General features: G+C 42.3%; 1 protein-coding gene across 1 annotated transcript; it reads right to left on the reverse strand.

The window, feature by feature from the left end:
• Positions 1-9,696: 9,696 nt before the first annotated feature.
• Positions 9,697-150,159, reverse strand: LOC126235617 (dehydrogenase/reductase SDR family member 11-like). The gene is made up of 8 exons (XM_049944328.1): positions 150,025-150,159; positions 135,347-135,509; positions 114,563-114,692; positions 108,338-108,467; positions 92,729-92,881; positions 22,317-22,442; positions 20,089-20,235; positions 9,697-9,837 (listed from the first exon to the last, which is right to left on the reverse strand). Exons 1-8 carry the CDS (start codon positions 150,157-150,159, stop codon positions 9,697-9,699), a joined length of 1,125 nt encoding a protein of 374 aa, XP_049800285.1.
• Positions 150,160-284,770: the final 134,611 nt, after the last annotated feature.

Genomic DNA, 284,770 nt, shown 5'->3' on the forward strand with positions numbered 1-284,770 from the left:
CTCAACAATTGTTCTTTTGGATAACATTCCCTAACCTTCAAAGTCTTTTAAATGTCTCTAACTATAATTAACGTCTGCACAAAATATGTGTTGAGGAACACTCTTCAAGTAATGTTTGCTTTGGTCCTCATTACAGGTAATTTTTTAATAGACAGTCAATTCTCAGACCAAATTCTATAAATATGGTAGGCCGCTAAACAGTCACTTTTCACAACACCATCCACATTACTATTGACGTTCATAGTTTTCCCTCAATCAAAATAAAGCTGATAACTATTCAGTGTACTCAGCCTCGGCAAATTCACTGTACGCTAGCGTTCTGTGATGACTGCTAGTTCTTCTCATACTTCTGATGGCTTGATTTTTCTTTTCTCATGCATTTATTCACTGTCAAATTTTACAGTCTTGAATCGCCTTTTTTGATATTTTTTCTTTCTATCTTTTTGCTTGAAATATTCTTGTGTTGCATATCCAATTCTTCGTTTATACCGTTAACATCGGTGTATTCTTAAAACTCTGTTCGTCTCTGCATGGTCATTCTTCTACTCGTTACGATAATTCTAAGCTCTACATAAAATCTAGTGACTTTCGTCACAAAGAAACTCCCTCACTTTCCTCGAAACTATCACTCTCTCTCACTGGTTGAATTTCTTGTCCTGTCTGTTCGTCATTAGGTCACCGAGCCCCATCAGCGACTGACCCCTACCATTTTTCGATTCCTCCTTATCAAAATTTTGCACAGATAAAAGTTTTCCTGCTAGACGAAAGCGATCTCTATACTTGTAACCTGCATACAGTCCAAAGTGCTTGTAACATCAGAATATCTAAAATACTTCAATTTAATTTACACTTAAATACAAAATAACAAAAAAACTAGTGGTATAACTTATATCACATTATCGTTACATATTTAATGAATCACTGAAAATGCACTTCGTTATTTGGCGGAGAAAATGTCCATTACAGTATCACCATGGAATAAGGAAAAAAGCAATCAGCGGGAATTTGTAGTTAACAGAGGAGATATAAAGCAAACAAAAAATGCATACATACCCAACTGACTGGCAAATATTTCTTTACGCACTGCCTTGCTTCTTGAATGTCTTTTACACAAGAAGAATCTATTTGATGATTTCTGTAAGGGATGTCTGACACGATAACTGTTTGCTACCTCACTATACTCACATTCACTGCCAGAGTTTCAAATGTCTGTTTCAGTTTGTTCCTGTAAACAGCATACGCATCACCAAGTATTGGAATCTATTGATTTTTTGATACATTGCGTTTCATTAATATTTCGCGCATACAACAACCATGATTTGCTTGTAATGTTTGTCATTCTCTTTGCGTGGTTGTCTGAACATAGGGTGTTTTATTATGATTCATAACAGAAGGCTTTATTTCGGTTCCAATATATTGGCTAATTGCAGGCACTTTTTCTTTAGTTGGTTACTGAAGCACATTTCACTGTAAGACAAATAGTCAGCCTCATGACATAATTGGAGCTGTTGGTTTTTTCTCTGAAGTAGGGCATTAATATTTACTGTGAGATAGAGACCGATTTCTTGTGATATTTGTTCTTTTATTTATTTACTGCGGTTATTTATACATTGCGAAGTGTCAGAAGCGCTTGTTATTCGTTGAGTTACTCTAGAATGGCATTCAAATTGAATCGACGAATAATTTAAGAAAGCATTTAACTACCGTACTTTTTCTTGTGCTTTCAAACACTTGCGGACCGACGAAACGGACGACTCCTTACAATTTTATCTTATGTAGCGTATTTATTTCTATCTTCTATTCCACCAGGAAAATTATTCTTACACCATATAGCTATGTAGTCTGTGTTTTGATAGCTTAGTAGTTTGTCTGCTGGATTAGTTTCCCATCAGGAATATACCGAAATAGTTTTTACATTCACTCTATGCATTCCGTGTATTTCGAGTAGCAAAAGTGAGACGTGTCTATCAACAAACCAATAGTGCAAAGAACGTTCATCGCAGTCTTCCTCCAAATTTTATTTTCTATTTTTATTTCAGCGACAGAGATACTTTTGTGAACTTTGCGCTCTGCTATGGTCCATTCATACGTTCCACCGCAGTGCGGACGAAACATATCGGCTCAAGAGGCGTTGGCCTTTTCATCTCTCTATTAGGTTGCCAGTTTTCGGATGTCATATATGCCGAGCGACATTACCTCTCCTCCGAAGGTTCTGATCGCATTCAATTGATGCTGTATCTGTAGGGTGAGGATAGCAGAACAGGTTTACGCAAATGACCTCGCTCAAAGTTATGAATATGGTGAGATCAGTGCAGCTGGCGTACACAACGAATAACAAAGATCAAGCAGAGAGAGGATTAACAGAGCTAAAATCATTTTGTGCCGACCTATGACCCAGTTCTGCACTAGGGGATATTCATGGCTGCATAAACAGGATAAAATCGCAATTTTGGTATGATCTTGGCAAGATGCAGTACAATTAATTAAACTGACGTTAAAGAGCCAACACTTTCCATGTCTATAGGGAATAAAAATTGTACTCTTACATTAACGCCTATGTATTATGCACACTGAACCATACAGCTATCCATACCTGAAAATAAGGGGAGACAAACCTCTTCCCTGAGAGCTTGCCATTTATTAACAGTTTTTGTTCTAAATGTCTTTCCTGAAGTAGCTACCCCGTGTAACAACGGAAGATGGAAGTGAGAAATTCGTATAGAATATGTATACAATATTCCTAAACGAACTACGAGTAGAAAGGTACGGTACTCTCGGAAGGCGTAAGGAGAATCACAGAAAATATACACTCCTGGAAATGGAAAAAAGAACACATTGACACCGGTGTGTCAGACCCACCATACTTGCTCCGGACACTGCGAGAGGGCTGTACAAGCAATGATCACACGCACGGCACAGCGGACATACCAGGAACCGCGGTGTTGGCCGTCGAATGGCGCTAGCTGCGCAGCATTTGTGCACCGCCGCCGTCAGTGTCAGCCAGTTTGCCGTGGCATACAGAGCTCCATCGCAGTCTTTAACACTGGTAGCATGCCGTGACAGCGTGGACGTGAACCGTATGTGCAGTTGACGGACTTTGAGCGAGGGCGTATAGTGGGCATGCGGGAGGCCGGGTGGACGTACCGCCGAATTGCTCAACACGTGGGGCGTGAGGTCTCCACAGTACATCGATGTTGCCGCCAGTGGTCGGCGGAAGGTGCACGTGCCCGTCGACCTGGGACCGGACCGCAGCGACGCACGGATGCACGCCAAGACCGTAGGATCCTACGCAGTGCCGTAGGGGACCGCACCGCCACTTCCCAGCAAATTAGGGACACTGTTGCTCCTGGGGTATCGGCGAGGACCATTCGCAACCGTCTCCATGAAGCTGGGCTACGGTCCCGCACACCGTTAGGCCGTCTTCCGCTCACGCCCCAACATCGTGCAGCCCGCCTCCAGTGGTGTCGCGACAGGCGTGAATGGAGGGACGAATGGAGACGTGTCGTCTTCAGCGATGAGAGTCGCTTCTGCCTTGGTGCCAATGATGGTCGTATGCGTGTTTGGCGCCGTGCAGGTGAGCGCCACAATCAGGACTGCATACGACCGAGGCACACAGGGCCAACACCCGGCATCATGGTGTGGGGAGCGATCTCCTACACTGGCCGTACACCACTGGTGATCGTCGAGGGGACACTGAATAGTGCACGGTACATCCAAACCGTCATCGAACCCATCGTTCTACCATTCCTAGACCGGCAAGGGAACTTGCTGTTCCAACAGGACAATGCACGTCCGCATGTATCCCGTGCCACCCAACGTGCTCTAGAAGGTGTAAGTCAACTACCCTGGCCAGCAAGATCTCCGGATCTGTCCCCCATTGAGCATGTTTGGGACTGGATGAAGCGTCGTCTCACGCGGTCTGCACGTCCAGCACGAACGCTGGTCCAACTGAGGCGCCAGGTGGAAATGGCATGGCAAGCCGTTCCACAGGACTACATCCAGCATCTCTACGATCGTCTCCATGGGAGAATAGCAGCCTGCATTGCTGCGAAAGGTGGATATACACTGTACTAGTGCCGACATTGTGCATGCTCTGTTGCCTGTGTCTATGTGCCTGTGGTTCTGTCAGTGTGATCATGTGATGTATCTGACCCCAGGAATGTGTCAATAAAGTTTCCCCTTCCTGGGACAATGAATTCACGGTGTTCTTATTTCAATTTCCAGGAGTGTATTACAAATCTCTTAAACATCAGATTGAGGGCGCCGATTTATATCGGTACGAACGTGCAATCTTCAGATATGTACGCATCTGCTACATGGAAGTAAGCTTCGTAGGAGAAAGTAGATTATGAGAGTTCTTCGCAAAGTTCCATCAATGTTTTATCCAAGGGAGTCCTAAACATCTTATGGCTGGTATATACCCCCATATAAGTTGTTCACAAGTGTGGACAAATTTCCAGGCCATGATTTAACCACAGTCATTGGAGATATGGCACTACATCTCATTACACACACTTATCGAACCCACTCTAAAAATTATAAAATTAAATTGAGCTTCTCAGCATCTTATGAAGTGTGTCATTGTGAAGTGAATGTGGTATAGTATACTAAGCTAAAATATGCGCCACTGTCGGAGGTACATGTTTACCCTATTTTAGGCACTGTACTCAGGTTTTCAAGTGTCTTAGACTGTCTTGAACGCACATCGTAGTGGTTGGTGGTAATACAGCTGCATATGGTGATCAATTACAAGTAATGTATCCTGTGGCAACAAGGATACATATATCTATATATATATTATTTCTGTGAATGGCATCTGGCTGTGTACGAAATGAGAAGTGTACTATACCCACGTCTATAAGACTACATAAAATGGCCCAGCCGTGAGGTGACAATGTATTTGGTGCTGTGGACGAAGGGCTTACGTGTTCGGCATTCGGTTGACAGCAGGCTGTGTTGTTTTATTTTAAACAGCTATCTTTGATTAGTTTCCAGAATGTAAAGCGTCTACTATTGCTTGCTATTAAATACAAGAAAATGAACTTCTTAGAGACTATGTTCGTGAACTCTCATTTTACAGCAACACACTTAATGAACTAGACAACAGTTGACGAAAAACAAAAGATTTATTTTTTGTATATAAATGAGAAAAAGATTGGTAATGAAAATTCAAAACTCAACAAAAATAAAACTCGAACACAAGAACAAAGAACAAAACTGAACAAATAACTCGAAGAGAACAAAAAACTCGAAACAAACAAGAACTATAGGAACAAATAAATCTTTTCTTCAGTTGCTGGAAGCAGCAACCGAAGCATGGCTGCTGAGATCCTCGGCTGCCCCTTCCTCCACTTCCTTACGAGGTTTTTCATTATCAGCAGCGTCCACCCAGGCAAACAGCATAGCTATAGTTGTGACAAAATCAGTCTTCACCTATGACTTACGTAATAAAATAATAGTAGCAAAGTATAACCAGACACTGTGACGAACAAACAGTTAATATGGAATACCATTCTTGTTATTACGCGTGTATTGCAAAGAAGAGGAGAAATAAAAAGAAGCTTTAACGATATTCATAACAGCTGATAGCTAATAAATAATACACTTTTACATGTCGTCTCCGGTCTGTTACAATTTATAAACTTGTAATTGGGGTATTTAGCAAACGATGTTGAGGCAGTGTGAATGCAGCCATAGGCCGCCTTTAGAGGCATCTGACTGTCACAGAGCAGCGGACAAAATATAACATGGAGCGTCTAAGTGCTGATAAGAAACGCTTAGTCCTGTTCTCCACTAGAAGACCAGACCTGAGGGACCGACTGAAAATCAATAACACAAAGATACAGGGGACCAACCACGTCAAATACCCAGGTGTATTATTAGACAATAAATTTATATTCAACTTACACATACAAGTTAAGAAAGGGAAGACGATCAGACTAATTGATGCCCTACATGACTTACTAGACAGCGAAAACGTGATCGTCAATATAAAAATTAGACGTTATAAGGCACTTACGATTAAGGCCATGACATACAGAAGTTCGTTTTGAGGCACAGTACACCAGACAAATATAAATTTTTTTAAAATCATATGAAAGAGATGCTTGAGACTCATTTTCAAAGAACTCCGATGGTCTAGAGCCAGAGACTTACATAATGAACTTAATGAAGTCATTCATGATAGGCTAGTTGGTTGAACAAAACAGCATTAAACTGCTTGAGAAAATTGAAAATCTTAGACCAACCTCACAACATTTATAATATACGAGCACATTCAATCGCCAAAGATGGCCTCATGTACGAGTTCCATGAGCAATGATAGAAGATTTCGAGTTGTAGCTGCAGAGTATAATCAAATCCAGGAAAGGAGCACAACGTCCTGTTAACGTCAGAGAAGCGCTAAAATGACACTAAGAAGTCCAGCCTTCAGAGAATACCGTACGGCTGCTAACCGTTAAAAAATATAAAAGAGAAGTAAATTGATTACAAACAAGAGTCTTCGTCTATCGCACAATGTTCAATGGGATACCGCTGAAGATCTCTCTATTAGCAACGGGACTTTAACTAGATACACACTGATACGATTTCTGGCAGGTTATTAATTGAGTTGTCTTTCAATGTAATTCCTTGCTTGTAAGTCAGTCTGATGTGGGTGTTGTTACTGTTATCGAATTATCTGTTCTGAATTTGTTGGTGTTAATATAAAACGGATAGTTACACTGCTTGCGAGCAGTCTTGTAACTGGGAATTACCCAACTCGGTGGTTTACTTTTCTTCAATGAAGATCTGTATGTCAGTTATAAGCATCGTTTGATTTCAGCTGTTACGAGTCCTCCAAAATTACCCATTTCCTCTCCTTCCCCTAGTGCACATTTGCTTATTCAGTGCATTTTGCGGTTTCTGGACACCCAACATCACTTAAAGTAAATACGGAAATATGTGATATTGTGCTGGGCGTCAGGGTATGAGGGAATCTGTTGCAATGAAATGATGGAATCGCAAACGAAAAGACAACTCATTGCCTGCCGGCGTATAGTGTAAAGTGTCAGTGTATGCAGCTGCCTCACTGGTGAAGCCTGCTACCTGGCTGAGGCGTGCCTCATTACAGCCAGCGGGACGAAGTAAGGTGCTCGTTGGCGTCCTGATTAGGCACTTCCCTCTGATACACGTATTCCTGCTAAAGGGAGCTAATTAGGTCAGTGAGGTGGGGTTTGTTGTGTGGGTACTTCCTACAGCTGAAAGCAAAAGGAAATTTCTCAGGACATGATTTTTTTACGAACAAGAAAATAGGAATGCGGCCGAACAACTTATTAGCCAGATGAACATGAGTAGCCAGATAAACATCAGTACTACACTTACATTAGGTTAGTACCATAGGCTGCTAGCTTGTACATGATTATAAGGTGGAAATAAATAAAGTATAAATAGAAAAACATATTCCTTGCATGTAAGGAGAAAACAAGTAATTGAAGGCAGGAATTCGAGAGCAAGACAATATAAAATAAAACAGAGCACCATGAGCTGTGGGCAAGTAATTGTAAAGAAAGGTGCCTGGAAAAATGTGCACAGAAATCAGTTTAATTTTTTTTTTTTTTAAGTGAAAGGAAGCTATGTATCTTTTGGAAACCTGGAGATACCAGAAGACTTAAGAAGACTTTCGAGTGTTTCAAAGGGAGGTTTAGGCAACCGCTGATTCAGAAAGGGATATGTATTGCAAAAGATGACGAACGGTTGGTTTCAAGAGATGTGATAATGAAAGATGCATAGGATCAAATGGAGGAAAAGACAACTCATCAGTAATGAATTTTATTCACGAAAGAAGAAAGTACCTAAATACAGAAAATTAAGCCAGCAGATGTGAATACACAAATTTAAAAATAATGGAGAAGAAACTCTAAACTTGACAGTGAGAATAATAGACACAGGAAAATTTAAGAAAACTTTGGGAAAAACTCAATCACATAAATCAATACCTAGGGCTCAGATTGCAAGACAGTATGAAGCAAGAAAGGAAAAACTGCAACTGGGATACAGTGCACGGACAGGTTCAACAAAGAGCACCAGCTTGAAGTAATTATTATCGAAAGGAAAGAGAAATTAGACGAAGGTAAGAAGGAGCACATTATACTATGAAACGAATTTCACAGACCACTGAAAGACATATGTCGAAGAAGGACATCTCGAGTGGACAAAACTTCTTTACTGTTATTGGGATCATAGTGAGAAGCAAGAAAAAAAGAGTTCACCAGGCATATAACACGTGAAAGGTTGGATACATACTCTCAGTCTTCAAACACATGTAATGATCCCACTTCGAAAGTGGGAAAATTCCAAAGGAGTGTGAATGTTAATGGATTGATTGGAAAAGAACTAACACGAAATTATCATTAGACTGGCAAAATATGAATTTAGGTTCAAGAGGGATGTAGAGATGCACGAACCATTACTGACTCAATTCTACGACTTGGGAGATACACTGAAGCAAAGCAAACCGACGTTCATACCTGCTGCACTTCTGAAGGTAACAAGGATGAAATGCGAGTCACGAATTAGACAGGCTTTTAGCCTATTCCACATGTTATTCAGTATGGACATTCAGCAAGCAATACGGACAGGAAACCGAAACTTGGAATGAATATTTTAGTTCTGGAAGAAAAGAAATATAACTTTAGTTTAGTCGATGACAGTGGAATTATATCAGAGACGGTACTTTACTTGAATTATCAGCTGAACGAAATGGGTAACATAACCTATTGAAAATATGTTGTTAGTCGAACGTTAAAAAAGTGAAAGTAAGGTAGTAAAATGCAGTAGAATAAAATCGAAATTGTGAGCTACGGAGGGAAATGGATTAGGAAATGACATTGAAAGTATCAAATGAGTTTCGCTACTTGGGTGGAAAAATTTCAGATGGATGCTGAAGTGCAGAAGATGAAAACTGAGAACGCTTATAGCCAAATTTTTTAACATAGAAGACAAATTACAATGTCACATGGTCTTTTCTGAAGGTATTTGTCTGTATTCTAGCCTTGTACATGAATGAAACGTGAACTGTAAGCAGTTCAGGGCAGAAAAGAGCAGATGGTTTTTAAGGGGAGTGTTCCATGAGAGTTCTGAAGACGAAGTGGACCTAGGGCGTGCCTTACATGTGGCAACTCAATCGAGCTGGGGAGAAATATATTTTTATGACAGAGAGTGAATAAAAGATGGAATCTGTTGATAGGATGCATCATAAAGCCTGAGGGGGTTATCAGGTTGGTGAAAAAGGTCTGAGGGAATGTGTGTGGTCGTGGAACGTGGGATGTTTGTAAAATTATGCTGATAGATGAAGAATTGAACATGTAAAGTGGACTCATGAATCACGCTTGCCATAGTTATGAAGAAACCAAGAGGCTCTCACTCGATGGACTACTGTGGCGAGCTGCATAATGAAATTCTTCAGACAGGAGACAACAAGAGCAACGGTTGTGCCCCGGGTTGATATTCGAATAGTTGCCTGTTCCGTGCGTACCAAGGGTTATATCTGTACTCATGCTATTCACAGCAAAATAGTGGATGAGGCTAAACAGACGTACCCTTACACGAAAAATATTCTGTCATGGTATATTCTGGTAGCAGTGGCGACCGAACTTACGTGACATAGGAGTTGTCCTTGTACCTTCACATGCAGTAGCTTTATTAATCTCCTGACATTCAACACACTTCATCATACCGTTCTCCTTTAAACTCGTCGTTGTTCATTATTATTGTCATATCACATGATGAAACGTTCACCGTTATTTTGTGTGTTAGGTTATCCTCATTCTTTGGTGTAACATTCAGTGAATTATCACTCTGTCACAGCAGAAAGGCTCAGTATCATTGTTCGTCATAAATATTTCAATGAATCTTACATCTGTTCCCGACATGTCCTTAGATGTAACTTTGGATGAAACGAAAGTCCTCGTTATCAAACTTACTGCCTTAATGTCATAATTCCGTCGGTTCCTAAAAGCTGCGTTACATGGGACGTCAAATTCTCGTGGGTATCACTCACTGTAGTAATGTAATTGTTTTTCACTGCTATATCGATGATATTATACTTCATAACATGTTCATCTGTGGTATTCAGGCGACATCTCATTCTGCCTCCCGGTTTCATTTCCTATTACACTAGCATACCCTACTATGGCGCACAGTTCAGGTAATAGGTTTTCTTACGTCGTTTAGACATGTGAGTACATCGCAGTCTTTTCCTTTGATAATGATACGTCTTCGCTTTAATATTTTTGTTTGGTGCGAAATCGAGCAGACGAACCGATGCTACTGCGGTCAATGTTTACATTACTGTCCAGCAGGTAGGTAATTTCCTCTGTTTTTTCCAGCAAATAGCTAAGGATGCAATCTCGTTGAAGCAAGAGGTACTTGAGATCACTTGAAACTAGTGGAACAGTTCATCTCTGAAGGAGTCGACTTCGGCGAAGTCTTACATCTCCGGAAGAAACAAACCAGATAGAGACGGTATTCCAAAGAAAAACTACGATGTGTAGAAGTTGTGAGTTCGCTAAGACACAATACTGGAAATCAGTACGTGCCCTTTTAAATGTTCACCGACTATCCAGATTTAGATTGTTCACATTTCCAAAAATTACGTAAAACATTGATCGTCATAGATGCGTTGAAAGTGAGTCAATCGATTTGAGTATTCGTCATTTCCCAATCAGAAATCACGCTACGTAAATAACGTCTTTGTCGCGGAATAAAAGTTAACTGCTTATCTTACACCACTACCTCGAACCTGCCATGTAGACGGAAGGAGGTGACTCCAGCCAGCAGTGACATACTGTCAGTTGTGACTCTCAAGAACTATGGTCTACAACTGGCACGACTCAAGTCGTTGCAGGGTGCCATGTAACCATACCGAACCCGAGACAATTTTGCAGTGGAAGCTTATAATCTCTAGTGATACCATCGCGGTAGACCTTGGATTCAGTTTAGTGTCTAGTAATTGAAGGACGTGAGTACACTCTAAATAACCAAGTGATCTACATATATAGACAAACAAATTACTACAGGTTCAGTTAAACTGAATTATTTATGTAAGAGAAAGGGCTTCACAAATTGAGGGAGTCAACGATGCGCTGTTCCTCCTCTGGGCTTTATACCAGCAGTTTTTCGACGTGGCACGGATTATTGCAGTTAATGGATGTGCTCCCGGCATCGTGGCATATTCTGCCAATAGGAGTGTTTACTGCATCAAAATCTCGAACTGGACGGAGGACAACACGCATAACACTACGAACGTTCTGAATTGGTGAGAGATCCGACGAACTTGACGGCCATGGTGGAATCTGCAAAGCAAGAAGGGAGGCAGTATAAACTCTCGTCTTGCTGAAATATAAGCCCTTGATAGCAACAGAGCGTTGCGTGGAATATCGTCAACGTACAGCTGTGCTGTAAAGGTGCCGCGAATGTAATCCAAGTAGTTCCAGTTGTGAAAAATAATGGCGCCCCAGACCGTCACTCCTGGCTGTCAGACCGTATGGAGGGCGGCAGCCAGGGGCTTCCTGAGACACGTCTTCTTTGGTCACCGGTGCTCAACTCGAAGAGAGCTTCTTCGCTGAAGACAATTCTATTCGTGTCAAAGAGATACTTAGCTGAAAACGCATATATACGCCCCAGACATCGGTGAGATACCAATTTGAATGGCGCCCGACGTATGGACCGACAACCAGAAATAATGCTTTGTGCGCCTTTTCCTTTCATAGCAGGACTCGGTTGGTTGTCATCCGTGGCAATCTTACAGCACAGTGGTGCGTCGAACGTATTCTGCACTCCGTTTTATTGCCCTTTATGACAAACCATCCTCGGATTAAATTCCACCAAGATAATGCTTTTCCGCACAGGACGAGAGTTTCTGCTGATTGTCTTCGTTCTTGCCAAACCTTAACTTGACCAGAAAAGTCGCCGGATCTCTTCTCAATTGAAAACGTCTGCAGCATTGTGGAAGGGAACCTTCAACCAACTGAGGATTTTGAGCTGCTAACGCGCCAACTGGACAGAATGTGGCAGGATATCTCAGGAGGACATCCAACAATGATGTCAATCAGTGCCAAGGCCACCAACTGCTTGGAGAAGGTCCAGAGGTGTACCAACGCGTTTCTCACTTGCTCAGTTTGTTAAGATCATCCAACTTTTTTGAAAGCATAGTCATTTGTTTGTCTGTACCTGTACATCACGTCTACCGATATCCTTCCCATTCTGATAATTCGTTTGTGGTGCGTCGTTCTTTTGCTTTAGAGTGTATGATAGGATTGTAATATAGTGAATCTCTCGTTTAGTCCTTCATGTAAACGAGACAGTCGACTACATTTTACATTCGTGAAAGGTAACCGGATTGTGAGAGGTTCGCGAAAATTATCGTCCGGCAGGGTGGCTGTTTCTGCAATACAGACAGACTGAGATGTATTTGTCATTTCGTTGCTCCAAACTGAGTGGCCATTTACTCCTCCTAGCTCTTCATTGTACTAATAACACTAACTTACCTCAGCGGGATCCTCCTTCGGAAGATCAACGAATTCCACCTCTGCTTTCTTGCATATAGTCTCGGCGTTCACAGTCAGTTTAGAGGCGTTGTCTTCGAGCGGTGGAATATCTTCTAGCACATTGGTCACGTCGAAACGCCCAATGACGCGGACCTGTGGATGGTTTGACTTCATCATCACTGACTCAGCTGTAAAGGCAAGCGTCTAACCTACAGAGAACCTTACACACTGACTTAACTTTCTGAAATGGGTTATACGAGATCTCTATGTGTAGGTTGTAATAAAGCTGAAGAACAGTGCTACAGATGCCTGTTAAGAAGTAAGATAGAGGTAGAGAAGTGACAGGTACAGGAATGTAATGGAGGGGGAACACTTTTATGGGCCAGACTGATGAGAAAGGCTAACGTGAATACTGGTAAGGCAAGGAGGAATAATTAATCGGGCGCTTGAAAGTAAGAATTGTTAAGATACGTTCAGGTTCGAACATAAGAAGCAGGTTATTGCCCATGCAGTGCTTCGTGCAATCCATAATACAAAGTGATCACGCAGAAGAATGAAATTTGCTAAGAGAAAGATGATCTAAAAACTTCAGACATTCTCTGTGATCTACATGGCATGTAATGTTTGTGATGGTTTTTGTTTACTTCTTACAATAGGACACATAAAGACGTACAGCAACTACGTAGCAAAACATGCACTCAACTCTAAAGAAGAGAGCTAGCTAAAGAAAATGTCGATATATATGTCTTTTATTACTACTCTGAATCATGTATAAAGTTAAGTAATACATCCAATAATCATGATATCGTTGGAGTTAAAAGGAAGCATATTTCTCAGTTGTCCAGATAATTAATTTCATTTACAATAAAAGTGTTTAGTCAAGTATAAAACGTTCACACGTCTTTCACGTTCATCTGTCATATACCAGAACTTGTATGATTGCGATGATGTTGTTAAAGATTTATGTTTTAATTCACTCCAATAAAGTTACATCCGCTTCCCCCCAACAGATGTTGTTCTTCTACTTAACTGATGTCTGTTATACGTATGATTTCATATTTTTAACCTCCAATAAATAGAATTACTTCCTAATGCATTACTAGTAATCGTCTTGTTGAGTAATATATTTCTCATTAATGTTTTCTGTTTCGTTACATATCACATATTTGTATTCATGCAGTGGTAACACTTTTATATCTAGAATTACTACTGTGTTATCACGTGGAACTATTTTGCGTGCATTTATGTGTGTCACTCTCTTCGCTCAAATCATCCCAGCTAATAAGTGCGAGGAGCGTTTTTAGCCGTATAGAATCTGTCCCAGCTCGTGTCATTCAATAAAATATTCGACTTCCTTAGGATTGCAGATAACCAGTGCAACACCATCAACCACACAGTAGTAAATTACAAAAAGATATTATCCGACGTATCCCTAACAGCACAGCTGTGGCGAGGCAACATAACATGTAGAAAGTACGTGCATTGGCAGCCGCAATGACGGGAGTATGCTGATTGAGACGTAACGTACCATTGTTGACGAGGTCATTAGAAAACTTTGTCTAGATATGGGAAAGGATGATGGGGGAAAGAGCATGTGTTCTTTTCCATTCGATGCATCTCGACTATGTTTTATAACAGGACCAGCGGAACCCGTAACACAGTTTGCACAAATTTCCATTTCCTACTAAATTATTCATTTACTCTGATTAAGTACCTGAAGTAAAAATTGGTCAGAGGTAATCCTCTTTTGTGACTAATAAGTGCAGTCTTTTGGTAAATACTACTATGAAAGTCGTATTTCGCACATTCGTTGTCTTCTGATTACATGGTTATGACGTTTGAAGTGGGAAACACTTGCATATAGACGACGAGCTAAACGGAAGGGGCTGCTCACTAAATTCCAAAAATCCTATCTTCGCCGAGGATGTAGAGCATATATTATTACGACCAACTTTCAAATTCCGCAATGATCACCATTCAAAGATAAGGGAATTTACAGCTCGTACTGAGGCGTTCAGACAATCGATTTTCCCTCGTGCGATTCGCGAGTGGAAAAGTGTGTGTGTGTGTGTGTGTGTGTGTGATGGTGGGGGGTAAATATGACTATAGCGCGAGTAGTGCCCTCCGCCACACACCGCATGGTGGCGAGCGGAGTATATATGTAGATATAGAGTTTGCCTCATAAGATGTTGCTCAGCCTGTGGCGGAAGGTGATCCAAAACACTGTTTCATTTAAATAATGTAGCCTCGAAGGCAGCCGACTACTGACTGTACAAATGAAAATTCTTGTCATATTAGTTTTTATGAATTGCTATTCAACAAAGACGTCGTAATACTATAGTAATTATCTATAACTTCGGCATCAAATCCGATAGATACCGGTGTGGACGAACAGATGGGATGTCACTGTTTCAGTTCTCGTGGTACGTCTGTCAGAACCTGTACCGAAAATGCCTCGGCCACCCTTCATTCGCCCTTTCCTTACGGCTTGTGCCGTTGATTCCATGTGGTCTCTGCCAACTGCTCGTATGCTCTTACAATTTTTATACTCTTACAGCCTACTTATCCAGATAGTTTTCATCAAGAACGTAATTAAAAGATCACGTGAGCTTCAGCATTAGAATAACCGTTGGCAGTATCACAATAAGACAAAACAGACGCCACTAAAGTTTAGCTGGAGCAATTAGGTGTGAACTATGTTGGAAGGTAGATAAAAGAGTCCCAGTAGAGCGCCTTTGTGGATGTTATAGAATATTCCATATGTTCACCATCTAGTCGGCTACAATCATTGAGATGTTGTGATTCCTTCTGTCTTCTTTATCTATCCCCTACTGCCAAGCAACATGTTAATTAGTGGCGTTCATAGTCATTTATTTCCAGCTCTTGGTTTCAAATCTCCTGACATCTGGATGTCGGATCCGAGACATCATTTCAACTAATAGGTCTGCCTAATGTCACACAATTACAGAACTGCATCGTAGCTTTTACGTTTACTATTGATACGTCTTCGCAATGATACCTCTGTTTAGTGTGTGTTGATGAGACAAGTTGTGCAACTGCGGTCTACATTTACAGTACAGTGAGGCCTGTAGCCGACCTCGTCTGTTTCTCCCACAAAATGGCTGAGGACGCAATCTACTGGCAACCACTGGTCAACCTAAGCTTAGTGGCAAGAATCAGAACAGTCCAGCTTTGATACGGTCGTATGCTTCAGTAAAGAATTATATCTTTCTTAAAGACACAAGGTAAACAAGGATTTATTTCCGCAAGAAGTATGTTCTGTGATAATTTCACTTTTGCCACGCGGATTTATGTACTCCACGTTTCCATAAATCGCTCAACACTATCCTCGTCGTAGTTGCGTTAATAATGAGGCAACCGATTTCAATCTCGCTCGGCCCACAATTCCAAATCGCACTGCGTGTATAACGCGATCGTCGCAAACTGAAAACCAGCTTCTAATCCTACACGTTTGCCTCGAGCTTACGACACCGATGGACAGATGAGAGTCTGGCCAGCAGTAGAGCTCTACCAGCTGCGACTCTACAAGGCTGTCGTCTATAATCGGTGCATCCCAACTCCCTTTACACCGACATGAGTCACGCTAGTGGCATTCCGAACTCATGGAAATTTTACAACTGAAGCTTACTGTATCTCAACAGTAGTATTGAGTTCGATCTGAAGTTTACCTTAACAGCTTGTAACCAATGGACTTTAGTTTTACTGAATTATAATAAAATGAATCCTTTGTACAGTCCTTCATGTAAACTTGATTTTCGACTGCATTTTACTGTCATGTAGGAATGTCTGGAGCGTGAGGCATTCCAAATAAATAAACAAATTTCGCAGAGAGGGTGATTCTGCAATGAATGCAGTCAGACGTGTAATTGGATTTTCTCCGCTGTAACCCTGTCAGGCCATTTCTTCCTACTAACTATTCATGGTAGTAATGCTACTGACTTACCTCAGTACGGAACTCTGGTTTCTGCGGTAAAATTTCAGGTTGAGGACTCAGTTCGGAAGTTTCGCTCTCAAAACGTGGAATCTCTTCAGCCATCTCTTCCTCACCGAAGTCCCAAGTAAAATTGACCTGTGGGAGGTTTATCATTAGTGACTGAGCTAGAATAGCATGTGTCTAAAGGACAGAAATCTTTAGACGTCTGTCACAGCATTCATAAATGGATTAAATATTAAATAACTAAGGCTTAACTGTAGGCTGTAATAAACAAATACAGTGTTTTTAATGTATGTTAAAATTGCGAAGATATGGGCACGTTAGAAAAAAAGAATCAGACCATCGCGTATACAGTGGGATAGGGCGTGTCATGACGTAAAATGATTAGACCATGCAAAAGAGTGAAACCAAGAAAGACTATGATGATCTAAAAACAGGACGCATCCTTTTATAACCGTATGATATGTAACGTCTTCGATGGTTTTTGGTGGTTACTACTTGCGATCTTACAGTAACTGTGCCGGTAGATTTAAAAAAGGAAGATTACTAACGAAAATATAAATATATTTTGATATTGCTACTCTGTATCTTTCGCCAGATTGAAATACTGCGCCTGATTAACAATACTTCATGTAGAGTTATTTACTATATGTTTATCAGTGTCTCGATATATTGTTTTTTACATATTTTAAATTCATACTCCTTTCACACTGTCCTGCTATATTATAAGATGATGCATAATTCCTCCGAACATATTAATATCGTATTCTTTGATTAATTTACACCAATTATACTAAAGCCACGTCTCCCTATGTATATTGTTCTTCATCTTCCTTCTTCTTCAGTTTCATAGCCTAGCATTCCTTTCAAAATTTTTATTCTTGCATGCAACCTTAGTTTTACCTTAGGGACTTGTAACAAGTTGAGGATAATATTATTGGTCTATAGTAGAGTGAATATCTCTCTCTGCTCTTCTTGTAAATCTGAGTGTCAGCTGCGGTCTCTCATGCTCTGAAAGCACGTATGGAGCTTGAGCGATTCCCAATAATACACTGAAGCACCAAAGAAAGTGCTATAGGCATGAGTTTTGAAATACAGAGATATGTAAACAGGCAGAATACACCGCTGGGGTCCGCAACGCCTGTATAAGACAATAACTGACTGGCGCAGTTGTTAGATTGGTTACTGCTGCTACCACGGAAGGTTATGAAGGTTTAACTTAGTTTGAATGTGATGTTATATCCGGCAAACGAGTGATGGGACATGGCATCTTTTTTTTTTCTCGTACGATCATTTCATGAGTGTACCGTGAATATCAGAAGTCCGGTAAAATATCAAATCCCAGATATGGATGTGGCCGGGAAAACATCCTGCAAGAACGAGAACAACAACGAATGAAGAGAATCGTCCAACGTGACAGAAGAGCAACTTCTCCGCAAATTAATGAAGATTTCAATGCTGAGCCATCAACAAGTGTCAGAGTGCGAACGGTTCAACGAAACATCATCGATATGGGCTTTCGGAGCCGAAGGCCCCTTGTATATCCTTCGTGAGTGCACTACAGAAAGCTTTAAGCCTCACCTGGGCGCGTCAACACCGAGATTGGACTGTCGATGAGTGGAAACATATTTCCTGGAAGGACGAGTCCCTATATTTAAACTGTATTGGGCGGTTGGACGTGTACGGGTATGGTGACAACCTCATGAATCCATGGACCCTGCATGTCAGCAGGGGACTGGTGGAGGCTCAGTAATGGTGTGAGGCGTGTGCAGCTGGAGACAGACATGATCATTATTGAGACTTACAATGTCTTGTTCAGAAGAGATATCCATCCCCTCGAACTCTTACGGATTTATATACAGGCCTGCACGATTCATGCTGTCAGTTCCCTCCAACACTACGTCAGTCGTCAGTCGAGTCCGTGCCACGTTGTGTTGCGGTACTCTGGGTGCTTTGCAGGGGCCCTACATGACATCAGGCAGGTGTGCCAATTTCTTTGGCTTTTCAGTGTATTACCTGGCAGAGTGGCGGATTCCGCAGTGCATACCATCTGAAATACTATCTGTGCATTCTTCCCTCTCACGCTGTCTGGCCGTTCCCTCCTGCTTATTTATCATGGTAGGAATAATATTGACTTACATCAATGGGATTCTCCTGTTTCTTCTCTCGTCTCTTCCGGCGGTTGCGAGGTTCTACAGGAAGCTTGAAATCGTGGGAAACAGACGGAGGAATTTCTTCGTCCACATTTATCACCTTGAAGCGCCCAAATATACGAACTTGGGGGAGTTTTATTTTTACCATCACTAATTTAGACAAGACGTCATGTATACAGCAGATATAAAGGTTTAGATATCTTAATTGTAATAATTAAACAGACTATATATTCAATAAGTAGCCTATAATTGTAGTTTTAAAAGAATTTTGGTACGTTGTTATTGATGTGTGCTGAAAGTTAAGATAGCGAATAAGGTAGAGAACTAAGAGATACAAGGGGAAAAGACAAAGGAAGATAGTTATGGAGCACACTTAGTAAATTATGTGTAGTTTGTTGCTACTAGTGCTAAGGCATCAACAAACAGTTAACGTATGACACAACATCAAATAAATTTGAAGTGCCAGTACACAATTAAATACGCAGGGAATTGCAAGTGAGAGTGCTTACTAACGAAAATGTAAATTAATGTTTATATTTATCTTAGTTATCACACTAGTTTTTCTTAGATTATTCTTACCATCGTCATTTGAATTTATGTTTTGTGTTCCTTGACACTGCCTAATCAACCTCGAATTTCGATTCTGGAACATTACATGGGGTCTCTACGACAGCACTGTTATCTTTTGTTTAAGAATCCCCACGCTCTAGTACCTTCTCTAACACGTCTGTGTTCTCTGTTCCGGTTATTTATGTTCTTATCAACTATTCTTCAAGTTTCTAAACTTTCTCCTGCATGAGCTCCTGGTAAGCGTCACAGGCACTGGAACTGTAACATACGTTATATCGTTGTGCCCTTGTGTACATTTTTCTACAGTGGATACGTACTACTTCCTGATATTACTGCACACAAATTAAAGTCATCTCTCGTCTTCTTTTTAAACTGATGGTATACGCTTCTACCTATGTACGGAAGTGCTTAGTTTTATGTACAGGTATCCAAACTAACACTCCCTATGGCCGTATCTTGCCTACTGGAGACTGAGGTAGCACGTCGAAAGCTCTTGCCAGATTTTGGTGCACTGAGTCACTGTTAACCTTTGTTTTTCATTTGGTGAAGGTGGAGGGCGGAAGAACACTATTGCGTGTGAGGCGAGTGATACATTCCGAAACCCTTACAGTTTTACAGACGAAGGTTAGTGCACAAGTACTATTGCTCCTTTGCACCTTAGAATTACCTTAGGTTCTTGTAACCACTGTACGATACTAATATTGGATTGTAATCAAATGCAATTCTTATTTAGTCCTTCATGTACAAATGAAAGAGTTATCCGGCAGAGTAACAGATTCTGCAAAGCATAGAATTTGATACTTTCTTTGGTCATTCTTCGCTCTCGTTCTTTCTTACCCTTTCTTCGAGTTTACTTCACACGGCTGTACTGATATTGACTTACCTCTGCATAGCCGCCCTTCAGCGTACAGTCCACACTATTATCTCCATTCCTGATGTGACTGGCTGATTCTGGGGTCCATTGGCAGGGAAATATCTCAAACACAGAAGGCACTTCTGACACCCTCCTCTTTTTCAAGCGGCCATAAACCTGGAAGAGTGGGTTGCATATTTTTCTAACAGATGCGAAGATTCTAAACACTTGACTTACAATACTGAAACAGATTTTATACAAAATATGCAGTCCATAACTGTACCGTTTAAGAGATGTGAAGTACGGTGCTACAGATGGCGGTTATAAATTAAGACATCAAATAAGGCAGAGAATTAAAAGCTACAAGAATGAAAACGTGAGGTTTGTAATGGAAAACACTAGACAAACCTGTGGCACGGTAATACGGCTACTGCTAAGGCATCCTGTAATAGTTAACCTGGCGCTTTAAAGGAGAAAAATTGTATGTACAATGAAGGTTTAGAATATCTGAAGCAAATGTGGATAGATATATGCAGTAAACACGTAGTGAAATATGAAGGCCGGAATATGCCGGACTGAAACTCGAGTACGAGACCTTTGCCTTTCTGTGAAGTTTGGAAGTCGGGAAATGAGGCACTGGTGGAAGTACACTTGTGAGGACAGGTCGTGTGTCGTTCTTGGTTAGTATAGTCGATAGAGCGCGTGCCCGCAGAAGGCAAATTCATTCTGCTGCCATCGTCCCACTGTGATCTCTATGCTACTGACGAATGAGACGAATTTGAAAATTCGTTTAGAACATAAAGACTGGAAGCCTCTCTGGTTCAGAATAAGCGTGCTACATCAAATATCATTTAAGGAACACACATCTGTGTACAGCCGGCCGGAGTGGCCGAGCGGTTCTAGGCGCTTCAGTCTGGAACCGCGCGACCACAATGGTCGCAGGTTCGAATCCTGCCTCGGGCATGGATGTGTATGATGCCCTTAAGTTAGTTAGGTTTAAGTAGTTCTATGTTCTAGGGGACTGATGACCTCAGATGTTGAGTCCCATAGCTCTCAGAGCCATTTGAACCATCTGTGTACACTAAACGTATATCCTTATTGATGGCGTCATGAAAATAATGCTCTGTCATATAGCTATGGTTAAGTTCATGATGTCAGAAATGGGAAACATGTGACATTCCCCGCAGTAGCACGCTGAGAAGAGTATTGATGACGTAAATAACTGTAGACGTTTTACAATCTACTGTGCACCTATTTTAATACCGCGTAGTCTGCAATTGTGTGACATGACTGGGTTACATCCACAAATGGAAATGAAGTTATCCATTAAAAGATATAAAGTTTTCCTAAATAATTGAACCATTCATCAATTGCTACTCCTGAATATTCTCAAAAGGAACGATGTTTAATCCTACCAAGCATGTTTTTACGGTTTGACCCACAAATCAGTAACAATATCGACTGAATGTAATTTTCGGTTGCCTTCATGCGTACTTCACTTTACTATTTATTAAAGACAGGATATTGCTGTCCGCAGCGTTGCGACTGATTGCCACATTATGTATAGAAATTGCCTCCTAGTAGGAAGAACGTAAGTACGCGGTCTTCTTTTCTCAAACCGTTAATGACTGCATGCTTGACTGAATGAAATTGTAGTGTAATATACAGACATCGTATAAACACAGACTGTGTGATGGTTGTAATAATTAGTCTCTCCCTCCGCATGCACAACAAAATGCGAACGTAGAAAATATGGGCAATATGTGACATATGGAAGTTTTGGTCGGTCCGGGATGCGTACGTGTATAGCCAAAATATTTTCTTCAGTTCAGTTTACTAGCTTAATTCCAACCATTAGTGTTGTTACCGTTGTCACCAGTTATAACGAGTCCTTTTGTAAGCAGGTATAGCTATTACGCTGATCCGAAGATCATAGGAAAGTGAGCGGCTAGTGTTATGGGGGTGATGGATACGAAGACGTGTGGCTGCAATTGGGTTACTTGCCTCGATCCACACTTATTTCACTGTCTCTGAAAATGCACTTACAAAACGGTGGGGTCAGTGTGCACTGTAGGAGGAGCTGTCGTTTGGCGATGGCTTGTTTATGACGAGTAGTTGAGAGAGTTTAGCCGAGTCCAGAAGCTGATACAGTGAGATTCTGTATGGTGCTGTATCAGTGACTATATTAACTGTAATGTAACTGGTCGTTGGCTTCATTGTGGAATTTTTCATACACCTTAGACTTGCTCAGTGCTTACCTTCTCCATGTCCACATTTCTGTAATCATAGACTTCCGTCGAACGTGCTTTCTTTGATTTCTGCCCCAAATCACGTGTCTTCTTCCTGCAGGGAAGACACAGACAGCACAAAATGCTGTAAAGCACCTGCGAAGACAAAAGAACATTAGAACACGTGTGATTCAGAGTTTATGTATTTAGACAGCAAAATGACACCGCCTCTAACTCTTGCTGCAGAGCAGTCAGTAAGTTACGAATTTTTTGTGGACTACCTTTCACATGGACTTGACCCTTTCCTCAATTTGTTTGAAAAATACCCTAAAACTACAAACTATCACATGAAGAGTGCCGTAAACTCACAGACTATCCCCCTGCCTCCTCTACCCCAGGAAAGAACGACATGTCATGAAGCAGGCACGCAAGTGACCTTCACGACGTTCACGACGAATGGCAGCCACTATCAGTACACGCGTAACACCAGCAGCATCACATTAACAACCGAGGTATTCTTCCCCACCAAAGTAGAGGTACACATGAGAGATTTAAGAAATGGAATTGTATGTGCTATCACCTATCACGGATTTCGGGATCGTTCAGTGGAGCGTTCGGTCAGCCACAGAAAATCAAGAGAGTCTTCCGAGAGATTTCGTATCCAAATATATCTGCAGCTTACGTTTCCCAAACGTTTTTGGCACAAGAGAGACGTATCGTTTCTAGAGAGTTCTGTATTATCAGGTCGAGCGGACCAGAGTGGAAAGGCGGTATCCCTGTCCTGCTGTGGGAAGAAGGTACTTTTTCGGAATGACAGACCAGTTCCCCTAATATAAGACTGTACATATCAGTAGCACAGATATAATTACTTTTTGTATCATTCTCCCTGTTATCGGTATGTTTCTCCCCGTAAAGCAATGGAAGCGAAGTGGAGTGGAATGCACTGTTGGTAAAAGTTGAACAACCTCTGGTGCTCTGTGGGGATCTCAACGCTAACATCGCAAGATAGGTAAATTCGTTTCAGAGAAAAAGCCCCTATCGGAGCACAAAATTCGAATATTCTTCTTTTTGAAATGACTCTGACTGAAGTATGGTCTACCAGCTGCCTCATTATAGTTCCCTCAGCGCCTTTAAAATTTTCCCAAATGTTTTTGCACGCCAACATATTCGCACTCTATTTAACCCGCAACTCATCTCTCATTCCGACCAACTCCCCTCACAGTAACCCACACCCCTACTACTACTGTATCCCCTCACTGTCATTGTCTCCCTCTTGCTCTCTCTTACTGCTACTATTTCATTCACCCATTCAAACTGGCGCTGTCTTCTCACTGTCACTATCTCTCTCGTCCTCGATGTCACTATCGTAGACGCTGTCTCTCTTTATCACTGGCTGTCATTCCCTTTCAACTGCACCTTCCCTTTACTCCTGTATCACTAGCACAGTCTCCTTCACTCATTTCCTACCACTGTCAACTACGAAACAATGCCACTGTACACTCTCTTTCTGTCGCAATCCTTATGTCTCCTTCGATCTTTCTATGCCACAACCATCTTTTACTATCTTCCAGTATATCTGTGTCTTTTCCTCTGCTGTTTTAACATTCTCTCTCTGCATAAAAAAGCGCGCGAATTTGCCTGCATGCCAAAATTTTTGGGAAATTTTTGAAGGTGCTGAGGAAAGTAAGATGAGGCAGCTGGTACTCCACTTTTCTGCCAGAGTCCTTTGAACAACAGCGTGTTCGCCGTTTTCGTCCTCCGGTAGAAGCATTTTTCCGCAACTTCCCCACTTTTGCCGGCCACAGTAGGGCGAGTCACTCTTATGAAGAGAATTTTATGAGTCAGTAAAATTTTGATACATTACTTGTATGAAACTGAAATATTGCGCGACTAATTTTACACCTCACAGAGGATTTAACGCGCACAAAACTTTCCCTGTGCTTCAGCACTACAACGTGGGATTCCCAAAACTCTTCTGATGTTAATGGAGACACTTTACAACTTGTTCATCGGTGCTATGCCACTTCATAAACTACGTTTTCGGCTCACAACGTATTACGCTTCTTCGTTACACGCTGACACCCCTGTGATATCATGGAATACGGAATCTTCACAAATGATTGCGTAGCGTTGGTTAGCACGTAAGTAACATAAGATCTCCATATCTTAAAAAGACAGCCTGCAATGCTGGAAGACAGATGCTACAGGTTGTAAAAATAAAAAAAAAGTCAGGAGCATCTGAAACAAATAGTTATTGTGAAACGTTGAATAGTGTTATTAAGCTGTCCAATGTGTTGAATACAGTATGAAAACTCAGAAATCGCAAATGGAGCCCGGACCAAATGTTTGTCTTACGACTGCAGTCCCGTTATTCCACCAGTAGCCGTAGAATCTGGCCATATCCTGTGATCACCTTTTCAGCTAAAAGAGCTGAAGAAAATGCTGCAGTCCTCGGCGAACTCTGTCCTTGTAGTGGATCATGTTCACCATCCTTCGCTGTGTAATTCGCCAAATAGTGCATTGACAAAGTTTATACGAACTTTGAACGGTATTTGGATGACACTCTTCTCCTCACTGAACAGTTCAAATAATTATTCCAGCTCCGTGACCTGAAGCAAAGGCCGGAAGTACAACGTCGTCTTGAGCCAGAAGGACCCTTCGATAGTTTATTAAGACCCACTCAGAGATGTAGCTGCGATAGAAGTATTTGCTTTCAGAAAACCAGGTGGGGTTTCCGAAGGGTAACGGGAACTATGCGTTCTTCGTATTATACAATTTGAAATTTTTCGAACGTTCAACACTAGGCAACATTTTTGCAATAGCGTTTATCGACGTAAAAGTGCTCACGACAATGTTTAAAATTCACTTCTACTACAAAAATTAAGGGATATGTGTATTCCAGAGACGTTTTTGTTTGGTGTTCAAACCTTCCTAAGACACAGTGCTCTGACTGCAGAACAAATTTCTCGTACAACCTAGAGAGGACTGCCTCAGTGCTCCATGCCCAGCCCTTATATGTTTTAAACGTACACACGAGATACGGACCACGGACAACATCATTTCACCCGGCACTGAAACTCTCCGGTTTGCAGATGATTTATACCTTTCTCCTATACACCATGGTCTTGAAGCCAATTCAGCGTCTTGAATCCTGTACAGCATGATCTTGAATATCTTTGTATGGCTTTAGACAGGGTCGTTTACGCATTAACACGCTATTACAATGTCAACGACCTAACAATTTCAACTCAGAAATGTTCGATAGTTCTCTTCAACCGGAGATGGTTGCGACGGTGTAATTTACAGCATTACGATATCTGTAGATGTAACTTGGTAGGGTGTGGAGCCCACCATTCTCTTGAGCGTACCGTAGGGCTTCCTCCGCTCAGTCATAGATTATGGTTACCAAAGGTGCAGCTCATAAGCTTGAAGCAGTACATTTCGGTTGCCAGCGACTTTGCCTTGCAAGAATACGATCAACTTCGACAAATACATTACCAGTAGAAACGCTTGAATCTCCGCCGTATAAACTACTATTTCGCCTCACACCCCGTTACACATGCATATCTTACTTGTTCAAGTAGGGTAACTTTCGATAAAGATATGAAAACAACTTTCAAGGTTATCTGGGCTCGGTATTGTAGGAGTATATCGTAGGAACTCCAGTCATATGCTATTAAAATCCGTCTTGGAACCCGCGGCTCGGTTTTGGTAGAAAGAATACATGAAAAAAGTTTTGGGTGTTTTCTGAGAACCGCCCATAAATTAATGGTGCCTCCACAAGACTCTTAAGACACACCATACACCATATCAAACGCAAAAAACACTAAACGATTGTGTCCGTTTGCCACAGCAAGACATATTGTGAAATGTTCATATTTTGAGCCTGCACTGTGGGACAGTGACAGTAAGACGATGCTCCTTTTGGGTACACAATATAGAAGAGCAGCCTGTTCGTCAACAGCCATGTTCTTCTATATTGATCCCAACTTGGCCGGCCGTGGTGGCCGGGCAGTTCTAGGCGCTTCAGTCTGGAACCGCGCGACCGCTACATTCGCGGGTTCGAATCCTGCCTCGGGCATGGATGTGTGTGATGTCCTTAGGTTAGTTAGGTTTAAGTAGTTCTAAGTTCTAGGGGACTGATGACCTCAGATGTTTAGCTCCATAGTGCTCAGAGGCATTTGATCCCAACTTGAAGTTGTAATATTTGCTATTATTATGTGGGTCTCCAAGACTTTAATATTTGCACTGAAGGTGGTTACTCGGTGACTAAAATCGATTTTCTGTAGTAAATGCTTTCACACCCTTTACGACGGGTGCTACCGATTTCGTTGTTTACATACTGTCAATTGTCAACGATGGCTGTCCTCTCCTGATGTGTCTTCCCCATAAAGGCAGCTCTGTTGACGATATCACGTTATGTTCGTTACCACATGATACGGTTTCTACTTAATATGGCATCACCCATTAGGATCAGATCATTTCGCTAATGTTCTGATGACAAACCGACAGTAAGAACGTGGGATTCTTCCCTAACACTCCTTGGCACTCTTTCAAACAATCGTGGAGAATACAGTAGCTGTTGTGCCAGAAATGGATCCACAGCACGTATCCTGCTACACATTGTTCAATGTGTTAAATGTGACAGATCTCTCTATCCCAAAAACGACATGCTACTTCGTTATAGATTAACAGCTCTGTGACATGGGATACGGAATCCTCACAATTACTGAGCAACGTGGAGTATCATTTAAGCAATATAAGCTTTCCTTATCTTCAGCAGGCAATCTGCACTGCTAGAAGACGGATGCGAAACTAACGGTTTGCAAAAAAAAAGAGAACTAAATCGTCTTATCTGGATAAAATATTGTGAAACGATGAATAAATGTATTAAGGTATCTGATGTGTGGAGTACAACAAGGAAACTCAGAAATCGTAACTGGAATTCAGACCAGAAAGAATTCGTTAGATTTTGTGCATGACGACTAAGTACTCGGCGAGAAGATTTATTGGTCTAGAGGGACAGCAGTCCGACAGTAGCTCAATCACCCTCCTACGGGATGTAAGATAAGTTCTTCCGCACATAAGATCCAAATCGGAAATGTAGCGTCTTAATTGCTGACTAGTTAAAACATTAGATCCGGTGTGTAACACCTACGGTTGAATTCAATCTCATATCTACATAGGCACATTTCGTACTCCATTACTACATATGTTTGTAAACCTCAAAATTCTCTACTACAGCTCAACTGTCGTATTCGATGAACATTGTTCATGTTTATACTAATGGCTTGTGCTTGCAAGAGATCTCAGCAGTACGACGTGTATTTCTTGTTCAGAAACTGAAATATTCCAAGCAATTTCGTCTTCCACTACATTTCTCATTTTCTACAGCAGAAACTATAGCGATTCGAGAGACTCTCAGATCTGGCCGTCCCGAAGTGCTCCAGAACGTTCTGTAGCGTAACAATCCAAATGTGTATACGAATGTGTTCAGCAATGTCTATGGATCAGTAAAATGAATATTCGGGTACTGCAAATAAGCGAAGAGGTTCATGAATCTCCTTTCCATGGAACCGAGGACACTTGGTATTAGTTTACAATGACTAGGACGAATAGGTGACGAACAAGGCCGGTATTTCTCACCCTGTAATTAATGTCATTTACCATCCTAAGAATTCAGGTTGCGGAAGACGAAACTTTCCAAGGAAGAATGGGCAGACGATTGGGGCCTTTTAGTGTACTATAGAAGTCAATACTACACTCCAATAAAAGCACCTATTAGAAGCTCCAGCAGGTTTCGAAAATTTCAGAAGAGGAGGAGACTGGTAACTGTATCCAAATAATAAACTGAACTTGTTGTGCCTGATTGTAGGTTGTACTTTGCACCATATGTTTTCTGTTCAACACTTGGTTCCATTCCTGGAATCTCCCAGTAAGTTTCAGCATCTGACTGAAGAAAGCTGTTTATCGCAGTGTTGGCGCGGTTTGATTAAAGAAAGGTAATCTCAGGTTATATATGTGTATATATTCCGCTATATAATAAGAGATCGTTTATTTGCTGAAAACAATGTAGTGATAAACTTTTTCGATGTACGATAGCGTGATGAAAAGCAATGCCTCCAAATTTTTTATTCTGTTCACAAGATCGGTTGAGGTATTACGTGTCATGCAAATTGTTCGGTTGACTTTTCAGCTTCGCATACGGAAGATGAAATACGCTGGTGCTAGAGTGTAACATGTCTGTGTGCATCGAAATTATGTCGTTGCGTGAGAAACAGAATCTCAAAAGGCAGAAAATACGAATTCGGAGGGTTCGTCTACACATGGAACACAGACGAGGGCTGCGACATCTGCAACAATCCGTCGGTTGTGTTTACTGTCATGGATCATCCCCCGTACAGTCCCGACTAGGTCTCATCTGTTTTCCATCTGTTTCAAAAACTTAAAGATTACCATCGAGGACTTCGGTTCAATAGTAATGAAAGGGTGCAAGCAGAGGTGATGTAGGTGTTGGGTTGGCATAGGAGCCAACACCGTGTTACGAGAGGAGGCCGAAATAGCACGCGTTTTAGCTCACGCAGGCTGGCGTGAGGATGGAAGGACTATACTGGCGTGAGGTCTGGGACAAGGAATTAGAATTCGGAAAGCGGACGTAATTAGTTTCATACTTAACTTTAATCCATTATGATGAACGTCGCACTTGAAGGTACATGATTCACAGTATTATCTGTTCAGCAGACATAGTAACTGAATATGGCGCCTTGCTAGGTCGTAGCAAATGACGCAGCTGAAGGCTATGCTAAACTATCGTCTCTGCAAATGAGAGAGTAAGTAGTCAGTGAACCATCGCTAGCAAAGTCGGCTGTACAACTGGGGCCAGTGGTAGGGAGTCTGTCTAGACTATACTTGCACTGTGGCTGCGCTCGGTCTGCAGTCACTGATAGTGGCGTCACGCGGGTCCGACGTATACTAATGGACCGCGGCCGATTTAAAGGCTACCACCTAGCAAGTGTGGTGTCTAGCGGTGACACCACAGTAGGCATGAAGAATAAAGGTGTAGAATGTTAATAACGTACGCTTTATTTAAAAAGCCTTAAGAGATTCAGCACTTTGTACACATCCGGCAACGACATACACATTCACATTCACAGTAGAGAATTCAAGGCGCAGAAGAGAGTGAGGAAGAAGAGGTGGAATGTGATGACAAAAGCGATGCATTTCGAATGAGGAAATGCTCTAGAACACCAAACCCTGAGCCAACACTGACAGTAAAGATGCTCCATGCCATGTGCCGTGTCCACCTGAGATACTGAATACAACACGGAGAATTTGATTCAGATGGTTGTTGCCCAGCTGTAAGTGTTTCACGTTATGCAGTGCACTAAATACATTTGTCTCTCAGAAAAAACGAACTGCTTATTGCAATACCATAAAAATAGCAGAATTGCGCCATATACGCAGCGACTCCAGAGAGTAACACACGTTGTCCCACGCTAAGATCACTGCGCAACTGGACTGGCACATTATGAGAAGAGAGACAATCCTTGAGACTCCTGCAGACACAGCTACACTGCGGTACGGATAGTAACTGCGTCACAGTTTCAGAGTGAAATGGAACGGCGACTGGAAAGCTGCTACTAAGATGAGTTGCGCGAGACAGTCCGATTCTTGTGGGCAAAACATCTAAATTGTACACAAACTAACCGTGAATTCTGGCTGTGTGTGTACAAAATGCAATGACGCGCCCCGCTGTATTGAAACGGTGTTATCAATTTAACCAATACTGAACAGCCTTGAATGACGCTGATAGGAAAGGAAGGCCGTCGATATCGACTTGGGTCGCAGACGACAATGTCCAGACAATCGAGGAATTGATTCAAAGAAGTCGCGGTTTATCCGCGATGAAGACAAACACTTAGAAATTCTGGAAAGGCTCCGTGACCAACGAGCGGTTTTCTGCCGTCGAGTAATTGAAGGACTGACGGAAGGCTCCGAGGCCTATTGACAGAGATTTCGTAACTATGTTGCTAAACTGTCTCATGTATCTGTGTCAGTTTGAAGTGTAAGAGAGCATTCTACACCTTTATTCTTCATGCCTACATCACATCTGCTTGCACCCTTTCATTACTATTGAAGCGAAGTCCTCGAAGGTAATCTTTAAGTTTTTGAAACAGATGGAAAACAGGCGAGATCTAGTCGGGAATGTACGGGCGATGACCCATGACACTGAACACAACCGACGGATTGTTGCAGATGTCTGCGAAGCTGAAAAGTCAACCGAGTAACTTGCAAGTTACTTGGCCTATCACGACAATCTCCAACGTACTATTTGAGGGCCCCTCGTACGTAAAATTTTCTTATCTTTTCTTCGCATATAATAATTAATTAATATTCTGTGGTACTTGCACATTTATATATCAGTCGACAGTTTATAAGTAAAGGTCAGCAAATTAATCCGCGGAAATAAGTCATTACCAGGATGAAAAACGTGTGTGAGTACTGATGTAAAACATATACTATGTGTCCTAATATTTGGTGAATATCAAGAATTTTTGTAATTTAGTATTTCAGTCTTTTTGGTCCCAGAAAAAACACTGACCACCGACATAAAATTTTCATTCACGATATCTAAGTTCAATATTCAGGAGGATTCAAAACATTTTTTGATTTACATGAGGTAAAAACATGACTAAATGAAATTTGTGTTTATCTGTGATTACATAAAGGTGATATTGTCCATGTGGATGCTTCTCATTCTCTCCTGAGTTGTGTTTGGTATATTGTGTCTGTACCTGATATGTGTATATTTATTAGCTACAAACCACGGAAATCCATAAATCCGGAAAGCCGAACGCGGTCTTGAACCGTCTTCCTCGCCACCACGAGTCAAGTATGCTAACCATTGCTCCACATTGCTCGGGTCGCAAAACTTGGCTACACCATCCATCTACTTCTCTACATAGTCGCCGATCAGCGTTAGACAAATGTCGCACACTTGTACTACACTTGCAGTACCGTCGCCTCAGAAGGCAGTTGCCTGCGCTTTCCGAGAATTCTATAGGCTGGTCTGCAGTCTTGTCTAGTCGGGACTGCATGGTGGATGATCTGTGACAGTTGACACAAGGCGCCGATTTTTTGCAGGTGTCGCAATACTCGTCTCTGTTCCATGTGAAACCAACTCTTCCTCATGGAGAGCGGTTCATGTGAGCAGAGATGACACCCAGAGGGAGCCATTTCTGGCTGGAGGGCAGGTAATCAAACAATTTTCAGCGAAAACGCTGCAGGAGTTTCTTCGTTGCCGCTGCAGTGTGTGTCCAGAAGTGTCATGGAAATGCCTAACAGTTACGTTACGTGAGTTGCATCTAATAAGGCGAAATCCCTCGGCAGGCATTTGTTCTTGGCGGGGAACACTATCTTCTGTGAATTTTTACTTGATCTCCGTTCTCTCAGAACTGAAAAGACTGACAAGACGCTATTGACGGGCATATCTGGGACACTGCCGGAGACGTCTGTGCAAGGTTTCATCGGATTTTCTCTGTTATTTAGAATTCACAACCCAGCAGACCTTAATAATGGAATAGCCCACATCAATCTTAATCAGCTACGACGTATATTTTGAATGTGGACGAGTAGGAAGAGCAACACACGTTGGCGGAGAGGTTAATGCACTGGAGTTTCCTATGTTTCGAGCTCTTCAGCGATCTCAGCTGAAATTTACCTCGTTTCTGTAAGTCACTTCAGGCAGATGCCAGTTGGTACGCCTGAGAATGGATGATCCTTATGGTGGCACATCTTTGTCTTTTCCGCACGTCAAGCTGTTGCCAAACCCATGTTTTCCTGTCAGCTATATTGTGATACTGTGATCCACGGCATAAGCTGAAGTTCCAACATAGCTCGAGACATCCTTTTGATCTGTTGGCAAATTTTATTATCGTTAGTCAATAGTTTGACTCCTAGTAATTAAGCCTCCATCTTCCAAATTTGTACCTGGAATTCAAGAAATTCACTCAATATTTCTTCCCACACAATAGATGGTTCACAGGTAACATCCATATAGAAATTTTTTTTTTTTTTGAGTCTGTGATGTCTCCCTAAGTAGTGAAGCTATTCTATTATCGACAACGCTAAACAATTACCTTCACTGCATTAGTCATAAATTTCAGTAAATGTATCAACGACCAATACATAGTGGACAAATATTTGAGATTCGGAAAATAACTGCTAGTTGCGTTTACTATGGGTCGTTGCGTTGTCAATGCACACCTCAGCACAAAATGCAGCTGTAGCAAGATGATAAAATACGGTGGCATCGCCACGCGTTTTTTTATGATAGTAGATCTTTTAATTAATATGCACAACACACTTAGAGGCGTTTAACTAATTATATTCCATATAAACGTTTTCTGTGACTGATATACCGTTGTGTCCGAATAAAAGACTAAATATCGAGATATCAGGAACATGCAAATAACATTTACTAAACCTGAATTCTCTTCTTACTGACAGTACTTAGCTATAAAATGCTGTGACAGGAACGAAAATTCTTGTGTGTTGCCGACGCGACATCGTACCGACGTGCAAGGTACTGGACCTCAACTTCCCAACAGCTAAAAATAACATTTATCACATTTTTCTGAGCATGTCAACCTGTATGAAATATTTCGAATCACTTTCAGTAAACAACAATGTTATTGCTATGCTGATCATAAGTTGCTATACGAACGTAGTTTCTTCGCAATGCTTCAGCAGTGGAAAACAAAATTCTGATTTTGTGAGGAAAGAGTGGTAATGATTTATAGCTGCAATATCTTTTATTTTCTATTCAAACCCATCTTATTGTGGGGTTAACACAATTTATTTCTGGTGATTGGACATACAGGCTTTACTTAATGAAAAAAAAACTTAATTGGGATGCTGATTTTGCTACCACAGTGCTACATTCGGATTACGCGTGATTAAGGAATTAAGGGATCGCATTCAGACAGTACTGGTTGTCAAAAAGTTTAATTTGGTTGACACCGGATGAAAGGCAACCTAGTTGCGAAGCGCATACTGCAAAAGACTTATCTTTAATGGCGGTAGGTCGGAGAATTACTGATGAACCATTTTACCGGACGTAGACTCACTACGCTTGGGAGAAACACGAACACACCAGAGACGGTGAGATAGAGCTAAAATTAAGCAACTTCTTATTCCCGAGTACTGCATCTACTCTGTGGACTCGTGATATTAGATTCACGTGAATTAGCGCAAGCAATATACGTTGCTCACATCAACAGTTTTATAGAGACCAAACGGGCCATACCGCGACTCCCTTAAGTGTTAATCCTTTGCAGAGTTAGCAGCCCCCTGAAGATCGCCTTAAATAATCGGAATGTTTTATTCGGTCTTTCTGTTGACCATATTGGCACCGAAATGGTATATAATTAGGAGAAAACCAAACACATGAATTCGATTTTCAGAAAAACTTCCACCACGGATGATCGCAATAGGGTACCTCCTTTCAGTCACTGGACAAACGCCGAGGTGGTAGTTTGAGACAAGTTATCACAAAAAAGAAAATCAACTAAAATCGCTCAACAGATGAAACACATCGGGACCTGATAAAATGATGGAATATTCTGTAGAGATTACTCTAAGAACTTGTGGCCCTTCAAGTAACTCTTTATCGTAGGTCGCCTGAGCAACTGAGGATGTCAACGTATTGGATGCAGGCCACTCCCTTTTTCGAGAAGGATCGACAGATAGATAGATATAATTATATCACTGTAATGCCAAGACAATCTGTCGGAGAATAGTGGAACATTTTTTATATTTATGGATTATGAACCTTTTGCAGGAAGAAAGTTAAAAAAGAGTCTTCTGAAAACAAAGATCTTGATCAGCTTTGTAGTTAACGTAGAAAGTTCTTTGGGAATACACGGAGATGCTTCCATCGTCTGTAGGAAGGTTGAAATGCCAAAAGACTATAAGCAAAATGGATAAATTTCTGCAGTGAATCAATTAGTGGCACAGGAACAGGTTGTACCGTTTAAATTCTTCCCATTATAACACACTGTCTATAGATTGCTGAAGAAGTCCATTATTGTTCGAGTACGGTACTGGCGATATATCAATGGAAACTGAAACAACGATAAAACACGCAGAAGTGGCATGAAGCCGAATGATGGTGTACAAATAATTGTAGGAAAACCAGATGCCAAGCTGAGACTCACTAGAAGAGTCTTGAGGAAATGCAGTTCATCCACGAAAACAGCTACTTACAAAAAATATTGCTCGACCAATGCTTCAGTACTGCTGATTACTCTACTCCCTTTATCATCTTGGAGTAATAGAAGAGTGGCAGGAGATCAAGTGGAGATGGATATGTGTTGTCACGGGGTTATTTAGCAGGTGCGAGTCTGTTATGGAAATGCTCAACTCCAGTGGGAGAGGCTACAAGAGTAGTTGTGCACCGCGGAGAAGCTGCTGTTGAAATTGGGAGAGAGTGACTTCCGAAGAGGATAGAGCAGGATATTATTTTCGCGCTTCCAGCTTCCGCGAAATCATAAAAATGTGAAACCCTGAGTGTTTTAAAGACGTTACGGTAGCAAATTATTACGCGATCTTATAAATCACCTCTCGCGAATACAACAGGAAGGGTGGGAATTCACAAGCACTCTCGGCCACACTCCGTAAAGTGGCTTGCGGAGTATTGATTTCTATGTACAGTGATAGGCGATTCACGATGGAGACTGTGAGTGCCACATACGAAACTCTATATTATTCTGATTAGGACGTATGAGATAATAGCATTCAACAGTAGCGGGTTTTTGGTTGTTGCACACAGTCGGGGTTTCTCCTTAGACGTTGATGGTGGCTCAGTGTAAACAGTTATTGGTCACTTACCTCCACTGGCTTCATGGTTTCCTCTGATATCTGCCTGTCTTCAGTAATCAACCTTTTTCGGCGACGACTTTAGCTCCTTCTAGCACAGATGTGCAACTCACTTCACTTTTCAGCAGATTCTTTTTCTACAATCAGCGAAACGCACCCCAAAAGCTTATATTCACCAGGCAGACAAATGCTAGGCAACGCACGCACCACGTCCCACGATGTTTCATTGTTGTGAGCCTCGCCTGGGAACAATGCTGAAGAGTTCCCATCGTCTGTGACTGTAGAAAACCTTCTAACCATACGCGATTTGTTTGTATCTGTCTGTTATTCAATACAACAACCCTCGTATGAAAAGAAGAAAACAAAAAATTTATTTCTTCATCACCGGAAATCCGGAATCTAATTTAAAGTTCGCCCAGAACAACAAAATAAATGAGTAATAGAGACAATTAGCAAAACCTACATTTTTCTCAGTTAGTTTAGCTAGAACCGGTCTCGGTTTATTTTATTGTGATCAGATCGAAACATTTTCATATTGTGATATTCTGGCGAAAATGAGCACGAAATATGATTGGAAGAGACATTCGCCATCAAATTTGTAAATTTAAGCATTAAAGCAACGCGAGGATCTATAGTTCGTTCAGTGTATTGAAATTTATTTCTGATTTTGGATAAAACAACCGACACTGAATGGCGTGATGGTCAAAATTACCTGATCGTGAGGGGTAAATGTCGTGTTAAGAAGAGTGAACGGCAGCACACAATGACGATACGTTCAACGTGTTAACGAATTAACGAAGGAGCAATGCTTACAGTTGTTTCTACATTAAGTCAACTGGACAGGTTTGGCGTATGAAGTACTAAATAGCAGAGCTCCCTGTGAAATACCCTCATTGAAAATGGCTTGTACACATACGACTGAAGTTCTTTAAATTCGAAACGTGAGCTAACACAAAAGTGCTACAGATGGTAGGTTTACGCGCCCCTTTCTGTACAAGTGCAGTGCATGAAAAGTACGGGAAAAATGAGAAAGAAAGAGAGAAAGGAAGAAGACAGCGTAAACGTTCCAGATGAAAAGGATGAGAACGGAGTAACTGAATGAAAAAAGACGTTTCATAGTAAGGGAAAAGGAATGTACCAGGGCGAAAGGTGCAGGTACGTTCCACATCAGAAATTATACCTGTACCCAAAAGTTGAGAGAAATAAAGAAATGGCAAAACAATTTTAACTGGATAACCAATAATGATGTACAGCCACGGAGAAAATTGCCTTCCCATACCCGGTGTAAATCACAAGCAGCCGTTTATCTTGATACCAACGTCGACGAAGCGCAGTTATTTCACGGACATATAATAATCTTCTGCCAGAGAGGCATTAAAATCCTCAATGAAGTAACAGCAATTGGCCGAAGCAGTTTTCCGCTGTCACTGCGACCACAAAAAACGTACCGCAATGCAATCGTAATCGCTATTGTGGGCCGCATATCGATAGTTTGGGCTCACAGAGCCAAAAAGGTTGGGACAGCCCAGACTCTACGGCGAGCACAGGGAAGCGTACTCCTGCACTTGACAGTTCCGAACAGATCAACACCGTCCGAGGCGCTGCAGTCATAATAGACATGCTATCTCTAGACCTAAGCTTAAGAAAGGCAGGTCCACTATTTTGGCTGACAAATGGCGAACATGATAAGCTAAAAGAGATACAGGACATATGAGCCACATCAAATAAGAAAGTGATGTCATGCACTGATAGAGAATGACGTGAAATCTGGGCAGGGCAGAAATAGCTGTGGGACATGGTCCATACCTAACTGCTTACTGATTACACTTGTTAACTTGGAGCAATCGGCACCCTGACCACATCGTCTCAGAAAGTGCCATCAGCCTACATGTTACAGACAACGAAAGGAACGCTTTGGGAATACTATAGTCTGTAACATAATAAGGAATGAGGAACTGTGGCATCAGCGGAATTCACTTAAGGTTAAAACATCAGTTTATGATCTTCAAGCCTACATAGCAGAGAGGCAACGAAGACGAGGCCACGTATCATGGAAACGACACACAACACGGCAAAATATCCACCGACGACAACCTTCCAGAAGCAGTGAGGAGACGAGCCTCGATGAGGACAAGGAAGGATTTCCTGAGACCCTAACAGCCACTTAATAAATGAATCGACTTCATCTACTTCTGGTACGATGGACGTGGGAGAATTATGGGCAAATTTTAAACACATTGTAAATCATGCATTGGACAAGTATGTGCCGAAAAAGTGGGTTACGGACGAAAAAGACCCACCGTGGTTTAACAGCGCAATTCGGAGAGTGCTCAGTAAGCAAAGGCAGTTGCACTCGCGGTACAAGAAAGATCGGGAGAATGAGGACAGACAAAAGTTTGTAGAGATTCGTGCTGCTGCAAAAAGAGCGATGCGCGAAGCGTACAACCACTACCACCGTCATACCTTAGCAAAAGATCTTGCTGAAAACCCAAGGAAATTCTGGTCTTACATAAAATCGGTAAGCGGGTCGAAGGCTTCCATCCAGTCACTCACTGATCAGTCGGTCCTGGCAACGGAAGACAGGAAAACAAGAGCTGAAATTATAAATTTAACATTTGAGGAATCTTTCACGCAGGAGAATCGTACAAATATACCGCCGTTTGAGTCTCGTACAGATTCCCGTGTGGAGGACATAGTGATAGACATCCCTGGGGTTGTGAAGCAGCCGAATGGGTTGAAAATAAATAAATCGACAGGTCTTGATGGGACTCCAATTCGGTTTTACAGAGAGTGCTCTACTGCATTGGCTCCTTAATTAACTCGCATTTATCGCGAATCTCTTGCCAAACGTAAAGTCCCGAGCGACTGGAAAAAAGCGCAGGTGACGCCTGTATATAAGAAGGGTAGAAGGACGGATCCTCAAAATTACAGACCAATATCCTTAACATCGTTTTGTTGCAGGATTCTCGAACATATTCTCAGTTCGAATATAATGAATTTCCTTGAGACAGAGAAGTTGCTGTCCATGCATCAGCACGGCCATAGAAAGCATCGCTCCTGCGAAACGCAACTCGCTCTTTTTTCACATGATATCTTGAGAACCATGGATGAAGGGTATCAGACGGATGCCATATTCCTTGACTTCAGGAAAGCGTTTGACTCGGTGCTCCACTGCAGACTCCTAACTAAGGTACGAGCATATCGGATTGGTTCCCAAGTGTGTGAGTGGCTCGAAGACTTCTTAAGTAATAGAACCCATTACGTTGTCCTCGATGGTGAGTGTTCATCGGAGGTGAGGGTATCATCTGAAGTACCCCAGGGAAGTGTGGTGGGTCCGCTGTTGTTTTCTATCTACATAAATGATCTTTTGGATAGGGTGGATAGCAATGTGCGATTGTTTGCTGATGACGCTGTGGTGTACGGGAAGGTGTCGTCGTTGAGTGACTGTAGGAGGATACAAGATGACTTGGACAGGATTTTCGATCGGTGTAAAGAATGGCAGCTAACTCTAAATATAGATAAATGTAAATTAATGCAGATGAATAGGAAAAATAATCCTGTAATGTCTGAATACTCCATTAGTAGTGTAGCGCTTGACACAGTCACGTCGATTAAATATTTGGGCGCAACATTGCATAGCGATATGAAGTGGGAAAAGCATGTAATGGCAGTTGTGGGGAAGGCGGATAGTCGTCTTCGGTTCATTGGTACAATTTTGGAAAGATGTGGTTCATCTGTAAAGGAGAGCGCTTATAAAACACTAATACGACCTATTCTTGAGTACTGCTCGAGCGTTTGGGATCCCTATCAGGTCGGATTGAGGGATGATATATAAGCAATTCAGAGGCGGGCTGCTAGATTTGTTACTGGTAGATTTGACCATCTCGCGAGTGTTACGGAAATGCTTCAGGAACTCGGGTGGGAGTCTCTAGAGGAAGGGAGGCGTTCTTTTCGTGAATCGCTACTGAGGAAATTTAGAGAACCAGCATTTGAGGTTGACTGCAATACAATTTTACTGCCGCCAACTTACATTTCGCGGAAGGACCACAAAGATAAGATAAGAGAGATTAGGGCTCGTACAGAGGCATATAGGCAGTCATTTTTCCCTCGTTCTGTTCGGACGTGGAACAGGGAGAGAAGATGATAGTTGTGGTACAAGGTACTCTCCGCCACGCACTGTATGGTGGATTGCGGAGTATCTATGTATCTGCACACCTTTGGTGGCACAGCAGCATAGTACCTGTGAACCCTGAGTTGTATCTCAGTGCCGCATGGGGTAACTGTCCAAACAAGTAATCTAGCTTGGTTTTAATACAAAGTACTGTAATGTAGTGTAGTACCATGCTGTGTGGCCCGTAGGTTGCAAGTGCTACTCTGGGATGAAGAGGTTGGCACAAGAGAGGAATTCGTGGAGGGCCGCATCAAACCAGTCAGAAGACTGATGACCCAAACAAAAAAAAAGGCCTTCATTCTAGATTGTGGCCTCTGTATGTGTATGGGAGGCGGAGGTGGTTCAGTCCGACTTCTCGACACTCTTGTGAATGACTTGGCGGTACAGGTAGATTCTCAAACCTTATCTGTGTCCAGTAAATATTAGTAGGGGAGTTGTTCATGATTGCTCATGTAATGCCTGTCACGCACGGAAATGGCTTTCCCTTTTCCACATGCCCCAAGGAGATCTAAATCCACTTTATTGCTACCCTTGTCTGCTATCCCCATTGCCAGACATGTGCTCTATACTTCCGGTTGTCACTCTTTCAGTAAATCCCAAGCCTTTTCCTAAGGCACACGGTTACGCAAATCACAACTTATAAGTAGGAGCCCATTACCCCAGGAATATGCAGCGCAAAGGATAACTGTCATAACCTCACCCCTTAACCCTAAGGAAATGAAAGTCAAGTGAACTACTTTATCATCAGAAAATCACACTCGAGAATGCTAAAGTGGAGTTTTAAATTAATCCATGGGCGTGAAGAGATGATGAATAGCCTGATATTTGCAATGTTCTGTATGCCTTTCACGGCACCAGTTTCTGGATCGACAACTTCGTAGCGGTCGTCACCCAGTATTTATACGACTCCTTAGGGAGCGCATACAGCTGATAGATCTTGACTACTTTCTTTTCTAAGAGATCACATCGGTGATGATTCTGACTAGAATCAAATCGCCTTCCTTAAACGTAGGATGCTCGGCTGTCTGATCATGTTGCTCCTTCTGGTGAGATTCCTTCCTCCTCGTTCTTGTTAGTGTGTTTGACATTTTGTTTGCAATACCTCTTTTGGGGAAGGAGGTAACTGCACTGCGCCACTGACAGGCATAATTACTGGTGTCTGGAGCGTAACCTCAATAGGAGAATACCTTGTACAATCGTGGATCAAACTATTAAATGATCTCTTCGAACTATGCGATATACTGTACCCATTTGGTATGTTGGGCTGAACACAGTGTATCCGTGTCAGTCTCCCCACTTCGAGGGAACTCCGTTCAACTGTGTCTGCGGCTGCGTGGTAAAGGCTTGTCCGACGAACAGTGACTCCTCACTGCTGCAGTTCGACGATCCAGGGACGAGATGTAAACTGTGGGCCACCTTTGTGGTTGCCGAACCTGGGAGTGTAACGCCATGACCAACTCACTAGATCGTCGAGATACGTGCACATGTGCCAACGAATATCTTTCATGTGGATCCAGAACAGTGGCAAGCCATGCGTGGACTTTCATACGCATGTACAGATACGAGAAATTCTTCCACCTGTATGTTTTACAAAGGATTCTGCGGGCACTCCAGCTCACATTCCAAATCACTACGCACAGCCAGCGGGAGTATCTTGACTGTGCTCGTTAGCTTTCCTAAGCAACGTCTGTAACGGAAGCGGCTGCTACTGGTTGTGTACCATCATTATATTTTTGAGACGGACACAGAGCGCCAAGTTTTCTTGATTTCCTTTCTTACTGAATTAAAACACTGAAGGACAGCGGGAATTAAGTCATTTTCCTGTCAAAGCTATGACTCAGTAAAGAGCGGCCAATAACTGTAGATGGATTGAGCGTTTGAAACTCACGACCGTTAAAAACTTAAAATATGTTGGCTGAGATGTCTAGTCGATCCTGACACAGTCGCCACGTCTGTAGCCTTCGGGTGTTGGTGGATGTAACTGCAGCAGATTAGTGAAGAACCACAGACTAACATTGTTCTGTAGCAGATCGCTAACCAGTCGATCATCTGTTCCAGGCGTTGGACTTCATTTCTTACAGCAGATGTTTCATCGCCTAGTAAGGAACTGATTTAAGAAAAGGGAATTAGCGAAGCTACAGACACTGAAAGTCGAGATAATCTAGAGAAATATATAGTCAAAAATGAACACATAAGTGGAAGGAAACTCTGTACAAGTTACTATACGTTATGACACACGGAATTCAGCCACTGGGCAAGCAGTAGACTTGCCAAAGTTGAAAGTATATAAATTAACACAAGAAAACCATCTTCAGAATACAGACCACAGCCCTGGGAGAGCACTGAAATGAAATAAAGAATATCGCTATACCAGAAAAACCAAACAACGGGACACACGATAACAGTAACAACGGTCGATCCAAACAGCTTTCCACACTACATGTCAGTCTGCAGCACCAGTGCCTCTCGGCGCAATGGTAGATGTAGCAGAGTACCAAGTACTGTAATTTCGATGTGGTTAGTACCTCTAAACATAACGAGTGGTTGACGGATGACTAAACTAGGCCGTTTCCATGGTAATGGAAAGCACTAGCCACCAAAGGTCGGTAAGTACCGCACACTGAAGCCGGCGATGTTGCGCCAGACTGCAACGGAATGGACTGGGGAGCTGCACCTCTGATTGCTTCCAGACTCGGTCAATGAGCTACGTTACAGCTCCGTCCTTGTAGCCATCCGAACAGGTGTGAGAGGTGGAAACGTTTTTTCTGTCCTGACCGTCAGGGGTGGCCGAGTTTCGTCTCTCAAGTTGGGTGACCTGAACTGGAGAGAATTCTCAGAACGCAGGAGTTCTGTGTGTGCCTTCGTCACGGCGTGGCTTCAACAGCGACTCGAAATAACGGCGAGAGGGCCGATTTCACCATCTGGGGCGTTTCCTATATTAATTAATCGTGAAATGTTAAATTTGTCCTGCGTCTCCAACTGATGGAACTGTATGTAGACAATAACTAGATAGTGTCGTTACTGCAAACATGTAAAGTAAAGAGACCGAGCAAATAACTGTAACAACTCATAGTGATAAGCAGCCCACAAAGCTGGGACTGGTTTGAACCGAGATAAAGGCAAAACTACGGGCACTGACTGTTCTGTTCTTCAGAGGAGCTGTGAAACTGGAGTCCGCAAATGTATCCACCACTGAAAATGGGTGTGCAGTCTATAGAAACGGAAAGCATTTTACACCAGGAGGTTTTTTTACAGAGGTCAGGGCAATCGCATGAAAGTCTCACGTAATCAGTACAGGTAGGTTTGCTAGAAGGCCGTGAAAAGCCTTGAATGATCAAACAAATACATGTCATCAAAGACTGTGTCATTATTCATGGTGAGTCATCGTCAGAAGCAAGGGTAGGTACTTCTGTTTAGTGAGACAGCGAACTATTATCACAGTATACAGTAGCATCGGTACACTCCACTCTAATGCGTAACTAATGATTAGATGTCACAAGAGGCTGACCTGGCAGTATAAAACGAGTTGGGGAGTACTGGATTGTTAGCAGAAAACGTAGTAGCTGTAGACGAGTCTGTTAGGAGAAATCAGCAACTTTGAACGTGAAGTAGTCACTAGATGTCAACTGAGTACAAAGAAAATTGTGGTACGGTATGAGGGTGCTTTCTATAGTTAGGTGTGGTCCTGTTACTACGATTAAGATAACGCTGAAAGCTCAAGGATGTGAACCCATATTACAGTACGGAGAAGTACATATAGTAGAGGGTCATTTTGCAGACAATGATTGTTCATTATTGTATGACATTCTACCCTATTATAAAGCAGCATCTTTGAACCAATTTTCTGCGGACTACAACGTCGCAGAAATGGACTAGATTCCCCAGAGTCCTGAAATGAAACCGCATTATTTAGAAAGCCGACTTCACTCCAGATTCCACCGTCTAAGCTTACCACCTTCTCTGGAAGGTAATGGTCAATTTCACCTCGTAGTTACTGAGGAAACTAAACAGCTACAAAATGATTTTCAATATTTGAGGGTGGAATATGAAAGGAACAAAAGAGGCTTCTTTAAAAACTTGAGAGAGTGTCCGACCAGGAAGTAGTAACTCAAATTCAAGATCAAGTTTCCAGTCATGGTGCATTACTACAGTTCAGAAAAAAGTTCTGAAGGACTGGGGCCAGTACGTCACCGATTAAGGAAGAAACGAAGCAAACATTCAAGAAGGCATATGGTTGTGTTTTGTACAGTTGTGAAGAATTATTTGGTGTTGATTAAAATCATTTCATATCCATCAAAAAGATTTATGTGCTAAATGACATTCATCCTCATGCTTGCTTGGCGTAGTTTGTTTCTCCACGCCCATCACCTCGGCCTGGCAATTGTAAGACTGATTTGTGTGTGGTTACTTGGTGGGTAACTGCAATGCAGATGTCTGACTTAGAGTACAATTGCGAATAATATGAGAAATTTTGATGTTTCTTTTTTACATACCGGTCTCAAGAAGCACAAGACAGAGTAAAGCGTGGTACACTAATGATGAAAAACTTTTTCAGTCTGGCTATAAAACTCCCGCTTGGTTTCTTGAGAGTGTAGGGTCAGGAAATCAGTATTTGCAAGCTTCCTACATTCCTGATGAACGAACTTGCATTTGGATTATGAAATTTCTCTCAGAGCTCCACCAAATCATTCTGTTCGGTGTAAAGTTAATCTCTAAAGAGTTCCAAGGTTTATCACAAGAGGTCGTGGTGAAGAGGACAGTGCTGGCCGGAATGATAATGTTTTCTCCGCTTCACACTTCAATTGAGGTCACAGCGAAATGGAAAGTATGCTTTCAGGTGACATACTCCCTTTTGAGTCGACTTTTGGGTCGACATGGCGTTGGCGGTTGTGGTGGTTGCGTGGAGGAACTTGCTGATAGAAATGAGGAGGATAATTTTAACAAAGAGGGAAGTCACTGAAATGTTAGGGATGTGTGGCAGCAGTAAACATCATTTGTTGTTACACTGTGGTGTATATGATATTTTTATGTTGTAGTTAACAGTTTTCTTTTGTCTGCAACTCGTTGAAATTTGACATTTTCTGTTTCCTACTCCACAATGTATTTTGAACTTTTCTGAACATTTTGGTATATAATACATTAAAATCAGACAATTGTGAGACCTTTAAATAACATTTTTAATGTTGACGTGTGACTGTCAAATTTCGCTGCTACGCATAGACTGCCACAGTTGAGCAGTCATATCTTGAGAACTACACAGCCTAGAAGGCTGTGAATCGTTTTGTTTTGTGCCTACTGCTACGTCTCAGATGTTGGGATTACGAATAGACCAAAGACCTTGTAAAAAATAACAAGACTCACTGATGGCGCTGCAGTCGCGGGATAATTTGAACCTTCGGCTGGAGGCCATTATAGTGGTTGTAGTCTGATGTGTTGTGTAGTATTGTTGTTCATGAAGACCCTGATTCAACGTTGTATATTTGTTGGGGTGAACATACAGTATTTGTTACTCGTAATTCTACTGTCTGTACGTTCCAATCAAAAGAAGTACAATGGTGAAGAGTTGTGCAGTGATTAATTGTACAAATAAATTCGAGAAAGGAACGAATATTACATTTCACAGATATGTGAATATTTTAAGTTGTTTTGATGTCAGTGCACTTGCTTAATAAATGATTTTGTAACACGGTATTAGTATAATGTCTGTGCATCTATTTGCAGGTTTCCTTTCTAAAAACCACAGCTGTTACAAAAATGGTTACACGCTGTCAGAAGGCAAGATTTCCGACCGCCAGAATACCATTTTACATGTTCTGATCATTTTGAAGAAATGTTTTCATGGTCTAGATTAGGTTGAAACTTGATAATTTGGTCGTGAGTTGCCAAAGCACTATTCCATATATAACGCACTTCTCGTCATAAAATCTAAAGCAAGGTAGAGTCAGAAAATATCTATTAATATACTGGCAAATCTTAGATTATTTTGATGAATTTTGCGTACATCTATCGTAAATGAACTACGAAAAATGCTAGGGGTCCAGTACATAAATTTTAGCTACGGCAGATTCCATGTAGTACGTAAGATAAATTCATAAACAGTGACTAGTTGCTGTTTGTTCATAAATTAAGAAGTATATTGTAGTAACGTATTTAAATGAGGCATTACGTTTGTGACCTAACTCAAGGGAAGGCATTTTATAACCAAAAGTGATGTATAAACATTCGCACTCCGCACGTCAGTTTACCACTCTAATGGCCGCCGCCCAGCTATTCAATTTGTCCGCTCTTCACAGTCGACCACTAGTGCGGTTGTGGGGGCCTGGAATAGACAAATCAGTCCTTTGTTTCTAATACCAGTTTTCGTTGGAAGTAGTGTGTTTATCGGCTATTTTGTAGTAAGCTAATTTCTATTGCTTTTTATACATAAACAAAATGTCTACGCGTAAAAGTATCTTCAAGAAACGCACATTTGCGGATAACAGATATGTGAGGCCTGCGTTTTCTTCTAAAGTACTTAAAAACACATGTGCTACCAGTGAAGGAAACAGCGATCATGTCACCACGCCCCTCTAGTGCATCTAAAAGCAAAGTAACTTATTTAAACATAAACATTCTCTTCCATTGGCAGTAATGGAGGCAATCAAACCTATTTACAGAGATCTGGCAAATCCTGAGCTACTAAAGAAGTGTTTACATGTGAAGACCTAGAATGTGAATGAGTCCTCCAATAATGTTGTGTGCTGCCACGTGCCTAAAAATTAATTTTTTGCCCATGTCCGATGCTGTAATAACTTTTAATGGTAGTAACTATGAAAAACTTAAGGTTCTGAGAGAAGTTATGGTAAGATTTTGGCAGAACACAGCAAAAGGACTGTGCGAACTGGATGACCTTTGTGTACGTCTAGCAGAGTTAGCTGCTCAGCAAATGACAAAAGAAGCAAGAAGCAAAAGAAGTCAAGCACTGGGCTGTTGTGACACTGAAGAAGACACAGACTATGGGCCATGACAAATCTAGTGCACAAAAGAAGCAGAAATGTAAGTCTGTATAAGAATTTGTAATTAAAAAAGTTTTAAACCTCAAAAATTTTTTTGCAACAAATGATACGTTTTCTAAAAAAGTCCTAAAGGCAGAGACACGAAATTTTCACAGCCTGCGAAGTGTGAGATTCAACTCATATGGAACTAGAATAATTAAAATATCGTGAGTTGTTTTGTTTTTATGTTCATTTATTTACAACATTCTGTCAAAAAACTGAGTGTTTGAAAAAGAAAGATAACATGCTCCACAACAGTAAATTCAATAATTATGGAAAATTGTAAGTTGGCATCTTAAAAATTTTCCAAGATAATGGGTCACAAAATTCGATAATTTGACATTGGTGGCATAGGACATACAATGTACACTTAAACAATATTTTGTGTGCCATGATTCATTCACGTGATGATATCCTCTATGTGCTATTACTTTTTAGGCCACTATGTGTGACTATACATGAAGATGGAGTTGTTTTTGGTAGGATAATGTGGATGGACTACCGTAGAATATTTATTTGTATGCTAAATTTTGTTAGTTTTCCTTATGATGCTGATTTTGGATGTAATGTTATGGAAGCTACAGTGTGCGAAAAAACAGTTACAACGACTGAAAACAAATAAATATTCCCATGCAATGTTACAAAGCACACAAAATATCACATCAGGCAATAGAGGCAGTAACATCTTCAGAACCTCAATAACTTGGATAAGCGAATTTGAACGAAATCAATTTTTACCTCTGAATTTTTACATCTGAAGTTTGCAACCATTAAAGTAATATATGAGAGCCATTACACACGAAATCTCTATGTGAAATAAATGCTGTGTTCATGAATATCTGTTACTAACTAACGAAACGTTGCAAAATGGGCTTCAAAATAACGTCCTAGAACTTTCTGAAAGAGGAAACTGGGAAAAGTGACACGGGGCGCAATGTTCAGTCACTGTTCACCATAAAATATGCTTCACTATATAAACTGGAGACCAAAACATTACGGCCACTGTCTTAACAGTGTGTTGGCCCACACTGGAACGCAGTACGGCCGCTGCTCTGATGGCACCGATTCGACAGTCCTCCAAGGGTATGTGGTATCAGATGTCCATACACAGGTCACAGAATTCCCATACATTATGCTCGATGTTTGAATGTATGGAGTTCACGCCCGATAACACCCATATGTTTGTCATCCGTATCACAGCAAACAAATTTGTTGATTAACATGTCAATGTGAGTAGCTGCTCCTAAAGAAACTGTAACAAATATCGTCTTGTGACACAGACAGATATCCTGCTGAACTGTGCCATCGCTATAGGAAAGACATAATGTTAAGGTAGTCCACAGCTGACTCGGTGCTTATGATTACTACCACAAATCTCGCGAGATCTCAGATGAATGTCCCCGCCTCTACAGTTGTGTATTACTCACCAGAAGGCCCTCAACGTCCCTGGAGCAGTGCATGTTTTTAGCGTCCACCGACCTGGATAACGGTGTATCCAGGCATGAACATTGACCGAGTGTAGCAACAAAAACAATAAACATAATTCACCCAACGAAGTGACACGATTCCACTGATCGTGAGGACAATCTCAATGCTACTATGCACATTCCATTTTCGATTGATGATGTTGTTGGATCAACATGGGAATATGTAAGGGTCATCTGCTGCAGAGGTCCATGTTCAGTAGTGTGCGATGAAAGGTACAGTTCGAAACGCGCCTGCACCAACACTGTACAGTGTCTTGAGATTTCCTGCAGATACCCGCCAATACTGCTTTGGACAGCAGGAAAGCCCCTGTACGCTACATTCTGTGTTGATGCCTACTCATGGGTACACCTTGTGTCAAGCGGACCTGCTCGTGAAAAATGACAAAAAAAAGATTATGTACTGTAGGAAAGAGCACTTCTTGCTATATTCCAAAAATGTGTAATTTATCGACATTTTAATTTCCCATTTATTTGTAAACATAATATAACGTAATGTTGCACAGGTGGTACACTCATCTGTCATTTTAAAGTCCGTTAGAATATGTGATGTAGCCTTCTTTTCCTTCTTCTGGCTTGTAGACACGGGTCGTAAACACAGACGTATTCTAGAAGGCTCTGACTACCGGAACCTAAGTATAGTTACATCTAGAAGGCTGTGTCTTAGCTGCAAGTAAATATCTAGATACATTTGTTTAGTTTTTCCTATCGGAATTTGAAACATGTGTACTTTGTAGTTACCGCTGTGTTGTTCTATTTCAGTGCATGGTTTCCTGTGCTAGAAATACCGAGACTGAAAAAATTTAACACTAAGCAGATGTTTCGAGGCAATCAGTTCAAAGCAACCTCGAATGATAAGCTGCACATTGTGATCAGTTGTCACTTACAGAAACGGGGTGTAAATGCGTATAGTTCCCTCACAAGTATTCCATCCTGTGATGGAGAATTAAAAAAAGGGATCAGACAAATACAAACCTTCTTAGAAGATATTCCCACGGTCTCTCATTGAATTCCACAGTAAGTATCAACAGCTGCAGAAGGGAGCGAATACTGAAAACAGTATTAGTCGGGCTGACAGTGTCGAGATAATTGTAATGGATGGAGTAATAACTTTAAACGATAGTGCAGTTTCTAGGATTTATGTTCTGAAAACGTTACGTATCCAGACTGGAAAGAATACAGTTTAAGATCTAACCATTACTGATCAGTTGCAAGAAACCGAAGAGAAGAGAGTAGCATGAGGTGTTACCCAGGGGGCTGGCATAATTCAAAGACTGAAGGGAAAGAATATGGAGGGTAAAGAAAAACGTGAGCAACAGGAATATGCAGCTTCGAAGTTCTAACACGGCACACTGATTATTAATGTACATTGTTTAATATATTTCCCGTAGTAAAATTAAATTTCTAACGTCTTCTGTAGCTTGACTGATTTTTAAGCTGTGCACTCAGAGATACCAAAGAAAACGTTTGCTCTGTTGAACAGTGTTCTGGTTTCTTAGCCTTTTATAAATATTGTTGTCAACATCACAATACGATAGATATCTCACTGATTTTCTCAGAAATGCTGTGGCTTATAATGTTAATTGCACGTACAAATTTTGAGCTGCCTCTGCTTTATATAGCTGAACCTCTGTGAAGGAGAACGGAGCGTTAAAAGCATAGCCCGTTCAGAGATGGGTCCTGATGTGTTGGCTCAAGAGCCAACACCGTGTTGCTAAAGGAGGCCGAAATGCACGTGTTAATCTCACGCAGACTGGCGTGAGGTCTGGAACATTACAAGGAAATAAGAACTTAGAAAAACGGACGCAGTTGCTGTAATACTTAACTTTAATCCATAATTGTAGAACATCGGTCTGACTGTACATGCATCCCACGATAAATAACAATCTCAATATAAACTGGTAATGGCGCCTTGCTAGGTCGTAGCAAATGACGTAGCTGAGGGCTATGCTAACTATCGTCTCGATAAATGAGAGCGTATTTGTCAGTGTAGCATCGCTAGCAAAGTCGGCTGTACAACTGGGACGAGTGCTAGGAAGTCTCTAGACCTGCCGTGTGGCGGCGCTCGGTCTGCAATCACTGACAGTGGCGACACGCAGGTCCGACGTATACTAATGGACCGCGGCCGATTTAAAGGCTACCACCTAGCAAGTGTGATGTCTGGCGGTGACACCACAGGTCCCCTTAAGCCCTTTCCGTGGGAGCAGACGGCAGTAGTACGCGGACAGTCGTCAGCTTCGCCGATTACGAGATTCTCGTTCCCAGCCACTTGGCCACAACACTCGACTGAATTCTTAAGTCTCAGTGAAATTCCTATTTGTGGCCCGTATTGTCGATAAAATGATTTCCACTCTTCCTCTACTCCAATTATATATTTTTCTTAGCGCGTCATGTGCTCGTAAATCCACCAGGCGGCATTCAGTTCGTGATGGACAGTGGTCATTGTGATTTGGCTTATCAGTTCATGAGCATACTGGAAATTAAATATTAATATTTAAAGATTCCAAATAGCAAAAACCGAACAAGGTGAACTCCAAGTAGACCCACCGTTATCAAAGACAGCTCCCCAGCGGCGGGATAGACAGTTTGAAACGACCTGTTCGGTAATACAGCCTAAGGGCCAGCGCCATTCAGCATGGTAGGCCCTCGTTTAGGAGTAATGGAAGAAAAAGTTTCGAAATTTCATTTGATACTTCATACCTTTACAAACAATGAAGAATTACAAACTGGTTCTTTAGCGTAATGGTTAACATTCTGACTTCGTATGGGTGAGGTTGTGGGCTCATATCTTCTGATGTGCTTTGAGATATTTTGTTGAATTATTTGATTTACAAACAAATTTTTTTTATTTTTATTCCCCTGCCACGTCATTTTAATCAACGTATGAACTTCTTCTATAGTTTATTTTTATTACAATTGGAATATTTGAGCCCGTGAGTTTAATTATTTTTATTCACCCACTATACTCTTTAAACATTTGAAAATACCGATATGTCGGTTAAAAACAGAAGATGAAATAATAGATTTATACTGACTGTGCATTGTTGTCGTGAACGTGTTTTTCGTTACAAGATGTACATTTTTCTGAATGGCAATCGTCAGAAAATGTTTGAAACATTAATTATTATTGCCCTATACTGATATAAACGAAAGCAGGGATTATAAGTAAAACGAAATTCACAAAATGAGAATGTAGTAACATGGGCGAACATGTAAGATAATAAAATCGAAGAAATTAAATCGAAGTTAACACATAACAATAATCGAAATCAAACGAACAAGAACTACAAGTTGAGAAAGACTTAAAATTTTGTATTTGTGGCGACCCACAGCCTCCAGTTTCTTAATAAATGTAAACATGTTCAGTAGTAGGCTGTAACACGATGTTTATTTAATTGTGCGATTAGCTAATTTCAACTAAGTGTCTTTGTCAAGCACACTTGTAACATCTGTATGTCATGTCATTTTCAAATCACTCTTTTGGCTATTCCTTATTTTTAATTTAGAGTGATTTGAAAATGATATGAAATACGGATGTTTCAAGCGTGCTTGAAAATGAGGCTTGGTCGAAAGCGGTTAACCGCACGATTAAAGAAACGTCGCATTGTAGCCTACTACGGACCATGTTTATGTTTAGTATGGAAAAAGGCTGGTAGGAAGAGAAATGAAATCATATAATGTATTTCATACGATTACCAATACGACGTGACACAGGTATAGAAACAAGTTACATTTAAACCAATTAACGAATAAAAGTAATGATCAAAGTCATCTCGATAAAGATTTAAAAATAAAATAAACTTCAAAGCACCTCACAAGATTCAAACTGACAGCCTTCTGTATGTGAGGTCAGACTTTAACAATTACGCTATGTAGCCAGTCTGTACTATACTCGTATTTTTAAAGCCATGCACCATCACGGGAAATCCGGAAATATTTTTTCTTCGGTTACTCGCAGATGAAGGCATACCTTGGTGAATGTCTGCAGACCGCGATTCCTTAGACCTGAAAATACATAATTGTATGGAATGTTTCAAAAAGTCTTACCCCACCCCTGGGGACCTCTCCATGTAACTAAAAATAACGTAAAAAGGTTAGACAGCAGGATAGAAAAATTTAGCACGTTTATCAGGGAGAAGACAGTAAGGCGTAGTATTGTGTGCCAAGAAAAATCGACATTGCCTCTAACATCGGGAATATGTAAACCGATACGCCAAATGTCCAAGTACGAACATAAAAGATAAAAAATCACTTCTCGTCTCAATCAAACGTATACAGGGTGGAGGAAAACTGTGCCACGAAATTTTAACCTTGGATAGCTGAAGCCAGTAGGAACCAAAATTACTAATGATGCGTAGGTCGACAAGGCACTATTTTTACACTATGGAAACTTGGCGCCACACGCTCCGATCGGCCATGGGATTGCGCTCTTGTAGGGTGCACCGGACAACACATGACCGCGAACGCTTTGCCAACCGCAGATCGCAAGCTCGGTGATAGTCCGCCAGCCTTCCACTCTAGGGGTCTGGGGGCGAATCCTCCGGGGTCCCGACACATCAATTGTAGTTTCATGATAAGACGTACCGGGAACAAACCCGTCAACAGCTGTTAGTTCGCCTACAGAAATTTCTTAATAAATGGTGTCGACTTTGAAAAGGGCCTTTTTTGTAGCTAGGACATTGTTTACTTAAAGCAGGTGCTGAACTGGTGACACTCTGACGCGACACAAGCTTGGTAAAGTCGAACAGTGTTTTTCAGTACCTCACCAATGCTTTGTCACTAATTTAGGATCACTGCAGTTATGAAACTGAAGACTCGATTTATGTCTAAGATGTGACAGAGGGTGATGAAATAGATTTTCCATCGGTTTGTTGGACATGATCCATAAAAGATTCGTTGGAAGCCCTCTGCTGACTCTTGTATGGAGAGGTTTACTGTTAACGATTGCAGGTAGAAAGCACTCTAAGTCACACACTGAACACGCAATTGCATAAAAGTCGAACACAGGTTTATACCACACACTGATACATCCCGAGACAACAACAGAAAGAATGGTTAAACGTGGTATGAGTGACCTGCCGCAACATCTCCCTCTCTCTAGAATGCATCATAAGTCTACCATTAAATCATACTTCGTTAGTGCCTCTCTCAACCGACTACTCCATCTACTTTCAATTGGTCTTTAACGCAACTCCATGTCAATTTAGAGGCACATGGTTCTCTTTTCTAAGAAAGCAATTTGTATGTATCCCTATTACTATACAGCAGAATGTTGTTAAAAAACCATCTAACAACTGTTGTGTAAGGTACTTGTTAGCTGACTCCGTATGGTTGTGATTGGTAGAGAATACACTCCTGGAAATGGAAAAAAGAACACATTGACACCGGTGTGTCAGACCCACCATACTTGCTCCGGACACTGCGAGAGGGCTGTACAAGCAATGATCACACCCACGGCACAGCGGACACACCAGGAACCGCGGTGTTGGCCGTCGAATGGCGCTAGCTGCGCAGCATTTGTGCACCGCCGCCGTCAGTGTCAGCCAGTTTGCCGTGGCATACGGAGCTCCATCGCAGTCTTTAACACTGGTAGCATGCCGCGACAGCGTGGACGTGAACCGTATGTGCAGTTGACGGACTTTGAGCGAGGGCGTATAGTGGGCATGCGGGAGGCCGGGTGGACGTACCGCCGAATTGCTCAACACGTGGGGCGTGAGGTCTCCACAGTACATCGATGTTGCCGCCAGTGGTCGGCGGAAGGTGCACGTGCCCGTCGACCTGGGACCGGACCGCAGCGACGCACGGATGCACGCCAAGACCGTAGGATCCTACGCAGTGCCGTAGGGGACCGCACCGCCACTTCCCAGCAAATTAGGGACACTGTTGCTCCTGGGGTATCGGCGAGGACCATTCGCAACCGTCTCCATGAAGCTGGGCTACGGTCCCGCACACCGTTAGGCCGTCTTCCGCTCACGCCCCAACATCGTGCAGCCCGCCTCCAGTGGTGTCGCGACAGGCGTGAATGGAGGGACGAATGGAGACGTGTCGTCTTCAGCGATGAGAGTCGCTTCTGCCTTGGTGCCAATGATGGTCGTATGCGTGTTTGGCGCCGTGCAGGTGAGCGCCACAATCAGGACTGCATACGACCGAGGCACACAGGGCCAACACCCGGCATCATGGTGTGGGGAGCGATCTCCTACACTGGCCGTACACCACTGGTGATCGTCGAGGGGACACTGAATAGTGCACGGTACATCCAAACCGTCATCGAACCCATCGTTCTACCATTCCTAGACCGGCAAGGGAACTTGCTGTTCCAACAGGACAATACACGTCCGCATGTATCCCGTGCCACCCAAAGTGCTCTAGAAGGTGTAAGTCAACTACCCTGGCCAGCAAGATCTCCGGATCTGTCCCCCATTGAGCATGTTTGGGACTGGATGAAGCGTCGTCTCACGCGGTCTGCACGTCCAGCACGAACGCTGGTCCAACTGAGGCGCCAGGTGGAAATGGCATGGCAAGCCGTTCCACAGGACTACATCCAGCATCACTACGATCGTCTCCATGGGAGAATAGCAGCCTGCATTGCTGCGAAAGGTGGATATACACTGTACTAGTGCCGACATTGTGCATGCTCTGTTGCCTGTGTCTATGTGCCTGTGGTTCTGTCAGTGTGATCATGTGATGTATCTGACCCCAAGATTGTGTCAATAAAGTTTCTCCTTCCTGGGGCAATGAATTCACGGTGTTCTTATTTCAATTTCCAGGAGTGTATTTAGAAACACATTGTAACTGCTGCTTGTTAGAGTTTAGAAGACATAAATACTCTTGCACAGGGTCAAACATGTGATCCATTCTGTAGTTGTATATTGCAGTCCTCAAAATGATAATACAATGATGTTTAGCTGAGGACACTTTATAAAAGTCTACAAGGTAGTTGCCCGTAACATTGGGGTCACACCTGTGCCTGTGATCTGACATATATAAATTTATTACTCTACATTTGGTGGTCATGCACGTTGAACATTCTGTTACAGCTGTCTTATTTCTGTGCACGAAAAATGATTTTTTTCCTGGTACCCACTGCTCCCATGTCACCTTTTTCTCGTATTTCGCTAGCTGCCGCATACCCGTTCTGGTGTACAAGAACTTTCGTGGGTGAATCGGACATGTACGCACTCCCTCATTGTCCTTCAGTTACCCCAGTTTCACATGGGAGGCCTCCAGACCACGCTCAGGACCTACCACCAATAAATCCAGGACCCCACACATGTAGCGAGTGGATTCACTTCTCAACCCTTTGCCCGCATCTCGTGGTCGTGCGGTAGCGTTCTCGCTTCCCCCGCCCGGGTTCCCGGGTTCGATTCCCGGCGGGGTCAGGGATTTTCTCTGCCTCGTGATGGCTGGGTGTTGTGTGCTGTCCTTAGGTTAGTTAGGTTTAAGTAGTTCTAAGTTCTAGGGGACTGATGACCATAGATGTTAAGTCCCATAGTGCTCAGAGCCATTTGAACCATTTTTTTCTCAACCCTTTCCCGACAGTAACGCATGGTGGATCCACTTCCTAATGAATTCCTGACGATAGTGCATGGTGGATCCAGTTTCAAACACTATCCCACCCGTAATGCATGGTAGATCCACATTAGAACCCTATTCCGACCACAAATCGTGGTGAATCCACCCTCAAACACTACCCCTGACTTAATGCAATCTCTATCATGATCATATCCCCAAGCAACCTTGTGCCACGAGAGTCCCCTAACGTGAAACCGATACAGACACAAACACATAGAAAAAGAGCGTAGTTTTGCTAGGTGGTGACAGTTGTACAACTTGTGCAAGCAGATTTAGAACACGTTGTGTGACGTGATGTCATGATTAAATGAGCGGAAGTGACATAAAATCGGTAAAAATACTGAATTTCCCGGAAAATATATCTAAATTGAGGGAAACTGTAGGACAATGAAGGAGTAGTTACATGTCTGATTGGTGCAGGAAATTTCTTGTACATGGGAAAAATGTATATGGCAGTAATAAGAATACGAGAAAAAGTTGACGTAGAATCACCGGGAACCAGGGAAACAGTCATTTTTCGTGCACAGCGATAAGCCGGCCGCCGTAGAATATTTAACGTGAATCATCACCAAACGTAGAGTAATAAATACATATACGAGGTCTGCAGAAAAAATTCCGGAACATTTGTAATTTTGCGCCAATGGTGTGTTGCAGCGAAATGCGGTTCGCATCCCTGTACACGCCTGTGTTTATGTGCAACTGCTGGGAGTTTCACTGTTGTATGTTTGTTAGTTACTGCTCTGTGCTGTAGTGAGTAGAGCCTTCTGCCGCACAGTTTGCGAGTTTCGAGATCTAAGAGTTAGAGAAGCAGCACCTCTGCTTTAAATTTTGCATGAAACTCTAGAAAACGTTTACAGAGGCACATCAAATGGTGCAGGAAGCCTACGGCGATGAGTGCTTAAGCCGTACTCGGTAATACGATTGGTTCACACGAATTAAAAATGGCCAGACGGAAGTTAAAGAGGGCCCTCGTTCAAATTGCCCGTCGGCGTCTACCGACAACGCTCATGTCTTGGACGTCAATAACATTGTGAGTACCATCGAAGACTGACTATCCGAGATATTGCAGAAGAATGTAACATTTCACTTGTGTCATGTCATGAAATCCTGACACAGCATCTAGGTATGCATCATGTTGCCAGCGAGATCTTCCCACTACTCTTGAGTCAAGATCAGAAAGACCTTCGCCTCGCAAGCTGCGAACTTCTGGATCGCGCAAATGAGAACGAGATGTTCCTTAAGAGAATCATAACTGGGGATAATATCTAGGTCTACAGTTATGATGTCGCGACCAAGGTTCAATCTCCACAATGGTTCGGGAAATTTTCTCAAAGACCGGAAAAAGCTTGTGAGCTCAGGTCAAATGTCAAAGCCATGCTGATAGTTTTCTTTTGCTTTCAAGGATTAGTTTATCGTGAATTTCTGCCACAGTGACAGAGTGTTAATCGATGGGACCATCGTGCGGCGTCTGTGAGATGGAAACGGCCTGGAATCTATGTATCAAAATACAGCTGCTGTACAGTGCACAATAAATCTTCGAATATGCCAACGTCAATTTCCATGCATGTTTGCACTCTGGGGAGAACACGTTGTGTCGATTGTCCGAGTGCCTCTGTGCGATCTCTAAGGAGGGAAGCAGCATCCATGACGCGACAAAGCAGCTCGTTTCACGTATTCAACATTCGTCTACACACCTCAGACTTCACCCAATAACAAACAATATTCTAGTGGCGTAAGATCTACTGGCGATCTTGCTGGCCAGTTAATAATACTGCCGTGACCAATGTGTCGATTTCGGTAAGACACATACGTGCACACCACTACCCCAAAAACCAGTGTATATTAAATATATTCTACCTCGGAAGCCTTTCGGATCACGGGATACGTAGGTATTAAGTTTTTTGCTTCCAGTGAGCGTTCCTGTCATATCCCTGAGTACTGACTGTTCCCTTTGAGACAGCATCTATATCGTGTGTTCAGTGAAGCGATTGCAGACTCGTGCTGTTCATGTTCATGTTGCCACTTCAAATACATGAAGAGTGTTTACTAAAAACGGAGCCGTCACAAAATGGTGTAGGTATGTACAGTGGCATACGTTAGAAGGCGTTTTGCATCACTGTGTGCTTCACTGATGACAGTCCGTGGCCGTATTTTAAGGTTTGCGTAAAATACCAACTCAGATGCTACTAAGGAACACTTTTATTTCCATTACTGGTTACGGTGCTTTACGGGGCTAGAGTGTTGTATCTTGTAACCCGTTTCAGGTTTTCCAATCTTGCCAGTTCTGTAACTAACGTTCAGTATATTTCCTCATTAAAAACTGAAATTATAGCATTCGCTGCTGAAGTCTTTCTTTGAAATTACAGAGACTTATTTCCGAAAACTAAAATCTTCCAAATGCGAAAATCTGTTCGAAGGTCATAAAGCTCTTTTAGAAGAAATATTCTGTTCCAATTTGAAAATGTTCCAATAGAGAAAATAGTGTCGTTACTGTGTATATTAGTCTCTGTGCTTCGCTTTTACTGTACTACACACTAGTAACCAGTAAGCAAAATAACTTTCGATTAAGTACGCTCTAAGGAAAAAAATAATACGACGCACCACACAGAAATTAACCGAAAAGGGACGTAAATCGGTAACGTAAATCGGTTTATGTAATGTACAAGTGAAAACAAACGATTGATTACAATTTCAGAAAACTTGTATGTTTATTGAAGAGGAAGACCTTCGCAAGCAGCAGAAGGCCGGCGTACACCAGATTCAATGCCAGTGTGAGAAGACAAACAGGGCGCACGGTCGGGCGTCGTTGCCGAGAACACCAGAGGCACACTCGACTGATGTATGCCAATAGGTCAGCGCTCGCAGAGCCCTGTTTATGTGACAATCACGCTAAGGAGTACGGATGTACCAGGATCTCGGCACATACTTACAAATACTGGGACAGCGTCGTTAGAGAGGCCACAGAGATTAGCAGCAGGGACGGCCTCATCAACAGAGACTGCGGCTGTAACCTTAGCAAGGCTTGGGAACGAGCATTGAGTTTAATTAAGAAGACGCTCAGCAAACAAAACGATCTGGCGACCACGATGGACAGAGGAGGTACATCGGCGCTGTCACAGATGCCGACGCCAGCGTCTCCGCGACCGCCGACGTGGTGGCTGGTGGGGGCAGCGGGTGTCAGTGGGCCGCGCGCCCTCAGGAGCTCAGTTTGTCAGCGCACCAGACGATGGCGACACGTCTGATCGCCGAAATTTTGTGTCCGCTCGACACTACGAAGCCGCAGTGCACCTGTGGCCTCTTCGATCAATAAATACGCCGAGAGAAACTGGAGAAATGTTTAAAATTATTCTCTGAGTATACTTCCCTGGAAGACTCCGTATATTGCTTCGACACTTATATCTCATGTAAAGACCGTGAAGGTACAGTTAGAGAGATATGAGCTCACACGGATACTCACCAGCAACTGATCTTCTTCACTCACCTCATTTGCGACTGCAACAAGAAAGGGGATGAGCGACAATGGTACACAGAGTAACCTACGCCGTGCATTGTAAGGTGGTTTATGGAGTAAAGTTACACAGGAGAAGTGGAAGGCGCCCCAGACATCTACTCTTCAATCCCTCTAAAACAAAAAGTTGACAGAAATCTCTGGAGTCTCAAACTTTTTGGGTTCCATTGCTGACAATTTTTATTCAAATTTCAAGCGGCGACTAGGATCGAAGTGAGGATCCAGGATGTTCAGTACAATACCAGATTCCTTAGACAATGGAACTCCCAAGTATAAAGGAGCTTAAAAGTACTGATTCCTTTACAAATGAGTTAACGTATCAAACGTTTGAAGTTAAACTTACAAGCGACAAAAAGTTTAGTAAATATTTGAAATTATGTTAAAAACTTGTTGAAAGTCTCTAAATGTTCCCATTACGGAAATTGCACGAATATTGTCTGTGGACGAGCGGTTCTAGGCGCTTCAGTCCGGAACAGCGCTGCTGCTACGGTCGCAGGTTCGAATCCTGCCTCGGGTATTGATCTGTGTGATGCCCTTAGGTTAGTTAGGTTTAATTAGTTCTAAGTGTAGGGGACTGATGACCTTAGATGTTGTCCTATAGTGCTTAGAGGCATTTGAACCATTTGAATATAGTCTGGGTATTTTGTGCTAAATTTCAAACAAAAACAAGTTTCTCAGGTATCTTAATGTTTATGACGTCATATCTCCTGAAGTGCGTGTTGTACAATGATATAATTTTGCAGGCATATTTTAGCAGGCATATATGTAGGTTCTGTCTGTAAAGCGTGTTGCGAATATAGTTAGTAGTAGAGAAAATAAACTGAAACACCACTGAACCATTACTGGCCGCCACTTTTAGCAGAAGCTAGTTTTTCACTTATCTACATGTCTGTGACGTCGTATCTCCTAAACGTCGTGTCGCAGAATCATAGAAATTTGCTGGCACGTTCACTGGTATGTGGATACAGTCTGGAAACTGTGTTCTGAGTGGAGTCCATAGTAAGGAACTAATGAATTAAATCGTCGTGTCTGATGCTGAAGTCTGCTAAAATTTAGTATGCGAAAAACTTTTAGTTTACAGTGGGTGTCGGCAAGTAAGAGTTCCATAAAGGTTTGATATTATGTACAAAGTCTCCTGGAAGTGGTAAAGTGCTATCATTCTCAAATACTTCATCAATAAAGTCCAGGTATCTGGACACCATCAGTTACCCTGCTTCCATACAAACATGCTGTTACTATCTGTGTTACTATTCTTATTGTGTTAAACTTTTAACATAAGATTATACTTCGTAATAAGTACATTGTGATAGTATTTTAAATTTTTAAATTCGGTCAGTAATTACGTGAAACATTGAAAATGAAATTTTTATAACTCCTGGAAGTGTTAGATAGGCGGCCTGCAATTTCTGTTGATTTCTGGCTTCGGATGTGGACTATAGTTGGTTGGATGGTTGATTCGAGGGAGGGGACCAAACAGGGAGGTCATCGGTCCCATCGGATTAGGAAAAGATGGAGCAGGAAGTCCGTCGTGCCCTTTCAAAGGAACCATCCTGGCTTTTGCCTGAAGTGATTTAGGAAAATCAAGGGAAACCAAAATCAGGGAGTCCGTATGCGGCTTTGAACAGTCGTCCTCCCGATTACGAGTCCAGTAGACGCATAGTAGTATAGATTCTATAACGCTACCCGCACAACAATTGAAGTGGTGGAAAATTTGCAATAAATCATATTGATGAGCGACTTCATTTTTGGAAGCCTCAGAGTTGTTAAAATATATTTGAAATGCACATCGGTGTCTACGACTGTAGTGAAGATGGAACACAGCGAGAATCTAGTCAATATTGCGATGTGGATTATGTGCACGAGCGGTCGCAACAACCTACGCCACCCCCCTGCCTGCCGGCTTCACGGGTGCACTATGCGCCGTGTATATGAAAGCTTCGCAACTGTTGCAGTGTGTTAGTTCGGTGCATAACATTGTAACGTTCTTGTTTTGCTTGATGATATTCCGTATGTTATGGATTTATTCATCGATTGTCACCTTTTAATTGTATTTCACTGTTGCTATTTCCGTTTACGTATTGCCATTCTGTAATTTGGAGATAATGAGTGGGGCTGTGTACGCTAGAAACTGGAGTGCCAAGTAGAGAAATCGGAAAATTTTCTACATATACCGACGTACTTTCTAATATCATGTCGGAACTCCTTTCACGCAGCGTAGAGCAACAATTCGAATTCGCATGGACGGAACAAGACTTTGGAAGTTCACTGCAGAAATACTGAGCTATGCTGCCTCTGTGGCCCACATAATTTGCGAAAGTGTTCAATGTTCGATGGGATTCGTGTCGGGACATCTGAGTGGTCTAAAAATTCGCTCGAATCGCTCACAACTTTCTCCAAACCAGTCTCGTGTAACTGAGGCCCAGTGACATAAGGTGTCCACCACACGAGAAGCATGAACGCTACCACTCAGCCATATAGCGTGATGATAATAATTGTGACATGAATAAAATTATTATGACTGGATGTTATTAACCTCAGGCTATTTCAACTTATCAATTACGTCCGCTGTTCACAGCAAAATAATGGTCACTACGTCATTGCTCAGTGATGAGTAATAAACTATTTAGGTACACAGAACCGCGCGCGCTAGCCTGCAGTGTCTGCTCCCTTCTTTCCTTCCCCAAATCATAGTCTGCAATGGCTTCCAACGTGGTACCAACACGTAAAGCCAGACCACAGCGTTCAGTTGGTATCTTCGAGTGCTCTTCTTCCATGGTAGTGTGTTGTTCTGCGTACACTCGACCAACACATTTTTGTGAGGCTATTCGATTTATTGCCTGCACAACGACGAACTGTATCAGGAAATTAGGTGTGAAAAAAAAATTATGTGGCACATACCGTCAAAATAGACGAGGGAAACAAACGAAGGAAACTGTAAAACAATCGGAGAGTATGAAGGTATTTTTACGTCACCTTCAACAAGCAGTAAAAAAAGTGTTGTGAAGCTGTTCTTTCTCCGAACAGAAATACTGTGAGACTAAGTGGTAACCTCGCTTCAGCTTTAACTGTTTCTTCAAGAGTTGACCCATTGCCGGTAGAGATAAGAGCTTATTTCATTTACTTGTTGACAATTATTGCGTATTGCTTCTACGAAAATACGAATTGGTAAGTTATTGAGGTAAAGAATTAGATAATACATACGGAGGACATCACGGATTCCGAACATGAATTAACCTAGGTGAAGTTAAGCTTGAAAACTCGCTAAAAATGGTAATCGGATGCTTTTATATATCGCCTTAGGAGCTGTGGTGATAAATCCTTCAGAGAGAACTTCCAGAACATCGACAACTCTTTTCCTGATCGTGTCGTTGTAATCGGGGGTGACTTCAACTTGCCAGTACAGATGAGAAGAGTCATGCGATGAACACTGGTGCCAGAGGTGCGACATTATTGCGGAAAGTACGTAACGTCTTAGAAGGTAACGTCTTAGACCTCCTACAAGCAAGCAGACCTGGAACTTACCGAATCAGTTAACGTACAGGAAGGTATCAGTCGCAATAAAGCTGTGCTGGCAACTATGAGCACGGGTTTTACAAGCTACTGCACAGTATGTGAATAGTCGGTATGAAATATAAAGTGCTGGGGACGAAGGCGTGTAGTAAAAATGAGGAAATTTTAAAAACAGTGTTCAGGTATGTTCCGAACAAGGTCTTAATGGACGCGAAAGACCCAGCGTGGCTTAACACCAGTTTAACATCGTGTTATGTAAACACAAATTCAAGAGAATGCAAAACCTAGCTGACAAACGAAAGGTGAAGCGAAAATGAGCGTAAGGAGAGCAATGACAGAAGCGTTCAATGACTTTGAAAGTAAAATTTTGTCAAAACATATGAATAAAAACCCTAAGAGGTTTTGGTCTTACATACTCGTAAAATCAGTAAGCGATGCTCTATTCATTCACTCAGCAATGATGCTGGCCCAGAAACGGAAGATAACAGAGAGAAGGTCGAAGTGCTGAATCTAGTCCTCCGAAATTGTTTCACTGCGGAAGATCGTAACACAGTGCTTCCTTTTAATCATCGTAAGAACGTCGAAACGGCACATACTGAGATAACCGATCGCCGAACAGAAAAGCAGCTACACTCTCTTGGTAGTGGAAAGGCATTAGAACCAGATGATATATCTATAATATTCTATAGAGACTATGCGAAAGAAGTGGCCCGCCTTCTAGCAGCAATTGATCGTAGATCGTTGGAACTACGAAGGGATTGGAAAAAAAGCAACTGGAAAAAAGCGCAGGTCGTTCTAGTTTTCAACAAAGCACGCGAAACAAATGAACACCACTATAGCTCCATACCATTGGTGACAATCTGTTGTAGAATTACGGAACATGTTTCATGCTCAATAATTATGATGATTTTGTATAACGACTATCTCCTCTATGAAAATCAATATGGATTCCGCAAACAGACATCTTGAGAAACTCAGGTCGTGCTGTTCCTTCATGAGATCCATAACGCTAGAGTCAACGGTGATCAGGTTTATGCCGCGTTCCTTGACTTCACGAAGGCATCTGAAACCGTCCTGTACTGCCCTTTAGTGAATAAACCACGAGATTATCAAGCATCTGACCAGATTTGAGACTTGATTCAATACTTACCTACAGACAGAGCTCAACAGGTCGCTCTTAATGAAACAAAATATCAGATGTAAATGTAATCTCCAGAGTACATAAAAGAAATGTCTTAGAACCGTTACTGTTTATAATCATTGTAAAATACATAGTAGGAAGCGCAGGACGCTCTTTAAGACTTCGCAGATGATACTGTTGCCTACAAGAAACTAGCAATGCGAGAGGTATTATCGATTTCTAGAATGACCTGCAGACAGTTGGTAAATGGCTTAGGCTCTGGCGTTGACCCTGAACGTAAACAAATATAACATATTGCGCGTCAGTAGGAAAAAAGAACAGGTGATCTACAATCACACTATTGGTGACGAACTGCTGGAAGCACGTGAAAATTTAGGACTAAGTATCCTCAGCGATCTCCCTATAAACCACCGTTGTTCCATCCGTAAACAGACCGACAGAAAACGTCCAGCTATACACAGGCCACGTGGCATGCTGGTGCCTTGCAGCCTCGATCACAACAACACAAAAAGGACTAAAGACCTGGATGCAAATATGGCGAATTAATCTCAACCCTAAGAAGACTCAGACTGTTCTAATCAAACACCAATATTTAAAAAATATAGTAGGAAAAGCAAACATCAGACCGAGATTCACAACAAGAATCATATGACTGGGAGTGACGCCATCATGATATATACCTGACGGTTTTTTGCTACAACATCGTTATTAAAAAGCATTTGTTCTTGATGATTATATTGCCCGAGATCTCGGGTTAGCGTCTTTCGTTACTATCAAAACAATCTCGGTGTCGGGTTCGAAACCGCCATCGCAAAAATTTTGGTTAATAATCAGCACTGGCGGCCGAAGACTTCCGGCCTAAGAAGTCAGCCTCATTCTGCCAACGGCCTTGTCAAAGAGGGTGGAGGAGCGGGCAGAGGTTCAGGGCTCTCTCTTGTCCTTGGGACGGCAAATTGCCACCAAAGGCCGGAAGAACCAGCAACGATCAAAGGCATGTGGGTGAAGAAGGCAATGGAAACCACTGTATTAAAGACACATAACGTGTATCCACAGGACATATGGAGTCTAATTGAAAAAGTGTCATGCTGATCTCTCCACTGGCAAAAGATTCCGGAATAGACCCCCATTCGGATCTCCAGGAGGTGTCTGCCATGGGGGGAGGTGACCATAAGAGAAAGATTGAATAACCAAGGGAAGAATAACATTCTACGTCTTGGGGCGTGAAATGTTAGAAATTTGAACGTGGGAGGAAAGCTAGTAAATCTGAAAAGGGAAATGCAAAGACACAATCTAGATATTGTACGGATCAGTGAGGTGGAAAGGTGGAGGAGGAAAGAAAGAAGGATTTCTGGTCAGATGAGTATAGGGTAATATCAACAGCATCAGAAAATCGTATAATCTATATGAATAGTAAGGTAGAGCAGAGAGTGTGTTACTGCGAACAGATCAGTGACAGGGTTGTTATCAGAATCGACAGCAAACTAACAACGACGATAATATTTCAGGTATACATGCTGTGGTATCGATAGTAAGGATGCCACATAGTTTCAAAGGTTGGCACTACCACGAGACACCGACGGCAGCGTTCTCTAGCTGGTGCTGTGCAGCTCTACGAGCTCCGCTACAGATTCAGCCCATTTCATTAGGTGCAGCCAGCCAGGACACTTCGCTTCAGCTTCGCACCACATTCCACGTTATGTATTCTTATTGCTTGAGTAAAGGGGATTTAAATTCATTCAGCAGTACCGACGTGTTTCACCTTTTCCTGATCCAACCCATACGCCGCCTTCCAGGCGGGATACAAAACATTCCGACGTCGCAAGCTGAAGATGAAGAGATTATGAAAGTATATGAACATATTGAAAGTGTACTACAGTACGTAAAGGGAGACGGAAATCGAATATTCATGAGGGACTGGAATGCGATTGTAGGGGAAGGGGCAGAAGAAAAGGTTACAGGAGAATATGGGCTTGGGACAAGGAATGAGAGAGGAGAAAGGCTAATTGAGTTCTCTAATAAATTTCAGCTAGTAGTAGCGATTAGTATGTTCAGTAATCACCAGGTATACATGGATAAGGCGGGTTGATACCGTAAGATTACAGTTATGGTCAAGTAGGTATTAAAATCCATGGAGAAGAAATAAAAACTTTGAGGTTTGCCGATGACATTGTAATTCTGTCAGAGACAGCAAATTACTTGGAAGAGCAGTTGAACGGAATGGATAGTGTCTTGAAAGGAGGATATAAGATGAACATCAACAAAAGCAAAACGAGGATAATGGAATGCAGTCGAATTACGTTGGGTGATGCTGAGGGAATTAGATTAGGAAATGAGACACTTAAAGTAGTAAAGGAGTTTTGCTATTTGGGGAGCAAAATAACTGATGATGGTCGAAGTAGAGAGGATATAAAATGTAGACTGGCAATGGCAAGGAAAGCGTTTCTGAAGAAGAGAAATTTTTTAACATCGAGTATAGATTTAAGTCTCAGGAAGTCATTCCTGAAAGTATTTGTATGGAGTGTAGCCATGTATGGAAGTGAAACATGGACGATAAATAGTTTGGACGAGAAGAGAAGCTTTTGAAATGTGGTGCTACAGAAGAATGCTGAAGATTAGATGGGTAGATCACATAACTAATGAGGAAGTATTGAATAGGATTGGGGAGAAGAAAATTTTGTGTCACAACTTGTCTAGAAGAAGGGATCGGTTGGTAGGACATGTTCTGAGGCATCAAGGGATCACCAATTTAGTATTGGAGGGAAGCGTGGAGGGTAAAAATCGTAGAGGGAGACCAAGAGATGAATACACTAAGCAGATTCAGAAGGATGTAGGTTGCAGTAGGTACTGGGAGATGAAGAAGCTTGCACAGGATACAGTAGCATGGAGAGCTGCATCAAACCAGTCTCAGGACTGAAGACCACAACAACAACAACATCAGAGATTCCGAAATCAGATACTGGATGGTAAGGCATGCCCAGGAGCAGATATAGACACAGATCATAATGTAGTAGTGATGAAGAGTAGGGTGAAGTTTAAGAAATTTGTCAGAAAGAAACAGTACGCAAAGAAGTGGAATCGGAAATACCGAGGCATGATGACATAGGCTTGAAGTTCTCAAGGGCTATAGATACAGCAATAAGGAATAGCTCAGTAGGCAGTACAGTTGAAGAGGAATGGACATCTGTACAGAGGCTAATCACAGAAGTTGGAAAGAAAAACAGATGTAGAAAGAAGGTAACTGCGAAGAAACCATGGGTAACAGAAGAAATATTTCAGATGATCGATGAAAGAAGGAAGTACAAAAATGTTCAGAAAAATTCAGGAATACAGAAGTACAAGTCGGTGAGGAATGACATAAACAGGAAGTGCAGGGAAACTAAGACAAAAGGGCTGCACAAAAATGTGAAGAAATCGAAAAAGAAGTAATCGTCGGAAGGAATGGCTCAGCATATAGGAAAGTCAAAGCCACCCTCAGTGAAATTTAAAGCAAGTGTAGGAACATTAAGACTGCAGGGTGAATTCCACTGTTAAATGCAGAGGAGAGAGCGGATACGTGGAAAGAGTAAATTGAAGGCCTCTATGAGGGGGAAGATTTGTCTGATGAATAGAAGATGAAACAGGTGTCGAATTATAGGAGATAGGGAATCCAACATTAGAATCAGAATTTAAGAGAGTTTTGGAGAACTTAGAAAGGATAGATCACATTTCATCAGAATTTCTAACGTTCTTGAGGGAAGAGGCAACAAAACGACTATTCGCGTTGTTGTGTAAAATATTTAAGTTTGGCAACATATCATCTGACTTTCGGGAAAATATCATCCACACAATTACGAAGCCTACAAGAGCTGATTGGAATGAAAATTTTGTCTCAATCAGCTCAACAGCTCATGCAGCCAAGTTGCTCACAAGAATAATATACAGAAGAATGGAAAATAAACTTGAGGATGTGTTTGATCACGATCAGTTTCGCTTTAGGAAAGATAAAGGCACCAGAGAGGCAATTCTGACGTTGCAATTGATAATGGAAGCAAGACTAAACAAAAATCAAGACAGGTTCATTCGAAAATTATGAGGAAATAGGGGTAAGCTATAGAGAGAGGGGTAACATACTGTATGTGCAAGAGCCAAGAGGGAATAAAACAATGGACGGCAATCAACGAAGTGCTCGGATGAAAAAGGGTGTAAGACAAGAATGTACTCTTTCGTCTTTACTGTTCAATCTGTGCATCGCAGAAGCAATTAGGCAAATAAAAGAAAGGTGTAATATTGAAATTATAATTCAAGGTGAAAGTATATCAATGAAACGATTGGCTGATAACAATGCTAACCTGAGTGAAACTGAAGATTTGCATGATTTGCTGAATGGAATCAATAGTCTAATGAGTAGAGTATAAGGACTGAGAGTCAGGCGAAGTAAGACGAAAGTAATGAGAAGTATCAGATATGAGTAAAGCGAGAAATTTAACGTCACGTTTGATGGTCACAAAGTACATATCCTAAGCACCAAAGTAACCATTGACAGACGAAGCAAGGAGGACATGAAAAGCAGACTAGCACTGGCAAAAAGGGCAGTCCTGGCCAAGAGAGGTTTGCTAGCATCAAACGGAGGCCTTAATTTGAGGAAGGAATTCATTGCATGATGGTGAAACTTGGACTATGGGGAAACCGAAATAGAACGGGATCAAAGGTGGACAGGTAGGGTAAGCAATGAGGAGGTTCTGCGCAGAATCGGAGAGGAAAGTAAAATGTGGAAAACACTGACAAGAAGAAGAGCAGAATGATAGGACAAGACATCAGGGAGTGACTTGTGTAGTACAAGAGGGAGCTGTAGAGGGCAAAACCTGTAGAGGAAGAGAGTGATTGGAATACATGAAACGAGTAGTTGAGGACATAGGCTGCAGGTACTACTCTGAGATGAAGGGGTTGGCAGAGGAGAATAATTCGTGACGGATCGAATCAAACTAGGCAGACGATTGATGACTCAAGAGAAAATGACGCAGTCCAGCGTTTGTCTACACTTTTACGAACACTAATGCAGACTGTAAGGGCAGTGAATGCTCTGCAAGATGCTCCCATGCTGGCCACAAGTTTGGTAATAAATTCTGGTGGTTACGAATTCCCATTCAACCACCAGCGCGGTTGAGAACTGATAGAAGGTCACTGGGACATGTGGGCGAGCTGCAGTATGTCTCTCCAACTCGTGCTACACGTGCCCGGTAGGATTTAAGTCGGGGGCAACGGGCAGTCCAGCCCAATCCCCGAACAGCATCTCGTCCCCAGAGCTTCTCCACCTGCTCTGAACTATGCGGTCGCGCATTGTAAACTATAAAATCGAAGTCAGGCAGGAATGAATCCCTGAAAAAAAATGCACGGGAGAGGTCTACTGTGTCACAATAATGTTGACCAGTGAGTGTGCCGTGGTCAAAGATTTGGATGTTCGAGATGCCAATGCAATGTTAGACCTCACCGCAGCATATCATATCGACCACCAAAACGATCATGTTCAGTAGTATTGCTGGATGAATTAAATGTTACCACCTCTCGCTAGATGAGGATACGTCCAGAATAACTATTCACACTGAATGGCCACTCATCTGAGTAGAGCACGCGACCCCTCCTCTCATTGGCCAAGGCCTTGTGCTCTCGACACGTCGCAAACGATACGTCCGATGCCCGGGTGTCAACAGAATACAACATACCAGTGACAGGGCAAAGTGACCAGCCTGACTGTCCAGTCACCATATCACGGTGCAGCGTAAGACTGCGCCCCTTGCAGGCCAGCAAGTTGTTCCCACTGTATGAGGTAGATATATTCTTGCCTGTTGCACATGGTGCAGGTCGTCTGCTTCTGTGGTTGACCGTGGTCGATCACCTCACCTCCTTCAGATAGCAGTACCTGCGGTTTGAAACGCTGTACACGAAGATGAAGACAACGCTGTGATCAGTAGCAAACTCCTAACCAACACTTGCTACACTTCGTCCTCCTTCCAGTTTCTGTATGATTCTCCCCCTGTGAAGTCTTCCAAATGTTGTAGTAGGTCATGTAGTGGAAACACCACCAGTGTGTACCGTAACCGCTCGATGATGGACAAACATTGTCTTTTCCCGTTCTTTCAGATGCCTCATGTTGTGGAGTCAGATTCATTTGCCACTATTGCCACACTGACGACGTCCTGCTTTTTACGCACGGCTGGAAGACCCCTGGTTACGTGCTCCTGCACTTTCATTCATTTCCAGAGTGGTTAACACACCATCCACTCACAATGCACCTGCTGTGTTCGATGTCAAAGTGCAATAACTGCTCACAGATGACGATTTTAGCTGGATGTGTGTATGACTATAGTTTTAGTGGATTATTCGGTAATGAAAGGATGCAACATCTCGGTACTCTACTTACGAAATGACCATCGGGGCTAGTAATGGTCCATAAAAAGTGCTATAATCTATAGATTTGTGTGGGAATTCTTTACACAAAACAGCGATACTGGCACCTGAACTAAAGGACGAATTCAGAGTTACTCTGCCGGATGGCTGAAAAGGCGAAACGCGTCTGGGAAAATAAAATATAGTGCAGCAATAGAAGGCGTTTTTACTTTTAAAAAAATTTGTTCTTGCTTCGGAGGATAGCCACTGGAAAGAAATTCGAAAATTATTTCGTCTGATCCGTTACTTCTTACGCTCTCACAGCTATGGCTGATAGAAACATCGTCTTTCGAGATCTGCCATGCTTCCACTAGAAATGCTAATGTGAATATCGTTGTAGGTACGATTAGTCTTCGAGCAATGATTGTTTATAGCTTACATAACATCTTTAGGATTGCTGTGGTGTGTTACGACAAAATACGAAATTTCATCAACAGTCTGGGACCCTAACCAGGTTTGTTTAATGGCTTTAGGTAACAATTACCGCAAGAGATACTACCACAGAATATTTTTTACTTACAGTCCATTGCTTACATATGTATAATTCTGAAAAAAAATATTAGACATAGGGCAAGTCATCCGCTTAGTGAGGAGTGCGTTACAGTGACAAAACCTAGTGGCTGATCGTAGCTCTTTTCTGTTCTTCGTAGGAAACAATGTGTAAGTCAGTCTTGAGGTACACTGACCGTAATGTAACAATGCATACGTTGTCAGAACGCTTTTTTAATTGTCCCCCTCATGATGGCTAACACGACTTAAGTTACGGCATATTTGTCTCAGAACTTTTTTCCTGATACCATCGACTTAACAAGATCTCGCTTTGTGCAGGAAGACCCTGCACCCGTTCCTCTCGGAAAGATTAGGCTCCGATGTTACCTTATTTATGCTTCGTCGTCGACGACGTTGTATTGTCGGAGTTATATAGATACTTTCCGTTAGTTACTACGATTTGTGACCTCTCTGACAGCAAATCACGAATCCAGTCGTATAACTGAGGCGATAAAACGCAGGCAATTTCACTGCAAGCTTCTTGTGTGGTACAGTGTTAAGAGCCTTCCGGAAATCTAGAAATACGGAATCAATTGGAAATTCAACGCTTCATGTTTGTAAAGAACTAGTTGAGTTACAAAAGAACAAAGTTTTCTAAATCCTAGTTGACTGTCTGACAATAGAACGTTTTCTTCGAGGTAAATCATAATGTTCGAACACAATACATACTCCTGCTGCATATCGACGTTAATGATATGGGACTGTAATTTAGTGGATTACGCCTACTACCCTTCTTGAATATTCGTGTGACCTGTGCAACAAGCCAGTCTTTGGATACGGATCTTTCGTCGAGCGACAAGTTGTGTGCAATTGCTAAGTGTGGAGCTACTGCATCGGCATACTCTGAAAGGAACATAATTGATATACATACAATCTGGACCGGAAGACTTACTTTTAATAAGTGATTTAAATTGCTTCACTACTCTGATGACAGCTCCTTCTAAGTTAGTCATAATGACAGCTGTTCTTAATTCGAATTCTGTAATATTTGCTTCGTCTTCTTAGGAGAAGGAATTTCTGAGGGCTGTGTTTAGTAACTCTGTTTTGGCAGAACTGCCGTCGATAATATTTCCATTGCTATCGCACAGAGAAGACTATGACTTCACGCTAGTATACTTTACACACGACCAGAATGTCTTTGGATTTTATGGAAGGATTCGATGCAAAGTTTCGTTGTGCAAACTGTTGTAAGCGTCTCACATTGACGACCGAGCTAAATTTCTAGCTTTTGTAGGAGATCGCCAACCTTGGATATTTTGGGTTCGTTTGGATTTGGCATCCATTTTCTCGTTTAGAAAATTGCTTGACAGTTATTGTGTGACAAAGAGACTGTGGTGATCTATTGTTCTGTTCTGTTCTGATTTGTTCTTGTTGTGACACTAGTGCAGGCGACTGCTTCAGTTCTGACGTCAAAAGTTAATGTCTTCTGCACCTCTATTTCTGTCAAGGCATTCGCTTTTATTTCATTGATTTTCTATTTGATGTAGTAATAACATTTAACGATGGTTCATTCCCTTTATTGTGGCTGACTTGAATCGTTGTCTGACTTTGTAAAGTATCGGAGAAATGGATGCAAGACGTAAATTTTATGGAAATCCCATGTAATGTAAAGGAAAAGTGGTGGAGAGGAATGTAGTACAGTCAATTGTAGAGTACATAACAGATATCGAACGAAATCAAAGAGCGTATCTGCAAGGCTGCAAACTTAAAGAAGCGTTCATGCATGCAGTGGAAGCCATCAAACTACACATCGTAGAGTGTATCTTTCATCACTGTTAGGCGTTTCCTTTCCTATTCCACTCACAGCTGGAGCAATAGGTGAACGATTAAGTGCCCTTGCGCACTAAGTGTTCTCTTTCGGGTAAATTTAAAGTATCCAAGTGCGTTGAAAGTGCGCTTCAAAATTGATCACTAATCCATGGCAGGTATCTTTTAAAAAACTTTTCGATGATCGTCATGTGTGTGTTGAAGCATAAAGTAAGTGTTCCCGACTTCTGGTTGGTATTGAGTACAGCTGCGAGATGTCACCACATTAGCGAAATAAGGAATATCACGACGAATTTATGGTTGCAGAGTAGAGTTCCTAGCTACCAGCATGTTGTCATTAACAGTACCTATAAACATCCATTACCTTCGGAACCATATTCGCTGTTTTTGAGATAAAATTCAGTCTTTTTGTTACACTAATTGTTCTAAAAAGTGCAAGAATACACCTGGTGTTGAACTTTATGCTTCCGTCGGCTCCTTTCTCAGTGTACTGGAAGTTCTTCGACATAGTCAGCTACTGTGAAATTTCTAAACTTAGAAGTGCTTAAGGTGTCACGAAAGCCTCTGTTTAATTACCTACTAAGTGACGTACTCAACTGGAATGAACTGCATGTCCCAACAAGTAAGAAATAAGTATATTGTGACGGTACTATTGTTTGTAAATACGGAAGGAGACGGAAACACAAAGCACTAAAGGTAGTCATAGTCGTAGCGTGTGGCTAGTAATGTTTGTGAAGAACCATAAGACACTGTACAGTTCGAAAGTGCGAAATAATGAAGAAGACTGTGTTGAGATATCCAGCACGTATCGATGAGTAGGAGACGAGCGACCATGTACCTGCAATCCAAAATGACGTGGCGCAGGCCGATTAAGACTTATATTGGACAGCTGAAAGCAGCTGGTTACACGAGACCTAACCGCCCGTGGAGCGTCCAGCAGGCCAGTTGCGAATACGGCGTGAGCTGTGTAGCTGACCGAGGCTTACTGCAAGAGGCGGCTGTAGCAGCGGTGTTGGTGCGGCCAGCGCCTGCCAACATCCCGCACGGTGCTGCACGGCACGGCAGCTGCTGTTGCTTTCCCTCCACTACACACGACAGTGACGTGTGTTTGACAACCATACAGACCCCATGAATGAGTTATTCACGGCTCCGACAACCAGTGGGGTTCCCTCAAGTACTGCTCTATAACAATCAGTGTGCTACACATCTCTTTGAACTTAGAACGAGAAGATTTTGAATTTCTTGTCTCATTTAAACCTAGGATAAGTGAATTTTGAAACTTAAAGTTGCTGGTGAGCGGAGCGTTGAATTGTTTAACCAGTAATGTCATCGAGGTGAGCCAGATGGCTGCGTTCTTTGAAATTTAATGTCAGAGGGTTATTTTCTAACCACAGGACACTGGTACACTCTAACAACCTTGGAACTTCACGTAGTCGAATGAGGGTGAATGTTCCGGTGGAGTTTACAATTTTTCCTGCACATGGCGCCACACTGCGTCGGTTTGCTAGGCTTTCCTGGGTTGTCGAATTGCTAATCTCAACATCAGATTTGCTTGTGTCTTCTGTAAATAGTGAATATGTAGTACAGTCAAACCTCCGTACAACGATTACCGATACAATCATAAACCAGGATGCAGCGATAATTTTATAGAGTCCCGGCAAGTTTCCTATATGTACTGTTCTGTATACGGCTCATTATAACGATGGAGTAATTTTAGCAGCACCCCGTAATAACGAAGACAAACTTTCGGGAATATAACTATTTTCAGCTTCTAAGAATTTGCTCCTAAAACCTCGGGACCTTCAGCGTCATATTTTCGGAAGCTTCGCTACGTACAGAGCTGGCAGTAAGCAAGTAGCGAACTCCTTACAGCCGCGGGCGACCACTTCTCAGCGTCAGTTACAGAGTCATAGACCTCCTGCGTTTGAACCATTGTTATATGTTTAAATAGGTACATTGTCGAACCTGAGTTCCAGTCTTCAGTGTCGGCAGGGGGGGGGTTCAAACGAAGTTTGTTTCCGCGACTTTCGCGATTTTTGGATGTTTCTATCTTGTTGCAAATACGACATGGACTTGACTAATAAGGTTTGGACGATGGCTGGAACTCGAAAACAGATAAGGTTAGAGACTAAAAAGGAAATTTTCAAAGAGATCGATAACGGAACCAAACAGCTAGACGTCGCGAGGAAGTATCAACCTTATCTGCATTCCTCGATAAACAAAAAGAAATTGAAGAAAGTTCACTAAGTGGCAAGTTTAACCTTTCAAGAAAAAGAATGAAAGCGGTTCAGGTGGCGATGTGGACAGTGCTTCACTGTGATTTTTTATTTATTTGCGAGCACAAAATCAATTGAAATGTCAAAAAGCCTTACATTGCGATAAGTTGCATGACGGTTCTAATTTTAAGGCTATTAACGGTTGATTACAGAGATTTAGATATAAAGACATGAGATCATTCTTAAAGTGATTTCAGGTGAAGAAAAATCTGCACCTTTAGGTGACGCAGAATGTTGGCACGTGTAAACTGGCGGAAAAATACAGTCCCAAAAACATGAACAGTGCATATGAGACCGCGCTGTTTTACCAGCTGATGCCAGAGAAATCGATGGCCTTTAGAGGAGAAAAGTGCAAAAGAGGGAAACACTTTAAAGCACTCCTCAGGGTTCTTCTCTGGAAACAATGAGTCACTGAGACGGAATTTGACACCTCTCGCGATCGGACGATCAACAAATACCTGATGCTTAAAAAAATATGAGAAACCTAGCGGGTAAGAGTGCATAAATTTCATCTTATCTTCCTTCAATTTTTAAGTTGATTCAGGACATTCAGTTGTAATGTTATGCATGTGCATCAAGGCTACATACGGTACAGTACTACAACAGAAAAATTTTATGTATTTCCCTTACTAGAAATGTGATTTATTTTATTGCATTCAATTACAAGGCATACTGAAAAGCATGGATGACGTCTGCTTTCTTTAGTGGGTCGCTGCTTTTGCTTGATAACGAGATAAAAGGAGAAATAAGTATACTGCATTTCTGGTAGATAATTGTAGTGCGCATAACAAATTGCCAGCGTTGAAGAATGTAGAATCAAATGTTTTTTATTTCAGTTTTTCATCACAATATGAATTCTTTAGACGATGACCGGTTTCAGTCCGTAATGACCATCCTCAGATCTTTTTTACACCATGTCCTAAAGTGATAAAGCCATGGTGTAAAAAAGATCTGAGGATGGTCATTACAGACTGAAACCGGTCATCGTCTAAAGAATTCATATTGTGATCAAAGATTGAAATAAAAAACATTTGACAGTATTGGATTACTGTCTGTATACGCTACCATGTCGTAGTTGGTGAATGTAGAATCATGCTACTGCTCCCCGAAATGTACTCCGATTTTTCAGTCAATTGACATGGGGATAATTAAGATCTTCATGACGAAATACCGTTCCGCTCTAATTCAAGACGTGATCGCAAATATTGAAAGAAAGGTGGACAATCCCTAGTGTAGCAAACGCGAAGCAGGCTTATGACATGATTCTAGAATCTGTCATCAAAGAGTTAAAGGGTAATTTTACCTGCTGAATATTCTGATGATGACAGTGATGTGATAAGCTAGAATCCTTTTCCTCTGATGGAACTAATAGGTCAACTGGAAAATGTTCAGCAAGTAGCATATTCAGTCACCAGTGTTTCAGCGAAACAGTTGATTGCGTTAAAGGAGATAGAGACAATATTTAAGGAAAGAGGAGCTAAGGAAAATGAGCGAATTCTTCTCTACATGAGGGTAAGATACTCTACTGATAAGTGTAGTGAACAAATCGTGCTTTATTATTTGTTTTTAAAGTTATTTCTCATCGGAAACGTGTTACAATTACTGTATATACCGACCCTTATGATACAGTACTGTAGTAGTCATTATTAAGAAAACCTCATTGTAAAAATGACCCTCCTATAAAAATATCATTTTCTTGGCCCCACGAATATTGTTCTATCGAAGTTTCACCGTATATGATATGCTGGACTTACCATGTTTGAAGTCTTTCCTGAAACTGCAGCCATCTTTGGAGCAAGCAATAGAGAAAGCATATATCTGAAAATACTGTCGTGTTTTCATTCGTACGACAGTGAATTAGTGTTGATATAGTTGAATATTTGCCATAGATAAATGTCTGAAATACACTCATTATTCGTTACAAATGCCTTACTGCTGTGACCGTTCTGTAAGGAAGAAAGCGGAAAACCGAATGTAATAAATACCACTGATTTTTGGTTGATGATGATCTAATAAAAAGGCGGTCACGAGAGATTTTTCTACAAAACGTCGCGACAAATACGCTAGCTAATTCATTAGTAATTTGTAGTTAACAATTTACCGAGTCAGACGATAATGTGAGAACAGGTACTACTCCCAGCTAAATTATCCTCTCCACAAAAACCAGCAGCAGCAGAATCTGTTGTGTTTCAAATATATGAGAAGTGCGTGCCCTAAGCAAGAAAGCTTCATAATGAAGAGAAATATCCAAACTGATTAATTATCGGTCCCTTCAGGTATCAATACAGATACGGGCAAAACAGCAGTTTCAGTATAGAAAATTTCGTCTATGTAACCATCACCACTTCACAACGACGTGGAAAACAATGGTAAACTGCTATTGAACAACGATATTATTGCACTTGGCCGTTACCGAAAACGCGCGGTGATGTTAGAGTAAACAAGTGCAGTGTCGACTGAGGAAAATGCATCACACTGTCAGTGATGTCAGGTCGGTTGTTCATATACTATCAACCACGATTACGCGCTGATTCACGATAACACAAAGTGCAATAATATTGTGGTCGACCAATACGGCTATCTGCTCATATTGTCAACATCCTACCTGCCATGCGCGAAATGCAACATAATAATTATTGCCTGATGCTCCTACAAGTATTAAAATAATTTAATACTACTGTCTCATAAAAGTAGATTTTGCATTTTCTCTAAATTATTCACTTTTAATAACAACTGAGAACAAACAACTCTACCTAAGCCGTCCCAAGTCCCGTTGAAAAAAGAGGAGTGAGAGGAGTAACGTCTCGTTAAAAAACCTTGGTTCACCTGACCTGGGTGATAGTACCTTGTAAGGGTTCCTTGCCAGGATAACGGCGAACACCTCAACAGCAGTGTAAGCGGAGCAGCAGATCATCGGAACAGTGGAAATGGCAGAAGAGGCAAGTTTTGTAAAGAAGATAAAGCATATCTATAAGTCCGGCCACGTCTGTATGGCAAACACCAGTACCCTGGCCAACGTCTGTTCACCATGTGAGGTGCAATTTGAGCCTCAGGAACTAACAGCCCCGGTTCTGTCCTACCAGCATTAGCTGGAAGCCGACTACAAGCACAATAATTCGTACAAGTAACACTTACTCTTGTGGCGACAATCAAGCTATCGGATTGTGGGGAGTTTGGGTTCGTACGCGGAAGAAAGTCGGAGTTCTCTGGTAAACTTCCACGAACATCTTACGCATGTATTGGTACTTTTAACTTTGGAACATTTATTCAGACGAGCAATCTACAGAATATTACTACAGAACTCAACAGACAGAAAATCCAAGTCCTCGCACTTCAAGAGACTAGCCGGCCGCTGGTGGCCGAGCGGTTCTGGCGCTACAGTCTGGAACCGCGCGACCGCTCCGGTCGCAGGTTTGAATCCTGCCTCGGGCATGGATGTGTGTGTTGTCCTTAGGTTAGTTAGGTTTAAGTAGTTCTAAGTTCTAGGGGACTTATGACCTAGCAGTTGAGTCCCATAGTGCTCAGAGCCATTTGAACCATTTTTTTCAAGAGACTAGATTCACTGATTCGAAACCAGACTAAAACAACTACCGTATCTTTAAAAGCAAAACAGACATAATTTGTTATGGCCTTTATTGTGAATAAGGACAACCTTGAACCTGTTACAGAAATAAATCCAAACAGCAACAGACTAATGATCATGCGAATTAAGCGCACAAACAAGACATATACAATTATTACTGTTCTTCGCGCCTACTAACATTGACAGCAAAGAATAACCAGACAAGACAGAAAAATTTTTGGACGAAGTTGAAACTCAGATGACCAAAATTGGAAAGGAGTACATAATAATTCTTCTCCGTGATTTCAACGCACAAAATGGTAAAGAGAGGAAGTATAAAAAAATAGTGGCTATTACCAAGCACACAAATTCACGAACAAGAATGGCGTCAGGCTCACAGAGTTGTGCCAACAAAACAATCTAAAAATAATGTAAACATCACTTCGAAAGTACCTAAGGATCAAAAAACTTGGCGATCCCTGATCTTTCAGCTAGGTGAATTTCAAGTAGAACATGTTGCGGTCTACTAGGGTTTCCGAAAAGTAATAAACGACGTTGAAATCCGGAGAGAAGCTAATATAGATTCTAACCACTACCTTACCAGAATCAAAATTAAATTCAAATCAAAAAGTAAATGCCAAAGGAGAACACCACTAATTCCTAAATTTGATTTGAAAAAAACCAAGAATCAAAAGTTACAGAGGAATAGAAAAACAACCTACAAACAACTGAAAAGATTTCCAAACAAAAATTATACAGGAAGCAAGAGAACTGATCCCATTAAAGAAAAAGTCCAAGCACCCATGGTGGAATTCAGATTTTGATAATGCAATGGAAGGGAGATGTCGAGCCTCCTAAAGTATAACTGTGGTAAATAGGAAATCACACAAGAAAATTTTTTTGAAGTCAGAAAACAAGCAGCTAAAATACTTAGATGAACTAAAAGAAAACATTTAATGAACAACTAAACTCAACTGAAGAAGACTTTAGGAACCACAAAACAGACGACTTTTACAAAACGCAAGCAAATCAAATCAAAAGATACACTCCACGAAATCTCTGGTTCAAGACACAAAACGGAAAATTGGCTCTAGCTAACAAAGAAAATTGTCAATAATTAGCCAAATATTTCTCACGACTTCAAAACTGCTCACAACGATGTACGAGATTCCCCAAATTACAACCAGCACATACGAAAGAAACTTCAGTACCGCCAACTGAAAAAGCAACTTATAGTCACATTAGAAAGCTCAATAATAATAAGTCATTGAGAGAAGGTGGAACTGTAGATGAACTACTGAGGAACAGTGGTCCAAATTCCTGAAAAGAGATTAATCAAGTCATCCAAGAAATTTGGCAGACAGAAAAAATTCCAGAGAATTGGAAATGTGCTTTAATTCATCTATTGCACAAAAAGGGTGATTGATCAGATGCAAACAAGCAAAGAGACATTTTACTTCTGCGGTCACTCAAAAAATTTTATCCTCGTGTCTTCTAAAATGAGCACAAAAACAGCTAGAACATACAGTTTCAATTTAATTAGGCTTTAGACCTAATAGGTCGTGCCCTGAACAGATCTTTAATCTTAAAACTATTTTAAAAATTAAATCAATAAATACGAAACCATTGCTCTGCACATTTGCTGATTTAAAAAAAAGCATACGATTCTATAGACAGACCATATCTATGCAATACTCTACAAGAACGCGGACTAGATACGAAAACTCGAAAACTGTTCGAACAAACACTGTGAGAAACCAAATCAAAAATTAAATTGATATATGAAATTTCGTAACCATTCTTAGTTAAAACAGGGGTAAGACAAGGAGATGGGATCCCGCCACTATTATTCAACATAGTTTTAGACAAAGTAATGAAAGAATGGGAAATGGAACTAAGAATACAAAACTTTTGGAATTCAATCGAACTAGGAAGAGAGCAAGGAAAACTGAACTTTCCATGCTTCGCGATTTCAGATGACTTGGCGATTGTAACCAACAAAACAGCAATAAAACAAATCGAGACCCTCGAAGAATGTGCAGAGAAGGTTGGCCTGGAAACCTACTTTGACAAGACTGAATTCATGTGTTCCAAGTTAGATATTCCGAAACTTAAAAAAATGAGGTGAGATCAACAGAGTCAAACATTTTACCTACCGCGGTGGAATTATTGAACCAACAGGGCTTTAAAAAATAGCAGAAAAATCAGATTGAAGGAAATCAAGTAAGTGGCCAGGCTTGTTTTAAATTTAGGTAAGAAAAAATGCCTTCCAAAAGACACTAAAATCAGACACTACAACACAGTAATCAAACCGACAGTCGCATATGCAAGTGAATCACACTCATTGAATCGAAAACTATATTTACAAGAAATTCAGAAAGTAGAGAGAAAGTTTATTTGAAAAATTTTGAGACCACGATACACACAAGATGGATACAGACTGCAAACAATCGAGACGACAGAAAAAGTATCAAACATGGAAATTGACGTCAGAAAGAGACGAATAAAGTTCTATGGACACCTAGACAGTTCACCCGGAAACAGACTAACCACAAGTCTATTGAACTATGTGACATCCCTTAAAGGATCAATACCTTGGGTAACTAAAGTTAAGAAGGATTTGATAAAAGCAAAATTTGAGGTAACCAGGGATACATTCAGAAGCAACATTGACTAGTGGATGTTTATTCCAGAAATGGAACCAAGACGATACCGACCAAAGTGGGCTGAAGAACGAAAGAAAGTCTTCAGGGAGAAAATGAAGAAATATTGGGAAAATAAGAAGAACCCTAAGAAACATCGAAAATCACCTGATTATCGTTCTCCAATGGGGACATTCGCTAATAATAATCATAATATTGACAAGAAACTCGAAATTTTAAAATTGTGAAGTAAGTATGCTCTTAAACATTTTTGCACTTTTTTCCCTTAAACACATCTCATTGCTGCCAATCTCTCATCTTTGACCAATGAAAGGTCTAAGCGAAATACCCCTTTCAGCTTGTCAAGTTATTTCAATAATGCGCATAAATATTCATTAATGGACTTGAGGTTCTCCCGTAACATTACTGGAGGCAGCAGGTACTGTCCATCAGTGTCATTTGTGAATTTCCTAAATGCAGTGTCGGACTTCATGGGAAGTTTTCTTTCGTACTTGTAAGCCTTCGGTGTGAGAGTTGGAAATGAATATAGTGTCAGAAATAGAAATCCGGCACATTTTTGTTATAACAGTGGGGAAAACAATTCAAGACTGATAACTGATCTTATGTATGAATATTTATTCCCAGCTGTGCTTAAGCATATAGCTTCCTATGCTCCAGAAGCATAAGAGAAACAGAAGATTTTGAAGTCCGCTGAATCAGAAGATGCTGCTTGTTTAACACCAGGCTCTCCACTCAGTAGCAGTTCGAAACAATCGGCTGTCAGCGCTTCGCCGCAACAGATTGAACTTCATAACCTGACAAGCTGCTGTAAGAAGTGTCGAGGCTAGCAGGGCTTACTGTCGGGCTGTGGCTGAATTTTCGCGGGTGATGTGGAATTCCACCCTTAGAACAAGTGGCCAGCCGCGTTAGCTCCCTCTGTCCTAGCGTCTTGGTTTTTGACGCCATAGAGATTGCAGATAAAATAGACAGGCCGTGGGGCGTACCTCACGAATGTAGGTCTGAACTCGATCGCTCGCTCAACTCAGCAGACAAAATGCGTTTCCAAATCCGTTAATTCATAACTAGGGGTGTATGTAGTAGCGAGAATTTCATCTTCTACTGGAATCTGCTGTTATGAAGACTGACTGATTACTAGCCCTGAAATAAAATTTACGATCAATGCTTGACATAAATGGTATAACGCCTTTTTTATAGCAGTTAGTCTTTTCTGCATAACAGTCCTCATTTCATACAAGATGTGGTACCTTATGCAACTGGTAGTCATTTGGCATGATTTTTATTTCATTGTACCCCAGTACAGCGGTAACTAATTATTAGTAGGCCCATGGACTTCATAGTGTTATGAGACTACTAACAATAAAACTACATAATAGTGGATTCAAGTAGAAGATGCAATTCTCGTTTGTAAATGCACACCCAGTTACGAGTTAACAGGTGTAGAAACGCAGTTTGTTCCTGAGCTGAGTGAGCTAGCAAGCGTGCTCGACCTATCTTCGTGGCTTATGTACAGCGGCCTGTCTTTCTCGCAGGTCTCGATCGCACCAGTCTTCTAGAGGATTCTACACTTAGGACTAAATCCCCTCTTCCTCAGTGATACGAGAGAAAAACACAGTGGCCATCTTGAATTCTGTATTTTGTTAAACTGGCCTATTTCTGTCACTATGAGAATGTGACATCGGACATTTTTTAATTTCCTGCTAATTTATGCTTGGATAATTTATCTGCTTCTACCATGATGTCTGAGGAGTGGAGCAAAACATCTATTTTTTTATTATCATCCTCCTAATTTTTAGTTTTATATAAAAATATATGTGTAAATAAAAATACAGAATATTCGTTCTTCAAAGTATCTCTCCTTGGGGGATGTGCAAATTACATATTCTATTCAACTACTGCGTCACGCATTTGGACATTGTTATGTAACAAAACTTTAAAATCACTGGAATACTGAGTCTGAAATAATTAACACTGATCTAATTAAATGCCAAACGTAACATACTCTGCATTCAGCGCATACTATTTAACTGAAACTCAGTACCGAACTACATTATGATAGTTGCATGACATGACGTCCAATTTCTGACTTGAAATATTCACAAACATAAATCTGACTATGAACTGTGCGAAGTGAGATCTGCCCTGAAAAAAAGGAACTTACCTCTTGCTCACGATTCTATTTTATGACTGATATACTGGCATTCTGGAAAGCAAACTGAAATCGTCGGAAGCAACAGCTAAAGAGAAAATAAACTAATTACTACAAAATTTGTTTTTGCTCGTCAAAAACAATCTGTGGCTTCATGTGGAGTAAGGTGCAATGCACACTGGACACAACATTCAAAACTTCACTAAGAATAGTTGACGTGACTTATACTTTAACGAAAATCATTCTTGAAAAATTAACTATTGATTACTGACAAAAAGGGACTATATAACATAAGATGACTGAAAATTACGAAATCCTCTAATTACAAAAATTACGGACATGTAGTCAATAGCGTTACTTGTGACGTAATAAAAACAAAGAGATCAAATTAACGCTAATCATGAATCTTGTTCGTCATTTAAGGTACAAAGATTTCCTCAGTTAACAGTTCTGCCAAACAAGCATTTCATTCCTACCGCGCACTGGCTATCTTGAAATATTCCTCCAAAAATCTTCTCTATGAGTAGGATCAATGACATATGTTTACAAACAAGTTGTCATCTCCATAATAAAAATTTCCAGATATTTGCCTTCAGATTCACAATTACCGAATTTCTTTCTCTACAAAACTCAACTGCTCACTATTATACTTCAAGTAAGAACCCTAGCGCTGCACAACTCACAGGCGAGCAAGCGAACCACAGATAAACACAGTCAAGGATATTACTCACTGCTCGTGCAGTGCGCTCATTCAGCTTTTTCACAGTATAGCAAAGATGAATTATTTTCGATGGCAGTAAACATACGAAGACCTTACAGTGTTGAATATACAGCCATTTTATACATAAGGCAGCTACACTTTGTCACATGGGTGGAGGGAGGGGAGTGAGGATATCCGACGGTGCCATCGGTGACGCCACGTGTGAGGTACTTTGGTCAAGAGCCAGCACTGCCCGAATACTGACGTTGATGGTTTCAGGCTGAAACGAAGCCATGATTGTGGCAGCGTGTGTTTCCTTGTTTCTCCTAAGTAAAACATTCAAAAATGATTAAAATGGCTCTGAGCACTATGGGACTTAATATCTGAGGTCATCAGTCCCCTAGATCTTAGAACTACTTAAACCTAACTAACCTAAGGACATCACACATATCTATGCCCGAGGGAGGGTTCGAACCTCCGACCGTAGCAGTCGCGCGGTTCCGGACTGAAGCGTCTAGAACCGCTCGGCCACCGCGGCCGGCTAAGTAAAACATTGTTTAAGTCGCTGACGACGTCCACTGTCAATGCCTGAGAACACTGCACACCACCGCAATTTACAGAACATCTGTCACTGTTGTCTTGTGTAATCCCAACCTCATTTAACTTCACACAACGCATTTCCTGTTTCCAGTCCAAAACTAGCTCTGCTCATTTGTAAGGAGTTACATTTTATGATAGGACTGCATCTAAAACACCTGCAGGTCGGACTAGACTAACTTGATGTGCGCAGTTACGATAAATTCATGCCAATTAAGTTTTTAATTGTTACATTTATGTATATGTATATGTTTGGGTTTTATGTTCCTTTTGCAGCGCATAAAAGTCGTTGTTCAAGCATTACGGATAATTATGCGAACTGCATTGATAAGCATCCAACTCTGAATTGGATCGTGAGTGATAGCAACAGTCCTGTGCAAGAAACACAAAGAAACAATCTTGAGAATTTTTCTGTATTTCTCAGGGTAGTAATAGCTCAGTAACTCTACCTTTATTGCTCGTAGTAGTTGCGATAGTTAGTTTATGAGCTTGTGATACTGCTGTAAGTGGAGCACTAAACAGGTGTGTTACGGTATTTGTAACTAGGTCCAAGCGAAGAAGAGCTGCATTGAGGCAACTCGCTGCCGATTTTGATTTAGGAAGGGCAGTGACATGTTTGTGGAGTGGGACAATGAAAAACGGAGGTATTTCTCGATAGCTCCGGCAACCTGAAGAACAATATTTTCGGCCACACTACTCTTGTTGTGAGGGATAAAAACTTTAAATAAAAGTTAAGCGTGTATAAATTTTTTATTCCCCATCTGATCTCTTAATCAGCTTCCACCACGTATTTGTAAATACACTAATATTAATGTTACCTACAGTGATAAAATATTTCTTTCGAATACGCAGGATAACGGATGCTACTACAGGTTTGTTAGATATTACTTACTGCTTCCATACTGGTAAGTTACATTTCGTTTGAACATGGACCACCACATGAAAGGTTTTTCTTCTTTCTTTACAAGGGAGTGGCAAAATTTAATTCATGAAAAAGTCCCTCGGTATCGAATTCTGTTGCTTCATCTGTTGCGAAGTTTTACACGGAAACTGCTTGTGCTGTTGAGGAAGAAATGGCAGCATTGTCAAAAGGTAAACCATGGGTGGTTTTCAGATGAAGTACGACATGGCATGGACCTGCCATGGTGTTTCCTCTTTTGAAAACAATGACAGTTTTCCATTCTTCTGTGTCAGAGTAAACATTTTTAATAGCTGTGTGATATGGGTGAGGATCAGACACCTTGAAGAGAGGGCGTTTGGAGATCTTACCGCCTGCACTGACAACGTTTCAGCAGCGTCTTTAAGTTCAAAGTAGTCAGTTGTATTCATCTGAGTCGCTGGAACGAGTACGTAATTTCAGCGGATGGAACTGCTGAGGTATGCACTGCTTCTCACAAAGACCATGTAGCTTCTGGTAACGATGTTGCAAAGATTTCTTCCGTGATTTGACATTTGGAACGAGTCCAATGTCATGAAACGAAGTACTAAAATCACAAGAGCTCTGAAAACGCATTTTGAAAACAAAATATGTTTAGAACGTTGGTATTTTCCACTCTTCATATATTTCTTGTCGTGATTTCTCTGGTCTTGAATACCTCTGAAATTGGGAATCACATCCATTTATGTAACTTGTTTCGTGAGTAATCAGTCACTCAAATTGGATGGCACAGACGTTTCATACATATTTCAATTTTTAATCTTCCACTGTAACAGAAGAACCTTACGATCATAGACACATAAAAAAAGACTAATGTTAATGAAGTTTGTTAATATAAGAGTTATTAACCCATGATCTTCAGAAAATTGACAGGGCTGCTTCACATGCATAGATTGATTCAGTTTGTCTCTGTTGTAGCGTGTGTCACGCTTGTTTTCCTCTGTGTATATCTTTACTATATTGCTGATGATGCCACAGATGTAGTCTTCAGCTCAGAGGCTCTGTGAGCTATTTCCAGTGTGAACATGAAAGCTGAAGGTTTAACAACAAGCTATAATCTGAAGAATTTCGTTACCAAATACTATACCGAGAAACTATTTTCTTGTCTGTTTACACTTATATTATGCATTTAGATTTTCTATAGCATTTTGCGTCGTATACGCGAGTACGGCTCCTGTAAGAGGGTTCTCGGCGTCTTCGGCGAATTTAATGAAGCACTTTAATATTTCGTCAGCAGTATAAATCTCCTGTTGGACGAATGATGATATCGTAGACCTGCAACAGAAAGAGGATAATTATTCGCAGTTATACAAGCAAACAGAAGAGAAGACATCCACGTAAACAAGTGAGAAAGAGAAATGCATTAAAGCAAAGACATAACACGACATTTTCTTAAAGCCATTTTACGGTATGATATTCACCAAGTCTAGTAGCACTGTGTTGCTTCATCTTTAGCCCATGATTCAGTATTTCGTCACTCTACCCTGTTGTCTGTCAGTTACTGGTTTTGTATATTTTGTGTTTGGGAAAGTTAAGATCTTAGAATAAGATTACTCCTAATTAGGCAATGGCCTGGGTCAGTTATAACATGGCAGGTCATGTCATGTGACGCCCGATGTCGAGACGTTAATATCGTTGTAGCAGTATATTATGTAATAATTTGTTTAATATGTGACAGTAATTAAATGCGTTTCTAGCGTTGGTTGCTACAACTGTACACAGAACGAAAAATCTGCAGATAGTATTAGACTGTTTACTGTTATTTATAAATTTTAATTTTGTTTATGCCTGTGAAGTATACACATCTTAAGCAAGTTAGTAAATACATAAACATATATTTGATAGTTACGGTATATACTGTCTGTCACAGGCAGTAAGAAACCAAGAAATAGGGATTTAAAATGCTGCATTAGTAGCAAATATTTATTACAGTACGAAAACAGATTCCCGAAAGCACTTCCAATTTTGTGAACAACATTTATGCTTTAAGGTGCTATCTGTTGTGTCATCTGACATGCAAGTTTTCAGGGTACAGAGCACTCATTGTTGTTAATTGTTACTAGATGACTGAACCCAATACATTCGCAGGGGAAGGTCGCAGCAACCTTGGCTGAAACGTAAGTTTTGCCTTCCAGCGGCAGTTAAAACACATTGGACAAGAAAATAATTGGACGCCCCCAGAAGACATGGTGAAGTTTATACCGAGTAACGCTTCCTACGGCTTCAATAACAGCCTCACTTTCCTTGACACGGATGCATGCACAGATTAGGTTAGGAAGTGTACCATAAGGACGTTGTGTCCTCTTCTCCTGAGGCATGCTGGCCCTCAGTAGCGGCTCCTTGACACCCTGGAAACTCTTACTGAACGGAGTTTACGACCGAGCTGCGCATGCGCTTTCTTTGTCCAGGAGAGATCTAGCGATGTTGTTGGCCACAAGAGTAACGCAGTATAGCCCAGGCAGTTCACAGAATCACTACCATGAGTGAAAGTACAGTGTCCCGTTAAAAAATGAAAACAAGATTTTATTGCATGTATGATAACACTTGAGTTCGCACGACGTCTGCTACGTAGGACTCTGCCGTCAGTTTCCTCAATGACGACCGGCCTTGACCTGAACTCACAGCCGATGGCTCCTCACATGAATAGTTTGCTGCAAACCACTTTGCCTCTCCGAAACACCGGAGGAACGGCACCTCTCCCCAGTTCGCCGCCATATTCGCCGTCGATGGTCATCCAGGGTCGTGAACTACGGTTCATCCCTGAACATTGGGCGACGCCATTCGTCAGCAGTCCATGCTTTCTAGTCACAGCACCACTCCAAACGCACCCACCTGTGTCGTGATGGTAACTTTATGCTACGCAGGGGACGGTAATTCCCTAGTCTGCCTGCTGCTGGCCTCTTAATAATGGTAAGCGATTAGACAGAATGTTCAGTACCTTCTCTCGGATGGCAGGTGCGGATGTGTGCACGATTCGGCGATCCTCCCTTTCCGTGGTCTGTTGTAGAGGCCCGGAATCTTGATAAAAAGTACGCCCTCCCTCATATTCCCACGCCGTCCAATGCAAAGCAACATCGCAAATCTGGACAGTGCACTATTCGACCTAGTGGCCAAATGGAGACATTTCGTACTTTTGTCACGTGCTGATAACGCTGTGTCACTGGAGTACGTGGTATCTATGTGGCTTTCACAGTGATCACTCAACACTTGGCGTTGTTCATGCACCTCGTAAATCCTATGAGGACTGGTAACAGCGCTGGACATGAACGACATTGACGCACCACGATGTCCGTTCTACCAGCGACAAATTTGGAAGTCGGATCATTTACGTACCAACCGATGGTATGTACATGTACAAAATTATAGTGAGATCCGGTCATGTGTTCTGGGTGCTTCACATACTGCTTACCTTCGATATTATTTTTCAGTATTAGCTAGTGTTAAATTCCTGGTTTCTTTCTTCAGTGAGCCTCCTACTAAACCTACAATTTCTCGTTTTAATTAAAAGTGTTTCTAAGTATCCGTGCTGATTTTCTATTGCAGTATTTGGTGCACACTCGCGGCTAGTCATCCAGAGAGCAACGCTGGGTGTCCCTGCTTCTCGCAAATGCCCATTCGCTCCGACAATCTGGCCTCCCGCCCGGCAGCTGCTGAGAATATGTGCGATGTCTTTCATGTGAAATAAGTACGGCTCGGTCGCAACTACCACCCTGCCTTGCTCAGAGTCAACTCTATGTCCAGAATCCAAATCACAAAAACTTTATTTTTAACAATACTCACAGCAGTTTCCCTTATTGAGACCCAGACAGAACTGTATCTCCATCTGTTCTCTTCACACACTACTAATTCTTGGCAGGTAAGATGAAAAGAGAACGGGGATACTCGAGCGGGGACTGAGAGCGGCCCAATCATTTATGTAATTCCCGTAAAACCCCAACAGCGTTCACAGAAACATCTACACTGATGAGACATAACACTAGGACCAGCTGCTTAGCTGCGTATTCGTCCACCTTTGAAGCGCAGTGCAGCAGCCATTCAGCGTGGCATAGATGTTGAACTTCTTGGTGCGTTTCTGCAGGTATGTGGGACTAGACTGAAACGCACAGGTAAGGCAATTGCCACAAATTACGAACATACTGTCTCTGGGAACGGAGCTGGGCTCAATAGCATTCCAGACGTGTCCTATATGTTTCAGATCAGTTGAAACTAGTGATCAACACAGGATAGTCATTTCAATGCACTGTAACACCACTCAGACAACTTTAGCACATTTCTGGACTTGTGACACGGACAGCTATCCTACTGCAAGATGACACTGCCGTCGAGGCGGCCATCAAGCAGGAAGGGATGCAGGAGGTCCCCAGAAACGTTCAGGTAGTTCACAGTTGTGAAGGTGCCTTCGGTAACTTCAATAGTTTAATATTTCTTCAGTATATTATTAAGATTTGTGGTAATTTTGTGTCCTGAGTTGTTTATGAGATCTACAATTGGACGCATAGGACAACTACTTTTGTGAATCTTAAGTTGAGACCTCAGCCTCGTGCATTGTTTATTCATTACAACACGGTACTGGGCTTCATTAATGGTTAGAAGAAAGTTTAAATTTTAAGAACTTTTTTCAGCTGATTCTTACAATTTAGGGGCGTGGTCTGTTTTTAGTATAGTGATACTATTAGATTCTAAAAATTCAAGTGGTTTGGAGTTGTAGTCACACAATAACTGCTGTGCTGCTGTTATCCGACTTTTCAAAATGGCGCAATACCTAGAAAAGTTCCTGTTGATGTCTGTATTATCTCTTTAATTTGAACTGATATTGAAAATTTGTTTTCCTTAAGATTTTCTTTTATGGTTTTATTTGCTTTATGAGCTATGGCAGTCTATGTGTTGCAGTTAAATCTAGCTGTGGCACAGGCTATTTTGTTGATAGTAATTAAATTGTTCACATTATTGAGTAAGTGTATGGTTCTTTAGCGTCAGGTGCAGTCTAGTGTGGACTTTATTACATTACTCTTTGTTCAATGGCTGTACTTGAAAAAAACACCTAAACACCATGTTTTTAGGCACCAAAAGTACTACTTGTTGTGCTGGCCGCTTCTGTAATGGTAAATCGTTGAAATTTTTACCATATGTCCTTAACATGATGATCTCTGGTAACTTCTAAATCTTTTTCGATTTTAACATGTGTTACAGGGATCCAGAGGTCCAAATTCACTGTACATACTCATGTAAAACATCTGAATGAGGAGTAAATGCAGTTTTAACTGACGTAGAGACAGCATGGTAAGGGATCTGGGTTCATTGCAAGGGTTCTGACACCACTATCTTGACCTGGAAACTATTCGTTGGTGCTACTTGACATCGTAGGCATCTTACAAAAAATTGTCATACTAAATTTTTGGTACTTGTAAATCAAACACTGCATGATTTGGTATACTATAGGCGTAGCCTAAAAACATTGCGCTCTTCTGTGTAAAGTACTGTAAAGTGAACTTATATTGAACGGAAAACGATTCTGTTTCAACCTTACGATGTGTGTATTTATTTTTCGTTTGCATGTGTGGAAGTATGTAAATATGTCAAAGTATACAAGTAAAATGTCAAATTCTCTGCCTCGTGATGGCTGGGTGTTGTGTGCTGTCCTTAGGTTAGTTAGGTTTAAGTAGTTCTAAGTTCTAGGGGACTTATGACCACAGCAGTTGAGTCCCATAGTGCTCAGAGCCATTTGAACCATTTAAAATGTCAAAACTTTGCTGAGATACAGATTTCATCTTATACAAGCAGCACACCCCGCTGTAACAGGCAAAAGAAGGGAACTAGCTGAACAATTCTTCTGTCGGAGCACAGAAAAGACAAATACGCTTACCCAGTAAAAGATTCAGAGAAAAGTGGGGAACCAGCTGCCTCAGTCCCCTTTCCGCTTTCCCCACCAAACGTTTTTGGCATGTGAACATATTCGCGCTTTCTTGTGCTGGAAGACAGTAGCAGAGAGATACTGACATTAGAAAAGAGGGGGAGAGAGAGGGTTTGGGGGAGACAGAAATGGAGGAATGTAATAATAGTGGAAACTAAAGACAGAGGAGACAATGGAAACCAGAAAGAGAGATGACTGGAACCACACATAGGCTTAGGGGTCTGCAACCCTCCCATTCTCCCTCCCAACCAGCAAAAGTTGACAAGAAAAGCCTGCCCACTTTCTCCCACCTCACCCACGCTTTAACGTTTCCAAGGCCAAAGCCTCAAGGAAACCACCCCCAGGACACAAATGGAGAGGAGACAATGCTGGCTGAAAAGAAAGATGGTAATGGTAGTGTGACAGAGAGAGACAATGAAAGTGAAAGAAGGAGACAGTCGTAAGGAAGAGCGAGAGAAAGGCATGAAGACAATGACAATGGGAGACTGACAGACAGGAGAAAGTCCAATGGGAGAAGAAGTAGACATGGGAAGGAGACATATGTATGTAAAGAGTAGCAGTGAGAGGGAGATGATGAATATAATGGCATCGCTACAATGAGGGTTTTGGGTAAAAGGAAATAGCATGTTCTGAATTAAGAGTGCGAATAGTTCACATGCCAATATCCTTGGTGAGGTCGTCTGAATGACGATTGACCCAATTGGTTACCCACTTTTCAGTAAAAGCCTTTTATAGAGGATTATATTTGCCTTCTTTGCTCTCAAATAGTGGTATTTTATTTCTGGTATATACATGCTACATTTAACAACAAGTCGTAGTTTTTCCTATGTGATCGTGGTAATGTAGCCGACCAAAGCTTCTTTTCTTTTTAACAGGTAAAGCCCGCATCTCGTGGTCGTGAGGTAGCGTTCTCGCTTCCCACGCCCGGGTTCCCAGGTTCGATTCCCGGCGGGGTCAGGGATTTTGTCTGCCTCGTGATGGCTGGGTGTTGTGTGATGTCCTTAGGTTAGTTAGGTTTAAGTTGTTCTAAGTTCTAGGGGACTGATGACCATAGATGTTAAGTCCCATAGTGCTCAGAGCCATTTGAACCATTTTTGATTTCACGGGTAAACAGAAGAAAATTCTCTCCTATTGTTCTCACCCTTTTTATACTCTCCTTTATTTTCTTTTGAATCAACTGAAGTAAATATTCCACTTTTGTTTCTTACCCAATAACTTGTTTCCACTTTGTCAGTTTCAACTGTGTCACATAAAATCCTCATGAGCACTACTACACTGTCAATATTCTACATCCTGTTATAGTATAACAAGGTGGTTCCTCAATTATTATTATTATTATTATTATTGGCCCTTAATATAAATTTAATATTTATCTGAAATGGGCTGTGTGCGTTTGTAACAACCAATGTTTTATTTATTAACACAATAAAACTTAATGAAACTTTTATCAAACTTTGAACACCTGTCTTTCCAGTTTAAAAAATCTGTGCAAGATGTTGGATTAACTATGATAGTCTGTAATTTTCTTAGGAAGAAGAAATTCCTACTTAAATAAATATTTTATACACAGAAAAGGTTATCTGCATCTTTTGCGACCATTATCAGTACGTACTTGAACACGTGGAGGTTGCGACAACATATAGATAACTGCATCCGCTATGTCTTCAGGTTCCATCATAGGCGTATGCATATTTTCCAGTGCTTCAAGCGAATACTTTTTTAAGTTATTGTATATATCTGTTTTCACAATTCCTGGCGATATTTCCTAGAACAAAAATCAAACCTTAAAAAACAGAAGATAATGTTTAATTTTCAAAACTGTTTTATTTCCCCTTCAAATTTAATATTTATCGAAGGATCATTTATATATTTCTCAAAATTATTGTGCTAGTTGAAGTATATTACAAGTACGACGGTTATTCGGCAAGTAAGAAACAATCGGTCACAAAGTGGAAACCACAGTGAAAATCAAAAATGTTTTACAACAATTAGTTACAACTTCCACCTCCTTCGCTACATAGTCGCCGCTCCGACTTAGATGTCTGTTCTAGCATTGTACCAACTTTACAATACCCTCATCAAGAAGACAGCCTGCTGTGTTTTCCGACAATTTTCTACGCTGGTCTGCAGCTTGTTGTCTGTGCCGAAATGTTGCCTTCATAGCCGGCGGTACATCAAAGCAGGGACGAAAATCTTAGGGAGCATATTGCGGGCTGTGTGGTGGGTGATCAAACACATCCCATGGAAAACGCTGCTGGAGTGTCCTCAGTGTCCCTGAAGTGTGCAGCCGTAAACTGTCATGAAGAAGATAATGCATGACAGTTACATTACGTGGAGTTGCGTGAAACCAGGCCAAAAACTCCCGGCACGCATCATATTTTGTGGAAGTCATCATTCTCTGGGCATCTTTTCACGCTCATTGTGCACTCAGAACTGAAAAGAGCGACCTCACACTATCTTCTGACATACTAGAGACACTGTCCAACACATTTGCGCAAAGTTTGATCGGATGGTTTACATTTCGCGACCAATCATTCCTTACTTTCCAAATTACCCCTCATACATTGTAAAATAAAGACGTGTCCAGTCTAGAAAACATAAAGTAGAGTTGTTTGGTCATATGCACTTTTCAAAAAGTGTTAAACTCATAAATAGTGAATAATTCCTATTACATAATTTAATTAGTGTTCCCTAAAGGTCGTATTTTAGATCCCATGGAAAGTATGAAGTTGACTTTAGTAAACGTCTTTATTTAGTAATGGAGTCTCTCTTGAGAATTCAGTGGGTCAATTTGATTAGAATATTGTGTGAATTCTTCTTTGACAATCCTGGGAGTTGCGTATGTTTGTCATATGTACAGTAAAGTTCATGCCTGGTCATACTCAGTCAGCTTACTGAGCTACTATTTTTCCAGTCGTATGTAAGTACTGTGAGAAAGATGCTTTCGAGTAGGTGTGTACTGTATCCACAGAATGGTGTGTACTCATAGCTAATGAAGAACTTATACATGCGTCATTCGCCCAAAAGTCTTCAGAAATCCATAGCTGTTAGCTATGTTACGAAGGTAAAATTACATAAAGACTCATTTCGCTACTTTTAGACAGTTGAACTTTCATTGTCAGTTTTCCATTACGTTTTGAAGGCATGGATTTGTTTTAACTCTTCCTGAAACATAGGTAAAATTTCTACGTGCGTCTTTGGGTTGGCTGATCTGGCAAGAGAGTGAAACGGAAATATAGGGACAGAGCTTTATACACTCATGCGCGCGCGCACACACATACAGTATCCCAGGAATACTGCAACAAACTTCGGTGGAATGGGGTGGGGGTTTGGAAAAGGGATTGTTGAATGTGACTCGAGGAACAAATCTAGAATAGGAACCCGCGCTTAGAAACATCAGTAGTACAAGAATGCAGTAGTTTAGGAACGAAGTCAGTATTTTCCAAAATCCTAATGTGGAATACAAGAGGCAGATCGAACTCAAATGCTTCCATCCATTAAAAAATTCTTTCGTTGCTCCCCGAAATTGTACTGGATAGGCATTGCAAAATTTGTATGAAACTCTGTTTGGCAGCAATGAATCAAATCTGGAAGTCCATCTAGTTGCGAACAGTTTCCTCAGGGCCTAACATTGCGGATTTCACACACATATGAACATTTTGAACATCAATGCTAGGACGTGAGTTTACATTCCGGACCCTGGACCCTGTGTACACATTAATTTATGTTTTGGACGATTGGGATTTTAGATACACAGAGAGGCTTTCAAGGGACCATTGATACAACTAGCAATCGACCACTAGTACTTTAATCGTCGTACTGACGAAGTATCCAAAATTGTTTCTCCTATGACGTGACGTAAGTATTACGAGTGCGTCCACGTAGTATATTTAGTAAATTTCGTGCGTTTCTATGTTTAAGAGGGTTAATCTCGCGCTTTTGTAAATGTTATTTCATCCAGTCATCAGCGCAATAGTTGCTCACTGAACAGCCAGTAACGTAGCTCTTGAACGCAGCAGCGACCATTGATGATACATCACGAGTCTTGCACGTCACATGGGACACCTCAGGTGTCACTTGTTCAGCCCATGGGCTCTGTTTCGCCGTCACAGAGGGTGAGTGGCGGGTAGTCACGCTGTCACGTCGCATGAGGTGAAGGGCCTATGTGGAGACTGGCAGCCTGGCCTCGCCCATTCACCCTGTGAGTGGACAGGTGGACGCTCCTTCAGCAGTGCCCGAGCAGGGGGAGCTGTTTATTGGTTATTGGGAGCTGTAATGTTAGGCGCGTTATGGAGCCCATTCGACAGATAGCGTTCAGGGCTGGAAAGAAAGCCAATGTGCCCTCTGTATGTCTGATAGGGCGTCCTCATCCGAGATCTGGAGGCGGCCTTCCCTGTGGCTACAGAGCGTGATGTTGCAATCGTCTGCAAGTTGTGGCTCACGTCAGCACCAGCGATGCCTGTCGCATGGATCCTGAAGCGAACCTCAGTTCGTACAGCCATCTGGCGGGGATGGTGGTAACTGCTGGACTCGTGTGTGGGGTGCAAGCAGAGCTAGCAATTTGCAACATCGTTCCCAGAGCTGGTCGGTGTTCTTTGGTTTGGAGCCGAGTGGGGGATCTCAACCAAATTCTTCGTCGACTCTGTGACGATCTTGGCTGCAGATTTCTAGACCTGCGTTATTGTGTGGGGATTTGTAGGACACTCCTTAACAGGTCAGGGGTGCACAACACAAACGAAGCAGTTGCTCAGCAGAGTACTTGTGGAGTTCACATGAGGGTTTTTTGGATAGATGGTAGGCTAAGGTCTCTGATGAACACTCGTCAGTAGATCCACAGAGAGGGGAGTCAAACTGACTTCAGAGTAGAGCCATTTCGACTGTCACAATTTAATCAGTAAACTGTCGACGTATTCGTAATAAAGTTCCCAAACTTACTGCCCTCCAAGAGAGTTGTCGCCCTCAAATTATTCTCTGGACCGAGAGCTGGCTGAAACCCGAAGTGGAAAGCTCTGAGATATTTAGCGACTCGTGGAACGTATATCGTAAAGACAGATTATGGGCCATATGAGTGGGAGTGTTCATTTCAGTTGGCAAAAATATTGTCTCTTTTGAGGTCGAAGCGCCGGCCGTGGTGGTCTCGCGGTTCTAGGCGCGCAGTCCGGAACCGTGCGACTGCTACGGTCGCAGGTTCGAATCCTGCCTCGGGCATGGATGTGTGTGATGTCCTTAGGTTAGTTAGGTTTAAGTAGTTCTAAGTTCTAGGGGACTTATGACCACAGCAGTTGAGTCCCATAGTGCTCAGAGCCATTTAAACCATTTTTTTGAGGTCGAAGCTGACTGTAACAGTGAACTCACCTGGTCGAATATAACAGGTGTAGGTGAATCTATGTTCAATGTTGGACTTTTTAACGACCGCCCCATTCCGCTTTGACAGTTCTAGAATGACTCAAAGAAAATCTACGGTCTTTACCGCGTAAATACCCAGATCAAGCAATACTAGTTGGAGGCAACTTTAACCTGCCAAATATAGGTTGGGATGTCTATGCATTCATTGTAGGGGTTACAAAACGTCACTCATGTGAAATACTTTTGAAGAGATTTTCTGAAAATTGTCTTGAGCTGCTAGCTAGGCAGCCCACAAGCGATGGAAATCCTTAGGCCTTGTAGCAGAAAATAGGCCGCACCTTATCGACAATGTCAGCATACAAACGGGGAGAAGCGGTTACGATGTCATTGTACCAACTACGAAAGTTAACAAATGTCAAGAAGGCTAGAAGAGTGTTTCTGCTGGATAGAGCAGGTAAGCAGATAGTAAAATCTCACTTAGGCAGTGAATTGGCATCACTTAGTTCCAGTAAGATGGATGTGGATGAATTGTGGGAAAAGTTTAAGCAGACTGCAAATTGTGATCTGGACTGGTGCGTGCCTAGTAGGTGGATAAAGGATGGAAAAGACCCACCATGGTTTAACAACGAAATTTGCCGGATGCTGATGGTTCAGATGGCTCTGAGCACTATGGGACTTAATTTCTGAGGTCATCAGTCCCCTAGAACTCAGAACTACTTAAACCTAACTAACCTAAGGACATCACACACATTCATGCTCGAGCGGGATTCGAACCTGCGATCGTAGCGGTTGCGTGGTTCCGGACTGTAGCGCCTAGAACCGCTCGGCCACTTCGGCCGGCCCGGATGCTGAGTAACCAGAGGCTACTGTACCCTAGGTTCAGAAGGGGACACACAAATGATGACAAGTGCGTCTGTGAAAAGTTCTATGCGCTAAGCATACAACAGCTACCAACGTCACACCTTAGCGAAAGATCTGGCATAGAACCTGCTAAGCAGATCTAAGGCTTCCATTCAGTCCCTTGTTGACCAGTCTGGTGTGGCAATTGAAGACAGCACAACGAAATCCAAAGTTTTATATTTCACATTCAAAAAATCGTTCACACAGGAGGAGCATACGAACATACCGCCATTTGACCATCGGGCAGACTCCCGAATGGACGACATAAAAATATCCAGTAAGACAACACGTCATTCGCGCTCGCAAGTAAAACGCGTTATAACCAATGGTGCAGCAACATAGGTGTAAATCAGGCGGAGAAGGAAATCATTCATGTCACTCCAGAGATCCAGAGCCACCTCGGAAAGTTTGATTTAATGATGGCTCTGAGCACTATGGGACTTAACTTCTAAGGTCATCAGTCCCCTAGGGCTTAGAACTACTTAAACCTAACTAACCTAAGGACATCACACACATCCATGCCCCAGGCAGGATTCGAACCTGCGACCGTAGCGGTCACGCGGTTCCAGACTGAAGCGCCTAGAATCGCACGGCCACAACGGGTGGCGATTTAATGATCACATGATCTGTAGTTTGTAAGATTTGAGATATAGATGCAAGCATCCATCTGTATCATATTTTTTATAGCACGATACCCAAGCAGTTTCTGGTTTTCTTGAAGGCTAAAGGGCTGTGGCTGCTTTAGATAAACCACGATTCTTCTTTTTTTTTTTTTTTTTTTTTCTTACATAGACACAAATCGCTGTTGCAGTCAGTGTGTTGACGTTTTTCTGCTGTAAATACACGAGTACAGCCCTTACCACACTATCCCCCGCCGCAAATCCCACTATCACGCTACGATACAGCGCTACACTATTCTGTCCACTCGTGGGGGTTTCAGCCTCCCTCCCTGCGTCCCACGGAAACCGTGCACACAAAATAGCGCAATTAGGCTATGAGTTTACAGCTGTATTGCAAGCACTATCAAATTTAGATTGTATAGCAAAAGATCGCTTGACTAGATGTGAGGTCATCGTGGACAATAAATAGTATAAGAGGAGACTTGACAGCCACAACCGATCAGTCTTCTGTGGTAGTTGAAAGTGTCAACATGCTTTCCTCCAAAGTGCTTAAAATGCAAAGATTATTATGGAGGAGGACAAGACCAGCTGACGAACCCTTTGGTTTATGGTTATTAATGGTGAACCTGGACAATCTTGTTTCTGTCACTGGCAACATAAAGTACACTGAAAGTGGTACACTTGTCAGCAAGAAGGACTTAAATGTCATTAGCCCCATTACAGAAACGTTTTGCGATAAAATTATGGTAGTTACAACTGTGACAAAGCGGACTGTCAGGGTCAATTAGAGAAGGGATAGTCCTTAATGTGAAGGGAAGACATGTATAGCTCATTTAGTTATTATCTACGTAGTAAATTGTCGAAGTTAGTCACGCCAAGACATGGTGTCCAGGCGAAGCTACCACTTCTCCTACAGGAAATACTGTGATCGAAAGAGGAATATTGGATAAGATCGACAAGGAAGCCCTGGATACCATTTTGAATGAATACAAAACTCCTGTGGCTATACCATATGAAGTGGAATTAGCTATCATTGAAATGTATATTCGAATAGAATATTGCAGCAGCTACGTGCAGACGATTATTACCTTTTGGATTTAGACATAACATAAGATTTCACTAGGAATTCTAGATTATCAATATTGCGTCCAGTATTTTAATTAGTTTGCTTCCTCCGCTCGTAGTTGAAGTATATCATTAAAAAGGAAAAGTGGTAAACTAATATAATTTAAAGATCGTTTACAAAGGTAAATTGTACGATGTGTGAGAATGCAGAAGAGATGTCATAATATATGCTAGTGCGAATTATTTGTGTGAGATTAAAAGCATTCCATACAGGGTGAGTCACTAACTATTGCCACCAAGAATAACTCCAAAAGTACGATAGGAACTGGAAAGCTTGTGGGACGAAAGCTGCATGGGACAATGGGGGCTATAAAATGACGCTAGGTTTTTGTTGCTAGTAGGACGCTTAAGAGATATGAAAGTCAACTTTGTTTTTTTAAATGGGGTGCTATAGTTTGGTACTTATTTTCTGATACTGGCTATCGAGATGAATCCAATGGTGTGCAACAGTAAGGTCTTTGAAGGTCAATGAAGGTCATAAAGGTGGCATGAACGTCCATTTACAGAAGGTGTTCGAAGCGATGACCATTGGTATCAATGCAGTGCTGCAATCTTCTTATCATGGACTGAGCGGTATTTTCCTTATCACATCGGCACTTATCGAAGCACATGCTCTGACATTTCTCTGTCGCATATCTGCAGGTGTAGTTGGAACGTCTTTATGAAATATGTCTTTTACGAACCAGAGGCGTCAAGTCTGGTGAAAGAGCTGGCCACGACACATCTCCTCCGCATCCTATCCTAGGATTTGGGAATGGTCTCTGCAACTCATTTCTAGCCATCAGCAAAAATGTGCCAAATACCAATCGTGTTGATACGACATTCCATTCCTTGTTCCTAAAGGTATTTCTTCCAATAAAAGACCTAATGTCTCTTGTAGGAATGTGGTGTACTTCCTACCATTAAGATTTCCTTCGATGAAACAGGGTCCAATAATTCTGTCCTTCAGAATCCCACACCACATACTCATCGACCACGGTTTTTGGTGTGCAACTTGCCGCAGCCAACATGGATTTTCAGTTGGCCAATAATGCATGTTATGCAGATAAACATTACCATGGTTCGTGAATGTAGCCTCGTCACTAAAAATAAATCAAATTAATAAATATGTCATCCCTCTGAATCTGAAGCTGAGCCCATTGAGCTTATGCGTTGGTTTAAACCTTGACTGTTACTATGAGTTTGGTTTCCCGTGATTATTGTGGTTATGGCGTGGTTCTTCCTCTTTCTACATGTGGCAGCAGTGGTTTGTATCGATATTCGCACCTTGTACTATCTTTGGTCTGGTGCTTATAGTTTCCGACTAGTCGATGTGCGGCAGTCGGTCAGTTGGTGTGGATCAGCCAGGAAATCTCCGTGCGGCGCAGCATGTCGGGGCCGCTGGCCATCTCTACGCAGTGTCGGAGTGTGTGGGAGCTGTTCCAATTGCTACAGGGTTCGTGGCTCACTGACCCAGGACATTATAGTTATGTGGTGATTTAATTACCGAAGTCTGACTTTTCACACTGAGCCGTTGGTTTTCATGGTTGGCTGTTGGGGGTATTCCCATGAGCAACAGCGAGTATCCGAGTTGGCGAAAGTTTGGCCACCGTCTGGTGGAGTTTAACTGTATTTTGGTTATTTGAAGTCCAAGTGCACCAGCGGAATTTCATGATTTGTGGCCATTAGCGTTCCGGTTACTTGCCCTGGTCGCTGACGTAAAATTCAGGCAGTATCCTCTCCTCACCATGTTGTCGCTGTCCAACTCGTGAGTGTAGTTTTGACAGCTTATGCGTACTGGCTTGTGGGTGGCTACGCCTTTTACGTTCGGCTTTGGAGTTCCTTGTGCACTGGTCGGGTGGAAATCAAGTCGTCTTGTCAGTGGGTCCGTTGACTGTCTCTTGGTCGGGTTGCCGGAGGATCGGATATATTTGGGCCGACTACCTGTCTCCCCTTTGCGAATGTTAATATTCCAAGTGCAGACCGACCCCCGGAAACGTCTGAGCGCCGCTGGCTGTACTGCCTTTTCTTATTGGTGTTTGATTGTGTATTTTAATGGCTTACAGGCGATGGTTTGAATATGTATGCATTTAGTTGGGTTTTAAATAATGGGCCTTCAGCCTCTTTGAAATTGAAAGTTCCTTACTTGTCAAGTCTTGCATGGTTTGGACCTTCAGCCGCATTTAAAATATTTTTTTTGGATGAAGCATTGGGCGTTCTGCCTTTTGAAAATTTATTGTAGTTGTGTTTTTCAATAATGGGCTTTCATCCGCTTTAAAATTTAAGTTCCTTACCTGTTAAATTTTAGATTGTTTGGGCTTTCAACCTGTGTAAAATATTGTTTAAAGATAAAGCTTTGGGCCTTCTGCCTACTAAAAATTATTTTAGTTGTTTTAAGTAATCGGCCTTCAGCCGTTTTTAAATTCAAGTTCTTGTCTTTCTATGATCAGACTGTGTGGGGCCTTCAGCCTAATTCAAGATATGTGTTCTTTTAAAAAAAAGTATCTTAAATCATGGGCCTTCAGCCGTTTTTAAATTATACTTGTTTGCCTTTCGAGTGTTAGATTTGTTGAGCCTTCAGCCAAGTCATAGAACTTACTTACGTGAGGCCTTTTGCCTTCTAAATATTCTGTTTTGAGTCTGAATTTTAAGTCAATGCTTTTCAGCCGTTTTTAAATTTAAGTGCTTGTGCACTTGAAGCATAAAACAGTGTGGCCTATTCAGCCGATAATTATGTCCAAAAAATTTTTGCTGTATTGTTTGGACAACTAAATAAAGATATATGTGTTTGACTGTAACTGACAACCCTCTTTTGGATCCTTTCCACAATTCCAACTACCTGTTCTGTCCTGCGGACTTAATCAGGGAGTTTCACCCATCGGCAGAATTCAATGCGACGCATACAATCTGTACCAGTTAATTCATCGAGGAGAATGGTATTTATGGCGATGCAGAACACGAACAACACTACTCTGGCTCATGCAAGATTCCCTTTCGATTTGACACGAACTGACCCAAGGATCTAGAACTACAGTGGCAAGAATACCAATTTCCGTTTCCTCGTTAGTAACTTTCCTTTGACAGATACGTTTCCGATACGTTAAAAATCCAGTTGTTCGCAATTAATCACACACATATTTAAATGTACGACATGCAGGGTGGGTATGAGGACGATATACTTCAGCGTATAAGTCTCTAGCTCTCACTGAATTTCGTTGGCATTTTCTATAAGTGAGAAGCATATAGATTTGTTCTACGAAGGAATACATCATTCACATTCGCTTGATTCGACGATACTAGTCTTACCGTTCCTATCAGTGTTGTATTGCGAAACCGCCGAATGGTGTTTACATGTGAATGGTACTTTAGATTGATACGCCGTGTTCGGCGTATATTTAATATTTGCGCAATATTCGACATAGAATTGTCAGAGCATGCGCTTCGGTAAGTGCCAAAGTGATAAGGAACACCACTCAATCCATGATAAGAAAATTGTAGCACTGCATTGATTCCAATGGTCACCACTTCGTACACCTTCTGTAAATGGATGTTCATGCCACCTTTGTGACCTTCGTTGACCTTCAAAGACATTACTCTTAAACACCATTGGATTCGTCTCGATAGCCGCTATCAGAAATTAAGTACCAAACTATAGCACCCCTTTTTGAAAAACAAAGTTGACTTTCATATCTCTGACACGACCCCACCTAGCAGCAAGACAACAACGTCGTAGCATAGCCCCCGTTGTCCCATGCAACATTTGTGCCACAAACTTTTCAGCTACTATCATACTTTCGGAATTATTCTAGGTGACAATAGATAGTGACTCACCCTGTTTAGTTTCAAAATACTTCCCTACTCATTTATAAATATTTCATGGAGCTTATTCTCACTATTAAGTGATAGTTAGATTAGACAAGACCTGCGACGTCACGCCTTTCACTGTTGCATGGACGGGTAATCCTATTTTTTTTTTTAAAAAAAAGGAAGAAAATTTTAATTAGCAAAAAACAGTCTGACTAGTAATATGAACAGGCAAACTGCTGTGCAGTGATTTATTTCTGTGGTGTCACCGCCAGACACCACACTTGCTAGGTGGTAGCCTTAAAATCGGCCGCGGTCCGCTGGTATACGTCGGACCCGCGCGTCGCCCCTAGCAGTGATTGGAGACCGAGCGCCGCCACACGGCAGGTCTAGTCTAGAGACTCCCTAGCACTCGCCCCAGTTGTACAGCCGTCTTTACTAGCGAGGGTTCACTGTCTACATACGCTCTCATTTGCAGAGACGACAGTTTAGCATAGCCTTCAGCTACGTCATTTGCTACGACCTAGCAAGGCGCCATATTCAGTTACTATGTCTTCTGTACAGATAATATTGTGACTCATGTACCGTCAAGAGCGACGTTCATTATTAATGGATTAAAGTTAAGTATGAAACTAATTACGTCCACTTTCTGAATTCTAATTCCTTGTCATGTACCAGACCTCACGTCGGTGTAGTCCTTCCCTCCTCACGCCACCGAGCGAGGTGGCGCAGTGGTTAGCACACTGGACTCGCATTCGGGAGGACGACGGTTCAATCCCGTCTCAGGCCATCCTGATTTAGGTTTTCCGTGATTTCCCTAAATCGCTTCAGGCAAATGCCGGGATGGTTCCTTTGAAAGGTTCAAATGGTTCAAATGGCTCTGAGCACTATGGGACTCAACTGCTGAGGTCATTAGTCCCCTAGAACTTAGAACTAGTTAAACCTAACTAACCTAAGGACATCACACACATCCATGCCCGAGGCAGGATTCGAACCTGCGACCGTAGCGGTCTCGCGGTTCCAGACTGCAGCGCCAGAACCGCGCGGCCACTTCGGCCGGCTCCTTTGAAAGGGCACGGCCGATTTCCTTCCCCATCCTTCCATCACCCGAGCTTGCGCTCTGACTCTAATGACCTCCTTGTCGCCGGGACGTTAAACACTAATCTCCTCCTCCTCACGCCAGCCTGAGTGAGCTAATACGCGTGCATTTCGGCCTCCAATCGTAACACGGTGTTGGCTCTTCTGCCAACACAACAATTTCAACTCATCATTTTTGCAGTGCAGTCAGAGCAATGCCGAGTTACCCGTTGCCAAATAAGGAACAACTGTAGAGCCTAAACGAACATTTTGAGAGGGAATTAAGATCAAGTTTTGATTTACAGACTTTCATATAAATTCATCAGCTGCAGTTTCCTAATAGGGACATATTTACATTACGTAACGGTTAACCATTGTGTAAGATACAATCCTGGAAATGGAAAAAAGAACACATTGACACCGGTGTGTCAGACCCACCATACTTGCTCCGGACACTGCGAGAGGGCTGTACAAGCAATGATCACACGCACGGCACAGCGGACACACCAGGAACCGCGGTGTTGGCCGTCGAATGACGCTAGCTGCGCAGCATTTGTGCACCGCCGCCGTCAGTGTCAGCCAGTTTGCCGTGGCATACGGAGCTCCATCGCAGTCTTTAACACTGGTAGCATGCCGCGACAGCGTGGACGTGAACCGTATGTGCAGTTGACGGACTTTGAGCGAGGGCGTATAGTGGGCATGCGGGAGGCCGGGTGGACGTACCGCCGAATTGCTCAACACGTGGGGCGTGAGGTCTCCACAGTACATCGATGTTGTCGCCAGTGGTCGGCGGAAGGTGCACGTGCCCGTCGACCTGGGACCGGACCGCAGCGACGCACGGATGCACGCCAAGACCGTAGGATCCTACGCAGTGCCGTAGGGGACCGCACCGACACTTCCGAGCAAATTAGGGACACTGTTGCTCCTGGGGTATCGGCGAGGACCATTCGCAACCGTCTCCATGAAGCTGGGCTACGGTCCCGCACACCGTTAGGCCGTCTTCCGCTCACGCCTCAACATCGTGCAGCCCGCCTCCAGTGGTGTCGCGACAGGCGTGAATGGAGGGACGAATGGAGACGTGTCGTCTTCAGCGATGAGAGTCGCTTCTGCCTCGGTGCCAATGATGGTCGTATGCGTGTTTGGCGCCGTGCAGGTGAGCGCCACAATCAGGACTGCATACGACCGAGGCACACAGGGCCAACACCCGGCATCATGGTGTGGGGAGCGATCTCCTACACTGGCCGTACACCACTGGTGATAGTCGAGGGGACACTGAGTAGTGCACGGTACATCCAAACCGTCATCGAACCCATCGTTCTACCATTCCTAGACCGGCAAGGGAACTTGCTGTTCCAACAGGACAATGCACGTCCGCATGTATCCCGTGCCACCCAACGTGCTCTAGAAGGTGTAAGTCAACTACCCTGGCCAGCAAGATCTCCGGATCTGTCCCCCATTGAGCATGTTTGGGACTGGATGAAGCGTCGTCTCACGCGGTCTGCACGTCCAGCACGAACGCTGGTCCAACTGAGGCGCCAGGTGGAAATGGCATGGCAAGCCGTTCCACAGGACTACATCCAGCATCTCTACGATCGTCTCCATGGGAGAATAGCAGCCTGCATTGCTGCGAAAGGTGGATATACACTGTACTAGTGCCAACATTGTGCATGCTCTGTTGCCTGTGTCTATGTGCCTGTGGTTCTGTCAGTGTGATTATGTGATGTATCTGACCCCAGGAATGTGTCAATAAAGTTTCCCCTTCCTGGGACAATGAATTCACGGTGTTCTTATTTCAATTTCCAGGAGTGTAGATTGCTCATGATAAAGATCTCTTGAATTTTCAGGTGGACCATTATTTATATACAATCTAATTTACAGACAGTCAGGTACGTTTTAAATTAATCAGAATGTCATACATAAGAAAAGTAATTTGCAAGGATTTGTTTGTGTTCAGAAGTAGGATAGCAGTAGACGCTTCTATATCAGTATTTTAGAACACTTCTTTCAGATAGTTAGCAAGCGATTTGCTCTCTCTCTCTCTCACACGCACACACACACACACACACACACACACACACACACACACACACACACACACACACACACAGCAGTTTCCCTGTTAGGAAACAAAAGCATAAAAACACCAACTGTAGAGAATAGACAGGAGCTGAGAGGGAAAAGGACTTTGGAACATAGCGAAGTGGTATGTAAAATACGTGAATCCATGCCGTTTACAGTTAGATATAACGTGATGTGAAATAGAAAGAATGCAGCAAACCAGACTTCATTTACTAAAAGATGTTCAATGATTATCATCCCACGAAGCATTTAGCTTTGAAGATAAGTTGATAAAATATTTACAACAATGAGGTTCCTTTTATTCTATGTAATGTATTACAGATGTAATTACAGAGAAGTACATCTGAATAGCGATGAAGTGACGACCTCTTGTGTGTACTAAAAATTATGCAACGCTCTGAGGAATAGGCTTCCAGTTAAGCCACGCTTTATTATCAGGACTTTCAGGACTTCCCCGGCAGTCACTGAAAACTGGTAGTTGTGTTTCACTTCACTCTGAAATAAGTATCCCATTAGAAGGCTGAGACAGCTAATGGATGACACCGAATTTTCAAGTACCAGATAAACGTTTGTGGGAACCTTAAAGGCCTCCCCAGTAGAAACTAACGGACCTTCTGTTGAGCTGGTGCCATGTTGGCGACTCTTCAATGCACAGAACAGAAACCTGGACGCATTCACGAAAAGCTGGTGTGTGAGTATGTAGGGAACTTGATGCAGACTGTGATTGGTGCCTCGAGTTTATTGAGACTGCCATGGGAACATCTTGTCTCGATACTGGTCGCCGTGGAGTGATTCTCTGGAGTGGGATCGAAGTGGTTGGCAGCCTGTAACGTCGAATGACAGGGTGGAGCTACTTAATTTCTGCCGTTTATTGTGCTAATGTGGAAATGAGCCCACCATTAACATGGTGAACTATGGGAAATTCAGTGCCATCAAAAACAGTATTGGGGGGAAGAAGAAGAAAACTCCTGAGCACGGGCCTTCGAGGGGATGGAATTGTTGGATCTGAGGGCATTGAAAGTGAAGAGGTGACTGTGTTTCAGAGTGGGCACTCTGATTTAGCGTTCAGGGAACATTTCAGTCTGTCTCCTATTCAGTTCTGATTGAGTCTTGCATTCATCCAAAGATCTGCTGTCATTTTGTGACATTCTCAGCTTCCTTTCAGTGTCGTATGGTTCTTCTTTCAGTCCACTTTTCCGACTGTGTTCTTGTTACCTGACCTAGAACTGCAAAAATATAGCTTGGATATCACCCATTCAGTTAAATTACTGCAGATAAAATTCACCATATGTACTCTGGGAGACAGGAAACGATCGATTTGGATGGGACAGCAGCTCTGTGCCAATGTCGAGTGACCGTTTCTCCTGCAGAACGATTACTGAGAAAACATCGCACATGATGTGTATTGAACTGTTCTCAGTGTTGCTTGTAAAGCCGCGGCCGGCTACAGAGAAATACGAAGATAAAAGCCACCAGATGTCTGTCAACAGCCACGCGGCACCACGCAGCCTCAACTGCAAACTGACAAGTCATGTCGGCACACCTTCGCCTTCATGCACGACTGATTTCAGCATGGCAGGTAAAATGGTCAATTCCTCGCTGCAAGTCTAATTGCTGAGCAGCGTCTTTATCGTACTAGGCCTGAAAATTCGGATTATTTGTGGAATCCAAGAACGGAATAAACAATTACTGTTACACGACTTTAATATTTGAAAGTCTTATATACTAGATAAATGCGACAACAGGGGATTACTTCATTGCATTTCTTCCCATATTCATTCTTTCAAGAAGGACAGTGAACCAAGGTGCCCATGGAGAGCTTCTGTGAAGGTTGGAGCGCGGGACGGAGTGAAGGGAGGCAGAGCGACTGCGGAAGTAAGAAGACGAGTTCTGTGTGAGTAAGTCAGCCAGTAGGAGCTCTGCTGCCGAAGTCAAGGTTTCAGGTTGGAGTCAAAAACTCGGAGCACTGTATCAGACAGACAGCAAGTTTAAGAGGGGCACACAGTCTGCTCCATACTGGAGAATTCGTCTGTGAGATTGTGTTAGCAATGGTTTCTTTAATTAACTTCCTATTTCTATCACGAAGCCTGGATACTTATAATTTGCTTTTTAACGTTCTGTTCAATCCATTCCCTTCCCTGCAATTTATATATACTTGTTTGAACTGTGTGTTTACCAGACTGGAAAACTCTGTATGATTGAAAAGTGTATTTACGTAATCACAAAATTATGAAACACCAGTCCTGCTCGGAGGCTTCGAAACGTAACAACATAATGCATTTGAAACTCACCCCACACCGTATCTTGCTGTTCCTGGCAACCAGGTCCTTCCTCAGTCCTTCAAGCAGAGCCCTGACAGCATGTTTGCTGGCGTGGTACATCGAGCACAATGGATCGAATGGCATGATGTGGCCAGCTATACTGGAAACAAGAGAAAGAAACAAACTTGTACTGCCTGTACTATATGGATACAGATTATACACTGTGTAAGTCGGCAAGATTTAACCACCAAACATGAATAATTTTGACAATTCGTATTTCATTTACTTAGTAGGGGATCGCATTTTTTAGGGGGCGGGAGCTATCGAATAATTAATCGTTTCTTGGTTGATACTGGGTAGCCTCATACTAACATTTCTGTGGAGATGCAAACTGAGAGAGTAATTTTCTGACAGAAAGACGAAAGTGGGACTTCATGGTCCCTGTGATCGACATGGAACAAGGGCTGCTGGGAAGCCAGTTTCATGGATCTAAAAAGGAGAATGCTGGTAGTTTACAGCCCAAGACTGTCGCCTCATCCTGAGGCCAGTGGAAAAGAGCTTCTCGTGATTGGCTGTGGTCGCTTAGCAGGCTTAGGCAAGATGATGCTGAAAGCATGAGATTGTAGAGAGTGCCATGAACAGCCTTTTGTACGTGGAATGCCTGCCGCAAATGCGTGCTAACGGCCGAAAGAAGTTTTTATGAGATGGCCAAGCCACATTCCTGCTAAAAGACACAGAAACGAATTTGGTTAGTTCAATTGCAGATGGAGGAGGGGTCATAATATGTTCTAGAAGTTTCTATTGAGCTAAACATGAGCTGTAAGAGGTTGACTGATAGCTTCTTGATGTGTAGAGTGGAAGGTACTCAGTTTGTAGTGGGGGCTGTGATTGGCTGTAAGGAGAATACAGACTAACGACGGGAGGTTTACTAACTGGACGCTTCTGGCGGGGGGCGCCACTTGGTGGTGTCGGTAGGATATATTTGGCTACAAAGCGATTTTGAGAGCTCTCTGGTGAGTGTCGGTGGGTGAAAAACTTAGGTGGATACCGTTTTGAGACATTGCTGGCGAGGCGTCAGAGAACTGTCTCAGCATTAGATTCTAATGTGCTGATGTTGCCAGTAGGAACTCCATCATTCGTCTCTCTGTGAGCAGAGGTACGTACCTGTGCTCCTTCGGGGAGACGAAGTCACTACAGAGTGCTTCTTTACGACCTTACATTTATGAAATGTCTCTGCTCCTGGCTTATAAGGAAGTAGAATTCTTAATTCGTGTCCAGCATTAGACGGAAGTGGCCTCGACTCCAGGAGGTTGCAGACGCCATTTGACGTCCTCTGTGTAGTCAGAATTTTCAGCTACGCAACGCACTTTGTCTCTGCGACCAGTGGCAGCAGTTCCCAGATAATCGCTGCAGAATTGTTCTTCACAGAATTGAATTCATCGATACACGCACCACGGCTCGGCACATAGGAACTCTTTTAACAGTACGTGTGTTAAGTTCCATTTCTTTGATCGCAGTGTCGTTCATTGTCAGTGCCAGTAAGGGTAGAGGCTTTCGTAACTTCCATGTTAATCAGTATCAGCCGCTTAAGTGTTTCCGTCGTATTAGCGGGGACGCGATTTCGAGTCACGTCATGAACGATTTGCGAATCGCCAATTTAGGTTAGTGAGTTGGAGTTAACGTTCTGTCTCAGTGAATGTTCACTTTGCATTGTATCTTTGGTAGTTGTTTTTATAATAAAAGTATTATGAGTGCCCGATTGTTCTACTCTTCCTAGAATTAGACTCCAGTCACCGATCTTGGTCAATTTAGAGTGGAGTATCGTCACAGCTTGGGGACTACCGCAGCTGGGGACTGTCATTGGCAAGGCTAATTTAATTCACTTATTCGGCGATACCACACCGTTGCCAACACGTCATTTACTGCTATCACACATAATCACACGAAATTAGAAGGGATAGTACTGGCACTGAAGTGACAGGACCCTTATGAACACAAGTCTGTATTTATCATTATTTTCTATCCTTAAAATACATAAACTTCAGTGTGATATTGAAGAATTTCCAGGTTCCTCCCTACCAAGCATAGGAATGAAACAGAGGGTTACGTGTGAGGAGAATGTTTGATAGATTCGACATGTGCAGGAACTGATACACCAGATGTGCTGTACATTTAGTTCCTCCGCGGAATTTTTCGTTGATGAGTATTACTAATGTTAGTTTCAACTCTGCAGCGTGTTGTTGGTCGTAACAGTGAGCAAGTGACAGTATTTAGCACTACTGGGCAGTGGTTTGGGCACATGATGCGTTAGTACACAGATATAGCAAAATGCATGGAGCTCTACAGAGAGTAGGTTATGAAGATCTGTAGGTTACAATAACTGAGTGCCTTCGTTTCTATAGTTCGAGTGAACACAAAAAAGTATAACATGAGTTTTTTTTTTCTTTTTCGCTAAATGGTCCTACACAGGACAGATACGGTGCCTCGCATTAAAGTCTTCTCTATGTTGCGGACCTGAAACCATCTGTCATGCACTTCGCCAGGCCTAAGCGAAGAAGTTTTAATGCTCCGTCGATATCGGGGTTACTAGGGACAAACACAGTTCAGTTTAACAATGATCATGTTAGGAAATCAACGGTGGTGACCCTGAAGGAAATATTCTGGCTTGGGCCTTAACATAAACAAAGAAACCACAGGAAATTTTCATGGGTATCGCTGGACGGGGGTCTGAAATCCACAACTCCGCCTTTTTTAATCCACTACACCGTCTCGCACAATGCGAATTTTCGTCTTTCCTTAGATGCACGAGAATTCCACATAGTAACAGAATGCTACATTACTTTCACAGACGCCGTCTTTTAAAGGAAAGTGAAAATAAACCCGTTGTAACTATTCCTTCAATCGGGAAAACCGGATATAATGCAAATATTTTCTTCTGACAATCAAACGTCTTATCTACACCGGTGTCCAAAATTCAAGCAACAAACGGAAATAGTGCAAGATTGCGTTAATTTTGCAACAAAACAATATAAACAGGTGACAGTAAAGTAGAAACAACGTAAAAAATATAGAACGTAAACAACTGCAGCATTTATAACGGTAGACAAAGATGTTCTTCGTTTTTTCCAACTTAATGCATTTTCACACACATTCCGACAACTGGTCAATGTACTTAGCATGGGGTGTTACCACCTCTGGCAGCAATATATGTCTGACTAAGAGTGGTGATGCTGTGAATGATGTCATCAGTCTCATGTTGAGGCAATAACGCCAATTTTTCCTGTAGAGCTGCTCGGAAGCTTTGGAGAGTGGTTGGGGGATGCTGAAGTGATACAACCTGTCTTCCTAGCGCACGCCAGACATGTTCGATGGGATTCAAATGGGGGGAGCGAGCAGTATTATCCGCTTCCAAAAGAATATCAGTCATCCGTGCTTTAAAGGTCGAGCATTGTGATCCATCAGTGCGAGGTATGGGCCCACAGCACCTCGCAAGAACTGCACATGAGGTCCCAAGTTCTCGTCGCGATAACTGACATCAGATAAACATTGCCTGTTCAGTCGTACAATTTAATGAAGAGATGTTCGAGTAGTCAACGTAATCCCTGCCCACACAATTAGGAATCCTCCTCGATACCGCTGTCTTTCCTCAATGTTTGGATTCCGAAAATGCGTTCTGCGCTCCCATCAGATGCGTCTGCGTCGATAATCACTCTCCAGACCAAAAGGGGACTCATCTGTGCAAAGAACATTGGCCCACTGTGGCATGTTGATGGCCCTTCTGAGAAGACGCGTCAGAGGTACACATACAGCAGATGTCAGACAGTAAAGGCTTCTGTGCTGTAGCCTTCTACACAGCGTTTGCCTCGCTACAACGCGTCCAGCGGGTGCAGCGATGTCAGACGCCAGCTGCCATGCGCTACTAAGGCGGTCCGTCGTGCTCTTACAGCCAAATAATGGTTCTCTCTTTCCGAAATTACACGTGGTCGGCCCCGCCCTGATCATCGGGATACAGTTTCGATCTCTGTAAACAAGAGAACGATTCACATTAAGCCATCGGGGTACATTAGTTTGCGACTGCCCTGCTTCCATTCTTTGTACGCCTCTCCACTGCAGAGAGTCTGATTGGCGACTTCTCTGTGCCGCATTGCACCGTCTGTGGCAGTGTACACCACGACCGTAGATGTTGGACTAATCGACAAATACTACCTCGTTTGATGGGTGCTCTGACGTCATCGTTGGCGTGCTTGTCCGTTGACCGGAATGCTATCTTTTATGCAGATCATGATTGTACGGACATCTGTCGACATTTTGTATGATTATATCGTGAATTAGGCACAGGACGGGAAAATAGTGGTTTGTTGCTTTAATTTTGGACACCAGTGTAGACTGTGGAGATAAGAGCCAGCTTTCATGTTCGTTAATAAACACGCAAAAATACAAGAACTTCTAGCCATTCTCGAAACGTGAGACTTTGATTGGAAATTCGGCAACGATAACGCCCAACAACAACAAAACATAATCTTAATGGATATTTTGTAAATTGCGCAGTTGTTCAATTTTGCACCAACTACAAATCTTCTAGTGTTATCTTAAGATGGGTAAACACTACACTGTTTGTAACAAGTGAGGTAGTGTTTGTTCTTTTAGCAGCTATAAATATGTACCAATACTTCGAGAAAAGAGTATTCGGAAAACGGAAATCATTTTATTATTTTTCAACGACAGTACACAGTGATATCATCACCTGAAATTGTACTGTCCGAATTGTAAAGAAAGTAGCTAGTCTTCTAAAAATGAAAGCTAAATGAGGTGTAAAGCTAAGCCTAACAGGAAAAGTATCACGCACGTTTATAACCCTGCACGAAAATTTGCAAGAGTGTACTTACGAGATGACATTGCTTGTGGTTTTTCAAAGCAATATTCAATTTTTATACCACGAAAAATCGTTTCCAGTTATATAGCTGGGTAGATAATCTACAAATCCTGAAAAAAGTATATTTAAAGATGTACATTTTTCTGCTCTGATAATTTGGTGAACGTAAAAAACCGAAATAGTTATGATAGGTCTAAAAAAAAAAAGAAAAACCAGAGTACAAGATTACAAATATCTGCAACCAAACAGCTGGCGTCAAATGAGGCGTAATGCAACAATTTATTTTAAGCTGTGTGGTAATACGAAGTTGGTTTACTAAGTGTAGTGAAAAATCATGGAAAAAAGTTGCTCGATAAACAACTCACCTTACTTCTAGACGTTGTCTCCTATGAGGGAAACACACTTGGTCCAGCGATCTGCCAGCTGTTTCATCCCATCAATAGAAATAGGTTCTGTCAGACTCTTCGAAATACTCGTTGACTGCGGCTGCAACGTTTTCATTTGTTGAAAATTCCTCCCCAGCAAACCAAACTTTCCAGTTAGGGTACCGAAAAAAGTAACTTGGAGCTGAGCTTCGTGTGCAAAGCAAATGAGGAAGCAGTTCAAAGCCCAGTTACACCATTATCACTGATGTGTGGGATGGAGAATTGTACTGGTGAAAGAGCACTTTTTTGTGTGCCAGCCTAGGTTTTCCTTCAGCCAACACAAGTGTAAAACGATCCAGGAATGAAGTATAATAAGGTTCAGGTTCGGTTCTACGTTTTCCCACCTAATCTATGTGGATTATTCCTTGAGAATCGCAATAAACAGCACGGCACTGGAGAATTCTGAACCAATCTAAAAAAAAAAATGGTTCAAATGGCTCTGAGCACTATGGGACTTAACATCTGTGGTCATCAGTCCCCTAGAACTTAGAACTACTTAAACCTAACTAACACATCCATGTCCGAGGCAGGATTCGATCCTGCGACCGTAGCGGTCACGCGGTTCCAGACTGAAGCGTCTAGAACCGCACGGCCACACCGGCCGGCTGAACCAATCTCATTGTACATTGCTACATACATTTGCTACATGATGAAGAGGAGTACTGTAATCCAAGAACTGTCAAGAAACTTATTACTTCCTCCCTAAGGTATCTCACGAAATGATCATCATGTCAGAGCTATCGCAGGTGTCAGTGCAGAATTCGAGCATAGGGCGGTTTTGATGTACCCGAAAGAATGATTCTCACACGGTAGCTGATGTCGACGTTTATCGGAAGCTAAGAAGCCCAATAAAGCATCTTCCCTGACAGTCACATGCTGAATGGCTGTATTTTTAAGAATACCTCTACACAGACTCACAAGACGAAAAAGTATTGCTATAGGCGCTTTGAGGTCTACCTGCATATGTGGATGACGAAGCCGTCGTCGACCCCCCTGTCCAGCATGCTCTGGACGGCCTCCCTCGTGCAGACGGACAGCCCCAGGACGTTGACGTCCAGTGTGTGCCGCCACTCGGCTGTCTGACCAGCTGGGAACACATCATAAGTCAGCAATAAAGCGAAGGACGAGGACTGCAGTGAAACCCTGTGTACCGACACATCATTCGAATTGCTTACGCTATTAAAGTTACTGACCCTGTATACAATGAAGCTACTCAGAACAATTTTGTGTGTAGTGACAGAGCATCGTCGTTTAAGCTTATTCTGTAATCCTCGTCGCAAGAAGTCGAGTGCACAATGTGGTATCTACGTCTTCACAGCCACTTTATGTCACCAGTATTATCAATTTGAGACGCTGAAGACTGTCTTCCACGGGTCCAACCTGTAGAAGTCGGAGGGTGTCACATCTGCACTGTGCGAAGCGTAAGAGATCTTGATCCAGTCTAAGAAGGTGCCAGATTAGCTGCCAAAGATTCGTGCGGTTTGGCATTACCATTGTGAATTGGAACCGCTTCCGTGTTCTTGTGTAATCTCTTCGTGGTAGTGACGACTTTATGCTTGTAAAAGGTGAACGTGTCCCTCGCTATTTACGAACAGCGGCATTACTGCGTCCTTATCATTCCAAAATAGTAATTATGAATTTTTTTGCCGATGGCTACCTCTTACATTTGTTTAGTATTCGGAAGGTGATGCGCCGCATGTACCTGGACCTTTCTCATTCTGGATTATATACAGGGTGGTCGGATACAGTCTGAAAATCTTTTGAGGGTGTTGCAGTGTAGGCTGAGTTGAGAAATAGTTGTTAAGAAAAGAACTCGATACGTTGCGACGTTTCAGAAATACACTCCTGGAAATGGAAAAAAGAACACATTGACACCGGTGTGTCAGACCCACCATACTTGCTCCGGACACTGCGAGAGGGCTGTACAAGCAATGATCACACGCACGGCACAGCGGACACACCAGGAACCGCGGTGTTGGCCGTCGAATGGCGCTAGCTGCGCAGCATTTGTGCACCGCCGCCGTCAGTGTCAGCCACTTTGCCGTGGCATACGGAGCTCCATCGCAGTCTTTAACACTGGTAGCATGCCGCGACCGCGTAGACGTGAACCGTATGTGCAGTTGACGGACTTTGAGCGAGGGCGTATAGTGGGCATGCGGGAGGCCGGGTGGACGTACCGCCGAATTGCTCAACACGTGGGGCGTGAGGTCTCCACAGTACATCGATGTTGTCGCCAGTGGTCGGCGGAAGGTGCACGTGCCCGTCGACCTGGGACCGGACCGCAGCGACGCACGGATGCACGCCAAGACCGTAGGATCCTACGCAGTGCCGTAGGGGACCACACCGCCACTTCCCAGCAAATTAGGGACACTGTTGCTCCTGGGGTATCGGCGAGGACCATTCGCAACCGTCTCCATGAAGCTGGGCTACGGTCCCGCACACCGTTAGGCCGTCTTCCGCTCACGCCCCAACATCGTGCAGCCCGCCTCCAGTGGTGTCGCGACAGGCGATGAGAGTCGCTTCTGCCTTGGTGCCAATGATGGTCGTATGCGTGTTTGGCGCCGTGCAGGTGAGCGCCACAATCAGGACTGCATACGACCGAGGCACACAGGGCCAACACCCGGCCTCATGGTGTGGGGAGCGATCTCCTACACTGGCCGTACACCACTGGTGATCGTCGAGGGGACACTGAATAGTGCACGGTACATCCAAACCGTCATCGAACCCATCGTTCTACCATTCCTAGACCGGCAAGGGAACTTGCTGTTCCAACAGGACAATGCACGTCCGCATGTATCCCGTGCCACCCAACGTGGTCTAGAAGGTGTAAGTCAACTACCCTGGCCAGCAAGATCTCCGGATCTGTCCCCCATTGAGCATGTTTGGGACTGGATGAAGCGTCGTCTCACGCGGTCTGCACGTCCAGCACGAATGCTGGTCCAACTGAGGCGCCAGGTGGAAATGGCATGGCAAGCCGTTCCACAGGACTACATCCAGCATCTCTACGATCGTCTCCATGGGAGAATAGCAGCCTGCATTGCTGCGAAAGGTGGATATACACTGTACTAGTGCCGACATTGTGCATGCTCTGTTGCCTGTGTCTATGTGCCTGTGGTTCTGTCAGTGTGATCATGTGATGTATCTGACCCCAGGAATGTGTCAATAAAGTTTCCCCTTCCTGGGACAATGAATTCACGGTGTTCTTATTTCAATTTCCAGGACTGTAGTAACCACTGAAGGTCCTTGAGCGCACAAATTCAAGCGGCCCGCCAGATGCAGCTAGTATCAGTTGTTATAGCATGGAAGCCAACATTCGAGACTACTCAGCCTTCGGCTCTGGTTCGATCCTTACTGCCGTCCCGTGTCCAATTATTGTGTCGCTCTCTTGCTCGGTATTCGGGAAACAAACGATCATGTTTGGCGACACTGTCTCTGGCGGGCCTCTTGAATTTGCGTGCTCAAGTTGCAACGGCCTGATTTCCTTTTATCTTTTACTCGGACACGGCGCAACGTATCGAATTATTTCTCAGCACAACTTACCCTGCAACAGCATTACGTGCTATTCAGACTGTTTAGCACAACCCTGTATATTCACGTTTCGTCACTGGCCAGTAGATGGGATGCAAACATGTCTTTATTGGCTTCCAACACTTGCAACCTTCTCTTTATCAGTCTCAATCCAATATGTTCACACTTTCCGATATTACATTTTTTTTCCACTCTACGTAATGCTTTTGGAACGCAGACCATGTTTTTAGAAAGCTCTCAGGTTCTTAAACCATTGTCTGCGTAAATAGACTCGTCGCCTCGCTGAGGATTTGTGTCAATGATTTTAGTTTAAAGGGTCCCACTTTTGACACTATGAAACAGTACGTAACACTGTAATTCCTTTACTATCAAAAAATTTTATTTCATTATATTTCATTAATCTCATATTTTATTTTTCAATTTCAGTATTGCGTTTATGTTTTGATGGAATCATCATAAATCATTTGTAGCTGATATTTTATCAGAAATGTGCCTATAATCTAACATCCAATAAATTTATGAATTTAAACTACAAAGAACACATCTAAAACAAAACAAGTCGCCTCTAGTGAGAATATCGTAAAATAATTCAATCGTACTGTGCGAATGGAACCTGCTGCCTAATTGAAAAAGACTAAAACAAAAATTATTGAAGCAAGGTCTGTAGGTTAAAAATAGCTATAATACCAAAGCTATACATAATTGCTTCGTTACAAAATGGTAAATACAAACAATATGGATGAAGGAAGTTAATGCAAGTCGCATCACAGAGCTGCTCTGCTAGTACACAACCTTACACTTCCAGGTCTTTCACCTGCCTTGGTCCACTGTCTAGTAGATGAACGTTCGTTTGTCTCGCTATTTACAAACTGCGTTTGAGAATCAAGGTGGTTGTGCCAAACTTATACTAATGAATTCGGCAGGGAATTATTCCATTGTATAACCCTGGTTAAAAATGGATAAAAGTAAGAGGGTAGATGAACAAGCATTAGCTCGCCCTCTCGGATCAATCCAACAAGTAAAACTGCATTAATTTGGTATGTAGTGTCTCTATCTCTCTATTTTTTTAGTCGATTCCCACTCTCCATGAACCCATGAACTAGAGCATGTCGATTTCTTCAGTCCTGCATTTTCTCCTGCAGACTTTCCAGCTTCGAATCCATTACTGATGTAACGCCATCGATTCATCTCATCCTTGCCCGCCCTCTTCTTCTGCCTCCGATCTTGCCCAGCATTACCGTCTTTTCCATCGAATGGTGTCTTCTCGTAATGTCCCCAAAGCAGGTCTGTTTTTTTTTTTTTGCTTCATTATTATACCGTTTAAGCAGCAGTCAGGTTTTTATTTACTGTATTCATACTCTTTTCACTCCATGGAACTCTTAAGAATTTTCTTCCAATACCACAATTCCACGCCGTTCAGCCTTTCTTGCGATTCAGGTCTTACATCCGTATATCACAACTGACTATACAGATTTTTGTTGTAAAGTTACGTCCCTACTCCTTAAAACACTGCCAGAGTTGTAATTCCCCTCTCCTCAAAGCGGCAACGGTCTCTTGATTTCGTAGCTGCATTCAACATCACAGAAATTACTTCCATTTTTGCTCCTCCCGTATGCCATGAAGTGATACGTGAAGTTGCATAATTTTCGTGTTCTTGACGTTCTAACTCAGATCAGCCTCTGTACTTCCTCCTTTCACCTTAAGTAAGAGGATGTTTAACTCTCTTCCACCTTCTGCAACCGGCCGGCCGAAGTGGCCGTGCGGGTCTATGCGCTACAGTCTGGAGCCGCGTGACCGCTACGGTCGCAGGTTCGAATCCTGCCTCGGGCATGGATGTGTGTGATGTCCTTAGGTTAGTTAGGTTTAAGTAGTTCTAAGTTATAGGGGACTGATGACCTCAGCAGTTCAGTCCCATAGTGCTCAGAGCCAAGCCTTCTGCAACCAGTGTGGTGTCATCTGCATTTGTAAGATATCTATCTCAGCTATTTGTATTCCAGTTTATTCTTCATCTATCCCAGCATTCCTCATAGTGTCCACTGTTGAGCCAACTGACTTTGATCCTTTCCCGTCGCAAGGCTGAACTCACCTTGGTAGAGTTACAGGCATGTGTCATTGTGGGTGGTGGTGTTGGGGGAGGGGGGGTGGTGTAAAGTCGGAGCGGGGACGGATGGAGAATCATTCTGGGGGGGGGGGGGTTACTAGCGCAAATAGGGTGACTGACGTTTGATATGGGCTGATAGTTATGCCCGATACCTGGGACCGAGATTCATACTAAGCACTCCTTAAGAAGGTGCGTCTTAACATGTTAACGTTAAAGGCCGGCAGTATCAATAAGCACCATTCACGTACGTAAGCAATTGACAACAATAACTAAAATCTTAGGTCACATTTTAATTATTTCATCTGCCTTATTCTTTACTATGTCATATTCATTTGTTTAGGAATGACTGCACTAATATGAAAGGCAAGAACATAGGAATGCAAAAGCGAATTTCAGATAAATCCTCAAGCATTTCTAGTTCCCTGCAGTAGTTTTTCCCTAATTCTAGTCGCAAATTCTAGCTGCAAAGGCATCGTTCTACGCAGTTTCCTACTTTTGTTTGGTGAAAACAATTTTTGGTTTCTTTTCTGTATCTGTGCGACGCTGGGCAGATTTGATGGTCATAGACGAGGGGCGTTCAATAGGTAACGCAGCGTTTCTTTTCTGAAAGCAGGTTGGTTCTATTCAGGATTCTATTAAACCTTATTATTCCCCACTCTTTGGGCACAAATCCCAATTTTTCAACATTATTTCCGTTCAATGTGACGGCCTCGCACCACCTCGCTGGGCTCGCTGGGAGAGGCAGTATGCTGACATGGTACGACTCTACTGGACGACATCGGAGGCATTGGACCCAACAAATGTCGGGAGGTGCGAGATCCTGGCCGTACGGTGGCTGAGGAGGAGCAGCCCAACGAAGTTCTGTACTCTCGGGTGCGTATACTCGTGTGAGGGCTTAGATTGTCTTGGAGAAGGAGCAGTTTGTTTGCATTTCTGTGGCGTCGAGCACACTGAATTCGTTCAGTTTCCTGAAAGTAACAGAACACAGTTCAAAGTTGATCGTTGCCCCGTGAAGTAGGGCAGCAAACAGAATAACCCCTTGAGAATCCCAAATGGCCGTCGCCATGACTTTATCGTCTGAGGATGCGGCTTTGAACTTCTTCACAGGAGATGTGGTGTGGCGTGACTCCATGGACTGCTGCTTTATTTCCGGTTCGAAGTAATGAACCCATGTTTCATCGCCTGTGTGGTTGTTCTTACAAATAATTGCCTCAGTCAACCTCTTAACGGGCAAGCAATTCCACACAGATGGTTCTTCGTTGTTGTAAGTCGGCAAGGAACCCACATCTTTCAGTACCCCAATTGGAGAACGACTGCGTATCTTATTGCGATCCGTCGATCAGCTCGAATGAGAGTGGCTACTCGTTGCAACAGATGAAGCGTGACAGCTGTGTGCGGCCGCCCAGACCGCGGGAGATCGCAAGGTTTCGCGACCTTATTTGCGATGATGACAAACGCCTCACCCTACGACTAATACTACTTTCGTTCAGCGCCAGGTCTTCGTAGACATTTTGCAATCTATTACGAATACCTGTGAGTCTCTGGTTTTCCGACGAAGGAAACTCAACAACAACTCTCTGCTTGCTACGCACTACTTGTTACAGACGCCATTTTGAATTCTACGTATGGCGCCGCCAGATGTTGAAACTTCATAAAACTAGAGGGGTGAAGCGGAAATATTCCACCATGTCCCACAGCAGATTCCGCAATTTGCCAGCCGGAATTGGATGAGATAACGAAGTGATGCATTACTTGTTGAACGCCCCTTTTATGTATCCTAATGTTGAAGCCACTGATTACATCAAGGTGGGAAAGTAGATTTGATGGAGTCGTCCATCTTTAGTACAAAATATAAGAGACTAGCGATGCACTGGTTGAAGTAAGCGAAGACGAAAATACGAACATAATGGGTGCCCGTGAGGATGGCTGTTTGACTGACTTTAGCAGTGCTTTCCTTTGTTGTAAGAAGGCCAATATTTGTTCTGTCTCACGGCGAAATAGCTAGCCAAATGCAAACCAGTATTATTGCGGGTCCTATTTCACATGCTATCGTCTGTCCACTTAGTCTTGTTTCTTGAGAGCCACAGTTCTGTTAGGAATTTTTTGACTTAATTCTATACGTTTCGTGCCTTTTGCAACTTCTGCCATAGCCGGCGATCTACCACTGTTCAGCATTGCTGCGAACAGTCGGTCAGTGCGCGACTAACAGGTGAGCGGCTATTTCTTTATCTTTGTGGTGTGCTGTCAATATACACTCCTGGAAATTGAAATAAGAACACCGTGAATTCATTGTCCCAGGAAGGGGAAACTTTATTGACACATTCCTGGGGTCAGATACATCACATGATCACACTGACAGAACCACAGGCACATAGACACAGGCAACAGAGCATGCACAATGTCGGCACTAGTACAGTGTATATCCACCTTTCGCAGCAATGCAGGCTGCTATTCTCCCATGGAGACGATCGTAGAGATGCTGGATGTAGTCCTGTGGAACGGCTTGCCATGCCATTTCCACCTGGCGCCTCAGTTGGACCAGCGTTCGTGCTGGACGTGCAGACCGCGTGAGACGACGCTTCATCCAGTCCCAAACATGCTCAATGGGGGACAGATCCGGAGATCTTGCTGGCCAGGGTAGTTGACTTACACCTTCTAGACCACGTTGGGTGGCACGGGATACATGCGGACGTGCATTGTGCTGTTGGAACAGCAAGTTCCCTTGCCGGTCTAGGAATGGTAGAACGATGGGTTCGATGACGGTTTGGATGTACCGTGCACTATTCAGTGTCCCCTCGACGATCACCAGTGGTGTACGGCCAGTGTAGGAGATCGCTCCCCACACCATGATGCCGGGTGTTGGCCCTGTGTGCCTCGGTCGTATGCAGTCCTGATTGTGGCGCTCACCTGCACGGCGCCAAACACGCATACGACCATCATTGGCACCGAGGCAGAAGCGACTCTCATCGCTGAAGACGACACGTCTCCATTCGTCCCTCCATTCACGCCTGTCGCGACACCACTGGAAGCGGGCTGCACGATGTTGGGGCGTGAGCGGAAGACGGCCTAACGGTGTGCGGGACCGTAGCCCAGCTTCATGGAGACGGTTGCGAATGGTCCTCGCCGATACCCCAGGAGCAACAGTGTCCCTAATTTGCTGGGAAGTGTCGGTGCGGTCCCCTACGGCACTGCGTAGGATCCTACGGTCTTGGCGTGCATCCGTGCGTCGCTGCGGTCCGGTCCCAGGTCGACGGGCACGTGCACCTTCCACCGACCACTGGCGACAACATCGATGTACTGTGGAGACCTCACGCCCCACGTGTTGAGCAATTCGGCGGTACGTCCACCCGGCCTCCCGCATGCCCACTATACGCCCTCGCTCAAAGTCCGTCAACTGCACATACGTTTCACGTCCACGCTGTCGCGGCATGCTACCAGTGTTAAAGACTGCGATGGAGCACCGTATGCCACGGCAAACTGGCTGACACTGACGGCGGCGGTGCACAAATGCTGCGCAGCTAGCGCCATTCGACGGCCAACACCGCGGTTCCTGGTGTGTCCGCTGTGCCGTGCGTGTGATCATTGCTTGTACAGCCCTCTCGCAGTGTCCGGAGCAAGTATGGTGGGTCTGACACACCGGTGTCAATGTGTTCTTTTTTCCATTTCCAGGAGTGTATACCACATGTGAAGATAACAGTCTACGTACATACGCACTGACACAAAACTTTTCTCTCCCGCCTATCATGTGAATTACAGCAAGCAATCGGTACGAAGCGCAAAGCGTGCACATTAGACGTAATGCGAGATCTCTATTCGCCTCTGCTCCCTGCCTGTCACACCCTCCCCCCCCCCCCCCCCCCCCTCCCGCCTCCCTCCGCACTGAACGTTCGCCTCTGCTCACGGAACGAGAAAGAGGGAACACATTGTAGTTGTACACTCTGCAAGTGACATCACTTAATTCTGGTTGACGTATTTAATTTTGGAGTTATAGTTCAAAATAATTTAGACTGTAAATCTTTCACTTCTGTTGTACTCACTTGTTTCCCATATCAGGCTCTGTCTCAAATACGTATTTACATCAAAAAGAGCTATAATTATGTGTGGTATGTGAAAATAAGACGTCAAGGACTAATGACCGCCTGTAACTAGAAGATGGGGCGCTGTCTTTCTTGTTTCTTCGTCACTACTTCTACAGGGTTATCACAAAGTCCCATTAACCCCTATGTATTGCAGGGAAGCTACGTTGTTCTCTTTTTCTTGTAGGCCGTCACATATATCTAAATCATGGCTGATGAGCGCACTTGCACCATCTAGGAACGGATCGTGATGAGCATGTGTGTTCACGAACGACCTCATACAGCAAAATCAATAAGAAATATTCGTCTAGATTTCAATGCAATGTTTCATAAATATTCCCTACCAAACCTAACAATTTTACGGTGTGAGAAACACCAATTTCATCTCAATGTATAAAACATGAGATGCGATCAGGAAGACTATAAATACTAATGCAAAATTAACTGGAGGATGCAGTGTCTGTCGAACGTTCGCTAAAAGAAGTCAATTCGTAAGCGGTCATTGGAATTGGGAGTTCCATACTCTACATTACAAAATCATATGAGGAATGATTACAAGCTAAAGGCATTCAAACCTTCGTTTGCCAAGGAAATGAATGGTAACGACACCCGAAAAGTCATTAGGCTTGTGTGGGGGTGAATGCTTGATGACTTAGCAACTATTCCTTCAAGGCACAAATTGTTTTTCTCGGACAAGTGTGTAATATATCGCAGTGCAAGAGCCAGAAACGATTCAGGAGTAAAGAAGACCAATATTTTTATGACGAACTTGAACACAACCCACCATATGTCATGACATTGGCTGCAATGTCTGTAACCCACTTGGTAGCTCCATATTTCTTCAACGGTTCTGTGAATCACACTGCGTATCTCACCATGTTACGCGATTTGTTTATTCCGTATCTGTAAGATCTGGGACTGCTCGGTCGTATGTGGTTTCAGCAGGATAGGGCACCAGTCCATTCTGTTATCGCCATTAGAGAAAGCTTCAATGGGACATTTCATTACAAACGGACTGGATGTCGTTCTGTCCATTCGCGTGTACCTTTGGAGTGGCCGCTTCGAAGTCCTGATCTGTCATCCTGTGTGCAAAGCGTTTTATGGGGTTCATTAAGCCGAAGGTTTCTGTCACACGTTGCGAGACAGATGAATTCTGTTCGACGTACGTTTACTGCCATCATGTCAGCAATTTGGAGAATTTCACATCTTACATGTAAGACATCATACTGTGTTGTGAAAACCATGGCGTACACAGACACCCTGGAATAAATAATTAGGAACAGTCACACAACCTCAAAGTTGTCCTCTGTCATGTTTCCATATAAACACGCCATCTAAGAATATACGGACATGCCATAGGGGGAATGGGACTTCCGAGTAATCCATGCTTCAAAATTCGAAGCTGAATGACGGCTCAGCTTTTTTTTTTTTTTTTTTTTTTTGTCATCAGTCTACTGACTGGTTTGATGCGGCCCGCCACGAATTCCTTTCCTGTGCTAATCTCTTCATCTCAGAGTAGCACTTGCAACCTACGTCCTCAATTATTTGCTTGACGTATTCCAATCTCTGTCTTCCTCTACAGTTTTTGCCCTCTACAGCTCCCTCTAGTACCATGGAAGTCATTCCCTCATGTCTTAGCAGATGTCCTGTCATCCTGTCCCTTCTCCTTATCAGTATTTTCCACATATTCCTTTCCTCTCCGATTCTGCGTAGAACCTCCTCATTCCTTACCTTATCAGTCCATCTAATTTTCAACATTCATCTATAGCACCACATCTCAAACGCTTCGATTCTCTTCTGTTCCGGTTTTCCCACAGTCCATGTTTCACTACCATACAATGCTGTACTCCAGACGTAAATCCTCAGAAATTTCTTCCTCAAATTAAGGCCGGTATTTGATATTAGTAGACTTCTCGTGGCCAGAAATGCCTTTTTTGCCATAGCGAGTCTGCTTTTGATGTCCTCCTTGCTCCGTCCGTCATTGGTTATTTTACTGCCTAGGTAGCAGACTTCCTTAACTTCATTGACTTCGTGACCATCAATCCTGATGTTAAGTTTCTCGCTGTTCTCATTTCTACTACTTCTCATTACCTTCGTCTTTCTCCGATTTACTCTCAAACCATACTGTGTACTCATTAGACTGTTCATTCCGTTCAGCAGATCATTTAATTCTTCTTCACTTTTACTCAGGATAGCAATGTCATCAGCGAATCGTATCATTGATATCCTTTCACCTTGTATTTTAATTCCACTCCTGAACCTTTCTTTTATTTCCATCATTGCTTCCTCGATGTACAGATTGAAGAGTAGGGGCGAAAGGTTATAGCCTTGTCTTACACCCTTCTTAATACGAGCACTTCGTTCTTGATCGTCCACTCTTATTATTCCCTCTTGGTTTTTGTACGTATTGAATATGATCCGTCTCTCCCTATAGCTTAACCCTACTTTTTTCAGAATCTCGAACAGCTTGCACCATTTTATATTGTCGAACGCTTTTTCCAGGTCGACAAATCCTATGAAAGTGTCTTGATTTTTCGTTAGCCTTACTTCCATTATTAGCCGTAATGTCAGAATTGCCTCTCTCGTCCCTTTACTTTTCCTAAAGCCAAACTGATCGTCACCTAGCGCATTCTCAATTTTCTTTTCCATTCTTCTGTATATTATTCTTGTAAGCAGCTTCGATGCATGAGCTGTTAAGCTGATTGTGCGATAATTCTAGCACTTGTCAGCTCTTGCCATCTTCGGAATTGTGTGGATGATGCTTTTCCGAAAGTCAGATGGTATGTCGCCAGACATATTCTACACACCAACGTGAATAGTCGTTTTGTGGCCACTTCCCCAAATGATTTTAGAAATTCTGATGGAATGTTATCTATCCCTTCTGCCTTATTTGACCGTAAGTCCTCCAAAGCTCTTTTAAATTCCGATTCTAATACTGCATCCCCTATCTCTTCTAAATCGACTCCTGTTTCTTCTTCTATCACATCAGACAAATCTTCACCCTCATAGAGGCTTTCAATGTATTCTTTCCACCTATCTGCTCTCTCCTCTGCATTTAACAGTGGAATTCCCGTTGCACCCTTAATGTTACCACCGTTGCTTTTAATGTCACCAAAGGTTGTTTTGACTTTCCTGTATGCTGAGTCTGCCCTTCCGACAATCATATCTTTTTCGATGTCTTCACATTTTTCCTGCAGCCATTTCTACTTAGCTTCCCTGCACTTCCTATTTATTTCATTCCTCAGTGACTTGTATTTCTGTATTCCTGATTTTCCCGAAACATGTTTGTACTTCCTCCTTTCATCAATCAACTGAAGTATTTCTTCTGTTACCCATGGTTTCTTCGCAGATACCTTCTTTGTACCTATGTTTTCCTTCCCAACTTCTGTGATGGCCCTTTTTAGAGATGTCCATTCCTCTTCAACTGTACTGCCTACTGCGCTGTTCTTTATTGCTGTATCTATAGCGTTAGACAACTTCAAACGTATCTCGTCATTCCTTAGTACTTCCGTATCCCAATTCTTTGCGTATTGATTCTTCCTGACTAATGTCTTGAACTTCAGCCTACTCTTCATCACCAATATATTGTGATCTGAGTCTATATCTGCTCCTGGGTACGCCTAACAATCCAGTTTCTGATTTCGGAATCTCTGTCTGACCATGATGTAATCTAATTGAAACCTTCGCGTATCTCCCAGCATTTTCCAAGTATACCTCCTCCTCTTGTGATTCTTGAACAGGGTATTCGCTATTACTAGCTGAAACTTGTTACAGAACTCAATTAGGCTTTCTCCTCTTTCATTCCTTGTCCCAAGTCCATATTCTCCTGTAACCTTTTCTTCTACTCCTTCTCCTACAACTGCATTCCAGTCGCCCATGACTAATAGATTTTCGTCCCCCTTTACATACTGCATTACCCTTTCATTATCCCCATACACTTTCTCTATCTGTTCATCTTCAGTTTGCGACGTTGGCATGTATACCTGAACTATCGTTGTCGGTGTTGGTCTGCTGTCGATTCTGATTAGAACAACCCGGTCACTGAACTGTTCACAGTAACACACCCTCTGCCCTACCTTCCTATTCATAACGAATCCTACACCTGTTATACCATTTTCTGCTGCTGTTGGTATTACCCGATGCTCATCTGACCAGAAATCCTTGTCTTCCTTCCACTTCACTGACCCCTGCTATATCTAGATTGAGCATTTACATTTCCCTTTTCAGATTTTCTAGTTTCCCTACCACGTTCAAGCTTCTGACATTCCACGCCCCGACTCGTAGAACGTTATCCTTTCGTTGATTATTCAATCTTTTTCTCATGGTGACCTCCCCCTTGACAGTCCCCTCCCGGAGATCCGAATGCGGGACTATTCCGGAATCTTTTGCCAATGGAGAGATCATCATGACACTTCTTGAATTGCAGGCCACATGTCCTGTGGATACACGTTACGTGTCTTTAATGCAGTGGTTTCCATTGCCTTCTGCATCCTCATGTCGTTGATCATTGCTGATTCTTCCGCCTTTAGGGGCAATTTCCCACCCCTCGGACAAGAGAGTGCCCTGAACCTCTATCCGCTCCTCCGCACTCTTTGACAAGGCCGTTGGCAGAATGAGGCTGACTTCTTATGCCGGAAGTCTTCGGCCGCCAATGCTGATTATTTATCAAAATTTAGGCAGTGGCGGGGATCGAACCCGGGACCGAAGACGTTTTGCTTATGAAACAAAGACGCTACCCCTAGAGCATGAAACGAATTTTTTCCACAAATTATTAATAAAAAGGATTTTTCTTCACTTGCGAAGATTTCCAATCACAAAGTAACCATAACATTTTTCCTCACGTACGCTTAAAAATAATATTTGACCGGGGAAAACATCTGAAAACCTATCACGAGCTTCTAGAATCCATTGCACGCAGAGTCGCCGCTCATTTGCTTTCCAAATGTGGACCAACAGACTTTTAAGTAATTGATCATTATGTTTTGGCTCATCAGTGTGTATAAAATAATAAGATTTTACCAATTGTTGGGAAGGCATCGAGAAAAGCAATAGCTATCTGAGATCAGATATAATAAAACCGAATGGCAGTTTATTCTAGCTATAGTAACGCTATATTAATCAGTGTCGTCTACCACGATAACAGACTAGGCCTGTACAGCACACGCCTTGGAGACTCATTCAAACCCCAGACAGGTCAGCCCAATGTTGCGCCGCTACTGCCGGTGTTAATCAATGGACGACAGCCTTCAGTGACATGAAATGTATTCGCAGTTGCGATTATGGGCAACCATCAGCTGTGTAATGGAATGATTGTAACTGTCGTTGTACGGATATTACTACAGATCAGAACGATACAGAGTAGCAGATGGGCGTTATCTGAAGCTAATTCCACAGATTCGAATACTGTAATACGCTGATATCTCACTCATACCGCAGCACTACAGTTACTGTAATTGTCAGCCTGTGTCCCAGTTCGAGGTAGTTCCTGCTTATACGTATATAGGACGAAATTAGGCCTCCCTCGTGTGTGTGTGTGTGTGTGTGTGTGTGTGTGTGTGTCTGTGTGTGTGTGTGTGTGTGTGTGCTAAGAGATTCCTCCTGTTTATTTTTCGTTCAAATTCCGTGAGCTTTGAACAACAGCTACGTGTCCTATCGCTAATCTCAACAACTGGTTTATCTCGCAGTGTGTTTGCCGTTTCAACATGGCATTGCCTTATCTGCCCGCCTGTGAACGCCTAATACTATTGGGTTTCTTTGGCTACGTAGTCTATAGCTGGGCTCATGATAGAGCTTACCGCCACACACTGTCTTTGCTATTTCATCATGGAACTGCCTCATCTGCCATCTTGGAACGTCGTAGACGTCTGGTTTGCTTTCAGCATTTTCCCAGAGTAGCGTATGATTCTTTTCTTTGTTGTACCTGCTGCCTCTTTTCCTCTTTCATTGACTGGGCGTATCAAACTTAGTGAACTGAACAGTGCTTTATCGAAAATTGTGTCAGTATTGTGTGACAGCTTTACTTCTTATGCTACACGCAATTTGTACAACAAAAATGAGTAGTGGTTGCTTCTGTGAAGGTGCGCTAGTGCGATCGTACTGGCGCCATTTCTGCGCGCGTTCCATCGATTCTGGCCCTCGTCATATCATCTTTGCTTGGTTGAGTGTTACCTCTGGAGCTGTGAAGTAAGGAGTGGTGTATGGAAGTCGCATCTGGACGGGTGTGTCTGAGTAGCTGGCGTACTGACGAATGCAGAGAGTTGAAACCGTTGACCGTTGGTTCGTAGGTCCCGCCTTTTCATGTAGCGTTTACCGTTGGTGCCGGTGAGCTGAGGGGGCAAAGAGCGGCTCTCGTCACGAAATGCATCAGTTAATTGTGGTGGGCTAAATACGCCGAGATGTACTGAACCGCTTGTTAGCAGCCACGAGCAGGAGGGCAGTATTATCCAGTCCCTACTTGGAGTCCTGAAGCTATTGGCCTCCTTCGCATTAACGTGAAATCATGTACGAAGACTATTCAGTAACTACTGTACTTAAAGACTGTTAATTGTCCTACGATGCTAGCTGGCCACGAATCCGGTTCTTTTATGCCTTTCAGTGACACCTTTCGGGCCTGTGTGTGTCAGCCTGGAGGTTTCTTCAAGCGCCAAGCTTGTATTGTGCAATGTTAATCTGGTACCTGAAGTCACTGTTATCATTGATTATTTGATACATCTGAGTGTGATTTTTGTTTGTTGTAGACCTTATGGCCGAAAATTCAAAAATGGCGCTGAGCACTATGGGACTTAACTTCTGAGGTCATCAGTCCCCTAGAACTTGTTGTTGTTGTTGTGGTCTTCAGTCCTGAGACTGGTTTGATGCAGTTCTCCATGCTACTCTATCCTGTGCAAGCTTCTTCATCTCCCAGTACCTACTGCAACATACATCCTTCTGAATCTGCTTAGAGTATTCATCTCTTGGTCTCCCTCTACGATTTTTACCCTCCACGCTGCCCTCCAATGCTAAATTTGTGATCCCTTGATGCCTCAAAACATGTCCTACCAACCGATCCCTTCTTCTACTCAAGTTGTGCCACAAACTTCTCTTCTCCCCAATCCTATTCAATACCTCCTCATTAGTTACGTGATCTACCCACCTTATCTTCAGCATTCTTCTGTAGCACCACATTTCGAAAGCTTCTATTCTCTTCTTGTCCAAACTGGTTATCGTCCATGTTTCACTTCCATACATGCCTACACTCCATACAAATACTTTCAGAAACGACTTCCTGACACTTAAATCTATACTCGATGTTAACAAATTTCTCTTCTTCAGAAACGATTTCCTTGCCATTGCCAGTCTACATTTTATATCCTCTCTACTTCGACCATCATCAGTTATTTTACTCCCTAAATAGCAAAACTCCTTTACTACTTTAAGTGTCTCATTTCCTAATCTAATTCCCTCAGCATCACCCGATTTAATTTGACTACATTCCATTATCCTCGTTTTGCTTTTGTTGATGTTCATCTTATATCCTCCTTTCAAGGCACTGTCCATTCCGTTCAACTGCTCTTCCAAGTCCTTTGCTCTCTCTGACAGAATTACAATGTCATCGGCGAAGTTTTTACTTCTTCTCCATGAATTTTAATACCTACTCCGAATTTTTCTTTCGTTTTCTTTCCTGCTTGCTCAATATACAGATTGAATAACATCGGGGAGAGGCTACAACCCTGTCTCACTCCTTTCCCAACCACTGCTTCCCTTTCATGCCCCTCGGCTCTTATAACTGCCATCTGGTTTCTGTACAAATTGTAAATAGCCTTTCGCTCCCTGTATTTTACCCCTGCCACCTTCAGAATTTGAAAGAGAGTATTCCAGTTAACGTTGTCAAAAGCTTTCTCTAAGACTACAAATGCTAGAAACGTAGGTTTGCCTTTTCTTAATCTTTCTTCTAAGATAAGTCGTAAGGTTAGTACTGCCTCACGTGTTCCAACATTTCTACGGAATCCAAACTGATCTTCCCCGAGGTCCGCTTCTACCAGTTTTTCCATTCGTCTGTAAAGAATTCGCGTTTGTACTTTGCAGCTGTGACTTATTAAACTGATAGTTCGGTAATTTTCACATCTGTCAACACCTGCTTTCTTTGGAATTGGAATTATTATATTCTTCTTGAAGTCTGAGGGTATTTCGCCTGTCTCATACATCTTGCTCACCAGATGGTAGAGTTTTGTCATGACTGGTTCTCCCAAGGCCATCAGTAGTTCTAATGGAATGTTGTCTACTCCCGGGGCCTTGTTTCGACTCAGGTCTTTCAGTGCTCTGTCAAACTCTTCACGCAGTATCTTATCTCCCATTTCATCTTCATCTACATCCTCTTCCATTTCTATAATATTGTCCTCAAGTACATCGCCCTTGTACAAACCCTCTATGTACTCCTCCCACCTTTCTGCCTTCCCTTCTTTGCTTAGAACTGGGTTTCCATCTGAGCTCTTGCTTTCATACAAGTGGTTCTCTTCTCTCCAAAGGTCTCTTTAATTTTCCTGTAGGCAGTATCTACCTTACCCCTAGTGAGACAAGCCTCTACATCCTTACATTTGTCCACTAGCCATCCCTGCTTAGCCATTTTGCACTTCCTGTCGATGTCATTTTTTAGACGTTTGTATTCCTATTTGCCTGCTTCATTTACTGCATTTTTATATTTTCTCCTTTCATCGATTAAATTCAATATTTCTTCTGTTACCCAATGATTTCTATTAGCCCTCGTCTTTTTACCTACTTGATCGTCTGCTGCCTTCACTACTTCATCCCTCAGAACTACCCATTCTTCTTCTACTGTATTTCTTTCCCCCATTCCTGTCAATTGTTCCCTTATGCTCTCCCTGAAACTCTCTACAACCTCTGGTTCTTTCAGTTTATCCAGGTCCCATCTCCTTAAATTCCCACCTTTTTGCAGTTTCTTCATTTTCAATCTGCAGTTCATAACCAATAGATTGTGGTCAGATTCCACATCTGCCCCTGCAAATGTCTTACAATTTAAAACCTGGTTCCTAAATCTCTGTCTTACATTATATAATCTATCTGATACCTTTTAGTATCTCCAGGATTCTTCCAGGTATACAACCTTCTTTTATGATTCTTGTACCAAGTGTTAGCTATGATTAAGTTATGCTCTGTGCAAAATTCTACAAGGCGGCTTCCTCTTTCATTTCTTCCCCCCAATCCATATTCACCTACAATGTTTCCTTCTCTCCCTTTTCCTACTGACGAATTCCAGTCACCCATGACTATTAAATTTTCGTCTCCCTTCACTACCTGAATAATTTATTTTATCTCGTCATACATTTCATCAATTTCTTCATCTGCAGAGCTAGTTGTCATATAAACTTGTACTACTGTAGTAGGCATGGGCTTTGTGTCTATCTTGGCCACAATAATGCGTTCACTATGCTGTTTGTAGTAGCTAACCCGCACTCCTATTTTTTTATTCATTATTAAACCTACTCCTGCATTACCCCTATTTGATTTTGAATTTGTAACCCTGTAATCACCTGACCAAAAGTCTTGTTCCTCCTGCCACCGAACTTCACTAATTCCCACTATATCTAACTTTAACATATCCATTTCCCTTTTTAAATTTTCTAACCTACCTGCCCGATTAAGGGATCTGACATTCCACGCTCCGATCCGTAGAACGCCAGTTTTCTTTCTCCTGACAACGACGTCCTCTTGAGTAGTCCCCGCCCGGAGATCCGAATGGGGGACTATTTTACCTCCGTAATATTTTACCCAAGAGGACGCCATCATCATTTAATCATACAGTAAAGCTGCATGTCCTCGGGAAAATTTACGGCTGTAGTTTCCCCTTGCTTTCAGCAGTTCGCAGTACCAGCACAGCAAGGCCGTTTTGGTTAATGTTACAAGGCCAGATCAGTCAATCATCCAGACTGTTGCCCCTGCAACTACTGAAAAGGCTGCTGCCCCTCATCAGGAACCACATGTTTGTCTGGCCTCTCAACAGATACCCCTCCGTTGTGGTTGCAGCTACGGTACGGCCATCTGTATCGCTGAGGCACGCAAGCCTCCCCACCAACGGCAAGGTCCATGGTTCATGGGGGGCCCTAGAACTTAGAACTACTTAAACCTAACTAACCCAAGGACATCACACACATCCAAGCCCGAGGCAGGATTCGAACCTGCGACCGCAGCGGTCGCGCGGTTCCAGACTGTAGCGCCTAGAACCGCTCGGCCACTCCGGCCGGCCCTTATGGCCGACCATCTGCCATTTGGTGCGTAGCGAATTACAGTGTCATTCAGTCACCAAGACGCCCCAGTAAAGGTATAAGATTGACTTTTTTTGTCTTGCTTCAATTATTATGTATTTATTCTTTTAAATGACTTTTTACATTGTTCCTTGTTATTTGTAGGAAGGTTAACTTCCAATGTTTATGAACGGGGTGCTCCTATACTGAAGTTTTAATAGTTGGTTTCCTTGGAAATAATTTTAAATCTCAGCTTAAATACTACTGTGTATGTTAATTTCTGTCAAACTTGTCTGCTGTTTGTCCTTTGGTATATGTTGACAGCTATGTATCGGCAGCGGTTGACGCGTTGCTGTTCTGCTGGTCCGATGCAGGGACGCGTCTTCCTTCTGCTTCGGCGGCTTTCCCGTCATCGCACGAGGTCTAGGTGTTGGCAGGTCACACACGCTTCTGCGGATCTCCCATTTCAACCTCAAGCTGAGAAATTTATTGCCATTCTTTTGTATCATGGCTTTGGTCATTTTGAGAAAGTAATTTTGTCAGTGTTTCTGTTATTGCAAGATTCTTGTGGGAATGTGATGAAAGCCTTTGGGCAAACTGAGCAGAGTTTTTTGATTTCTTTAAAGATATTATGGGTTTAATTGTCATTATCATATTAGTAGGGGCCCGGTACTTTATTTTGTTTTAGGTGCCCAGTAACTTATTAAGTACTTGATTTGTGTGTAACAGCGTTGTAGCCAATCAGTCAAGTATTACAGTTTGCACGGTTTTTACACGAAGATTGCGTTTGGCCAGCTTGTCTTTTCTTGTCTATATGGGACGAGAATAACAATGTCTTATGACACCAAAGTGTTGTCGATTTCTTACGCTCCCCATTATTGTTAGTAAAAGGAAGATTTAATATGATCGTGTACCACCTAGCGTGAGGTGGCTAATAGACTTTGGACACCAACATTATATGTACTTGTGTCCAATGTTTGCCTCGGAGCAGGTCTGGAGCTTACTGATGCACTGGAGATGTATGCATTTTAACGTACTTTACTTGTCGTTTGTTCAACTTAAATTCAAGTGCTGTTGTGGGGTTAGCCCACAGTTGTGCTAATAGATGCGCGGACTCAGCCCTGCCACCCGTTTATTTCATCAATTGTTTGTATTCGGTGTGTGTGAATCTCTAAGGAACCAAACTGCTTAGATCATCGGCCCCTAGACTTAAACTCTACTTAAACTAACTTTAGCTAAGAACAACACACTCACCCATGCCCGAGGGAGGACTCGAACCGCCGGTGGGAGGGGCCACGCACTCCGTGACATGACGCCTCACACCGCGCGGCCACTCCACGAGCCTTTGTAATCGGGCCATCACTGTGTTGCACCGTTGACATGTTCTTATACTACCACTTGTAATTTTAAGTATAGTGCAAATGTCATTATGCATTGCGATATTACTTTTAAAACCTCAGTTATCTGTATTAATTTAGCAAGATTCTTGGTAACTGTTAGTTGGCTTATGATAGAATGACTATTAAATAAAAATGTTTATTGAGGGGAATGATAGATGACTCACGAAGTTGGCCCACCTGATCCTTGCTCTGGGTCTCAAACATATGACACGAGATAAACAAGACATCCAGCCGTGGTCAGAGAGAAACAGTAAGCGTACAAGAAGCCTTTTCAGCACCGGCTCTGTGCGTAATTTACCACCTGTTCGTATAAACTATAAATCTCTTTCCAGATCCTTTGCAGCATCATGATGTCTCAAGGTTCTTACTTGAATGGAGACGAACTGTGGCTCACTTACTTGTTGGAAGGTTTTCTCTGCAAATGCCGGCGCTGTTGATAAGAACATCGACCCCTCCTAAATTCTCTTTGATCCATTTGAAGGCCCGTAGAACATTCTCCTCGCAGCTGACGTCACATTGCAATGGATAGAGCCTACCCGGAGCGTCCTTCAGTTCTCGAGCCTGCAAGAAAAAAACGACAGATTTGTGGAATCTGCACGGGGCAGAAGAAAAAAAATCATTAGGAGATAGATCAAGTTTGCCATTTAACAAACTTGAATTCTACACAAGTGTGTGCCGTAATTACATGAAAAAAGAAGTTGTTGCCACTAAGGATGATAATATTCTTGTTTCCCCAGAACCTCGGAATTCGTGAACACAGGTAGCCTCACTTAACTTGATCATGTATGTGAAGAAACTTAACATAGTCATTCAGTGTTAAGCTTTCGCCACTAACTAATCGAATTAAAGCACCAAGCAGGTAACAACCAAAAACTTACATTTTCAGAATTCTTCTAAGAACTTATAGCAAATCAGTATGAGAAATAAACAATTTTTAGGACTTTAGTTGGTGTTCTGCTCGTTGTTGTAATTTACTTAGTGAACCTAAAACTAAAAAACCACCTCTTCAACTGTCAGTAACCACAATTCAGATAGGATACCGTCTACGTCAGGTGTGCCGTTCTATTGGAAGCCACATGGCCTGCTATTAACCTGTTGTGAAAATCTTCCGCATTAGACTAGAATTGACGGGAAGTAGGGCTGATGTGATTTGCGTTGTTAGATAGTTCGGTACCCAGTTTCTTTGAAGCTGACGTCGTAACATAATGTTGACCATTCTGCCGTTGCCTCAGCTAAATGTGGTTGATAATTGTCATGGTGAAGAAGGAATATTAAAGTGTGTACCAATTGTTGCTCCTGTCGGGCAATCTGAGCAGCGCGTTATTCAACGAAACGTGGATTTATGGAGTTCTTGCGATGTAGCAAGACATCTTAGGACGACCGGCACTATATAATTTGCAGTTTTTTCTCCAAGCAGCCCTCGCAACGGGCAAGAAAGTATTCATGGAATCGGTACATATCAAGAGTCCGCCGACTTGTTTCATATTGTATGATCTGTCAGAAAGGAGGTAACATAGGTGTTAGCCCGGATTTTTCTGTGGGTCCCAGACAGAAGCGGCTCATATTTATCTTTGCAAAGTACACAGCTTCTGCAAGGATGCCTCCTGTCGTCGAGCCCCCTGTGAACAACTGTTTGCCAGGCTTTCCAAAAGCAGTATCATTTGGACATGGTTGAGTCTCAAGTCGCTTGTATATATCGCTGCTTTGCTAACTTCATTATCTTGTACTGAATAACGAACGCGAACTGGAATATCTATTGCTTGACATCAAATTACCCCAGTTCAGGTATATTCATATAGGATATATGTATACCACGAACGTACAGTACAAGACTATGTACAGCCCGAGCATGTTGCTATGAACTGGAGCCAAGTGGACTGTCCAAAGCAGAAACTTCGTCAGTTCGGTGCAGGGCTTACCTGAAGGATCCACGAGCTACGGAGACTCGTACAGTTACCCCAGTGTCCACCAAAGACCAGAAGCGGCCAAGAGGGAAGAGAGGGCATGTGGAACACATTTTTGTCCGCAGCTCGTGGTCGTGCGGTAGCATTCTCGCTTCCCACGCCCGGGTTCCCGGGTTCGATTCCCGGCGGGGTCAGGGATTTTCTCTGCCTCGTGATGACTGGGTGTTGTGTGATGTCCTTAGGTTAGTTAGGTTTAAGTGATTCTAAGTTCTGGGGGACTGATGACCATAGATGTTAAGTCCCATAGTGCTCAGAGCCATTTGAACCATTTGAACACATTTTGTTGAGTGTGACTCGAAATTCCCCAAGATCTCCAGATAAAAATTCGTAATCTGAAAACCCAGTAACTGAAGCCGATGTAATATCAAATAGGGGACGTGAGGTTCCTGAAGTGTTAGTTGTCGTCTGCCGGAGCGAGAGCTTCAAATAACTCTCACATAACACTAGACACGCCGTTCAACAGTAAAGGGAATATGCATCGCAAAGTTGGGGCAGAAACTCTTCTCGTGGTTGGGCGAGCAAAATTATTAGGTTAGGCGAAATTCAAATAAAACGTAACTGCTAGTACACACAGACGAAAGTAATTAACGGTGGTCCAGTTAGCCTGATAACTGCATGCTTGAACATGATGCCAGAATTAGAAGCGCCGGTCGTAAAGTCATCCAACATAGCATAAATTGAATTACACGGATGTAGCTCAAATATACATTAGCAGAAAGGGGCTACTTTCATGCAGCTAATACAAACCAGGAAATTTTCGCTTACATTATCGACAGTAAGAACAAACAATCTTGTAAAGTAATATTAAATCCGTCATCAGATAACTGCTCCGAAAAACGAGTTTCAAAACAATCACGTGAGAGAAACACTTTAGCCCTGCTGACAACAAGAAAAGTAGAAGATCTGAATCCGCTGACTAAGAGACAGTGATTGGAGAACATGGATAGCGATGTTGGTCACCAAGAGAAAACATTTATAAACAAATCAAGGGAATCATTCGCAAATATTGGAACTGATAGACAGTTCTACCTAAAAGACGCAATAGAACACTTACAGCAAATTACAAAATCATAGACGAGTTGTGGATGATTTCAGACTTACTATAGATCTCTGTGTAGGTAATAAAAAGACGACGATGCCCGGTTTTGGTTAAATAGTAAGACTACATTTTGAAATCGGTGCAAATTAAATTTTGTTAAACTCTTGCTAAGGAACAAATACCGTATCTCTTACTACTGTCTCTGACTCAATTGCTATCCATGCTCTCGCACTGTTTTGCATGATACAGCCGTAGGTCTTCTCAATAGTAGACAGTTCTCGGCAAAGGTTACAGTATACTGATCACGTAAGCTTTACCGATTAAGATGTTTCGGTTTGGAGGAAATGATCGACTCAGTAATTCAAGTTGTAGTAATTGCACAGGTCACTCTTGTTTTCACATCATGCAGGGGCTCTTGACGTAATTGCTGAATACACTACTGGCCATTAAAATTGCTATACCAAGAAGAAATGCAGATGATAAAGAGGTATTCATTGGACAAATATATTATACTAGAAGTGACATGTGATTACATTTTCACGCAATTTGGGTGCATAGATCCTGAGAAATCAGTACCCAGAACAACCACCTCTGGCCCTAATAACGGCCTTGATACGCCTGGGCATTGAGTCAAACGGAGCGTGTACAGGTACAGCTGCCCATGCAGCTTCAACACGATACCACAGTTCATCAAGAGTAGTGACTGGCGTATTGTGAGGAGGCAGTTGCTCGGCCACCATTGACCAGACGTTTTCAATTGGTGAGAGATCTGGAGAACGTGCTGGCCTGGGCAGCAGTCGAACATTTTCTGTATCCAGAAATCCCTTACAGAACCTGCAATATGCGGTCGTGCATTATCCTGCTGAAATGTAGGGCTTCGCAGGGATCGAATGAAGGGTAGAGCCACGAAGAGTATCGATTTAATTAATTATTCAATCGATATTATGGAGTGAGGGAGTATTTCCACGACATCCACAGTTGCGGGTTTATCAGGTATCCAGTACTTCGTTCATATCAAACAAGGGAATAGTGTGGTACTCAACACACTCTGCCTACTTCTTCCCGAATGTCTTAATGTCTTTGTTTTATCTGCTACAGGCTTCCATAGCAGCGGAAGTGTGAGAACAAAGGTACATAGCCACTAACAGCGTCTCGTCTGCGTGAGTGTTGAGGGGGACAGGTGCGTTTGGAAGGGAGGAAGTGTGGGGAGGATATCTTGGTGTGTGTATTTGTATACGTTGGTACACACAGACAGGAAGTATTCTCTTGAGAGAGAGAGAAGGACAGGAAGTGAGCCTGGTATCTATCTGGGACAGATGCCACTACCCGATTCTTTGTCTGTAGAGCATTATCGCGATCCCGTAGCTGTGGCAGTTCCTGGCCAGTGGCGTGCGCTGTGCAGTGTGATAAGTCTGGCAGTCAGAGACATGATCAACAGTTTAGTTTCGCCAGATATGTTTAGGGCGATCTGTGACAGAGTAATTACGTGTGGTGAGTGTTCGATGACAGCATTCCTTGCATGATTGGAATAAAGAAGCACCACAATAATTTAAAATTTCCATACTGCCTCGTCAACCACAAATATTGAATAAACAATATTCCACACATTGCCTTGTCTAGCACAAATTGTTTAAACAATATTTCATATGTAGCAATCGATATCTCGCCAATTAGCTAATCAACTGAGTTTTTTCCTACTAATTTCGAGTATGGGGAGGGGAGGGAGAGTGAGGGAGGTGTGGCTAGAACATTCCCCAGATGGCATGGATTTAACCAGTTAATAAATTTAATTAGTCAATTAATTTGACGTCAAATGTGAGTTTCTATGGGCGAAGAGAATTCGTAGAGGGGCGAAGGAAGAGGCAGAGGAGAGGAATGTTGAGACGTCTTCTCAGAAGGGCAGAGTATCCTCAGGGGATCATAAATGAACCCCAAGGATGTCATAAATCAATTTAAAGAACAATATGTTAAGGCGAGGTGGAGGTGGAGGCGTTACATGAAAACTCTCTTAGCAGTATAATATGTTAACGTCATAAATCAATCAACTGCCACAATTTAATTAACTTGCATATCAATTTGGTGTGAAAAGTGAACCGGAACCATGGCTGCCGTATTACTGCTGTAACATCACCTGTTCACGCGCAGTATACTTCCTTCTGGTGTTTCACGTGGGTCTTATCTCTCCTATCAACACTCCAAATTTTACGTTGGATTTTGACACATTTGTTCCCTCCCTAGTTACAAGTCCACTCCAGTGTGCAGCACACGGTTATAATATGACGTAATGTTCAAGCAAACACTCTCCTGAAGTGTTAAATTGGTTCCAAGATCAATGAATCAGGCTGTGGGCAAGTCAATTTTGTATAACATCCTTTTTTCCAGGAGTTCTGAACCTATAAGGTATGCCGAGCTATGAAGTGTAGAAACTGTGATAGAACTACAGATTTGTAGGTGGATCGTGAGTCGTGACCTGCGACTGGATATTTCAGTGAGTAGAGTATTTACCAGTTAGGGGAAAGGTTCTTGGTTCGAGTCCTAGTCTGGTACAAAGGGCGTTTCAGATCATCACGTATTCTGTTGCAGACTAAAATTCTTTCTGGACGTCAGGAAGACACTGCAAAAGTCGTTAGCTGCCCTGAAAATGAACGCTGAAACTGCTTGGGGGTGGGGGGAGGGAGGCGAGATGGACGGCTGCTATACCCTATCCATGAGGTTCAGAAGTGCATGCATGCGTGTCTGAAAGGACAGTGTATCGTCCTTCTTATCACGACAGGCACTGCACTATCGAATTTATCTGCCAACGCTGGACAGTGACTTTCAATTAAACTTTCCTCCCCTGTACGGGAATTACATAATTTGTGTACGAGTACAGGTTGTGTTGCAGGAAAGACGACATATGGAAGTTTAGGCGAGGCCATGAGTTGTTCACGGATAGCGAAAGCAGTAAACGTGAATGCTCATATAAAGCTGGAAGTCCCGGTCTGAATCTCGGGTGGCCACAAATTCTCACTGACGTCATTCACTTAAGCTGATGGTTCTTCGTATTCGCAAATGTGAATAAATTTTATGTATTTCATAACGGCTGTAGTCGCCTCAATGCCTGCCATGCATGCATGTCCGAAAGCACATTGCATCGTTCTTCTTAACAACACACGCAGAGCAATTTCGTAAAACTGGAAAGGAAGTTACTCATCTAGGCTGAGGCACAAATTTCTTGTCACAGTCAATAGCTAAAATCCTGTGCTGATAGATCACACCTTTCATCGGAATCAAGAACCGAAAATTCAATTCCTCCTCTTTCTGTGCTCTGCTTCTCTTTGCATTGACTGCAGGAACAGTGTACAATACCATAGCTAGGACAGGTAAAGTGGGATATAAAAAATTACTTGTCCTTATTATGATCAGTTCTATATTGGCCAATCAGGCAGAGGGATAGCAATTTTGCTGGCAGAACATGAAATCAACAGTTGGTCGCAGAATGATTACCCCACATTCGCTGAACATGTACTGAGAAGACCCCAGCTACCAGTTATTGTCCCATTTCACTTAGCAGACTAAGGCCAGAAACTCAGTGTATTGGAAGCCCTGGAAATCAACATACATCTGGCCCACAATTATAATTTAATATGAAATGATGAAAGACCGCTCGATACTTCTCTTCCTCTAAACTTCTCTTAATCCTTTCAGCTTTCCATTCCATCTAACGCTGCCTAGTTTATTAACATTCTTCCAGTTTCCTGTATTTACTTTTATTTTATTGTAATCATGTAAGTACTTCATAAATTCTGTTGTTATAGTTGTCTAATTTATCTTTTACTCTGTTTCTGTCTCACTTTTCGTATGTAATACCTCCTCAAGCTACTTTTAGTTAGTCTTGACAAATACCAATTTTATTGGGGTTGTTAATTTGATGTAAATTGTATATACGCAGTCTGAAGCGACGAATGGAAGTTTGTACGTGCGTCTCTCCACTGTTCGAGTTTAGAGGCTGTGCCAAGTGGGCTGAGAAGTGAATGGGAGGTTGGTTGAGGATGGAGGCTTGCTGGGGTACGCCCTGCAGTGGTGCAAAGCCAGTCCGCCAGGGCGGTGTAGTGGTTAGCACGTCTGCCTAACTAACAGGACACTCGCGTTTGAATCCCGGCCTTGGTACAAATTTTCGTCCGTTACGTCTGTCTCCATACATACACAATACTCGTAGATGTTTCAGACTTGAAAAAAATTGTTTTGGAACGATGAAGTTTCATTTGATTGATATAAATTGTTACATAGGCAGTGTTCGTGAGTTTATTGTTAATGCTTTTCCTTGTTTGCTCATTTTGTATCTGTTCACTGTTAAAATTTTTACCTTTTTAATTGCGTTGCTACCGCACTGTCAAAGATGATATTTATTATGTGTTTTTGCCTCAGTCTAGATGAGTAACATCTTTTAGAATATTGTTTACAAATATTGTAACTCGTTAGATGATGATAGTGTTTTAAAGTCTAATGATGGCCTTCTACACCGGCCAACTAAATAAATTAATTCTGTAGAACATACACAACATTGTGTTTTTCATGCATTACATTGCACTACTAGGAAACGACAAGAAACAGTTAACAAAAGAGGCCACCGATTAACGTGAAGCTTACACTTTTCAGTTTTGGTATTTTAAAATATTTTTCGTGTTCGTGTTAATGTCGTCGTTCGTTCGTTATTTCTTGCTACTGAAAATTTCGCCATTTTAATAAGATCGTCGTTGTAACAACACGATCCAAGCCACATCGACAAGAACGAAAAGACACTTTGTCAACAAAACACATGAACGACATCTACAACTGAGACTTAGAAACAAAATCATCTGAAACATCAATTATGCAACACGCTGCATCACACTTAAAAGTTATTTATTGTTGGCGCCCGCTGTTCACTAGACAGCACATCTCTCACCTTACAACCTTAACCAAGACCTTGGGGCGCGCTACAGATCCGTCTGTCACCACAACCCAGCTAGCCACGTATTAAGTGGATTAAGGGCTGCCAAGACCCACCGTGGTTTAATATGAAAATTCGGAATGTTGCACTACGTTCAAAACAGAAACGGAACTGACGACAGGCAAAAGTTAGTAGAAATTCTTGCATCTGTAAGAAGAAGCAAGAAGCACACAAATTCCACCTCCATAAGTTAGCAGATCTTGACGAGGCCTAGAGAAAATTCTGGCCGTGCATAAAATCAGCAACTGAGTCGAAGGCTTCTCTCCAGTCACTCATCGAACAGTCCAGTCTGGTGTGACAACAGAAGACAGTAACGGAAACAGTAATTTTAATTTTGCGTTTAAAAAATCATTCACCGCGGAATATAGTACAGACGTCATCGGTTGACCGTCACACAAACCCCAGTACAGGAAACATAGTCATAGTCATCTCTGGTATAGATAAGCTTCTGAAAAAGCTGAAAAGAAATCAGTCGCCGGTCCGTCCGGAATGCGGTATTCGGTGTTACGGGGAGTACTCTTGGACAGTGGTCTGTTACCTAGCTCGCATAATCTCCCACCCACAGCGAAGTCTCAACTGAATGGAAAAAAAGCGCAGGTGACTCGTGCTTGTAAGAAGAGTAAATGAACGGATCCGTAACGCTATCGAGCAAAATAATAAATCACCTTTGGACAGAAAAGTTTCTGTCCACAAATCTGCACAGATTGAGAATGCACCGCTCGTGAAAAATTCAACTTGTCCTTTTCTTGTATGAAAACCTGCAAACCATTCATGAAAGGCAACAGGCAAATTCAACTTTTTTTAGATTTCCAGAATGCATTCCACGCAATGCTCTATTGTGTTTTAATGAAGGTCCGACAATATACAACACTACCTTGTACGTTGCTCCAGAGGGCAAATGAGACGAGGCTATTACCTGGAGTATGTCAGGGACGAGTGATGGAACCTATCTTATTCTCTATATATGGATAAACGATGTGATGGATAAAGCAACTGTTTGCTGACTACACTGCAGTGTAAGGGACAGTGTTTTCGTAGTGTGTGTTAGAGGCTACAGCATGAGTCGGAGATAATATCAATTAGGTATGATGAATGACAGCTTGCTAGAAATGTAGAAAAGTGTCAATTAATGCAGATGAGTAGGGATAACACTGCTGTCTTGTTCGGTACACTATTAGTGTTGTGCTGAAGGACACAGACACGGCGATTATACAGGCTGTAACAGGTGTAGTTGCGGATATTCTCATACAAAGGACCTTGATGTGTACACACATCAGCGTGCTGGTTGTTATTTCTCTGCTTGGAACAGTCTTCCCACAAACACACCAGAAACTTTACGACCTGAGGCTTACTGCATGATCATACTGCACCATTAAGAGTGTTATGCCTGTCAGTATACACTAAGCGTTTTGCGTCTACACGTCCACACTTCACACCTGAAAATATATGACTTGTACTGACTATGACTTTTAGTCTGCAGTGACATGAATAAAGATATAATATTGTTCAGTACGCTGTCCTCAGCCACCAGTAGAAATATCAGCACGTACTTAAAGCAAGTCCCTCTAACTAAGGGCTCACCTTCAGAGGACGTCATGTTTCCAAGTAGAGAGGGAATTAGCATATTTTATCAAAATATAAGAGGTATTAGAGGCAAAGTTAGTGAACTGCTTATAGATTATTTGTATATCGGAGCACCACTTAAATAATTTGACACTTCAGAGGCTTCCTTTACCAGGATACAGATTAGCTGGCTGTTTTTCATCCCTTTCGGGATGGGGGAGTGGCTATGTACGTAAAAAACAGAATTCCGTGTGAGTCCATAGACGTATCACAGCACTGCACTGAACACATATTTGAATGTTGAGGAGGGGCAGTTGAATTTAGTGACACTAAACTGCTAATTAATGTTGTTTGAGGTCCCCTGACTCTGACTTCAGATCATTTCTGCTCAAACTAGAGAGGGTTCCTGATTCACTTTGTAGGAAGTAGTAGAAATTAATTATATGTGGTGACTTCAATATAAATTTTCTAAATGATGGTGCCAGAAAAAGGATGTTGGTAGATCTTCTAAATTCATATGATCTGATACAGGCGGTGTTCTTTACAACTAGGGTGTAGGGAAACAGTGGCACAGCCATAGGCAATATTTTTATTCATTCTTCATTACTAGATGGGCATTCTGTTAGTAAAAGGGTGAATGGCTTTTTAGACCATGATGCACAGATTTTAACACTAAAAGGCTTTTGTACTCAAACAAACGTCACATATAATTACAAACTATGTAGGAACGTTAATCGAACAGCAATAGTCAGTTTCTTAAACGTCGTTAAGGAACAAGAGTTGCAGGATATTTACAGCGCTGATAACATAGATGACAAATATGATGCTTTGCTTAACACATTTCTCATGCTCTTTGAGATTTGCTTTCCATTAGAACGTTTTAAACTGGGTACTAGCAGTAAAAGTCAGCCCGCGTGGCTGACAAGTGGAATAAGGATATCATGTAGAACAAAGCGGGAATTATATCAAAATGCTAGAAGTAGTCACAATCAAGCTGCAGTAGCCAATTACAAACAGTACTGTAAGTTGCTTAAAAATGTTATTAGGAAGGCAAAAAGTATGTGTTATGCAAACAGAATAGCTAACTCACAGGATAAAATTAAAGCCATATGGTCAGTTGTGAGGTAAGTGTCTCATCAGCAGCATGAGGTCGACGATATAAAGTCAGTTCCTGGAAAAAATATTTCTCTTACTGATAAATCAGATGTATGTACAGTATTTAACAATCATTTTCTGAGCATCGCTGGTGAATTAAATAAAAATGAAATTGCTACAGGGAATCATATAACTTTCTTTGCAAATGCCTTTCCGAGACTGATGTCTGAAATACTCGTCTGTGATACAGAAAAGGGAGAGATTGAGTCAATAATTAAATCACTGAAGACTATGGACTCTATGGATACGATCGAGTGCCTGGCAGAATATTCAAGTACTGTGCTGCACATGTCAGCCCTGTATTTAGCCATATTTGTAACTTTCCCTTTAGGAATGGTCAGTTTCCTGAACGATTGAGTACTCAGTAGTAAAGCCGCTTTATAAAAAGGGGAAAGGGATAATGTAGACTATTTTAGACCTGTTTCTATGCCATCCGTGTTTGCCAAAGTGAATTAGGGAAGTTAATGACATAAGTTCATGGCTTGTAGTAAAAGAACTAACACTAAATCACAGTAAGAATCAATTTTTAATGTTTGTAACATGCAATTCAACAAAACCCGACGTTTTAATTTCAAAAAATGGGCATATGATTAGTGAAACTGAGCAGTTCAAATTTGTAGGTGTTCAGATAGATGGAAAGCCCACGTTCAGGATCTTGTTCAGAGACTTAATGCTGCCATTTTTACTATTCGAACGGTAACTGAAGTGAGTGATCGTTCGACACGAAAATTTGTCTACTTTGCTTATGTTCATTCGCTTATGCCGTATGGAATTACATTTTAGGGTAACTCTTCCCATTCCAAAAGGATAATTTTGGCTGAGGAACGGGCGGTTCGGGCAATAAGTGATGAAAGTTCACGAACCTTTTGTCGACGCCTGTTCCCGAGTCAGGGTATTTTGACATTGGCCTCTTAATATATATAGATATACTATTCCTTACTGTCATTTCTTCTTAACAATATTAGCTTATTTGATCGCGATTGTTTACGGACTGGCATTTTTCTGGTTAATAAACATTTGATTTTCATCTGCTATTACCTTTATGTTATAATTTCATGTACTGACCCATTCCATGCCCTTGGACATTTACTCCTCAGTTTGGTCCTGCGGAACTTGACGTGTGTATAAAATTAAAATAAATTGCACCTGTTACGCTCTGTATGTCTACGTGTAACACTGCAAAGTCATATTAAATGAAACGGGCAACTAGTGTCGGCAGTAGGGAAGGCGATTTATCTATTTAAATTTGTTGGAAGAATTCTGATTAAAATTTAGCTCAGCTGCAGTATTTTGGATCACCATAAGTACGGATTAAAGGAAGATGTCGAAGAAATTCAGAGACGGTCTGCCTGATTTGTTACTACACGCTCGAGCAACAGGCGGGTATCACCAAGATGCTTCGTGAAAATAAATGGGAATCCACGGAGGGACGACGCTTTCATTACGGTTAACAGTACTGAGAAAATCTGGACTCTATTGAAGGATTTCACTCATGTGCATATAGAGGCCAAACACAACATTATGGTAAGTCTTGGTTTGTTTGTTTACCGACATTAGATAGGGAGTTTTGAGTCTCTGTGAATATGACAAGTTCAGGGAATAGTGTTTAGAGTGTTACAGTCCTACAGTCGGACTCACTTGTTAGCAGCAAGAACTGTTAATACATTTTGGAAGAAACAACATCCCGTTTGTGGAGACGGTGATGAGCACTCGTCCATCAAATGCCGCTCATATGTATGAAACCACATACATTGTTATAGCACATTAATAAGCTCACAAGTAAACCAAGTGAAAAAATAGCACTTGTTTCAGGTCTTACTGTAACCTTTCGTATTGTCCATAGCAGCATTGGTGATGCACAAGTGGTCGAGGGGTATCGTCTTTGATTATTGATTTGATTGACGCCTTCGGTCCCAAGTTCGAAACACGAAACTACTTAAATATTGATTAATAACCAGCATTGGCGGACGAAGACTTCCGACATAAAAATCATCCTCTTTCTGCCAACGACCTTGTCAAAGAGGGCGATGGAGCGGACGGAGGTTAAGGCCACTCTCTTGTCCTCGGTTTAGGAAACTGCCCCTAAGGGCGGGAGAATCAACAATATCAAACGTCCAAGGTCATGGAACGTGTCAGTACATGAAATTACAACATAAAAGTAATAACAGATAAAGATAAAATGTTTATGAACCAGAAAAAAGTCAGCCCATAAGTTTAAGTAAACGCAATCAACAATGCAGAAGGCAATGGAAATCACTGCATTAAAGAAACATAACCTGTACCCCCAAGATATGTAGCCTGTAACTGAAAAAGTTTCATGATTGGTCAAAGATTCCGGAATAGTCCCCCATTCGGATCTCTGGGAGGGGACTGCGAAAGGGGAGGTGACCATGACAAAAAGGTTAGATAACCAACGAAAGGATAGCGTTCTACGAGTCGGGACGTGGATTTGTCAGGAGTTTGAACGTGGTCGGGAAGCTAGAAAATCTGAAAAGAGAAATTCAAAGGCTCATGATAGGCATAGTACAGGTCAGTGAAGTGGAATGGAAAGACGACAGGGAATTATGGTCAGATGAGTGTAGGGTAATATCGACAGCAGCAATAAATGGTGTAGCGGGAGTAGGATTCATTAAAAATAGAAGGAAGGGCAGAGAGTGTGTTACTGTGAACAGTTCTCTGATAGTGTTGTTTCTATCAGAATCGACAGCAAACCAACACCAACAATAGTTCATGTGTAAATGTCGACGCCGCAAACTGAATATTAAGAGACAAAGAAAGTATATGAGGATAATGAGCGGGTAATACAGCACGAATAGGGAGATAAACATCTAATAGTAATCGGGATCTGGAGTACAGTTGTAAGGGAAGGAGAATATTGGTGTCAGACAAGGAATGAGAGAGAAGAAAGACTGATTCAGTTCTGTAATAAATTTCAGCTAGTAATAGTGAATACTCTGTACAAGAATCGCAAGAGGACGAGGTATACTTGGAAAAGTCTGGCTGATACGGCATTGTTTCACTTAGATTACGTCATACACATGCAGAGATTCCGAAATCAGATACTCGATTGTAAGGCGTACCCAGGAGCAGATCAGAATGCAGTAGTGATGAAGAGCAGGCTGAAGTGTAAGAGATTAGTCAGGAAGAATCAATACGCAAAGAAGTGGGATACGCAAGTTCGAAATTCTGAGAAAAATAGGTGTAAGCTGTAGGGAGAGACGGGTCATACACTGTATGTACAAGAGCCAGGAGGGAATAATAAGAGTGGACGACCAGGAACCAAGTGCTCAGATTAAGAAGGGTGTAAGACAGGAATGCAGTCTTTCGACCCTACTGTACCATCGAAGAAGCAATGAGGGAAAAAAAAGAAATGTTCAGGAGAGGGATTAAAATTCATGTTGGAAGGATATCAATGATACCATTCACTGATGACATTGCTATCCTGAGTGAAAGCGAAGAATAACTACATGATCTCCTGAACTGAATGAACAGTCTAATGAGTACAGAATATGGATTGAGAGTAAATCTAAGAAAGACGAAAGTAATGAGATGTAGCAGAAATGAGAACAGTGAGAATGTTAACGTCAGGACCGATTACGAAGTAGATGAAGTAGGTGGATTCTGCTTCCTAGGCAAGAACATAACTTGTGTCGGACGGGACAAGGTGGACATCAAAAGCAGACTAGCACCGGTAAAAAGGGCCTTAATTTGTGGAAGGAATTTCTGAGAAAGTACATTTGGAGCACAACATTGTGTGGTAGTAAAGAATGGGCTGTGAGAAACCTGGAACCGAAGAGAAGTATTTGAGATCTGGTGCTACAGACGAATGTTGAAAATTAGATTGAATGGTAAGGTAATAAAGAGGGGTTTCTGGACAGAATCGGAGAGGAAAGTAATATATTCACATGGAGTAGGGACAGCAAGATAGGACATCTGTTTAAGACATCAGGGAATGACTTCCATGGTACTACAGGCAGATGTAAAGGGGACAAACTGTAGACAGATATGGAAACACATTCAGCAAATAATTGAAGACGTCAGTTGCAAGTGCTACTCTGAGATAAAGAGTTTGGCACAGGAGAGGAATTCGTGGCGGGCGCATCAAACCAGTCAGAAGACTGATGACTCAAAAAAAGTAGCATCTCAGGATGGGCTTTGAAGACTAAAAACCAGTTACGATTGTGTCATAAAAAAGTGACTCATCTAAAAATAGAAAAAAGTAATATCTTACTCTTAATACATCACATTCATTACTCTATTGCTCTGAAACCCATGCTGTTTCTGTGGCAGTTATCTAAATAACACTTCGAACTGAAGTACTGGCACAATTTTTTGAACCTGTCCAGTTTTCAGATGCTGTACCGAGGCTGGTGGTTAGTTAACTAGCTGGACCCTGTCGATCCTCTTGTCGAGGCCGACGACCTCGAGCCCCCTCCTGAGCAGCGCCCGTGCGGTGGCGGCGCCGATGCCGGAGTTGGCGCCCGTCGCCAGGGCGACGCGACCTGCGTACCGCTCCATCCTGACGGCAAGTGGCGCGCCTCAGCGGCTGTTCGCCTCCAGAGGACAGGCGGCCCGCGTAGCTCCGGCAGGGCAGCCCGTTATCGCCCGATCGCAGTCCATACTCCTCTCCGCCAGCGGGCAAACAGATCTGTCTCTCCGATGGACGACTTCAGTGCAACGCCTTAACGAGTAGCTTCTAGAACCTGGAACAGGTACAAGAGCAGTTTTTGCCTTATTCAAAACGACATTCGGTTCGACCGCAGCTGTATGTAAATAAATAAAAACGTAGCAGCATTTGTTCCAAACAATTTGTTTGCAGACGACAGTTTTGTTAAGCTACATAACGTCGACGGAGTGAACTCCACATTTGAAATGAAGGTATTGTTCTACGAGAGTTCAATAAATAATATAACACATTTTTTCTCTGTCCCTTTCTGTTGAAAACATGAAGATTTGTTGGCAGACATCGTGGAATACGATGCGTCAGCTTCTGTAGTTTTATGAAGCTTCGATATGTGGCGGCTCTATACATAGCCTTCAAAATGGCATCAGTAATGCAGGTGCGTTCAAAGAGCGGAGTGCTGTCATTATTTTCCTTTTGGTGGAAACCTCACCGATGTCCCACGTGCCGGTTCGCTGCACACGTTTGTGACTCTTGCACTTTTGGGACGTGTGTACGTTTTCATTCGAGGTGAGTGACGGATCACAGACAGACACGTCGCTGCAGTGCTGGACATCTCTCTTCGTAGTGTGGACACTTTGATGTACCCCTCATAACGTAATGACCAACTCTGAAGTTTACTCTGGTGCACTCATTAAACTGAAGGAACGACTTCAGTATGGTCGTTGCCACAAAAATGAAAATGACTGTCTCCCTCTCCATAACAACACAACACCTCACACATGTCTGCTTATCGAAGAGCAGCTTACAAAACTCCACTCATCATTCACCCTTTAGGCTGGATCTCTCACATTCCGAGGTCCATCTCTCCAGTCCAATGAATAATGCACTCCGCAAGAACCAGTGCATGGATGATGGGAAGGTTATTGACGTTAGCTCCGACGTCGACCAGTAGGTGGTACCATGCGGGCATAGAGGCCAGCGTGGTAGGGATGGGTAAGGCCCTCTCATTGTGCGAGGATTATGCTAAAAAGTAGAGTTTCGTATCCAAATGAGAGGGAAACAGTGGTGTCACCGCCAGACACCACACTTGCTAGGTGGTAGCATTTAAATCGGCCGCGGTACGGTAGTATACGTCGGACCCACGTGTCGCTACTGTCAGTGATAGCAGACCGAGCGCCACCACATGGCAGGTGTAGAGAGACGTCCTGGCACTCGCCCCAGTTGTACAGCCTACTTTGCCAGAGACGGATCACTAACAAATACGCTCTCATTAGCCGAGACGATAATTAGCATAGCCTTCAGCTACGTCATTTGCTACGACCTAGCAAGGCGCCATTAACAGTTTATATTGAGATTGTTATATATATTGTGATGCCTGTACCGTCAGACCAATGTTCACCAATTATGGAGTAAAGTTAAGTATTACATCAACTACGTACTTTATTTGCTACTATTAATTCCCTTAACTGTTCCAGACCTCACGCCAATCTGCGTGAGCTTAAAAGCGTGCATTTCGGCCTCCTCTAGCTACACGGTGTTGGCTCTTCTGCCAACACTTCATATGGCGACGAGGATGGGATTGTGTTCGTATTGTTAGATTGATTTCATTGTGTCATGGCTTCGCCACCATCTCCAGATGTACTGTCCGAATTTTAACGCTTGCAGAATCAGCAGACGCAGGCCTTATTGGATGCCCTAGGACAGCTCGTCCAGGGTCAACGTGCAATGCAAAACGATGCGGCAGCCGCCGCTCCACCGCTCACGCAGCCACAACACGCAGTTGCACCACCTTTTCGTCCTTTTGATGCGGCACTGGAAAGCTGGACGGAGTGGTCACGCCAATTTGGATTCCATCTCGCCACCTACAGAATTCAAGGTAACGAGCGGCAGCCTTTTTTGTTAGCATCCGTCGGGGTGCACACGTACTGTGTGATAGTGAAATTATTTCCCTGACGCGACGTAGCAACTCTGTCCTACGAAGAAATTTTGTCTGCATTAGATGCATATTTCAAAGAATCAGTCAATGTAGTTGCAAAAAGGTATACTTTCTTTCGTACAAAACGTACGGCCGGTCAGACTAATAGGGAGTGGGTTGCAACTTTGCAAGGCCTTACTAGGGATTGTGCTTTTGAGTGTGAATGTGGACTCCCTCATTCAGATACTATGGTGCGTGATGCGATTGCACAGAATGTTTCTGATGTTCGTATACGGGAACAGATTTTGAAACTAGTCAATTCCGCCCTTCAACAAGTGATAGACATATTGGATAGGCAGGACACACTTGACTTAGCTGGCGAAGTTTCAAATGACTCGTGAGCAGTGTGTCACATTAACCGGCCCGCCAGGCGAGCTGCATGGAACAGTAAACAGCCCTCGCGCCCGTCCATGCAGCTGTCGCCAAGCTCTCCTCTAAGTGTGCCGCGCAAGCACGCAAACACAGTGCTAAAATCATGCCCGCGGTGTGATACTAGACATTCGCGTGAGAATTGCCCGTCCCGCCAAGCTATTTGCTTTTTCTGTAATAAAAAAGGACATGTTCAGTGTGTTTGCCAGAAAAAGCTCAGATCGGACACTAACAACCATTCCAGGCCCTCTGCTTCGCGCCGGAATCAGAATCGAACCACGAATACTCAGGCTTGTGAACCTTCGCCCATGGACATTCATGTAGTTAATTCCACTCCGCCCAGTGCCACTTTCTCTAACAGTGACTGTGTTCGTCCCACAACTAGTGTGCGTCGACATAGACGGAAATCACGTCAAGTCGCAAGTGATTCTGTACCAGTGTCAGTTCACGTTGCACGAGACGGTCGCTCTTGTCGTCAGCAGAACAATAAACTTTTTGTAGATTTGGTCATAAATGGCAACGTGATACCATTCCAGCTCGATACTGGAGCTGCAGTTTCATTGATCAATAAAGACACGTACAAACAACTGGGCACACCTCCGTTGCGTGCCGCAAATATTAAGTTACATAGTTATTCAGGACAGAATATCCCTGTGTTAGGACAGTGCAGCCTTCTTGCAACATACAAGGGACAAACAAAACTTGTGTCATTTTACGTCCTTTGTTCTTCTTCTGCAGTGAACTAGTTTGGTTTAAATTTATTTCAGTTGTTTAACTTGTCTGTAGTCAATCAGGTCCTATCAGTGAACCAGACTGTGCCTTCAGCCAGTGTTTCTCGTCTATGTGAAGAATTTGCTGACATTTTTGCACCAGGCCTTGGTTGCGCTAAGAACTACAAAGCACATTTGGAACTGAAGGTAAACGCGCAACCGAAATTTTTCAGAGCGCGCAATGTTCCCCACGCATTGCGTGATGAGGTCGCACAAACATTACACGATTTGGAATCACAAGGTGTAATTGAACGTGTGCAGGCTTCTCTCTGGGCATCACCCTTAGTAATTTTGCCAAAACCTTCAGGAAAATTGAGACTTTGTGTGGACTTCAAAGCTACAGTGAATCCACAACTAGTGATTGCTACTTTTCCTTTACCCCGCCTGGTAGATCTTTTTGACAAACTGTGCCCGGGTAAATATTTCGAAGTTGGACCTAGCAGATGCATACTTGCAAATACCGGTGGACGAAGAATCCCAGCGCGTTTTGGTGGTTAACACGCATCTCGGTTTGTATCGATTCAAACGACTGCCATTCGGGTGTGCATCCACCCCTGCATTGTTTCAGCGATATCTGCAAACTGTTTGTGCCTCGGTCCCTACTGCAGCAAACTATCTGGACGATATTGTGATCTCCGGAAAGACGGAAGAAGAACATTTAGCCAATCTCAGAACATTATTTCAGGTCTTGCGACAAAATGGTCTTCGCTTGCGGAAGGACAAATGTGTGTTTTTTGCTCGTGGCTTACCCTATCTGGGACATGTAATCAATGCCCAAGGCATACATCCCAGTCCCGAGCACCTCCGTGCCATACAAGACTTGCCATCGCCGCAAAATCTGAAGCAGCTACAGAGTGTGTTGGGAAAAATTAATTATTACCACAAATTTGTGCCGCACGCTTCTTCCATTTCAGCTCCGCTTTATCGCTTACGCCGTAAAGGTGTTCCGTTCGTCTGGACGACGGAATGCGAACGCGCCTTTCGCCAGTTGAAATCGGCGATGCTTTACAATGCCTGCCTTACGCCATTCGATCCCCAGAAACCCCTCTTGTTGATGGTAGATGCATCGGATTTCGGGATCGGTGCTGTGCTTGCGCACATAGAAGGATCGCATGATCGCCCTATTGCCTTTGCGTCCAAATTTCTCTCGTCTGCGCAAAGAAATTATTCACAGACCGAGAAAGAAGTGTTGGCTCTCATATTTGGTGTTACAAAGTTTCATGATTTCTTGTATGGTCGTCACCTTACCATCATCACAGACCACAACCCTTCGCCGGCCGCGGTAGTCTCGCGGTTCTAGGCGCGCAGTCCGGAACCGTGCGACTGCTACGCTCGCAGGTTCGAATCCTGCCTTGGGCATGGATGTGTGTGATGTCCTTAGGTTAGTTAGGTTTAAGTAGTTCTAAGTTCTAGGGGACTGATGACCACAGCAGTTGAGTCCCATAGTGCTCAGAGCCATTTGAACCATTTTTGAACCACAACCCTTCGACATCGCTTTTTCATCCGAACAAGCCTGTACCTCCACGTACAGCGCAGAAATTCATTCGCTGGTCAATTTTCCTCTCGCAGTACCACTACGATATCTTGTATCGGTCCACTGCTATGCACGGCAACGCCAATGCGTTGTCCCGTTTGCCTGTTGCTGGGGATAGAGCATTCGATTCCTCCGAACTTGCTTGCATGTTCATTGATGCGTAAACCGATGACGTGGTCGAATCGTTTCCGATTGATTTTCGTCCTGTAGCTACAGCCACAGCTGCTGACCCTGTCCTTGCTACCGTTTTGCGTTTTGTTGTTCCGCAATGGCCCTTGTCAAAAAATGGTTCAAATGGCTCTGAGCACTATGGGACTCAACTGCTGAGGTCATTAGTCCCATAGAACTTAGAACTAGTTAAACCTAACTAACCTAAGGACATCACAAACATCCATGCTCGAGGCAGGATTCGAACCCGCGACCGTAGCGGTCTTGCGGTTCCTGACTGCAGTGCCTTTAACCGCACGGCCACTTCGGTCGGCGCCCTTGTCAAAGTCACGGATCGAGGATCCGTTGGTTCGCCGATTTTTTCCTCACAAGGAGAGACTTTTTGTACGACGTGGTGTTTTGCTGTTGCGTTCTGATAATGATCAGTCCAGGGTCGTGGTCCCACGTTCGTTACAGTCCTCTGTCTTACGGCTTCTCCACCAAGGACATTGGGGTATGTGAAAATGAAGTCCCATGCTTCTTTTCAGAGCGTAGGGGAACGATGCGGGAGACCCGCACCGCCTTACTAGGCAAGGTCCTAATGGAGGTGGTTTGCCGTTGCCTTCCTCCGACCGTAATGGGGCTGAATGATGATGATGATGAAGACAACACAACAACACCCAGTCATCTCGAGGCAGGAAAAATCCGTGACCCCGCCGGGAATCGAACCCGGGACCCCGTGCTCGGGAAGCGAGAACGCTACTGCGAGACCACGAGGGGCGGACACATTGGGGTATAGTGCGAACGAAGCAACTTGCTCGTCAGCACTGTACTTGGTTCGGAATCGATGCTGCGATTACGAATTTGTGCTCTTCTTGCATGGCGTGTGCCGAACAACAATCCGCACCACCGCGGAAATTCTTTGCATGGCCAAAAGCCACTTCCCCTTGGCAACGCTTACACATCGATTTTGCTGGTCCATTCTGGAATGCTCGATGGTTGGTTCTGGTCGATTCCTTCAGTAATTTTCCTTTTGTTGTCCGGATGTCTTCCACGACGCCATCTGCCACCATCCAAGCGTTATCCGCAATCTTTTGTATTGAAGGTCTTCCACAGACTATTGTTTCCGACAATGGCCCACAATTCATGTCCGTAGAATTTCAGTCATTCTGCAAGGCCAATGGTATTCAACATCTGACCTCCGCGCCGTTTTCACCTCAGTCAAACGGTGCCGCTGAACGATTGGTCCGGACTTTCAAGTCACAGATGTTGAAGTTAGAAGAGTCGCTTTCTCGGGAGCACGCGTTGTTGCTCTTTTTGTCTTCGTATCGCTCTCAGCCCCGAGATGGTCGCTCGCCGGCTGAGTTGCTCCACGGTCGTCCTCATCGAACCTTGATGTCTTTGCTACATCCGCCGCATCAGGTTCCTGTGCAGCTGCAGCCACCTGTCTTTGCTCCAGGCGACGTTGTACACTATCGCAACCATCGAGGTTCAAGGCGTTGGCTCGCAGGGCGCTTTCTTCGCTGCATCGGCCGCGCTATGTATCTGGTTTTGAGGGCCTCTGGTGAGGTGCGTCGGCATCTCAATCAGCTGTGCCTCTGTCGTCGCACGGGTTCTGCCGCTCCCCGTCTGCTTTCAGCGACGGTGCCGTCCGGTCAGCGCCCTGGGGACCCATCTACTGGCTCGCCTCATCCCCAGGTGTTACCGACGATGCCTTCCATTTTGCCCCATGGCGTCGCGCAGCCGCCGCCGCCTGTTCTCCCGCCGGCGACGCCCGCAGTGGACGCTTCGTTGCAGACGCGCCGCCGATCGCTTCCCGTGACCAGCTGTCCTCCGGCATGGAACTCTTGCCCGCTCCGGACCAGTTGTCGTCTTCGCCCGTCGGGTACCCCGACGCGATGGAGGTAGAACCTTCGGCCCCTCCTGTCTCTCTACGGGCGCATACACCGCATGTCGGCGTGCACCCTGGACTAGGTTTTCAGGCTTTTCCTAGCTCCCCTTCGACCGAATGGCAGGGTGCGGGTGGCACAGCCTCGCCTGTTGTTAGGCTCCCCACCTCGTCGCATACGTCAACATGGGGTCCTCCACACGGCGGGCGGAAGCCTTATCACACAACCGTTCGCCGATTTGCGGGGGAGGAATGTGGTGTCACCGCCAGACACCACACTTGCTAGGTGGTAGCATTTAAATCGGCCGCGGTCCGGTAGTATACGTCGGACCCGCTTGTCGCCACTATCAGTGATAGCAGACCGAGCGCCACCACATGGCAGGTCTAGAGAGACGTCCTGGAACTCGCCCCAGTTGTACAGCCTACTTTGCCAGAGACGGATCACTGACAAATACGCTCTCATTAGCCGAGACGATAGTTAGCATAGCCTTCAGCTACGTCATTTGCTACGACCTAGCAAGGCGCCATTAACAGTTTATATTGAGATTGTTATATATATTGTGATGCCTGTACCGTCAGACCAACGTTCACCATTTATGGATTAAAGTTAAGTATTACATCAACTACGTACTTCATTTGCTACTATTAATTCCCTTAACTGTTCCAGACCTCACGGCAATCTGCGTGAGCTTAAAAGCGTTCATTTCGGCCTCCTCTAGCAACACGGTGTTGGCTCTTCTGCCAACACTTCAGAAACAATATCCTGCACTGGAATGGTAAATCAAACCAACCTGCCTTCAGAAATATTTGTTGCATTACACACTGAACGTCCCTTACACTATTATTTCACTTCAAATAGCTTCAGGCACTGGTTCACACAACCAAGTGTTAAATGTGTAAACACGAAAACAATTAAACTGCAAACCCTTAATGTACAGGGTTTCTCGGCAGGTGAGGTCATTTTTCAGGCATATAAAAAGAACGATCATTTGAGGGCAAAATCATCATATGGACATACGCCATATTCGGAATAGTTTCCGAGATAGTAGGGTTTAATGTACAGTGATATTCAGCTGCAGTACTGATCAATACAATATCAAGTTTACTCGTGCATACACATACAACAGTTTGTAAACGTTACAACATTTTTTACGGAGTGAAAATTCCAAAATATATTTTTTGAAGGAATCCCCTTAAGGCTTATTGTACATATCACATTACAAGTGTTTTATAGTTGACAATAAATTCTAGAATATCCCACCGTCAGCTTCATTGCATATGCGCACTCTTGGGAGGACATATACTGTTGGTTGTCCGAGTGCTTCTGTACGTTCCATAATGAGAGCAGCACCTTTAGTCAGGCGAACAAGCATCTTATTTCCCGTATTCACCCTCCGTTTGTACACTTCACCTGACGCCATGAACAAAGAAAATTCCCAATATGCCTGAATCTTTACGATTCCTTATGCGTCACTAAAATCTGTTCCTTTAAAACTAATCGCAGCATACTTTCCTTCATTTTCAGCTTCGGCTTCTACTTCTTCTTCGTCCTTGTCGTTTCCTATTTCTATATATTGCAGGTTTAGGCAACGTTGCTTTTTGTTCGTCATTCCTGTCGCATGCTCGTGACAGTTGTTTTAAATAGTAAATATTATAATTCTTACACTAGAAGCATTATGTCAGGAAGGCATTTTCAAACCTTTTTTTTTTTTTTTCCTTAATAAATGAGTGTCTCCTCAATGCCCGTTCAGCGAATGTTGCTGCGTATGCGCCTCCGCAGTAGGCGCCTGCTTCCTGCACCCATGCTGGCTGCTGTTCATCGCCGACGGAGGCTGGAATTCGCACGCCAGAACCGCAACTGAACGTGCTCTGAGCGGCGATAGGTGGATAATGTTTTATGCTGCATCGTACAGATTTCCGTTGGCGCGTTCGGCCCTGCGACATTCGTCTCAAGCTTCCACGCTTGCACCATGGTTCAAAATGGTTCAACTGGCTCTGAGCACTATGGGACTTAACATCTGTGGTCATCAGACACCTAGAACTTAGAACTACGTAAACTTAACTAACCTACACACAACACCCAGTCATCACGAGGCAGAGAAAATCCCTGACCCCGCCGGGAATCGAACCCTGGAACCCGGGCGCGGGAAGCGAGAAAGCTACCGCACGACCACGAACTGCGGAATCCACCATGGTCTGGAGTACATTTTCGTGGCATTCCCTGGGTGACGTTATTCTCGTGCATCTACCAGCAGGACAATGCAAAGCATCCCACAGTTCGCACCCGCATCTCGTGGTCGTGCGGTAGCGTTCTCGCTTCCCACTCCCGGGTTCCCGGGTTCGATTCCCTGCGGGGTCAGGGATTTTCTCTGCCTCGTGATGGCTGGGTGTTGTGTGCTGTCCTTAGGTTAGTTAGGTTTAAGTAGTTCTAAGTTCTAGGGGACTTATGACCACAGCAGTTGAGTCCCATAGTGCTCAGAGCCATTTGAACCCACAGTTCGCAGTGTAGACGTGAGATTCGAAGAGTACCAGGATGAGTTTTCTGGACTCCCCTAATCACCAAACTGCCCCTATATAAGATCTGGCTTACTATATGGGACCACCTCGATCCGGCTGTTCACGCCATTGATCTTGAGGTTCAAAATCCATAGAGCAGCTGGCCACGCCACGTCCTTGTCGGTGCCTTCCACAGCCTCACTGACTCTCTACCAGCAAGTGTGCGTTACAAAAGGTGGTTGTTGAGCGTTTTGACAGGTGGTCACATAAATGGGACTGGACCGTCTACAGTCATGAATATAAAGAGTATGAAAACAGTGTCATTCAGAGTTAGGCTTTACGGTAATAAAATGAAAGAACAAGGTAATAAGCATAGACATATATTATCGTGAAAGATACCTTTGGCGATAACTAATTTACTGATTCGATGAATCAGAGAAATTAGAACTTAATGGAGTGAGAGGTAAGAAATCAAGATTTAGGTTTCTGTGATTTCCCGAAATCGCTCCAGAGAAATGTCGGGATGGTTCCTTTGAAAGGGCAATGCCGATTTCCTTCCCCACCCTTAACATAATGCGAGCTTGTGCTCCATCTCCAATGACCTCGATATCTACTGGTTGTTAAACCCAATCTTCATTTTTCCCTTTTGTTTTACCTTTTTTTATGTTTTACACACTTCAATAAAATGCAGACTGTCATCTTCAACTGCAAATTGCATTTGCCTTAACTGCAAGCCTTTGACACTATTCTCAGTACGGAAGGCATATTAGTGTGCGTGTGTGTTGTTGTACGGAAGTTGAGTAACAATAAGGAAACACCGCGAAAAACGCATGGTTGGACATAAATTCAGCTCCTAGCCAAGGCGGCAAGTTGCGCCATTCTATTTGGCCACGAACGCCATCTGTGCAACGTTCACAGTACGTTGAAAATGCCAGTCGTGGTCAAAACACTGTTCTGTGTGGTTGTGCGAGCATTATGTCCGAGTGAAGTATATTCTGCGGCGGTCGCGCATAATAGTGTATCTAACAGACTGTGTGTGTCAGTTGTTCACATTTCTTTTGGTTATACTCGTCGTATACTCACTGGTGATTGTAGCAGTTACGCGGACCGATTAAATCCACAACATTGTATCCAGTCGCTCCAGATGTCCTTCAAGATACTTCTATATTAATTATCTCTTCTATGTACAGTTCGAAGAAATCGACTTGCGTTCCAATATGAAAGCTGCTGGCTCATTACTGACTGCAATAAAAGTTCGTTTCTGCGTGCTCTCCTGCAGAGATGTGCTGCCACATGTTTTCAAAGTTCAAGCGTAATTGGCCATTGTCTATTACTACATTCGCTATGATATCGCTCCATGATAGAAGAACAGTACTCATCTTCTATAGCAGCGGAATAGATACCCTTCAGTCTCACAATCAGCTTCATCTCATTAAACTATAGATATGTTTAATAATCTCTATCGTGTCCCTGAATATCGTATGACAATACAGGCGCGTGACTTCCAGGCCAAGAGTTTTACCAAACAGAATGTGGTGCTCTCCTGATCGCAGAACATATTTCGGAACAGCTTATGTATGCGTGTTTCTCCACTTTAAAGTTGGGTTTCTTCACAAAAATTCAGCTAACAACCCTAGTAAAAACCCAGAATATTTTAAAAAGTGTGATACTTTCGGCTATGGAAGCCACATCCACAAACCGATCAAAAAGACAGAAACTCATTAAAAAACCATCGAGAGTATTTGTATTTGTCCAAAATAGAAAACAGTCACTGTCATCCTGTCTCAAGAAAGACTTGCGAAGTTACATCCTCACAACATAACACAATCTCGGGAGAAAGATGAAAACTATCACATTTCATGTATCGGTGACGAAAATAATACAACATCTTTCAATGAGAGAACATATCGAAAGATATGCCAAGAAATTTTAGGTCGTACAGGTCAGATGAGGTTCAGATCCACATCCGTGGATGGTCTTGCATTGAAATTCAGTGCAACAGGAAGTAAGCCAAAATATCAAATTGGGTGTGACGGTTATCCAAAAATTTGTTTCAAGTACTGAGGACAACAGAGAAAACAAAGAATTCAGCCTTTATTTTGCTAGATTTTGCGAAGAATGCTTTTCTCAATTATCGGCTTTCCTAGCTGAATACCATCTGTAAATAATTTAGCGTTACACATTTGTGTGTCGTTGTGGAGATCAGTCGAAGACTGCTTCGTGCAGTTCTCTGCACTAGTCTGTTCTGTGTAAAGCTCTTCAGCTCTGAGTAACTACCGAAATTTATATAACTTTTAACCACAATTTACATCAATTTGAACCTGATTACTGTACTCTAGCCCTGGTCTTCTACTGTACTTTAAGTCTCCACTCTTCCTCCATTTCGAAACTGGCATTGCTCGATTCCTTTTCGCGTGTCTTATCAAAATGAAATTTGCTTGTTATATTTGCACATTGCTAACCTTCAGTTACTTACGTGTCGCTTATTCGCGACGAACTTCTGTTGTTATCGCAGAACCCACTGATAAACTTTCACTGCAACGTCTGTTAAGGTAGTTTCTCTGCTTGAGTTCTTTAGGACGTGAATAACCTAAGCCAACCAATGGAAAGAGAGCTGAGATGTTAGGCACGCTTTTACAAATTCCGAAGGAAGACAGAGCCTGAGTCTTCTTTCTTTTCAGTTCGAGGCTGTGACAGAGAAAGGTGTCCTTTCTTACGTTGTAAAATGGTGTACCGTTGAGACCGACAACTGTGCGGTTGGTCCCGGCCGAGGTTCGAGTCCTCCCTCGGGCATGAGTGTGTGTGTTTGTCCTTAGGATAATTTACGTTAAGTAGTGTGTAAGCTTTGGAACTGATGACCTTAGCAGTTAAGTCCCATATGATTTCACACACATTTGAACATTTTAGACCGACTGTATATACGTGAGGGGCGTTCAGTAAGTAACACAACCATTTTTTACCCTGAGAGCGTATTATGGATTCAAATACTCCATACTATTCCCCACAGACTTTGCCTACAAAATCCTATTTTTCAGCATCACCTCCGTTCAGTGTGACAGCCTTATGCCAGCCTACTGGGAGGGCCTGTAGTCTCGCATGGTACCATTCTACTGGCCAACGTCTGAGCCATCGTCTTGCTATATCAGTAAGCTCACCACCACCCACGTACTGCTTTCCGCAGAGTGCATCATTCGTTGGACAAGCAGATGGAAGTCTGAAGGTGCAAAATGTTAGCAGATGACTTTGAGTGAGTCAGCACTACCAACGGAGACACACAGCTGTGCAGCACTGCGTTTGATTGTGACTCATCGATCACTTCGAAAGACAGACTCCACACATTTCAACACTGCAGGAGTGACAACTGTGTACGGCCGGTCGGCAGGCTGGCTGTCAGGCAGACTTACGCGACCTCGTTGTGATGATGACAGACACATCGCCCAGTTACTCACCGTGATTTTGTTCATCGCCATATATCCGTAGATATTCTGCAAGCAGCTTGAATATCTGCGACACTCCAGTTGTCCGCCAAAAGAAACTCAGTGACGGCTCTCCGCTACAGGCCCCATTTTGAAGGCCACGTATAGCGCTACCACCTATCGGAATTCCATGAAACTGGAGAGTGTGAAGCAGGAATATGCCACGATGTCTCAAAACAAAATATTTATTTTTTTAACCAAAATGGTGGAGAAAATAAATGCCTTTCATTACTTATTGACCGCCCCTCGTACATGATGAGAAGTCTGTGAGAGTTGTAATACCCACGGCTACATTTAATTCACAATAATATTCACGACAGCATTGTGTGTGGAAAGTGAATGAACGTTCTTGCGATATTAATAAAAACGACTTCTTCGTTAGTAAAAAACAAATATTTATTGTAAATGACATAATTTAATATTTTGTAAGAAACTATATCTCACACAATACCTATGGAGAAAGGTAATGGCAATCTCAATCTTTTGTTTTCTTATGATTCTTCTAGATAATCCTTCTTATTTTTCGAACTGTTGTACTGATAGGATGTGATTTATGTCTGGTAACACAGATGTCCGTAAGAAAGTGTATTATGTTGTTAATTTAATAGGTGATATATATAGTTTATGTGTCACTGAAATAAATCTTCTTTGATTGGAGTTTTATTTCATTTTGACCCTCGTCATATGTAAATGTTAAGTTTTCTGAGTAGCTACAAAGAAGCGCAGCCATTGGAACTATTGATCTACAGTGCGGTTTATTGGGAAATGCTGAATAATAAGCGATTAACACTAAGAAATATTTTCAAATGTTAATACATATAGTAAAGATACAAAAAGATTTAATATATATTATTTGTTAATAGTAAAACAGGGGTAGGAGCAGAATCGATAAGTCACTGTCTTACGTAAGCCACCATCTTAGTGATATACTGCAGCGGTAGTTTAAAATTAACTTTCTATACAGACATAAATGTTGTTGCTCATAATAGTGATAATAATTGTGTATCGGTGGCCCAGAACCCAATCTTAGGTAATAAATTCCAGTTAGACGGTGAGTAATCCCTAAATATTGTGACCTTCTATAGATGGAAACAGCATCTTATGTGATACAAATTCTAATATGCTGATGTATGAAGCCCGGTTATTTTGTAAAGACTTTTATGAAATATTTTGACGCGAAAAAATACATTAGTGTTGTGTGAGTGTGGTATTGTGTGACAAAACTGTTCATTTTGCTGAAAGAAAAGTGTTGCCACCTCGAATAACAGTAGCGTTAAATTCGATAAACGATCTGCAACTAGTAAAGAGACCTATGCAATAGCACTGAAAATTAATAAAATCATTACTCTTGTTTAGTTCATATTACGTATCATACATTTAGCTTGTTTGCTGGCATATATATGATTCCTGTTTTTAGTTAACTTAGTTCCATTTACACTGCTTGACAGACAACATTGCTAACGCTTTCCATGTGGAGATTTCTTTAACAAAATAATGATCATTAGCCGGAAAAGCAGTGACTAAATAAAACCACCTCCTACATTAATAACAAGTAACTAGTTTTATTGTAATCTTGCTGAATTTGTACAACACACAATCAAACCACAATACAGAATGCCACAGAGTCAGCAATATATGAAAGCATTAGTACGTTTGTATGTGTGAAGTACTTGTGTGAAATTAATAATCATCTTGTACGACTATTCTGCATAAGAGATAACCATTTTTTCTTTACTAAGTATTTGGTGAGAATGTTGGGTTGTCGAAGTATATCTGTGTCAGACACAGAATGCCATGGGAGAGTGCCTTCCTGCGATTGCAGTTCAGTTTTGCAGTTTCCGTTTATAACTGACAAATTAATTAAAAATCGTAGATACTTCCTAACATGGTAACACTTACTATCTGACAACTACAATCACATTTCTAGTGAGCACAGCAGTGGCAGTCACACTAAACAAATCCCGAACAGCGTTTGCTGCATCTGAACAACTTTCAGTCTGTAGCAACTCCGAGGAAAGAGACAGATAAAAACTTGGAAGTGGCGAACTGACCAGTCGACAAAGTGATTTTTCAGTTTTGCGAGAGGCTCCTCCAGTCAGGAGACAGCAGACACAGCAGCTGGTTTCTCGTTTCAGTATTTCCTAAGCATAAAAAATTGAAGCAATCGTTTTTCTTGCGCAGCGATCTTCAAGGAACCAATCGTGAAGCCACTCGTTAAGAATGAACAAGCAGACCGAGCTTCCCCCCTCTGCTCGCATCCGCTAGACTGCCGACACAACGTAGCCTCCGGGAAAAGATCCTACGGCCATTCCAAGGCCCAAAGACGGGACCGAAGAGGCCCATCTAAATTTATCGATGTGCGTGCGTTCGTATTTACACAGACGTTCACACAACCAAGCAATCATCCACGTTTAGGAAAGGTGGGTAAAGGTACGTAATATGTTGAATAGCGAGCGTAATAAAATGCGAATAAAAGTCAAATCCATTCAAAAAAATGGTTCAAATGACTCTGAACACTATGGGACTTAACTTCTGCAGTCATCAGTCCCCTACTTAAACCTAGATAACCTAAGGACATCACAGACATCCATGCCCGAGGCAGGATTCGAACCTGCGACCGTAGAGGTCGCGCGGTTCCAGACTGTAGCGCCTAGAACCGCTCGGCCACCCCGGCCGGCGTCAAATCCGTTCGCAGTGTGAACTTTTCCCCTGGTATGATAAAAAATCTAAGAAAACGCAAGCAGAAAAGAGACAGTCTGCAGAACATAACAAAGTTACTGCGCCCTTCCAACGTAAAACATTTGTCTGCCCGAGATACAACAATAATATTATAAAGGTAACGGAAATCTAAAATCTTTATTTCTGATTCGCACCTTTCATCAATTAAATTCAGTACAAATTATGTAGTTAAGCAGAAGTACACAACCATGATAGTAATGAAACGAAATATTGTCGTTGTAGTGTATACTTAAATACTTTCCGCATACTTGATGCGCCAAAGATAACGATTAGCGTTATGTCTTTGAGCACGCGCCATACATCTAAAGCATACTCTTAAAGCCACCAAACGGCATGGAAGGTAATTCTGGAGCCACTAAAAGATCAGCCATTCCTTGTTACACTCACGAATAATGTGTATGTCTGCTATTTCAAGTTTATAAATACAAGCTCATTTCTTATTGTGGTGTGCATACTGTAAGACCTTTAGTACGCACACCATCAGATTATTTGACTTGTCGCTCTAAAGAAGTAGGCGAGTGTCAGCAATATGTCTCGTGGTCTTATCGTGGCGTGTTTATCTTCTGCCGTTAGGTCAGACGATAGAAATGCCACTTGCACACTTAGAGTAGCAGATTCACGTTGACCAACTTTAAACAGAACTGGATTAATATTCACACACATTTATTAAAATAATAAAAAGCATAGACATAACGTAACTTCATTCTTGATGCAGTTTACAACTGACAATCTGAAGTTCCTTTGGTCTTGGGACGTTAATCTTATTCTCACATATCTCTGATACTTGACAAAGTGTCTATTCATTTATCTTCATGGCTACGTACAGGGATATGGTAATCTTATTAGGCGCAGACTGAAACTTGACTATAGACTGGTACAGACAAATGCAGACTAATGCAGACAAATGCAGACTGACTAATCGGAGGTCTGTACACTCGTTATAATACCTCGAGCATTCAGATATCACTGCACGAGTGTGATCCACGAGGAGAAAAGGTTCTACGTTAGCAGCAATCTCATTGGCTGCGAGACATATTAATATGCGGGTCGGCGGAAGCAGAATTTGGTCCGTCTCTAAGACAGCGCCATCTCGTAGTGCGGAGACGGACGAACGCTGCCCCTGCACTGTTGTGCTTAGTGGGGCGCGCTCTATTGGGAGAGTTGTGTACGCACTGACTACGCGGAACTATGTACACAACACTTATCCTTCTATGTTTCACAGATGGCGAACTGTTATGTGTTACATGACACTTGTAACTTCATCTACATTAATTTAACAGGACAAGGACCAATTCTCTAGCACTGTGGACCATCTTCATTCATTAATGCTCTCACGTACTGAGCCTTGGTAATTACAACATTAGCTAAGTAACTGCACATGCCACCTGAGGCAAATTTTGTGTGTCACTAGGCTATACTGGAAGCCACTTCATAATGCTTTGCAGTAATATCGTTGGTGTGATAAATAATCGGGTCTCGATCATTAAGAGTTGTTTGATCTTTTCTGTATAGATTATCTCCATCAACTTAGTGATTTTACACATTTAATGTGTCCTTCATGTGACCATGATGAAGTTGCCAAAACAATAATCTTCGGTTTTTTGTATATACAATTCTACCCCAAAGAAGAGCATGAATGAGATGGGTGCTCAGATTTATAAAATAGTTAAGATAGTACACGTAAATCACATACCTGTAAGTTAGCTATTGAGAGAAACCTTAAGCTTAAGCTTCTTACAGTAATTCTATTGATATGCTAGCTACGTATGTTTCATTTACATCACATCCACAGCGAGGTCTTGAGTTAACATTTTACACTATTTAATATCATATTTTTGTATTTTGTATTACTTTCACATATTAGCTGTTGATGTTCACTTACATCACGACAACAGTGACGCCATAGCTTTGACTAAGTCATTTCATTTTTGTGACGATTTACATTTGTCTCTTATGCAAGAGCTTTTTCAATCTAAATATTTTGCACAACTTCTACTGTTAATTGTACATAATTTAAATCATATTACAATCATGTCTTCGATATGGGTAACATCTTTCAGGTATCATTCCTGGGAACTTCTCACATTTTACTAAATCAGTGTTGCACGTATAAAATTATTACTAATGTTGTTAATCAATATCATATAATAAAATTACCCTCACAGACATTGATGATAATTGTGGGAGGAACATGTTGAAATTTATCAAGACTATTCATCAAATAAATTTTCTGCTATTTAGTCGTTATTGAAATATTTTATTTCTGATTGTACTTGCAAATAATTACGACTTCCCAGCAATAGGGGTTATGAAAAGCGGTCAGCTTGGAATGTGTTCTTCTTTTTAGTTCATAAAAAAGTTTATAGCCTGTTCTCCCGTTTTAAGAGACTCTGATGAAAGTTGTCCATTATATTTGGATATTTGCAAAATTCTATAGATTCGGTATGTTTCTACTCAGTTATCTGCAACTGATTTATTCTCTCACCTTTGAACCTACTGATTGACTTTAGTTATGTGATCTGCTGTGATAGTGTACATCATAAGGTTAATAAGAGCAAGAGGGCCCCAGCCAACGAGGTAATCAGGGCCAAAGTCATTGGCCATATAAAAGCAGAACAATAATGAAGGCTTCTTATTCATCTGCCCATGACTATGGTACGGATAGGATGTTCTGTCTTATAGCGTGAAATAATGTGTTGTTGAAAGTGCCTGCATTTACAAATGCTGAGAATATATATAACACTTTAGACAAACATATTACACGAGAACTGACATGTGATTACATTTTCACGCAATTTGGGTGCATAGATCCTGAGAAATCAGTACCCAGAACAGCCACCTCTGGCAGTAATAACGGCCATGATAAGCCTGGGCATTGAGTCAAACAGAGCTTGGATGGCGTGTGCAGGTACAGCTGCCCATGCAGGTTCAACTCGATACCACAGGTCATCAAGAGTAGTGACTGGCGTATTGTGACGAGCCAGTTGCTCGGCCACCATTCAAATGACTCTGAGCACTATGGGACTCAACTGCTGTGGTCATAAGTCCCCTAGAACTTAGAACTACTTAAACCTAACTAACCTAAGGACAGCACACAACACCCAGCCATCACGAGGCAGGGAAAATCCCTGACCCCGCCGGGAATCGAACCCGGGAACCCGGGAGTGGGAAGCGAGAACGCTACCGCACGACCACGAGATGCGGGCTCGGCCACCATTGATCAGACGTTTTCAGTTGGTGAGAGATCGGGAGAATGTGCTGGCCAGGACAGCAGTCGAACATTCTCTGTATCCAGAAAGGCCCGTACAGGACCTGCAACATGCGGTCGTTTATTATCCTGTTGAAATGTAGGGTTTCGCAGGTGTCGAATGAAGGGTAGAGCCACGGATCGTAACGCATGTGAAATGTAACGTCCACTGTTCAAAGTGTCGTCAATGCGAACAAGAGGTGACCGAGACGTGTAACCAATGGTACCCCATACCACCACGCAGGGTGATCCGCCAGTATGGCGATGACGAATACACGCTTCCAATGTACGTTCACCGCGATGTCCCCAAACACGGATGCGACCATCATGATGCTGTAAACGGAATCTGGATTCATCCGAAAAAATTACGTTTTGCCATTCGTGCACCCAGATTCGTCGTTAAGTACACCATCGCAGGCGCTCCTGTCTGTGATGTAGCGTCAAGGGTAACGGCAGCCATGGTCTCCGAGCTGATGGTCCATGCTGCTATAAACGTCGTCGAACTTTTCGTGCAGATGGTTGTTGTCTTGCAAACGTCCACATCTGTTTACTCAGGGTTCGAGGCGTGGCTGCGCGATCCGTTACAGCCATGTGGATAAGATGCTTGTCATCTCGACTGCTAGTGATACGAGGCCGTTGGGAACCAGCACGGCGTTCCTTATTACCCTCCTAAACCCACCGATTCCATATTCTGCTAACAGTCATTGGATCTCGACCAACGCGAGCAGCAATGTCGCGATACGATAAACCGCAATCCCCATAGGCTACAATCCGACCTTTATCAAAGTCGGAAACATGATGGTACGCATTTCTCCTCCCTACACGAGGCATCACAACAACGTTTCACCAGGCAACGACTGTCCACTGCTGTTTGTGTATGAGAAATCGGTTGGAAACTTTCCTCGTGTCAACACGTTGTAGGTGTCGCCACCGGCGCCAACCTTGTGTGAATGCTCTGAAAAGCTATTCACTTGCATATCACAGCATCTTCTTCGTGTCGATTAAATTTCGCGTCTGTAGCACATCATCATTTTAATGATCAGTAATATATATATATATATATATATATATATATATATATATATATATATATATATATATATATGGCGTTAGAAAAAGGTACGGCCAAACTTTGAGGAAACATTCCTCACACACAAAGAAAGAAAATATGTTATGTGGACATGTGTCCGGAGACGCTTACTTTCCATGTTAGAGCTCATTTTATTACTTCTCTTCAAATCACATTAATCATGGAATAGAAACACACAGCAACAGAACGCACCAGCGTGACTTCAAACACATTGTTACAGGAAATGTTCAAAATGTCCTCCGTTAGCGAGGATACATGCATCCACCCTCCGTCGCATGGAATCCCTGATGCGCTGATGTAGGCCCTGGAGAATGGCGTATTGTATCACAGCCGTCCACAGTACGAGCACGAAGAGTCTCTACATTTGGTACCGGGGTTGCGTAGACAAGAGCTTTCAAATGCCCCCATAAATGAAAGTCAAGAGGGTTGAGGTCAGGAGAGCGTGGAGGCCATGAAATTGGTCCGCCTCTACCAATCCATCGGTCACCGAATATGTTGTTGAGAAGCATACGAACACTTCGACTGTAATGTGCAGGAGATCCATCTTGCATGAAGCACATGTTGTGTTGTACTTGTAAAGTCACATGTTCTAGCAGCACAGGTAGAGTATCCCGTATGAAATCATGGCGGTGAATCGAGGAAGTACAGTACATACTGACGAAACTAAAATGAGCTCTAACATGGAAATTAAGCGTTTCCGGACACATGTCCACAGAACATCTTTTCTTTATTTGTGTTTGAGGAATGTTTCCTGAAAGTTTGGCCGTAACTTTTTGTAACACCATATATATATATATATATATATATATGTGTGTGTGTGTGTGTGTGTGTGTGTGTGTGTGTGTGTCTGTGTGTGTGTGTTTGTGTGTGTGAATCAGCCATAGTTTGCAGGTGTCAGACACTTTATTAACAACAAAACTCCCCTGGGCAAATCTAACCGTTATGCACTACGAAATGCTGGCAGTGGGCGAGCCACGTTGGCTAGTGCAAATCTGTCTAGCTCAGGGCAGACTGACTCTCAAAGAATACGATTCTTTGAAATAGCTTGCGTTCTGTTAGTCAAATCTCTTTATCTTGCTGTCGGTAGTTCATTCACCGAATAAGCTGTACCTGACATGATCTTCTAATATCCGTTGAAAAACTGATTTTTGTAAGGGTGTGCTAAGGACAACTTGTGATTCATGTTACTTTAGGTGATGTCATAATGGGGAATTTTGTGTATATGAGGCACAATAATAGCCCAAGTAATAAATTATTTTAGTAACAACAACACCTGTCGGCAGCTGGGGGCACAGGGAAAGTATTTGTAGTTAAAGAGTGGTCCAATACGTCTGTTATAGTGGGCAGTAGTGGCTCAATAATAAGCTTCACCATTGGACTGCGATGCCATCGTGTCCGGTAGACACTGATCTGATACTCTTGATTGCATTTCTTACCACACTGCAAGTAACATGCTATAGATACAACTTTTCGTGGCTAGAGTCGTTTACTCCCTTGAGATAATCAGTGAGTCTCTGTTTTGTTTGTAGTTCAATTGTGTTCCGAGGTAATGTGAAATATCGATTCATTTTTTCGGGTGGGACAGTTGGAGCAACTGCAGCTTTTACTTTGCCTACACCAAGACCACGCAGCTTTTCCTGTAGGTCAACTGGTCTATTTCTGTTGTACGTTAATTTCTGGCCATGCCTGCGTTTTACATCTGTCGCCTCTTGGCCGACTCTTTTCTGCTTCTGCTTGTAAGCGGATTGATTTTCGCCTGTGGGGCACTGTTTGTATGCCCGATATACAGCGTCTCTAGTTCCTCAGTTAGCCAGGGTACAGCCTTCCTGCTTACATTTCCTATCTTTAGGGGAGTATATTTGTTGTTGAGTTGAATAGCTTTGTTAGTAAATCGATGAAGTTTTCGTTTATGTCCGAGAAGGGAACAGAAGTCGTCCCCTAAACTATTTATAGCGCCTCAGTTGAATTTCAGATAAATTAACGAGTTTGAAGCGTCGGTATGTAGTCAGTCTACCGATTACGTCATGAAAATTATGTACGGGGAGACAAACCGGGTACAGATATTTGAGAGATATTAATTACTCTGTTTGGGGATTTTGTTGAAAAATTGTTTATGAGATTGTGACTACTGTTCATATGATAGTTAGGAGCAAGCCGAAATAGCGGCGCATTTGAAGAAGAAAGCATCCTCTTAAATTTCACACAGAGAGTGTGCAAGGGCGAAGTCCCTGCAGTCGCACTGTTCGTCTTTGTCCTCGGTGGCTCAGATAGATAGAGCGTCTGCCATGTAAGCAGGAGATGCCGGGTTCGAATTCTGGTCTTGGCACACATTTTCAGCTGTCACCATCGAGGTATATCAACAACACCTGTCGGCAGCTGGGGGTTTCAATTAATTATCATTTATTCCAGAGAAAATACACGGTCATTAATGGTAGTTGTTGTTTCGAGAACAGTTACTATGTTCATATATATAATTTTTGATCTTCCTAGGCACTTAGCACCTCAGCGAAAAAAGAGGAAATCACCAACTCGAAGAAATGTACAAGAAGCGTCGTCTAATTCGGAAAATGTTATATAAGTTGCATTTTGTTTGTACCTTCATCGAAACGATTGCAACGAAACTTGTTGTGCACAAGTCTGACTGACTTACACGTATAATTTGATTCCATCTGAAACTACATTTAGCTCAAGATTGGTTTAGTTTGAATAAAAAGCTGAATAGTATCGTTGAGGAAAATTTTTTGTTAACCGACAATTGGAAGGTTACTCAGATCAAAATGTTTCATTTATTTAGTTACCTTTGTTTCCATATCATTACATTATCTATAGTGTGTGTACTTGTAATATAGGACAAGTCAGTTTAATCTAATACTTAAAATACATAGTCTACATATTAAAATATAGAACATAAATTTGTTGATAATGAGAGTAGGCTGCATAGATTTTTCTCTCCATTAATATTTAGGTCTTAAAGCTATTCGTGTATTCCTTAACAACAGATCATACATCCAAAACTATGTGATGCATAAAATTTGTTTCCATTAAATAATCCTTTAGCTCTTTCCGGAATACCTTTTTAACCATACTGCCCTGTATACTCTTAGGAAGTAAAGTTTTACAACCGAGCACCAAGGAGCTTTCTCAGTAGTTCACAGTTTGTGTGGCATACTTCTACGTTGGCCTTTATTTGTTGTCATGTGAATGAACACATGGTTTTTTTCCTGGCAATACACTGGCAACGATTTACGAAATTGTTCTGTACATGTAAATGGATGGTAACGTTAAAACTTTTAGATTATGGTAGGCAGTTCTGCATGACTCAGTTTTTTATTGAAAATGGTCTTAGTTTCCTTTTTCTGCAATGAATAAATTATTTTTGTATTATTGCAGCTGGAGTTTTCCCACGCAGAAATTCTCTACTGTAAGTGTGGTTCTAAAGGAGCAAGATATACTGTACACAGAAATAGTCGGGTAGCATAATGTGCAAACTGTTTCATGATAACATAATTAGCTGATTGTGTATACGTTGTATAACTGTAGTTGCTAGCAGTAAAATGTTAAATTTGTGTTGAAAATCAGTGCAGGAAATTTTGTCATCATATTGCTTCTTTTTAGTCCTGTCACAGATCTACATCAACTGAAATAGCCAACAATTTTCATAAAATCGTATATAGGGGATTACACAAAGGAACCAGTAACTTTATCTCCAAATAAACCGACTAATTTTGTGGAATTTGCGACATGTAGACTTGAAGTGACGAAGAAAAAATTACGTTTAGAGAGACAGAAACGCCGTCATTTAACAAACAAATTCGATACTGCTGCAGTAACTACCCTCATAATTAAAACAGCTGACATGGCGGAGGTAAACCAATACTTGCAAATGCTTTGTCTTATTACCTGTATATCGCTACAAAGATATGTTTACTGTTTTGTATGTTGTACATTTAATCTTTCAAACACAAGTGTTGGAGCTTAAGGGCAGTAGTATACACCTGCCATACTCTTACTAAAATTACTCTAAATGCACATTTTACTACTAATACGTTGTCCACTTGTCTAATTTTAGGCAAATTTGTTATTCAGTTGTTATCACAAGTTGTTCCTTTTCTGTTTGTAGAATATTTTCCCACCAGTTGTTGTCCATCTATTGAGTAGCTTTAAAGGAGAATATGGAAAGGGCTACGCTAAAGAGCTATGTAAATTTGCACTCACTTTTAACTTTTCTCAAGCCTAGCCTATGACAACGTTAGAGAAATTTTTGAAAATACGTTACCATGTCCTAACGAAAATGGCACCAAGGAGTAAATGGTAAATTATAGTTCTGTGCAGAAGAAAAAACTGCACTTGTCTTGAAATCACGCCATATTAAAACTAAGGGCAAACAAAGTTGTGGTGTCTCTCATGATGAAATAAATGCCCATCAGGAAGCACACAGAATTTGATGGTCAGTGGTTTGTTGGAAACGCAGATTGTGATAGGTGTGATGACTTATCCGAGGTAAAAGATGGCTTGGTCTTCGTGGCTGTTGCACTGAAAGACTACTGCAAAATTCCAGTAGGGTATTTTCTTTCATGTGGTTTTAGGAGCAGTGAAAGTAACAATTTAGTTCTGCCTTGTCTTGATTTCCTGAAACACATAGATATTAACGTGCTCTTCCTAAGATTTGATGTACCGCTGTTAACTTGGTGATGGCTCATTATTTGGGGGATGAACTTAGTGCAGACGATGTGAAACCAAGATTCATAAATCTATCAACAGATATAAAAGAACGTATTCCGTTGGATGCTTGCCACATCACACAACTGGTGACAGACTGTCTTGCCACAAAGGGGATAATTTTCATAAAATTGACTGAATATAATGCAGTTATTTTGTGGATTATGGAACTTACAGAGGGAAGAGGGATTGCATTTGGGGACAGAACTAAAAAGAAGCCGTATTAATTGGCACAAAGAACCCATGAAGGTTAAACTTGCTGAAAAGACATTTAGTGGAAGTGTAGCCAATGATAATGAATACTGTGACAAAAATTTGGGAATGTCCCAGTTTCAGGGCTGTGAGGCAACAGCACACAATTATTCCACATATTAAGCAGTAGGAACCTATATTGCAGGGGATACAAAAGACCTCTAGCCCCAACTACATACAGTGATGTACGCACATAAGTAAAGGATGCGAAATATTGGCTGTTTGCATTAAAAGAATTTGTTTGGTGAACATTACTGGTGCATTCCACAAGATGAATTGGGTTTACATGCATGATCATTTGTGTTCATCGCTAGTTGTGTATGACAATATTACAAGTAGATTTGCACAAGGAATTACATTTTTATTGGCACAGAAACTTAGTCAAGATCACTTGGAAGTACCGGGTGATCAAAAAGCCAGTTTAAATTTGAAAACTGAATAAATCACGGAATAATGTAGATAGAGAGGTACAAATTGACACACATTCTTGGAATGACATGGGGTTTTCTTAGAATCAAAAAATACAAAACTTCAAAAAATGTCCGACAGATGGCGCTTCATCTGATCAGAACAGCAATAATTAGCATAACAAAGTAAGACAAAGCAAAGATGATGTTCTTTACATGAAATGCTCAATATGTCCACCATGCTTCCTCAACAACAGCTGTAGTCAAGGAATAATGTTGTGAACAGCACTGTAAAGCATGCTCAGAGTTATGGTAAGGAATTGGCGTCGGATGTTGTCTGTCAGCAACCCTAGAGACGACGGTCGATCATGATACACTTGCGACTTCAGGTAACCCCAAAGCCAATAATCGCACGGACTGAGGTGTGGGGACCTGGGAGGCCAAGCATGACGAGAGTGGCGGCTGAGCACACGATCATCAACAAACGCCGCGCGCAACAGGTCTTTCACGCTTCTAGAAATATGGGGTGGTGCGAATAAAACCTATGTCATTCCAAGCATGTGTGTCAGTTTTTACCTCTCTATCTACATTATTTCGTGGTTTATTAAGTTTTCAAATTTATGCTGACTTTTTGATCACCCGGTATTTAGTGGTGGGGGAGGTGGGGGGGGGGGGGGTCAGAATTATACACCCATAGCTCAGCAATTTGAAGCTACTTTAAAGAGACTTCTGGTCCACTTCCAAACTGGAAAACCTACAACTGCAAATTGTTCTACCAACGATGTCGTTCTCAGCGTAACATAAACTAATCTGTAAATGAAGAAGTTGAATGCAATCAGTTGCCATCTGTTCCAGGGATAGCATTAATAAATAGTGACCATGGTTATATAACGCATCTAGCTATCTCACTTGATATCTGAATAATGTTGTCGGATACATTGCTGGATTTGTGGCCAGGAAATTCGTCAAAAAGTTAAGTGCAGTATTTTCCAATTGGTACTACGTACAGTGCCCACTGGCAGCGGTCAGGAAAATTGTAACACAGGTACATTATCTATTCCATCGAATAACGTTGTTTATATCTGCAAAATGGGTGAGAGTATTAAAGCAAACATCAATTTTAAATGTGAAAAACCCCATGAAAAAATTGTTCACAGCAGCTTTACAGAACTTCAGCAATGAAGTTTTCCTTAGTTGAATTAACATATCACAAACTGTCCTCCCTTTGCCAGTTAAACAAAGTTGTACTCACTGAGTATTTTAAAATTAGGCTGCATTATGAAGCGACACTCTGCAGTGAGAGACTTCATGACACTAGCATTAGGAGCTTCTACACCAAAAGGTACTGTTTGACTATCAGTGATCGTGTGTTTTGAAACCATGTGTATGTGCTGGTATTGATAGAAATCCGATTCGTAGAGATAAATTGTAGTTTGTATTACTTTCACATATGAGCTGTTGATGTTCGCTTACATCACGACAACAATGAGGCCATAGCTTTGACTAAGTCATGTACATTTTCATTTTTGTGGGGATTTACATTTGCCTCTTATGCAAGAGCTTTTTCAATCTAAGTGTTTTGCACAGCTTTTATTATTAATTGTAAATAATGTAACTCATATTGCAGTCATGCCTTCGATATGGGTAACATCCTTCAAGTATCATTCCTAGAAACTTCTTATATTGTACTAAATCAGTGTTACATGTATAAAATTATTACTAATGTTGTTACTCAAGAGCATAGAATACAATTGCTCTCACAGACATTTATGATAATTACAGGATGAACACGTAGAAATTTGTCAAGACTATTTACCAAACAAATTAACTACTATATAGTGAATAATGAAATATTTTAATTCTGATTGCACTTGCGAATAAGTACGATTTCCTAGCGGTAGAGGTTGTGAAAAGCGATCAAGTTGGAATATGTTCTTCTTTTTACCTTGATAAAAAAGTTTGAAAATGCTCTCCAGTTTTAAGAGCGTCTGATGAAAGTTGTTCATTATATTTGGATATTTGCCAAATCCTATAGATTCGTTTTGTTTCATCTCAGTTATCTGCAAGGGATTTTTTCTCTCGCCTTTGAACCCACAGATTGACTTTTCTTATGTGATCTGCTGTGACAGTGTACATGATAAGGTTAACAAGCGCAGGAGTGCCCCAGCCAACCAGGTAATCAACTCCAAAGTCATTGGCCATATAAAAGCAGACCAATAATGAAGGCTTCTTATTCATCTGCCCATGACTATGGTATGGATATGATGTTCTATCATACAGCGTGAAATAATGTGTTGTTGCAAGTGCCTGCATTTACACATGCTGAGGAATATATAGGACACATGGAAATTATTGCTGCTTTCACATACACACAGGAACAGGTTTGTGTCTTTACACACACACACACACACACACACACACACACACACACACACACACACACACACATATATATATATATATGTATATATATACGTGTGTGTGTGTGTGTGTGTGTGTGTGTGCGTGTGTGTGTGTGAGAGAGAGAGACTGTGTGTTTGTGTGTGTGTGTGTGTGTGTGAATCGGCAATAGTTGGTAGGTGTCAGAAACTTTATTAAGAACAAAGCTCTCCTGGGGATATCTAACCATTATGCACTACAAAATGCTGGCAGTGTGCAGGCCTTGTTGGTTAGTGCAAATTTGTCTGTCTCAGGACAGAGTGACTCTCAATGAATACGATTCTTTGAAATAGCCTGCGTTCTGTTTATGAAATGACTTTATCTTGCGGTTGGCTTTAGCAAGTCGGTATTTCATTCACCGAATAAGCTGTACCTGACATCACTTCTAATATCCGTCGAAAAACTGACTTTTGTAAGGGGGTGCTAAGGACAACATGTGATACATGTTACTTTAGGTGACGTCACTATGGGGAATTTTGTGTATATGAGGCACAATAATAGTCCAAGTAATAAATCTTATACGTTTTATTTCAAATCCATACCAATGTTAAATGAAGCACAGTGTTTGTGAGTCAACATGCGTTGCTAAACAAGCTTTCTTCAAAGCCTTGAGTGGAAGTAACAAGTTAAATACTCTCGGGGTCAATTCAATTTATATTTCATTCAGAACTAGTTGCCCATAATGAATATTCAGAAATGCGATACTTTTTGTTTTATTAAGCTACTTTATTGAGAGGGCAGCTGCATCAATCTGATTACACGTTTTGTGGTATTACAAGCTCGCCAGAGATAGATAATCATATTATGTATTAACGCACAACTCCTACTCATATCTTACTAATGAGAGGAAAGCTAGATCCTAGGAACATTCAACTTGTTTTCAGTAAAAGGAAAAGTTAACCAGCAGTAAATATTTTAAATCTCTCCCTTTGTCAGAAAAATTCTAGGACAAGGTGTTTTGTTTTTAAGTTTGCAATACTAAAAAGGTCAAATGTTGTTTTTATGTTACCTGGCATGAGTCCATTTCTGAAATGACCTCGGCCATGTTACCGTACAAACTAACGATGTGACAGTGGTGTGCTTAGCAACACACTGTTTGGGTTTTTGGCACATTATTGACGCTAACACAATTGATACTGATCACGAGCAAAGAGTGAGTGTAAAGTTCTGCATCAAGCTCTAGAAAACCTCTAGTGAAACTGGGCAATAAATGCAGGCGAGGCAATTTCAAGAACACAAAGGGTTTCGTGAAGACAGAGTTTCGAATCAAGACGAACACGATCTGGTCGGCGGTCTACAGCACATAGCAATGCAAACGAGGAGCGTGTAAGGATTTTATTCCAAGCGACTTGCAGCTGTGCGTGGGACATCAGGAGAACTCAATTTGAATCTTGATGTGTCTTGAGATTTTATGCGAAGATTTAGGCAAACGGAAAAATACTGCAAACTCGTCCCTCAAACACTAACAGACGAACAGAAAGAGGGAAGACGAAGAGATTCTGCTAAAGTACTGGATAGAGTCATTCCACATTTCGGTCAAAAATTATTGTTAGTGATTAAGTTTGGTGCTACCGGTAGCAAACGACAATCTTCGAGAACAAAGACAATGTTGAACACATTCTTTGATACTAAAGGATAAGTTCGCCTGTAGTATGTTCCTCCAGGTCAAACAGTGAACAAAATTGCTTACATCGAAGTCTTGAAAGGTTGGGGACAAGCAATTCGACATCGCCGCCCTAATTTGCGGCATTCACAAGACTGCTTCTTACTGCATGACAACGCAAGACACCTCACTGCTTCATCTGTTATCGAGTATCTGTTCAGTCATTCTATTATTGACATCCCACATCAACCATATTCTCCCGATCTCTCGCCTTCAAATTTTTTCCTTGTTTCCGCGAATGAAGAGGTGACTGAATGGAAAGTTGCATCAAGATATCGCAGACATCCTATAAGCTTTGAGAAATGAACTTAGAAGCACCACAACTGAAAATTTCCCTGCTTGCTTCCAAGACCTCCAGCAACGTTAGTAACCGTTAGTAGGTAGCCAAGGGGACTACTTAGTTCGGAGCTAGGATCATGACTTGCCAAGCGCAGTTTTCTATTCTTTAAAAACCCTGTCCTGAAGCATTTCTGACCAACTGACTATTTTAAACATCAAATATAAAGTACACTGCTCGTTTTTAGTGTCGGGGTCTGAGAATCGTCACTGAGAGTAGCCCGACCTCATTATAATAATTGAGAATTATTCATTTTCGCAGGAAGGAAAACTTTATGCAAGACTTAACCAACACCAACTGATGCAATTTAAAGTACAAGAAAAATATTGACTATACAGAAATCATACAGTCTCTAATAACATGAGAACAACATTTAATTGCAAGACAGATCTTTGTTTCAGTGAATATAAAAATATATCGGCTCAACAATTGTTCTTTTGGATAACATTCCCTAACCTTCAAAGTCTTTTAAATGTCTCTAACTATAATTAACGTCTGCACAAAATATGTGTTGAGGAACACTCTTCAAGTAATGTTTGCTTTGGTCCTCATTACAAGTAATTTTTTAATAGACAGTCAATTCTCAGACCAAATTCTATAAATATGGTAGGCCGCTAAACAGTCACTTTTCACAACACCATCCACATTACTATTGACGTTCATAGTTTTCCCTCAATCAAAATAAAGCTGATAACTATTCAGTGTACTCAGCCTCAGCAAATTCACTGTACGCTAGCGTTCTGTGATGACTGCTAGTTCTTCTCATACTTCTGATGGCTTGATTTTTCTTTTCTCATGCATTTATTCACTGTCAAATTTTACAGTCTTGAATCGCCTTTTTTGATATTTTTTCTTTCTATCTTTTTGCTGGAAATATTCTTGTGTTGCATATCCAATTCTTCGTTTATACCGTTAACATCGGTGTCTATTCTTAAAACTCTGTTCGTCTCTGCATGGTCATTCTTCTACTCGTTACGATAATTCTAAGCTCTACATAAAATCTAGTGACTTTCGTCACAAAGAAACTCCCTCACTTTCCTCGAAACTATCACTCTTTCTCACTGGTTGAATTTCTTGTCCTGTCTGTTCGTCATTAGGTCACCGAGCCCCATCAGCGACTGACCCCTACCATTTTTCGATTCCTCCTTATCAAAATTTTGCACAGATAAAAGTTTTCCTGCTAGACGAAAGCGATCTCTATACTTGTAACCTGCATACAGTCCAAAGTGCTTGTAACATTAGAATATCTAAAATACTTCAATTTAATTTACACTTAAATACAAAATAACAAAAAAACTAGTGGTATAACTTATATCACATTATCGTTACATATTTAATGAATCACTGAAAATGCACTTCGTTATTTGGCGGAGAAAATGTCCATTAAAGTATCACCATGGAATAAGGAAAGAAGCAATCAGCGGGAATTTGTAGTTAACAGAGGAGATATAAAGCAAACACAAAAATGCATACATACCCAACTGACTGGCAAATATTTCTTTACGCACTGCCTTGCTTCTTGAATGTCTTTTACACAAGAAGAATCTATTTGATGATTTCTGTAAGGGATGTCTGACACGATAACTGTTTGCTACCTCACTATACTCACATTCACTGCCAGAGTTTCAAATGTCTGTTTCAGTTTGTTCCTGTAAACAGCATACGCATCACCAAGTATTGGAATCTATTGATTTTTTGATACATTGCGTTTCATTAATATTTCGCGCATACAACAACCATGATTTGCTTGTAATGTTTGTCATTCTCTTTGCGTGGTTGTCTGAACATAGGGTGTTTTATTATGATTCATAACAGAAGGCTTTATTTCGGTTCCAATATATTGGCTAATTGCAGGCACTTTTTCTTTAGTTGGTTACTGAAGCACATTTCACTGTAAGACAAATAGTCAGCCTCATGACATAATTGGAGCTGTTGGTTTTTTCTCTGAAGTAGGGCATTAATATTTGCTGTGAGATAGAGACCGATTTCTTGTGATATTTGTTCTTTTATTTATTTACTGCGGTTATTTATACATTGCGAAGTGTCAGAAGCGCTTGTTATTCGTTGAGTTACTCGAGAATGGCATTCAAATTGAATCGACGAATAATTTAAGAAAGCATTTAACTACCGTACTTTTTCTTGTGCTTTCAAACACTTGCGGACCGACGAAACGGACGACTCCTTACAATTTTATCTTATGTAGCGTATTTATTTCTGTCTTCTATTCCACCAGGAAAATTATTCTTACACCACATAGCTATGTAGTCTGTGTTTTGATAGCTTAGTAGTTTGTCTGCTGGATTAGTTTCCCATCAGGAATATACCGAAATAGTTTTTACGTTCACTCTATGCATTCCGTGTATTTCGAGTAGCAAAAGTGAGACGTGTCTATCAACAAACCAATAGTTCAAAGAACGTTCATCGCAGTCTTCCTCCAAATTTTATTTTCTATTTTTATTTCAGCGACAGAGATACTTTTGTGAACTTTGCGCTCTGCTATGGTCCATTCATACGTTCCACCGCAGTGCGGACGAAACATATCGGCTCAAGAGGCGTTGGCCTTTTCATCTCTCTATTAGGTTGCCAGTTTTCGGATGTCATATATGCCGAGCGACATTACCTCTCCTCCGAAGTTTCTGATCGCATTCAATTAATGCTGTATCTGTAGGGTGAGGATAGCAGAACAGGTTTACGAAAATGACCTCATTCAAAGTTATGAATAAGGTGAGATCAGTGCAGCTGGCGTACACAACGAATAACAAAGATCAAGCAGAGCCAGGACTAACAGAGCTAAAATCATTTTGTGCCGACCTATGACCCAGTTCTGCACTAGGGGATATTCATGGCTGCATAAACAGGATAAAATCGCAATTTTGGTATGATCTTGGCAAGATGCAGTACAATTAATTAAACTGACGTTAAAGAGCCAACACTTTCCATGTCTATAGGGAATAAAAATTGTACTCTTACATTAACGCCTATGTATTATGCACACTGAACCATACAGCTATCCATACCTGAAAATAAGGGGAGACAAACCTCTTCCCTGAGAGCTTGCCATTTATTAGCAGTTTTTGTTCTAAATGTCTTTCCTGAAGTAGCTACCCCGTGTAACAACGGAAGATGGAAGTGAGAAATTCGTATAGAATATGAATACAATATTCCTAAACGAACTACGAGTAGAAAGGTACGGTACTCTCGGAAGGCGTAAGGAGAATCACAGAAAATATACACTCCTGGAAATGGAAAAAAGAACACATTGACACCGGTGTGTCAGACCCACCATACTTGCTCCGGACACTGCGAGAGGGCTGTACAAGCAATGATCACACGCACGGCACAGCGGACATACCAGGAACCGCGGTGTTGGCCGTCGAATGGCGCTAGCTGCGCAGCATTTGTGCACCGCCGCCGTCAGTGTCAGCCAGTTTGCCGTGGCATACGGAGCTCCATCGCAGTCTTTAACACTGGTACCATGCCGTGACAGCGTGGACGTGAACCGTATGTTCAGTTGACGGACTTTGAGCGAGGGCGTATAGTGGGCATGCGGGAGGCCGGGTGGACGTACCGCCGAATTGCTCAACACGTGGGGCGTGAGGTCTCCACAGTACATCGATGTTGTCGCCAGTGGTCGGCGGAAGGTGCACGTGCCCGTCGACCTGGGACCGGACCGCAGCGACGCACGGATGCACGCCAAGACCGTAGGATCCTACGCAGTGCCGTAGGGGACCGCACCGCCACTTCCCAGCAAATTAGGGACACTGTTGCTCCTGGGGTATCGGCGAGGACCATTCGCAACCGTCTCCATGAAGCTGGGCTACGGTCCCGCACACCGTTAGGCCGTCTTCCGCTCACGCCCCAACGTCGTGCAGCCCGCCTCCAGTGGTGTCGCGACAGGCGTGAATGGAGGGACGAATGGAGACGTGTCGTCTTCAGCGATGAGAGTCGCTTCTGCCTTGGTGCCAATGATGGTCGTATGCGTGTTTGGCGCCGTGCAGGTGAGCGCCACAATCAGGACTGCATACGACCGAGGCACACAGGGCCAACACCCGGCATCATGGTGTGGGGAGCGATCTCCTACACTGGCCGTACACCGCTGGTGATCGTCGAGGGGACACTGAATAGTGCACGGTACATCCAAACCATCATCGAACCCATCGTTCTACCATTCCTAGACCCGCAAGGGAACTTGCTGTTCCAACAGGACAATGCACGTCCGCATGTATCCCGTGCCACCCAACGTGCTCTAGAAGGTGTAAGTCAACTACCCTGGCCAGCAAGATCTCCGGATCTGTCCCCCATTGAGCATGTTTGAGACTGGATGAAGCGTCGTCTCACGCGGTCTGCACGTCCAGCACGAACGCTGGTCCAACTGAGGCGCCAGGTGGAAATGGCATGGCAAGCCGTTCCACAGGACTACATCCAGCATCTCTACGATCGTCTCCATGGGAGAATAGCAGCCTGCATTGCTGCGAAAGGTGGATATACACTGTACTAGTGCCGACATTGTGCATGCTCTGTTGCCTGTGTCTATGTGCCTGTGGTTCTGTCAGTGTGATCATGTGACGTATCTGACCCCAGGAATGTGTCAATAAAGTTTCCCCTTCCTGGGACAATGAATTCACGGTGTTCTTATTTCAATTTCCAGGAGTGTATTACAAATCTCTTAAACATCAGATTGAGGGCGCCGATTTATATCGGTACGAACGTGCAATCTTCAGATATGTACGCATCTGCTACATGGAAGTAAGCTTCGTAGGAGAAAGTAGATTATGAGAGTTCTTCGCAAAGTTCCATCAATGTTTTATCCAAGGGAGTCCTAAACATCTTATGGCTGGTATATACCCCCATATAAGTTGTTCACAAGTGTGGACAAATTTCCAGGCCATGATTTAACCACAGTCATTGGAGATATGGCACTACATCTCATTACACACACTTATCGAACCCACTCTAAAAATTATAAAATTAAATTGAGCTTCTCAGCATCTTATGAAGTGTGTCATTGTGAAGTGAATGTGGTATAGTAAACTAAGCTAAAAGATGCGCCACTGTCGGAGGTACATGTTTACCCTATTTTAGGCACTGTACTCAGGTTTTCAAGTGTCTTAGACTGTCTTGAACGCACATCGTAGTGGTTGGTGGTAATACAGCTGCATATGGTGATCAATTACAAGTAATGTATCCTGTGGCAACAAGGATACATACATCTATATATATATATTATTTCTGTGAATGGCATCTGGCTGTGTACGAAATGAGAAGTGTACTATACCCACGTCTATAAGACTACATAAAATGGCCCAGCCGTGAGGTGACAATGTATTTGGTGCTGTGGACGAAGGGCTTACGTGTTCGGCATTCGGTTGACAGCAGGCTGTGTTGTTTTATTTTAAACAGCTATCTTTGATTAGTTTCCAGAATGTAAAGCGTCTACTATTGCTTGCTATTAAATACAGGAAAATGAACTTCTTAGAGACTATGTTCGTGAACTCTCATTTTACAGCAACACACTTAATGAACTAGACAACAGTTGACGAAAAACAAAAGATTTATTTTTTGTATATAAATGAGAAAAATATTGGGAATGAAAATTCAAAACTCAACAAAAATAAAACTCGAACACAAGAACAAAGAACAAAACTGAACAAATAACTCGAAGAGAACAAAAAACTCGAAACAAACAAGAACTATTGGAACAAATAAATCTTTTGTTCAGTTGCTGGAAGCAGCAACCGAAGCATGGCTGCTGAGATCCTCGGCTGCCCCTTCCTCCACTTCCTTACGAGGTTTTTCATTATCAGCAGCGTCCACCTAGGCAAACAGCATAGCTATAGTTGGGACAAAATCAGTCTTCACCTAGGACTTACGTAATAAAATAATAGTAGCAAAGTATAACCAGACACTGTGACGAACAAACAGTTAATATGGAATACCATTCTTGTTATTACGCGTGTATTGCAAAGAAGAGAAGAAATAAAAAGAAGCTTTAACGATATTCATAACAGCTGATAGCTAATAAATAATACACTTTTACATGTCGTCTCCGGTCTGTTACAATTTATAAACTTGTAATTGGGGTATTTAGCAAACGATGTTGAGGCAGTGTGAATGCAGCCATAGGCCGCCTTTAGAGGCATCTGACTGTCACAGAGCAGCGGACAAAATATAACATGGAGCGTCTAAGTGCTGATAAGAAACGCTTAGTCCTGTTCTCCACAAGAAGACCAGACCTGAGGGGCCGACTGAAAATCAATAACACAAAGATACAGGGGACCAACCACGTCAAATACCCAGGTGTATTATTAGACAATAAATTTATATTCAACTTACACATACAGGTTAAGAAAGGGAAGACGATCAGACTAATTGATGCCCTACATGACTTACTAGACAGCGAAAACGTGACTGTCAATATAAAAATTAGACGTTATAAGGCACTTACGATTAAGGCCATGACATAAAGAAGTTTGTTTTGAGGCACAGTACACCAGACAAATATAAATTTTTTTTTAAATCATATGAAAGAGATGCTTGACACCCATTTTCAAAGAACTCCGATGGTCTAGAGCCAGAGATCTACATAATGAACTTAATGAAGTCATTCATGATAGGCTAGTTGGTTGAACAAAACAGCATTAAACTGCTTGAGAAAATTGAAAATCTTAGACCAACCTCACAACATTTATAATATACGAGCACATTCAATCGCCAAAGATGGCCTCATGTACGAGTTCCACGAGCAATGATAGAAGATTTCGAGTTGTAGCTGCAGAGTATAATCAAATCCAGGAAAGGAGCACAACGTCGTGTTGACGTCAGACAAGCGCTAAAATGACACTAAGAAGTCCAGCCTTCAGAGAATACCGTACGGCTGCTAACCGTTAAAAAATATAAAAGAGAAGTAAATTGTTTACAAACAAGAGTCTTCTTCTATCGCACAATGTTCAATGGGATAGCGCTGAAGATCTTTCTATTAGCAACGGGACTTTAACTAGATACACACTGATACGATTTCTGGCAGGTTATTAATTAAGTTGTCTTTCAATGTAATTCCTTGCTTGTAAGTCAGTCTGATGTGGGTGTTGTTACTGATATCGAATTATCTGTTCTGAATTTGTTGATGTTAATCTAAAACGGATAGTTCAACTGCTTGCGAGCAGTCTTGTAACTGGGAATTACCCAACTCGGTGGTTTACTTTTCTTCAATGAAGATCTGTGTGTCAGTTATAAGCATCGTTTGATTTCAGCTGTTACGAGTCCTCCAAAATTACCCATTTCCTCTCCTTCCCCTAGTGCACATTTGCTTATTCAGTGCATTTTGCGGTTTCTGGACACCCAACATAACTTAAAGTAAATACGGAAATATGTGATATTGTGCTGGGCGTCAGGGTATGAGGGAATCTGTTGCAATGAAATGATGGAATCGCAAACGAAAAGACAACTCACTGCCTGCCGGCGTATAGTGTAAAGTGTCAGTGTATGCAGCTGCCTCACTGGTGAAGCCTGCTACCTGGCTGAGGCGTGCCTCATTACAGCCAGCGGGACGAAGTAAGGTGCTCGTTGGCGTCCTGATTAGGCACTTCCCTCTGATACACGTATTCCTGCTAAAGGGAGCTAATTAGGTCAGTGAGGTGGGGTTTGTTGTGTGGGTACTTCCTACAGCAGAAAGCAAAAGGAAATTTCTCAGGACATGATTTTTTTACGAACAAGAAAATAGGAATGCGGCCGAACAACTTATTAGCCAGATGAACATGAGTAGCCAGATAAACATCAGTACTACACTTACATTAGGTTAGTACCATAGGCTGCTAGCTTGTACATAATTATAAGGTGGAAATAAATAAAGTATAAATAGAAAAACATATTCCCTGCATGTAAGGAGAAAACAAGTAATTGAAGGCAGGAATTCGAGAGCAAGACAATATAAAATAAAACAGAGCACCATGAGCTGTGGGCAAGTAATTGTAAAGAAAGGTGCCTGGAAAAATGTGCACAGAAATCAGTTTAATTTGTTTTTTTTTAAGTGAAAGGAAGCTATGTATCTTTTGGAAACCTGGAGATACCAGAAGACTTCAGAAGACTTTCGAGTGTTTCAAAGGGAGGTTTAGGCAACCGCTGATTCAGAAAGGGATATGTATTGCAAAAGATGACGAACGGTTGGTTTCAAGAGATGTGATAATGAAAGATGCATAGGATCAAATGGAGGAAAAGACAACTCATCAGTAATGAATTTTATTCACGAAAGAAGAAAATACCTAAATACAGAAAATTAAGCCAGCAGATGTGAATACACAAATTTAAAAATAATGGAGAAGAAACTCTAAACTTGACAGTGAGAATAATAGACACAGGAAAATTTAAGAAAACTTTGGGAAAAACTCAGTCACATAAATCAATACCTAGGGCTCAGATTGCAAGACAGTATGAAGCAAGAAAGGAAAAACTGCAACTGGGATACAGTGCACGGACAGGTTCAACAAAGAGCACCAGCTTGAAGTAATTATTATCGAAAGGAAAGAGAAATTAGACGAGGGTAAGAAGGAGCACATTATACTGTGAAACGAATTTCACAGACCACTGAAAGACATATGTCGAAGAAGGACATCTCGAGTGGTTCAAATGGTTCAAATGGCTCTGAGCACTATGGGACTCAACTGCTAAGGTCATTAGTCCCCTAGAACTTAGAACTAGTTAAACCTAACTAACCTAAGGACAGCACAAACATCCATGCCCGAGGCAGGATTCGAACCTGCGACCGTAGCGGTCTTGCGGTTCCAGACTGCAGCGCCTTTAACCGCACGGCCACTTCGGCCGGCTCATCTCGAGTGGACAATACTTCTTTACTGTTATTGGGATCATAGTGAGAAGCAAGAAAAAAAGAGTTCACCAGACATATAACACGTGCAAGGTAGGATACATACTCTCAGTCTTCAAACACATGTAATGATCCCACTTCGAACGTGGGAAAATTCCAAAGGAGTGTGAATGTTAATGGATTGATTGGAAAAGAACTAACACGAAATTATGATTAGACTGGCAAAATATGAATTTAGGTTCAAGAGGGATGTAGAGACGCACGAACCATTACTGACTCAATTCTACGACTTGGGAGATACACTGAAGCAAAGCAAACCGACGTTCATACCCGCTGCACTTCTGAAGGTAACAAGGATGAAATGCGAGTCACGAATTAGACAGGCTTTTAGCCTATTCCACATGTTATTCAGTATGGACATTCAGCAAGCAATACGGACAGGAAACCGAAACTTGGAATGAATATTTTAGTTCTGGAAGAAAAGAAATATAACTTTAGTTAAGTCGATGACAGTGGAATTATATCAGAGGCGGTACTTTACTTGAATTATCAGCTGAACGAAATGGGTAACCTAACCTATTGAAAATATGTTCTTAGTCGAACGTTAAAAAAGTGAAAGTAAGGTAGTAAAATGCAGTAGAATAAAATCGAAATTGTGAGCTACGGAGGGAAATGGGTTAGGAAATGACATTGAAAGTATCAAATGAGTTTCGCTACTTGGGTGGAAAAATTTCAGATGGATGCTGAAGTGCAGAAGATGAAAACTGAGAACGCTTATAGCAAAATTTTTTAACATAGAAGACAAATTACAATGTCACATGGTCTTTTCTGAAGGTATTTGTTTGCATTCAAGCCTTGTACATGAATGAAACGTGAACTGTAAGCAGTTCAGGGCAGAAAAGAGCAGATGGTTTTTAAGGGGAGTGTTCCATGAGAGTTCTGAAGACGAAGTGGACCTAGGGCGTGCCTTACATGTGGCAACTCAATCGAGCTGGGGAGGAATATATTTTTATGACAGAAAGTGAATAAAAGATGGAATCTGTTGATGGGATGCATCATAAAGCCTGAGGGGGTTATCAGGTTGGTGAAAAAGGACTGAGGGAGTGTGTGTGGTCGTGGAACGTGGGATGTTTGTCAAATTCTGCTGATAGATGAAGAATTGAACATGTAAAGTGGACTCATGAATCACGCTTGCCATAGTTATGAAGAAACCAAGAGGCTCTCACTCGATGGACTACTGTGGCGAGCTGCATAATGCCATTCTTCAGACAGGAGACAACAAGAGCAACGGTTGTGCCCCGGGTTGATATTCGAATAGTTGCCTGTTCCGTGCGTACCAAGGGTTATATCTGTACTCATGCTATTCACAGCAAAATAGTGGATGAGGCTAAACAGACGTACCCTTACACGAAAAATATTCTGTCATGGTGTATTCTGGTGGCAGTGGCGACCGAACTTACGTGACATAGGAGTTGACCTTGTACCTTCACATGCAGTAGCTTTATTAATCTCCTGACATTCAACACACTTCATCATACCATTCTCCTTTAAACTTGTCGTTGTTCATTATTATTGTCATATCACATGATAAAACGTTCACCGTTATTTTGTGTGTTAGGTTATCCTCATTCTTTGGTGTAACATTCAGTGAATTATCACTCTGTCACAGCAGAAAGGCTCAGTATCATTGTTCGTCATAAATATTTCAATGAATCTTATATCTGTTCCCGACATGTCCTTAGATGTAACTTTGGATGAAACGAAAGTCCTCGTTATCAAACTTACTGCCTTAATGTCATAATTCCGTCGGTTCCTAAAAGCTGCGTTACATGGGACGTCAAATTCTCGTGGGTATCACTCACTGTAGTAATGTAATTGTTTTTCACTGCTATATCGATGATATTATACTTCATAACATGTTCATCTGTGGTATTCAGGCGACATCTCATTCTGCCTCCCGGTTTCATATCCTATTACACTAGCATACCCTACTATGGCGCACAGTTCAGGTAATAGGTTTTCTTACGTCGTTTAGACATGTGAGTACATCGCAGTCTTTTCCTTTGATAATGATACGTCTTCGCTTTAATATTTTTGTTTGGTGCGAAATCGAGCAGACGAACCGATGCTACTGCGGTCAATGTTTACATTACTGTCCAGCAGGTAGGTAATTTCCTCTGTTTTTTCCAGCAAATAGCTAAGGATGCAATCTCGTTGAAGCAAGAGGTACTTGAGATCACTTGAAACTAGTGGAACAGTTCATCTCTGAAGGAGTCGACTTCGGCGAAGTCTTACATCTCCGGAAGAAACAAACCAGATAGAGACGGTATTCCAAAGAAAAACTTCGATGTGTAGAAGTTGTGAGTTGGCTAAGACACAATACTGGAAATCAGTACGTGCCCTTTTAAATGTTCACCGACTATCCAGATTTAGCTTGTTCACATTTCCAAAAATTACGTAAAACATTGATCGTCATAGATGCGTTGAAAGTGAGTCAATCAATTTGAGTATTCGTCATTTCCCAATCAGAAATCACGCTACGTACATAACGTCTTTGTCGCGGAATAAAAGTTAACTGCTTATCTTACACCACTACCTCGAACCTGCCATGTAGACGGAAGGAGGTGACTCCAGCCAGCAGTGACATACTGTCAGTTGTGACTCTCAAGAACTATGGTCTACAACTGGCACGACTCAAGTCGTTGCAGGGTGCCATGTAACCATACCGAACCCGAGACAATTTTGCAGTGGAAGCTTATAATCCCTAGTGATACCATCGCGGTAGACCTTGGATTCAGTTTAGTGTCTAGTAATTGAAGGACGTGAGTACACTCTAAATAACCAAGTGATCTACATATATAGACAAACAAATTACTACAGTTTCAGTTAAACTGAATTATTTATGTAAGAGAAAGGGCTTCACAAATTGAGGGAGTCAACGATGCGCTGTTCCTCCTCTGGGCTTTATACCAGCAGTTTTTCGACGTGGCACAGATTATTGCAGTTAATGGATGTGCTCCCGGCATCGTGGCATATTCTGCCAATAGGAGTGTTTACTGCATCAAAATCTCGAACTGGACGGAGGACAACACGCATAACACTACGAACGTTCTGAATTGGTGAGAGATCCGACGAACTTGACGGCCATGGTGGAATCTGCAAAGCAAGAAGGGAGGCAGTATAAACTCTCGTCTTGCTGAAATATAAGCCCTTGATAGCAACAAAGCGTTGCATGGAATATCGTCGACGTACTGCTGTACTGTAAAGGTGCCGCGAATGGAATCCAAGTAGTTCCAGTTGTGAAAAATAATGGCGCCCCAGACCGTCACTCCTGGCTGTCAGACTGTACGGAGGGCGGCGCCCAGGGGCTTCCTGAGAGTCGTCTTCTTTGGTCACCGGTGCTCAACTCGAAGAGAGCTTCTTCGCTGAAGACAATTCTACTCGTGTCAAAGAGATACATAGCTAAGAACGCATATATACACCCCAGACATCGGTGAGATACCAATTTGAATGTCGCCCGACGCATGGACCGACAACCAGAAATAATGCTTAGTGCGCCTTTTCCTTTCATAGCAGGACTCGGTTGGTTGTCATCCGTGGCAATCTTACAGCACAGTGGTGCGTCGAACGTATTCTGCACTCCGTTTTATTGCCCTTTATGACAAACCATCCTCGAATTAAATTCCACCAAGATAATGCTTTTCCGCACAGGACGAGAGTTTCTGCTGATTGTCTTCGTTCTTGCCAAACCTTAACTTGACCAGAAAAGTCGCCGGATCTCTTCTCAATTGAAAACGTCTGCAGCATTGTGGAAGGGAACCTTCAACCAACTGAGGATTTTGAGCTGCTAACGCGCCAACTGGACAGAATGTGGCAGGATATCTCAGGAGGACATCCAACAATGATGTCAATCAGTGCCAAGGCCACCAACTGCTTGGAGAAGGTCCAGAGGTGTACCAACGCGTTTCTCACTTGCTCAGTTTGTTAAGATCATGCAACTTTTTTGAAAGCATAGTCATTTGTTTGTCTGTACCTGTACATCACGTCTACCGATATCCTTCCCATTCTGATAATTCGTTTGTGGTGCGTCGTTCTTTTGCTTTAGAGTGTATGATAGGATTGTAATATAGTGAATCTCTCGTTTAGTCCTTCATGTAAACGAGACACTCGACTACATTTTACATTCGTGAAAGGTAACCGGATTGTGAGAGGTTCGCGAAAATTATCGTCCGGCAGGGTGGCTGTTTCTGCAATACAGACAGTCTGAGATGTATTTGTCATTTCGTTGCTCCAAACTGAGTGGCCATTTACTCCTGCTAGCTCTTCATTGTACTAATAACACTAACTTACCTCAGCGGAATCCTCCTTCGGAAGATCAACGAATTCCACCTCTGCTTTCTTGCATATAGTCTCGGCGTTCACAGTCAGTATAGAGGCGTTGTCTTCGAGCGGTGGAATATCTTCTAGCACATTGGTCACGTCGAAACGCCCAATGACGCGGACCTGTGGATGGTTTGACTTCATCATCACTGACTCAGCTGTAAAGGCAAGCGTCTAACCTACAGAGAACCTTACACACTGACTTAACTTTCTGAAATGGGTTATACGAGATCTCTATGTGTAGGTTGTAATAAAGCTGAAGAACAGTGCTACAGATGCCTGTTAAGAAGTAAGATAGAGGTAGAGAAGTGACAGGTACAGGAATGTAATGGAGGGGGAACACTTTTCTGGGCCACACTGATGAGAAAGGCTAACGTGAATACTGGTAAGGCAAGGAGGAATAATTAATCGGGCGCTTGAAAGTAAGAATTGTTAAGATACGTTCAGGTTCGAACATAAGAAGCAGGTTATTGCCCATGCAGTGCTTCGTGCACAAAGTGATCACGCAGAAGAATGAAATTTGCTATGAGAAAGATGATCTAAAAACTTCAGACATTCTCTGTGATCTACATGGCATGTAATGTTTGTGATGGTTTCTGTTTACTTCTTACAATAGGACACATAAAGACGTACAGCAACTACGTAGCAAAACATGCACTCAACTCTAAAGAAGAGAGCTAGCTAAAGAAAATGTCGATATATATGTCTTTTATTACTACTCTGAATCATGTATAAAGTTAAGTAATACATCCAATAATCGTGATATCGTTGGAGTTAAAAGGAAGCATATTTCTCAGTTGTCCAGATAATTAATTTCATTTACAATAAAAGTGTTTAGTCAAGTATAAAACGTTCACACGTCTTTCACGTTCATCTGTCATATACCAGAACTTGTATGATTGCGATGATGTTGTTAAAGATTTATGTTTTAATTCACTCCAATAAAGTTACATCCGCTTCCCCCCAACAGATGTTGTTCTTCTACTTAACTGATGTCTGTTATACGTGTGATTTCATATTTTTAACCTCCAATAAATAGAATTACTTCCTAATGCATTACTAGTAATCGTCTTGTTGAGTAATATACACTCCTGGAAATGGAAAAAAGAACACATTGACACCGGTGTGTCAGACCCACCATACTTGCTCCGGACACTGCGAGAGGGCTGTACAAGCAATGATCACACGCACGGCACAGCGGACACACCAGGACCCGCGGTGTTGGCCGTCGAATGGCGCTAGCTGCGCAGCATTTGTGCACCGCCGCCGTCAGTGTCAGCCAGTTTGCCGTGGTATACGGAGCTCCATCGCAGTCTTTAACACTGGCAGCATGCCGCGACAGCGTGGACGTGAACCGTATATGCAGTTGACGGACTTTGAGCGAGGGCGTATAGTGGGCATGCGGGAGGCCGGGTGGACGTACCGCCGAATTGCTCAACACATGGGGCGTGAGGTCTCCACAGTACATCGATGTTGTCGCCAGTGGTCGGCGGAAGGTGCACGTGCCCGTCGACCTGGGACCGGACCGCAGCGACGCACGGATGCACGCCAAGACCGTAGGATCCTACGCAGTGCCGTAGGGGACCGCACCGCCACTTCCCAGCAAATTAGGGACACTGTTGCTCCTGGGGTATCGGCGAGGACCATTCGCAACCGTCTCCATGAAGCTGGGCTACGGTCCCGCACACCGTTAGGCCGTCTTCCGCTCACGCCCCAACATCGTGCAGCCCGCCTCCAGTGGTGTCGCGATAGGCGTGAATGGAGGGACGAATGGAGACGTGTCGTCTTCAGCGATGAGAGTCGCGTCTGCCTTGGTGCCAATGATGGTCGTATGCGTGTTTGGCGCCGTGCAGGTGAGCGCCACAATCAGGACTGCATACGACCGAGGCACACAGGGCCAACACCCGGCATCATGGTGTGGGGAGCGATCTCCTACACTGGCCGTACACCACTGGTGATCCTCGAGGGGACACTGATAGTGCACGGTACATCCAAACCGTCATCAAACCCATCGTTCTACCATTCCTAGACCGGCAAGGGAACTTGCTGTTCCAACAGGACAATGCACGTCCGCATGTATCCCGTGCCACCCAACGTGCTCTAGAAGGTGTAAGTCAACTACCCTGGCCAGCAAGATCTCCGGATCTGTCCCCCATTGAGCATGTTTGGGACTCGATGAAGCGTCGTCTCACGCGGTCTGCACGTCCAGCACGAACGCTGGTCCAACTGAGGCGCCAGGTGGAAATGGCATGGCAAGCCGTTCCACAGGACTACATCCAGCATCTCTACGATCGTCTCCATGGGAGAATAGCAGCCTGCAATGCTGCGAAAGGTGGATATACACTGTACTAGTGCCGACATTGTGCATGCTCTGTTGCCTGTGTCTATGTGCCTGTGGTTCTGTCAGTGTGATCATGTGATGTATCAGACCCCAGGAATGTGTCAATAAAGTTTCCCCTTCCTGGGACTATGAATTCACGGTGTTCTTATTTCAATTTCCAGGAGTGTATTTCTCATTAATGTTTCTGTTTCGTTACATATCACATATTTGTATTCATGCAGTGGTAACACTTTTATATCTAGAATTATTACTGTGTTATCACGTGGAACTATTTTGCGTGCATTTATGTGTGTCACTCTCTTCGCTCAAATCATCCCAGCTAATAAGTGCGAGGAGCGTTTTTAGCCGTATAGAATCTGTCCCAGCTCGTGTCATTCAATAAAGTATTCGACTTCCTTAGGATTTCAGATAACCAGTGCTACACCATCAACCACACAGTAGTAAATTACAAACAGATATTATCCGACGTATCCCTAACAGCACAGCTGTGGCGAGGCAACATAACATGTAGAAAGTACGTGCAGTGGCAGCCGCAATGACGGGAGTATGCTGATTGAGACGTAACGTGCCATCGTTGACGAGGTCATTAGAAAACTTTGTCTAGATATGGGAAAGGATGATGGGTGAAAGAGCATGTGTTCTTTTCCATTCGATGCATCTCGACTATGTTTTATAACAGGACCAGCGGAACCAAAAAAAAAAAAAAAAGGTTAAAATGGCCCTGAGCACTATGGGACTCAACTGCTGTGGTCATTAGTCCCCTATAACTTAGAACTACTTAAACCTAACTAACCTAAGGACATCACAAACATCCATGCCCGAGGCAGGATTCGAACCTTCGACCGTAGCAGTCGAACGGTTCCGGACTGTACGCCTAGAACCGCGAGACCACCGCGGCCGGCCCCAGCGGAACCCGTAACACAGTTTGCACAAATTTCCATTTCCTACTAAATTATTCATTTACTCTGATTAAGTACCTGAAGTAGAAATTGGTCAGAGGTAATCCTCTTTTGTGACTAAGAAGCGCAGTCTTTTGGTAAATACTACTATGTAAGTCGTATTTCGCACATTCGTTGTCTTCTGATTACATGGTTATGACGTTTGAAGTGGGAAACACTTGCAGATAGACGACGAGCTAAACGGAAGGGGCTGCTCACTAAATTCCAAAAATCCTATCTTCGCCGAGGATGTAGAGCATATATTATTACGACCAACTTTCAAATTCCGCAATGATCACCATTCAAAGATAAGGGAATTTACAGCTCGTACTGAGGCGTTCAGACAGTCGATTTTCCCTCGTGCGATTCGCGAGTGGAAAAGTGTGTGTGTGTGTGTGTGTGTGATGGTGGGGGGTAAATATGACTATAGCGCGAGTAGTGCCCTCCGCCACACACCGCATGGTGGCGAGCGGAGTATATATGTAGATATAGAGTTTGCCTCATAAGATGTTGCTCAGCCTGTGACGGAAGGTGATCCAAAACACTGTTTCATTTAAATAATTTAGCCTCGAAGGCAGCCGACTACTGACTGTACAAATGAAAATTCTTGTCATATTAGTTTTTATGAATTGCTATTCAACAAAGACTTCGTAATACTATAGTAATTATCTATAACTTCGGCATCAAATCCGATAGATACCGGTGTGGACGAACAGATGGGATGGCACTGTTTCAGTTCTCGTGGTACGTCTGTCAGAACCTGTACCGAATATGCCTCGGCCACCCTTCATTCGCCTTTCCTTACGGCTTGTGCCGTTGATTCCATGTGGTCTCTGCCAACTGCTCGTATGCTCTTACAATTTTTATACTCTTACAGTCTACTTATCCAGATAGTTTTCATCAAGAACGTAATTAAAAGATCACGTGAGCTTCAGCATTAGAATAACCGTTGGCAGTATCACAATAAGACAAAACAGACGCCACTAAAGTTTAGCTGGAGCAATTAGGTGTGAACTATGTTAGAAGGTAGATAAAAGAGTCCCAGTAGAGCGCCTTTGTGGATGTTATAGAATATTCCATATGTTCACCATCTAGTCGGCTACAATCATTGAGATGTTGTGATTCCTTCTGTCTGCTTTATCTATCCCCTACTGCCACACAACATGTTAATTAGTGGCGTTCATAGTCATTTATTTCCAGCTCTTGGTTTCAAATCCCCTGACATCTGGATGTCGGATCCGAGACATCATTTCAACTAATAGGTCTGCGTAATGTCACACAATTACAGAACTGCATCGTAGCTTTTCCGTTTACTATTGATACGTCTTCGCAATGATACCTCTCTTTAGTGTGTGTTGATGAGACAAGTTGTGCAACTGCGGTCTACATTTACAGTACAGTGAGGCCTGTAGCCAACCTCGTCTGTTTCTCCCACAAAATGGCTGAGGACGCAATCTACTGGCAGCCACTGGTCAACTGAAGCTTAGTGGCAAGAATCAGAACAGTCCAGCTTTGATACGGTCGTATGCTTCAGTAAAGTATTATATCTTTCTTAAAGACACAAGGTAAACAAGGATTTATTTCCGCAAGAAGTATGTTTTGTGATAATTTCACTTTTGCCACGCGGATTTATGTACTCCACGTTTCCATAAATCGCTCAACACTATCCTCGTCGTAGTTGCGTTAATAATGAGGCAACCGATTTCAATCTCGCTCGGCCCACAATTCCAAATCGCACTGCATGTATAACGCGATCGTCGCAAACTGAAAGACAGCTTCTAATCCTACACGTTTGCCTCCAGCTTACGACACCGATGGACAGATGAGAGTCTGGCCAGCAGTAGAGCTCGACCAGCTGCGACTCTACAAGGCTGTCGTCTATAATCGGTGCATCCCAACTCCTTTGAGACCGACATGGGTCACGCTAGTTGCATTCCGAACTCATGGAAATTTTACAACTGAAGCTTACTGTATCACAACAGTAGTATTGAGTTCGATCTGAAGTTTACCTTAACAGCTTGTAACCAATGGACTTTAGTTTTACTGAATTATAATAAAATGAATCCTTTGTACAGTCCTTCATGTAAACTTGATTTTCGACTGCATTTTACTGTCATGTAGGAATGTCTGGAGCGTGAGGCATTCCAAATAAATAAACAAATTTCGCAGAGAGGGTGATTCTGCAATAAATGCAGTCAGACGTGTAATTGGATTTTCTCCGCTGTAACCCTGTCAGGCCATTTCTTCCTACTAACTATTCATGGTAGTAATGCTACTGACTTACCTCAGTACGGAACTCCTGCGGAGCATCGAGCAACTCTGGTTTCTGCGGTAAAATTTCAGGTTGAGCACTCAGTTCGGAAGTTTCGCTCTCAAAACGTGGAATCTCTTCAGCCATCTCTTCCTCACCGAAGTCCCAAGTAAAATTGACCTGTGGGAGGTTTATCATTAGTGACTGAGCTAGAATAGCATGTGTCTAAAGGACAGAAATCTTTAGACGTCTGTCACAGCATTCATAAATGGATTAAATATTAAATAACTAAGGCTTAACTGTAGGCTGTAATAAACAAATACAGTGTTTTTAATGTATGTTAAAATTGCGAAGATATGGGCACGTTAGAAAAAAAGAATCAGACCATCGCGTATACAGTGGGATAGGGCGTGTCATGACGTAAAATGATTAGACCATGCAAAAGAGTGAAACCAAGAAAGACTATGATGATCTAAAAACAGGACGCATCCTTTTATAACCGTATGATATGTAACGTCTTCGATGGTTTTTGGTGGTTACTACTTGCGATATTACAATAACTGTGCCGGTAGATTTAAAAAAGGAAGATTACTAACGAAAATATAAATATATTTTGATATTGCTACTCTGTATCTTTCGCCAGATTGAAATACTGCGCCTGATTAACAATACTTCATGTAGAGTTATTTACTATATGTTTATCAGTGTCTCGATATATTGTTTTTTACATATTTTAAATTCATACTCCATTCACACTGTCCTGCTATATTATAAGATGATGCATAATTCCTCCGAACATATTAATATCGTATTCTTTGATTAATTTACACCAATTATACTAAAGCCACGTCTCCCTATGTATATTGTTCTTCATCTTCCTTTTTCTTCAGTTTCATAGCCTAGCATTCCTTTCAAAATTTATATTCTTGCATGCAACCTTAGTTTTACCTTAGGGCCTTGTAACAAGTTGAGGATAATATTATTGGTCTATAGTAGAGTGAATATCTCTCTCTGCTCTTCTTGTAAATCTGAGTGTCAGCTGCGGTCTCTCATGCTCCGAAAGCACGTAAGGAGCCTGAGCGATTCCCAATAATACACTGAAGCACCAAAGAAAGTGCTATAGGCATGAGTTTTGAAATACAGAGATATGTAAACAGGCAGAATACACCGCTGGGGTCCGCAACGCCTGTATAAGACAATAACTGACTGGCGCAGTTGTTAGATTGGTTACTGCTGCTACCACGGAGGGTTATGAAGGTTTAACTTAGTTTGAATGTGATGTTATATTCGGCAAACGAGTGATGGGACATGGCATCTTTCTTTTTTTCTCGTACGATCATTTCATGAGTGTACCGTGAATATCAGAAGTCCGGTAAAATATCAAATCCCAGACATGGATGTGGCCGGGAAAACATCCTGCAAGAACGAGAACAACAACGAATGAAGAGAATCGTCCAACGTGACAGAAGAGCAACTTCTCCGCAAATTAATGAAGATTTCAGTGCTGAGCCATCAACAAGTGTCAGAGTGCGAACGGTTCAACGAAACATCATCGATATGGGCTTTCGGAGCCGAAGGCCCCTTGTATATCCTTCGTGAGTGCACTACAGAAAGCTTTAAGCCTCGCCTGGGCGCGTCAACACCGAGATTGGGCTGTTGATGAGTGGAAACATATTTCCTGGAAGGACGAGTCCCTATATTTAAACTGTATTGGGCGGTTGGACGTGAACGGGTATGGTGACAACCTCATGAATCCATGGACCCTACATGTCAGCAGGGGACTGGTGGAGGCTCAGTAATGGTGTGAGGCGTGTGCAGCTGGAGACAGACATGATCATTATTGAGACTTACAATCTCTTGTTCAGAAGAGATACCCATCCCCTCGAACTCTTACGGATTTATATACAGGCCTGCAGGATTCATGCTGTCAGTTCCCTCCAACACTACGTCAGCCGTCAGTCGAGTCCGTGCCACGTTGTGTTGCGGTACTCTGGGTGCTTTGCAGGGGCCCTACATGATACCAGGCAGGTGTACCAATTTCTTTGGCTTTTCAGTGTATTACCTGGCAGAGTGGCGGATTCCGCAGTGCATACCATCTGAAATACTATCTGTGCATTCTTCCCTCTCACGCTGTCTGGCCGTTCCCTCCTGCTTATTTATCATGGTAGTAATAATATTGACTTACATCAATGGGATTCTCCTGTTTCTTCTCTCGTCTCTTCCGGCGGTTGCGAGGTTCTACAGGAAGCTTGAAATCGTGGGAAACAGACGGAGGAATTTCTTCGTCCACATTTATCACCTTGAAGCGCCCAAATATACGAACCTGGGGGAGTTTTATTTTTACCATCACTAATTTAGACAAGACGTCATGTATACAGCAGATATAAAGGTTTAGATATCTTAATTGTAATAATTAAACAGACTATATATTCAATAAGTAGCCTATAATTGTAGTTTTAAAAGAATTTTGGTACGTTGCTATTGATGTGTGCTGAAAGTCAAGATAGCGAATAAGGTAGAGAACTAAGAGATACAAGGGGAAAAGACAAAGGAAGATAGTTATGGAGCACACTTTGTAAATTATGTGTAGTTTGTTGCTACTAGTGCTAAGGCATCAACAAACAGTTAACGTATGACACAACATAAAATAAATTTGAAGTGCCAGTACACAATTAAATACGCAGGGAATTGCAAGTGAGAGTGCTTACTAACGAAAATGTAAATTAATGTTTATAATTATCTTTGTTATCACACTACTTTTTCTTAGATTATTCTTACCATCGTCATTTGAATTTATGTTTTGTGTTCCTTGACACTGCCTAATCAACCTCGAATTTCGATTCTGGAACATTACATGGGGTCTCTACGACAGCACTGTTATCTTTTGTTAAAAATCCCCACGCTCTAGTACCTTCTCTAACACGTCTGTGTTCTCTGTTCCGGTTATTTATTTTCTTATCAACTATTCTTCAAGTTTCTAAACTTTCTCCTGCATGAGCTCCTGGTAAGCGTCACAGGCACTGGAACTGTAACATACGTTATATCGTTGTGCCCTTGTGTACATTTTTCTACAGTGGATACGTACTACTTCCTGAAATTACTGCACACAAATTAAAGTCATCTCTCGTCTTCTTTTTAAACTGATGGTATACGCTTCTACCTATGTACGGAAGTGCTTAGTTTTATGCACAGGTATCCAAACTAACACTCCCTATGGCCGTATCTTGCCTACTGGAGACTGAGGTAGCACGTCGAAAGCTCTTGCCAGATTTTGGTGCACTGAGTCACTGTTAACCTTTGTTTTTCATTTGGTGAAGGTGGAGTGCGGAAGAACACTATTGCGTGTGAGGCGAGTGATACATTCCGAAACCCTTACAGTTTTACAGACGAAGGTTAGTGCACAAGTACTATTGCTCCTTTGCACCTTAGAATTACCTTAGGTTCTTGTAACCACTGTACGATACTAATATTGGATTGTAATCAAATGCAATTCTTATTTAGTCCTTCATGTACAAATGAAAGAGTTATCCGGCAGAGTAACAGATTCTGCAAAGCATAGAATTTGATACTTTCTTTGGTCATTCTTCGCTCTCGTTCTTTCTTACCCTTTCTTCGAGTTTACTTCACACGGCTGTACTGATATTGACTTACCTCTGCATAGCCGCCCTTCAGCGTACAGTCCACAGTATTATCTCCATTCCTGATGTGACTGGCTGATTCTGGGGTCCATTGGCAGGGAAATATCTCAAACACAGAAGGCACTTCTGACACCCTCCTCTTTTTCAAGCGGCCATAAACCTGGAAGAGTGGGTTGCATATTTTTCTAACAGATGCGAAGATTCTAAACACTTGACTTACAATACTGAAACAGATTTTATACAAAATATGCAGTCCATAACTGTACCGTTTAAGAGATGTGAAGTACGGTGCTACAGATGGCGGTTATAAATTAAGACATCAAATAAGGCAGAGAACTAAAAGCTACAAGAATGAAAACGTTTGTAATGGAAAACACTAGACAAACCTGTGGCACGGTAATACGGCTACTGCTAAGGCATCCTGTAATAGTTAACCTGGCGCTTTAAAGGAGAAAAATTGTATGTACAATGAAGGTTTAGAATATCTGAAGCAAATGTGGATAGATATATGCAGTAAACACGTAGTGAAATATGAAGGCCGGAATATGCCGGACTGAAACTCGAGTACGAGACCTTTGCCTTTCTGTGAAGTTTGGAAGTCGGGAAATGAGGCACTGGTGGAAGTACACTTGTGAGGACAGGTCGTGTGTCGTTCTTGGTTAGTATAGTCGATAGAGCGCGTGCCCGCAGAAGGCAAATTCATTCTGCTGCCATCGTCCCACTGTGATCTCTATGCTACTGACGAATGAGACGAATTTGAAAATTCGTTTAGAACATAAAGACTGGAAGCCTCTCTGGTTCAGAATAAGCGTGCTACATCAAATATCATTTAAGGAACACACATCTGTGTACAGCCGGCCGGAGTGGCCGAGCGGTTCTAGGCGCTTCAGTCTGGAACCGCGCGACCACAATGGTCGCAGGTTCGAATCCTGCCTCGGGCATGGATGTGTATGATGCCCTTAAGTTAGTTAGGTTTAAGTAGTTCTATGTTCTAGGGGACTGATGACCTCAGATGTTGAGTCCCATAGCTCTCAGAGCCATTTGAACCATCTGTGTACACTAAACGTATATCCTTATTGATGGCGTCATGAAAATAATGCTCTGTCATATAGCTATGGTTAAGTTCATGATGTCAGAAATGGGAAACATGCGACATTCCCCACAGTAGCACGCTGAGAAGAGTATTGATGACGTAAATAACTGTAGACGTTTTACAATCTACTGTGCACCTATTTTAATACCGCGTAGTCTGCGATTGTGTGACATGACTGGGTTACATCCACAAATGGAAATGAAGTTATCCATTAAAAGATATAAAGTTTTCCTAAATATTTGAACCATTCATCAATTGCTACTCCTGAATATTCTCAAAAGGAACGATGTTTAATCCTACCAAGCATGTTTTTACGGTTTGACCCACAAATCTGTAACAATATCGACTGAATGTAATTTTCGGTTGCCTTCATGCGTACTTCACTTTACTATTTATTAAAGACAGGATATTGCTGTCCGCAGCGTTGCGACTGATTGCCACATTATGTATAGAAATTGCCTCCTAGTAGGAAGAACGTAAGTACGCGGTCTTCTTTTCTCAAACCGTTAATGACTGCATGCTTGACTGAAGGAAATTGTAATGTAATATACAGACATCGTATAAACACAGACTGTGTGATGGTTGTATTAATTAGTCTCTCCCTCCGCATGCACAACAAAATGCGAACGTAGAAAATATGGGCAATATGTGACATATGGAAGTTTTGGTCGGTCCGGGATGCGTACTTGTATAGCCAAAATATTTTCTTCAGTTCAGTTTACTAGCTTAATTCCAACCATTAGTGTTGTTACCGTTGTCACCAGTTATAACGAGTCCTTTTGTAAGCAGGTATAGCTATTACGCTGATCCGAAGATCATAGGAAAGTGAGCGGCTAGTGTTATGGGGGTGATGGATATGAAGACGTGTGGCTGCAATTGGGTTACGTGGCTCGATCCACACTTATTTCACTGTCGCTGAAAATGCACTTATAAAACGGTGGGGTCAGTGTGCACTGTAGGAGGAGCTGTCGTTTGGTGATGGCTCGTTTATGACGAGTAGTTGAGAGAGTTTAGCCGAGTCCAGAAGCTGATACAGTGAGATTCTGTATGGTGCTGTATCAGTGACTATATTAACTGTAATGTAACTGGTCGTTGGCTTCATTGTGGAATTTTTCATACACCTTAGACTTGCTCAGTGCTTACCTTCTCCATGTCCACATTTCTGTAATCATAGACTTCCGTCGAACGTGCTTTCTTTGATTTGTGCCCCAAATCACGTGTCTTCTTCCTGCAGGGAAGACACAGACAGCACAAAATGCTGTAAAGCACCTGCGAAGACAAAAGAACATTAGAACACGTGTGATTCAGAGTTTATGTATTCAGACAGCAAAATGACACCGCCTCAAACTCTTGCTGCAGAGCTGTCAGTAAGTTACGAATTTTTTGTGGACTAGCTCTCACATGGACTTGACCCTTTCCTCAATTTGTGTGAAAAATACCCTAAAACTACAAAATATCACATGAAGAGTGCCGTAAACTCACAGACTATCCCCCTGCCTCCTCTACCCCAGGAAAGAACGACATGTCATGAAGCAGGCACGCAAGTGACCTTCACGACGTTCACGACGAATGGCAGCCACTATCAATACACGCGTAACACCAGCAGCATGACATTAACAACCGAGGTACTCTTCCCCACCAAAGTAGAGGTACACATGAGAGATTTAAGAAATGGAATTGTATGTGCTATCACCTATCACGGATTTCGGGATCGTTCAGTGGAGCGTTCGGTCAGCCACAGAAAATCAAGAGAGTCTTCCGAGAGATTTCGTATCCAAATATATCTGCAGCTTACGTTTCCCAAACGTTTTTGGCACAAGACAGACGTATCGTTTCTAGAGAGTTCTTTATTATCAGGTCGAGCGGACCAGAGTGGAAAGGCGGTATCCCTGTCCTGCTGTGGGAAGAAGGTACTTTTTCGGAATGACAGATCAGTTCCCCTAATATAAGACTGTACATATCAGTAGCACAGATATAATTACTTTTTGTATCATTCTCCCTGTTATCGGTATGTTTCTCCCTGTAAAGCAATGGAAGCGAAGTGGAGTGGAATGCACTGTTGGTAAAAGTTGAACAACCTCTGGTGCTCTGTGGGGATCTCAACTCTAACATCGCAAGATAGGTAAATTCGTTTCAGAGAAAAAGCCCCTATCGGAGCACAAAATTCGAATATTCTTCTTTTTGAAATGACTCTGACTGAAGTATGGTCTACCAGCTGCCTCATTATAGTTCCCTCAGCGCCTTTAAAATTTTCCCAAATGTTTTTGCACGCCAACATATTCGCACTCTATTTAACCCGCAACTCATCTCTCATTCCGACCAACTCCCCTCACAGTAACCCACACCCTACTGCTACTATTTCATTCACCCATTCAAACTGGCGCTGTCTTCTCACTGTCACTATCTCTCTCGTCCTCGATGTCACTATCGTAGACGCTGTCTCTCTTTATCACTGGCTGTCATTCCCTTTCAACTGCACCTTCCCTTTACTCCTGTATCACTAGCACAGTCTCTTTCACACATTTCCTACCACTGTCAACTACGAAACAATGCCACTGTACACTCTCTTTCTGTCGCAATCCTTATGTCTCCTTCGATCTTTCTATGCCACAACCATCTTTTACTATCTTCCAGTATATCTGTGTCTTTTCCTCTGCTGTTTTAACATTCTCTCTCTGCATAAAAAAGCGCGCGAATTTGCCTGCATGCCAAAATTTTTGGGAAATTTTTGAAGGTGCTGAGGAAAGTGAGATGAGGCAGCTGGTACTCCACTTTTCTGCCAGAGTCCTTTGAACAACAGCGTGTTCGCCGTTTTCGTCCTCCGGTAGAAGCATTTTTCCGCAACTTCCCCACTTTTGCCGGCCACAGTAGGGCGAGTCACTCTTATGAAGAGAATTTTATGAGTCAGTAAAATTTTGATACATTACTTGTATGAAACTGAAATATTGCGCGACTAATTTTACACCTCACAGAGGATTTAACGCGCACAAAACTTTCCCTGTGCTTCAGCACTACAACGTGGGATTCCCAGAACTCTTCTGATGTTAGTGAAGACACTTTACAACTTGTTCATCGGTGCTATGCCACTTCATAAACTACGTTTTCGGCTCACAACGTATTACGCTTCTTCGTTACACGCTGACACCCCTGTGATATCATGGAATACGGAATCTTCACAAATGATTGCGTAGCGTTGGTTAGCACGTAAGTAACATAAGATCTCCATATCTTAAAAAGACAGCCTGCAATGCTGGAAGACAGATGCTACAGGTTGTAAAAATAAAAAAAATGTCAGGAACATCTGAAACAAATAGTTATTGTGAAACGTTGAATAGTGTTATTAAGCTGTCCAATGTGTTGAATACAGTATGAAAACTCAGAAATCGCAAATGGAGCCCGGACCAAATGTTTGTCTTACGACTGCAGTCCCGTTATTCCACCAGTAGCCGTAGAATCTGGCCATATCCTGTGATCACCTTTTCAGCTAAAAGAGCTGAAGAAAATGCTGCAGTCCTCGGCGAACTCTGTCCTTGTAGTGGATCATGTTCACCATCCTTCGCTGTGTAATTCGCCAAATAGTGCATTGACAAAGTTTCTACGAACTTTGAACGGTATTTGGATGACACTCCTCTCCTCACTGAACAGTTCAAATAATTATTCCAGCTCCGTGACCTAAAGCAATGGCCGGAAGTACAACGTCGTCTTGAGCCAGAAGGACCCTTCGATAGTTTATTAAGACCCACTCAGAGTGGTAGCTGCGATAGAAGTATTTGCTTTCAGAAAACCAGGTGGGGTTTCCGAAGGGTAACGGGAACTATGCGTTCTTCGTATTATACAATTTGAAATTTTTCGAACGTTCAACACTAGGCAACATTTTTGCATTAGCGTTTATCGACGTAAAAGTGCTCACGACAATGTATAAAATTCACTTCTACTACAAAAATTAAGGGATATGTGTATTACAGAGACGTTTTTGTTTGGTGTTCAAACCTTCCTAAGACACAGTGCTCTGACTGCAGAACAAATTTCTCGTACAACCTAGAGAGGACTGCCTCAGTGCTCCATGCCCAGCCCTTATATGTTTTAAACGTACACACGAGATACGGACCACGGACAACATCATTTCACCCGGCACTGAAACTCTCCGGTTTGCAGATGATTTATACCTTTCTCCTATACACCATGGTCTTGAAGCCAATTCAGCGTCTTGAATCCTGTACAGCATGATCTTGAATATCTTTGTATGGCTTTAGACAGGGTCGTTTACGCATTAACACGCTATTACAATGTCAACGACCTAACAATTTCAACTCAGAAATGTTCGATAGTTCTCTTCAACCGGAGATGGTTGCGACGGTGTAATTCATCCATTTTATTACATAGTGTCTCCTTCCCACAGGTAACTGTAGCCCGTGGTGTTTGGAACGCGCTTCAGATGGGATGATCACATATCTCTTCTAATCAGGAAACAGCATTAATATTACGATATCTGTAGATGTAACTTGGTAGGGTGTGGAGCCCACCATTCTCTTGAGCGTACCGTAGGGCTTCCTCCGCTCAGTCATAGATTATGGTTACCAAAGGTGCAGCTCATAAGCTTGAAGCAGTACATTTCGGTTCCCAGCGACTTTGCCTTGCAAGAATACGATCAACTTCGACAAATACATTACCAGTAGAAACGCTTGAATCTCCGCCGTATAAACTACTATTTCGCCTCACACCCCGTTACACATGCATATCTTACTTGTTCAAGTAGGGTAACTTTCGACCTTCGTCTCACGGAGACGGATAAAGATATGAAAACAACTTTCAAGGTTATCTGGGCTCGGTATTGTAGGAGTATATCGTAGGAACTCCAGTCATATGCTATTAAAATCCGTCTTGGAACCCGCGGCTCGGTTTTGGTAGAAAGAATACATGAAAAAAGTTTTTGGTGTTTTCTGAGAACCGCCCATAAATTAATGGTGCCTCCACAAGACTCTTAAGACACACCATACACCATATCAAACGCAAAAAACACCAAACGATTGTGTCCGTTTGCCACAGCAAGACATATTGTGAAATGTTCATATTTTGAGCCTGCACTGTGGGACAGTGACAGTAAGACGATGCTCCTTTTGGGTACACAATATAGAAGAGCAGTCTGTTCGTTAACTGCCATGTTCTTCTACATTGATCCCAACTTGGCCGGCCGTGGTGGCCGGGCGGTTCTAGGCGCTTCAGTCTGGAACCGCGCGACCGCTACATTCGCGGGTTCGAATCCTGCCTCGGGCATGGATGTGTGTGATGTCCTTAGGTTAGTTAGGTTTAAGTAGTTCTAAGTTCTAGGGGACTGATGACCTCAGATGTTTAGCTCCATAGTGCTCAGAGGCATTTGATCCCAATTTGAAGTTGTAATATTTGCTATTATTACGTGGGTCTCCAAGACTTTAATATTTGCACTGAAGGTGGTTACTCGGTGACTAAAATCGATTTTCTGTAATAAATGCTTTCACACCCTTTACGACGGGTGCTACCGATTTCGTTGTTTATATACTGTCAATTGTCGACGATGCTGTCCTCTCCTGATGTGTCTTCCCTATAAAGGCAGCTCTGTTGACGATATCACGTTATGTTCGTTACCAGACGATAATGTTTCTACTTAATATGGCATGATGCATTAGGATCCGATCATTTCCCTAATGTTCTGATGACAAACCGACAGCAAGATTCTTCCCTAACACTCCTTGGCACTCTTTCAAACAATCGTGGAGAATACAGTAGCTGTTGTGCCAGAAACGGATCCATAGAACGTATCCTACTACACATTATTCAATGTGTTAAATGTGACAGATCTCTCTATCCCAAAAACGACATGCTACTTCGTAATAGATTAACAGCTCTTTGACATGGGATACGGAATCCTCACAATTACTGAGCAACGTGGAGTAGCATTTAAGCAAAATAAGCTCTCCTTATCTTCAGCAGACAATCTGCACTGCTAGTAGACGGATGCGAAACCAACGGTTTGCAAAAAAGAACTAAAAACGTCTTATCTGGATATAATATTGTGAAACGATGAATAGAGATATTAAGATATCTGATGTGTGGAGTACAACAAGGAAACTCAGAAATCGTAACTGGAATTCAGACCAGAGAGAATTCGTTAGATTTTGTGCATGACGACTAAGTATTTGGCGAGAAGATTTATTGGTCTAGAGGGACAGCAGTCCGACAGTAGATCAATCACCCTCCTACGGGATGTAAGATAAGTTCTTCCGCACATAAGATCCAAATCGGAAATGTAGCGTCTTAATTGCTGACTAGTTAAAACATTAGATCAGGTGTGTAACACCTACGGTTGAATTCAATCTCATATCTACATAGGCCCATTTCGTACTCCATTACTACATATGTTTGTAAACCTCAAAATTCTCTACTATAGCTCAACTGTCGTATTCGACGAACATTGTTCATGTTTATACTAATGGCTTGTGCTTGCAAGAGATTTCAGCAGTACGACGTGTATTTCTTGTTCAGAAACTGAAATATTCCAAGCAATTTCGTCTTCCACCACATTTCTCATTTTCTACAGCAGAAGCTATAGCGATTCGAGAGACTCTCAGATCTGGTCGTCCCGCGGTGCTCCAGAACGTTCTGTAGCGTAACAATCCAAATGTGTATACGAATGTGTTCAGCAATGTCCATGGATCAGTAAAATGAATATTCGGGTACTGCAAATAAGCGAAGAGGTGCATGAATCTCCTTTCCATGGAACCGAGGACACTTGGTATTAGTTTACAATGACTAGGACGAATAGGTGACGAACAAGGCCGGTGTTTCTCACCCTGTAATTAATGTCATTTACCATCCTAAGAATTCAGGTTGCGGAAGACGAAACTTTCCAAGGAAGAATGGGCAGAGGATTGGGGCCTTTTAGTGTACTATAGAAGTCAATACTACACTCCAATAAAAGCACCTATTAGAAGCTCCAGCAGGTTTCGAAAATTTCAGAAGAGGAGGAGGCTAGTAACTGTATCCAAATAATAAACTGAACTTGTTGTGCCTGATTGTAGGTTGTACTTTGCATCATATGTTTTCTGTTCAACACTTGGTTCCGTTCCTGGAATCTCCCAGTAAGTTTCAGCATCTGACTGAAGAAAGCTGTTTATCGCACTGTTGGCGCGGTTTGATTAAAGAAAGGTAATCTCAGGTTGTATATGTGTATATATTCCGCTATATAATAAGAGATCGTTTATTTGCTGAAAACAATGTAATGATAAACTTTTTCGATGTACGATAGCGTGATGAAAAGTAATGCCTCCAATTTTTTTTATTCTGTTAACAAGATCGGTTGAGGTATTACGTGTCATGCAAATTGTTCGGTTGACTTTTCAGCTTCGCATACGGAAGATGAAATACGCTGGTGCTAGAGTGTAACATGTCTGTGTGCATCGTAATTATGTCGTTGCGTGAGAAACAGAATCTCAAAAGGCAAAAAATACCAATTCGGAGGGTTCGTCTACACATGGAACACAGACGAGGGCTGCGACATCTGCAACAATCCGTCGGTTGTGTTCAGTGTCATGGATCATCTCCCGTACAGTCACGACTTGGTCTCATTTGTTTTCCATCTGTTTCAAAAACTTAAAGATTACCATCGAGGACTTCGGTTCAATAGTAATGAAAGGGTGCAAGCAGAGGTGATGTAGGTGTTGGGTTGGCAGAGGAGCCAACACCGTGTTACGAGAGGAGGCCGAAATAGCACGCGTTTTAGCTCACGCAGGCTGGTGTGAGGAGGGAAGGACTATACTGGCGTGAGGTCTGGAACAAGGAATTAGAATTCGGAAAGCGGACGTAATTAGTTTCATACTTAACTTTAATCCATTATGATGAACGTCGCACTTGACGGTTCATGATTCACAGTATTATCTGTTCAGAAGACATAGTAACTGAATATGGCGCCTTGCTAGGTCGTAGCAAATGACGCAGCTGAAGGCTATGCTAAACTATCGTCTCTGCAAATGAGAGAGTAAGTAGTCAGTGAACCATCGCTAGCAAAGTCGGCTGTACAACTTGGGCCAGTGGTAGGGAGTCTCTCTAGACTAGACCTGCAGTGTGGCTGCGCTCGGTCTGCAATCACTGATAGTGGCGACACGCGGGTCCGACGTATACTAACGGACCGCGGCCGATTTAAAGGCTACCACCTACCAAGTGTGGTGTCTGGCGGTGACACCACAGTAGGCATGAAGAATAATGGTGTAGAATGTTAATAACGTACGCTTTATTTAAAAAGCCTTAAGAGATTCAGCACTTTGTACACATCCGGCAACGACATACACATTCACATTCACAGTAGAGAATGCAAGGCGCAGAAGAGAGTGAGGAAGAAGAGGTGGAATGTGATGACAAAAGCGATGCATTTCGAATGAGGAAATGCTCTAGAACACCAAACCCTGAGCCAACACTGACAGTAAAGATGCTCCATGCCATGTGCCGTGTCCACCTGAGATACTGAATACAACACGGAGAATTTGATTCAGATGGTTGTTGCCCAGCTGTAAGTGTTTCAGGTTATGCAGTGCACTAAATACATTTGTCTCTCAGAAAAAACGAACTGCTTATTGCAATACCATAAAAATAGCAGAATTGCGCCATATACGCAGCTACTCCAGAGAGTAACACACGTTATCCCACGCTAAGATCACTGCGCAACTGGACTGGCACGTTATGAGAAGAGAGACAATCCTTGCGACTCCTGCAGACACAGCTACACTGCGGTACGGATAGTAACTGCGTCACAGTTTCAGAGTGAAATGGAACGGCGACTGGAAAGCTGCTACAAAGTTGAGTTGCGCGAGACAGTCCGATTCTTGTGGGCAAAACATCTAAATTGCACACAAACTAACCGTGAATTCTGGCTGTGTGTGTACAAAATGCAATGACGCGTCCCGCTGTATTGAAACGGTGTTATCAATTTAACCAATACTGAACAGCCTTGTATGACGCTGATAGGAAAGGAAGGCCGTCGATATCGACTTGGGTCGCAGACGACAATGTCCAGACAATCGAGGAATTGATTCAAAGAAGTCGCGGTTTATCCGCGATGAAGAAAAACACTTAGCAGTTCTGGAAAGGCTCCGTGACCAACGAGCGGTTTTCTGTCGTCGAGTAATTGAAGGACTGATGGAAGGCTCCGAGGCCTATTTACAGAGATTTGGTAACTATGTTGCTAAACTGTCTCATGTATCTGTGTCAGTTTGAAGTGTAAGAGAGCATTCTACACCTTTATTCTTCATGCCTACATCACATCTGCTTGCACCCTTTCATTACTATTGAAGCGAAGTCCTCGAAGGTAATCTTTAAGTTTTTGAAACAGATGGAAAACAGGCGAGATCTAGTCGGGAATGTACGGGCGATGATCCATGGCACTGAACACAACCGACGGATTGTTGCAGATGTCACAGCCATCGTCTGTGTTCCATGTGTAGACGAACTCTCCGAATTCGTATTTTCTGTCTTTTGAGATTCTATTTCTCACGCAACGACATAGTTAAGATGCACAGAGACATGTTACACGCTAAAACTCAGAGCACTCTAGCGCCAGCGTATTTCAACTTTCGTCTGCGAAGCTGAAAAGTCAACCGAGTAGCTTGCAAGTTCCTTGGCCTATCACGACAATCTCCAACTTACTATTTGAGGGCCCCTCGTACGTAAACTTTCCTTATCTTTTCTTCGCATTTAATAATAAATTAATATTCTGTGGTAATTGCACATTTATATATCAGTCGGCAGTTTATAAGTAAAGGTCAACAAATTAATCCGCGGAAATAAGTCATTACCAGGATGAAAAACGTGTGTGAGTACTGATGTAAAATATATACTATATGTCCTAATATTTGGTGAATATCAAGAATTTTTGTAATTTAGTATTTCAGTCTTTTTGGTCCCAGAAAAAACACTGACCACCGACATAAAATTTTCATTCACGATATCTAAGTTCAATATTCAGGAGGATTCAAAACATTTTTTGATTTACATGAGGTAAAAACACGACTAAATGAAATTTGTGTTTATCTGTGATTACATAAAGGTGATATTGTCCATGTGGATGCTTCTCATTCTCTCCTGAGTTGTGTTTGGTATATTGTGTCTGTACCTGATATGTGTGTATTTATTAGCTACAAACCACGGAAATCCATAAATCCGGATAGCCGAACGCGGTCTTGAACCGTCTTCCGCGCCACCACGAGTCAACTATGCTAACCATTGCTCCACATTGCTCGGGTCGCAAAACTTGGCTACACCATCCATCTACTTCTCTACATAGTCGCCGATCAGCGTTAGACAAATGTCGCACCCTTGTACTACACTTGCAGTACCGTCGCCTTAGAAGGCAGTTGCCTGCGCTTTCCGAGAATTCTATAGGCTGGTCTGCAGTCTTGTCTAGTCGGGACTGCATGGTGGATGATCTGTGACAGTTGACACAAGGCGCCGATTTGTTGCAGGTGTCGCAGTGCTCGTCTCTGTTCCACGTGAAACCAACTCTTCCTCATGGAGAGCGGTTCATGTGAGCAGAGATGACACCCAGAGGGAGCCATTTCTGGCTGGAGGGCAGGAAATCAAACAATTTTCAGCGAAAACGCTGCAGGAGCATCTTCATTGCCGCTGCAGTGTGTGTCCAGAAGTGTCATGGAAATGCCTAACAGTTACGTTACGTGAGTTGCATCTAATAAGGCGAAATCCCTGGGCAGCCATTTGTTCTTGGCGGGGAACACTATCTTCTGTGAATTTTTACTTCATCTCCGTTCTCTCAGAACTGAAAAGAGTGACAAGACGCTATTGACGGGCACATCTGGGACACTGCCGGAGACATCTGTGCAAGGTTTCATCGGATTTTCTCTGTGATTTAGAATTCACAACCCCGCAGACCTTAGTAATGGAATAGCCCACATCAATCTTAATCAGCTACGACGTATATTTTGAATGTGGACGAGTAGGAAGAGCAGCACACGTTGGCGGAGAGGTTAATGCACTTTAGTTTCCTATGTTTCGAGCTCTTCAGCGGTCTCAGCTGAAATTTACCGCGTTTCCGTAAGTCACTTCAGGCAGATGCCAGTTGGTACGCCTGAGAATAGATGATCCTTATGGTGGCACATCTTTGTCTTATCCGCACGTCAAGCTGTTGCCAAACCCATGTTTTCCTGTCAGCTATATTGTGATATTGTGATACTGTGATCCACGGCATAAGCTGAAGTTCCAACATAGCTCGACACATCCTTTTGATCTGTTGGCAAATTTTATTATCGTTAGTCAATAGTTTGACTCCTAGTAATTAAGCTTCCATCTTCCAAATTTGTACCTGGAACTCAAGAAATTCACTCAATATTTCTTCCCACACAATAGCTGGTTCACAGGTAACATCCCTTTAGAAATGTTTCTTTTTTTTGTTTTGAGTCTGTGATGTCTCCCTAAGTAGTGAAGCTATTCTATTATCGACAACGCTAAACAATTACCTTCACTGCATTTGTCATAAATTTCAGTAAATGTATCAACGACCAATACATAGTGGACAAACATTTGAGATTCGGAAAATAAATGCTAGTTGCGTTTACTATGAGTCGTTGCGTTGTCAATGCACACCTCAGCACAAAATGCAGCTGTTGCAAGATGATAAAATACGGTGGCATCGCCACACGTTTTTTTATGATAGTAGATCTTTTAATTAATATGCACAACACACTTAGAGGCGTTTAACTAATTCTATTCCATATAAACGTTTTCTGTGACTGATATACCGTTGTGTCCGAATAAAAGACTAAATATCGAGATTTCAGGAACATGCAAATAACATTTACAAAACCTGAATTCTCTTCTTACTGACAGTACTTAGCTATAAAATGCTGTGACAGGAACGAAACTTCTTGTGTGTTGCCGACGCGACATCGTACCGACGTGCAAGGTACTGGACCTCAACTTCCCAACAGCTAAAAATGACATTTATCACATTTTTCTGAGCATGTCAACCTGTATGAAATATTTCGAATCACTTTCAGTAAACAACAATGTTATTGCTATGCTGATCATAAGTTGCTATACGAACGTAGTTTCTTCGCAATGCTTCAGCAGTGGAAAACAAAATTCTGATTTTGTGAGGAAAGAGTGGTAATGATTTATAGCTGCAATATCTCTTATTTTCTATTCAAACCCATCTTCTTGTGGGGTTAACACAATTCATTTCTGGTGATTGGACATACAGGTTTTACTAAATGAAAATAAAATTCTTAATTGGGATGCTGATTTTGGTATCACAGTGCTACATTCGGATTACGCGTGATTAAGGAATTAAGGGATCGCATTCAGACAGTCCTGGTTGTCAAAAAGTTTAATATGGTTGACACCGGATGAAAGGCGACCTAGTTGCGAAGCACATACTGCAAAAGACTTATCTTTGATGGCGGTAGGTCGGAGAATTACTGATGAACCATTTTACCGGACGTAGACTCACTACGCTTGGGAGAAACACGAACACACCAGAGACGGTGAGATAGAGCTAAAATTAAGCAACTTCTTATTCCCGAGTACTGCATCTACTCTGTGGACTCGTGATATTAGACTCACGTGAATTAGCGCAAGCAATATACGTTGCTCACATCAACAGTTTTATAGAGACCAGACGGGCCATACCGCGACTCCCTTAAGTGTTAATCCTTTGCAGAGTTAGCAGTCCCCTGAAGATCGCCTTAAATAATCGGAATGTTTTATTCGGTCTTTCGGTTGACCATATTGGCACCGAAATGGTAGATAATTAGGAGAAAACCAAACAGATGAATCCGATTTTCAGAAAAACTTCCACCACGGATGATTGCAATAGGGTACCTCCTTTCAGTCACTGGACAAACGCCGAGGTGGTAGTTCGAGACAAGTTATCACAAAAAAGAAAATCAACTAAAATCGCTCAACAGATGAAACACATCGGGACCTGATAAAATGCTGGAATATGCTGTAGAGATTACTCTAAGAACTTGTTGCCCTTCAAGTAACTCTTTATTGTAGGTCGCCTGAGCAACTGAGGATGTCAACGTATTGGATGCAGGCCACTCCCGTTTTCGAGAAGGATCGTCAGATAGATAGATATAATTATATCACTGTAATGCCAAGACAATCTGTCGGAGAATAGTGGAATATTTTTTATATTTAAGCATTATGAACCTTTTGCAGGAAGAAAGTTAAAAAAGAGTTTTCTGAAAACAAAGACCTTGATCAGCTTTGTAGTTAACGTAGAAAGTTCTTTGGGAATACACGGAGATGCATCCATCGTCTGTAGGAAGGTTGAAATGCCAAAAGACTATAAGCAAAATGGATAAATTTCTGCAGTGAATCAATTAGTGGCACAGTAACAGGTTGTACCGTTTAAATTCTTCTCATTATAACACACTGTCTATAGATTGGTGAAGAAGTCCATTATTGTTCGAGTACGGTACTTGTGATATATCAATGGAAACTGAAACAACGATAAAACACGCAGAAGTGGCATGAAGCCGAATGATGGTGTACAAATAATTGTAGGAAAACCAGATGCCAAGCTGAGACTCACTAGAAGAGTCTTGAGGAAATGCAGTTCATCCACGAAAACAGCTACTTACAAAAAACCTTGCTCGACCAATGCTTCAGTACTGCTGATTACTCTACACATTTTATCATCTTGGAGTAATAGAAGAGTTGCAGGAGATCCAGTGGAGATGGATATGTGTCGTCACGGGGTCATTTAGCAGGTGCGAGAGCGTTATGGAAATGCTCAACTCCAGTGGGAGAGGCTACAAGAGTAGTTGTGCACCGCGGAGAAGCTGCTGTTGAAATTGGGAGAGTGTGAGTTCCGAAGAGGATAGGGCAGGATAATATTTTCTCGCTTCCAGCTCCCGCGAAATCATAAAAAAGTGAAACCCTGAGTGTTTAGAGAAGTTACGGTAGCGAATTATTATCTTCTCAAGCACCTTTCGCGAATACAACAGGAAGGGTGGGAATTCACAAGCACTCTCGGCCACACGCCGTAAAGTGGCTTGCGGAGTATAGATTTCTATGTACAGTGATAGGCGATTCACGATGGAGACTGTGAGTGCCACATACGAAACTCTATATTATTCTGATTACTACGTATGAGATAATAGCATTCAACAGTAGCGGGTTTTTGGTTGTTGCACACAGTCGAGGTTTCTCCTTAGACGTTGATGATGGCTCAGTGTAAACAGTTATTGGTCACTTACCTCCACTGGCTTCATGGTTTCCTTTGATATCTGCCTGTCTTCAGTAATCAACCTTTTTCGGCGACGACTTTAGCTCCTTCTAGCACAGATGTGCAACTCACTTCACTTTCCAGCAGATTCTTTTTCTACAATCAGCGAAACGCACCCCAAAAGCTTATGTTCACCAGGTAGACAAATGCTAGGCAACGCACGCACCACGTCCCCCGATGTTTCATTGTTGTGAGCCTCACCTGGGGACAATGCTGAAGAGTTCCCATCCTCTGTGACTGTAGAAAACTTTCTAACCATACGCGATTTGTTTGTATCTGTCTGTTATTCAATACAACAACCCTCGTATGAAAAGAAGAAAACAAAAAATTTATTTCTTCATCACCGGAAATCCGGAATCTAATTTAAAGTTCGCCCAGAACAACAAAATAAATGGGTAAGAGAGACAATTAGCAAAACCTACATTTTTCTCAGTTAGTTTAGCTAGAACCGGTCTCGGTTTATTTTATTGTGATCAGATCGAAACATTTTCATATTGTGATATTCTGGCGAAAATGAGCACGAAATATGATTGGAAGAGACATTCGCCATCAAATTTGTAAATTTATGCATTAAAGCAACGCGAGGATCTATAATTCGTTCAGTGTATTGAAATTTATTTCTGATTTTGGAGATAACAGCCGACACTGAATGGCGTGATGGTCAAAATTACCTGATCGTGAGGGGTAAATGTCGTGTTAAGAAGAGTGAACGGCAGCACACAATGACGATACGTTCAACGTGTTAACGAATTAACGAAGGAGCAATGCTTAGAGTTGTTTCTACATTAAGTCAACTGGACAGGTTGGGCGTATAAAGTGCTAAATAACAGAGCTCCCTGTAAAATACCCACATTGAAAATTACGTGTACACATACGACTGAAGCTCTTTAAATTCTAAACGTAAGGGAACACAAAAGTGCTACAGATGGAGGTTTCCACGCCCTTTTCTGTGTCAGTGCAGTGCATGAAAAGTACGGGGAAAATGAGAAAGAAAGAGAGAAGGAAAGAAGACAACGTAAACGTTCCAGATGAAAAGGATGAGAACGGAGTAACTGAATGAATGAAGACGTTTCATAGTAAGGGAAAAGGAATGTACCAGGGCGAAAGGTGCAGGTACGTTCCACATCAGAAATTATACCTGTACCCAAAAGTTGAGAGTAATAAAGAAATGGCAAAACGCTTTTAACTGGATAACCAATAATGATGTACAGCCACGGAGAAAATTGCCTTCCCATGCCCGGTGTAAATCACAAGCAGCCGTTTATCTTGATACCAACGTCGACGAAGCGCAATTACTTCACGGACATATAATAATCTTCTGCCAGAGGGGCATTAAAATCCTCAATGAAGTAGCAGCAATTGGCCGAAGCAGTTTTCCGCTGTCACTGCGACCCCAAAAAATGTACCGCAATGCAATCGTAATCGCTATTATGGGCCACATATCGATAGTTTGGGCTCACAGAGCCAAAAAGGTTGGGACGGCCCAGACTCTACGGCGAGCACAGGGAAGCGTACTCCTGCAGTTGACAGTTCCGAACAGATCAACACCGTCCGAGGCGCTGCAGTGACAATAGGCATGCTATCTCTAGACCTAAGCTTAAAAAAGGCAGGTCCACTATTTTGGCTGACAAATGGCGAACATGATAAGCTAAAAGAGATACTGGACATATGAGCCACATCGAATAAAAAAGTGATGTCATGCACTGATAGAGAATGACGTGAAAAAGTGAAATCTGGGCAGGCTAGAAATAGCTGTAGGGACATGGTCCATACCTAACTGCTTACTGATTACACTTGTTAACTTGGAGCAATCGGCACCCTGACCAGATCGTCTCAGAAAGTGCCATCAGCCTACATGTTACATACAACGGAAGGAACGCTTTGGGAATACTATGTAACATAATAAGGAATGAGGAACTGTGGCATCAGCGGAATTCACTTAAGGTTAAAACATCAGTTTATGATCTTCAAGCCTACATAGCAGAGAGGCAACGAAGACGAGACCACGTATCATGGAAACGACACACAACACGGCAAAATATCCACAGACGACAACCTTCCAGAAGCAGTGAGGAGACGAGCCTCGATGAGGACAAGGAAGGATTTCCTGAGACCCTAACAGCCACTTAGTAAATGAATCGACTTCATCTACTTCTGGTACGATGGACGTGGGAGAATTATGGGCAAATTTTAAACACATTGTAAATCATGCATTGGACAAGTATGTACCGAAAAAGTGGGTTACGGACGAAAAAGACCCACCGTGGTTTAACAGCGCAATTCGGAGAGTGCGCAGTAAGCAAAGGCAGTTGCACTCGCGGTACAAGAAAGATCGGGAGAATGAGGACAGACAAAAGTTTGTAGAGATTCGTGCTGCTGCAAAAAGAGCGATGCGCGAAGCGTACAACCACTACCACCGTCATACCTTAGCAAAAGATCTTGCTGAAAACCCAAGGAAATTCTGGTCTTACGTAAAATCGGTAAGCGGTTCGAAGGCTTCCATCCAGTCACTCACTGATCAGTCGGTCCTGGCAACGGAAGACAGCAAAACAAGAGCTGAAATTTTAAATTTAACATTTGAGGAACCTTTCACGCAGGAGAATCGTACAAATATACCGCCGTTTGAGTCTCGTACAGATTCCCGTGTGGAGGACATAGTGATAGACATCCCTGGGGTTGTGAAGCAGCCGAATGGGTTGAAAATAAATAAATCTTGATGGGATTCCAATTCGGTTTTACAGAGAGTACTCTACTGCATTGGCTCCTTACTTAACTCGCATTTATCGCGAATCTCTTGCCAAACGTAAAGTCCCGAGCGACTGGAAAAAAGCGCAGGTGACGCCTGTATATAAGAAGGGTAGAAGGACGGATCCTCAAAATTACAGACCAATATCCTTAACATCGTTTTGTTGCAGGATTCTCGAACATATTCTCAGTTCGAATATAATGAATTTCCTTGAGACAGAGAAGTTGCTGTCCTTGCATCAGCACGGCCATAGAAAGCATCGCTCCTGCGAAACGCAACTCGCCCTTTTTTCACATGATATCTCGAGAACCATGGATGAAGGGTATCAGACGGATGCCATATTCCTTGACTTCAGGAAAGCGTTTGACTCGGTGCCCCATTGCAGACTCCTAACTAAGTTACGAGCATATCGGATTGGTTCCCAAGTGTGTGAGTCGCTCGAAGACATCTTAAGTAATAGAACCCAGTACGTTGTCCTCGATGGTGAGTGTTCATCGGAGGTGAGGGTATCATCTGGAGTACCCCAGGGAAGTGTGGTGGGTCCGCTGTTGTTTTCTATCTACATAAATGACCTTTTGGATAGGGTGGATAGCAATGTGCGATTGTTTGCTGATGATGCTGTGGTGTACGGGAAGGTGTCGTCGTTGAGTGACTGTAGGAGGATACAAGATGACTTGGACAGGATTTTCGATCGGTGTAAAGAATGGCAGCTAACTCTAAATATAGATAAATGTAAATTAATGCAGATGAATAGGAAAAAGAATCCTGTAATATCTGAATACTCCATTAGTAGTGTAGCGCTTGACACAGTCACGTCGATTAAATATTTGGGCGCAACATTGCAGAGCGATATGAAATGGGAAAAGCATGTAATGGCAGTTGTGGGGAAGGCGGATAGTCGTCGTCGGTTCATTGGTACAATTTTGGAAAGATGTGGTTCATCTGTAAAGGAGACCGCTTATAAAACACTAATACGACCTATTCTTGAGTACTGCTCAAGCGTTTGGGATCCCTATCAGGTCGGATTGAGGGATGATATAGAAGCAATTCTGAGGCGGGCTGCTAGATTTGTTACTGGTAGGTTTGACCATCACGCGAGTGTTACGGAAATGCTTCAGGAACTCGGGTGGGAGTCTCTAGATGAAAGGAGGCGTTCTTTTCCTGAATCGCTACTGAAAAAATTTAGAGAACCAGCATTTGAGGTTGACTGCAGTACAATTTTACTGCCGCCAACTTACATTTCGCGGAAAGACCACAAAGCTAAGATAAGAGAGATTAGGGCTCGTACAGAGGTATATAGGCAGTCATTTTTCCCTCGTTCTGTTCGGGAGTGGAACAGGGAGAGAAGATGATAGTTGTGGTACGAGGTACCCTTCGCCACGCACCGTATGGTGGATTGCGGAGTATGTATGTAGATTTAGATGTAGACCTACAAATCTGCACACCTTTGGTGGCACAGCAGCACAGCCCCTGTGGACCCTGAGTTGTATCTCAGTGCCGCATGGGGTAACTGTCCAAACAAGTAATCTAGCTTGGTTTTAATACAAAGTACTGTAATGTAGTGTAGTACCATGCTGTGTGGCCCGTAGGTTGCAAGTGCTACTCTGAGATGAAGAGGTTGGCACAGGAGAGGAATTCGTGGAGGGCCGCATCAAGCAGTCAGAAGACTGATGACAAAAACAAAAAAAAAAAAAACAAAAAATGCCTTCATTCTAGATTTTAGCATCTTTATGGGTATGGGAGGCGGAGGTGGTTCATTCCAACTTCTCGACACTCTTGTGAATGACTTGGCGTTACAGGTAGATTCTCAAACCTTATGTGTCCAGTAAATATTAGTAGGGGAGTTGTTCATGATTGTTCATGTCATGCCTGTCACGCACGGCAATCGCTTTCCCTTTTCCACATGCCCCAAGGAGATCTAAATCCACTTTATTGCTACCCTTGTCTGCTATCCCCATTGCCAGACATGTGCTCTATACTTCCGGTTGTCACTCTTTCAGTAAATCCCAAGCCTTTTCCTAAGGCACACAGTTACGCAAATCACAACTTATAAGTAGGAGCACATTACCCCAGGAATATGCAGGGCAAAGGATAACTGTCATAAACTCACCCACCCCTTAACCCTAAGGAAATGAAAGTCAAGTGAACTACTTTATCATCACAAAATGACACTCGAGAATGCTAAAGTGGAGTTTTAAATTAATCCATGGGCGTGAAGAGATGATGAACAGCCTGATATTTGCAATGTTCTGTATGCCTTTCACGGCACCAGTTTCTGGGTCGACAACTTCGTAGCGGTCGTCGCCCAGTATTTATACGACTCCTTAGGGAGCACATACAGATGATAGATCTTGACTACTTTCTTTTCTACGAGATCACATCGGTGATGATTCTGACTAGAATCAAATCGCCTTCCTTAAACGTAGGATGCTCGGCTGTCTGATCATGTTGCTCCTTCTGGTGAGATTCCTTCCACCTCGTTCTTGTTAGCGTGTTTGACATTTTGTTTGCAATACCTCTTCTGGGGAAGGAGGTAACTGCACTGCGGCACTGACAGGCATAATTACTGGTGTCTGGAGCGTAACCTCAATAGCAGAATAACTTGTACAATCGTGGATCAAACTATTAAATGATCTCTTCGAACTATGCGATATACTGTACCCATTTGGTATTTTGAGCTGAACACAGTGTATCCGTGTCTGTTTCCCCACTTCGAGGGAACGCCGTTCAACTGTGTCTGCGGCTGCAGGGTAAAGGCTTGTCCGGCGAACAGTGACTCCTCACTGCTGCAGTTCGACGATCCAGGGACGAGATGTAAACTGGGGGCCACCTTTGTGGTTGATGAACCTGGAAGTGTAACGCCACGACCAACTCACTAGATCGTCGAGAATCGTGCACATGTGCCAACGAATAGCTTTCATGTGGATCCAGAACAGTGGCAAGCCATGCGTGGACTTTGATACGCCTGTACTGATACGAGAAATTCTTCCACCTGTAAGTTTTACAAAGGATTCTGCGGGCACTTCAGCTCACATCCCAAATCACTACACACAGCCAGCGGGAGTATCTTTACTGTGCTCGTTAGCTTTCCTAAGCAACGTCTGTAACGGAAGCGGCTGCTATTGGTTGTGTACCATCATTATAGTTTTGAGACGGCACAGAGCGCCAAGTTTTCTTGATTTCCTTTGTTACTGAATTAAAACACTGAAGGACAGCGGGAATTAAGTCATTTTCCTGTCAAAGCTATGACTCAGTAAAGAGCGGCCAATAACTGTAGCTGGACTGAGCGTTTGAAACTCACGACCGTTACAAACTTAAGATATGTTGGCTGAGATGTCTAGTCGATCCTGACACAGTCGCCACGTCTGTAGCCTTCGGGTGTTGGTGGATGTAACTGCAGCAGATTAGTGAAGAACCACAGACTAACATTGTTCTGTAGCAGATCGCTAACCAGTCGATCATCTGTTCCAGGCGTTGGACTTCATTTCTTACAGCAGATGTTTCATCGCCTAGTAAGGAACTGATTTACGAAAAGGGAATTAGCGAACCTACAGACACTGAAAGTCGAGATAATCTAGAGATATATATACTCAAAAATGAGCACATAAATGGAAGGAAACTCTGTACAAGTTACTATACGTTATGACACACGGAATTCAGCCACTGGGCAAGCAGTAGACTTGCCAAAGTTGAAAGTATATAAATTAACACAAGAAAACCATCTTCAGCATACAGACCACAGCCCTGGGAGAGCACTGAAATGAAATAAAGGATATCGCTATACCAGAAAAACCAAACAACGGGACACCCGATAACAGTAACAACGGTCGGTCCAAACAGCTTTCCACACTACATGTCAGTCTGCAGCACCAGTGCCTCTCGGCGCAATGGTAGATGTAGCAGAGTACCAAGTACTGTAATTTCGATGAGGTTAGTACCTCTAAACATAACAAGTGGTTCATGGATTGTTAAATTAGGCCGTTTCCATGGTAATGGAAAGCACTATCCACCAAAGGACGGTAAGTACCGCACACTGAAGCTGGCGATGTTGCGCCAGACTGCAACGGAATGGACTGGGGAGCTGCACCTCTGATTGCTTACAGACTCGGTCAATGAGCTACGTTACAGCTCCGTCCTTGTAGCCATCCGAACAGGTGTGAGAGGTGGAAACGTTTTTTCTGTCCTGGCCGTCAGGGGTGGCCGAGTTCCGGCTCTCAACTTGGGTGACCTGAACTGGAGAGAATTCTCAGAACGCGGGAGTACTGTGTGTGCCTCCGTCACGGCGTGGCTTCAACAGCGACTCTAAATAACGGCGAGAGGCCCGATTTCACCATCTGGGGCGTTTCCTACATTAATTAATCGTGAAATGTTAAATTTGTTCTGCGTCTCCAACTGATGGAACTGTATGTAGACAATAACTCGATAATGTCTGTGGACGTGGGAAAACTAATCTAGTAGTGTCAGTTCAGTATTTAAGTTTGATGAATTGTGAAGTAATTAATCGACTCGTCTCAGCTAAGCGTCAGTTTATTCGCATCTTTCTCTTTTTTTTTCTCAGTTAGAATCTGAGATATGAATTGAAGGATTAATTTTATTACTCTTCCGTTGTGGTGGGGAATGGTCTGGACATATGCTGTGGCCTCGATACGTGCGTTTTGTGCTTGACAAAAGAACTGTACTACAAACTGAAACGAGATTCACACTTTTCGCAGTCATTCACTACGTGCCTCTTCGTACGAGCCAGCCTCTGAAACACCAAGAAACGGACGCACGTCGAGGGCCGTCTGGTGAGTAACACACAACTGTACTGGACGTGCATCTCATCAAATTTAAGCTCTCCAAAAAGCTGTCTTGTAGACATTCGTGGCCTTCTATGTGGTGTTAATCGTAGATATTGCTCCTGTTGTGGCATTGGTGGTATAGGTCGACCTTGTCATACCCCTTGTGCCTCGCTGCGGTCGCTGAACATCTCAAATGATAACTGGTGGTGCCTTCTACTTTGCTTAGATCGAATTCACTGTCTGGTTCGTAGTGAAGCTGCTGAGGATTCTGTAAGACAGACGAAAGAGCATTAACTGACGGGTCCAGCACACGGGTTCTCGATACATTCGTCTGATCTCTTGATCGAAGCCTAGAGTTCTCCTATGCAGTGCTGTTGTCACATTTGCTGTTTTTTCCAATATCTTGACTGCCAGTCATGCGACTGGTCACATCTTCTTGTTATACTCAAATTAATTGGAGGCCACCATCTCGCCACTAGCGTAGTAGATAGGTGGATTGCTGACACAGAGTGCCATAGTTCTGGATAACGAAATCCAGCAAAAAACCTGTTGTCACTGCAAACATGTAAAGTAAAGAGACCGAGCAAATAACTGTAACAACTCATAGTGGTAAGCAGCCCACAAAGCTGGGACTGTTTTGAACCGAGATAAAGGCAAAACTACGAGCACTGACTGTTCTGTTCTTCAGAGAAGCTGTGAAACTGGATTCCGCAAATGTATCCATCACTGAAAATGGGTGTATAGCCTATAGAAACGAAAAGCATTTTAAACCAGTAGGTTGTTTTACAGAGGTCAGGGCAATCGCATGAAAGTCTCACGCAATCAGTACAAGTAGGATTGCTAGAAGGCCGTGAAAAGGCTTGAATCATCAAACAAATACATGTCACCAAAGACTGTGTCATTATTCATGGTGAGTCATCGTTAGAAGCAAGGGCAGGTACTTCTGTTTAGTGAGACAGCGAACTATTATCACAGTATACAGTAGTATCGGTACAGTCCACTCTAATGCGTAACTAATGATTAGATGTCGCAAGAGGCTGACCTGGCAGTATAAAACGAGTTGGGGAGTACTGGATTGTTAGCAGAAAACATAGTAGCTGTAGACCGAGTTTGTTAGGAGAAATCAGCAACTTTGAACGTGAAGTAGTCACTGGATGTCAACTGAGTACAAAGAAAATTGTGGTACGGTATGAGTGTGCTTTCTATAGTTAGGTGTGGTCCTGTTACTACGAGTAACATAACGCTGAAAGCTCAAAGATGTGAACCCATATTACAGTACAGGGAAGTACATATAGTAGAGGGTCATTTTGCAGACAATGATTGTTCATTATGGTATGACATTCTACCCTATTACAAAGCAGCATCTTTGAACCAATCGTCTGAGGACTACAACGTTGCAGAAATGGACTAGACTCCCCAGAGTCCTGGCATGAAACCGGATTATTTAGAACGCCGACTTCACTCCAGATTCCACTGTCTAAGCTTACCACCTTCTATGGAAGGTAATGGTCAATTTCATCTCGTAGTTACTGAGGAAACTAAACAGCTACAAAATGGTTTTCAATATTTGAGGGTGGAATATGAAAGGAACAAATGACGCTTCTTAAATACTTGAGAGGGTATCTGACTAGGAAGTGGTAACACCAATTCAAGATCAAGTTTCCAGTCGTGGTGCATTACTACAGTTCAGAAAAAGTTCTGAAGGACTGGGGCTAGTATGTCACCGATTAAGGAAGAAGCGAAGCAAACATTCAAGCAGGCATATGGGTGTGTTTTGTACAGTTGTGAAGAATTATTTGGTGTTGATTAGCACATAAATCTTTTTGATGTATATGAAATGATTCTAAATGACATTCATCCTCATGATTGCTTGGCGTAGTTTGTTTTTCCACGCCCATCACCTCGTCCTGGCAATTAATTGTAAGACTGATTTGTGTGTGGTTACTTGGTGGGTAACTGCAATGGAGATGTCTGACTTAGAGTACAATTGCGAATATTTATGAGAAACTTTTATGTTTCTTTTTTACATACTGGTCTCAGGAAGCACAAGACAGAGTAAAGCGTGGTACACTAATGATGAAAAACTTTTTCTGTCCGGCTTTAAAACTCCTGCTCGGTTTCTTGAGAGTGTAGGGTCAGGAAATCAGTTTTTGCAAGCTTCCTACATTCTCAGAGCTCCACCAAATCATTCTGTTCGGTGTAAAGCTAATCTCTAAAGAGTTCCAATGTCTTACCACAAGATGTATGGTCGTGTTGAAGAGGACAGCGCTGGCCAGAATGATAATGTTTTCTCTGTTTCAACTGAGGTCACAGGGAAACGCAAAGTATGATTTCAGGTGAGACTACTCGCTTTTGGGTCGACATGGCGTTACCAGTTGAAGTCGTTGATGGAGGAACTCCCTGCTAGAAATGATGAGGATAATTTTAACTAAGAGAGAAATCAATGAAATTTTAGGGGTGTGTGGCAGCAGTAAACATCATATGTTGTTACACTGTGGTGTATATGATATTGTTATATTTTAATTAACAGTTTTCTTTTGTGTGCAACAAAGTAACGAATGTGTTTTCTTCAAATGGGACATTGTATGTGAAACTTTTTGAAATTTGACGTTTTCTGTGTTCTACTTCATAATGTACTTGGGACTTTTTTAAACATTTTGGTATATAATATGTTAAAATCAGACAATTGTGAGATCTTAAAATAATATTCTGAATATTGACGTGTGACTGTCAAATTTGGCGGCTATGCATACACTGCCACAGCTGAGCAGTCATATCTTGGGAACTACACAGCCTAGAAGGCTGTGGATTGCTTTGTTTTGTGCCTACTGCTACGTCTCAGATGTTGGCATTACGAATAGACCAATCAGTCATTTTTTTTGGTATGATAATGTGGATGGACTTCCGTAGAATATTTCTTTGTATGCCACATTTTATTAGTCTTTCTTATGACGCTGATGGTGAATGTAATGTTATGGAAGCTACAATCTGTGAAAAACAATTCCAACGACTGAAAACAAATAAATATGCCTATACAATGTTACAAAGCACTCAAAATATCACAACATACAATAGAGGCAGTACCATCATCAGAACCTCAGTAACGTGGTTTGATAAGGGAATTTGAACGAACTCAATTTTTACCTCCAGGTAGCGTCAACCGAAGTCATACATCTGAAGTTTGCAAAGCATTAAAGTAATCTGTGAGAGCCATTACACTTGAAATCTCTGTGCGAAAAAAATGCTGTGTTCGTGAATATCTGTTATGAACAAACAAAATGATGCAAAATGGGCTTCAAAATCCAGTCCCAGAACTTGCTGAAAGATGAGACTTGGAAGAGTGAAATGGGTGCCAATGCTCAGTCCTTGACAATAATAAAATACGCTTCATTATATACAATGGAAAACAAAACATTACGGGCACTGTCTTAACAGTGTGTTCGCCCACACTGGAACGTAGTACAGCCGCTGCTCTGATGGCACCGACTCGACACCCCTCCAAGGGTATGTGGTAGCAGATGTCCATGCACAGGTCACAAAATTGCCATACATTATGCTCGATGTTTGAATGTATGGAGTTCACGCCTGATAACACCCATATGTTTGTCATCCGTATCCCAGCACCCAAATTTGTTGGCCAATAGGTCAATGTGAGTAGGTGCTCAAAAATGTTGAAATGTGTGTGAAATCTTATGGGACTTAACTGCTAAGGTCATCAGTCCCTAAGCTTACACACTACTTAACCTAAATTATCCTAAGGACAAACACACATTCCCATGCCCGAGTGAGTCTCGAACCTCCGCCAGGACCAGCCACACAGTCCGTGACTGCAGCGCCCCAGACCGCTCGGCTAATCCCGCACGGCAGTAGGGAAAGAAACTGTAACAAAACTGTAACAAAAATATCGGCTTGTGACACGGACAGATATCCTGCTGAAAGGTGCCGTCGCTATCAGAAAGACAAGGTATCCAGGTAGTCCACAGCTGCCTTGGTGCTTTTGATTACAACCATAAATTTCGTGACATCTCAGATGAATGTCCCCTCGGAGGATAATACTGACCCAGGGGACTACGTCCCTGGGGCAGTGCATGTTTTTAGCATACATTGACCTGGATAGCGGTGTATCCAGGCATGAACATGGACCGAGTGTAGCAATAAAAACAATAAACGTGATTCATCCAATGAAGTGACACGATTCCACTGAATGTGAGGACAATCTCAATGCTCCTATGCCCATTCCATTTTGAATTGATGATGTTGTTGGATCAACATGGGAATATGTAAGGGTCGTCTGCTGCAGAGGTCCAATACTGTGTGCTGAAAGCTACGGGCCGAAAAGCGCCTGCACCAACACTCTAGTGTCTTGAGATTTCCTGCAGACATCCTCCTATACTGCTCTGCAGAGCAGGAAAGCCCCTGTACTCTACATTCTGTGATTATGCCTACTCTTGGTTACAACTTGTGTCAAGCGGACCTGCTCGTGAAAAATGAACAAAAAAAAAAATCTTGGTCTGTAGAAAAGAGCACATCTTGCTATATTCAAAAAATGTGTAATTTATCGACATTTTGATTTACCATTTACTTGTAAACATAATTTGAACGTAATGCTGCACAGGTGGTACACTCATTTGTAATTTTAGAGTCCCTTAGAATATGTGATGTAGCCTTCTTTTCCTTCTTCTGGCTTTTAGACACGGATGTTAAACACAGACGTATTCTAGAAGGCTCTGACTATCGGAACATAAGTATAGATCTTTACTTGCAGCTAAGCCACAGCCTTCTAGATGTACCTAAATACATTTGTTTAGTTCTTCCTATCGGAATTTCAAACACGTGAACTTTGTAGTTATCACCGTGTTGTTCTATTTCAGTGTACGGTTTCCTGTGCTAGAAATACCGAGACTGAAAAAATTTAGCACTAAACAGAGGTTTCGAGGCAATCAGTTCAAAGCAACCTCGAATAATAAGCTGAACATTATTTATGATCAGTTGTCACTTACAGAAACAGGGTGTACATGCATATAATTCCCTCACAAGTATTCCATCGTGTTATGGAGAATTAAATAAAGGGATCAGACAAATACAAACCTTCTTAGAAGATATTCCCATGGTCTCTCATTGAATTCCAGCGGAAGTATCAACAGCTGCCGAGGGGAGCGAATACCGAAAACAGTATTAGTCAGGCTGACAATGTCGAAGATAATTGTAATGGATGGAGTAATAGCTTTCAATGATAGTGCAGTTTGTAGGATTTATGTTCTGAAAGCGTTAGGTATCCAGACTGGAAAGAATACAGTTTAAGATCAAACCGTTACAGATCATTTGCAAGTAACTGAAGCGAAGAGAGTATCAGGAGGTGTTACCCAGGAGGCTAGCGTAATCCAAAGAATGAAGGGAAAGAATATGGAGGATAAAGAAAAAAGTGAGCAACAGCTTCGAAGTTCTAAAACGGCCGACTGATTATTAATCTACATTTTTAAATATATTTCCTGTAGTAAAATAATATTTGTAACGTTTTCTGTAGCTTGACTGATGTTTAAGCTGTGCTGTCAGAGATACGAAAGAAAACGTTTGCTCTGTTAAACAGTGTTCAGTTTTTTTTTTTTTTTTTTTTTTGCCTTTTATAAATATTTTAGTCAACATCACAATACGATAGCTAACTGATTTTCTCAGAACTGATGGGGATAATAACGTTAATTGCAAGTACAAATTTTAAGCTGCTTCTGCTTTATAAATCCGAACTACTGTGAGGGAGAAAGGAGCGTTAAAAGTGCAGCCCTTTCACAGATAGGTCCCCTCAGTCTCTTTCCCTGGATGCAGACGGCAGTAACACGCGGACAGTCGTCACTTTCGCCGACTCCGAGATGCTCGTTCCCAGCCACCTGGCCACAACAGTCGACTGAATTCGTAGATCTCAGTGGATTTCCCATCTGTGGCCCGTATTGTCGGTAAAATGATTCCCTCTCTTTCTCTACTCCAGTTGTATATTTTTCTTAGCGCGTCACTTGCTCGTAAAGCCACCAGGCGGCATTCAGTCCGTGGTGGACAGTGGTCATTGTGATTTGCCTCATCAGTGCATCAGTATACTGGAAATTGAATATTAACATACAAAGACTCGAAATAGCAAAAACCTAACAAGGTGAACTCCAGGTAGATCCACCACTTACAAAGACAGTACCCCAGTGGCGTGATAGACTGTTTGAAATGACCTGTACGGTGATATAGCCTGAAGTCCAGTGCCATTTAGCATGGTAGGCCCTCGTTTAGGAGTAATAGACGAAAAAGTTTCGAAATTTCGTTTGATACTTTATAGCTTTACACACAATGATGAGTTAGAGTCTGGTTTTTAGCCTAATGGTTAACATTCTGACTTCCTATGGATGAAGTTGTGGGTTCATATCTTGTGAGGTGCTTTGTGCTTTTTTCGTTAAATTATTTGATTTACATGCAATTTTTTATATTTTTTTCCTCTGTCACGTAATTTTAATCAACGTATTAACATCTTCAATAGTTCATTTTTATTCCAATTGGAATATCTGAGCCCGTAAATTTAATTATTTTTATTTACCCACCATAGTGTTTAAACATTTTAAAATACCGATGTGTCGGTTAAAAAACAGAAGACGAAATAATCAATTTATACTGATTGTGCATTGGTGTCGAGAACGTGATTTTCGTTACAAGATGTACAATTTTTGAATGTCAGACGTCATAAAAATGTTTAAAACATTAATTATTATTGCACTAAGATGATATAAACGAAAGCGACGATTATAAGTAAAACGAAATTCACAAAATGAGAAATAGAAGTAACCAATGCAGTAACATGGAAGAACATGGAAGATGAAGAAATGATAGAAATTAAATCGAAGTTAACGCATAACAATAATCAAAATCAAACGAACAAGGACTCAAAGTGGAAAAACACTTAAAATTTTGTATTTGTGGCGAGCCACACCCTCCAGATCCTTAATAAATATAAACATGGTCAGTATCAGGCTTTAACGCGAAGTTTATTTAATCGTGCGATTAGCTAATTTCGATTAAGTGTCATTGTCAAGCACGTTTGAAACATCTGTATGTCATGTCATTTTGAAATCACTCTTATGGCTAGTATTTGCTTTTAATTTCACGTCATTTTCAAATCACTCTAAATACCGATGTTACAAGCGTGCTTGAAAATGACGCTTGGTTGAAACTGGCTAATCGCATGATTAAAGAAACGTTATTACGGACCATGTTTACGTTTACTATGGAAAAAGGCTGATAGGAAGAGACATGAAATCAAATAATGTATTTCATACGATTACCAATACGACGTGTCACAGGTGTAGAAACAAGTTACATTTAAACCAGTTAACGAATACAAGTAATGATCAAAGTCATCTCGATAAAGACTTAAAAATAAAAAAAAAGTTCAAGGCACCTCACAATATTGAAGCCCACAACCTTCTCCATATGAGGTCAGACTTTAACAGTTACGCTATTAAGTCAGTCTGTACTGTCCTACTATTTTTAAAGCCACGCAGCGTCAGGGGGAACTCCGATATATTTTTTCGTCTGTTACTCGCAGACGAAGGCATACCATAGTGAACGGGTGCAGACCACGATTCCTTAGACCTGAAAATACATCATCGTATAGAATGTTTCAAAAAGTTTTACCCCACAGCTGGGGATCTCTCCACGTAACTAAAAATAACGTAAAAAGGGGAGACGAAAGGGAAGCAAAATTTAGTACGTTTATCAGGGCGAAAACTGTCAGGTGTAGGCTATTGTGTGCAGAGAAAAAAGGTCATTGCCTCTAACATCGGCAATATAGAAACTGATACGCCAAATGTCAAAGTAAGAATGTAAAACATAAAAAATCACTTCTCTTCTCAATCAAACGTATACAGGGTGGAGGAAAACTGTGTCACGAAATTTTAACCCTGGATAGCTAAAGCCTGTAAGAACCAAAATTACTAATGATGCGTAGGTCGACAACGCACTGTTTTTACACTATGGAAACTTGGCCCCACACGCTCCGATTGGCCACGGGATTGCCCTTTTGCAGGGTGCCCTGGACAACACATGACCGCGAATGCTTTGCCAAACGGAGATCGCTATGTATCTAAGGTCCTGGGGGCGAATCCGCCGGGGTCCCGACACATCCATTGTAGTTTCATGATAAGACGTACCGGGAACACTCCCGCCAACAGCTGTTAATTCGTGTACAGTAAGTCCTTTACAAATTGTGTCGACTCTGAGAAGGGCCTTTTATGTTGCTATGACATTGTTTACTTGAAGCAGGTGTTGGAATTGACAACCCTCTGACGCGACACAAGCTTGGTAATATCGAACAGTGTTTTACCGAACTCTTTCAAAGACTGCTGGCATTGCTCTGATGCGATTGGCGGCATGTTGACCGCGAACCATTAATTCTTCTTCGTTTCTAGGTGGTTCGCGTCCAGGTGGCTGAACTAGAGCCCTGAAGAGTCGCCATGGAGAAAAGCTGGTGGCGTGAGGTCTGGTGATCGCGGGAGTCATTTGCTGTGAGCACCTCTGCCAATTGCCCGGCCGTCGAAGAGTTCATTGAAATATCCTCGCATAGTACGACCGTTATATGCGGGCGCCCCAACATGCTGCAAGCACATACGTAGCCGTATGTCCAGGGGAACATCTTCCAGCAGCCCGGGTAGAGTTTCTTGCGAAAAGTGAAGGTAATTTGCTCCGGTAAGTCGATGATGTAGCTGAACCGGCCCAGTCAGAAGGTCACCCACAATGGCTACCCAAATGTGAGGGGAAAATCGTTCCTGCTGTTCGTGGACGTACATGAGGTGAGGATTTCCCCTTGCCCAGTAATGAATGGTTCGCGTGTTGTAAAGGCCATCCTGATGGAAGGTGAACTTGTCGGTAAACAACACAATGCGGGGAAGTCGGGATCTCGTGCAACACGTCGCAGAAACCACTGACAAAACCCTAGCCCGTGTTCATAGTCCGCCACAGGATTTAGGTCTTGGACAGGGTGGAAACTAAATGGATGCTGACCGTCATCCTTCAAAATCTCCCAGACTAACCGATGAGTGAGCCAGGTCGTGTCCAACTTGTCATATGTGCTTCCTCGAAACGCTCGAGAACAGTCTCTTCAAATGCAGCGTCCCGTCGTGTTCGATGTCTTCCAGCACCACTACGATATGCAGCCGACGAATATGTTTTCGCCAAGTCGCCGGTGACTTGTTGTAAACGTCTACGGATGTGGGTGGCGTCTTAGGTGTGAATGCCTTTGACGTGAGGTGGAGACCTGTTCGACGCGTGTGCGTATCACGTTGGGGCAGTCGCAGGGCGATTGACGTTTGAATGTGTGAATATGAACCGACAACCACAGCGCTATCCGTCAGACGACGAACAGCAATCCTACGCCCAATCGGAGCGTGTGGCGCCAAGTTTCCGTAATTTAAAAACGGTGCATTATCGACCTACAAGACATTAGTAATTTTGGTTCCTACTGACATTAGCTATCCACAGTTAAAATATCGTGACACACGTTTTCTTCATCCCGTATAGTAGATACAAGCCCGATACATTTGATGGCGTTATGGTAACATAACAGACGATTAAGAAGAAGGAAAAAATGTATGGTTTATGAGTGATGGACTTCCAGATGGAAGAGGTTGCAAACATTTTATGTAAATCACTTGTGCTATCAGTTCTGTAGTACTCTTCTAGTGTTTGGATTCTGTACCAAGGTGGTACTGGAAAAGGGAAAAATGATTCTAGAACACGAACACAAGCTCCTAATACGATACAGTTCTACACTTAGACATGCTATAATGTTAAAGCAATGTAGTTTCAGATATATTAGTTGTGGGGAATGCAACACTGTTAATACCCCAATGCAGGGAGTATATTTTCAGCACCTACATTAATTGTAGCTACCGAGCAGTCTTGGCATAGTAGAGCCCACCTTTCCACCTCCTTGGCTACCTCATATTTGCTACCTCATATTGATGGACTTGGTTATGGTGGAAGATCGAGCGCCATCACTATTACCTCAATAGACATACAGCAGAATGTTGCTAAAAAACCATGCAACAACTGTTCTGTAAGGTGCTTGTTAGCTGACTCCGTGTGGTTGTGATTGTTGGAGAATACGTAGAAACACATTGTAACTGCTGTTTATTAGAGTTTAGAAGACATAAACACTTTTGCGCAGGGTGAATCATGTGCTCCATTCTGTAGCTGTATATTGCAGCCCCCAAAATGATAATACAATGCTGTTTAGCTGAGGACACTGTATAAAAGTCTACAAGGTAGTTGCTCATAACATTGGGTTCACACCTGTGCTTTTAATCTGACATGTATAAATTTATTACTCTGCGTTTGGTTTCATCCACGTTAAACATTCTGTTACAGCTGTCTTATTTCTGTGCACGGAAAATGATTGTTTCCCTTGTTCCGAGTGCTCCCATGTCACCTTTACTCGTATTTCTCTTGCTGCCGCATACTCGTTCTGATGTACAAGAACTTTCCTGCGTGAATCAGACATGTAAGCACTCCCTCATTGTCCTTCAGTTTCCCCAGTTTCCCATGGGAGGCCTCCAGACCACGCTCCTAACCTACCACCAATAAATCCACGGCCCCACACGTACAGCGAGTGGATTAACTTCCGAAGCACTTCCTAACGAATTCCTGGCCATAGCGCATGGTGGATCGAGTTTCGAACACTAACCCACCCGTAATGCATGATAGGTTCATATTCGAACCCTATCCGGACCATAATGAGTGGGGAATGCACCCTCAAACACTATCCCTGATATAATGCAATCCCTATCCTGATCATATCCCCAAGAAACCTTGTGCCACGAAGGTCCCAGAACGTGAAACCGATACAGACACAAACACATAGAAAAAGAGCGTAGTTGTGCTAGGTGGTGACAGTTGTACTGCATGTGCAAGCAGATTTAGAATACGTGGTGAGACGTGATGTCATGATTACACGAGCAGAAGTGACATAAAATCTGTAAAATTACCGAATTTGACGGAAAATACATCTAAATTGAGGGAAAATACGCCAAATTCGGGAAAACTGTAGGACAATAAAGGAGTATTTACATGTATGTTTAGTGCAGGAAATTTCTTGAACGTGGGAAAAATGTATGTGACAATAATAAGTATACGAGAAAAGTTGACATGGAGTCAACGGGAACCAGGGAAACAGTCATTTTTCGTACACAGCGATAAGACGGTTGCCGTAGAATGTTTAACGTGGATCATCAACAAATGTAAAGTAATAAGTATATATGCGAAGTCTGCTCAAAAAATTCTGGAACATTTGTAATTTTGCGCCAATGGTGTGTTGCAGCGAAATGCGGTTGGCATCCCTGTACACGCTTGTGCTTATGTGTAACTGCGGAAGATTCAGTGTTGTATGTCTGTTAGTTATTGTTCTGTGCTGTAGTGAGTAGAACCGTATGCCTCACAGTTGGCGAATTTCGAGATGGAAGAGTTAGAGAAGCAGCGTATCTGCTTTAAATTTTGCATGAAACTAAAAAAAAAAAACGTTTACATCAAATGATGCAGGGAGCCTACGGCGATGAGTGCTTAAGCTGTACTTGGTATTACGAATGGTTCACACGGTTTAAAAATGGCCAGACGGAAGTTAAAGACGGCCCTCGTTCAGGACGCCCTTCGACGTCTACTGACGACGCACATGTCAGGAACAATGAAATTGTGCGTGCCAGTCGAAGATTGACTCTCCGAGATATTGCACTTGTATCGTCTTGAAATCCTGACACAGCATCTAGGAATGGCAAGTTCTTCCCACTACTCTTGAGTCGACACCAGGAAGACCTTCGTCTCGCAGACTGTGGAGAGGTTCTGGATCGCGCAAATGAGAACGAGATGTTCCATAAGAGTATCATAACTGGTGATAAGACGTAGGTCTACGGTTATGATGTTGCGACCACGGTTCAATCTCCACAGTGGTTCGGGAAATTTTCTCAAAGACCGGAAAAAGCAGGTCAAATGTCAAAGCCATGCTGATAGTTTTCTTTGACTTTCAAGGATTACTTCATCATGAATTTCTGCCACAGGGGCAGAGTGTTAATCGATGGTACTATCGGGACTTGTTGCGGCGTCTGCGAGAAAATGTGATATGGAAACGGCCTGAAATCTACGTATCAAAATACAGCTGATGTACAGTTCACCAGAAATCTTCGAATATGCCACCGTCAATTTCAATGCATGTTTGCACTCTGGGGAGAACGCGTTATGTCGATTGTCCAAGTGCCTCTGTGCGATCTCTAAGGAGGGAAGCAGCATCCATGACGCGACCAAGCAGCTCATTTCACGTATTCAGCATTCGTCTACACACCTAAGACTTCACCCAATTATAAACAATATTCTACTGGCGTAAGATCTACTGGCGATCTTGCTGGCCAATTAATAATAGTCCGCAGCTCGTGGTCGTGCGGTAGCGTTCTCGCTTCCCGCGCCCGGGTTCCCGGGTTCGATTACCGGCGGGGTCAGGGATTTTCTCTGCCTCGTGATGACCGGGTGTTGTGTGATGTCCTTAGGTTTAAGTAGTTGTAAGTTCTAGGGGACTGATGACCATAGATGTTAAGTCCCATAGTGCTCAGAGCCATTTGAACCATTTTTGAATTAATAATACTGCCGTGACCAATCCGTCTATTACGGTAAGACACATACGTGCACGCCACTACCCCGAAAACGTTGCCACTCCAAATACACGAAGAGTATTTACTAAACACGGTGCCGTCACAAAACGGTGTAGCCAAGTCCAGTTGCCTACGTTAGAAGGGAAGCGTTTTGCATCGCTGTGTGCTTTACCGAAGAAAGTCCGGGGCCGTATATTAAGGTTTGCGTAAAATACCAACTCATATGCTACTAAGGAACACTTTGATTTCCATTGCAGGTTACGGTGCTTCACTAGGCTAGAGTGTTGTACCTTGCAACCCGTTTCAGGCTTCCGGATTTTGACGGTTCTGTAACTGAAGTTCAGCATATTGTCTCATTCAAAACTGAAATGATAGCATTCACTGCTGAAGTCTTTCTCTGAAAGTACAAACACTTATGTCCGAAAAATAAAGTCTTCCAAATGCGAAAATCTGTTCGAACGTCATCATGCTCTTGTAGAAGAAATATTCTGTTCCAATTTGAAAGTGTTCCAACAGAGTGAATATTGTGGTTACTGTAGGGAATAGTTTCTGTGCTACATTATTAGTGTACTACATACCAATAATCACTAAGTGAAAACAACTTTTGATAAAGTACGCTCTAAGAAAAAAAAAAAAATACGACGCAGCACCCAGAAATTATCCGAAAAGGGACGGAAATCGGTATATGTGATGTAAAGGTGAAAACAAACGATTGATTACAATTTCAGAAAACTCGGATGTTTATTGAAGAGGAAGACCTTCACAAGCCGCGGAAGGCCGGCGTATACCAGATTGAATGCCAGTGTGAGAAGACAAACAGGGCGCAGCGTCGGGCGTCGTTGCCGAGAACACCAGAGGCACACTCGACTGATGTATGCAAATAAGTCAGCGCTCGCAGAGCACTGTTTATCCGACGGTGACGCGACGGACTGCGAACGTACCAGGATCTCGCCACAGACTCCCAAATACTGGGACAGCGTCGTTAGAGAGGCCACAGAGATTAGCACCAGGGACGGTCTCATCAACCGAGACTACGGCTATAATCTTAGCAAGGCTTGAAGGCTTGGGAACATGCATTGAGTTTAATTAAGAAGACGCTCAGCAAACAAAACGATCTGGCGACCACGATGGACAGGGTACGTACATCAGCGCTGTCACAGACGCCGACGCCAGCGTCTCCGCGACCGCCGACGTGGTGGCTGGTGGGGGCAGCGGGTGTCAGTGGGCCGCGCGCCCTCAGGAGCTCAGTTTGTCAGCGCACCTGACGATGGCGACACGTCTGATCAAATGGTCCAAATGGCTCTGAGCACTATGGGACTTAACATCTGAGGTCATCAGTCTCCTAGACTTAGAACTACTTAAACCTAACTAACCGAAGGACATCACAAACATCCATGCCCGAGGCAGGATTCGAACCTGCGACCGTAGCAGTAGTGTCCGCTCGACACTACGAAACGACAGTGCACCCGTGGCCGCTTCGATCAACAAAGACGCCGAGAGAAACTGGAGAAATGTTTAAAATTATTCTCTGAGTGTACTTTCCTGGAAGACTCAGTATATTGCTTCGAAACTTATATCTCATGTAAAGACCGTGAAGGTACAGTTAGAGAGATATGAGCTCACACGGAGACTCACCAACAACTGATCTTCTTCACTCACCTCATTTGCAAACTTCAACAAGAAAGGGGATGAGCGACAATGGTACACAGAGTAACCTACACCATGCATTATAAGGTGGTTTATGGAGTAATGTTACAGAGGAGAAGTGGGAGATGCCCTACACATCTACTCGCTCAATCCCCGTGAAACAAAACGTTGGCAGAAAACGTTTGCAGTCTCAAAGTGTTTGGGCTCCTTTACTGACAATTTTTATTCAAATTTCAAGCGGCGACTAGGATCGAAGTGAGGATCCAGGAGGTTCAGTACAATACCGGTAAACTCCATATTTCTTAGACAATGGAACCCCCAAGTACAAAGGACCTTAAAAGTATTGATTACTTTACAAATGAGTTAACGTATCAAACGTTTGGCGTTAAACGTATTAGCGACAAAAACTGTGCAAAATAATTGAAATTATGTTTAAAATTTGTTGAAAGTCGCTAAGCGCTCTCATTATGGAACACTGCGCGAATATTACCTGTGGTCGAGCGGTTCTAGGCGCTTCAAAAAGTGGTTCAAATGGCTCTGAGCACTATGGGACTTAACATCTATGGTCATCAGTCCCCTAGAACTTAGAACTACTTAAACCTAACCAACCTAAAGACATCACACACATCCATGTCCGAGGCAGGATTCGAATCTGTGACCGTAGCGGTCGCGCGGTTGCAGACTGAAGCGCCTACAACCGCTCGGCAACTCCGTCGGCATTTGGAGACAGTGAGTGGAGTTGTGTACGCTAGAAAGTGGAGTGTAGAATGTTCGATGGGATTCGTGTCGGGAGATCTGGTTGGTCGAAAAATTCGTTGGAATCGCTCACAACGTTCCTCAAACCAGTCGCGTACATCTGAGGCCCACTGACATACGGTGTTGTCCACCACACGAGAAGCATGAACGCTACTACTCAGCCATAGAGAGTGATGATAATAATTGTGATACGAATAAAATTACTATGAATGGATTTTACTAACCTCAGGCTATTTCAACTTATGAATTACGTCCGCTCTTCACAGCAAAATAATGAGCACTGCATCATTGCTCAGTGATGACTGATAAACTATTTACGTACGCAGAACCGCGGGCGCTAGCCTGCAGTGTCTGTTCCCTTCGTTCCTTTCCCAAATCATAGTCTGCAATGACTTCCAACGTGGTACCAACACGTGAAGCCAGACCACAGCGTTCAGTTGGTATCTTCGAGTGCTTTTGTTCCATGGTAGTGTGTTGTTCTGAGTACATTCGTTCAGCACTTTTTGAGAGGCTATTCGATTTATTTCCTGCACAACGACCAACTGCATCACGAAATTACATGTGAAAAAAATACATTAGGTGGCACATACCGTCAGAAACGACAAGGGAAACAAACGATGGAAACTGTAAAACAATCGGAGAGTATGAAGGTATTTTTTACGTCGCCTTCAACAAGTAGTAAAAAAAGTCGTGTGAAGATGTTCCTTCTTCGAACAGAAACACTGTGGGACCACGTGGTAACGTCCCTACAGCTATAACTGTTTCTTCAAGAGTTGAGCCATTGCCGGTAAAGATAAGAGCTTATTTCTTTTACTTGTTGCCAAACATTGTTTATTGATTCTAGGGAAATAGGAATTGGTAAGTTATTGAGGTAAAGAATTAGATAATATCTAAGGAGGACATCACGGATTCCGAACATGAATTAACCTAGGTGAAGTCAAGCTTGAAAACTCGCTAAAAATGGTAATCGGATGCTTTTATACGTCGCCTTAGGAAACGGCAGATACTGAGATAACCGATCGTCGAACAGAAAAGCAGCTACAATCGCTTGGTAGTGGAAAGGCATTAGAACCAGATGATATATCTATAATATTCTATAGAGATTATGCGAAAGAAGTTGCCCGCCTTATAGCAGCAATTCATCGTAGATCATTGGAGCTACGAAGAGTACCTAGCAACTGGAAAAATGTACAGGTCGTTCTCGACTTCAACAAGGCACGCGTAACGGATGAACACGATTATCGATCCATATCATTGGTGTCAATCTGTTGTAGAATTACGGAACATGTTTTACGCTCAAGGATTATGATGATTTTGTATAACGAATATCTCCTCTATGAAAATCAGTATGTATTCCGCAAACAAAGATCTTGAGAACCTCAGCTCGTGCTGTTCCTTCATGAGATCCATAGCGCTATAGTCAAAGGTGCTCAGGTTGACGCCGCGTTCCTTGACTTCAGGAAGGCATTTGAAACCGTCCCGTACTGCCTTTTAGTGAATAAACCACGAGATTATGAAGCATCGGACCAGATTTGCGACTTCATTCAATACTTACCTACAGACAGAGCTCAACACGTCGCTCTTAATGAAACAGAATATCAGATGTAAATGTAATCTCCAGAGTACATCAAAGAAATGTCTTAGAACCGTTACTGTTTATAATCATTGTAAAATACATAGTAGGAAGCGCAGGAAGCTCTTTAAGACTTCACAGATGATACTGTTGCCTACAAGAAACTAGCAATACCAGAGGTATTATCGATTTCCAGAATGACCTGCAGACAGTTTGTAAATGGCTTAGGCTCTGGCGTTGACCCTGAACGTAAACAAATATAATATACTGCGCGTCAGTAGGAAAAGAAAACAGGTGCTCTACAATGACACTATTGGTGACGAACTGCTGGAAGCACGTGAAAATTTTGGACTAAGTATCCTCAGCGATCTCCCTATAAACCAGCGTTGTTCCATCCGTAAACAGACCGACAGAAAACGTCCAGCTATACACAGACCACGCTGCATGCTGGTACCTTGCAGCCTCGATCACAACAACACAAAAAAGACTCCAGACCTGGATGCAAAGATGGCGAATTAATCTCAACCCTAAGAAGACTCAGACTGTTATAATCAAACACCGGTATTTAAAAAATATAGTAGGAAAAGCAAACATCAGACTGAGATTCACAAGAAGAATCATATGATTGGGATGACACCATCTTGATGTATACGTGACGGTTCTTTGCTACAACATCGTTGGTAAAAAGCATTTGTTCATGATGATTATATTGCCCGAGATCTCGGGTTAGCGTCTTTCGTTACTATCAAAACAACCTCGGCGTCGGGTTCGAAACTGCCATCGCAAAAATTTTGGTTAATAATCAGCACTGGCGGCCGAAGACTTCCGGCCTAAGAAGTCACCCTCATTCTGCCAACGGCTTTGTCAAAGAGGGTGGAGGAGCGGGCAGAGGTTCAGGGCTCTCTTGTCCTTGGGACGGCAAACTGCCACTAAAGGCCGGAAGAACCAGCAACGATCAAAGGCATGTGGGTGCAGAAGGCAATGGAAAGCACTGTATTAAAGACACATAAAGTGTATCCACAGGACATATGGAGTGTAATTGAAAAAGTGTCATGCTGATCTCTCCACTAGCAAAAGATTCCGGAATACTCCACCATTCGGATCTCCAGGAGGGGTCTGCCATGGGGGGAGGTGACCATAAGAGAAAGATTAATCAACCAACGGAAGGATAACGTTCTACGTGTTTGGGCGTGGAATGCTACAATTTAAAACGTGGGAGGAAAGCTAGAAAATCTGAAAAGAGAAATGTAGTCACAATCTAGATATAGTAGGATTTAGTGAGGTGGAAAGGTGGAGGTGGAAAGAAGACAAGGATTTCTGGTCACATGAGTATAGGGTAATATCAACAGCATCAGAAAATCGTATAATGGCAGCAGGATTCTATATGAATAGTAGGGTAGAGCAGAGAGTGTGTTACTGCGAACAGATCAGTGACAGGGTTGTTATCAGAATCGACAGCAAACTAACAACGACGACGATAGTTCAGGTATACATGCTGTGGTATCGATAGTAACGATGCCACATAGTCTCAAAGGTTGGCACTACCACGAGACACCGACGGCAGCGTCCTCTAGCTGGTGCTGTGCAGCTCTACGAGCTCCGCTACAGATTCAGCCCATTTCATCAGGTGCAGCCAGCCAGGACAATTCGCTTCAGCTTCGCACCACATTCCACGTTATGTATTCTTATTGCTTGAGTAAAGGGGATTTAAATTCATACAGCAGTACCGACGTGTTTCACGTTTTCCTGATCCAACCCATGCGCCGCCTTCCAGGCGGGATACAAAACATTCCGACGTCGCAAGCTGAAGATGAAGAGATTGTGAAAGTATATGAACATATTGAAAGTGTACTACAGTACGTAAAGGGAGACGGAAATCGAATATTCATGAGGGACTGGAATGCGATTGTAGGTGAAGGAGCAGAAGAAAAGGTTACAGGAGAATATGGGCTTGGGACAAGGAATGAGAGAGGAGAAAGGCTAGTTTTCTCTAATAAATTTCAGCTAGTAGTAGCGATTAGTCTCTTCAGTAATCACAAGGTATACATGGATAAGGCGGGTTGATACCATAAGATTTCAGTTATGGTCAAGTAGGTAATAAAATCCATGGAGAAGAAATAAAAACTTTGAGGTTCGCCGATGACATTGTAATTCTGTCAGAGAGAGCAAAGGACTTGGAAGAGCAGTTGAACGGAATGGATAGTGTCTTGAAAGGAGGATATAAGATGAACATCAACAAAAGCAAAACGAGGATAATGGAATGCAGTCGAATTAAGTTGGGTGATGCTGAGGGAATTATATTAGGAAATGAGACACTTAAAGAAGTAAAGGAGTTTTGCTATTTTGGGAGCAAAATAACTGATGATGGTCGAAGTAGAGAGGGTACAAAATGTTGACTGGCAATGGCAAAGGAAAGCATTTCTGAATAAGAGAAATTTGTTAACATCCAGTATAGATTTAAGTGTCAGGTAGTCATTTCTGAAAGTATTTGTATGGAGTGTAGCCATGTATGGAAGGGAAACATGGACGATAAATAGTTTGGACAAGAAGAGAATAGAAGCTTTTGGAATGTGGTGCTACAGGAGAATGCTGAAGATTAAATGGGTAGATCACATAACTAATGAGGAAGTATTGAATAGGATTGGGGAGAAGAGAATTTTGTGGCACAACTTTACTAGAAGAAGGGATCGGTTTGTAGGACATGTTCTGAGGCATCAAGGGATCACCAATTTAGTATTGGAGGGAAGCGTGGAGGATAAAAATCGTAGAGGGAGACCAAGAGATGAATACACTAAGCAGATTCAGAAGGATGTGGTTGCAGTAGGTACTGGGAGATGAAGAAGCTTGCACAGGATACAGTAGCATGGAGAGCTGCATCAAGCCAGTCTCAGGACTGAAGACCACAGCAACAACAACATCAGAGATTCCGAAATCAGATACTGGATGGTAAGGCATGCCGAGGGGCAGATATAGACACAGATCATAATGTAGTAGTGATGAAGAGTAGGGTGACGTTTAAGAAATTAGTCAGGAAGAAACAGTACGCAAAGAAGTGGAATCGGAAATACTGAGGTATGGTGACATAGGCTTGAAGTTCTCAAGGGCTATAGATACAGCAATAAGGAATAGCTCAGTAGGCAGTACAGTTGAAGAGGAATGGACATCTTTACAGAGACTAATCACAGAAGTTGGAAAGAAGAACAGATGTAGAAAGAAGGTAACTGCGAAGAAACCATGGGTAACAGAAGAAATATTTCAGATGATCGATGAAAGAAGGAAGTACAAAAATGTTCAGAGAAATTCAGGAATACAGAAGTAGAAGTCGGTGAGGAATGACATAAACAGGAAGCGCAGGGAAACTAAGACAAAAGGGCTGCATGAAAAATGTGAAGAAATCGAAAAAGAAGTAATTGTCGGAAGGACTCGCTCAGCATATAGGAAAGTCAAAACCACCCTCAGTGAAATTTAAAGCAAGTGTGGTAACATTAAGACTGCAGGGTGAATTCCACTGTTAAATGCAGAGGAGAGAGCGGATACGTGGAAAGAGTAATGTGAAGGCCTCTATGAGGGGGGAGATTTGTCTGATGAATAGAAGTTGAAGCAGGTGTCGAATTATAGGAGATAGGGAATCCAATATTAGAATCAGAATTTAAGAGGGTTTTGGAGAACATAGAATGGATAGATCACATTTCATCAGAATTTCTAGCGTTCCTGAGGGAAGTGGCTACAAAATGACTATTCGCGTTGTTGTGTAAAATATTTAAGTTTGGCAACATATCATCTGACTTTCGGAAAAATATCATCCACACAATTCCGAAGCGTACAAGAGCTGATAGGAGCGAAAATTTTGTCTCATTCAGCTCAACAGCTCATGCAGCCAAGTTGCTCACAAGAATAATATACAGAAGAATGGAAAATAAACTTGAGGATGTGTTTGATCACGATCAGTTTCGCTTTAGGAAAGGTAAAGGCACCAGAGAGGCAATTCTGATGTTGCAATTGACAATGGAACAAGACTAAACAAAAATCAAGACAGGTTCATACGAAAATTATGAGGAAATAGGGGTAAGCTATAGAGAGAGGGGTAATATACTGTATGTGCAAGAGCCAAGAGGGAATAAAACAATGGACGGCCATCAACGAAGTGCTCGGATAAAAAAGGGTGTAAGACAAGAATGTACTCTTTCGTCTTTACTGTTCAATCTGTGCATCGAAGAAGCAATTAGGCAAATAAAAGAAAGGTGTAATATTGAAATTGTAATTCAACGTGAAAGTATATCAATGAAACGATTCGCTGATAACATTGCTAACCTTAGTGAAACTGAAGATTTGCATGATTTGCTGAATGGAATCAATAGTCTAAGGAGTAGAGTATAAGGACTGAGAGTCAGGCGAAGTAAGACGAAAGTAATGAGAAGTATCAGAAATGAGTAGAGCGAGAAACTTAACGTCAGGTTTGATGGTCTCAAAGTACATAACCTAAGCACCAAAGTAACCATTGACGGACGGAGCAAGGAGGACATCAAAAGCAGACTAGCACTGGCAAAAAGGGCAGTCCTGGCCAAGAGAGGTTTGCTAGCATCAAACGGAGGCCTTAATTTGAGGAAGGAATTCTTTGTATGATAGGAAACGACGCATTCCACGAAACCTCTGTTTCAAGAAACAAAACGGAAAATTGGCTCTAGCTAACAAAGGAAATTGTCAATAATTAGCCAAATATTTCTCACGACTTCAAAACTGCTCACAACGATGTACGAGATTCCCGAGTTTACAACCAGCACATATGAAAGAAACTTCAGTACCGCCAACTGAAAAAGCAATTTAAAGTCACATTAAAAAGCTCAATAAAAAAAAGTCATTGAGAGAAGGTGGAACTGTAGTTGAACTACTGAAGAACAGTGGTCCAAATTCCTGAAAAGAGATTAATCAAGTCATCCAAGAAATTTGGCAGACAGAAAAAATTCCAGAGGATTGGAAATGTGCTTTAATTCATCTATTGCACAAAAAGGGAGATTGATCAGATGCAAACAAGCACAGAGACATTTTACTTTTGCGGTCACTCACAAAATTTTATCCTCGTGTCTTCTAAAATGAGCACAAAAACAGCTAGAACATACAGTTTCAATTTAATTAGGCTTTAGACCTAATAGGTCGTGCCCGCAACAGATCTTTAATCTACATCTACATCTACATCTATACTCCGCGAGCCACCTTACGGTGTGTGGCGGAGGGTACTTATTGTACCACTATCTGATCCCCCCTTCCCTGTTCCATTCACGAATTGTGCGTGGGAAGAACGACTGCTTGTAAGTCTCCGTATTTGCTCTAATTTCTCGGATCTTTTCGTTGTGATCATTACGCGAGATATATGTGGGCGGTAGTAATATGTTGCCCATCTCTTCCCGGAATGTGCTCTCTCGTAATTTCGATAATAAACCTCTCCGTATTGCGTAACGCCTTTCTTGAAGTGTCCGCCACTGGAGCTTGTTCAGCATCTCCGTAACGCTCTCGCGCTGACTAAATGTCCCCATGACGAATCGCGCTGCTTTTCGCTGGATCATGTCTATCTCTTCTATTAATCCAACCTGGTAAGGGTCCCATACTGATGAGCAATACTCAAGAATCGGACGAACAAGCGTTTTGTAAGCTACTTCTTTCGTCGATGAGTCACATTTTCTTAGAATTCTTCCTATGAATCTCAACCTGGCGCCTGCTTTTCCCACTATTTGTTTTATGTGATCATTCCACTTCAGATCGCTCCGGATAGTAACTCCTAAGTATTTTACGGTCGTTACCGCTTCCAATGATTTACCACCTATGGCATAATCGTACTGGAATGGATTTCTGCCCCTATGTATGCGCATTATATTACATTTATCTACGTTTAGGGAAAGCTGCCAGCTGTCGCACCATTCATTAATCCTCTGCAGGTCTTCCTGGAGTACGTACGAGTCTTCTGATGTTGCTACTTTCTTGTAGACAACCGTGTCATCTGCAAATAGCCTCACGGAGCTACCGATGTTGTCAACTAAGTCATTTATGTATATTGTAAACAATAAAGGTCCTATCACGCTTCCTTGCGGTACTCCCGAAATTACCTCTACATCTGCAGATTTTGAACCGTTAAGAATGACATGTTGTGTTCTTTCTTCTAGGAAATCCTGAATCCAATCACAAACCTGGTCCGATATTCCGTAAGCTCGTATTTTTTTCACTAAACGTAAGTGCGGAACCGTATCAAATGCCTTCCTGAAGTCCAGGAATACGGCATCAATCTGCTCGCCAGTGTCTACGGCACTGTGAATTTCTTGGACAAATAGGGCGAGCTGAGTTTCACATGATCTCTGTTTGCGGAATCCATGTTGGTTATGATGAAGGAGATTTGTATTATCTAAGAACGTCATAATACGAGAACATAAAACATGTTCCATTATTCTACAACAGATTGACGTAAGCGAAATAGGCCTATAATTATTCGCATCTGATTTATGCCCCTTCTTGAAAATGGGAACGACCTGCGCTTTCTTCCAGTCGCTAGGTACTTTACGTTCTTTCAGAGATCTACGATAAATTGCTGATAGAAAGGGGGCAAGTTCTTTAGCATAATCACTGTAGAATCTTACGGGTATCTCGTCTGGTCCGGATGCTTTTCCGCTACTAAGTGATAGCAGTTGTTTTTCAATTCCGATATCGTTTATTTCAATATTTTCCATTTTGGCGTCCGTGCGACGGCTGAAGTCAGGGACCGTGTTACGATTTTCCGCAGTGAAACAGTTTCGGAACACTGAATTCAGTATTTCTGCCTTTCTTCGGTCGTCCTCTGTTTCGGTGCCATCGTGGTCAACGAGTGACTGAATAGGGGATTTAGATCCGCTTACCGATTTTACATATGACCAAAACTTTTTAGGGTTCTTGTTTAGATTGTTTGCCAATGTTTTATGTTCGAATTCGTTGAATGCTTCTCTCATTGCTCTCTTTACGCTCTTTTTCGCTTCGTTCAGCTTTTCCTTATCAGCTATGATTCGACTACTCTTAAACCTATGATGAAGCTTTCTTTGTTTCCGTAGTACCTTTCGTACATGATTGTTATACCACGGTGGATCTTTCCCCTCGCTTTGGACCTTAGTCGGTACGAACTTATCTAAGGCGTACTGGACGATGTTTCTGAATTTTTTCCATTTTTGTTCCACATCCTCTTCCTCAGAAATGAACGTTTGATGGTGGTCACTCAGATATTCTGCGATTTGTGCCCTATCACTCTTGTTAAGCAAATATATTTTCCTTCCTTTCTTGGCATTTCTTATTACACTTGTAGTCATTGATGCAACCACTGACTTATGATCACTGATACCCTCTTCTACATTCACGGAGTCGAAAAGTTCCGGTCTATTTGTTGCTATGAGGTCTAAAACGTTAGCTTCACGAGTTGGTTCTCTAACTATCTGCTCGAAGTAATTCTCGGACAAGGCAGTCAGGATAATGTCACAAGAGTCTCTGTCCCTGGCTCCAGTTCTGATTGTGTGACTATCCCATTCTATACCTGGTAGATTGAAGTCTCCCCCTATTACAATAGTATGATCACGAAACTTCTTCACGACGTTCTGCAGGTTCTCTCTGAGGCGCTCAACTACTACGGTTGCTGATGCAGGTGGTCTATAGAAGCATCCGACTATCATATCTGACCCACCTTTGATACTTAACTTAACCCAGATTATTTCACATTCGCATTCGCTAATAACTTCACTGGATATTATTGAATTCTTTACTGCTATAAATACTCCTCCACCATTGGCGTTTATCCTATCCTTGCGGTATATATTCCATTCTGTGTCTAGGATTTCGTTACTGTTCACTTCCGGTTTTAACCAACTTTCCGTTCCTAATACTATATGCGCACTATTTCCTTCAATAAGAGATACTAATTCAGGAACCTTGCCCTGGATACTCCTGCAGTTTACCAATATTACGTTGACTTTTCCTGTTTTTGGTCTCTGAGGACGGACGTTCTTTATCAACGATGATGATGTCCTCTCTGGTAAGCCGTCAGGTATTTTATCGTTTCGCCCAAGGGGGGGTCCCTCTAACCTAAAAAACCCCCGTGTGCACGCCACACGTACTCTGCTACCCTAGTAGCTGCTTAAAACTATTTTAAAAATTAAATCAATAAATACGAAACCATTGCTCTGCACATTTGCTGATTTAAAAAAAAAAAGCATACGATTCTATAGACAGACCATATCTATGCAATACTCTAGAAGAACGCCGACTAGATACGAAAACTCGAAAACTGGTGGAACAAACACTGTGAGAAACCAAATCAAAAATTAAATTGATATATGAAATTTGGTAACCATTCTTAGTTAAAACAGGGGTAAGACAAGGAGATGGGATCCCGCCACTATTATTCAACATAGTTTTAGACAAAGTAATGAAAGAATGGGAAATGGAACTAAGAAAACAAAACTTTTGGAATCCAATCGAACTAGGAAGAGGGCAAGGAAAACTGAACTTTCCATGCTTCGCGATTTCAGATTACTTGGCGATTGTAACCAACATAATAGCAATAAAACAAATCGAGAACCTCGAAGAATGTGCAGAGAAGGTTGGCCTGGAAACCTACTTTGACAAGACTGAATTCATGTGTTCCAAGTTAGATATTCCGAAACTTAAAAAAATGAGGTGGGATCAACAGAGTCAAACATTTTACCTACCTCGGTGGAATTATTGAACCAACAGGGCTTTAAAAAATAGCAGAAAAATCAGATTGCAGGAAATCAAGTAAGTGGCCAGGCTTGTTTTAAATTTAGGTAAGAAAAAATGCCTTCCAAAAGACACTAAAATCATACACTACAACACAGTAATCAAACCGACAGTCTCATATGCAAGTGAATCACACTCACTGAATTGAAAACTAGATTTACAAGAAATTCAGAAAGTAGAGAGAAAGTTTATTAGAAAAATTTTGAGACCACGATACACACGAGATGGATACAGACTGCAAACAATCGAGAGAACAGAAAAAGTATCAAACATCGAAATTGACGTCAGAAAGAGACGAATAAAGTTATGTGGACACCTAGACAGTTTACCCGGAAACAGACTAACCGCAAGTCTATTGAACTATGTTACATCCCTTAAAGGATCAATACCTTGGGTAACTAAAGTTAAGAAGGATTTGATGAAAGCAAAAATTGAGGTAACAAACACGTCAACCAGGGATACATTCAGAAGCAAAATTGACTAGTGGAAGTTTATTCCAGAAATGGATCTAAGACGATACCGACCAAAGTGGGCTGAAGAACGAAAGAAAGTCTTCAGGGAGGAAATGAAGAAATATTGGGAAAATAAGAAGAACCCTAAGAAACATCGAAAATCACCTGATTATCGTTCTCCAATGGGGACATTCGCTTATAATAATCATAATATTGACAAGAAACTCGAAATTTCAAAACTGTGAAGTAAGTATGCTCATAAACATTTTTGCACTTTTTTCCCTTAAACACATCTCATTGCTGCCAATCTCTCATCTTTGACCAATGAAAGGTCTAAGCGAAATACCCCTTTCAGCTTCTCAAGTTATTTCAATAATGCACTTAAATATTCATTAATGGACTTGAGATTCTCCCGTAACAGTACTGGAGGCAGCAGGTACTATCCATGTGTCATTCGTGAATTTCCTAAATGCAGTGGCGGACTTTATGGGAAGTTTTCTTTCGTACTTTTAAGCCTTTGGTGTGAGAGTTGGAAATGTATATAGAGTCAGAGATAGAAATCCGGCACATTTTTGTTATAACAGTGGGGAAAACAATTAAAGACTGATAATTGATCTTATGTATGAATATTTATCCCCAGCTGTGCTTAAGCATATAGCTTCCTATGCTCCAGAAGCATAAGAAAAACAGAAGGTTTTCAAGTCCGCTGAATCAGAAGATGCTGCTTGTTTAACACCAGGCTCTCCACACAGTAGCAGTACGAAACAGTCAGCTGTCAGTGCTTTGCTGCAACAGGTTGAACTTCACAACCTGACAAGCTCCTGTAAGAAGTGTCGAGGCTAGCAGGGCTTACTAGCGGGCTGTGGCTAAATTTTCGCGGGTGATGTGGAATTCCACCCTTAGAACAAGTGGCCAGCCGCGTTAGTTCCCTCTCTCCTAGCATCTTGGATTCTGACGTCATAGAGATTGCAGACAAAAGAGACAGGCCGTGGCGCGTACCTCACGAATGTAGGTCTGAACTCGATCGCTCGCTCAACTCAGCAGACAAAATGCGTTTCCAAATCCGTTAATTCATAACTAGGGGTGTATGTAGTAGCGAGAATTTCATCTTCTACTGGAATCTGCTGTTATGAAGTCTGACTGATTAGTAGCCCTGAAATAAAATTTACGATAAATTCTTGACATAAATGGTATAACGCCTTTTTTATAGCAGTTAGTCTTTTCTGCATAACAGTCCTCATTTTATACAAGATGTGGTACCTTATGCAACTGGTAGTCATTTGGCATGATTTTTATTTCATTCTACCCCAGTACAGCGGTAACTAATTATTAGTAGGCCCATGGACTTCATATCGTTGTGAGACTACTAACAATAAAACTACATAATAGTGGATTCAAGTAGAAGATGCAATTCTCGTTTGTAAATGCACACCCAGTTACGAGTTAACAGGTGTAGAAACGCAGTTTGTTCCTGAGCTGAGTGAGCTAGCAAGCGTGCTCGACCTATCTTCGTGGCTTATGCACAGCGGCCTGTCTTTCTCGCAGGTCTCGATCGCACCAGTCTTCTAGAGGATTCTATACTTAGGACTAAATCCCCTCTTCCTCAGTGATATGAGAGAAAAAGACAGTGGCCATCTTGAATTCTGTATTTTGTTAAACTGGCCTATTTCTGTCACTATGAGAATGTGACATCCAACATTTTTTAATTTCCTGCTAATTTATGCTTGGATAATTTATCTGCTTCTACAGTGATGTCTGAGGAGTGGAGCAAAACATCTATTTTTTTGATTATCCTCCTAATTTTTAAGTTTTGCATAAAAATTTATGTGTCAATTAAAATACAGAATATTCTTTCTTCAAAGTCTCTCTCCTTGGGGGATGTGCAAATTACATATTCTATTCAACTGCGTCGCGCATTTGGACATTGTTATGTAACAAAGCTTTGAAATCACTGGAATACCGAATCTGAAATAATTAACACTGATCTAATTAAATGCCAAATGTAACATACTCTGCATTCAGCGCATACTATTTAACTGAAACTCAGTACTGAACTACATTATGATAGTTGCATGACATGACGTCCAATTTCTGACTTGAAATGATCACAAAAATAAGACGTCGTTCTACTCAGAAGAAAAATTCTGTAAATTAATCTGCTTGCTTGGCTCAACACCTGAGAAATCTGACTATGAACTGTGCGAAGTGAGATCTGCCCTGAAAAAAAGTAACTTACCTCTTGCTCACGATTCTATTTTATGACTGATATACTGGCGTTCTGGAAAGCAAACTGAAATCGTCAGAAGCAACAGCTAAAGAGAAAATAAACTAATTACTACAAAATTTATTTTTGCTCGTCAAAAACAATCTGTGGCTTCATGTGGAGTAAGGGGCAATGCACACTGGACACAACATTCAAAACTTCACTAAGAATAATTGACGTGACTTATACTTTAAAGAAAATCGTTCTTGAAAAATTAACCATTGATTACTGACAAAAAGGGACTATATAACATAAGATGACTCAAAATTACGAAATCCTCTAATTACAAAAATTACGGACATGTAGTCAATAGTGTTACTTGTGACGTAATAAAAACAAAGAGATCAAATTAACGCTAATCATGAATCTTATTCGTCATTTAAGGGACAAAAATTTCCTCAGTTAACAGTTCTGCCAAACAAGCATTTCATTCCTACCGTGCACTGGCTATTTTGAAATATTCCTCCAAAAATCTTCTCTATGAGTAGGATCAATGACATATGTTTACAAACAAGTTGTCATCTCCATAATAAAATATTCCAGATATTTGCCTTCAGATTCACAATTACCGAATTTCTTTCTCTACAAAACTCAACTGCTCACTATTATACTTCAAGTAAGAAGCCCTAGCGCTGCACAACTCACAGGCGACCAAGCGAACCACAGATAAACACAGTCAAGGATATTACTCACTGCTCGTGCAGTGCGCTTATTCAGCTTTTTCACAGTATAGCAAAGGTGAATTATTTTCAATGGCAGTAAACATACGAAGACCTTACAGTGTTGAATATCCAGAGTCATTTTATACATAAGGCAGCTACACTTTGTCACATGGGTGGAGGGAGGGGAGTGAGGATATCTGACGGTGCCATCGGTGACGCCACGAGTGAGGTACTTTGGTCAAGAGCCAGCACTGCCCGAATACTGACGTTGATGGTTTCAGGCTGAAACGAAGCCATGATTGAGGCAGTGTGTGTTTCCTTGTTTCTCCTAAGTAAAACATTCAAAAATGATTAAAATGGCTCTGAGCACTATGGGACTTAATATCTGTGGTCATCAGTCCCCTAGATCTTAGAACTACTTAAACCTAACCTAACCTAAGGACATCACACATATCTATGCCCGAGGGAGGATTCGAACCTGCGACCATAGCATTCGCGCGGTTCCGGACTGAAGCGTCTAGAACCGATCGGCCACCGCGGCCGGCTAATTAAAACATTGTTTAATGCAAAAACGATATGAGTGACAAGCTAGGCTTACCACTTTGACACGTTCTATAAGTCAACTCACGTGTCGCTGACGACGTCCACTGTCAATGCCTGAGAACACTGCACACCACCGCAATTTACAGAACATCTGTCACCGTTGTCTTGTGTAATCCCAACCTCATTTAACTTCACACAACGCATTTCCTGTTTCCAGTCCAAAACTAGCTCTGCTCATTTGTAAGGAGTTACATTTTATGATTGGACTGCGTCTAAAACACCTTCAGGTCAGACTAGACTAACTTGATGTGCGCAGTTACGATAAATTCATGCCAATTAAGTTTTTAATTGTTACATTTATGTATATGTTTGGGTTTTATGTTCCTTTTGCAGTGCATAAAAGTCGTTGTTCAAGCATTACGGATAATTATGCGAACTGCATTGATAAGCATCCAACTCTGAATTGGATCGTGAGTGATAGCAACAGTCCTGTGCAAGAAACACAAAGAAACAATCTTGAGAATTTTTCTGTATTTCTCAGGGTAGTAATAGCTCAGTAACTCTACCTGTATTGCTCGTAGTAGTCGCGATAGCAAGTTTATGTGCTTGTGACACTGCTATAAGTGGAGCACTAAATAGGTGTGTTATGGGATTTGCAACTAGGTTCAGGCGAAGAAGAGGTGCACTGACGCAACTCGCTGCCGATTTTGATTTAGGAAGGGCAGTGACATGTTTGTGGAGTGGGACAATGAGAAACGGAGGTATATCTCGATAGCTCCGGCAACCTGAAGAACAATATTTTCGGCCACACTACTCTTGTTGTGAGGGATAAAAACTTTAAATGAAAGTTAAGCGTGTATAAATTTTTTATTCCCCATCTGATCTCTTAATCAGCTTCCACCACGTATTTGTAAATACACTGATATTAATGTTACCTACAGTGATAAAATATTTCTTTCGAATACGCAGGATAACGGATGCAACTACAGGTTTGTTAGATATTACTTATTGCTTCCATACTGGTAAGTTACATTTAGTTTGAATATGGACCATCACATGAAAGGTTTTTCTTCTTTCTTTACAAGGGAGTGGCAAAATTTAATTCATGAAAAAGTCCCTCGGTATCGAATTCTGTTGCTTCATCTGTTGCGAAGTTTTACACGTAAACTGCTTGTGCTGTTGAGGAAGAAATGGCAGCATAGTCAAAAGGTAAACCATGGGTGGTTTTCAGATGAAGTACGACATGGCATGGACCTGCCATGGTCTTTCCTCTTTTGAAAACAATGACAGTTTTCCATTCTTCTGTGTCAGAGTAAACATTTTTAATAGCTGTGTGATATGGGTGAGGATCAGACACCTTGAAGAGAGGGCATTTGGAGATCTTACCGCCTGCACTGACAATGTTTCAGCAGCGTCTTTAAGTTCAAAGTAGTCAGTTGTATTCATCTGAGTCGCATGGAACGAGTACGTAATTTCAGTGGATGGAACTGCTGAGGTATGCACTGCTTCTCACAAAGACCATGTAGCTTCTGGTAATGATGTTGCAAAGATTTCTTCCGTGATTTGACATTTGGAACAAGTCCAATGTCATGAAACGAAGTACTAAAATCACAAGAGATCTTAAAATGCATTTTGAAAACAAAATATGTTTAGAACGTTGACATTTTCCACCCTTCATATATTTCTTGTCATGATTTCTCTGGTCTAGAATACCTCTGAAATTGGGAATCACATCCATTTATGTGACTTGTTTCGTAAGTAATCATTCACTCACATTGGATGGCACCGACGTTTCACACATATTTTAATGTTTAATCTTCCACTGTAACAGATGATCCTTACGATCATAGACACATAACAAAAGACTGATGTTAATGAAGTTTGTTAATATACGAGTTATTAACCCATAATCTTCAGAAAATTGACAGGGCTGCTTCACATGCACAGATTGATTCAATTTGTCTCTGTTGTAGTGTGTGTCACGTTTATTTTCCACTGTGTATATCTTTACTATATTGCTGATGATGCCACAGATGTAGTCTCCAGCTCAGAGGATCTGTGAGCTATTTCCAGTGTGAACATGAAAGCCGAAGGTTTAACAACAAGCTATAATCTGAAGAATTTCGTTACCAAATACTATACCGAGAAATTATTTTCTTGTCTGTTCACACTTATACTATGCATTTGAATTTTGTATTTCATTTTGCGTCGTATACGCGAGTACGGCTCCTGTAAGAGGATTTGCTGCGTCTTCAGTGAATTTTATGAAGTAATTCTATATTTCGTCAGAAATATAAATCTCCTGTTGGACGAATGATAATATCGTACACCTGCAACAGAAAGAGGATAATTATTCGCAGTTATACAAGCAGACAGAAGAGAAGACATCCACGTAATCAAGTGAGAAATCTAAATGCATTGAAGCAAAGACATAACACGACATTTTCTTAAAGCCATTTTACGGTATGATATTCACCAAGTGTAGTAGCAGTGTGTGGCTTCATCTTTAGCCCATGATTCAGTATTTCGTCACTCTGCCCTGTTGTCTGTCAGTTACGGGTTTTATGTATTCTGTGTTTGGCAAAGTTAAAATCTTAGAATAAGATTACTGCTAAGTAGGCAATGGCCTGGGTCAGTTATAACATGGCAGGTCATGTCATGTGACGCCCGATGTCGAGACGTTAATATCGCTGTAGCAGTATATTATGTAATAATTTGTATGTTACATGACAGTAATAAAATGCGTTTCTAGCGTTGGTTGTTACAACTGTACACAGAACGAAAAATCTGCAGACAGTATTAGAATGTTTACTGTTATTTATAAATTTTAATTATGTTTATGCCTGTGGAGTATACACATCTTAAGCAAGTTAGTAAATACATAAACATAGTATATACCGTAACTATCAAATATGTCTGTCACAGGCAGTAAGAAATCAAGAAATAGGGATTTAAAATGCTGCATTAGTAGCAAATATGTAATTACAGGATATGAAAACAGATTCCCTAAAGCACTTCCAATTTTGTGAACAACATTTATGCTTTAAGGTGCTATCTGTTGTGTAATCTGACATGCAAGTTTTCAGGGTACAGAGCACTCATTGTTGTTAATTGTTACTAGATGACTAAACCCGATGCATTCGCACGGGAAGGTCGCAGCAACCTTGGCTGAAACATAAGTTTTGCCTTCCAGCGGCAGTTAAAACGCATTGGACAAGAAAATAATTGGACGCTCCCAGAAGACATGGTGAAGTTTATACCGAGTAACGCTTCCTACGGCCTTGATAACAGCCTCACTTGCCTTGACATGGATGCATGCACAGATTCGGTTAGGAAGTGTGCCGTAAGGGCGTTGTGTCCTCTGCTGAGGCATGTTGGCTCTCAGTAGCGGCTCCTTGATACCCTGGAAACTCGCAGTGAACGGGGTGTACGACCGAGCTGGCCACACGCATACTTTGTCCAGGAGAGATCTAGAGGTATTGCTGGCCAGAAGAGTAACTCAGTATAGCCCAGGCACTTCACAGAGCCACTACCATGTGTGGAAGTACAGTGTCCCGTTTAAAAATGACAAGAAGATTTTGTTGCATGAGTGGAAACTCTGCAGTCAGAGTTTACTCAACGAAGACCAGCCTTGACCTGAACTCGATGGCTCCTTCAGGAACGGGACCTCTCTCCAGTTCGCCGCCATATTCGCCGTCGATGGTCATCCAGGGTCGTGCAGAACTACGGTTCATCCCTGAACATTGGGCGACGCCATTCGTCAGCAGTCCATGCTTTCTAGTCACAGCACCACTCCAGACGCACCCACCTGTGTCGTAATGGTAACTTTATCCTACGCAGGGGACGGTAATTCCCTAGTCTGCCTGCTGCTGGTCTCTTAATAATGGTAAGCGATTAGACAGAATGTTCAGTACCTTCTCTCGGATGGCAGGTGCGGATGTGTGCACGATTCGGCAATCCTCACTTTCCGTGGTCTGTCGTAGAGGCCCGGAATCTTGATAAAAAGTACACCCTCCCTCATATTCCCACGCCGTCCAATGCAAAGCAACATCGCAAATCTGGACAGTGCACTATTCGACCTAGTGGCCAAATGGAGACATTTCGTACTTTTGTCACGTGCTGAAAACGCTGTGTCACTCGAGTACGTGGTATCTATGTGGCTTTCACAGCGATCGCTCAACACTTGGCGTTGTTCATGCACCTCGTAAACCCTATGAGGACTGGTAACAGCGCTGGACATGAACGACACTGACGCACCGCGGTCCCCGCTCTACCAGTCACAAATTTGGAAGTCTGACCATTGACATACCCACCGATGGTACGAAGTTACAGTGATATACGGTCATGTGTTCTGGGTCCTTCACATGTTTTCTCAGGAAGTACAAATGATTATAAAAAAAAGGAAGAAACTAAAAATGCTCGCGAAATAGCGATCGATAGAGTTGAGTGGTTTGGTCGTGAAAGTGGTTCCTGTTTATGTGCCCCAATAGCATGTGAACAGTGCAGGCCTGAGAAGAAACAGCTTTCAGAATAGATCTGATGTTACCAGAACTGTGTCACTGTAACTGACGTTGTAGTAACCCATCTCTTTGTGTCCAATGTTTGCACTGTTATGAGACATTCCAGCATTTCTGCAAACGACAATGCCACGGAGTAGGGAACAGATCTTACTGAAGCTTCAGGAAGGTGAAATAGGTTGCGGCCGTTAAAAAACTGTTGTAACATCGACGTGTGAAAGATATTCGTTCTACAAGACTTTTCTTTTCCGTAGTACAACCACATGCAAATTTTTTACTGTTCATTCAACACAATCGGCATGAAGTGGCAAGCATTTTAACTGAAACAACAATAGTAACCATCACCTGACGGTCCACAAGAGGGAATATCATTTAACGTTGTTACTATCACGTTCCTTCAAGATTGTTTATTTAGCAACAAGTGTTCACCAGCGTGTCTATCAAAATATATTTTATACAGCCATTCTTTAGGCTGCGTACCTTTGATATTATTTTTCAGTATTAGCCAGTATTAAATTCCTGTTTCCCTTTTTCAGTGAGCCTCGCACTCAAGCTACGATTTCTCATTTTAATTAAAACTGTTTCTGTATGACTAAGTATCCGTGCTGATTTTCTGGGGCAATATATGGCGCACACTCGCGGTTAGTCATCTAGAGAGCAACGCTGGGTATCCCTGCTGCTCGCAAATGCCCATTCGCTCCGGCATTCTGGCCTCCCGCCCGGCAGCTGCTGAGATTATGTGCGATGTCTTTGATGTGAAAGAAGTACGGATCGGTCGCAACTACAACCCTGCCTTGCTCAGAGTCAACTCTATATCCAGAATCCATATCACAATAACTTTACTTTTAACAATACTCGCAGCACTTTCCCTTATTGAGACTGAGACAGAACTGTATCTCCATCTGTTTTCTTCACACACTACATCTTGGCAGGTGAGATGAAAAGAGAACGGGGATAGTCGAGAGTGGACTGAGAGCGGCCAAATCATTTACGTAATTCCCGTAAAACCCCAACAGCGTTCACAGAAACATCTACACTCATGAGACATATTATTAGGACCAGCTACTTAGCTGCGTATTCGTCCACCTTTGAAGCGCAGTGCAGCAGCCATTCAGCGTGGCATGGATGTTGAACTTCTTTATAGGTTTCTGCAGGTATGGGGGAATAAACTGGAACGTACAGCTCAGACAACTGTCACAAATTACGAACCTACTGTTTCTGGGAACGGAGCTGGGCTCAATAGTATTCCAGACGTGTCCTATATGTTTCAGATCAGTTGAAACTGGTGATCAAGGCAGGACAGTCATTTGAATGCACTGTAACACCCCTCAGACAACTTAAGCACAATTCTGGACTTGTGACACGGACAGTTGTCCTATAGCAAGATGTCTCAACAGTCGAGGCGGCCATCAAGCAGGAAGGGATGCAGGAGGTCCACACAAACGTTCACGTAGTTCACAGTTGTGAAGGTGCCATCGGTAACTTCAATAGTTTAATATTTCTTCAGTATATTATTAAGATTTGTGGTAATTTTGTGTCCTGAGTTGTTTCTGAGGACTACAATTGGACGCATAGGACAACAACTTTTGTGAATCTTAAATTGAGACCTCAGCCTCGTGGATTGTTTATTCATTACAACACGGCACTGGCCTTCATTAATGGTTAATAGAATATTTAAATTTTAAGAATTTTTTCAGCTGATTCTTATAATTTAGGGGCGTGGTCTGTTTTTAGTATAGTGATACTATTAGATTCTAAAAATTCAAGTGGTTTGGAGTTGTAGTCACACAGTAACTGCTGTGTTGCTGTTATCCGATTTTTCAGAATGGCGCCATACCTAGAAAAGTTCCTGTTGATGTCTGTATTATCTCTTTAATTTGAACTGATATTGAAAATTTGTTTTCCTTAAGATTTTCTTTTATGATTTTATTTGCTTTATGAGCTATGGCAGTCTATGTGTTGCAGTTAAACCTAGCTGTGGTACAGGCTACTTTGTTGATAATAATTAAATTGTTCACATTATTGAGTAAGTGTATGGTTCTTTAGCATCAGGTGCAGTCCAGTGTGCACTTTATTACATTACTCTTTGTTCAATGGCTGTACTTGAAAAAACACCTAAACACCATGTTTTTAGGCACCAAAAGTACTACTTGTTGTGCTGGCCGCTTATGTAATGGTAAATCGTTGAAATTTTTACCATATGTCCTTAACATGATGATCTCTGGTAACTTCTAAATGTTTTTCGATTTTAACATGTGTTACAGGGATCCAGATGTCCAAATTCACTGTACATACTCATGTAAAACATCTGAATGAGGAGTAAATGCAGTTTTAACTGACGTAGAGACAGCATGGTAAGGGTTCTGGGTTCATTGCAAGGGTTCTGACGCCACTATCTTGACGTGGAAACTATTCGTTGGTGCTACTTCACATCGTAGGCACCTTACAAAAATTGTCATACTAAATTTTTGGTACTTGTAAATCAAACACTGCGTGATTTGGTATACTATAGGCATGGCCTAAAAATATTACGCTCTTCTGTATAAAGTACTGTAAAGTGAACTTATATTGAACGGAAAACGATTCTGTTTTAACCTTACGATATGCGTATTTATTTTTCGTTTACATGTGTGGAAGTATGTAAATATGTCAAAGTATACAAGTAAAATGTCAAAACTTTGCTGACATACGGACTTCATCTTATACAAGCAGCACACCCCGCTGTAACAGGCAAAAGAAGGTAACTAGCTGAACAATTCTTCTGTCGGAGCACAGAAAAGACAAATACGCTTACCCAGTAAAAGATTCAGAGAGAAGTGGGGAACCAGCTGGCTCAGTCCCCTTTCCGCCTTCCCCACCAAAAGTTTTTTGCATGTGAACATATTCGTGCTTTCTTGTGCTGGAAGACAATAGCGGAGAGATACTGACAATAGAAAAGAGAGGGAGGGAGAGGGGTTGGGGGAGATAGAAATGGATGAATGTAATAATAGTGGAAACTAAAGACAGAGGTGACAATGGAAACCAGAAAGAGTGATGACTGGAACCACACATAGGCTTGGGGGTCTGCAACCTTCCCATTCTCCCTCCCAACCAGCAAAAGTTGACAAGAAAAGCCTGCCCACTTTCTCCCACCTCACCCACGCTTTAAAGTTTCCTAGTCTAAGGCCAAAGCCTCAAGGAAACCACCCCCAAGGACACAAATGGAGAGGCGACAATGGTGGCTGAAAAGAAAGATAGCAATGGTAGTGTGACAGAGAGAGACAATGAAAGTAAAAGAAGGAGACAGTCGTAAGGAAGAGCGAGAGAAAGGCATGAAGACAATGACAATGGGAGACAGACAGACAGGAGAAAGTCCAATGGGAGAGGAAGTAGACATGGGAAGGAGACGTATGTATGTAATGAGTAGCAGTGAGAGGGAGATGATGAATATAATGACATCGCTACAAAGAGGGTTTTGGTTAAAAGGAAATAGAATGTTCTGTATTAAAAGAGTGCGAATAGTTCACATGCCAATACCCTTGGTGAGGTCGTCGGAATGAGGACTGACGCCTTTGGTTACCCACTTATCAGTTAAAGTCTTTTATAGAGGATTACATTTGCCTTCTTTGCGCTCAAATAGTGGTATTTTACTTCTGGTATATACATGCTACATTTAACAACAAGTCGTAGTTTTTCCTATGTGATCGTGGTAATGTTGCCGACCAAAGCTTCTTTTCTTTTTCACAGGTAAACAGAAGAAAATTCTCTCCTATTGTTCTCACCCTTTTTATACCCTCCTTTATTTCCTCTTGAATCAGCTGAAGTAAATATGCCACTTTTGTTTCTTACCCAATAACTTGTTTCCACTTTGTCAGTTTCAACTGTCACATAAAATCCTCCTGAGCACTACTACACTGTCAATATTCTACATCCTGTAATAACATGGTGGTTCCTCAATTATTATTATTATTATTATTATTATTATTATTGGCCCTTAGTATAAATTTAATATTTATCTGAAATAGGTTGTGTGCGTTTGTAACAACCAATGTTTTATTTATTAACACTATAAAAATTAATGGAATTTTTATCAAACTTTGAACACCTGTCTTTCCAGTTTAATAAATCTGTGCAAGATGTTGGATTAACTATGATAGTCTGTAATTTTCTTAGGAGGAAGAAATTCCTACTTAAATAAATATTTTATACACAGAAAAGGTTATCTGCATCTTTTGCGATCATTATCAGTACGTACTTGAACACCTGGAGGTTGCGATAACATATAGATAACTGCATTCGCTATGTCTTCAGGTTCCATCATAGGCGTATGCATATTTTCCAGTGCTTCAAGCGAATACTTTTTTAAGTTATTGTATATATCTGTTTTGACAATTCCTGGCGATATTTCCTAAAACAAAAATCAAACGTTAACAAACAGAAGATAATGTTTAATTTTCAAAACTGTTTTATTTGCCCTTGAAATTTAATATATATCGAAGGATCATTTATATATTTCTCAAACTTATTATCCTAGTTCAAGTATATTACACGCACGCGAGCTATTCGGTAAGTAAGAAACAATCGGTCACAGAGTGGAACCACAGTGAAAATCAAAAATATTTTACTTGCAACAGTTAGTTACATCTTCCACCTCCCTCTCTACATAGTCGCCGCTCCGACTTAGACGTCTGTTTTAGCATTGTACCAACTTTACAGTACCCTCATCAAGAAGACAGCCTGCTGTGTTTTCCGATAATTTTCTACGCTGGTCTGCAGCTTGTTGTCTGTGCCGAAATGTTGCCTTCATAGCCGGCGGTACATTTAAGCAGGGACGAAAATCTTAGGGAGCAAACTGCGGGCTGTGTGGTGGGTGACCAAACACTTCCCATGGTAAACGCTGCTGGAGTGTCCTCAGTGTCCCTGAAGCGTGCAGCCGTAAACTGTCATGAAGAAGATAATGCATGACAGTTACATTACGTGGAGTTGCATGAAACCAGGCCAAAAACTCACGGCACGCATCATATTTTGTGGAAGTCATCATTCTCTGGGCATCTTTTCACGCTCATTGTGCACTCAGAACTGAAAAGAGCGACCTGACACTATCTTCTGACATACTAGAGACACTGTCCAACACATCTGCGCAAAGTTTGATCGGATGGTTTCCATTTCGCGACCAATCATTCCTTACTCTCCAAATTAGCCCTCATACATTGTAAAATAAAGACTTGTCCAGTCTTGAAACATAAAGTAGAGTTGTTAGGTCAGATGCATTTTTCAAAAAGTGTTAAACTCATAAATAGTGAATAATTTCTATTACATAATTTAATTAGTGTTCCGTAAAGGTCGTATTTTAGATCCCATGGAAAGTATGATGTTGACTTTAGTAAACGTCTTTATTTAGTGATGGAGTCTCTCTTGAGAATTCAGTGGGTCAATTTGATTAGAATGCTGTGTGAATTCTTCTTCGACAATCCTGGGAGTTGCGTATGTTTGTCATACGTGCAGTAAAGTTCATGCCTGGTCATAGTCGGCTTACTGAGCTACTATTTTTCCAGTCGTATATAAGTACTGTGAGACAGATGCTTTCGAGTAGGTGTGTACTGTATCCACAGAATGGTGTGTGCTCTTAGCTAATGAAGAACTTATACATGCATCATTCGCCCAAATGTCTTCAGAAATCCATAGCTGTTAGCTATGTTACGAAGGTAAAATTACATAAAGACTCGTTTCGCTACTTTTAGACAGTTGAACTTTCATTGTCAGTTTTCCATTACGTTTTGAAGGCATGGATTTGTTTTAACTCTTCCTGAAACATAGGTAAAATTTCTACGTGCGTCTTTGGGTTGGCTGATCTGGCAAGAGAGTGAAACGGAAATATAGGGCCAGAGCTTTATACACTCATGCGCGCTCGCACACACACACATACAGTATCCCAGGAATACTACAACAAACGTCGGTGGAAGGGGGTGGGGGTGTGGAAAAGGGATTGTTCAATGTGTCTCGAGGAACAAATCTAGAATAGGAACCCGCGCTTAGAAACATCAGTAGTACAAGAATGCAGTAGTTTAGAAACGAAGTCAGTATTTTCCAAAATCCTAATGTGGAATACAAGATGCAGGACGAACTCAAATGCTTCCATCCATTAAAAAATTAAACTTCTCTCCCATCTTTCGTTGCTCCCCGAAATTGTACTGGATAGGCATTGCAAAATTTGTATGAAACTCTGTTTGGCAGCAATGAATCAAATCTGGAAATCCATCTAGTTGGGAACAGTTTCCTCAGGGCCTAACACGTCTGTTAGTCATCAGTTTCTTTTATTTGTCATCTCTGAAACACATAATCACTGAATAACACATATATTCATGGCCCTTTGTCCTAAAACTGTTGCAGTTCCTACATATTCATTACGGAATCATTTAGTAGAAAATTTTGTTGTGTAATGAGCAACATGTAAACTCAGTCTCTAGGTAAAATGCTTTACTTCCTGACTGCATACCTGAATATTTCCCATTCATAGATACAGCATAATCGTATTATTGACCACTGCTTCTATCTAGCTGTGTTTTCATCTTCGTTAAATCATTTTATTATTTACTTTTCAAAACTCACAAGATCATAGCCACTTAACACCACTGCTTCCCTCATTTCAAACTGATTTCCATTTGAATTACTAACATTTAAGTGCAAATATCTTACCACAGAAAGTTGGTCCATTCTAGAAGTAGTAGGGCAGGGAGAGAAAGAGACATCCTTGAGCCCAACCTAGAGGCGATTCTGGGGAATCTCATGCAATTGAGCTTTTCATATTTTGCATTAAGCCCCCCCCCCCTGCCACACACACACTCAGCACCCCTCGCATTCGTGGGAGCGAGATTCAGTTCACATTTCACATGCATGCCATATCACACTTTCAACAGCCCCCCCCCCCCACCACCCATCCCCCATTACACTACTGTTTGCATGAAACATCCCGCTGCACCACTCTCCAACATTCCGCAAACCTTGGCTTCCACTCTGCAGCTATTTTTGCATTACTAACTTCCAAATATTGGTTTAAGGACTGCCTATGCCAGTCGTCACGTTGGTAGCTAAATATCATTTGTCGTGGAATACTGGAACAAGTAAATTGCACACTTCCTAATTCACAAATAAAAATCAACATTTGCTCTAAAATATAAGTAACGAATTACGAATTCTTATTCACTGAAAATGAGATTTTTACTTTAAATACTATCCCACAAGGTCTGAAAACATAAGTAACAGCAATTCCATTTTCACATCCTACTTGCTCCTGTTACTTACCACATGGCTGCATGAAAAATCGATATTTCTTCTGTAAATAATTAAAAATCAACATTTGCTTCGAAAATATAAATAACAAATTAAAAATTCGTTGATGTTGAAAACGATCTGTAGCTTAAATGCTACTACAAAAACCCAGAAAACGCGAAATAATTGCAAATCCTAATTCCTCCAATCACCAGCAGAATACTGCACTGTAAAATCGAGACCATAGTTCGATCTTTGCACCACGCCAATAGATGGCTCCAGTGTCAATTAAAAAACAGTAGCAGCACGAAAAATGCAAAATTTACATTTCTGTTCCAGGTTAAAATTCTGTCTGATGTGGCAATATTGCAATACTGCAGTGTAAAAGAAAGTGTGAGTTAATTTCCACATATATACAGTCGTTAAATTAATGACAAAAGTCTGAAGTATGCACCCCAAGGTAAAGATCAAAAGTCGTCATTTTAGGAATTAGGCCTTAAAATTCGATGTCGTAAAACTAACCTATCCAGGCCTATAGCTGCAGGAAAATATATGCTACGTTGGCATTCAAATAGACACTGAATCTGCTGTTTCTATCATCTCAACGTAACGACGCCGCAGTTGGTTCACCTACTGACACTAAGTAGAAAACAATTATAAATTTACATTATAATGAGACTAAAGATGGCGTTGACACGATAGATCAAATGATAGGGAAATATTCAACTGAGAGGTGTTTTCTGTACTCATGTGGACATAGCAGCGGTAAATTATACACTATTTTTGTTGAACTACCCAGGTAGGAATAAGAAAAAACGTAATAAGGGACGACTCTTTCTTCAACAACTGGGACTACAGCTCATGAAACCATACGTTGAAGAAAGGGTTACAAATATTGCAGGACTGCCAAAGCCTGTAATTTCAAGTATGGAGGGTATTCTCGGACGGAAAATCAAGCAGAACTTCGGTGCAAAGAAAGCTCATGGAGGTAAAGGTAGATGTCGTTTGTGTGTTAGTGTAAGCCATTCAAAAGCAGAAAAGTACAACAAAGTTAACAAAACAACAATAATCTGCAACAATTGTAACAGATACTCTTGTGACAAACAGAGCAAAAAAACTGTTGTATGTTCCAAGTGTGAGTAGATTCCGAAAAAAGTGGTGAATAATTCTTGTCAAAAAACTAGATTATGTACCTTAACTATTTGTACATTACCTTAAGTTTATATTTTTTAATATTATATTATATTATATATTTTTATATTATTTTATATTGTATAATATTTTTTTTAATTGTAGTGTAGTGTACTTCAATAGTACTCTAACGACTTTTACTACTAATTTTTCTCCAGATAATTAGACTTCCTAAACTCAACTGAAAAATGTAAAACGCATTTCTAAAAACAGTTTTAAAAGAAATGTTCATGTTCTGGATCCTAATTATCCATCAATAGATCTTTCAGGAGTATGTCACTAATGTAATTCAAGTACAATTAATGAATTTTATTTATTTTTAATTTTTTTGTGATTGGCACAAAGTACGCCCGTCCCCCTTGGTAATACACGTTACTGAAAATGGCTTGGTATTGCCAGAGTTAATGACCACCTGTTCACGTTATTAAATACTTACTGCGAGTATTCGATCTTTACAGTTGCATTTCCGCAAAATACGCCTTGCGAAAATAGAAATCAGTAACTATCTACACTACCACAAACATATTTGTAACATAATTGTGTTATTAGGAAAGGAAGCAAAGACAATTTTTTTTACTACCAAAAATATTACTTTGGTGACAGAAGAAAATGTACAGCTTACAAAAACATACAACGAAATAAGGTAACACTGGGATATGTGACGATTCCAAAGATAATGTCAGAGTTGAACCTCGGGAAAAAAAATGTGCACTATAATATACTGCGAGGCGCCTCGCACTTCGCAAGCACAGATTAAATACTGCCGCATCTAAGTTTTCTGTATAGTTCATTAAAACACATGATTATCGAAATGCAAACAAAATCGCCACGAGTATTCGAATTGGTACGCTTTGTATGAATACACTCCATTGCTATAAAGACTAAACAAGACTAAACAAATGCCACAACACGTATTAATGAGATGCTATTATCTATAACGTACAGATATGTGGATGTGGAAGTCGTCATGCTCTAGAAAGAAATTAGTGGATCGCAACCATAGGTTCTACCAGCCCATGATGCTGCCTCAGCTAGAATATACGCTTAATTGAAACCCTCTCCCACATCATCCATACCAGGACTTCCAATAAGAAAAGCTTACACAAAACAGCTGCAAATATTATGAGGCACGTACCTCAACATCGCAGTGTAGCAGTATGACGGTGCCGCTCTGAAGACAACAGAGCCACACTACACGGGAAATAATGTGAGTACAGCAGCAATAGTAGTGCGGAGTTTCCAGTAGCTGCCCATATAACGTAATTATATTCCATAACAGAGTAGTTGAAGAGACATCAACCTATTACCTACACTGTGTTGCACAGATATCAAACACACGACCATGTTCAGCCACGTGCGTAGTCACTTCGTAAAACCTATAAGCTGGCTACTAATAACGTTGCCTGCTTCTGGACTTCTGATTTGACACATACATGAAACATAACTTTTACTCTACATTTGTAGGTCATCCATATTAAACACTCTTATCGTATAGCACAACCCTACGTGTCGCTTATATGCAACATGTCCCCTAGAACATCCAACGCTCTGCACTGCAACAACTTTACAGAACTACCGAAGCAAGCTGGTTCCGTTAATGCAGATTTATAGTGCAGTTTAGTGAGGCAGGATACTTGCGCTGTGTGTAAACTAACGGCTTCGTCTAATATTCTGGAAGAAAATAAATGCTGGCCAATAATAACGTAACGGCGTGATATAATGGTAAATTCCGCGATTTGTGTGACAGAGTACCAAATAGCGTCGTACAGACCGTACCACCGACGGTACTGCGGAGAATAACGCTTCCGCTTATTTTGGAGTCCGAGAATCTTATTATAATAGCATGCGGGCAGAATATAGTAGTTAACGGTCTACCTTTAATCCAGTAGACAAATTGCGGAGGGGCTTCCGACCCAACGCTAGCAGCATTGGAGACACAGCGTACAAGAGCAGGAGACACATTACCAGACTGTGTGCTCGAATACAGTGAGCGGAACCTGCTGTAAGTGGGTGATGGTAAATTGTCATGTGTTACCCAGTTCTCATGTGCTGTAAACGATTTGACTGCAGCAGGAAGGTGAAGCCGCAGCGGTGTTAACGATCAACAACAAGCCGATACTGCTGACATAGTGCTCTCAAACTATGTCACTCTACCTGTAATACGTCATAAAGTTCGGGTATATAGCACTTCAGCAAGCCTACCGGCATGTGTAACAATAGCACCATACACCGGTGGCGATGTTAATACTGCTTGCTTATATGGATTTCCAAATCAGGCCCCTACCTCAAAGTCTGAGCGTTGCTGTATATAATTCAGACACTCCGTACAGCAGTTTTCAGTGGGTATGTATAAACACGTAATTTAGTTCGTGGGCAGGGTTATGAATTAAGTGAACTTGCTTACAAAAAAAATACATTTATTGCGCATTACAACAGTTAGATATCAGTTAGGTTAACTGTGAAGTTTAACATCTTGCAAAAAAGAAACATGCAACATTGGAGGAAATGAAGAGTGCACAATGCACATTTAACACAGGTGATAGCATGTCGACGTCAATGGAACATTGCGCTGCTCTCGTCTTGGAAGCAAATTTTGCACAGACGGATATCCTCGTTGCTTTATTCAGAATATCTGCCTCTGGTTTAATATTTCACACATCGTTTGTAGTAATTATCGCCTGTTTCTGTCGACAGATAGTATCCACAGAGTCAGTGTCCTTCACACGAATCCGAAACATACATTTGGAGAACCACAGAGTCTGTGCTGTCCTCTGATCATCGTTTTTAACGCGTTAAAACACCGTCACAATGAAAACACACTGTTCCATAGCCACTGCCGGTGTAAAAGTACTCCTCTTCACTTAGCTCATACGCGTGATGCTTAGCAGAGAGGGACCACTCACTGAATGTGGTTAATCCAACCTCCCGCGTGCTGTATTAAGACCAAACTTTTCCCGGCACAATTTCGGCAGAACTGTATTGAGGCCTTTTTCTGGACAGGCATTTGGACGCATTTTCGCTCTGCACAGTTTACCTCCTACACCAACTGTATAAATATAGACGGGAAGGTTAAATGACCTTTATAGCTCTGCAGCTGCCGTGAGCTGGAACCACAACGCATACTGCTGCATCACGTGCTGCTGCAGTCGAATTGGAAAACTGATGACTCATAAGCAACAGTATCATGCACGATACGACATTCTGATTCAACCTGAGACACAGATCAGGTCCAAAATAATCTTCTCGGTATCACGAAAGGTCCAGAAACAGAGAACAGCCGACTTGCACCGTGGGTGTTCTGACCTGCCTGCTGCAACTAGAGATCAGGCCGACCTTCCAGTTTGCAGCAATAGCTGTGCCGTGCCTGCTGGAGACATCAATGCCGACCGGGCGGAATTAGCCGAGCGGTCTAGGGTGCTGCAGTCATGGGCTGTGCAGCTGGTCCCGGCGGAGCTTCGAGTCCTCCCTCGGGCATGGGTGTGTGTGTTTGTCCTTAGGATAATTCAGATTAAGTAGTGTCTAACCTTAAGGACTGATGACCTTAGCAGCTAAGTCCCATTAGATTTCACACACATTAGAACATTTTGAACATCAATGCTAGGACGTGAGTTTACATTCCGGACCCTGGACCCTGTGTACACATTAATTTGTTTTGGACGACTGGGATTTTAGATACACAGAGAGGCTTTCAAGGGACCATTGATGCAACTAGCAATCGACCACTAGTACTTTAATCGTCGTACTGACGAAGTATCCAAAATTGTTTCTCCTATGACGTGACGTACGTATTACGAGTGCGTCCACGTAGTATATTTAGTAAATTTCGTGCGTTTCTATGTTTAAGAGGGTTAATCTCGCGTTTTTGTAAATGTTATTTGATCCAGTCATCAGCGCAATAGTTGCTCACTGAACAGCCAGTAACGTAGCTCTTGAACGCAGCAGCGACCATTGCTGATACATCACGAGTCTGGCACGTCACATGGGACACCTCAGGTGTCACTTGTTCAGCCCATGGGCTCTGTTTCGCCGTCACAGAGGGTGAGTGGCGGGTAGTAACGCTGTCACGTCGCATGAGGTGAAGGGCCTATGTGGAGTCTGGCCGCCTGGCCTCGCCCATTCACCCTGTGAGTCGACAGGTGGACGCTCCTTCAGCAGTGCCCGAGCAGGGGGAGCTGTTTATTGGTTATTGGGAGCTGTAATGTTAGGCGCGTTATGGAGCCCATTCGACAGATGGCGTTCAGGGCTGGAAAGAAAGCCAATGTGCCCTCTGTATGTCTGCTGGGGCGTCCTCATCCGAGATCTGGAGGCGGCCTTGCCTGTGGCTACAGAGCGTGATGTTGCAATCGTCTGCAAGTTGTGGCTCACGTCAGCACCAGCGATGCCTGTCGCATGGATCCTGAAGCGATCCTCAGTTCGTACAGCCATCTGGCGGGGATGGTGGAAACTGCTGGACTCGTGTGTGGGGTGCAAGCAGAGCTCGCAATTAGCAACATCGTTCCCAGAGCTGGTCGGTGTTCTTTGGTTTGGAGCCGAGTGGGGGATCTCAACCAAATTCTTCGTCCACTCTGTGACGACCTTGGCTGCAGATTTCTAGACCTGCGTTTTTGTGTGGGGATTTGTAGGACACTCCTTAACGGGTCAGGGGTGCACAACACAAAGGAAGCAGCTGCTCAGCAGAGTACATGTGGAGTACGCATGAGGGTTTTTTAGCTAGCTGGTAGGCTGAGGTCTCTGATGAACACTCGTCAGTAGATCCACAGAAAGGGGAGTCAAACTGACTTCAGAGTAGAGCCATTTCGACTGTCACAATTTAATCAGTAAACTGTCGACGTATTCGTAATAAAGTTCCCAAATTTACTGCCCTCCAAGAGAGTTGTCGCCCTCAAATTATTCTCTGGACCGAGAGCTGGCTGAAACCCGAAGTGAAAGCTCTGAGATATTTAGCGACTCGTGGAACGTATATCGTAAAGACAGATTATGAGCCATATCAGTGGGAGTGTTCATTTCAGTTGACAAAAATATTGTCTCTTTTGAGGTCGAAGCTGACTGTAACAGTGAAGTCACCTGGTCGCGTATAACAGGTGTAGGTGAATCTAAGTTCATTGTTGGACTTTTTAACGACCGCTCGATTCCGCTTTGACAGTTCTAGAATGACTCAAAGAAAATCTACGGTCTTTACCGCGTAAATACCCAGATCAAGCAATACTAGTTGGAGGCAACTTTAACCTGCCAAGTATAGGTTGGGATGTCTATGCATTCATTGTGGGGGTTACAGAAGGTCAGTCATGTGAAATACTTTTGAAGAGATTTTCTGAAAATTGTCTTGAGCTGCTAGCTAGGCAGCCCACAAGCGATGGAAATCCTTAGGCCTTGTAGCTGCAAATAGGCCGCACCTTATCGACAATGTCAGCATACAAACGAGGAGAAGCGGTTATGATGTCATTGTAGCAACTTTGATAACGAAAGTTAACAAATGTCAAGAAGGCTAGAAGAGTGTTTCTGCTGGATAGAGCAGGTAAGCAGATAGTAAAATCTCACTTGGGCAGTGAATTGGCATCACTTAGTTCCAGTAAGATGGGTGTGGATGAATTGTGGGAAAAGTTTAAGCAGACTGCAAATTGTGATCTGGACTGGTGCGTGCCTAGTAGGTGGATAAAGAACGGAAAAGAACCACCATGGTTTAACAACGGAATTTGCCGGATGCTGATGGTTCAGATGGCTCTGAGCACTATGGGACTTAACTTCTGAGGTCATCAGTCCCCCAGAACTTAGAACTACTTAAACCTAACTAACCTAAGGACATCACACACATCCATGCTCGAGGCGGGATTCGAACCTGCGACCGTAGCGGTCGCGCGGTTCCGGATTGTAGCGCCTAGAACCGCTCGGCCACTTCGGCCGGCCCAGATGCTGAGTAAGCAGAGGCTACTGCACCCTAGGTTTAGAAGGAGACACACAAATGATGACAAGTGCATCTGTGAAATGTTCTATGCGCTAAGCATACAACAGCTACCAACGTCACGCCTTAGCGAAAGATCTGGCATAGAACCTGCAAGCGGATCTAAGGCTTCCATTGAGTCCCTTATTGTCCAGTCTGGTGTGGCAATTGAAGACAGCACAACGAAATCCAAAGTTTTATATTTCTCATTCAAAAAATCGTTCACACAGGAGGAGCATACGAACATACCGCCATTTGACCATCGGCAGACTCCCGAATGAACGACATAAAAATATCCAGTAAGACAACACGTCATTCGCGCTCGTAAGTACAACGCGTTATAACCAATGGTGCAGCAACATAGGTGTAAATCAGGCGGAGAAGGAAATCATTCATGTCACTCCAAAGATCCAGAGCCACCTCGGAAATTTTGATTTAATGGTGGCTCTGAGCGCTATGGGACTTAACTTCTAAGGTCATCAGTCCCCTAGAGCTTAGAACTACTTAAACCTAACTAACCTAAGGACATCACACGCATCCATGCCCCAGGCGGGATTCGAACCTGCGACCGTAGCGGTCACGCGGTTCCAGACTGAAGAGCCTAGAACCGCACGGTCACACCGGCCGACGATTTAATGACCACATGATCTGTAGTTTGTAAGATTTGAGATATAGATGCAAGCATCCATCTGTAGCATATTTTTTATAGCACGATACCCAAGCAGTTTCTGGTTTTCTTGACGGCTAAAGGGGTGTTGCTGCTTTAGATAAACCATGTTTTTTTTTTTTTTCAACACACGCACAAATCTCTGTTGCAGTCAGTGTGTTGACGCTTTTCTGCTGTAAATACACGAGTAACGCCCTTACTGCCCAACCTGTCGCCGCAAACCCCACTATCACGCTAGGATACAGCCCTGCATTGTTCTGTCCACTCGTGGGGGTTTCAGCATCCCTCCCTGCCTCCCACTGAAACCTTCCACACAAAATAGCGCAATTATGCTATGAGTTTACAGTTGGATTGCAAGCACTATCAAATTTAGTTTGTAAAGCGAAAGATCGCTTGACTAGATGTGAGGTCATCGTGGACAATAAATAGTATAAGAGGAGACTTGACAGCCACATCCGATCAGTCTTCTGTGGTAGTTGAAAGTGTCAACATGCATTCCTCCAAAGTGCTTAACATGCAAGGATTATTATGGAGGAGGACAAGACCAGCTGACGAACCCTTTGGTTTATGGTTATTAATGGTGAACCTGGACAATCTTGTTTCTGTCACTGGCAACATAAAGTATACTGAAAGTGGTACACTTGTCAGCAAGAGGGACTTAAATGTCATTAGCGCCATTACAGAAACGTTTTGCGATAACGTTATGGTAGTTACAACTGTGACAAAGCGGACTGTCAGGATCAATTAGAGAAGGAATAGTCCTTAGTGTTAAAGAAAGACATGTATAGTTCATTTAGTTGTTATCTACGTAGTAAATTGTCGAAGTTAGTCACGCCAAGACATGGTGTCCAGGCGAAGCTACCACTTCTCCTACAGGAAATACTGCGATCGAAAGAGGAATATTGGATAAGATCGGCAAGGAAGCCCTGGATACCATTTTGAATTAACACAAAAATCCTGTGGCTATACCATATGAAGTGGAATTAGCTGGCGTTGAAATGTATATTCGAATAGAATATTGCAGCAGCTACGTATAGACGATTATTACCTTTTGGATTTAGACATAACATAAGATTTCACCAGGAATTCTAGATTATCAATATTGCGTCCAGTATTTTAATTAGTTTGCTTCCTCCGCTCGTAGTTGAAGTATATCATTAAAAAGGAAAAGTGGTAAACTAATATAATTTAAAGATCGTTTACAAAGGTAAATTGTACGATGTGCGAGAATGTAGAAGAGATGTCATAATATATGCTAGTGCGAATTATTTCTGTGAGATTAAAAGCATTCTATACAGGGTGAGTCACTAACTATTGCCACCAAGAATAACTCCAAAAGTACGATAGGAACTGAAAAGCTTGTGGGGCAAAAGCTGCATGGGACAACGGGGGCTATAAAATGACGCTAGGTTTTTGTTGCTAGTAGGTCGCTTAAGAGATATGAAAGTCAACTTTGTTTTTTTTTTAAATGGGGTGCTATAGTTTGGTACTTATTTTCTGATACTGGCTATCGAGATGAATCCAATGGTGTGCAACAGTAAGGTCTTTGAAGGTCAATGAAGGTCATAAAGGTGGCATGAACGTCCATTTACAGAAGGTGTTCGAAGCGATGACCATTGGTATCAATGCAGTGCTGCAATCGTGGACTGAGCGGTATTTTCCTTATCACATCGGCACTTATCGAATCACATGCTCTGACATTTCTCTGTCGCATATCTGCAGGTGTAGTTGGAACGTCTTTATAAAATATGTCTTTTACGAACCAGAGGCGTCAAGTCTGGTGAAAGAGCTGGCCACGACACATCTCCTCCGCATCCTGTCCTAGGATTTGGGAATGGTCTCTGCAACTCATTTATAGCCATCAGCAAAAATGTGCCAAATACCAATCGTGTTGATACGACATTCCATTCCTTGTTCCTAAAGGTATTTCTTCCAATAAAAGACCTAATGTCTCTTGCAGGAATGTGGTGTACTTCCTACCATTAAGATTTCCTTCGATGAAACAGGGTCCAATAATTCTGTCCTCCAGAATCCCACACCACATATTCATCGACCACGGGTTTTGGTGTGCAACTTGCCGCAGCCAACATGGATTTTCAGTTGGCCAATAATGCATGTTATGCAGATAAACATTTCCATGGTTCGTGAATGTAGCCTCGTCACTAAAAAAAAAATAAAATTAATAAATATGTCATCCCTCTGAATCTGAAGCTGAGCCCATTGAGCTTATGCGTTGGTTTAAACCTTGACTGTTACTATGAGTTTGGTTTCCCGTGGTTATTGTGGTTATGCCGTGGTTCTTCCTCTTTCTACATGTGGCAGCAGTGGTGTGTATCGATATTCGCACCTTGTACTATCTTTGGTCTGGTGCTTATAGTTTCCGACTAGTCGATGTGCGGCAGTCGGTCGGTTGGTGTGGATCAGCCACGAAATCTCCGTGCGGCGCAGCATGTCGGGGAAGCTGGCCATCTCTACGCAGTGTCGGAGTGTGTGGGAGCTGTTCCAATTGCTACAGGGCTCGTGGCTCACTGACCCAGGACATCATAGTTAAGTGGTGATTTAATTACCGAAGCCAGACTGTTCACACTGAGCCGTTGGTTTTCATCGTTGGCTGCTGGGGGTATTCCCATGAGCAACAGCGAGTTTTCGAGTTGGCGAAAGTTTGGCCACCGTCTGGTGGAGTTTAACTGTATTTTGGTTATTTGAAGTCCAAGTGCACCAGCGGAATTTCCTGATTTCTGGCCATTAGCGTTCCGGTTACTTGCCCTGGTCGCTGACGTAAAATTCAGGCAGTATCCTCTCCTCAACATGTTGTCGCTGTCCAACTCGTGTGTGTAGTTTCGACAGCTTATGCGTACTGGCTTGTGGGTGGCTACGCCTTTTACGTTCGGCTTTGGAGTTCCTTGTGCACTGGTCGGGTGGAAATCAAGTCGTCTTGTCGGTGGGTCCGTTGACTGTCTCTTGGTCTGGTTGCTGGCGGATCGGATATATTTGGGCCGACTACCTGTCTCCCCTTTGCGAATGTTAATATTCCAAGTGCAGACCGACCACCGGAAACGTCTGAGCGCCGCTGGCTGTACTGCCTTTTCTTATTGGTGTTTGATTGTGTATTTTAATGGCTTACAGGCGATGATTTGAATATGTATGCTTTTAGTTGGGTTTTAAATAATGGGCCTTCAGCCGCTTTGAAATTGAAAGTTCCTTACTTGTCAAGTCTTGCATGGTTTGGACCTTCAGCTGCATTTAAAATATTTTTTTGGATAAAGCATTGGGCGTTCTGCCTTTTGAAAATTTATTGTAGTTGTGTTTTTCAATAATGGGCCTTCAGCCGCTTTAAAATTTAAGTTCCTTACCTGTTAAATTTTAGATTGTTTGGGCTTTCAACCTGTGTAACATATTGTTTAAAGATAAAGCTTTGGGCCTTCTGCCTATTAAAAATTATTTTAGTTGTTTTAAGTAATCAGCCTTCAGCCGTTTTTAAATTAAAGTTCTTGTCTTTCTATGATCAGACTGTGTGGGGCCTTCAGCCTAATTCAAGATATGTGTTCTTTTGAAAAAAGTATCTTAAATCATGGGCCTTCAGCCGTCTTTAAATTATACTTGTTTGCCTTTCGAGTGTTAGATTTGTTGGGCCTTCAGCCAAGTCATAGAACTTACTTACGTGAGGCCTTTTGCCTTCTAAATATTCTGTTTTTAGTCTGAATTTTAAGTCAATGGTTTTCAGCCGTTTTTAAATTTAAGTGCTTGTGCACTTAAGGCATAAAACAGTGTGGCCTATTCAGCCGATAACTATGTCCAAAAAATTTTTGCTGTATTGTTTGGACAACTAAATAAAGATATATGTGTTTGACTGTAACTGACAACCCTCTTTTGGATCCTTTCCACAATTCCAACTACCTGTTCTGTCCTGCGCACTTAATCAGGGCGTTTCACACATCGGCAGAATTCAATGCGACGCATACAATCTGTACCAGTTAATTCTTCGAGGAGAATGGTATTTATGGCGATGCAGAACACGAACAACACTACTCTGGCTCATGCAAGATTCCCTTTCGATTTGACACGAACTGACCCAAGGATCTAGAACTACAGTGGCAAGAATACCAATTTCCGTTTCCTCGTTAGTAACTTTCCTTTGGCAGATACGTTTCCGATACGTTAAAAATCCAGTTGTTCGCAATTAATCACACACATATTTAAATGTACGACATGCAGGGTGGGTATGAGGACGATATACTTCATCGTATAAGTCTCTAGCTCTCAATGGATTTCGTTGGCATTTTCTATAAATGAGAAGCATATAGACTTGTTCTACGAAGGAATACATCATTCACATTCGCTTGATTCGACGATACTAGTCTTACCTTTCCTATCAGTGTTGTATTGCGAAACCGCCGAATGGTGTTTACATGTGAATGGTACTTTAGATTGATACGCCGTGTTCGGCGTATATTTAATATTTGCGCAATATACGACAGAGAATTGTCAGAGCATGCGCTTCGGTAAGTGCCAAAGTGATAAGGAACACCACTCAATCCATGATAAGAAAATTGTAGCACTGCATTGATACCAATGGTCATCACTTCGTACACCTTCTGAAAATGGATGTTCATGCCACCTTTGTGACCTTCGTTGACCTTCAAAGGCATTACTCTTAAACATCATTGGATTCGTCTCGATAGCCGCTATCAGAAAATAAGTACCAAACTATAGCACCCCATTTTGAAAAACAAAGTTGACTTTCATATCTCTGACACGACCCCACCTAGCAGCAAGACAACAACGTCGTAGTATAGCCCCCGTTGTCCCATGCAACATTTGTGCCACAAACTTTTCAGCTACTATCATACTTTCGGAATTATTCTAGGTGACAATAGTTAGTGACTCACCCTGTTTAATTTCAAAATACTTCCCTACTCATTTATAAATATTTCATGGAGCTTATTCTCACAATTAAGTGATAGTTAGATTAGACAAGACCTGCAACGTCACGCCTTTCACTGTTGCATGGACGGCGAATCCTACATCTTTTTTTAAAAAAAGGAAGAAAAGTTTAATTAGCAAAAAACAGTCTGACAAGTAATATGTACAGGCAAACTGCTGTGCAGTGATCTATTTCTGTGGTGTCACCGCCAGACACCACACCTGCTAGGTGGTAGCCTTTAAATCGGCCCGGTCCGTTAGTATACGTCGGACCCGTGTGTCGCCACTATCAGTGACTGCAGACCGAGCGCCGCCACACGGCTGGTCTAGTCTAGAGACTCCCTAGCACTCGCCCAAGTTGTACAGCCGACTTTACTAGCGATGATTCACTGTCTACATACGCTCTCATTTGCAGAGACGACAGTTTAGCATAGCCTTCAACTACGTCATTTGCTACGACCTAGCAAGGCGTCATATTCAGTTACTACGAATGTATTCTGAACAGATATTGTGAATCATGTACCGTCGGAGCGGCGTTCATCATTAATGGATTAAAGTTAAGTATGAAACTAATTAAGTCCACTTTCTGAATTCTAATTCCTTGTCATGTACCAGACCTCACGTCAGTATAGTCCTTCCCTCCTCACGCCAGCTAGCGTGAGCTAATACGCGTTCATTTCGGCCTCCATTCGTAACACGGTGTTGGCTCTTCTGCCAATACAACAATTTCAACTCATCATTTTTGCAGTGCAGTCAGAGCAATGCCGAGTTACCCGTTGCCAAATAAGGAACAACTGTAGAGCCTAAACGAACATTTTGAGAGGGAATTAAGATCAAGTTTTGATTTACAGACTTTCATATAAATTCAGCAGCTGCAGTTTTCTAATAGGGACACATTTACATTACGTAACGGTTAACCATTGTGTAAGATAGATTGCTCATGATAAAGATCTCTTGAATTTTCAGGTGGACCATTATTTATATACAATCTAATTTACAGACAGTCAGGTGCGTTTTAAATCAATCAGAATGTCATACATAAGAAAAGTAATTTGCAAGGATTTGTTTGTGTTCAGAAGTAGGATTGCAGTAGACGATTCTATATCAGTATTTTAGAACACTTCTTTCAGATAGTTAGCAAGAGATTTGCTCTCTCTCTCTCTCTCTCTCACACACACACACACACACACACACACACGCACACACGCACACACACACACACACACACACACACACACACACACACACACAAAGCAGTTTCCCTGTTAGGAAACAAAAGCATAAAAACACCAACTGTAGAGAATAGACAGGAGCTGAGGGGGAAAAGGACTTTGGAACATAGCGAAGTGGTATGTAAAATACGTGAATCCATGCCGTTTACAGTTAGATATAACGTGATGTGAAATAGAAAGAATGCAGCAAACCAGACTTCATTTACTAAAAGGTGTTCAATGATTATCATCCCACGAAGCATTTAGCTTTGAAGATAAGTTGATAAAATATTTACAACAATGAGGTTCCATTTATTCTATGTAAGGTATTACAGATGTAATTACAGAGAAGTACATCTGAATAGCGATGAAGTGACGACCTCTTGTGTGTACTAAAAATTATGCAACGCTATGAGGAATAGGCTTCCAGTTAAGCTACGCTTTATTATCAGGACTTTCAGGACTTCCCCGGCAGTCACTGAAAACTGGTAGTTGTGTTTCACTTCACTCTGAAATGAGTATCCCATTAAAAGGCTGAGACAGCTAATGGATGACACCGAATTTTCAAGTACCAGATAAACGTTTGTGGGAACCTTAAAGGCCTTCCCAGTAGAAACTAACGGACCTTCTGTTGAGCTGGTGCCATGTTGGCGACTCTTCAATGCACAGAACAGAAACCTGGACGCATTCACGAAAAGCTGGCGTGTGAGTATGTAGGAAACTTGATGCAGACTGTGATTGGTGCCTCGAGTTTATTGAGACTGCCATGGGAACATCTTGTCTCGATACTCGTCGCCGTGGAGTGATTCTCTGGAGTGGGATCGAAGTGGTTGGCAGCCTGTAACGTCGAATGACAGGGTGGAGCAACTTAATTTTTGCCCTTTATTGTGCTACTGTGGAAATGAGCCCACCATTAACATGGTGACAGTATGGAAAATTCAGTGCCATCAAAAACAGTATTGGGGGGGAAGAAGAAGAAAACTCCTGAGCACGGGCCTTCGAGGGGATGGAATTGTTTGATCTGAGGGCACTGAAAGTGAAGAGGTGACTGTGTTTCAGAGTGGGCACTCTGATTTAGCGTTCAGGGAACATTTCAGTCTGTCTCCTATTCAGTTTTGATTGAGTCTTGCATTCATCCAAAGATCTGCTCTCATTTTGTGACATTCTCAGCTTCCTTTCAGTGTCGTATGGTTCTTCTTTCAGTCCACTTTTCCGACTGTGTTCTTGTTACCTGACCTAGAACTGCAAAAATATAGCTTGGATATCACCCATTCAGTTAAATTACTGCAGATAAAATTCACCATATGTACTCTGGGAGACAGGAAACGATCGATTTGGATGGGACAGCAGCTCTGTGCCAATGTCGAGTGACCGTTTCTCCTGCAGAACGATTACTGAGAAAACATCGCACATAATGCGTATAGAACTGTTCTCAGTGTCGCTTGTATAGCCGCGGCCGGCTACAGAGAAATACGAAGATAAAAGCCACCAGATGTCTGTCAACAGTCACGCGGCACCACGCAGCCTCAACTGCAAACTGACAAGTCATGTCGGCACACTTTCGCCTTCATGCACGACTGATTTCAGCATGGCAGGTAATATGGTCAATTCCTCGCTGCAAGTCTAATTGCTGAGCAGCGTCTTTATCGTACTAGGCCTGAAAATTCGGATTATTTGTGGAATCCAAGCACGGAATAAACAATTACCGTTACACGACTTTAATATTTGCAAGTCTTATATACTAGATAAATGCGACAACAGGGGATTACTTCATTGCATTTCTTCCCATATTCATTCTTTCAAGAAGGACAGTGAACCAAGGTGCCCATGGAGAGCTTCTGTGAAGGTTGGAGCGCGGGACGGAGTGAAGGGAGGCAGAGCGACTGCGGAAGTAAGAAGACGGGTTCTGTGTGGGTAAGTCAGCCAGTAGGAGTCTTGCTACCGAAGTCAAGGTTTCAGGTTGGAGTCAAAAACTCGGAGCACTGTATCAGACAGACAGCAAGTTTAAGAGGGGCACACAGTCTCCTCCATAGTGGAGAATTCGTCTGTGAGATTGTGTTAGCAATGGTTCCTTTAATTAACTTCCTATTTCTATCACGAAGCCTGGATACTCATAATTTGCTTTTTATCGTTCTGTTCAATCCATTCCCTTTCCTGCAATTTATATATACTTGTTTGAACTGTGTGTTTACCAGACTGGAAAATTCTGTATGATTGAAAAGTGTATTTACGTAATCACAAAATTATGAAACACCAGACCTGCTCGGAGGCTTCGAAACGTAACAACATAATGCATTTGAAACGTACCCCACACCGTATCTTGCTGTTCCTGGCAACCAGGTCCTTCCTCAGTCCTTCAAGCAGAGCCCAGACAGCATGTTTGCTGGCGTGGTACATCGAGCACAATGGATCGAATGGCATGATGTGGCCAGCTATACTGGAAACAAGAAAAAGAAACAAACTTGTACTGCCTGTACTATATGGATACAGATTATACACTGTGTAAGTCGGCAAGATTTAACCACCAAACATGAATAATTTTGACAATTCGTATTTCATTTACTTAGAAGGGGATCGCATTTTTTAGGGGGCGGGAGCTATCGAATAATTAATCGTTTCTTGGTTGATACTGGGTAGCCCCATACTAACATTTCTGTGGAGATGCAAACTGAAAGTGCAATTTTCTGACAGAAAGACGAAAGTGGGCCTTCATGGTCCCTGTGATCGACATGGAACAAGGGCTGCTGGGAAGCCAGTTTCATGGATCTAAAAGGAGAATGCTGGTAGTTTACAGCCCAAGACTGTCGCCTCTTCGTGAGGCCAGTGGAAAAGGGCTTCTCGTGATTGGCTCTGGTCGCTTAGAGGAGGCTTAGGCAAGATGATGCTAAAAGCATGAGATTGTAGAGAGTGCCATGAACAGGCTTTTGTACGTCGAATGCCTGCCGCAAATGCGTGCTAACGGCCGAAAGATGTTTTTATGAGAAGGCCAAGCCACATTCCTGCTAAAAGACACAGAAACGAATTTGGTTAGTTCAATTGCAGATGGGGGAGGGGTCATAATATGTTCTAGAAGTTTCTATTGGGCTGAACATGAGCTGTAAGAAGTTGACTGATAGCTTCTTGATGTGTAGAGTGGAAGGTACTCAGTTTGTAGTGGGGGCTGTGATTGGCTGTAAGGAGAATACACACTAACGACGGGAGGTTTACTAACTGGACGCTTCTGGCGGGGGGCGTCACTTGGTGGTGTCGGTAGGATATATTTGGCTACAATGCGATTTTGAGAGCTCTCTGGTGAGTGTCGGTGAGTGAAAAACTTAGGTGGATACCGTTTTGAGACATTGCTGGCGAGGCGTCAGAGAACTGTCTCAGCATTAGATTCTAATGTGCTGATGTTGCCAGTAGGAACTCCATCATTCGTCTCTCTGTGAGCAGAGGTACGTACCTGTGCTCCTTCGGGGAGACGAAGTCACTACAGAGTGCTTCTTTACGACCTTACATTTATGAAATGTCTCTGCTCCTGGCTTATAAGGAAGCAGAATTCTCAGTTCGTGTCCAGCATTAGACGGAAGCGGCCTCGACCCCAGGAGGTTGCAGACGCCATTTGACGTCCTCTGTGAAGTCAGAATTTTCAGCTACGCAACGCACTTTGTCTCTGCGACCACTGGCAGCAGTTCCCAGATAATCGCTGGAGAATTGTTCTTCACAGAATTGAATTCGTCGATATACACACCACGGCTCGGCACATAGGAACTCTTTTAACAGTATGTGTATTAAGTTCCATTTCTTTGATCGCAGTGCCCTTCATTGTTAGTGCCAGTAAGGCTAGAGGCTTCCGTAAATTCGATGTTAATCAGTGTCGGCCGCTTAAGTGTTTCCGTCGTATTAGCGGGGACGCGATTTCGAGTCACGTCATGAACGATTTGCGAATCTCCAATTTAGGTTAGTGAGTTGGAGTTAACGTTCTGTGCCCGCATCTCGTGGTCGTGCGGTAGCGTTCTCGCTTCCCACGCCCGGGTTCCCGGGTTCGATTCCCGGCGGGGTCAGGGATTTTCTCTGCCTCGTGATGGCTGGGTGTTGTGTGCTGTCCTTAGGTTAGTTAGATTTAGGTAGTTCTAAGTTCTAGGGGACTTATGACCACAGCAGTTGAGTCCCATAGTGCTCAGAGCCATTTGAACCATTTTTTTTAACGTTCTGTCTCAGTGAATGTTCACTTTGCATTGTATCTTTGGTAGTTGTTTTTATAATAAAAGTATTATCAGTGCCCGGTTGTTCTACTCTTCCTAGAATTAGACTCCAGTCACTGATCTTGGTCAATTTAGAGTGGAGTATCGTCACAGCTTGGGGACTACCGCAGCTGGGGACTGTCATTGGCAAGGCTAATTTAATTCACTTATCCGGCGATACCACACCTTTGCCACCACGTCATTTACTGCTATCACACATAATCACACGAAATTAGAAGGGATAGTACTGGCACTGAAGTGACGGGACACTTATGAACACAAGTCTGTATTTATCATTATTTTCTATCCTTAAAATACATAAACCAGTGTGATACTGAAGAATTTCCAGGTTCCTCCCTACGAACCATAGGAATGAAACAGAGGGTTAAGTGTGAGGAGAATGTTTGATAGATTCGACATGTGCAGGAACTGATACACCAGATGTGCTGTACATTTAGGTCCTCCGCGG

The sequence above is a fragment of the Schistocerca nitens genome, chromosome 2 (assembly GCF_023898315.1).
Source record: "Schistocerca nitens isolate TAMUIC-IGC-003100 chromosome 2, iqSchNite1.1, whole genome shotgun sequence".
Taxonomy (NCBI): Eukaryota; Metazoa; Arthropoda; class Insecta; order Orthoptera; family Acrididae; genus Schistocerca; species Schistocerca nitens.

Coding starts and splice junctions, on each gene's coding strand:
- LOC126235617 (XM_049944328.1), bottom strand. CDS start 150,159: ATGGAGCGGTACGCAGGTCGCGTCGCCCTGGCGACGGGCGCCAACTCC. Junction 92,882..108,337: donor ACAGCAAGATACGGTGTGGG/GTGAGTTTCAAA, acceptor TTTTTGTTCTAG/GAAATATCGCCAGGAATTGT. Junction 22,443..92,728: donor CGCAACCTCCACGTGTTCAA/GTACGTACTGAT, acceptor TTGTCTTCGCAG/GTGCTTTACAGCATTTTGTG.